This window comes from Caretta caretta, chromosome 11, assembly GCF_965140235.1.
Source record: "Caretta caretta isolate rCarCar2 chromosome 11, rCarCar1.hap1, whole genome shotgun sequence".
NCBI classification, from domain to species: domain Eukaryota; kingdom Metazoa; phylum Chordata; order Testudines; family Cheloniidae; genus Caretta; species Caretta caretta.
The window spans coordinates 63,031,478-63,242,051 of record NC_134216.1 but is presented as its reverse complement, the minus strand read 5'-3'; the positions used below and the strand labels follow the sequence as shown (position 1 = coordinate 63,242,051).

Here is a 210,574-nt window from a genome sequence, read left to right as displayed (position 1 = left end):
AAACTGAAGCACAAAGTCTATTTGATTGACTCAGTCACATTGTACATCGGTGAAAAAGCTGAGAATAGAATTTGGAGGTTCAGATTCTCAGTCCCCAGCTCTAACCACTAAATATATTAACTGATAATGATAGAAAAATCAATTTCTCATCTCCACTGTTTCATTTTAGGGTGGGATGAAGGAATCCTCATATGTTAATTATGAATGTGAAGTTAGGGTGCTATAAAACAATCTCTGTCTAGATATGATTAAAGGTCTAGAAAACATGACCTATGAGGGAAGATTGAAAAAATTGGTTTTGTTTAGTCTGGAAAAGAGAAGACTGAGAGGAGACATGATAACAGTTTTCAAGTACATAAAAGGTTGTTACAAGGAAGAAGGAGAAAAATTGTTGTTCTTAACCTCTGAGGATAGGACAAGAAGCAATGGGCTTAAATTGCGGCAAGGGCGGTTTAAGTTTGGACATTAGGAAAAACTTCCTGTCAGGGTGGTTAAGCACTGGAATAAATTGGCAAGGGCCATTGTGGAATCTCTGTAATTGGAGATTTTTAAGAGCAGGTTAGACAAACACCTGTCAGGAATGGTGTAGAATGGATAATGCTTAGTCCTGCCGTTAGTGCAGGAGACTGGATTAGATGACCTCTTGAGGTCCCTTCCAGTCCTATATTCTATGATTAGTGAAGAGTCTTTTCTAAGGAATGGATTTATTCAGTGTAAATAAGTTAAGTTGGATATTAGAAATTTGGGAGACAAGGTGAGTGAAATCTTTTATTGGACCAACTTCTGTTGATGAGAGACACAAACTTTTAAGCTTACACAAAGAGCTCTGCGCAAGATCAAAAGTTTGTCTCTCTTACCAGCTGAAGTTGGTGAGATTACCTCACCCATATGATCTCTCTAATAGCTTGGGACCAACACAGGTACAACAACAATGTATAAATGAAATACAGCTTTTTGACATCATGGCCATAGACCAAATCTCTGGATAATTACTTTTCCAATGATGCATTACCAGACTTCTTAACTCTAGGACTGATTCTGGGCCAACTCAAGCAGTCAAAGTCATATATATGAGCTAATATGTCCTACTGCAAATCTAAAGGAAATAATCTTTCTAATGATACTAGTCCCCATTTTCCAGTATATGCTATAATTTTACAACAAACACATGCAATAATGAAGTTCCTGCCAATAGCTTGGCTGCATGTTGACTGACTGCTACAAGTTTTGATGTTCTTGATTCTGTCCACACCATAATCTTCAGCAAATCCCTGACCTTGGAGAACAACAGGATCCTGATCCAGGTTCCTCCCCATCCCCTTTTAGGTTCTGATGGCTGGCAAGTAGACCCAATGGGTGGAAAATGTGAGAGAGTTCTTTGACCTGAGCAGGGTTGCTCTTATTTGAGGGATCAAGGGTGCACAGCTCTTGGTCCACCATGGCTATGACTCTTTACTTGGCGCCTCAGGTGAAAGTCAATCAGCAGCATCCAGAAACAGTGATTCCCTCAGCCCTGCTTCCCTTCAAAATACTATTTATACAAAGTGTGCTACAGAGCTGTACACCATAAGCAGACTGACTCCTGGTCCAAGGATCAAGATGAAATCTGTCAGTCCTACAGCAATGACTTATAGGGGCTTTGTGCATCAGATAAAGAGCTCCCCACCCTAATCAGTTGATCACAGGGACAATGCCAATGACTGTTACTGAATCAGGCATGTAGACAATGGGACCAAAGCAGAAAGGAAGAGCAATGTTGGACAAAGAAGGGTGAGAAGATAAAAATTTTATTAACAGATTAAGAAGGCTATTTGTTACAAAACCTACCCACATTCCCAGCCAAATTCTGGTGCCAACCAGACCTAGTACCTTCAAAAAAAGCAGCATGTTATACCAATCAAAATATGGAATCCAAGTCCCAGAGCAAAATATTTGGTTTAAAACAGCCTACAGTATCCAGATACTTAAGACAGAAAATTAGTATTTGTCACTTTTTAGAGAATCACCACCAGAGAAACATTTTGGCAGTAAATCACTGGTCCCTTGCATATTATTATAGTGTGGTACTATTAGGTCACCACAGTGATATGCAGTTGCTAATAGAACTAATATCAAAATGGATGCACATCTTGGGCCTGATCTAAAGCCCACTGACTTCTATGGGTTTTAGGTAAGGATCCATCTGCTTGAGTATGTGGTTCTAAGGGTATGTCTACTATGCAATCAGAAGGTGTGACTCGAGCTCCCATAGACATACCTGAGCTAGCTTTGATCTAGTTCTGCTCTGATCTAGCTCTAGCTCTGATGTAATGTAAGAGGAATGCACTTGATCATATGTCACCCACATCATTCATTCAAGTCCTATTGCTCCAAATTCATTAATTACTGGCTGCTTACCCAAGTGGGTTATTTCCTATTTGTACATGACTTTTAAAATAGTAGTTAACTTTTACAGCAAGTGCCTCAGGTAGATTGCATGACTGTATCTGTGGTTATAATGGTGCAAGTTTGAAATACAGCACTAGCATGCCATTATTGCTTGTATCTCATAAGATAGGTCTGAATCTAAATACTGCCATTAAGTCCACATACCATAGGTCTAACTTAATGCATTTAGGTTATTGAGTAGTTTTAGTAGAGACTACCAACTACTGCTAACTCTGAACTAGTGAGTTTGTGGGGCTCACCTTTCTATACTGAAAAAGTAGGAGTTCAAATGGCAATATAAGTGGAGACTTTAAATAACAGCACAACAAGTAAGTTTGTTAGATTTCAGTGTTAGCCTGGAGGCAGATTTAAGAACAGTTAACATACAGTATTGGGAGAAGAAAACAAGAGAGAAAAGGATGTAGTCAGTGCATTACAAAGCTAAGAACACAGAGCTATATTCTGCTCCCCTTGGTGAAATATAGAATGACTAATCAGAAATTAGATATTGTAGGTTTTAAGAGATCCATTATATCTTCCCACAAATTCTGACCTGAGCTACCCTTCGCCTTGGCACCTTGCTGTTCGTGTTTTCTGCAATCAGAGTTTTCTTGTCTTCAAAATTCCAGTTACAGATCTTAGAGTACAAAATAACCAAAGATGTAAAGGTAAATATATATCTTCCACAAATTCAATCAGTATTCGTCAGAGTACTGATTTGTCAAGTTGTCCATTCTAACATTTGGTTCATGATAAAATAATAAAGAAAAGTAAGTGATAGATATTTTCATTATTTCATTTTCATTTCTAAGCATAAGCTATGTTTAAGCTGACATTGAGATATATATAGTTTTACAGATACGTTAGGTTTGAATGTTTTTTTTAATATATATATAATTACTACATAATGCTACAAGCCTTTACAAAGAAATGGAAATGTTAAATCTAAAAATCAAGAAAAGGAAGTTTAAAAACTCTCATAAGTTGGCAACTGTTTTTTACAGCGAAGTTTAATCATAACTCATATATAGCGGCACTACAAGTGTTATTAAGGAATCAATCTTTCTTAATTAAGTCATACTAGTCCCAATCCAAAGCCCAAGTTTATGGAAAAAAATTGGATAAAATCTTCAAGAGCTTTTATGTAACAGGGACATTTTTGAAAACTTTACCCTTGGACCTCAATAGATTCTGAATTTGGTCCATTATTATATTTTAAAGTACCTTTGTACTTAGTGATAATTTTGACTTAAGAGGGCTTTAAAAACTGTGGGCTAGATCCTCAGTTGATGTCTATCAGTATAGCTCCAATGATCTTCCTTTCACATCTGCCCAGACTTATGGCCATCTGACTGGGATACAAAAAGAAATGATAGGCTGGTCCAGTCCAAAAGTTCCCAGTCAGTCTGATTTACAGATGTGGGATAACATTTTCAAAAGTGCGTAAAGTGACAGAAGATTGAGTCCCATTGAAAATCAATGAGTTTTAGGCTCCTTACTCCTGGGGGAATTCTGTGCCAAAAAATTAAACATTCTGCAAAATTCTGCATTTTTTTTGTCAACATAACACATTGTAATCACACCAGTTTCAATTATTTTGGTAATTTATTTCAAAATACCTGTCAGCAACTATGTCTGTAGCCAGAGCCATCCATCCCTAGGGTGAACCGGGGTGACTGCTCCAGGCCCCGCACTTTGGGGGGCCCCATGGGCCGGTGCAATTGGCCAGTGCGGTCAGTCCTGGAAGAGATTAATCTGTAACTTCCGCCCTGGGCCCCGCACCCCCCTAGGGATGGCCCTGTCTGTAACAATACAGGCAACAAAAGATTCATGAAATGTTTTTGACAAAGACTCCTTACTAGGCATATTAATACAGAACTCTGATTAATTTAAACTACAATACAGAAATGTATTTCCTGCACCCCTCAAAAGCAGTGCAAAGGCTTGGGAGAGTCAGGGGTAACAGGAGTGGAGGGGGACAGAAGCAATTGCTGGAAGAAGCCTGGGTGTGAACCTGGGAGGTTGTTGGGTGTGGGTGGGAAAAGCATAGAACAAGTTTTTGGGGGTTTTTTGGTCAGGGAGGGATTGTTAGGGAGTCTCCACCATGCAGACCCTGGTTGATCCCTAGCCGCTCTCAGTCAGGCACATCCGTCACTGCACCCCACAACCCCATGTGTCCTTTCACCCCCACTCAGCCACCCTCTCCCTCCCATCCCCATGTATCCCTGCACCCTCACTCAGCCACCCCACTTCCAGCCACGTGGCCCTTCACCCCCTCCCCTATTCCCATGTGTATCTGTACTCCTACTCAGCCCCCTCAGCCCCATCCCCAGGTGTGTCAGCCCCATCCCCAGGTGTGTCTGCACTTCCATTCATCCCCCACCCCAGTCTGTCCCCTCCATATCCCGTGCCTCCTGACCTGGCCTCACGGGCAGGATGCTGTGAGGAAGGCAGCCTCTTTTGTTCCCTATCCACAGCTGGGGCTGTCCCAGGAGCGGCTGATCTCTGTTCTGGTACCATAGCGGCCCCTTGTGAGCAAAAGACATAACTGCAGCATCTTTCCAGCAGAATGTATTTTCTATGGGGGAAAAACAAAATTCTGCACAGCACAGGAATTCTGCGCATGTGCAGTGGTGCAGAATTACCCCAGGAGAAACTCTTATGTTCCACTGACTTCTACATGCATGTGAAAAACTATTGACTTTCAATGGGACCTAGGCTCCTTTGTCACTTTCCGCAGCTTTGGAAATTTTACCCATATACTGTTCGCATGAGAAATTTGATTTTTACAATTTGTGAAGCATTAAGACAAAACCATGCTCTTCTCCCATGAAGGACTGAAGAAATTAGTAAGGACATTCAGCTTCTTACACTACTGTCATACATCTAATATTTCCTATGCTGTTATATTATTATATCAATAAGAGGGCCAACTGTCATGCTGTTGTAAGCATGCAATTCCACTGATTACACTGGAGTTGCACTTGTATAAACAAGGGCAGAAATTCATTAATATTCACTAATTTATTATATTGGCTTTTATGGTACTTACATAAGATTTCACTCCTTGAAAGCAAAAATATTGTAAATTTTCATACACAATAGACCAACATTGTATCCCTCTTTACAAATACATCAATGCTTCATTTAGTTCCGGCTCTGTATTAAAGACTTGGTAGCAAAATAAGTCAGGGTAATATCTTATTTTCAAACTAATTCAGAATGCGGAAGCATTGTAACTCCCACTGATTCAAATGGGAGATCCACGGGGGAACAAGTGTAAGACTCATGGGGTTTTCGCTCTTTTTGATTATAAAACAGAGACCACCGGGCAGGAGATTAGAACTGGCATCTCTACTGATCCCACTCACCCAGTTTTTTCTTCTGATGGGGAAACTATGTACATTTTAAAAGCAAAGATCTCACCTGAAACTAATAATTAGAAAAAATCTTTCAGCATTTAAGGTTGGATGACTCTTGGTCAGAATCTATAATCAGACATTCTTACTGAGGCTTCGGATTGTTCCTGCAAGCTTGGTGACATTCTGAACATGGGAATTTAATAAAATAAGCATACATAATAAAGAAGAAAAATGATCAGAACAAAGCTACAACATTCCATGTTCATGATGTTTTTAATACTCATTTTACTAAGAGTTGCAGAACAATGACTATTAAATTTCCATTCATCAGCAGCCAACAAGATATGAATGAGCATTAACTCCAAACAAAAACTGGCTCATAACATCATATTGTGCACTTAAAAATATTTACAAATCATTTTAAAAAAGGAAGATTAATAGTGGAAGCAACAATGAATATAAAACATGGTTGACAGGCTTTCAAACAAAAATAAATTCAAGTATTACTCTGTAAAGTTCTTCAGACATTTGTCTTTAAATTTTGTTTGTGCAATACCCATCTTTGCATAGTAAAGAAAACTTTATAAAACTCTAGTTCTATGTAATTTATTTTTTAACATGCACCTACAGTATATTTAATTTGCCTCATAGAGCTCTCTTATAAAAGGATTAGGTCAGTTCAGTGGGATCATGCAGCATACCAGTAAGAGCTGTATAGTTACCATACATTTTCTTGTCAAGATGAATCATATAGTGGAACAAAAATATAGTGGGTGAAATGGGGACTCGTCATTGCTTAACGTTTACTCTATTAATATTAAATTGTGACACTTGTTATGATAAATTAACATAAAGTAGCATGTGTACAATACTAAATGTGGCAAATGAATGGCTTAGAAAATCAACAATATCTAGCTAAATGGTTAAGACTACATAACTCTAGTACCACAGAAAAGATTTTTACAATCCACTTTTGTGAGTTATGTGATGTCATTTACATCCTGTACATACAGAGCATAATGCTTGTGTGTTTTACACATACACGCACACAGCTAAACAGTGGAGCGTAAATTCAGTCAAGAAATCGTATTTCCTATGAAATTGCTAGTGTAACAAAAAGTTACACCAACACTTACCATATGTACATAATATTTGGGGACCACTGTGGTCTGATTAAAATCATCACATCGCACATTTACAATGTTATTTGTGAAATGCTTATCATCAAAGTTTTATTATACAGGTAGTTACATTAGACACCTAATTGGTTTTGTAACCACAGTGGCATTTCTACTGTAGTTACCATATTGATTCTGCAGTAGAACCAAAATGTGCAGTTTAGTACCTGCCAGAGAGTAATTATATCTTCCATATGCAGTAGCGAAGTGGAAATAAGCAACAAAGTACCAGTGGGCAATACTACAACGCAAGTACTTTGAGTTCCCCTCAAAATTACAAGTATTCATTGTCATCAAACATTAATACAACCAAAACTCCAGCCCTGAAGTCAGATAATGTTGAAATAATGCTGTAAATAGCCCTGTTATCACAATATGGAGTAGATCTATAACAACACAGACTACCTAAGTGTAGCACCTCTTACTCATAATGCAGTAACAGTGGTAGCTTTAACAAAATCACGTTATCTAAAACATCATTTGACAAATAACTATATTGTCTGCAAAACAATATAGTTTTCATGGGAAAGACTTCTCTGACAATATCCAATCTGAAAGAGTTTGAAATATGTTTGGAGGCAAAAATGTTTTATTGAACAAAGTAAAGCAAAAAAAAAATTATAGTAATTGCAACCCTAATTTTTTCCTAGTATTTCCATCAGTTACTTTTAAAGCTAAATCCAGAAACTGACTCAACATTTGAACAAGGAAAATGAAATATAAGACCTAAATGGAGTTCGAGTTATAGGACTAACTCCCTCTCATTTATACTAATATAAATAAGAGGTAATTCCATTGAATCCTGTCAAGTTACTAGTGTAAAACCAGAGTAAGTAGTATTATGAACAGGCTCTAAAGCTTTTCTTTGCCCAGTTCACCAAGGCCCAAGTCCAATGCCTGTTAAAGTTAATGGGAGCCCTTCCACTTTGTCAGTGGACTGGACTGTGCCCCATGTGTGAACATACAAGTAATATCATTAATGTGCCAACCCTCGGAAGTGAAATCTGAACAAACCCTAAGAGCGACAGTAACCATCCATAGCAGAAGTAGTATCTCCCCAGATTGTACTTTGAAAGGTGATAGGTACTAAAGAGGGAAACTCAGAGTGACTCGGATGTTTGGATCATCGTTGCAAGCTTGTGAGGAAGGGAGAGAGGAGAATGGGTGGGACAATGGACTAAAAGGGAAAGCCTTAGCTTGTTTCAAGCTTTCAGCATTTTGTGAATATTTTAAGGCTTACTTAAGCTTGTTTTCCTTTCACTTGAAAAAGCTAGATAAAGGAAATAGTTGTTAAAATTAAAAAGATATGAACTTGGCACTTTCGTGATTAATTTGAGATGGTGTCAATTTTCTTATATTATATACAGAAAATCTGCATGACAGCCAAAAAAGTAATTCAAAAGAGACTTATTAAATACATATGCATTTACACATTTTAATATGGTTTGTTTTTTGGTTTCAAGCATACAAACTTTAGATCACACCTGTTTGGTGCCAGAACTCCCTGGATCTGCATGCTACAGCTGCCTTTTTTGAGCAAGCCCAGAACACCCGCTAAACAACATGCTAGAAAGATTAAAAGGGGAGCAAAATTAAACCACCAAAAATAGATTTACACAGAGAATAGAACCTTTCTAAGGAAATCCTTCAATAAAGATACGTGAAAATTATATGTCAATCTCTTATTTCCATATACATTTTTTTTTCTATAGAAGAATTATATATTATCACTGCTCAAAAACAATAGCTCCCATGCCCAAAGGAATGTTAGTCCAGGAGATAAAAGAACAGGGACAATGAATCCACAGAATAGGGAGCTTTCTCTCCAGAGAGAAAGAATGCACGGCACTGGTGGAAGAAGATTTCATAAGAAGAGCCTAATATCACCACCTCTGCATTCTGTTTTTTGTTGTTTTCTTCTCTGTATATATTTGGGTGCAGATCTTGTGCGGGCTGGCTTGCTAGCTTGTTTGTTTGTTGTATATATGCCATGCAGTTTACCCTTTCCAAAATTAGCTGCTCATGCCACTGGAATTTGTCATTTAATATGAAAAAAAAAGTCATGCAAACTCAAGTTAGTGCCAGCAGGCTAGGGAAAAAAAATCTTCTATTTTACTATTTTGAAACAGTTCTCTTATTGCACTTGGTTGGTTTGCCCCCTTCTTTCTTTCTTTGGAAAAACAAAAACAAAAAAATAAACAGTTGTCCTTCACGGTCTTTTTTTTTTTTTTTTTAAGAGAAAGATGAAAGGACGGGAGTATTTGAACTTATCTCCAAAAAAGACAGTGTTCCTTCACTCCATCCCCAGCAACCCAACTTTAGTCATTACCATTTCTAATGTTCTTCTTTATTGACTGAGTTCCTGCACAGTGACAGCAAAGACTCCACACCCAGAATCCAGTAGTGCAAGAAGAAGCTTTTCCAGGAAAGTTCCTTCAGATAGGACCTTGTTGATTTGGATCGTACCTTCTCTTTTTGACATTTCTTCCAGTGTGCGTCAAAAGGATATGAGATGAGGAGGAAAAACATAAAACATTAGTTAGGCATAATGGGAGAGAAGCAGTGCTAACACCATAGTAAAGTAATAAGCTCACTTTGAGGTAGTCTCACAAACTAACCGTACAATGAGGTAACTGTAATATTTGACCTTGAGAGGGTTTGGACACACTGTATTACGGTATCAATTCCTGCTGTCTCTATGAAGTTTAAAATTGCATGTGTTAAATCTATATAGTGTATATAACTAACTTTTTATTTATTTATTTATTTGCAGTACTGCAAGTGGCAGTCAGTCCTATTTAGATGGGAAGTTTTTCAGACTGTCTGACATGTCTATTAAGTCAGGACAGCATTTGTACATCATTTGGAACCATTCAAAACAGTCACATTTCAAATGCAAAATTGCCTTTTTGCATTTTAAGAGTATCTGGCTGTTTATAACAGGTGCTCATTAATCGCCAAAACACAGACCTTCCACAAATGAGGTGGCCATGCTCCCTCAGGTATCCATCTTTGATTGGCTACCCTGAATCCACAGATAATTTTATAGTGGACCAAGCTATCTTAGTGTGTCTGTGAGCCTTTACCATACTATGGACAATGCGCTTTGAATCTCCAATAAGGTACAAAATATAGCAGATACTGAGACACTGCAGTCGAAGGAGAATGGACAGAGACTTTTAATTATGCCATTACAATTTAGCTTTTATACTAATGTCCAGTCTCCTACGATATTGATACCCTATATCAATAAACAGCAAGACATTACAAGGCAACAGCACAAGTTGGGTGCAACCTCCCCATAATCTGGCTTTATGTGGGGCATCAAGCAAGGGGCTCATGCATTTAGTCTTAACATTGGGCATGTGCACCACTACCGCCACCAAATTGTCATGCAAAAGACACAGAACAGGAATTCAAAATTATATACACAAATTTCCTTTTTGACTGCGCTCTCCCAATACCACCATTGCTGTAATGTTTAAGCTGAAAGCCAAGCCTTTCCTAAGTTGTACAGGTGACTTAGGAATCAGTGCAAAAAGAAAAATTATCCAGGACAGTTCTTTCAGAGAACCTGGCAGCCTTTGATCTTGTGCCAGTGCTTGCCTGACTATTTGTTATTAAAGCATGCAGCGTAAGAGTTACAGGCTTTTAAAATTTCATTTTTTCCCCTTTTTATAGAAAGGTGTTGTACTAATCCTCATTGTGACTCAAACTGACTGCACTATTTAGATATATCTCTGTAGCATTCATACCCTCTGAGTCGATCTGATATGAATGGATACCGTTTTTCTAGTCACATGTAGAATTGTAAGTAGGAAGTCTGAATAATATTTGACTATTTCAATCTGAATCAAAACTTGTCTGGACTTACTCTCTCTGCCAGTTTCTCTATTTTTCTATGGTGTATGAAAAGGAGTGCTTTAAATGACTGTCTATATATGTTACACGGCATACTGAAATTCAAACCGCACTAACTAACAGTTATTTACCTTTAAAACAAATCTAAAAAATCAGATCACTAATACATGTGAAAAATTCAGATGATTTAACCATCCATTAAGCTCCAAATTTAAAGGAATATTCTGGAAAATGTTTGCATTCCTGTTATTTTTAAGGGGACAAACCACTAAAAGCCTATACTAAAGTCGAATGTGTTGCCTGAAGTTTTTCTATTAAATTGATGAGTGGGCTCTGTGATATTTAGTATGAAGTTACAGTGGGAACATGTTTTGCTAGCCTCTCAATATAACCCCCCAGGTCTTTCCAACTGACCCCTTGCTAAAGTAGTACTCCTGAGCAGCACAATCCTGCTAGTACTGTCTCTGAGCAGCAATGGACGCACTTTGGAACTGCCGCCAAACTGTTGTGGAATTGTAACACAGCCCACATCATATCAAATGTCTTCTAGGGTCTATTTCAAAGCCACAAATCTCATTTCGATCATGCCCTACAGTTCATTAAATGAAAATACATTCTTCCAAAGGTAAAAAATTAAGTCTGCTAATGCCTTTCTTCTTTTTCAGTATTTCCTTAATATGTTACATCAAAATGTTATGTTTCCTCTGGTCAATCATTAGTAACAACTGTTTTCTCCATAATATCAGAGACTGACGAAGTTGTCATGCCTGAAAACTAAGGGTGTAGGGATCTAAATGTGACATTCAAAATAAGTACACAAAACTGTTTTTGAAATACACTATTCTTGATATTCAGTAAGTCAGTTTTGCATATTAATTATTTGGTAAGAAATAACACCTTGCTTTTATGTAATACTTATCTGAATATCTCAAAGTGCTTAACTAAGGTGGATAACATTATCTCACCCAAGCTTATACAATAAGCCAGTGGCAGAACTGAGAGAAGAATTCAGGCCTCCTGACAGAGTCACATGCTCTAACCACTATGAACAAATCTTGGTTCCCCTCCCCCCCCCCCCAAAAAAAATCATAACTAGAAGTGAGGGAACTAAAAATATTACTACTGAAGGATCCCCATTTATTCATAGGCCAAGTAGAGTGTAGCAATTTATCATAATGAATTTCCTACACTATTCTGCTAATCCTCCATTATAGCTAAGCTCCAAGCACTGCTAAAAAAATCATGTTGTATAAATCTTCCTGATGAACACTGGTCAGAAGAGTCAGCTGAACCCTCTACCCTGCTATATCAAGATCCCCACCTGGCTGTATAATTGTTTCCCGCACCCCTACACCAAGTGCAGGGCTGGGCACAAATGCAATCCTTGCAGTCAGAGCATACAAGGCTATCAGGTTAGCGCACACAGGATCGCTACACTCCCCAAAAGAGTCATGCTCCTCCCACATACTATTCAGCAGAATGGGCCTTCTGTGTGGTCAGGGTAGAGCGGCACATGCCACATACTGTGCAGTGGGGTTTGTGAATTGGGGTTTGTGAACTCCTGGGGGTTCGCAAAATGTTACAGGGGGTTCTCAGGAAAAAATTCCCTAATGGTGGACAGAGCTGTCCCTAGGGACCCCAGAGCCCCTGGACTTCCAAGAGCTAAGCAGATCAAAGCAAGCATATCTATCACACTGAGGAGATTTAAACTTCAAGACTCCTTATAAGAAATGGAAAGGGAGGTGGATATTTTTTGCTGTTTTTAAAATTAAATAGGCAACAAGCATTGTTTTTAAAATTATTATGAAGAACAAGTCTAAGCTTTGTTGTAACGAGCGTTGTTTGCCTGGACTGCTCAAGACCTGAATGCTTGTGTAGGAGGAACGATTTTGAGTTGGCTTCTTAAATACCTTCATGCTGTTTCACATCTGATACTCCTTGCTGAAACATAGGAGCCTTGTCTTATAACAGGCTTATTCAAAGTGATACAAGCTATGAAAGTGAGATCTTGGAAGAGTATTGCCGTTTTCATAATGTAATAAAAATACTGTAATGATAAATAAAATAAATATTGTGTAATAAGCATGTCATAAAAACAATTTTTATATTTCCAAGATCACTGCTTTTATAATTTATACTCAGATAAAGGAGAAAATCCCTTGAAATATTCATTTTTAGGAGGGGGTTTGTGAGACTTGACATTTTAGTGAAAGGGGTTCACAGGTTGTTAAAGTTTGGGAACCACTGTGTTAAAGGATATTGCAGAGGCTGGGCTTTGTCCCAGGAAGCCTCAGGAGCTTCCAATGTGGCAGTGTGGCTTTGCACTGGCCCCTATTGCAGGCTGTGGCTTCAAAGCATGTGTTAGCCCTTAATATTTAAAAAGACACACACACACACACAAATAGATATAGATATATCCAAAAAGCTCAGTTCATATAATGGACTAAAGGCACCATTAACATCCAATTACATCTAAGACTACTATGCTATATTTTTGTAACTTCAAAAATGCAAAACGCAGCTTCTGATTATAAAACAAATTACTAGCAGAAAAGATGTATATCAAAGTGCAAATCATTTTTATAGCTCAGTTGTAAAATACTTAAAACTGAGGTTTAAAATGGAAATGTTGCAAGATCATTAGTTTTAGCAATGCCTTGTTAAATGTTTAGTTCCCCAGAACTAAACACAAACTCAGTCACATTCTTCCCCAAAATGATTGCATATGGATTCCACTGAAAACAGAAATTCGTGCATCTGAGTGCAGAATTTGGCCTACCACAGGAGGGTAGATATCCTGGGCCCTATCTTGAGGAGGTAGGAGACAGGCCTGGCTAGGATTGACAGGAGTGTGGTCTTTCCCTGCTGGCTGGCTCACCTACCTCTGGGAATAGTTGTTCTGAGATACTGAACAGCAGCCACCCCTCTCTGGCCAATAGGGTATCTCTACACAGCATCTTGGAGTGAGCCTCCCAGCCAGGTTTGACCCCCTTGCCTAGGCTTCGGAGCCCGAGCTCCAATCTGAGTAGCAACTTTAAAATGCTGGCTATGCAGCTATTTTTACAGGACTAGCACAAGCCCTGCTAGCCTGAGTCTGTCGACTGAGGCTGGGAGGCTCGATCCAAATGCTGTATAGACATACCCCTAGAACCTCACCTGGCTTCACTGCTGTTTCAGGATATGCTCCCTGTATGCTAGCAACGGCTGCTCTTTTGGACTCCCTCTTGGCCTCTTCTGCTCATTCTTCCCCAGCAGCAAAACGCAGAAGCACTAAGACCACTTCCCTTCCACTCCACAAGAGGCTGCTGTTTAGGGCTCCCTATTTCCTCCTCCAGCCCGTATAAGCATTGGCTCTTCTTCAAGGCTGCAGACCCACACATGCTCATTGGCCAGAGGAGGAGGAAGAACAGCGTGGGTGCCTTCACTAGTGCAGTAGACACCAATGTGAGGAAGAGGAAATGAGCCCTCGGGGGAAGGGTCACGCTACAGAGAATGATGCTGAGGCCACCACCTTAACTTCTGCATTGCCTGTTGGTTTTGGTGCTGTTTTAGCCAGGGAACTCTAACACGTCATTAACTTTTTTTTTTACATTTAATCCCAGTTTCAATAATTCACAGTAATAAAAACTCAGTCTCCATTAGGTGTGAATCCAAGAAAAACACAACCATTACTTCTGTTAAAAATAAAATACTCATAGCATGACGATAACAAGCCACAGTGCAAAGCAATAATCACCTACATTCCATTTAGGACAGTTGCTTTTAACCCTTTTGACAGCATAGTTTATTCTTTGCAAAAATAAATATACAAAATAAATCCACTGCTACCCCAGTCTTTTATTACAGTTTTTATGTAACCTATTTGTCTCCTCTTTGCTTATAAGTGTTCTGAGAAGATCACAGCAACGAATGCACAAACACACTGCCTATTTTAGTAGCAACTAATTACTAGTGTTGCTATTGCAGTACATTATGTTCTTGTAAGTTGGTGCCTTCCTCCATGTTCACAGAAACACAAACTCTTGCCAAAAAAAATTAAGGGTTACTCCAATGACTGCACAGTCCCTTCAAATCAGTAATGTTTCTGTAAAGTTTCCCCACACCAGATCTTGAAAAAGTGAGCAAACCCACGGTAACCAGGCTGTTGCTATGTGAAATTGCAAATTAAAACAACAAAGCTGGGGGATGGGATCATCAGCTTCAAAACAGAGATTGAGTCTAGGGCACCTGCTTAGCTAGCCTTCTGCCATCTGTTGGCATGAGGAACAGTAGTAGACATAGCGTGTTATTTGATTTTGAGCAGGTGGATTCATGCTGCTCATGGACCCACTGCACACACTTTGCAAGGAAATGCAGAGTGGAGGGAAAAATAGATGTTACTGACAAACCAGAGAGCTGGTACGTAGTTCCTGTAGGAAGCGTACACAAGGTTTCAGAATCTCACTGCACAGGCTCTCTACTGTATTGCCCTACACCACAACAGAAATATAGCATTGCTGATCATTTTTGACTTTCCGGTATCAATAGGGTACAGGATTTGGCTCAATTTAAATTCCTAAAGCTGCCTTTATGCAGAAGTTTAAGGATTGGGTAAATATTTGGCCACCCAGTAATCCTCCACGGGGCAGGAAAGCTCTGGTTCTTAGCAGCTAGTCCTGGGAATAATACTGTGCCTATACATTTTTACCTACCACAGAACCTCCCCTACTGGTCTATTCCCCATTCAGAGGACTATTATGCAGTCTCAAAAGAAACTTCCCACATTTTTTTTAAATTTAGCCCTTACCAGTACTACTACTTTATATTGCTATTTACCAAGTACCCCCTTTCAAAAGGTAACAAACTATCAAACCAGCATTTAAAAAAGCAATTGAATTCATTATTCTAGCAAAACTACACATGTATACATTCACCACTTGTCAAGTAATTCTATATTAAAAAGAACTGGAAACTGAGCCTAAAGATGAAATTCAGAGGGCCCACACAAGACTGTCCAACATTAACTAACCCCTCATTCCGCATCCACTTTAGTCCTTAATGAAACATTGTAATGTTTGAAGGGCAGTCCATGGATCCACTGCCATTATGTGAATTTCACCATCAATACATGTTATGTGTTTGCATAGTGCCTAGAACAGTGCAGCTCTGACCCAAGAGAGGGGCCCCTAAACACTACTGCAGTACAAAAAAACAATGACTACTTCGTCAAAATATAAACAAGGTCTTCTGTGAAACAAAATATAGTTCCTAACAGGGTGTTCACTAGCAACATTTAACTCAAATTGACTAAATATGTTCCTTAAGATCTATGTGCACTGAACATTTTACTGAGACTTGATCACAACAACTTTTCATTCCTATTTTTATCCATATCTTTCCAGAAAATGTCTAAAAATAAATCCTAGTTTGTTTTGCTAATTTATACCAAACTGACCCACTAAGTTCATGAACAAAATTTGCTTAATTGCAGCTTACGTTTGATTTGGACTTGACACCACAGTACTGTATGTGCATGTGAACACCTGATAACCTGTGGAACAAAAATCACATCTCCTAGTTTGTAAAGTATTGGCTACTTTTTCTCACATTACTAAAGACTGAAACATCACTTGCTTAAAAGGAAAATTAAAACCCACGCTATTAGTCTTGAACATCCTACAAAAAAAAATCTGGAAGCAAAGTGTGAGAGGCCCTACATTGTGCTAGCCTTCTTCCACATACAAGTGAAAAAGCCTTTTCAATTCCCCCCAAAAAACATGCACTTCAAGCTGTGAGCTAGGCCAGGCCATTGTATTTGAGGTTCTGCTACAGAATAAATATTTATATCTTGCTGTTTTTAAAATACTGAACTCCTGATATTTTCAATATGAGAATGTACTCATACAGGGATACCAAATAGTTTTATATTTTTGTATGACAGGAGGACATGCAGGATGCAAAGTGGAACATTTGTACCGGTGACTTAAGTGATGGGGAGCAGGTTAGTTTTGTGCTGGGCAAAATATATCTATATATGTTGACAATACCAAGAAAAGCAATTAATATTGTTTTATTTAAGCTAGAATTGGACCATTTAAAGTCCTGATTCAGGAATGCACTTAAGTGTGAAACTTCTTCACCCCATCCAGGTCAGCACTTAACTGTTTTAAGCAAGTATGTTAAGCATATGCTCAAGTGCTGTCCTGGACAAGGATGCTTTCCAGAAGCCAGATTTACCATACTAGTATCCAGAAGCCACTATCCCACAAGATCAATCTTTAAAGGAGTTTGTAGGTCTACATTTAAAAGGATATGCCCTGGAACACAACAACATTTTAAACAATTTTTTACTGGAGATGCATCCCAAAATACATATTTTTAGGGCTGAGCACTAACATCTGCACGTGGATATATGTACATGGCTGCCATTTACTTCACTGGGAATGGCATGTGTCTAACTGCCAAATACAGACCTAGAGGCGTATGCTGTCATTCATGCATAGGTTATTCAATCATGTAACTCCCAGTGCGTTAATTCCCAGGAAAATAGTCCACAAGTGGAGGGAAGGACAGACTTAACATTACTTGTATGTGTAGGCTTACAAAGGTACAAATTCTACAGTCCTTAATTGAACATTTGCTCAAAGAAGGAGTGCAGAATTTGGCTCAAGTTCCTGAACGGAATTAACAATACTATAATTAAAATAAGTTCTCTAAATTACATATTTCTCTATTATGTACATGCTATGTTAATGTAGACAGCTTCTTACATGTATACAGCTTCTTAAATGTATACTTTTTATGACTTCTTTTCTTCTATAATTTTGCATCTAATAGAACCTGTGCTATATAAGATGCAAAGTACATCAAAATAACACAATATGCAACAAAAGGTTGTGAACCGTAATTAATATTTCACAGACTAGGCCTTTATACATTATAAGCAATCTTGCAGTCTCTCTGCTTGCAGAAGACCCAATTATTTCAATGGCGAGTCTTCATGCAAAGGGGTGTAAATCCGACCAGTAGCTGTATACTCCAAAATACATACCTCAACTATTGTTTTGCTTTTAACCCATGCACTGAATGTCATAAGTAACAAAGAATCACATTCTTCCATCTTTAAATGTGTGGAACTCTCAATGTCAGAAATGGTTTTGTGAGAAAATTTGATGAACAAATACAGGTCATCATTAAGACTATCTTACAAAGAAGACATTAATTTGGGGCCAAATTCTGCCCTCACACTTATCCAAAGCTATTGACATTAATAGGCAGCACAAGAAACAATGAGGGCAGAATTTATGTTTTTAAACTCTAATATACTAATTATAAAAAGGCAAGTGGGATTCTTTTTTGCTCATGTCTAAAGCATGGACAAAATCAAGCATTTTTAACTACCCTTTTCTTCCTTTTTAATTTCATTTAGTTTTGAGCAGCTATCATACCACCGTAATTCTAGTGGGTGTCATATACCACTCCTGAGGAAACTGTGAATGAGAGATTAGGAAAATAATCTTTTTTTACACAGATTTGCTATCACCTCCCTTGTACTATTTGAGTATGCAAAGCAATGATATTTAACCTAGATTTTTGGTTCTTATTATAGCTGATCTGAAGTGGTTTTTAAAAAATATAAAATCAATAAATACAAAAAACTATTTAAGAACTTTAGGGATTATTGCTTGCATCATGTTCCCAGCCGGAATAACCTGGCTGAACATTTGTGTACAATGGCAAAAGTGGGGATGTATTCTTCATCCAGGTTGCTTCCACTCTGCCTCTGTCAAATAGTAAACTGGAGTAGGAGTAGCCTTTTTGCACTCCAGCCTGGCTATTACCTAGCCTTACCCTGTCCAACAGCACATAAACTGCTCCCATGGAACTGGACTCTACAATCCTGACAACCACAATGCTTAAAAAGAATCCTTTGCCTCCACAGAGATGGAGACAAGACTTGCCCCAATGGAATATAAATGTGTAGCATTAACATGACAAATTAATAGGTTTTAAAAGTAAACTGATTTTTTTAACCTACCAAGATTTGAGGACAGGGGACATTGGGGAGTGTTACTCCCACACTTGGTGGTGCTAAACATCTGGGGCCAGATCATCAGTTGGTGTAAATCAACCTATCTCCACAGAAGTCAGTGGAGCTTTGCTGACTTACACGAGTTCCAAATTTAGACCTAGCGTGCGAGTTTGATATGGACAAGATGTATGTAATTGACATTACAAGGAAAAGCATATAATAGTCCAAATTCATCAAAATATAACTCCATTTTGGTTAATGGAAGTTACACCTGGAATGAACTTGGCTCAATATATGTTGTATGTCAATCAATGGTAATATACTAGAGCTGGGCAGGAATCAGTTTTCCTGTCTCAGAAAAAATTCCGAGATTCTGTAAATTATGAACGAAAAGTCAAAATCTTGAAAATTTTCATGAACTGATAATCTGCAGAAAAAAAAAATCAGTTTAAGTTAATTAAAACTTTTGTTTCAATAATTTTGAAATGTTTTGTTTTCTATCTTTTTTAGACTATAAATTAACTTAAATTTCTAAATAGACCTTTTCATTTTGAAAGTGTCAAACATCCTCCTCAAAATGGAAAATTTCTCAGTACTGCCCATTTCCCATGAAACGTTTCTGTTTCAATGAATCAGCATTTTTGACAGAAAGACATTTTGTCAAAAAACTCAGAACAAATTGTATAGTATACACTTCATATCTTGGTTAGACACAGAGCAGCCTTGTATCAGCTTTCAAGCATTGCTGTGCACAACTTCAGTGTTTACATTTTGAAAAATACATGCCTTTAGATTTCCTACCACTATATTTCATTCTCTGCAAAGCATGCCAAAATAATATTGATATAGGGAGATGGCTAGACCTTGTTCATGAGAAGTAAAGTATTTCTTTTTTCACTTTTGGAGTTGTTTTCCATAATCTTATGAAGGTTAATCCACGTATACTACTGTTCTCCAACTTTGCACCCTGGTGACATCTGTGGTTTTTTACATTTCACCTCTTTTTCAGTGCAAGTGTAACTATTTGAAGCAGTATTTTCACTTTGAGTCTTGTAGCAGGAACTCAAAACTTAGTGATGTAAGCAGAAAATAGAAATGCCATAGCCACTGAAGAGAAGACATGCGGCATTGCTTACTTAAAGCCCCATCCTGTCCCCCCAAGGACAATAGCTGCTACCAGGATGGCACCAGCGATGGAACCTATTATAAGATTGGTGGCACTAGGACCTGCGATAAAGGATTACGGGAAGAAAGACATAAGAACCAACCACTTCATTCATGACAAGGGAAACGTAATCAAGCAATTTAGGAAAACAAACAACCTACATGATGTCTCTAAACATTTTCAAAGGGCTCCACTTGCTTTTCATTAATAGCATGAATAAACAAAGCTATCGTAATGTCTCTCACTGTGCTATGCCTCCTTTCTAATACTAGATTTTTACCTATCTCAGAAATTAACAACACGGTCATTCACTTCATTCTCTGGCTTAACTATTCCAATAAACACATAGTATATGAACCATCAGTTCAGAAAATTCAGATATTTTTAAAATTAAATAAAGTCTTAAATTTTTTTTAAAATAGCATTCAAGGGGTAATAAAACATGAATGTTGTACTTAATGCCTACTTATTTCACTCCGAGGGCAAATGAAAAACCAAAAAGCCCATCCATTCTGCTTTTCATATAGCTCTGATCTTGTAAGGTGCTGAGTACCCGCAAATCCCACTTATTTCAATTTGATCTGATAGCACTTTTCAGGAGGCACACAGCACCTCATAGTCCCTATGGTTATGTCAACCTTAAGTTTACTAACTACGGAGAGTTCGGCAGAAAGGGTGGTGGAGTAAAAGGGTATGATTCAAATAAAAAATAATAAAGATTCTGTAATTGAAATAAAAGCTGCATTCCCACTGAAGCATTCCAAACATCAATGCATCTCTTCGTCATCCTCAAGCAGCCACTGAACAATGAAGTGGGGCAGGGAAAAAGGGAAGGAAAAAAGGTGGCATAAAATCCATTTGGTGTAATTTTCTCTAAAAAGGCAAGAAAGCACTTGAGGATCAATTATGAATTTCTTACATAAAGTGCTTTATTTGCCTGGGGGAGAGGGGGAAGAAAAGAAAATACAAAATAGATCTATGTTTGCTCAAATTAATTCCAGACCACAATATTCTCCGCTATCAGGCCCTCTCTGATGTAAATCTACTGTCTCTAAGTCCAAGGCAAAGTAAAATCTAATACAACAATTCTTTTGCATATCACACACCTTATAATTGAACATAAATATTTAAATGCCCATTATTAGCCTTTCAAAAATACTACTAATGAAAAAAATAATCCAAAGTGAGAGCTCCCCCACTGCAATGGCCATTTTGCTATTCTAAGTAGCACAGCTCTGGTTTTGGTATTACAAGGTGTTTGGAATACTGTCAGGGAGATACAAGGAGGAAAAGAGGAGCATCAAGAAAAGATGGGAGAAGAAAAACAGAGAGGGGTAGCTGGAATAGCTGAAGGAGCTCAGGGGCTAGTTCAGTGTCACAGATACCTTATAATACTGCCCAGTCCCCGACACAACAGTGAGAGAGTATCCTACATTTTAAAATTCATCACAGTGACCCGTTTTTGAACAATACATTACATAAGTTGTTTCCTTGGGTTTTATTTTAGATATCAGTTCAGACTGAATAAAAAGCAAGCTCACCAGCTTTTATTCGCAACAAACAGTGCAAAGAAAGAATCATTCTGTATACATCATATGTTTTACTAGCTCGTGCCAATGCACGATTTTGGGATTAAACAGGATACATACCATGCTGCAGATCATTCATGATTTAGCTTTCTGAATTAACATACCGAGCTTATAAAATTATTTTCTTGTCATCTTTAAAAACGGTGGCTCAGATTCTGCAGCTACTTATGTCGAGTAGTGCCTTAGTCTTATCATAGTCTCATTTACTTCAAATGGAACTACTTATGGGTACTCACCACAGATGAGGGGGGCAGACTATGGCCCCAAAAATTATATGAAAGCAGTCTAAAATTAATTAATATATCCCTTTTTAAAAATACTTCCTGTCTAGACACCACCAAGTATTCAGGGATATTAATAAGAATCTAACTTAACAGATATGAGCAGTGCACAAACGTAACAATAATAATCAAATGTACATTTTCTACTAATGGAAAATGCATCTTACTGAACTTACCTTTCATAGTCAGACTTAGCTACAAATCAATAACATTGAGCATGTTGGAGGATAAACAAATGCTGGTACATGGGCATTCTATTTCCAATTAAGAGATTTTTCCTCAAGTACTAGAGAACTTTATGATTTTTCATCTTTGCCTGACCTAAAGCAAAACTTCTATCTTTTTTTCTTTTTTTTTGGTAGATGGATTTGGATTTAATGCAAGCATAATGTTTTTAGAGGTTTTGCAAATGCAGCAAGTAACTGATTTACACAGCATTTCAGAAGCTTTGGGAAATCCACAGAAATTATTTTTCAGCCTGGCCTCAGGAAGTCATTTTTCCACAGAAACACTGCAGTAGTACATTTATCTGATAGTGACATATTTGTAATTTGGAAACTGAAGTCCAGATATGGCCATTTCAGGATATCTGAAATATGTCTACGTGTACAGAAAAAACAATTTTCCATGTGTTTATTATATGTTTGATAAAATGTTTCACATATACTTAGAAAAATTTAGTGCATGTTAACGATTCAACGGTAGGCTTGGACTTAAGGAAAGAAAGCAATAGAATTACTGTTACTGTGAATAAATTCATCACCAAGCGGATGCATTTAAATAAAATTAGACAATTAAATTAAAATTAGATTTAGAAAATATGGAAAACCCTTTAAAATTACTATAACTGTGGTGAATACCAGAAAGTCCTGATACAAATCACCTGTTTGGGGACTGACCCAATTGTAATTGTCATAACTAGGGAAGGGCATCTTTTCTTTTAGCACAGAAAATAATTTGAAAACCAAGCACTTGTGCCAACAGCCTTAAAAATGGTAAAATAACATAGCAGTAGATAGTTGAGGCCCTTGTTAAAAAGATTCTGGCTAAAACTACTCTTTTTCCTGTGGAATCAAAGTAAATACAGCTAGTCAATAGATTTGGAGTGACAACTCTTATTCATACAGATTAATTCCTCTTTTTGCTAAATCTATCAGACATAGAAACTGAAAATGCCTATGGATTACACTCAGGGTGAAATCCTGCCCCATGGAACTCAATGGGAATTTTGCCATTGACTTCAGTGGTCCAGGATTTCACTTGAGTCTTCAATGGAGAGACATAGTGTGTGATTCCTTCTGCTTAAAGAATTATAATAATAATAATTATTATTATTCCATAGTGCCTAGGAGCCCCAGTCACAGACCAGGCCACCAGTATGCTAGGCGCTGTACAAACACAGAACAACAACAACAAAAGGTAAAGATTAATTTGTTTACCAGAGAATTCTCCAGGTAACTAGTACCGGTTTGGAAATTTATAAAAAGATCAGAGACATATATTGGAAAACAATTTTTAAAGAATATGTTACAATAGATTGAACATATTTTGTAAGATAATTTTAAATACCATGAAAATTGCACATTTTTATATTTTAATGTTTACCTTGTCTTTTTTTTTAAAAATACACATTACATTTTATCAAACAAATAAATACATAGAAAATTTATATTTTTATCAATATGCCATGATTTAGCTGCTAATCTAAAGACCACTAGACGTTGGTTCATTACTTTAATGAATGATAAAAAGTACCATTTATAGAGGAAACAACAGCCAATAGATTTCAGCCATATAATTTCTATAGTCACTGGATTAACATGGAATAAAATGCAAATTTAAAATAAGAGATTTTATTAACTATAGTATTTCGGAGGCATTTTCTATTCTGCCTGGTGGAGAGAAATAAAAATTGTGGTGGATGAATTCTGTCAGATCTATTATTACTGTTGATCTGCCAACTCCATGTATTTGCCACCATGCTGTCTACAGGTACTTTTTATGAGTGGAAAGAATCCCACTGACTTCAAACAGCTTTGGATCAAGCTGTATATCCCCATCACCAGGATGATCCTATTGAAGAGAGCAACTAAAATTAATGTCCCTGTATATCTATTACTGAAAATATTAATAATTACAGTTCTAGATTGGTCCAATCTAGCAACAAGAAGGTGATCAGGGAAAGTGTGGGATCCTTACTGAATGGGGGAGGCAACCTAGTGACAGAGGATGTGGAAAAAGCTGAACTACTTGATGCTTTTTTTGCCTCAGTCTTCACAGACAAGGTCAGCTCCCTGACTGCTGCACTGGTCAACCCTCAGTGGTGAAAGAACAGGTTAAGGACTATTTAAAAGATGGACAAGCAAAAGTCCATGGGGCTGGATCTAATGCATCCGAGGGTGCTGAGGGAGTTGGCTGATGTGATTGCAGAGCCATTGGCCGTTATCTTTGAAAACTCACGGTGAGCAGGGGCAGTCCCAGACAATTGGAAAAAGCATGTGTATATATATATATATATATATATATATATATATATAGTGCCCATCTTTAAAAAAGGGAAGGAGGAGGATCCGGGGAACTACAAATGGATCAGCCTCACGTCAGTCCCTGGAAAAATCATGGAGCAGGTTCTCAAGGAATCCATTTTGAAGCCTTGGAGGAGAGGAAGGTGATCAGGAACAGTCAAAATGGATTCACCAAGAGCAAGTCATGCCCGACCAACCTGATTGCCTTCTATGATGAGATAACTGGCTCTGTTGATATGGGGAAGGCTGTGGACGTGATAATATCTTGACTTAAGCACAGCTTTTAATACGGTCTCCCACAGTATTCTTGCCAGCAAGTTAAAAAAGTATGGATTGGATGAATGTACTACAAGGTGGATAGAAAGCTGGCTAGATCATCAGGTAGTGATCAATGGCTCGATGTCTAGTTGGCAGCCAGTATCAAGCGGAGTGTCCCAGGGTCTGTTCAGGGGCCAGTTTTGTTCAACATCTTCATTAATTATTTGGATGATGGGATGCATTGCACCTTCAGCAAGTTCACAGATGACACTAAGCTAGGGGGAGAGGTAGATACCTGGAGGGTGGGGATAGGGTCCAGAGTGACCTGGACAAATTGGAGGACTGGGCTAAAAGAAATCTGATGAGGTTCAACAAGGACAAGTGCAGAGTCCTGCACTTAGGATGGAAGAATCCCATGCACTGCTACAGGCTGGGGACTGACGGGCTAAGCAGCAGTTTTGCAGAAAATGACCTGGGGATTACAGTGGATGAGAAGCTGGATATGAGTCAACAGTGTGCCCTTGTTGCCAAGAAAGCTAACTGCATATTGGGCTGCATTAGTAGGAGACTTGCCAGCAGATCGTGGGAAGTGATTATTCCCCTCTATTTGGCACTGGTGCGGCCACATCTGGAGTATTGCATCCAGTTTTTGGCCCTCCACTACAGAAAGGATGTGGACAAATTGGAGAGAGTCCAGCGGAGGGCAGCGAAAATGATTAGGGGACTGGGGCACATGACTTAAGAGGAGAGGCTGAGGGAACTGGGATTGTTTAGTCTGCAGAAGAGAAGAGTGAGGGGGGATTTGATAGCAGCCTTCCACTACCTGAAGGGGGGTTCCAAAGACGATAGAGCTCGGCTGTTCTCAGTGGTGGCAGATGATAGAACAAGGAGCAGTGGGGGAGATCTAGATTGGATATTAGGAAAAACTATTTCACCAGGAGGGTAGTGAAGCACTGGAATGCGTTACCTAGGGAGGTGGTGGAATCTCCATCCTTAGAGGTTTTTAAGGCCTGGCTTGACAAAGCCCTGGCTGGGATGATTTAGTTGGGGGTTGGTCCTGCTTTGAGCAGAGGGTTGGACTAGATGACCTCCTCAGGTCTCTTCCAACCCATATCTTCCATGATTCTATTATAGGCAGAGTTGGTAGTGCTGCCTTTAGTTAAGGTTGCCTGAAACTTTTCATTATAAGATCCTGTTTTCAGTTGCTTATAATTTTGCCAAACGTAAATGTTCATGCTAAAATTTTCAGTGTCAGACACCTCTCTCAAGCTGAATTTTTTTGGAAAGTTTCAGATAAAACAATTCTGTTCTTTCTGAGAATGAGATTACGGGAAAATACTATGTTGTGTTCAAGTTAAAAAAATTCCCACAATCATTTAATTGAAAAGCTCTAGCACCACCATACTTGGAGGGCGGCTTCATATTTGGCAGCGGAATTGCCCTGGTGTCAGAGATGTGCCTCTGAAAAATATCAGTTTGCACATGCTCTGAAGAGAACTGTTGAAAGTTTGGCAGCTAAATTCTGCATGTTCAAGCCCTGGTCTTCAGGGGCTCAGCAGGACTTTCCCTGCAATTGTTTCTGTGAGCAGCCAGAGGCCACTGTGGCACTAGGCACAGGAACTCAGAGCAGGAAAACCAACTCTCTTGTGCTTTCAATGCCCCTGTTCCTGGTGCCTACACAAGGAGGAGGAGGAAGCTAAGATGTCTGATGCAAAAGCAAAGGGTGCTGCATGAACCAGGCAGTGGGAAGGAATGGGGTTGTGGGGAGCCAAGAAAGGAGGGACGGATAGGAGGAGAGAGACTGGAAAGAGAGCTGATAGGGGCATAGGCTGAGGTGGGGGGACAGGAGCAGAGAAGGAGGAGCAGGAGCCTGGGTGAGTGGCCGTGGACTGGAGCTGGGGCTTGAGCAGAGAGATGGGAAGTAGGAACAGAGGTGTTGATTAGAAGCAGAGTGGAAGTGGGGCAGGAGCTGGGATGTAGGGGTTGATAGGAGCAAAGATGTCTGAGAGAACCTGCTCCATGATTTTTCCAGGGACTGAGGTGAGGCTGACATGTCTATAGTTCCCTGGATGATGGGATGCAAGGGTAGAATGGTTTGTAATTATAAAATCTCATGCTCATTCAGAATCTGGAACTGAACCCTGGATTCCTGCATCTCTACAGTCTTTTACTGTCAGTAAATAGCAGTGAGACCCACTGGCAAAATGTGTGTCTCATCCCACTCTAGTGGGTGGTCCAGATCGGGGATAACAACCTTCTACTGCTGTTAGCTCAAGTGACAGAGGTCAGTATTGTGGATCTAATAAACCATACCTTGCTGAGGATACTAACTGGTGATCATTATGATTCCACATAATATAGTTTGTTTTATAAAATTATGTTAAACAAAAAACTATGTTAAAAGAATGTTAAGGTTGCAGAGTCAAGCACTGAGAAGTTAAGAAATGCCAGAATTTAGGTTGCCAGGCAAACTTAATTCACCCTTATTGTGTGTATGCATTCTGATACAGTCTGTAATTACATAACACACACTATTCCTGTAGGGGAAACACTTTGATAGGATTGAAATCTTAGATGAAGTCTGTGTGGAGTTAAATTAGTGGGCAGAATGCTGATGAAAAAGGTCAAAAGATCAAAATAATGGCAGTTTATTCCACAGTTTGCAGTGTATTCCATGAATGCAGAATTAAAGGAATTTACTCCAAGATTATCATAACCATATACATTGTGTAAATACCCCATTGTTAAAATTTAGAGGCAACTAGTGTGCTAATCCCTCAGATTTCAACTTCCCTAAATTATAAAAGACAATACAATATTTGTTGCTCAAACTTTATATAATGTACTGCCCTGAGGTAACTGAAAATCTTACCAACAGAACATTCAGAAACTTTGTTGGAAAGCTGTCTATATATACTATAATTTCAACTCAGTTTTTTTCTTTTTCTTAACTGAATTTTATGACCCACTGTTAGAATGAATGCCCCATTAATTGAAATTAAAAAAAAAAGTGAATTATATCAAATGATCCATCTTGTTCTGTTAGATTACATTTTGCAAAAATAGATAATCACGATCTTCAAATTACTATTTTTTCATTCTTTTTATAATTTGGAGCAATGAAACATTTAGACAATTGTATTAATTGCGATGATGTAAAAATTCACAAACTTATTGTTTTATGCCCCACATTGTCCCAGACAGGAGAGGGTTCAACACTGCATGAGCAAATCACATGACACGGACACATTCAAATCACATGACGAATACGGTCACCACATGACACAAAGCTAATGGGATAGTACACAGAGGGCTCAGGTGCGTACCTCACACACTAGGCACCAAACATAAAACTCTTAAACTAAGAAAAATGCTTACTCTATTCCCCACCCTGTGCCTCCAAAAATCACCCCCAGAGCCAGAATGGTCCCTGCCACTGCACCTATTAGCCTGTTAGTGGCCATGCTCACTGTGCGGAGGGAAAAGGGAAGATTTTTAAGGAAATGATCACATACTGTATATGTCTGAAATGAAAAATAAAATAGCACCTCACAGGGATATTTTACTTTGTAATCCATTGATTGTGTAACAGTTCAAACCTCCTAATAAATCTCTCCACACAAATACTATAGTTTTTAATATACGGAAATAGTTGAGGCTATATTTGGCTTTACTTGACTGCTTACAAACATTACTTTGATAAGTTTTACTGAAAATTTTGAAACTAAGTAAGGTTTCATAACCTGTGATTACATCACATTTTTATTTAAAATAGAATATCCTCAGCTTATGTACTATAAACCTACAATTTATTTAAAATGTAAACAGATACAATTTGATCACCAATAAGAAAACTTTCATCTATCACCAGAAACATACTGTATCCAGGTCATTAAACTAAACAGTTAAAGATGACCATTGTTGACTTATTACATTGTATAGAGTTGCTTACAAAAGACTGAAGTACTCCCAAAATTTTTTAAACACTGAATAACTGCAATTAACTCTTTTTCAGTGGTTTTCAGCCTGTGGTCTGCAGACCCCAGGGGTCCACAGACTTATGTCTTAAGATTTCCAAAGGTGTCTGCACCTCCATTTGAAATTTTTTAGGGGTCCACAAATGAAAAAAAGGTTGAAAAGCACTGCTGTAGATAAAATAGGCCTGATTTTCCACTGCCTTGTCCTCTGTGTAATCATTTAAACCTGTGCAAAGTGACTGCAAATGAGGTGTAAAATATCACCAAATCTGTACAGTAGTGTTTAAAATAGGTGTAAATGATTACACAGAGGGCAAGGCAGTGGAGAATCATGCTTATAGAGACCCTCTAAATCGGGGTGGGCAATAATTTTTGCAGGGGGCCACTCCACAAATTTTGGTAAATTGTCACGGGCCGCACATTTCTACTATATTAATGGAGGAGGTACGGAGTCTGGGAGGGAGTTTGGGTGCAGCAGGGAGCTCTGGGCTGGTACAGAGTGTTGGGGTGCAGGAGAGGGTGAGGGCTCTCTGAGGGAGTTTGGGTGCAGGGGGGGGGTCCGGGCTGGGGCAAGGGATTGGACTGCAGGAGCGGGTGAGGGGTCTGGGAGTGGGTTCTGACCTGGGGCAGGGGGTTGGAGTGTGGGAGGGGGTGCGAGGTGCAGGCTCTGGCCGGGAGGCGCTTACCATAGGCAGCTCCCGGCCGGTACACAGCAGGGCTTAGGCAGGCTGCCACAGCCCCACGCTGCTCCCGCAAGTCTAACGCACATCTCTGCATGCCCCTTGGTTTCTGGCCAATGGGAGCTGTGAGAACGGTGCTGGGGGCAGGGGAAGCGTGCAGAGTCGCCCCCCCACCCCTGCCAAAGGCACACAGAGACGTGCCAGCAGCAGCTGTCTGCTTTCAGGAGTGGCGTGGGGCCACGGCAGGCAGGCAGCTTGCCTGAGCACCCTGCTGCGCCACGGGACTTTTAGCGGCCCAGACTCAGAGATCGCGAGGGGGCAGAGGAGGCCGTACAGAAATGTTAGTCATGGTGGGCCGGACAGAAATGTTAGATGGGCCGGATCCGATCCACAGGCCATATTTTGCCCACCCCTGCTCTAAAGGTTTAATTCTTAGCACAGCTAGGTTTGAATTTCGTGCTCTCTCTCCCCCATCACACTCACACCCCCCACCCCGAGAAAAAGGTTGAAGAGAGAAATAACACATCTGAGGGCATTCAAAAGAATTCTTGAATGGGTGTAGCTTTACCCAACTGATCAAAACAACACTGAATTACACATTTTTCTTCCAAAATGCGTATTGGAATGCAAAGTACAAACCCAACTACTTCAAAGGGATTAGGATATCTTGGCAGATTTTTTTTATCCTGCTGAGAAACACGTAAGCCTGATTCTTCCATCCATACTCGTAACTTACTCTATAAGCAGTCCTCTTGATTCTGGATTAATTGTTTACCAAAATCAGTTCTTCTAAAGAACAAACTATTTTTTAATTTGTTCAAGCAGAGACAATTCTTTTAAAGCAAGCAAACTTCTGCTGTTTTTAAAGTTAATATGTAGCTATTCTGGAAAAAAAATTAACAACATTGGCTCCAAGGCCAAGAATATAACTTGCCAAATTTCAGTCCAAAGCAAACGTATACAACTGAGGTATCATGCACCTGGTATAAATTTTTTAACCTTGATTCTTTTGGGTAACCATAAAATGTAAATGAGAAATTAGGGGCAGTGGAAGGGGGTTTATTTAATTGGTGCTGGCATTTCTCACAGTGGGAATGACAGAACTCAGAAGTATATGATATTGTCATACCTAGAGCTTCTTGGCGTGGTGCTGGCTTGTCTCCCTGAGGATTTTCCAATTTTGTGTAAGCACTGTACTCCAAATTCATAGTACTGGAGTCCTAGGAGTGAGGATGGAGGGAACAGTGCACCCCACTCCATGGTATGCTCTTCTCTGAGCCTGGCAGATATTTGGGCAGAGGTTAATGCTGCTCCAAACATTAGCTCCCATTCTGTACTTGCACTCTCCTCAGAGAGGGATATTTACATGGCAAAGAACTAGCCATCACCACATAGGCTGGCACAGAATAACGTTTCATTTTCCTTTCCCTATGGCTCCCCAGGATCTGAGGTGCTTGGAGGCCATATCTCCTGCCTCTTATGCAGACCACCCACAAACCCCTCTCCTTGATGGAAGTATTAAAGATAAAATTTGTGAGCTGAATTTTGAAGAGCTTCCTGGGCCTTCTGTCTCTCTCCTGTGGGTTTTACTGCAGGAGGCCTCAGTCATTCCAATATAATGGGGTTTTATCTCTCTTTCTCTAAGGTCCCCTAAACTATCTATGACTCTCCCATTACCACACTATCTGATCACCTTACAATCTTTAATGTATTTATCTGTGAGATACGGAAGAGTTATCTCCATTTTACAGAAAGGAAAGGAAGGCACAGAGAGATTAAGTAATCTGACCAACACCATACAGGAAATCTGTGGCAAGAAGAGAACTGAACCCAGGTCTCAGGCTAGTACCTCATCCAAAGTTTTTGTTGGTTCCCCTACCATCACTGCTTTTTTCCTTTTATGCACTCTATAACTTTTCCAAAATTGGAGATGTTCTGAAAAGTTACAGAATAGCAAAAGGAAAATAAAATTGCCTCTAACTTTTCAAAATTTCTTCAAAGTTACAGTGTTCCATTTTTCCTTTTGCCACTCTTTACTTTTTAGAAGTTGGAGAAGTTTATAAATTTGCAAAGTGGAAAAGGAAAACAAAGTAGGGGGAAATCAAGAAGTGTGTGTGGGAGGGAAACAGACAAACAAAGTCCCTACATGTCATTCATTCTATTGCAGTCAGTGGGGAAAAAAGGAAGAGAAAGGGGGAAAAATAAAAAACAATTTTTAAAGTAAATTAAAAATGAAATTGTAAGTCAAATCCAAATAAAAACTGTTTTATTTTGAAATTTTTTGTTGAGGGATTTTTTTTCCCAAACAGATTATTAATGGATGAGAGTATCTGTATTACTTAAACAGTAAAGCTTTCCTAAGCTGGACTGATTTATTTATTTTTTTTGGTGAGGGGGCTGGATTAAAAATTATATATTTTAGACACATGTAACAGCAGTTATAAGAGGAATCATTTATAATAAAAAGTGCTTTTTAGGCAATGATTTGGGATTTCAGTATTTTCTATTTGCTGATGCTCTCTTACTACACAGGGATTTATTTTTCAGACACAGAGAAGAACTCTCCTTTGAGACAAGAAAAATTGCCTGTATACTTCCCATATTCTAAAAGATTAAATTCAATAGTAGTAGACTGTAGCTGACTCACTGAACTCACACAGGCATGAGTCTCTGTAAATCTAATGATTACCTATTATTCTAGCTTTAATGATAGAGATTTTGCAAGTAATACAGTTTCACTTCAAAGAAGGTGTGTTTTAGACAGTCAAACTTCAGTCTGTTTCATATACTTAAATTTATGGTTCAAGTATAATACAGTTAAATCAAGCCAAAGTCCAATCCTGCAAATGAATCTGCACAGGAAGATGCCTGTGTGTGCAAGGAGTCCCACTGACTTCAAGAACAGGATCCAATACTGTAAGTAGCTCCAAGTTTCCTTCACTTCCAAAAATTGCTACTGTCCTGCAATACTATATTCTTGGTCTGCCACTGCAGGATACAGTAGGTTTCTGACTTTAGATGAGCTCATAACATCAATGTGAATTAATTCTAAAATAATAAATGACCACTGATTTTTTTAAATCCTTAAATATAGTAAAGAGGAAAAAGCAACTGATAGATGATGTAAAGGTCTGAAAAGAAAAACAGAAGTGCAACAGGAGCAGCAATCAATCATCAATTATCATAACAGAATAAAGAAAAAGCAAGCAATATGTTAGCTATACATAATACCGATCATAATAAGAAAAATGTAGGGATTTATGGTGTGAAAAACTGTTAATTATATGAATTTTCACATCTCAGAAGAAAGCGTTGGCAACCTTCCCCCAAATAGTTATCTGCTCTTATGCTACTTAAGGGCATGTTTCAGCACTAGAAAACACGGTAGAAAACTGAAGTCAGAAAAAATTAACATTCTCCAATTTTGTTAAATTCTTCAAAGAGAACGACTGACTTTTACTGCAACTCTTCCTTCAGCTCAGTCCTTGTCAATATCAATCAGTATGAGAATTCTAATTAATCTACATTTTCTTTTCCCCTTAACTAGGAGGGTATCTATTCCAAAGGAATATTCTCATTTTAATGGAAAGGACATTATGCATATAACTACTTTCATCATCATAAGAATATACTCCTAAGAGCTTGTCTACCCGAAGAATTAGACCATGGTAAGCTGGGTGTGACTATGCTGCTCTAGCCTGCTCAAAGTGCATTAACAAACTGGTCGTGTGTCTCAGCAGGGTGTGTGCACATGGGCAGTTAGACCATGGCAGGGCAGTGTGGGGCAGATTCAGACCCCCAGCTTGCCACCGTCCAATTGTTCGTGTAGACAAACACTAAGAAAGCGGTCAATCTCTTTGTCCATGAATGGCGTAAGCCAGGGAGTAGGTGGAAAGGTGCTGTTAACATTTTTTAAAGATATTGAAGCTGCAGAAGATTTCTGGACTTAACTTTTTTAAAAAAAAAAAATTCTTGAACAAGCATCAGAGTTAAGGTTAGAAATCTCTCTCACACCCAGCCTCCAGATATCTGAAGTGTCAGATGTCAGAATTTGGAGGAACCAATACTTCTAACTCCTCAGATAAATTCTAAATTAAGTGAACCCATGACTTCTTACATTGTAGAAAAATTAATATAATACTTTGGAGCTGTTTTTCCAGACTTCCGTGCCTTCTGGAAGTAAGTTACATTTGAAAGACAAGAGAAATGGGCGAGAGAGATCACTACATCCCATTCTAAGAGAAGTTAACCTCTTAGAACACTGATATATTGAAGTGTAGTATTTGCAACCAAAAAAGTAAAAATGGAAAGTTTGAGATGAATTCCACTGAGGTGTCTATCATCAGATTTGTAAAGGCTCTTATTTCATGTATTTTTCCCTGCATTGATTTTGTGAGTCAGAGTGCAATAATCCTAGCATGTTTTTTAAACCTGTGGTCATACTAGATGACATTTTGTGACACTGGAGTTAATCTAGCTGTGATGTTCTCACAATTGAATCTGTGTTATCTGAATCTTGAGAAAATTGAGTTTCCTGCTTCTGCAATGTTATGGAACTCACATTTTGTGCTAAAGAAATATAGAAAGCATTTTAGTTCATGTCTGTTGTTTGTATGCTGACATGTGAGTTATGTAATTTTAGTAATAAAAAGAAAATCTTAATAGGAAGTGCTCAAGAACTTTAGAGTTTTATATCATTGCAGAAAACTATTTCTTTACACTTCCTGATACCTTTTCCCAATTGGATTTCTCTATTAACACACCAAAATAAACTGTAGAAAGTAGTCAATGTCCAATTCTCTGTCATGAGTCTCTTGGGGATTCAACTTCCAATAAACTAATATTGCCACAAATTTTTAAAAAAGTGTCAATTCTCCTTATGACCCATTCTTGTATCAAAATAAACTAAAAAGAAAAACTATATCAAGTTTATTTTTTCAATATAGCCATCGTATTGTATTATAGTAATCCATTTTCCGTATCTGCTGATACAATCTTATTCATTAATATCATTGGTGGTATCTATCCACAAAGATATTTTCCTAGAATGTCTCAGAGTTGGCATATTAATTTCTAGAATGGCTTTTCCATTTTGAAAGTAAAAAATAAAATTTGTAGTATAGTGATTTGATCTACGTGACCAGATGAACTTCTCTACTTGTCTTTAGACTTGTTTATAAATTAAACAAGGGTGTCTTTTTATTATTTTTATTGTTTCTTGTCTAATGCATCTGCAAGACAAGTATTACAGTACTCTTAAATGCTACAACAGGAGCTCCATCTCACCCTTCTGCACAGAAAGGAGGACTCCCCTTACTAATTCCTTGCAGATGGCTCTTCACAGAGTCAGGAAGGCTCTAGGGGAGCGGAGAGGGCAGGGAGCTATGCTAGGTGAGGTAGAAACTAGACAGCCCTATGATGTTTGGTGGTGGGGAAGGATGCACCTCTAAAGGTTCCCTAAGAAAGAGAATATCTATTCCACTTTGGTTTTCCACAGACAGTTAGGATGTTGCTTGGACTGTACAATTTTGATGTATTTCTTGCCAATCTAGTGATTTGGGTTTTGGAGGAGGTGGGGAGCCACAATTTCAAGTGCATACCTTTCCATGTGAAAAGTATTTCTGAGGAGTATTTCCCTAATAGTTCCTCTAGGTTTTTCTACTTCTTATACAGTCAATGAGGCATCTATTAAACATGCAAAAGTAGAAGACAGTAATAACAGTATGAGAAAATAACAGTTCCTAATATATTTTATTTTCTTTCCCACTGAATTCTGATTCTTAGGAGGTCAAGCTTTCTAAGCACTCTTCCAGATCCACAATGAGTTGAAGCCCCCTTTACAGTCAAGATAACTGTAAAAGAAACTTTTGTACAAGGGAGGCTTCATTTTCCCCTTCATTATGTCCTAGCTCTCAGGAACAGCATGGAACAGTCAAGGAACATCAGCAACTGGAAAATCTCTACTAAAGGATACATAATAAACTCACTATGTGGCCATAAATGTTGAAGTCTAGTAAATGTAGGTTTTAATTATGAAGATGGCTATTAAAGGACAGAATAAAGGGGGGAAATTGGGATGAACCAAATGTCTGGGTTCATATCTTTCTAGGAATGGGATCTGGATTTATAAAAGTCAAAGTATATTCACAAACAGTCTTAAAATTAACATGCATATACCTTCTCTGAGAGGCATAGTTTTAATAGTCTCAAGGGTTTGATTCTGAATGACAGGGTTATACCCTCCTTTCCCACATGTTAATTCTACTGGTGCTAATAGAGAAGAATAATCTAAACATGTACTAAATATTTCAACTGAAATCACACAAACCCTTAGGTCCTTCATCCTTCTTGCTGGGAGTATCCCTGATAGGGTCATCAATACTGCAGTCTGTCCCTGCCCAGGAGAAATTACAAATGCAAGTGGCTTCATTACTACACACCTAGAAAAGAAAATGAAAATAACTGTTTTTAAAATACTTTTGATTGAGGTTATTCAGCATATGTTAGAAATAAGTTATAAGATACACATGATAAAATTTACCACAACACATACTATAACAAGAATGATTGTTTAGAAAGTTCAAAAAATCAATAACCTCATCAAGTACATAACAGGTTAGGATGGAGTGTTCACCCCACACTAGCCCAGAAAACATTAATGTGGCTCAGGAGGAGTTACGTAACTTACGTAATAGGGCACACATAGGAAGAGTTAGGTTTGATGAGCAAGCACTGATTAAGGATGGGGCAGAGCCTAGGAGAAGCAGCAGGTGGGGCTGGAATAAGGCTAAGCAGTGAGAGCAGAAGGGGCTGCCATGTGCAAGCCTCCAGTTGCTCTCTGTGCTTAAAAAGGAGAAGGGGAAAAACCCAGGAGAGTAGAAGCCCTGGGGATCCAGGCCCTGAGAAAAGGAAATACCTATAGAAATGTAGGAGAAGGAAGCCTGAAAGAGGAGAAGTAGAAAAAGGTTTGGGGAAATGGCTGCTAGGTTTGGGATGGTTCAGAGCTTGACTACTGACTCAGAGATCCTTGGAACCTGGAGTACTGGGCAGGCCTGGGTTCCCCTCCCAGCCACTAGGGAAGTGGCACAGTCTGGGCAGTGAATTGGAGGACTGCCTGAGACAGTTCATACAGAGATCCTTTGATACCCTGGAAGGGAAAAACTATAGTGACTTGGCCAGAAGGACAAGCCATGAAGCGGGAGCACCCTGAGTTACAAAGAGGGAGCAATCAAGTAAAGAGGAAAGATGGGGACACAGGGTGAGCAACCAAAGGAGGAGGCATCAGACTGGTCAAGAGGTAATCCCGAGATACAGCCAGAAGGAGGTGCCACAGTGGTAAGCTGTAAACCCCAAGACACAGGTATATCAAGTTCTTAGTTTTATTTTAATTTCCCAGGTAGATAAACTCAGAAGATAGCATGGCAAGAGTAGAAGACTCCATTAGAGCTCAACTGTCCCGTGGACTCTCACCAGTGCAGGAGTATAGGGGGCTCTAAGAACCCTTGTTTTTATTCATGGGCAACAGAGATCTTGGGTCTGGGTGGATGAGGCATTTGGTGAAGCCATAGTCTAGCCCTTATTAATTTGCTCTTTTCATGAAGCTGGGAAAGGGGGACACAAATTAAGTTACTTATTATATGTATCCATTTTCAAACTGATCATTGTAATCAGAACCACTTTCAAACTTTGGACTTCATACTTCCTTAGGCAACTTGTTCCAATGTAAGAGAGAGGGGGAATTCTGAGTTTCAACTGACAGTTTCTTCCTCATTCTTCCAGGCTGGTGGTGTCAGTCTATCCTCCAGCAGAATAGGCCAGAGATTCACTTTAAGACTGCACTTAGAAGGATACCTCTGTGAAAATTTGGGCTTAAACCCACCAAAAATTACATTACACTTGTAATAAATATGAACTCCTACCAAACCCATAAAATTTAAAATACTAAGCAATAATGGACAATGGTAAAAGAAATTAGAGATGGAGTTAAGTTGCTGAGGAAAGTGATTGAAGGAAGGTGTGGTGGAAAAGCAGTTAAAGATAGAAAGAATGAAATTTTGATCAACAAGATTAGAAGGGCAGTTAGTCATCAATAGAGGTACCTAATCAACTGGTACATAATGTATAAAAACTATAGACTACACAGTCTATAGATAATGCTTAACCAAGTTGACAGACGGTACAATGCTGACGATCAAAAGTAAATAAGCCATGTAATTTTTGTTTATACCTTTATCTCATTCTGCATCCTCTAATATTCACTAAAGAAGCTTATCAAGAAGGATAAAGATAACTTTAATCTTACTTGTAAGAAAGGTTTGTTGAACTGAAAATTCGAATTAGCAAAGGCACAATAGGAATGTGGAAAAAAATTCAAAGTTGTCAAGAGAATGTCTGGATCCCTTTCTTAACTCCTATATTGCCCTCGGTCTCTGTGCCTTTCTTTCTTTCTCCTTCGCTCTGAACCCAATTCACCCTCCTTTCAGTCTGTCTCCCTTTAGGGATTCTCTTCCCATATGAATCTTTCCCATAATAAGAAAACAACTTTCTAATATAGAGTCTAGTCCTCTATGGCACATATCTGTAGAAATTATAGCAGTCTCTTATCCCTTGTTGGCCCTGCTCTCCTTTAAAAAACAAACAAACAAACAAACAAAAACGGTGTGTATGGTGGGGAGCACAACTAGCCAGAAAAATGAAGTGTTTGATCAATAGTTAAGACACTTGATAACTTAGTCAAATAGACTCAGAGGCGAACTATGAAGCATAACATCCCTCAGTGTAAACTGATGTGCTAGGGTGGAAATAATGTCAAAACTAAGTGTAGTTTAAACCAGGGGTTCCCAAAATGTGGCCTCAGCCCACCTTGACACAGTCCTGGATGGTCTACCGGCATGCCTACTGCTGCAGCTCAGATGGACCTCCAAGAAAGAAGTTTGGGAACCCCTGGTTTAAACAGTAATGACTTCTTTAATTAGGCAGAAGAAGACAATCTGCATATGCAGAGGGTCAACATTCATATTTTCAGTCCAGAGTACAATGTAGCAGCGAGGAAGGCTAAGAGGATTAAATAGCCTGATGTTTTGTATTAAGAGTACATATTAACAGTCCTAGGAAAATGGAGTTATTAATGTAACAAGCGCTGGTTACTACCTTTGGAGCTTCCTGACCAGCACAATGCAATAGGGACAATAAATGGAAACGGAAGGCTCACATATGACACAATATTGGGATTATTTATCTGGGAGAGTCTGAGGTGATTAAGAGGTATCCTACTAAATTCTATCAAATTAAGGTTAATAAACGGGAACAGAGGGATATAGGTTTATGTTAAGAGGAAGTGTACTGCATATAAAAAGAATCCGTGGAGAATAAAGAAATTAGTGTTGCTAAAGGAGGTGAGGACCAGTATGAGTGAATGAACACAAGAAGCACAAGTAAGAAGATGCCATTTTCAGGTCTTGTCTACATGGGAGATTTTCCTTGGCTATGGCCTGAGGTGGCAAGCTATCAGTGTTGCTGCACAGATGCAATCCCTGACATAGACAGGCAAAGTTATTTGCACCAATGGATCTTAATCCAATTTCAAGGAGGTATAGACACCTTACCAAAAGGAGTTAATCAGGCTTCAGATCATGACACAACCGTGAATACTGCTCATTTGTTTCCCCATACATTCAAAGTGAAACATGATCCATCCTGAAAGATGAACTTGCTCAGTGTGGTCTACTTTTCTCTGGCCGCCTTTCTGGAGCACCACTGAATGTCTTCCTATTCCCTCTTGCTGGTGCTTTCCGATCTGCTCCAATCCTACTCAGGTCCCATGCCCTTGTCCCACTTATTTCTGCTACCACCATCCTAAAGACCTAGCATCTAGATGGTACAGTAGGGCTTTCACAGTCTCTTCAAGCAGCCCAGAACACTGGCTATGCCATACTGGTTCTAAATTTTAGGGCAAGAACCCTGAATTTCTGCAGCATTAATACTGGATTCTGTGGCAAACTGAAATTATTCAGAGGTTTGAAATGTGTGGTGAAACATTAGGGAGGTTTTTATAGTACTGGAGTTTACTATTGACTTCAGTGGGAGCACAAGCCAGCTATAAGTGCTTTTGAAAATCCCACTCTAAATATTAACGTGAAAACTACAGTGAATTGTGTCACATAATTTAAAAACCTTGTTTTCTCAACTGTTCTCTATGCCTCTCACACTGTCATAGAATTAAAGTATGTCACAAAATCCAACACTTGTGTATTCAGGAAATCAGAAGGTCTTACTGAAGATTTTAGGTACAGTACACAACACTGTACATTAGGCCCTGTTTATATTGGAAGTATGGACAGAGCTTATCTGCTGTCCCACGGATATGGACTTACCCCATGATTTGAACAGACTTTTCCATTAGAACCAATAGGGCAGCTACTTATGTTCAAGGACTGAATTGGTAGGCACTTCCTGTCTAGACACATCATGTGAGGGCCACATGGAGCTCCATCTTCCACATATCCCAAATCTGTATCGTCATCTAAAAGCACATGAGCACCACTAGGAGAAGAAGTTTTAAAATACTATTAATATTATGACTAGAGCCTTTTAAAGATATTAAAACACAATAAAGGTAGGGATGTTAAAAGCCCTATAACTTCTTCACTCCACAGCACACTAGAGGAAAGAATATGGTATGCACAAATTCACACCACATTTTTTCTATTAATCGCACAATTCTCACAGTAGCACTGACATGAAGTAGCTGGTAACATAGAGAAGAATTCTAGGTATTGACATGCAATCTTAATTTGATTTTAGATTACATATCCATACCACAGAATGATATTTCTTTTTTTCATACCACAGAATGATATTTCTAGAAATAGTAGTTCATGTATATAGATTTATGCATATTTTATGAGAAATGTTTCATGCTTTAACTCTAACCTCAAATGGGAACAGGGAGTAAATATGGAGGAGAATAGTTGTGTATATACACACAAGAGAGTATTCTTTGTTACTTTTAGCATTCTTAATCATCAAATTTTATTTAAATTTTTTAAAAGCACCCATCCAGTAATCTGCATGCAAGACGATAAAAACGTGCCTATCCTCTGACCAATTAAATGATAACTAAAGATTTCCTCCTACCACAATCATTCATATAAAACAAATAATTCCTCTTGCTGAGATAGTACTGCTCAAAACCATGAAGTCTTATATATGGATCTTTTGCTCTTCTGGATTATAATTCTTAAACTTCATGGAAGAGCAATGTGATGTTCCACGGTAAGGTTTGATACCAGTCTCAAGAGTCTCCACGTGCATTTCAACGCTTAAATGGAGAATATCAGTGATTTTTAATAAAAGGAGAAATACCATTTAAAATAGTGATTTTTACCTCTAACAAATTTAAATTTAGCTGTTTAAATTTTTTATCTTTATCTTTTTCATAGCTTCCTAAATTCCAAGGTCAGAAGGGACCATTGTGATTATCTAGTCTGACTTCCTGGATAGCACAGGTTATGTCTACACTTAAGACACTACAGCAGCACAGCTGCAGCTCTGTGGTAGCACTTCATTGTAGAGACTACAGCAGTGGGAGAGGTTCTCCTGTTGCTGTATGTAATCGAGCTCTCCTGTCACTGTATAATTCTTCTGTTGACCTAGCACTGTCTGCACTGGGGGTTAGGGTCAGCTTAACTACGTCTCTCAAGGCTGTGGATTCTTTACACCCCTGAAAGACGTAGCTATGCTGATGTAACTTTTCAATGTAGACCAGCCCTCAGCCATAAAACTTCCCCAAAGTAATTCCTAGAGCATACCTTTTAGAAAAACATCCAATCTTGGTTTTAAAATTGTCCATAATAGAGAACCCACCATGATCCTTGGTAAATTGGTCCAGTGGTTAATTACCCTCACTGTCAAAAATTTACACCTTATTTCCAGTCTGCATTTGTCTAGCTTCAGTTTCCAGACACTGAATCATGTTCTACCTTTCTCTAATAGATTGAAGAGCCTATTATTAAATATGTGTTCCCCCTGTAAGTACCTGAAGGCTGATCAGGTCATCCCTTAACCTTCTCTTTGTTAAGGGAAATAGACTCAAGAACCACAATCTATCACTATAAAGACATGTTTTCCAAACCTTTAATCATTTTTGTGTCTCCTCTTTGACTTCTCCAATTTATCAACACCCTTCTTGAATTGTAGACACCAGACCAGGACGCAGTATTCCATCAGCACCAAACACAGCTAAAATAATCTCTCCACTTCTACTTGAGATTCCCCTATTTATGCATCCAAGGATTGCATTAGCTCTTTTGGCCACAGCATCACACTAGGAGGTTGTGTTCAGCTGATTATCCACCACAACCCCCAAATTTTTTTCAGAATCATTGATCCTCAGGATAGAGTCCTCCATTGTGTAAGTATGGCCTACGTTCTTTGTCCCTCAATGTGTACATATAGCCAAATTTAAAAACTTATATTGCTTGTGCCCAGCTTGCCAAGTGATCCAGATCACTCCGTATCAGTAACCTGTCCTCTTCTTTATTTACCCCCTCCCAATATTTGTGTCATCTGCAAACTTTATCAGTGATGGTTTTATTTTTTCTTCCAAATCATTAATAAAAATGGTTAAATAGCATATGGCCAAGAACCAAACCCTGTGGGACCCACTAGAAACATGCCTCTTTGATGATACCCAGTTAATAATTACATTTTCAGACTTATCAGTTAGCCAGCTTTTAATCCATCCAGTTTGGTTACAGATAGAAAAACCATTTGTGTATGCTGTATAGTCTTTTACCTGCAGTCCACTACACGCCCCTGGTGGTAAAAAGAGGTTGGGGAAATTTCTCCCTGAAGATGACCAATTCGTGGAACTCGACTAAGATTAGTGCAGAGCAAAAAGCCACAGAACACATCACTGCAAAAGAAAAACAAAGAAAGGGACAAAGACAAAGTTACCAAATAGAGTCACACTAACAATTAGCAATATTTATAAGATACAAAATGTTGTGTCAAAAGCAATGAAGACATGAAACCAACAATATTACTGCAATAAATAACTTAAGACCAGCTTCTGCCAAAAAATAACTTAAGACCAGCTGGTCACATAAAGTAATAACTTACTCAGTGAGTAATACCACAAACTTTGGTGGTACTACTCTAAATAAGGTACTACTTGATTTGAACAAGGATGGCAGAAGCTAGTCATAACCAGCAGATGGTGTTAACTGCAAAAGTAGAAACAAAATTCTACCAATTGGTTAATTATGAAAAGCAGCATTTCCCCATTTTGTTTGAACAAAAAAACTATTTCCACAAAAATACTTGAATATAATATTTAAAAGGGCATACAGGTGGACAAACTATACATAGTTTTACAGTGTGCTTTTTCAGGTAGTTTGGTTACTCTATGCTGATGCAGTTTGCTTATTTTGTATTTTATTTTATTCCCCATGTCATCACAGTACAATCATAATGACTAGAAGAATCAGTAATGTTCAGGGTGCACTACTGCATTCTTGGGAAAGACACCGGCTTATCTGCTGCCACTTTATAACAAATAAATAACAGTAGCCTACAAGCCTCAAGCTGGCTTTCCTGGCATGGACTGCCCAAATTTTGCATTGAATTTTGCATCCACACATAGCTGGATGAATACGGGAAAACAATGTGAATATCTGTATGCATTCCAAATGGCTGTTCAGTCTGACCATGTTTGTGCTCCTTATTAGCTATTTTCAAACATTCCTGCAAATGTTTTTAGGGATTTTTTTTTTTTTAAATTATGAATGTTGCGGGAAATGGTTGTTCTTCACATGACTATTCATTCACCCATTAACAAGAGTATTCATCATTCATTATTCTCCTACTTTTAAAGTTTCAGTCATCCAACCAAGGAGCAGATGTATCATGTGACACAGCAAACAGCTGTAGTGAACACGTTCACAAACCATGCATAGGTCAAAATTTGTTCACTTAATCAGATCACTTACAAATAGTAAATAAATTAATAAACATCTAAGTACTCCTGAATGATTCCTGAACTGGAAAAAAAGGGCTAAATCAAATAAGTCTTTTACCTCTAGTTATATGCTTTCTCAACTAACTCCCTTCTTGGAAGTTCAACACATGCCCAAGACAATAGGGAGAAGTAAAGAGGAGGAGGAGCTTACACTGCCAGGACTAGTAGTTGAGACAGAGGAAGAGTTTAGTACTATATCAACTGCCTCTATCCCGTGGGCACTATGGCTACTTATGATATATGTCCCGTAGCTGGTGTCATCTCTGGATGCACACTGGTAGGATGAGCCTTTCTCTTCCACAGATCACTCAGAGCTCACTGTTGTCCATGGCCTACTAGTGTCTTCCAAATATTTGGTCATACTGTATGCGAGGAGGTCCAACATCATGGACTCACTCAGTGAGAGCAGACTTCTACCAAGCTGTCACTGCAGCTTCCCCTCCCCTTTCCCCCTGGCTACAGTATGGAATTACCCTGAGATCACAGGATCTAGCAGAGATTCCTGGGCCACGTCTGGAGGCGGAACCAGCATGCATATCTTTGGCCATTTACATCCCTGCCTGACATTATAAATGTATGACACTGTGCTGCTATCTCCTTTAACTTCTCTTCATGAGCCCAAATTGTCAGTACATCTGCATGAAAATCTAGATGTGAGAAATTCCAAAAATGTGAATTTTTGAGCCACCTGGGAATTCTGCAAACCAATCTGTGAAATATTTTGGAGTTCTGAAAATTTGTAAGAAAAAATGGAGGATTCAAAACCATGCAAAACAAACTGCTGAAAAAGTCCATTAGAAAAATATTAGGCCAATTTCACCCAAAGTATTTAGACCGTTTCTACAAAGCTAAACTTACTGTTTACTGCACTGAATCCATTGGTCTCCATCCTTTCCACAGTTTCCTTTTTTTGTGCCTTCTGTATTAAGCTTCTCATAACAGAATTTGTCAGACCCCGTAGCCTCTTTGATGAAAAAGGGAAAAGAGAATGTACTTTACATTGACAGCAACAAATATTCTCTTCATAAAATTAATGTAAAATATGTAAACAACTGCCACAAGAAAATATAAACACACGACTGAAATTTCATCCTGTGTTTTAATTTATGGAGTAGATTGTGTTTACACAATGAGCGAGGGAAAGAGAGGGAAGAAAAGACAGAATTCTATCAGGCAGCTGAAAAGGGAAAATATTTCCTACCTTATACTCAGATTCCAATATCTGAGCTGAATATCAGTCTGGAGACTCTCTCTCGGTGATTTGTCTAAACAACATCTACCTCGGTGTATATGTTCTTCACTTGAATATTCTGGGGGGTCTCATTTTGCTCACACTTACATCAGTTTTACAGTGGTGCAATGTAACTGTTTTCCTTGCTGTTATTCCTGATTTATACTAGTGTGAGAGTAGAATCAGATTATCTCTCTGGAGCACCAGATATTTGCCTCTCGATGTATCCAGGGAAAGAATTAAGAGGCCTGATTCTCCTCTCACTTATACCAGTGTAAATCAGGAGTAACAGAGTTAAACAGATACAAAACCAATATAAGTGAGAACAGCATAAATCTGAGACTAACTCACCATTTTTCAAAAAGAAAAGGAGTACTAGTGTCACCTTAGAGACTAACAAATTTATTTGAGCATAAGCTTTCGTGAGCTAGAGCTCACTTCATCGGATGCATTCAGTGGAAAATACAGTGGGGGGATTTATATACATAGAGAACATGAACAATGGGTGTTACCATACACACTGTAACGAGAGTGATCACTTAAGGTGAGCTACTACCAGCAGGGGGGGGGGGGGGAGGGAACACAAATCAGACGTTATAACATTCAAAAACCAGTTGGAGAACACTTCAAATCTCTCTGGTCACTCGATTACAGACCTAAAAGTTGCAATTCTTCAACAAAAAAACTTCAAAAATAGACTCCAACGAGAGACTGCTGAATTGGAATTAATTTGCAAACTGTATACAATTAACTTAAGCTTGAATAAAGACTGGGAGTGGATGTGTCATTACACAAAGTAAAACTATTTCCCCATGTTTATTCCCCTCCGCCCCCATCCCCCACTGTTCCTCAGATTTCAGAGTAGCAGCTGTGTTGGTCTGTATTCGCAAAAAGAAAAAGAGTACTAGTGGCACCTTAGAGACTAACCAATTTATTTGAGCATAAGCTTTCATGAGCTTGTAGCTCACGAAAGCTTATGCTCAAATAAATTGGTTAGTCTCTAAGGTGCCACTAGTAATCCTTTTCTTTTTGTTCCTCAGATGTTCTTGTCAGCTGTTGGAAATGGCCCACCTTGATTATCACTACAAAAGGTGTCCCCCCCGTCCCCGTCCCCCCCCCGGTAATAGCTCACCTTAAGTGATCACTCTGGTTACAGTGTGTATGGTAACACCCATTGTCTCATGTTCTCTATGTATATAAATCTCCCCACTGTATTTTCCACTGAATGCATCCGATGAAGTGAGCTCTAGCTCACGAAAGCTTATGCTCAAAGAAATTTCTTAGTCTCTAAGGTGCCACTAGTACTCCTTTTCTTTTTGCGAATACAGACTAACACAGCTGCTACTCTGAAACCTGTCACCATTTTTCAGGGTAAGCAGAGAAGTCCTAACTTTCCTAATAAAGTAGGATTAGATAGAAGAGCCACATTCAATCTAGAACATTTTCCACCTTTCTTCTCTTTAGTCTTTTTGGGTTTCCACACATTAGTATGCTTGCGCTAAGAATAAACCTTTTCAGAGTCTCACCTACCGAAAAAGGCAGGAGCAGCAAGCTGGCTGTGTGGAGGCAGAGCAAACAATAATGGCAAATGGTTGAAAGAGAGGAAAGTAAAGAGAGAACAAAGGCAGAGCCTGAAAAGATGTTCTCAGAATTTGGTCTGCGATGTGACTTTTCTGTGCTTGGGGGTGGACCAATAAACATCCTTCCAGACTCATGGAGTTTATATAAAATTTCTCATTAACAAGCCCTTTAGGCTTTCTTTCATTAAAAATAAATAGTATCTCCATTATTTAGAATGAAACAAGAGTAACCACTAAATACAAAGTATTAGTTACAGCACAGGCACTTACACAGAAAAGACAATCTCAATAATTTAAATTAAAATATAACCTTAGAGTTAGAGAAAAAAAACGTACTGTACTGCCCCCGAGCTGAGGGAAAGGTATCAGGAGTCCACTAAACCTACTGTCCCCATTGTGCTCTGCATTAAATGCACTATACCTTGTGCTGCTTGTGACAGACAGGAAAAGGTGGAAATCTCCTAACGCCACAATGGGTAGGAACATTCTTTTCTCTCTCACAGACCACACCCCCCCCACAATCACTTAAACTGGGATGAATTTGGCACACACAAACATCACAATGGCATGAGTGCAACAGACTGGGACACACTGGTAGTTCACAAAAAGAAAAGGAGGACTTGTGGCACCTTAGAGACTTAACAAATTTATTTGAGCATAAGCTTTCCTGAGCTACAGCTCACTTCATGGGATGCATTGCTGTAGCTCACGAAAGCTTATGCTCTAATAAATCTGTTAGTCTCTAAGGTGCCACAAGTCCTCCTTTTCTTTTTGCGAATACAGACTAACACGGCTGCTACTCTGAAAACTGGTAGTTCAGTTCTCCTGTCTTATGCTCAAAATCATTATCCAGTGCATGTCTCACCTGAAGACGATGGAATTGATAGTTATCTGTGTGATTTAGTTTTTAAACACACACATTTATATTAAGGTATATTAACAAATATTCTGAAGACAAAAAATATATTTATTCAAAAATATTAACCTAACGTGCCTGTAGAATTTAGTTTTATATTTTCTGGTGAGTTTCGGCCTGAGTTAGCTGCAGTATATGCTGCTCACCTTACCTATATCTACAAGCACAGCAAATTATCACCACCTGATTCTCAACATATCACAGCACCCAAATACCAAATGACATCACAAGTCACCCATATTATCTCAACAGACATTTTTTCTCTGCTCTACGGTGGAAACTTTTAACTGAAGGAGGAAAGTACAGTAGGTGGAAATACTAATAATACAAACTAAAGAATACATATGAATAAAATATATTTAAGGTAGGCAACGTCAACCTACTAATTCCCCAAATGTATTTGCACTGATTGTCTCTTGTCTTGCATTCTCCATTATAGCAACGTCCCTAAACAAAAATACAACAAATTAGTGAAGGGAAACTGAACATATTACGTTCTTTTTAAAACCAAATGTTGTCCTTCAGCTGTCTTTACAAGTTCTCTTTCATTTTGATTATTATAGTTTATACATGGGGATATACTCTCCTCAATGTTTGTGTTGGGATGGGGGGGAGTGGAAAGTACCTTTATATGCTGAGGGCCTGATTCTCTACTGCACTTCATGTTGTCATTTAAACTAGCCACCGAGCACTGAAAATGCTGCCAAATCACCCACACTAGCGACAGCATTATACATCCACTTTGCAAGGTGTAAAGGCCTGCATAAGATGCAAACTAATGAAAGAATTGGCCCTTCATTTCTATTAACTTCGATGGAACTAACACCAGTAAATCACTGCAGAGTTATATTAAAATATAAACCTGTACATTTGGGTGCCCACTGATCCTCATCAATCTTGTATTTCTATTTTCTGCAAACTGCCTGCTGGCCAGAAATAAAAATCAGTGGAGAAAGCTGAATTTTTTTAAAGTGATCTGAAAAGGACCAAACTGACTGCATGTAAAACTGAAATTCTCAATGTTAAAAACAGAGCATGGACAGCACAGGCAACATCAGTGCAAGTTTTTTTACACTGCTACAAGTAATATGCCTCAACTTTAGCCAAGAAAGTGAGAGACTAGATCAGTCCCTAGGTCTACACAATGGCCCCCAGAAGGCTGAACAAAACATTGAAGAACTGCAGGGAGAGAGGGATGGATGATAGACTCAAATTTAATAGGTGCTCTGTTTGTCTGCACGAAGTTTGACAAACCCTTAGGATGAATAAACTGAGACGACTGAATGTATGAAAAAATAAGGAAGAAAAGTGAGTTAAGAAATGAAAATTTACACTGGATTCATTATTCATTGATTTGCAAAGGTTTAAAAATGTTACATACCTGATTAGAATCACAAGCATATCCATCTTGTTTATGAAGATTTGATGGGCACTGAACACCAAAAGATAAAAATTCTTGATCAAATTATAACATTTGGAGTTGTAGGACAATAAACAATAAATTATTTAAAAACAAATAGTTGGCATAAAATACATGCAGAGGAACTGTGCAACAGAAGATAGCACTAAAGATGACAAAGGGCCCCAAGGGTTATAATTACTGTGTAAGAAGCCAGAAAAATTAGGTTTATATTTATTAGAAAATAGACTAATAGGATATATGATTGTGGCGTATAAAATTCAAAGAAAAAAAAGAATGGAGAAGGCTTATTATGTTTATATAGTATCCAAAATGTGGTAGGTGCTTTACAAACAAATTAAAATGATACAGTAAATGTACCGAAGAGTTCACACTACCTACAGAAATGAGAGAACAATACATGGAAACAGGGAGGAAGGAAGACAAAGGTTACACAAGTCACATCACACAGCCATTTAAGAAATATCACAATGCTATTTGACAGTGAAACTCAAACCAAGAGGGAACAGAATGAAACAAAGAAAGAACCAGACAGACACTTAACCCTTACTGGGACCAGCTCCTGGGATCTGCCAATTGGCAGTGATTGTGCATTGGCAGTGATTGTGCATTGTCACAAGACAACTAGCCCAAATCTAACTGCCTATTTTGGTTTTTCTGTTTACTGATTTTATGACATTGTTGGAGACATCAACAGAAATGGCTATGCACTAAATCAGGGGTCCCCAACACGGTGCCCACAGGTGCAACGGCGCCTGCCGGGGCAGTTGTGTGCGCCCACAGGACACTGCACTGCCGAAATGCCGCTGCTGAGCACAGCCACCCGAGAACCACCCGCCGAAATGCCGCCGAGAAGCGTTGCCGCTTCTCGGCGGCATTTCAGCAGCAGGGGGTCTGGCTGCCGCCCCAGTCTTCTGGAAATAGGAAGATGCTATTCCCACAGAAAGGTTGGGGACCACTGCACTAAATTGTCATGAAGTTCATTTTTTTGTCTGCAAGTATTTGTTAGATATAGTTGCTACAGAGCAACAAGTGTCCACAAAAAGTACGTTACAGTAATTTTGTATAATCAATTAAAAACTAGGGGCAAATAGCTTTTCCTCTTTAATGTTTTTGATAACAGAATGGTGGATTTGTTAAAAATAGCACAAAAGATTTTTCTGGTGTAGAGAACATTTGTACAGTAACTGGACTTCTTCAAAATGTGTTGTCCATATGCACATTTCGCTGAGGCTATGCATGCACCTCAAGAAGTGGAGATCCAAGTCTTTGGGGCCAGCAGTACCCATAGGGCATGCGTGCACTCTGCAGTCCTCATGCTTTTCTGCAAAAGCATATAAGGGCAAGGCATGCCCACTGCCATTTGGTTCCTTCTGACTGCAGAATCCCATATAAGAGGACTCTGATGTAGAGAAGCTGGAAGCGCAGATTGTGGAACATGCATATGGATAAACATCTCAAAGAACTCCAGTTACTGTATACAGTAATTAACTTTCCTTTCTCTGTTGAACGACTGTCTATATACACATTCCACTGACACGCGTTCTGCTCTTCCTCACATGAGGTGTATACATACCATCACTGGGACGGCCATAAGGACAATCACTTGAAGGAGAACAATTTTAAAATAGGTGACATTTGGGGCATAAAGAGGATGACATTACCCATTTATATATTTGCAGGCGCACTCAGCAATGTCTTCCAAACATCACAAACTGAATGGCTCACAACTTTCTTAAGAAACAAAGCTTCAGTTTTGTCCATATTTAACTTTTCTCAGATGCTACATTTTGACTAACCTCTTTTAACGATGTATCTATTTATTCAGTGTCTGTGGTGAAAAATTTGGGAGTCCATTTTTTAAAACGTCATTTTCCTTCTATTTCTCATACTGGTTTAATCGTTCATATTTGCCTTTTTTACTTAACTTTTCTAAAAGGTGCAGGATTTTTAACCATTTCTGCTACTAAATGCACATAGTTTCTTAGTTGGACTATGACAGCATTCTTCTTGCTTGAGCTTTATTTTTGGCCATCAATCTATTTATGCTGTTAGATTAATTTTTCAGGGCTCTCCTTTTTCTCATGTTATTTGATTTTTTTTTCATTTACACCAGCTGCCATAAACTTAGATCACAATTCTGCCACACTGACTCATATTAAATAGTATCTTACTTTATTAGTATTATTGTTTAACATATATATCGTGGCAGTGCCTACATGCCTCAACTGTGCCAGGGCCCCATTGAATAAATCATTATACAAAAATATACAAATTAACAGTCTCTATCCTGCAGAGCTTAGTCTGAGAGACAGGCATAATAGGTGGATGAGACAAACAGGCAGACTAGGAGGAGAATGGGGTAACAAAAAATAACTGGATGTTTTAATACAGATTTAGGGCTTATCTACATGGGAAATTATTCTGAGGTAACTATTCCTGACTAACTCGATGTGTGGACACTCTTATTCTGAAATAAGAATGCCTTATTCCAAATTAGCTTAATCCACTTCTAAAGCTTTGGAAGTGTCAATCCACTTTAAATTCACTTCCTATCTTATTTTGGATTAATTTTCACGTGCAGACCAGCAATGTGAGCACAAATCTTCGCCATATATTAGCAATAATCACAATTGCCAAATGGCAGTTTGCTTTATACATTGTGGCAGGGTGAGCTTTGAGAGGGGGCTTGAAGAAGGATAATGTGGTGATTAAGGATTTTGACTGGGAGCTTTTCCCAGGCAAGGTGGTGGCAGGGAAGAAAGTGCAAAGGTGCTTGTGGGAAAAGCAGACAAGAGGGCAATCAAGGCTGGAATCACTGGGAAAGAGAAGGCAGGAGATAGTAGGATGGATAGACAGGGCATGACTAAACAGTGGAAAGTTAGGATAAGAAATTTATATTAGATGTGATGGAAGAGGGGGAGCCAATAAAAGGACTTAAAAAGGGTGGTAAAGGAGTCCAAGTGACAAGCCAGGAAGATGATCTTAGGAATAGCATGTTGAATTAACTTGAGGCCGCAGGCAACAGGGCCAAATGAGAAAGAGGCCCAAATGAAAAATGAAACCAAGAGACAAGGTGAAAGTCCACAATGATAGAGAAAGGAAAGGGCTTCAGAGAAAAGTTAAAAGCTTTGTTTCGGCCAGTAGTTTCAGCTGATGACTGGATACCCACAAAGAGAAAGCCAGGCCAAGATTTTAATCTAATTGTAGGGCAAGAGGTCCAAAGTAGAGAGGCAGACTCTGAGTCGTCATTATCATAAAGATGGTAGTCAAAGTCATGTTTACAGATAAGTTTGCCCAGAGATAGGGTGGATAGGGAGAAGAGGAGGGGGCCAAGGATGCAAACCAGAGGATCCCCCCACAGAAAGAGGGAGAGAGAGGGAGGCAGACCCACTGAACTAGACACTAAAGGAGTGATCTAACAGTCAGTGGGAGAACCATGTGAGGACAGTCATGAAAGCCAACAGATGACCAGATTTCAAGAAGAGTGTGGCGGATGGCATTAATGGCAGCTGATAGGTCAAGGAGGATAATGACGAGTTACTGTGCAAGTACATCCACTGGAAACAATGGACCTACTTGCAGAGTAAGATACTATTCAAAGTGTGTGTGTGTAGTAGAACTGGATCTAAAATTATTTTAAATTGGATTTGGATCCTTCTTTGTTTGGTGCACACATTTGGGGTGCCAAAGAACATCATGATATTCCTGCTATGTCCTCTTAAGTGAGGATAGGAAGGTGGTTTTAAGGTTTTTCTGTAACACCCATTACCTTAGTATGCAAACACCAACCACCTACTCTTTCTGTTGCTGCTTACTCTAATACGACTGGTAGAAGAAGCAGAGTATAAGTGCAACTAAAAAGACTAGTTGTCAGAGAGGATATTAGTTACTTTCATACTGCTATTTTTGTTAATCAAAGGAAGCACGAGCAAGGAACCAATGAAGGATGGGATGGGAGAAAGACACAACATGGTGGAAATGGGGAGGACACAGAGTCTATATAGAGGGGGAGAGAAACAAACATGGGGGAGGGAGTTTTCTCATGAACCACAGTCTCTGATCAAAACTCTTTCCCCTACCCTTTCTTTGAAACTAACTTCTTCCACCTGATAAGAGGCGGCTGGTATTTCAGCTCTACTATGCACTCATTAGCTCTGAGGGATAGATGGGGATGTGGGCATTGCCCAACTCCCTTCCCACAAACTCTGGAGATACCACTGTTGACAGCACTAATCTTGTGCAGTCTTTGTATTCAGATCCTTGCAGTTCCCTGATTAGCCTACAATACCTTTCCACTTTTGCATTCTGCAGGTCCAGATATAATCTTACTTGTTTTGGGAGCCAGTATAAATGCCAGATGGCTAGGGCATTATTCTGTTATTTTCTTGTTGCTCACTGCAAGTATGTGTGGGGAGAGAGGGAGAAGAAATTGAGCACACTGTTCTATCTACATATCTAGAAGTGCTCTAGGATAGGACAGCTTTCATTCTCCACTACAGAGAAATTCTGGCTCTTTGTTAAACAGAAATTGTAATGCTTGCTCTTAAGATAAATACATTAATCAGTAAAGAATAAAAGTTTCATCTTTTCTTTAGTTTTCAGCCAAGATTCCTATAGCCAAAGCCTCTAGGATTCCCTTTGAATCATGTACAGTTTAAGTAGCCCACACCAAAATCACAAACAGCATACTGACTATACTGGTACGAACAGCTAATGGCTTTAATTGCCTGATAAACCTTGAAGTACCATGTTAAATTCTACTCTTATTGCGTGTACTTAATGGAAATTAAGGAGATGAGTCAATACATGAAATGTCAAGGCTCCATTGTGGGTAGAATGAAATATAGCTTTACATGCATACCTTTTCTTTGATACTTTTGCTAAGTTGTGCCCTCACAAAACTCCAGGGAATCCCAATGGGGTTTGAGTAAAGGCAGACTTAGTCTCTCTGCTGTTATTTCTTTTGATAAGTAATGTTCTGAAACAAATCATTCAGCACAGCACATAAACAGGTTTTATTTTCCTTTCCTTATTTTATACTATATTTGTTTTCTTTCCTTTTTCTTTTCTTAAAGGATTGCTTTGCTTTCTGCTAACATGTGTATACCTACACTGCATCTATAATAAGTGCTTATTGCCAATAACCTGTTTATCAGTTTTAGATATTTTGCTGGGGTTTGTGTCATTCACTCTTCACATTGTTTTATGAGTTTTCCTTTCTCTTTTTGTAACAGAGTTTATGTTTATTAAATAATTGAGAGCAGCCATTTGCTAATCACTAGAACAAAAACCTTCTTCAAAGACACTTCAATCAAAATACATTTTTAATATTTACAGCTAATGAGGGAACTGGTCATTTTGAGCCAATGTAGTATCAGCTTGTTACTCAATATATTTAACTGGGATAAAAAGATTATGAAATTGAATAGAGTATGCAGAGAGCTTAGGTATACATACCTGACCAGAGTCGCCAGTACAGTACTCTGTAATATCACACTCATTCACTGCATATCGACAGTCATAGCCTCGTGGGAAAAACTAGAAAACAGAGACCATTCATTAGAACTGAGATTATATAATGGCATATTCTGGATTCTTGTTTAGAAATATTGCTCATGTTTCAAAGCCATACTTCTCAATTTTCAAATGAGTCTCAGTATCAACATCCTTTGAGTCTTGCCCACAGAATAACAGAGAGAACAAAACATATCCAGAGGAAGCTTTTGGTACAGAAATAGTGTATGACTAACTCAGGAACCTACATTTTGTAATACTTGTGTACACACACACACACATTCAAGAAATGCTGAATTATCTAGGAACAGCAAAAAACCCACTGCTAGCTTCTGGTTCAACTGAAAGTGGTGCACATCAGTAATCTGAAAAGTATTCTTTTGTGATACATCTCTGCTAGAAATATTTTTCATACCATTAAGACACTATGTGTATAGGAAAAACCATACAGATTTATTTCTGCCGAGAAAATATTGAGACTTTAAACAAAACAACCAACCCACCCATCCATTGGTTTATCAACAGCACATCTGCTTCTACATTATACAGATTAGGTGTATGTTTAATTTAATGGGGCTAAAATAAAGCCCAGAAGCATGAGACAGTAAAAAAAATATTGTTAATGTTTACCAACAAAGATACTATATCTCAACCCAGTCTCATCCTGTTTCTTTTAATTACATTTAGATAGTTATCTGAGAAATTACTGCCCCAAGTCAAAAGGCAGGTTATAGTCCTGTGATGTTCAGAGACCTAGTTCTCATGGAACAGTTTAAGACACATCCTTTAGGAATTCTCATCTTTGCTCTGTCTCTAATAACATTTCCCAGATATACTAATAATTCACCATATCCTGTCATAAGCTATGCACAAGACTCCCACTGACTTCATTTGAAATCCTGTGTATGAAATAACAGGATACCAGAGTGTGGCCCAATATTATCACAATGAGACCAGCATCTAAATTATTTTTTTTCTAAAGTACTTGCAATCCAGAATTTTGGACCACAAATCACAATATTTAAAAATGAAAAATCAAGTGAGAGGCTGCTTAGTATGCCCTTCAATATCTGCTATTGGCAAACTATATCAGAGAAGAAAGCCTTCACTACCTTTTGTAGCAACTATTAGTATTTATCATACTGCGTGGCTTCCAGAGATTTCAGCTGGATGACAAGTAATGCTACCAAAAGTATAAATTCAATTACTTGCCACTGAAGAAGAGAAATGCACATTACAACTTTACATACTATTAGATCATTGCACCCAAAACACCAAGCAGCTTAAAAATCACTCTACCCATAACACATTTACTTTCAACCATATAAGTAAATAGATAAATAAATGTAATCTGGTTTTAACATTAATCTCAATAACATTTTCAAAGTATTGATCAAGGTATCAGATATATGAACCATATCAAAGTCAATGAAAGTTTTGTGACCCAAACCAGCACAATATTTTGAAAATTTGGATTAAAATCTTTAACTCCCAAGATTGGTCATAGATGTCGTGGAGGTGGAATTAATCAAATCCAGATGTATGGTATAACACTGTGTGCATTAACAATAGCAACATACACATAATCCCCATCTACTGCCACATTGTCTGCAGGTAATCATGTTATGTTCCTTAAAAACATTTTGATTCAGTATATGTGGCCTATTTCCCCCCACTGTCACCCAGTGTTTGACCTGTATCAGGTTAGACATTAGTTCTAGGGAAGACAGAGAGAAAATAGAAAGAAATGCTATAAGAAGACTCACAAGACAGGATGTGTTACAGCAGGGTCCATCACTACAGTGAGCTCCATTAGAGAGAGAGCACTTTTTACAGCAGTTTTCATAGCATTCCTAAAGAAAATACATTAAGTGATCTATGAATCTTCCACTCTGGGCATTTTGTCCTTCTCAACCATCCAAACACACCATCCTGTATACCATGATCAGGGAAAGGATTCACTCCTGTATTGATTAGAAAATAAACTAGATGAAAGAATCCTTTACACTATTTAAACATCAAACTAGCAGGGAGACCAGTGTAAAGAATTCTATAGCAGCAACCAAATCCTGGATTTGGGACTATTAAAAGAGACAGTGCATATCTTCTCAAACCTGTCTGAGGATGAGGTTCCACCATGGACTCCATGCCAATGTAAGCTATTGAGGCAGTTTGCACGCACTAAGGAAAACCCCTAAGAGAACTAACTATATATACAATTATTTACAAAAGAACTAAAGGAGCCTAAATAAAGATCTGCAGGTGCAGACTTGGACAAAGCTAAAGGCTCCCTGAATGCACTTTGGAGTGGAAGAGAAGGAACTGAGGCTGCACTACCTAATATAGTCTTAGGCACTGAACATTCAATACAGATAGAGGGTGCATGTGTGCAGCCCCAGATGACAAAGCTTTGGGAACATGTTCTGTTCCTGAAGCACTAAGAGAGAGAGTTCACTACAAGTGAGAATGAACAGAGACCTTGAAGTATAATTACCAAGCTCAAGTGGGAACCTTACCAACCCCTTTATTCTATGTCAGCTTGATCTTTATATAACTCCCTTCTTTCCCTCTCTTTCATAATTTCTCTGTCTCAGGGCCAGAGCCAAAATCCCTCCATATCTACGTCCATACCCAGAACAAGGTGAGATAAGAGGCAAGGAGGAGGAGTTCTCTCTTCTGTCTGAAGCTGCATGCCACTCTGCCCTGCTCTAGCTTATTGCTCCTCTTTCCTTGCGCACTTATACATGGTGTAATGTTGTTTTACCCAGGCCCCATCATCATGGTCCCCGCTGCTCACAGGGTTCAGCCAGTTCCACATTACCTTTAAGAGGCACTTTCCTGAGGCAAGTGTGGGGTGGAGTGGGATGGGAAAATAGGAAAGGCAACAGGTTTTTTCTGTATTTGTAAGACTGAGCATAACACAGTGTAGCAGAAACAAATATTTTCTCGTTAGGGAACATATTCTTCCTCTTTTACAGAAAGTTGACTAATACAATTCTCTGATCAAAGTTGTCCCATAAGACAGGCAGCGTAAATTCAATACAAAATTCTTTCTTTTTCCATTTTTAACATCCATATAAAACTTTTGCTCAATACATTAATCTGAGAAGGGGCTGCAAGAACAGTGCATAAGAACATTTTAAAAAGAAAAGGAGTACTTATGGCACCTTAGAGACTAACCAATTTATTTGAGCATAAGCTTTCGTGAGGTGAGCTGTAGCTTACGAAAGCTTATGCTCAAATAAATTGGTTAGTCTCTAAGGTGCCACAAGTACTCCTTTTCTTTTTGCAAATACAGACTAACACGGAACATTTTAAACTTACCATTCGGAAACCACAATCACATTCTTCTCCTGCTTCTACATATCCATTTCCACATTCGGGAGTTTCAAACAACTGAGAGACACACAAAGAATAAAACCATTGTGAAAAATGATGGAAGCTAGCAACTGACTCAACTATGTCTTTAAGGAACAAACCCTCATCACAGTGCTTCTAAGACACCACTTCAGAGAGAGGACACCCAGAGCTACTCCTCAGGGAGTGCAAGTAGCAATGCAGCCCCTTGTGCAGCTAGCTGGCCAATTGTTCAGGAGCACAAGGTGTGTGGGCTACTTGTATCCTTTCCTGTGCTAATTGGGGAGCAGCTGTGAACAATCTGGCCTTGACCTGGCACTGACTTTTACTAAAAATAACCATGACAAAATGGGGAGAGAAAGAGTCCAGGGAAAGAGTCCTGCCCTGCTGTGGCTGGGAGCTAGAAGGGACCCCAGCCTGCGGTGGCTGTGGAGCTGCAGGAGATTCCCCACTGCACGGGCACTGGGGAGCTCTGGGGGATTCCCCTCCCCCAGGCTGGGGAGCTTCCAGGGATCTCCCGCCACCCGTGAGGACTGGGGAGCTCCGGGGGGTCCCCCCAACCCTGGAAGCTGGGAAGCTCTGGGGGTTCCCCCACTGCTGGTGGTGGTGGTGGCTGGGGAGCTGCCGGGGTCCCCCACCGGTGGTGGCTGGGAAGCTTCAGGGGTCCCTTGCCAGCAGCAGAGTCTGGGGAGCTTCTGAGTATCCCCCACCACCTGTGGGGACTGGGGAGCAAGGGGGACCCCCATGCCCATGGAGACTAGGGAGTTCCAAGACCCCTGCCACTCTGGGAGGTGTGGGTACCCTGCAGCTCCCAGCCGCTGTGGGCTGAAGTCACGGGGGTCTAGGGTGACCAGATCATAGAATCATAGAATATCAGGGTTGGAAGGGATCTCAGGAGGTCATCTAGTCCAACCCCCTGCTCAAAGCAGGACAAACCCCAACTAAATCATCCCAGCCAGGGCTTTGTCAAACCTGACCTTAAAAACTTCTAAGGAAGGAGATTCCACCACCTCCCTAGGTAACACATTCCAGTGTTTGACCACCCTCCTAGTGAAAAAGTTTTTCCTAATATCCAACCTAAACCTGCCCCACTGCAACTTGAGACCATTACTCCTCGTTCTGTCATCTGCTACCATTGAGAATAGTCTAGATCCATCCTCTTTGGAACCCCCTTTCAGGTAGTTGAAAGCAGCTATCAAATCCCTCCTCCTTTTTTTCTTCCACAGACTAAACAATCCCAGTTCCCTCAGCCTCCCCTCATAAATCATGTGTTCAAGATGTCCCAATTTAATGGGACAGTCCCGATATTTGGAGCTTTTACTTATACAGGTGCCTATTACCCCCCACACTCAGTCCCTATTTTTCATACTTGCTATCTGGGCACCCTTCGGAGATCTGCGGAAGTCATGGAGTCCGTTACTTCCACAACCTCCATGACCAAATCTTATGATACTTATGATATTATGAAGTCACTGTGTGTTTAAGCCTTATGAGGATCTGTACTATGTCCTTGCCTCATCCTCCTTGTGTTAAAGAGAAAGGAATGGTACCTGCATGTCTGTCTCTTAACTAGGACAATTGTTATCAGCCCTTCAGTAGAGCTTGCCCAGATATAACTGTACCCTAGATAAGTTGGAGAAAACCGGTTTTCACTACAGAGTGCTGTGGTTTGGAGCAGTGGAATTTCTCCAGAATGGTAAACAAAGAAACCAGGTTCTAGTACTAGCATTTAATAACACAGAAACATAGGGCCTCACAGAAACTAAATATGCTTGGGGTAGGAAAGAAGAATAGAAGGTCATGATTTCACAGGAAAGGGGATCTCTTTGACTGTGGGACCAGCCCAGGCTGAAGGAAGCTGGCTACAGAGGCAGATGAGACTTTGTTTCGAAGGAGAACCCATGTTTATATAGGGGATCCTGGATACCTTAGAGTGGCGAGGAAACTGAGGCAAAGTTTCACATGCAGGTGTTTCTTATTTTGCCTAGATTCTGTCTCTCTTGTGCTGTTTAAGTAAAGACAAATTGTTTTTAGAAATCTTCTTTACAAAGTCTGTGTCTGTCTGCTTCAATTATCATATGTTCCTGAAGAGGTAAACTGTAACCAGAGTGCCCACAAGGCTGGCGGTCTTGGAAAGGGTGAGCATCTGCAAATGGGGAGTCTGGGGTAACCAACACTAGTCTCAGGGTGTAGGCAGTTGGACTGCAGGGTCTCAGCTTAGCCAGAAGGTGGTGCTAGATGGAAGATCTGCATCCTAAGAGTGCTCCTACAAATTCAGAACCATAGGCAGCGTCTGGACTCTTCTCAGCCTCAGGAAATCTTAAAAGCACAGATGTCCAGTGATGTGACCCAACACAGCAGCCTGGTGAGTGTCCAGAAGGGGAAGTTTGATCAGGGTTGTGACACACCTAGACAGTATATTTGCCAATGAAGATAAGCGTGGAAGATAGGGTTGCCAGGTGGTCCAGTTTCCAACCAGAATGCCTGGTCGAAAAGGGACCTTGGCAGCTCCAGTCAGGCAGTTAAAAGTCCAGTTGGCGCGGGGCTGGCAGGCTCCCTACCTGGCTCCGCATGGCTCCCAGGAAGTGACGACATGTCCCTCTGGATCCTAGGTGTAGGGGCTGACATGGGGGCTCTGCACGCTGCCCCGAGCGCTGGCTCCACAGCTCCCATTGGCCGTGGTTCTTGCCAATGGGAGCTGCGGGGGTGGTGCCTGCAGACTGAGGCAGCATGCAGAGCAGCATGGCTGCACCTCTGCCTAAGAGCTGAGAACCATGTTGCTGCTTGTGGGGAGCCGCTTGTGGGGAGCCACTTGTGGGGAGCCACCTGTGGGGAGCATTGCCTGGAGCCTGCACCCCAAAACCCCTCCCACACCCCAATCCCCTGCCCCAGCCCTTAGCCCTCTTCTGCACCCAAACTCCCTCCCACAGCCTGCACCCTGAACCCCCTCTTGCACTTCAACCTCTTGCCCCAGCTCTGAACCCCCTTCCACAATTCGAACCCCTCAGACCCGGCCTGGAGCTCGATCCTGCATCCCAAACCCCTCATTAATAGCCCCACCCAGAGCCCACACCCTCAGCCGGAGCCCTCACCCCCCGCCCTGCACTCCAACCCCCTGCCCCAGCCTGGATCCCCCTCCCTCACCCTGAACCCCTCATTTCTGGCCCAACACCAGAGCCCACACCCCCAGTCCAGAGCCCATACTCCCTCCCACACCCCAACCACCTGCCTCACCCAGGAGCCCCCTCACCCCCTCCCGCACCCCAACCCCCTGCCCCAGCCCAAATGAGCGTGCACCAGAGGATGGGGGGGATAAAGTGAGCGGGGGCAGAGCCTCAGAGACAGGGCATGGCAGGACCTTGCAGGAGGGGCAGGCAAGGGTGGCAGGGCAAGTGTGTTTGGTTTTGTGCAATTAGAAAGTTGGCAACCCTAGTGGAAGATAGGGTCTATTACAGTTTATTGATTTTACTCATGAATAGGAAAATAGCAATCAAGGAACATCCCACAAGCAAAGGAAGTTCTGTGTGTGTTATTCAGCAGTTAACATATGATGAGACAAATCAATATGAATAAATATTGCAAAATAGCTATTCCCAGGATCCAAAGAAATAGTAATCTACACTGGCTATTTACTCTTCATTCTGCAAACAGAATAAGTCCCATGATTAAAAAAACAATAGATAAATCAGCTCTTCGGTAATTATGGAAGTTATATTTTGTTTTCTGTTTCAATGGTAAGCAACAGCAGATATCTGAGCCTGGGTTTTAATAATGTGCCCATCATACCAAATTAAAACACCACTCAGCCTCCCCTAACTGAGGATACTAGTATCCTGAGGATGGTCTTAGATTCTAATCTCCTGAGGGGCAGTATATCCCACGACCCACTGAGCCACCACAGTGGTCATTAACAGTTTTGATTTTCATTGTGTAACTTATTTGTAAACTATTATATTTAATTGCCGCATTTGTCAGTTCCTAATTTTTCCCCATTTCCATCTCTTAACCCCCCCTTGCTGTTACATCTATTGCAACACCCACTGGTAGATGCAAGACAACAACACATCTGCAGGTTTCCTTACTGCTGAGTTTTACAAATGTCAGTGATTCAGGAGTCATATAAATCAACTTAATCATTCAGGGTCACTTTAAAATTCCTCTTGTCCAATTTTTCATTTCTCAATGATTTTTTGTTGACCTCTAGAATATATCTCCATCCTTTGAGTGCAGTAAAGTCACTTCATTAAACCTGTACAAGACACAAATTGCTCCGCTAGCTCTCAAAACATAGTCATTTTTTTTAGCAGAAGCTATGATGATTTTTACAGCTCTGCCATTTTACAAAGTAATTATTTTTCAAAAGCATTTCCTACTTTTGACATTTTGTAATAGTTATATTGTAAAAACCATAACAATAACAAGAGATTTGACGTTAACAGGGATATATCAATCACGAGAATGCTACTCAATGTCCGAGGTACATCCAGGTACCTGTTTGCCTGTTGTTTTGCTAAATGTAACAAACATAATATGACATTTCACTGAACTCTTCTTCGGATACGTTTTTGGGGAAAAAGAGATGGACAATTTTAAAATATTGCTCTGATGAAAGATTCAAACACATTTTTCTCTTTTACAGAAACTATTTAGCTAATTGAAAGGGGCTATAGTTTCCAGCATTAGAGGCTGAATGAACACTGAACTGCCTTACACACAGTCCTTCACTAATAAAATGTAAGCATGATTTAGAATAACTATTCTTCTCTGTAAAAATATGAAAATTAAAAGATCACTTTTCCCCCTACAAGTCATCAGTATTGCTGTACTGGCTGCAAGATCTTCTGCTCTTGCTCTGAACCTGAAAATCAGTTTTCCATTATACAATCATCTCCACAAATGTGCTTCAGCCATTCTCCAGGGAACATTTTCACTGGAGTAAGAGGGATTTTGGTCTCCATCATCAGTCAACTGAAGATTTACTCATGTTCATCCATTAGTCAACCATAATCTTACTATGATCACAATCACCATGACGTGCTTTTTTTTTTTTTTTTCTCCATATTCATTCAATTTTACAGTCATCTATATGTGAAGGCTGCTAAAGATGTAAAATATAAAGGTTTTGGGTTTTGTTTTGTTTTCTGTAACTTGGGAAAAGCAAATGTCTATGCAACAATAAAATCAAATCTTTTCAATTAATGGAGATCAGGGAGAAGTATACACAATGAGATAGATAGCATTTAGTCTCATTTGGGATTAAAATCGCCAAGGCTGACAACTTGGTAAAATGCCAGACTACAGTCTCAATTAGTTTTACAAAGGAAATATGGATTGTTTTTACCCTACTTTGGGTTTAACAGGGTGGGAAACTACTGTTGTCTGTCAGAAAAAAATTGTTGCTTTGTTGAGTTGTAAAAGGGCAAAAGGAGACTGGATGGATAAGAAGATTGATAAAAGAAATGGAGGTTACTTACCTATACCTGGAACTTTGAAATGTGTGGTCCCTATCTGTATTCCACACATTGGTACACGTGTGCTCCATGCACCCGAGACTGGAGATTTGTAGCAAGTAGTGTCTGTTGGTCTACGTAGGTGAAGTTGTTCTCCTCATGCTCCAAACCGAGGGCATAAAGGGCAGCGTGGAGCAATGCCTTCTCTTACCTGGAATCAGATGGGCTCCAACACAGAAGGAAGGAGGGGCGGGTAGTGGAATATAGAGAGGAACCACACATCTCCAAGAACCTCCAGTTTCAGGTAAGTAACCTCCATTTCTTCGAGTGCTGATCCCTACGCATATTCCACATGTGGGAGATTGGTAAGCAGTATTCAGACAGGCAGAAGGTGCGAGAATGCAGTTGGTATAGATGTCTGTAATGCTGCTGTCTCCAAAGCTGCACCTGCTGAAGTGATCTAGACTAGGGCACATGTTTCATTAAAGGTGTGGATAGGGCTCCAAGCAGACGCCTTACAAACATTCAGTATTAATACTTCTCAAAGAGATATCATTGTGGTTGTTCATGCTCTCTTGTAGAATGGGCCCTCAACCTGTCCAGGAGAGGAATACGTGCCAACAATAGAATGATGTTTCCACAGATCCACTTACAGAATCTCTGGACTGATAACGCTTGTCCTCCTGGTCGCTCTGCTATTGCAACAAACAGTTTTGGTGTTTTTCTAATTGGTTTAATTCTTCGCTGATTCTTTATTGTTTATAAAAGACGCTGGTCGTGTCTTTGAACCCTCTACGTGGTGGTTTGTAAGGGCGGTGGTCTCAGCCTTTTTGTGGTGTTTTCTCTTCGGGGTTGGGGTGTAAATACCCAGGGAGCAGAGAATCATCCTAGAGCCCTTAAGTGAGTGTAATGACATGTCAGGCTCCTCACTGAAGAGATTAAACTCAAAGGGCAAGTCCTTGATGGCAGCTGTTCTCAACTGGGATCTGCCAGCCGGTTTAAGGGGGCTGTGAGGCCCTGCGGCTGTGAGGCCCTTGCGGGGCTGAAACTGGGAGCGGAGCCGCAGGGCAGAAGCTCGGTGCCCTGGCACTCCCAGCAGAGCTGAAGTTAGGTGCCCCAAGCCTTGGCACCCTTGTGGGACTGAAGCTCAGCACCCTGAGCACCCACAGGTCTGACACAGGGAGCAGTCCACACTGCCCTTTCTGCCCTCGGTTTGAAGCACAAGGAGAGCAACTGCAAATGGACACCATTTGCTACAAATCTCCAGTCTCAGACACATGGAGTGCATGCATATACTCACGTGTGGAATAAACAGAAGGACCAGCATTCGAAGAAGACTACACAACTTTATAACTCTATGTTGCCATTTCAAACCCAATCTACGTTGGTAGCGACCAAAAGTTGTTAATGGCCTATGTGACGCAAGTTATTGATTTCTGTCCAGTTCGTAATGCAATAATGGGCACCCTTCCCAACAGCAAAAGGCACAGAGGATTGACTGGACATGGAGCACTAACTACCCGTGTGTCTACACCTGGGTTTGTTTTACACGACTTTTGGCTTAAAAGGTTAGCGCACTACTGTTGAATGAGGCTCCAAATGGACACAACTATCTACTTATGAGGATTACATTAGGGCCTAAATTATTATCTGAGCATGAAGAATTCACTGAAGACAAGTTTTAAATTTCCCTAAAAAATGTTTATCTATCTTTTTGTAACTGTTGTTCTTCAAGATGTGTTGCTCATGTCCGTTCCATTCTAGGTGTGTGCGTGCCTGTGTGCACAGTCATCAGAGATTTTTGCCTTAGCAGTAACCGTAGGGTCGGCTGTAGTGCCCTCCTGAGTGCCACGCTCATGCATGGGTATATTAGGCACTGCCGACCCTACACCCTCTCAGTTCCTTCTTGCCGGCAACTCCGACAGAGGGGTAGGAGAGTGGGTAATGGAATGGACATGAGCAACACATCTCGAAGAACAGTTACGAAAAGGTAGGTAACCGTTTTTTCTTCGAGTGCTTGCTCATGTCGATTCCATTCTAGGTGACTCACAAGCAGTATGCTCGTAGGTGAGCTCAGGGTTCACAGCTTAGCGACTTGCACTACTGCTCTACCGAAGCCAGCATCATTGCAGGTCTGCTGGATAAGTATGTAATGGGACGTGAACATGGGGATAGATGACCAGGTGACCGCCCTACAGATGTCCCAGGTAGGCATGTGGGCTAGGAAAGCTGCCAAGGAATCTTGCACCCTGGTTGAATGGGAGGTTACTATCGCTGGAGGTGGCACCTTTGCCTGATCGCAACAGCAGCATATGCAGGCCGTGATCCAAGAAGAAATTCTTTGAGCAGACACTGGACAACCTTTCATCCTGTCGGCCACCATGACAAACAATTGCAACAACTTGCGGAATGGCTTGGTCCTTTCAATGTAGGAGGCTAGCATCCTCCTGACGTCTGGGAAATGCAATCTATGTTCCTCCACTGACTTATGTGGCTTGGGAAAAAAGGCAGGTAAGTAAATGTCCTGGCCCATATGAAACTGTGAGATCATCTGGGGCAGGAACCTGGGTATGGCCGCAGCTGTTCCTTGTCTTTATAGAAGACCATATAGGGCGGTTCCAAGGTAAGTGCCCTAATCTCGGAGACCCAGCAGGCGGATGTTATCGCAACTAGGAACACGACCTTCCAGAACAGGAGAAGGAAAGAGCAGGAATCCAGAGACTTAAGGGGGGTCCCGTGAGCTGTGACAGCACAAGATTCAGGTCCCATGGCAGAACAGGGACCCTGACATGCAGTTAGAGGCACTTGAGGAACCTGACAGTCATGTCTTGGGTAAAAACCGACCTACCCTCAAGCAGCAGACAGAAGACCGAAATAGTGGCCAAATGGACCTTGATAGATGAAAGGGACAGGCCTTGGTGCTTGAGATGCAGAAGGTAATCCAGGATCAACCACAGTGATCCAACCACAGTGATCCGCTCGTGCCAAATACTTTATCCTGAAGAGGGATGGGGAAGGGGGGGGACGGCCATAAACTGCAGGGTGTAGCCCGAAGATATTATGTCGAGTACCCAATGGTCTGAGGTCAGCTGCAATCAGGCCAACCAGAAGGGGCACAGGCAGTTGAGGAAAGAGCTGGGTGGTGGATCCTGGGAAGTGACTGGGGTGCTGTCCTCAGGTGAATCCTTAAAACACCCATTTCTAGTTTCCTTGGCCTCTGGAAGAATCAGGCTGGACAGAGGAATGGGAAGACAAAGGGTGACACCATTTAAATTCTTTGTCTCTGTCCTTCTTCCTGTAGGAGCTGGACTGAGGGACACACCAGGACCTTGATGGAGGCGGAGGGGGACTGAACGGCTTTCTAGCCTGCAGAGTGGTGTGTAGGCCCACAGAATGGAGGGTGACATGGGAATCTTTAAGGCTGTGGAGCTGTGCATTGAAAAGAGCTCAGAAAAGAGCCTACTTGCTCTTTGGACCCCAGGCTCACTTCGGGCACAGATGATCCTACTAGGGGCCGGGATCCTCTGCTGCTCCCAGGAGTCGGGTCCCTGGCTGAACTAAGGGTCCAACCGCAGCGGTACTGCCAAGAAGCTCTGGGGCAGGCACGTAGTCTGACACAGGTCCTTTGCCTGAAGCCCCCTTCTTCTGCGGTGCCTGGCAAACCCATAGACTTCAACTGCTTCTTAGGCGCTGGGGAGGGGTAACAATGCCAGGTGGATTCCGTTGCCGGTGGCGCTGACGCCAAGCATGGAGTCAGATCAAGAAGGCTCCAAGGGAAGACGAAGAGCAGCCTCCGTGAGGAGGGCCCTCAAACAGATATCCTGCTCCTTCTGAGTTTGAGGGCCAACATTTTGCAGATCCTGCACTTATCCTTTCTGTGGGACTCCCCCAAACTCTTTAAACAGCTTTCATGGGGGGGAGGGTGTCACTAATGGGCATCGGTCGGCTGCATAATGAACATGGCTTAAAGGCTGGGGAATGGGACATGCCCCGCTCTGAGGCGAAGTCCCAACCAGGGCTCTAACTCCTAAACTACTACTCTAACACTTAACATATAGGTCTAGCTAAGTACTGATCAACTAACAACAAAGGAGACAGAACAATGGACTGTAAGAACCACTAACGATCTTGCAATGTAAGACAAGGCGCTCTGACCAACCATCACGGGCGGTAAGAAGGAACTGAGAGGGCATAGGGTCGGCAGCACCTAATATACCAACGCATGAACACGGCACTCAAGGGGGTGCTACAGCCGACCTTACGGATACCGCTAAGGCAAAAATCTCCGACGACTGTGCACGTGGGCGCTCATGCACCTAGAATGGAATCGACATGAGCAAGCACTCAAAGAAGAATAATCCTTATTAACTGAAATGACTGCTAATGAGGAAGAAGATCCATAAAGCTACAAGTAAAAACCAGAAAAATCTGTAATAGCCCAATGGAATTTGAATAAAGCTTTTGAGGGAAAAGAAGGTTCAATGAAACCATTTAATCTTCACTGCAGTGTCTGATAGTCAACGGATGTCCTGACAGTGGCTTCATCCTCTAAGTGAAATTACCTTTGTTGGCCTGTTGAAAAGACAGGCACCTCCCCCTCTGAGTAAAAATTCTTTGTATTCTGCAATGCTGCATCTTGAAAATTTTCTGGAGTGGTAAACCCTAAAATGACAAAGAATCAATTGAGTAAATACCTCACTGAACTCAGTTACTAGAGATGAAAATTATAACCCTCCTTTGAGCTGCTCTAATTTTTTTTTGCTACAAGAGAGATATACAACCATCAGAGCAATGACAGCAGCTCAGTGGGAGTCCTTCATGTTTTGAAAAACAAAACAAAAAAAATCAAGCATTTTAACACTGTTTTGTATTTTTTTAAAATTACATTTCTCTCTTTACTATATGAATCCATAGCAAGGATGCAACAGCGTCTCTATAATCTTCTTAATAATTTAACATTCTCTATGCCAACTGAATAGTTACCATGTTCCTTCTCACTAAAAGAATCCAATGTGGTGGTACCATATATTTGGAGGCTGACTGATTTTTCACTTCAGCTCCTGGATGGATTGCATCCCAGATCTTTCTCATTTCTTGCTGATTGTTTAAGATAGCCTTCTCTGTTGAAGATCAGTGACTCTGGATTAATTTTTAACACAAAAAGGTATCTCCACTGCAAAAAGTTGGTGTTCCTTTTGTCCAACACACAACTCAAAGATCCGGGGGGAATCCTATTGGATATTTTTATGCTTCACTAAATAGGTGCTAGACAACTTCAAATCTGGGAGGAAGGATAGATGAGCCAGACAGCTCACATCAAAGTGACCAGTGGCTGAGTAGTCAAAGCTGAAGAAACTATGCTCACTCTGTAGTATAGTAGCTGTAGGATCTAGCATCTACAAGGCATGCTTAGGCTGTGACAGAAGAGTCTACCAGGATCAAAGATGAGACCTTAGGCCCCAGTTTCACAAGCAGTTGATTAGAAAAGGAGAATTTAACAAAACCTGGCAGCTCCTGAGCTCCATTTTAGAAAAAAAGATTTAGGCAGGCCTGTTCCACGAAGGAGGAAACCCTGCTCATACCCAGATATGCTTCCCTCTCAGATTTTACTAACACTCACCAATCATTTAGCTAGAAATTGAAAAAAAACCACCCTCCATCTTGAGAGCAAAACCATAGGTATCTGGTGCTGTTGCCACTATAAAAAAAAAAATAGAAGGTGGGATCTGGTGCCAGTGCTGACTCAAAATGAAAAAAACAACAATACAATTTCAAGAGTCAATAACAATATTTAGAACACCCCCGGAACAAATGTGTGCAAAAATAATGTTTTGAGTTTGAAATCGTATGTTGTAAAGTGCATTTGAAGTGACAAACTAAAAATTAAAGAAGATTGTCCAGTTGAATTTATCTAAGATGTCTGTTACTTCAAGTGCTGGACTTCTACTGTTTGCTGCATGGATAACATGAGCCTCTGAGCTAAAAGAGAGGCCAAAGAAGACTGCACAGTTTAGGGTTCACTCTATTTAAAATAGTATGGTAAGACACAAAGTGATTATTCTTTTTTAGAAAAACCATCAAGACTTGGGTTGAAAAAGTTCCAATAAAATGTCCCAAGCCAACCCATAAACTTCAGGCATTATATTTCATTGTAGTCATTTACCACTGTATGCCATTTTTCACAGATGTAGGTGTAAGCTGGTAACTTTCTTCACCAGTCTGGGGAATTATCAGCCATGCCCAAATCAGTATTTTGCCCTTACATCCTGGTTTCATTTATTATCCAACCAACAAACTAACCTTCCAGCTGGGGCTTTCTACCCAGCCACAACTCCCAGGACTTCCCATCTACATCTAGAGTTTCCCTTCCCCAGCAACTACTGGGTGAGCCTGCAGCTTCTCTCTGTAGTTAGCCCCTTTCTCAATCAACCCCCAGTTTCCTGCAGCTCTTTATAGGGAACTCCTGTTCCATTTTCAGCTGCATCTGATGAGTGAACAGGGATGACTGGCCGCTGGCCCTTAAAAGGAAAGACCACCCTATTATAGTACAGATATTAGCATCCTGGCAAAACTCCAGTTTGGATTATACATTCTGCTTACCTAAATTTCCACTGCAGTTTCAATTGGAAAAGTTATTTTCTTACTACTTATCCTAAACTATTGTGTAGTATTATTGTGTTTTGTTAAATACCTATTTTGTTCCATTCCAAAAGTGACTGCACTTCAGTAGTGGGTACAGTGGTCCCTATATACAATTTTAAACATTTACAAAAATGTTGGCATCCTTTTGGTATGGAAGAGATATATGAAGATAATTTTAACTACTGTCTGGAAAACTAAGAATAAAAAACTGGACATACCAAAACAGTCAGTACAAATTCTCAGATTTTTTCTCTTCAGAAAGTTTGGGTTGAAGTAGCTCAGCTATGAAATCTGGTTTTGCAACATTCAGTCTTTGTTCCCTTCCATTTTGTCATTCTACACAGCAGGCATTAGTGCTGCCTGTTCTCTCAGAACTAGTGATTTGGTATCTCTTCTCTTATAGAGACACTGAGCAAGGGGAGGCAGAAAGCCCTATGAGCTCCCCCATGAACTCCACTCTAAAAATATAAACTAGAATCAAAACATCCCATGTTACGAGTCAATGTTATGTTCCTTAATTTCTGTATGTTTGAGTTGTTCAGCACAAATGTTTGTCCCCACTGCTAATGTACTAGCTTTTCATCTAGTGCTGAAACAGATTTATGATGCTCACAAATAAATACTTATGTCACACTGTGCACTCTGATCTCATCTCCAAAGCCCTCAGTTACTGATTTTACAGCATACCCTGTTTCCTCCATGATGCAGCCACCCCAGGATTCTATGCAGTCACATTCTTCTCAGACAAAACCAAACATACAAAAGAAAGAAGGAAATTTGTTATAAATATACTGGCAGCAAAAATAAAACTTTATATATAAAGAAGGTTTTAATTACTATATATTGCGGTCAGATGGCTGTTTATCATAACAGAATGTAGCCTTAAAACTGGAATGTTCTTGTGCATATGACAGATAGATTTTTGTTCCATCTGCTTTGAATTATTAACAACAACATCCCAATCTATCAATCAACTTATGTTCTTTGCATATAGAGCAGAAAGTGGTTGAATGAAAGGGGTTTATACTAGCTACATCATCTAAGTCAACAATAACTTATTTGTTAATTAAAAATACAGGAGTAATGTTAATCAAAGTAAAAATGTCTTACAATCTGTAAAACAAGAATTATATAGTGCGGACAAGAATCTGTTAAAAAAATACTCTATTCTGGATACCTCTGCAAACATTCAGTATTTCTGAACACAGAATAACCACGTCATTTGGTAGAATTTGCTTCTTTTCTAGCCATGTTATTTATACCTTGATCACATTTCCATTGTTAGGCTATTACATCTGCTTGCTGGGTAATGCTACTAATGCTTGTACTTCTACCACCACTTTCAAAAATGACGTTGAGACTCAATTTACTTGTTACTCTCTGCAAGACATACCTAAAACAAGGATACAATTTCTTGATTTTTCCTTTAAAAATAAAAGAGTATTAACCCAGCCCAACAATGAGAGGAAAAGTGCTCCTGACTAGATTCTACTGCTTTTTGAAGGATTTGATGACATCTCCAGTACACAACATATATCAACAGTTATCACACAACAGTACTGGAGATAGAATAGGAAATAACTGTGCTAAGTAAAAGGAAATAATGCTGTATCTCAGATACATGGTATGGTAACTGCTAATTAATCGTGACCACATAATAGTGAAAGGAATACTACTTTGACAAATATTTTGTCTTGGATTAGAAAAACTTGGACAAGCATGTCTGACATATTCAAAATTGGGGCCTCATCCTGGACTCCTTGGGTCAAATTCAGAAGTGATACTTAAGGTGATGAAAGTTAGATACTCAGAGCCAAATCCAAAGCCCGCTGAAGCCAATGGAAAAAACTCCAAATGGAAGTCAACGGGCTTTGGATCACGCTCCCCAGAAGTACTTACACCCACTCTACTCATGTGCTGTAGTGTTTAAGCTGGGCTAATTCACCTGCCATGGAGCAGAAGATGTAAAAAAAGATGTGAGTTAAACTACTATCGTCCAACATTAATTTATATTTTCTTGCACTTCTTGGAGTTTAAGTTAGACTCCTTTGCACATAGATTCCATGTGACTTAATTACATCTATTCTACTTAAGTTATAGGTAAGGGAGTCTGAGTGCAAGGGGAGCGGAGGTCTAAGTTAGCATAACAGTTCTAAGTTACACCACTATACACATCAATTATGAATCTGATCCTTTCACTCAGACAAAAGTGTCACTGAAGTCAGAGACTGATGACTGTAAAATGAGTGCACAACCGGGTCGTGGTTTATTTGGCCTTGATTTGGCTAAAATCAAGTTTTGGTTCTTATTGTAATTCTCCAGCGTATAACAAAATCAATGGCTGTATGTTATTTACAGTTATGTCGATGTACATTTGTATGTAACCATACCCTTTACAAAAAGCTTGTATGTTCAGCAAAAGAGGAGGATAGAAGAAAGTCAGTGCACAATGACAGTACATACTCGGTTTTCTGGTTGCTGGCTCCCACTGTATTCCCAGGTTCTGAGCCAAACTTTGTGATAATTCCTGTGCCATAGCCAATGGGAGGGCATACTGTTTTTAGAGGGGAGTATAACAGTAAAGATAGTACACCGTTAGTTACTACAAATTATACTGCAACACTTCATTCTGGTTTACTACTAATTCAGTATCATATATAGAAATTTTATCAAACCCATGTGTGACTGCATGCACACACCAAAGAAACAAAGACCAGAGGAGCTGGTACCTGCCTTTACCAAGCAGTCAGTCTGGTCCACTCAGTACCTTTCACAATGAAAATACAAATTTTTCAAAGCAAACTAATTAGCGTGATACACATATTGGGCCAAATTCTCCTCCCAGTTACGCTGGTGGAACCCACTGGCTAACTAAGAGAAAAATTTAGTGCAGTATGTAGAAAGCAAAGGTTTTGGGCAGTATAGGTAGATCCATGTAATTACAATGGATTTTCAACAGTGTTGTTGCATTTTTGGTGGTATAGTCAGAGGCTAAAACAAAGTGCCAAATATAAGGAATGGTGAATTCATAAAGAGGAAATTGTACATTTAAAACATTTTAATAGAAAGGGTTACCTCATTCACTCCAACTCCTCTGGTCACGGAACAAACCCCTCCAAAGTAACTCAAGCTACTTCTCTTGTAGTGGAATGTCACATTCCTTAAGAACATAAATAAATAAAATAAAATAAAAAAATTACCATATATACTCGTTCATTTGCCTATTCATTTATAAGCTGACCCCCCCAAGATGGATAGGTAAAAATAATAAAAACTGTATCATCTTTTCATAAGCCGACCCTATATTTCAGAGGTTGGCAAACTTTGGCTAACGGCCCGTCAGGGGAAGCCACTGGCTGATCGGGACGTTTTGTTTACCTGGAGCGTTCACAGGCACGAAGCCCCTCAGCTCCTTGTGGCCACGGTTCGCCGTTCCCAGCCAATGGGAGCTGCAGGAAGTGGCGCGCCACTTCCCGCAGCTCCCATTGCCTGGGAACGGCAAACCGCGGCCACAGGGAGCTGAGGGGCTCCATGACTGCAGACACTCCAGGTAAACAAAACGACAATGTATTAGATATTCAATTCAATGATTTCACAGAGTTTAAAATCATCAAATTTTGGTGTAGACCCGTTTATAAGCTGACCCCCGCTCTTTGATGCCTCACTTTTTTACCAAAAATATTCGGCTTATGAACGAGCGTATACAGTAAATAAAATATACATAGGATGTTGAATGAGAAATTTCATGCAGTAAAGTTCAATAGGACACCCATTCAGTCATCTGAAAGATCAAATTCCCATATAACAATATATGTTGTGTGCATTAGTATTCATTTAATATCTATTCATTTAGAGACAAATTCTCAATGGTAACTGATTCACTTTTAAAATGGAACACATCAAAAGAGTGAACTAGATGAAACTTGCAACATGGAGACACTTATTCTGTAGATTTAGCCCCACCCTCAACCTGTAAACAAAAATCAGAAAGTGCAAATACATCAGATGTTCTTAAAAGAAAAACTAGATCTTGCTAATCCAAACAGGAATGTCAAATTTTGTAACATTAAACATCTTTGGATCTGATTAGTACTTGGACAGATGACCCTTTGAATATACTTGATTTTCCAGGTTTGCTGACTGTCTAACAACAATAACTACTTGTAATGGATTTTTTTGTAAATAAGTTTTATTTTGAATGATTTTATATACAGTACAGCACTTGATGCCTTGACTTGAATCATAATGCTAATGCTCTACAATACTATATTGGAGACCTGGGCATGATTCATTTTCCTGTTACCTTGCTCAATGACTTCAACAGTAAAAAAAAATCAAGCAGCCTACTGTCACACTGCCATGAGCTGGGATCTTATCAGAAGTCACAAGCTAAGGCCAACCCTTGTTGGTTCTTGGATAGATTTCCAAAGGAAAAATGAATCTGAAGAACACAATATCTTCTGTGCACCAGACTGTAGCCATTATTTCATCTCCTATGGAAACTCATCCTTCAGTTCCAATTACACTGCTACCATCAGTTTTTCTATTATATTTCACATTTAATTGTCTTTTAAGGGATATTATATAAATACAGATTCATGTAATCTGAAAGTTCAATTGCACAAGTGTCAGTAAATTCAGATGAGTGTCTCATCACAGGACCCCTAACCCAACCCTCTTTTGTGTACATACTTTACAATTTCAAGTGTCTTTATTTCATGACCACACAGAATTAAGAGATACAATATATCAATTCAATAAGTGACAGTATAATATTTAGAAAGGATGCAATTTCTTTTATAAGTCCATGTAAATAACATTTTGTACAATTACAAATCTTACGAAATCATGCCATGAATATTCTGTTGTAATTCATAAATACAAGGAGGCAGAGTAATGGAAACTGTGAAACTCTAATAGCTCTGGCTTAATGTTCTATTAAGTTGTTTTTCATATTGCTGTAAATATCGTAAGTAGGGTTGTCAACCCTCCAGGATTGTTCTGGAGTCTCCAGGAATTAAAGATTAATCTTTAATTAAAGATTATGGTATGTGATGAAACCGTCAGGAATAGTCCAACCAAAATTGGCAACTCTCAAATCATTCTATAAGGAGGAGAAAAATCATTGAAGCAAAGGTGGGACATTGAACTACGATGATAAATATTACAAAAGTTAGTCTCTAAGGTGCCACAAGTACTCCTTTTCTTTTTGCGAATACAGACTAACACGGCTGTTACTCTGAAAAAAGTAATTCTATCTTTAAGATAAAATTCTTGAAACTGAGCTGCACAGCGTCTAATTATAAAAAATGCACACAAAAATGCTTCATAAATAGGAGATTGTTATGAATAATTACATCATAGATGAAAAACAAATTAGTGTCCACCTTGTTGCAGTGATTACAGTAAATCAACACCAAAAAAATGGAAATCATGGTATAGCACCATATTCCACAAGAAAGATTTTTTTCACATGAATAAAAAAGCCACAATCCTGTAGTCCTTGCACACACAACACTCCCATTAAGGGTGGCCAGATGCCCAGTTTTCGACTGAAAAGTCTGGTCGAAAAGGGGACACGAGTGTCCAGTCAGATCTACTGACTGGACACACAAAATCCAGTTACCATGGGTTGGGTAGGCATCAAGTCATCACCCACGCCAGCCCCTACTCAGCCAGGGCCGTCTCCTACCTGCGTCAGGCGGCTGCAGCTCCCGGCCCCGCAGGTTAGTCCCTCCTGACCTAGGCGGGAGGGGAAATGTAGCGAGTGATGGGGGGAGGAGGAAGAGGAGAGGATGGGGGCAGGGCCTCGAGGGGAAGGAAATGGCAGGGGCAGAGCCACGTGGGAAGAGGCAGGTCAGGGGAGGTTAAAGCACTCCTGCTGGACTGTCCATTTTTTAAATATTACCAAGTTGGCAACCCTAACTCCCATTTAAGTCAAGGAAGGTAGGATGTACAATAGTTGCAGAACTGGGCCCTAGTAGACTATGGAAACTATTCCTCCTTGGCACAAAAATGAAGTATACAAGAGTTGTGCCTAGAGAAAATCTTTAAAAGCCTTTGGTTATATCTATGCCCATACTTGCAACAAATGCAATGGTTCCTACAGTCAATGTAAAACTAAAAACACAGGGGTAAATCTACACACCGCCAACCAGATCAATTATCTTGACTGGATGCTAGGGAGATCAGTGAGTAAGGAGGAGGAATTCACACCATCCCTGCCCAGATTGTAGTGGCAGAAAAAGCCACTGGAAGCTACTGGCTGGAATAGCTTCTGCACCCCTAGCATTTGCCTTCAGCAGATGAGAATAAAATTGAGGATGTGCATACAGACAGATCCCCTACCCTGTCCCCTCCAGACTGTTGTACCAGAGAGCCCCTGCAGAACTGGGCTCTGAACTGCATAATGGATGTGCAACCCCATGAGCCCCCCCAAATCCTCCTCTTCCCCCCAGCTATGTGCAGCGAAAACATTGTAGTTTTCTAGCCAGAGGCCTCTCTGTGCCCACAGACATGCAGGTAGGATTTGCCCCAAAATGCATAGCTTCTCCGGCCAAATTCATTTCCGGTTTAAGCATGTGCACTCCATGAGTTTCCATGACCGATTTCAGTGCAGCCATAGGGATGAGTGAAATATTGTCACTGGAACATTCCTGTAGAGGGCACCCTCAGTTCTGCCCTCTCCTGCTACTCATTGGAAGGAGGATGGTACATTGCAGAGCTGGTTGATGGGTCAAACCTCCTCAAGGGCATGTTGGATCATATTAAAGAAGTTCTTTATTAAAATCACAAATGAGTTTGATTCCCCATAGTTTAAATTAAAGGGTATTACTAATTAAGAGGTCTCTTGGTTTTTGGTACTGTTTCTCTCCCTCTATGTGTGAAACGTGCAAGCTGCTAATTGCATTAGTACATTCTAAGACAGAGTCTGTTCTCAAAGCAATTCTTTGTAACAACAACTACTCACGCAGAGAGAGACTCAAAGCAATACTCTGTAACAGAAACAGCACCCAGAGACTCCCCGCCCTTTTGTTGTATTCATCTCGCTTTGTTAACAATTGTGATTAAAATAGAGATAGAGGATGTATGTGGATGAATACTTGGTGTGGATAACAACTGAATGATCAGGGAGGTGCCAGCCTAAGAATCCAGTGTCCATCGGCTGAAGAAGGCGTCAAGTGGAAATAACCAGAGGACCCCCAGAGGGCAAACTGGAATCCATCCAACAGCCTCAAGGATGGGAGAACCAAAGAACAAGATAACATCTGGCAGCACGGGGCCGTCAGGAATGTGCCATCTGCTGATTGATTCAGCAACAGCATGATATTAATTCTCATAGACTGGCATAGGAAAAAATTCCTATAAAAATGGACTCTAGAAAGTGAGAACTTTGGGGTCTGATTCTGCAAACCAACTTCCAGGAGCATCAGATGAGCATCTGACAAGGCCCTGCTCCCTCCTCACGTCCAGGCCACCTGGCCAGTGGCTTGGCATGAGCAACTCTAAGGCTGGTAACTATGATAACAACCTTGCAGAACCTGTGTGTGTATGAATGAATGTGTGAATAAATATGGAATTGAATGGAATGTTATAGCTATAACTAACTGCTTACTATGATTCTTTCTGTATTCACAATAAATGTGACATTTTGCCTTTTCCCCTTTAATAAGATCCTGCTGGTTTTTATTTTATTGGTATAACAGGCACGGTAATAGCCATGTTTACTCAATCCTGTAGCTGCACTGAGTTCAGCCATAGGAGCATAGCAGCACCATCTTGGACCCTCAAGGGTGTCTTTGAGGTCTGCTGGCCCCACCATGGGAACCTCTATGTAAGATAATCTAATACACAATATAAAAACTATCGCATGGTCATCAATAGAAAAACATTCAGGAGACTAGTGGGCTATGTTCCCTGATAAATAAGCTGTATATACAAGTAGTTTTTTTTAAGACAGCAAACTATCAAATCAATCAAATCTACTCTAATCAAAGATCTAATCAGATTTCATGAAAGATATGGCTAGAGCACACTATGGTAAATGTTTGGGCTCTATTTACAAGTGAATAATAGTTCTACAGGCTTCAAAATTTCATAATACACATCGGTATGCCTGTAATATACCTTGCTGCACACTGTAGACAGGACTATTACTAGATTAAAATAACAGAAACTGGCAGCTATAGGCAAAGGTTGGTTGACGTGCAGACAGAGAATAAAAGAGAGAGGAAGGCTGGTAGACAAGTAGACATTCTACATGTGTAAAAACTAATGGATTAAACCATCATCTAATAGTACATACGAGAGGAGGTGTACAGCATCAGTATGCTGTTTGATATAGTACTGTCGATATTTGGAGAAGTCATGAAGCATCTGCAGAGGGTCAGGGCGAATGTTAATCCGATCCCTGTCTGTCCAGGTTTCCACAGCAACCAAAACCACCCTGGTGTTCAGCTGTTCCTTGTATATCTGGGGACAGAGACAGGACAGGCACAGGAGTAGAACACTGGGTCAGACATGCACAGTTAGCCAGTCAGAGTCAGCGGAAGGACAAGGAGGATAAAGAAAGAGGGAAACATGGGGAAATAGTTAGCTGATATGCCTAAAAATCTATAATCTGCTAATCTTATTTTATTAAATTTACTATTCTAGAGGACAAAATGCATTTTACAATTCCAATTTTGACCTCCTATTTTTCCCCTTTACTGTTTCTTATGTCTGATCATTTTAGTAACTGATCACTACTCAGGAATATCTACATTTCCCCATAGAAATTTCCTAAAGACACACTGATTGATTTCAATGACCAAAGAAGAGGTCACACCAATCCTCAATCAACTTGAAGGAAAGTAGCGCTGTTTTCTCCGAAACAGTTCTATCAAAAACTTTTTAATTCACATATATAGTTTGATTCTCATTTACACTAAGACCACTTCACTCCCACATTAATTCCTCTTTACACTGCAACAGTGGTATAAATACTGTTTGCACCAACTTTAAGGGCACCTTGTCCTGTCAAAGCAGGGTAAATGGGTATAAGTGTAAATGAGAATCAGGCCCTAAACATTTATTAACATAACTTTAAGATATAAGTAACCTTTGTTCACAAAGGTTTATTTTAGTGATAGAATAAATGTTCTATATAATTCAGAGTTTAAAGTACTATATTTTCTATAACATATTCAAGACTTGCAAGTTTGCAAAGGAGCTTATATTCCTCATTCACATTTGTTTGTCTGCAATTAGAAAACAGGGCCAAGGTGACACACGAAGAGGACTCACTACCCAGATAGAATCAGCAGTGTTTAAAGTGATTGATTTTTAATTCAAATAGCATACAAACAGTTACCAAAGAGCATCTCCAGGAGTCACCATATATTTTTACAAATACACTTTTTAATTTTTTTATCAAATTACACCTAGAATGTCCAATATAATGTATAACTATTCTGCCTACTGAGCTATGATGGGTGCATCCACTGAATAAATCAACAATTACATTAGCCCTTTTGTTGGAACATCAGCCCGTTTATGCCTAAAAGGAATCAGCAGGCAACACACAGGTTGGAAAACAGGCAGTGAGCACAAGGACAGGAGAGATCAACCAGACAAGTTTAATTTTTTCCAGAAAAGATTTTCAAGAAGGAATTGCATATCAAGAAAAGTCTTGTGATAATGTGTTCTTTCTAAAGGAGCCAAGTGAGTGTATATATGATCCATCGTTTGTGAGAGGGTGATTTATTGATTGCCAAAAGCAATATCGTGAAAATATGGAAATCCAATAAGGCCAGATGAATAAAATCTTAGCTGATGTTTGATTTCCTGAAGCAGACAGATATCATGAGTAGGTGGAGAGGGGGCACGTAAGGACCTGATACTCTTGAAGTGCCAGTAACCAGTACACTTCAGCAAGAAACACAGCCATGCCCCCTGGATCCATAGGGGAAATGCAAGGAGGAAACTTTCTGCTACATTTCAGGTTCCCTTTAAAATAAATGGAGACACCTCGGTACAGGCCCTTCATGAAAGGAAAAGTGGACAGAGCCTGAATGTTTATGCATCCAGCAGTTGGTGTACACTCTTGCTAAAACCCACTGTGCAAATTATTCCTGCACTGATCAGTGCTAATTTGTAAGGGTGGTATGGTGTGAATGGCCATTGGCAACCAGAACAGGGACACACAATAGCATCGTTTACTGCAGAATTGGTCAAAATACTTCTGAAGATACATTCACTGACTTCCCGGTCAAAATCATTATTCTGAAATTAACTACAAGCAAAAAGGGAGAAAACCAAGAGAACTAATAAAAACAGAAAGCAATGAGCGATCAAATGAGTTCTATCAAGCACAGTAAAAATACCAAGGAAAAACAATTAAAGAAAATATAGAGTCTGTGTCTTTTTAAAACTCATCCAACTGAAAATTTATTATAGTACAATATATTTTACAGACAGATTAAGCTAGTCATACCCTGCTTGCTCAATCAAAGTCCATATTGAGGTGGCAGGGGTGTTTTGGAAGGGTTCTTCATCAGCAGGAGTTCCCAGAGGCATTCTAGCTGATTTAGCTAGAATTCCTATGAAAGCTTGGGGGAGTCAATGCCAGTGCAAGGGCTGTAGCAACCTTTAGCGTGATGCAGAATGAGCTTTCCCTATGTCATCTTAATTCTACTGCCCAGTGTGGAAGAGGATCGAGGAACGCTGGTCCTAATTATCCCTGCGTTTGGGGAGTTTAACAATGCCACTAGGTGCTTGACATCAGAGGATGACATTCATCTATGGTGCACAGGGCCAGCAAAAGTTCCTTCCTCCGTACCATTTAAGACCAGTATTAGGGTTTAGCGGAGGAGTCACAGAGCAAGTGGTTACACAAGGATGTCTATGCATGCCTGCATGCTGAAAAAAGAATTGTTGTACCATCCTATACAAGCCGGCACAAATGGCTCTCCTGAGGGTCAACTGGTGTCAGGCCAAAAAAGGGGTAGCTCTGTTGGCTCCAACATCCTTCATAAGTAACTCTCACATAGGCACAGAGCTAGCTACAATGTTAATTTGGAAGGAACTCTGAGATTTTCTTGGGTTGAACTGTATTTGCCTCTGTCCTTTGTTTTCCTATGTAGTCACTACTGTATATTTAATCTTTCTGTACCTGTTGTTTGGGGATGTGTAATATAATAATGCAGAAATAGTCCATATTTTCAAATGATTGCTCAGATAGGACTCTCTCTGCAACTATAGGCTGTTTCACATTATTACTGAAAAACATTCCAAGGCACTTCAATATTTTTATGCATTATATGTGTGTTCACTTAAAAATTACGCAATATACTTCATGACATTTTATGTACAATATATTAAACAAATAAAATCAAAGATTAGGTGGTATTTCCTCCACGCTATACAGGACTGAATTGCACCACACAATACCACTAAGTCTGACTCAGAGTCTTGCTACCAATTGTATACATAGCTTTATTCACCAACCTCAAAGAACTGAATTAACTGGTGGGAAAAATACAAGAGGAAATATAAAGTGCACAAAACAATCCTAACATATGTGCCACAAATATGATTCATCACATTTCTTTACTGTAAATAAATTATAGCTGAATGTGTTGGGATATATAGTATGTTTGGGGTGTGAATGTGGAATGAGTAAGGTTTGGTTTGTAATCAATAAAGAGCATTTACATTATTATATACCAACACTGCATCTGGTATCTGCCTGCTCCCCATCCTGTAGGAAAACCTCTATTGCAGGTCTAACAAATGTACATGGATACAGGCTGCTAGTTCTAACAAATGTCTCTGTTAGCATAAAGAAAAAGTTGTGATACAAAGAATAGAAGCCTAACCAGCATTTTACATCTGGCCTGCTCATCAGCTGAAGTGGCTTTGAATAAGTTAAATAATTAAAAGGATGGGTGTAACAGGATTATAATGCATTTGTTGAAGATCAAAAAAGAGAGAGAAAGGAAATTCCACAATTTTAAATAATTATTTGAACACCTGGAAAAGAAGATTGGTATGTGTACACCTGAATAAGGAAGTGACAATGACCTCTATCAGTCATAGATTTTAAGGCCAGAGGGACCATCAGATTATCTAGTCTGACCTCCTGTATATTTTACACCACTAAACACCACCCAACTGCCCCTACACCAAGCCCCAAACTATTACAGCCCCCAGGAGACTAATCATTATATCTATAGCAAAGAAATTTCTCTCTCAGACCTTTGTGATGGAAAGATTTTTATACTCAAATAAATCAAGTTATGTCTTTGTTATCCCCTTTGGAGTGTAATATCATTTGTTAGCATTTTTTAAACACATATAAAATCGACTTTTTGCCTGTAATTCAGACAGCACATGTATGCTCTTCGAATTACATTAAATTCGTGAACATTGACACCTATAAGGACTCCATAGTCATCTGTCATTTAAGAATTTGGGGACAAATATCTACTAAGAATATATCTACATAGCATGCACTAGCTCTGCTCGAGCTAGTGCCTAAAAACAGCAGCGTGGACATGGCGGTACAGGAGGAGACTTGGGCTAACTGCCCAAGTATGTACCCAGAGCGTCAGGTTGGATTGTACTCAGGCAATTAGCCCAAGATGCCACCCATGTAGTCACAGTTACATTGCTAATTTTAGTGGGCTAGCTCGAGTGGAGCTAGTGCATGTAAGTCTACCTGAACCAGGAATTACACCTCTCAGCTGTTGTTCAGATGCATCCTAAGTAAGTTTAGATGTGTTAGATAGCACAGCAATGAGACTCTTCAACTAACCGTACTGCATAGTCAATGATACTAGAATGCACTAGCTTTGTTACATTCTCTAGTGCTGATGTGTAACAAATTCACCTTCTCACAGTTCTGGCATACATAACAACAAACTTACAATGGAGCTGAAATTGCGGTAGTTTTGCTGCATGTTTTCTGCATTAGCATTGTAACACTGCACCCCATATTCTTCATAGTTGTATGATTATGACATAATTATGATGCACTTTGTACAAGATGCGTCATGTAAGGTCTCATTGGAAAAGTTCTGATTTGCTGAATATGATTATCCTATTTGCATTCATGTATCATTTTTATATCTGAAGTCATAAATATTGACTATGGATCTGTATTTCTAATGGGCTTACTCTGGAAAACACTCACAGCCAGCCTTTCAGGTACAACAATGAAGAAGCCAGACAGTGCTAATGGGTCATCAACAAAGACAATGGGCTATGGAATAGCTTAGCCTTCCTAAGAATGCTTCAGACAGCCTGTAAGAAATGGCTGCTATGACTCTGCAAGGGATGTAACCAGACCACATGACTCTGGACTCCTGTATTTTTCCACAAACTGGTCTGAGAAACAAGTTTGAAACAAAAGGTTCCTGCCATTTGAAAAAGCTATATAAGGCAGGGAGTGAAATCATTGGTTGTTCTTCACTCCCCCACAACTGAACACCTAAGCGAAGCTCCCAAAGAAAAGGACTTGGAACGGGGGTGGGGATCCCAAGCTGCAAAGCAAGTGCAGCTTGTGCCTTGAGAATCTGCAAGCCTGCTTGTATCATCAGTCAGGGTGAAAGACTGTTAATTCAAATCCTACCCTTTTAGTATGTTAGCTTAGTTTGCGTTTTTGTTTATTTACTAGGTAATCTGTTTTGATATAGCTCAGTGGTTTGAGCATTGCCTGCTAAACCCAGGATTGTGAGTTCAATCCTTGACGGGTCCATTTAGGGATTGGGGGAAAAAATTGAGGATTGGTTCTGCTTTGAGCAGGGGGTTGGACAAGATGATCTCCTGAGGTCCCTTCCAACCCTGATATTCTATGATGGCATCTATGATCTTTTACCTATCACTCAATCACTTTAAATCGATCTTTTGTAGTTAATAAACTTGTTTTATGCTTTATCTAAACCAGTATGGTTGGAGTGAAGCGCTTGGGAATCTTAGCTCCAGGGGCAGGGGCTGTTGCGTTTCCTCTCCACATTGAGGGAGGGGCGAAATTTATGAGCTTACTTTGTCCAAATCTCTGTGCAGTGTAAGACGGTACAATGTTGTATTTATACTCTGGGGAGTGGGAGTGGAGCATGTGTGCCTCGGGAGCTGGGAAATTGGCTGTTGTGTGCTGGCTGCACTCAGGTTTGTGTGAGTGGCGCCACCCGCTGTTGTGTTGGGTGATAACAGGGCCTGGGTGAGGCTGGCTGTGTCCCCAAAGCATTGTGAGCAAGGCCAGTCCAGCTGTGTGTCTTAGAGGGGCACAACGGGCTCTCACACCCCAAAGGTGACAACCCATCACAAGCATCTCAAGCCTACTGACACAGTGGTTAAGTAATTCTCTCAGAATTAAAAAAAGATGCAAATATTTAATGTCAGAAAATGGCTCCTAAACAGCATCTTCTACTAGTTGTGTGTTGAAGTCCCCTGTATCGAGTATTAGCTTAATCAAATTCAAAAGACTATTTGGGAGAAATCCTGGGGTCAATGGAAGCTCCATAACACAGCAGCATCAGTATGGTACTACTGTGGGCAGTGCTGGGATAAAGCACTGATGCATTAATGTAGTAATAGTTCCACAGACCCCTTCGTATTGCAGAATTCAGCTCTGCAGTCACCTACTCTGCGGGAGCGTCTGGTGGGTCAACAAATTGTACAGTTGCTTTTTAAGTTTGTAATGGGTAGGGCTCTGTGTCTGTCACAGAAGCCATGGATTCCATGACTTCCCACGAGCTCCACGACTTATGCAGCGGCCAGCTGCTCAGGTGGCCCCAAGGACAGAAACACCATCCGTTGCTGGAGCAGCCCTGGGACCAGCCGCACTGGCCACTGCTTGGGTGGCCCTGGGCCATTGGACCACCTGAGCAGCAGTCAAAGGGGCAGCTGGAGCAGCCGCTGCTCGGCAGCCCCTGGCAGCAGTCCCGTGGCTACTCCCAGCAGCTGGTGCCACTGCCCTCCCCCAAGCAGTGGCCCCCGTCCCCTCCCCAACAGTGGTCCTGGGGGCAGCCAGAGCAGCTGCTGCTCGGAAGCCCCTGGCACCTGGTGCCACTGGCCCTTTCCCCCCTGAGCAGTGGCTCCTCAGCCCCTCCAGCAGTGTTCCCACTCCCAAGATTTAGTCAGGGGTATTTATAGTATAAGTCGTGGACAGGACACGGCCATGAATTTTTCTTTATTGCCCCTGACCAGTCCATGACTTTTCCTAAAATACCCATGACTAAATCGTAGCCTTAGTAATGGCTACTATGCCTGCTAATGTCCTGCAGGAGCAGTCCTGTTGCACTTCCACACTGGCTACTGCAAGATGGGTCTGATGATTCTCAGCCCTTCCCCTGTGTGTTGGAGCAGACAGTCTTATTAAGTCTGGATGTGCTTCCTTTTCCTGAATTTACTGACAAGATACAAAAAGTCATGTTGATTCAGAACTGATAGCTGAAACTGGATTAGTTTCAGAGTACTTTCATGGTTCCTACTGGTTTCCATTACAGGCAAATACAAAGGCAAAACGTGGCCAAATATATCTAAATATGAGCTTTTAAGGGAAAAACACTGATACTATTCAGACATGTGAGAATGTTTTCCTTTAAGAAGGTGTCAAATCAACACACAGAGATCTATTCTTCCTTCAGTATGCCACATAACCCCAAAACTGTGCGAGGTAGCTATATGTATAACTGGGAGAGATAGAGAGCATATATTTTATCTCCAGTTTTGTTTTCAGTTTATAGAATATGTTTCATACAAAACTAGTTCATTTCTTATCACATGTATATGTACTAGGCACGTGAATTCTGTTAAATGCTCTCCATCCCTCTCACTTATAAAGATGTTCCTTCACAAGAGGCTTTTTATATCACTGAAATGAAAATGCTTATTCACACTCTTCTGTTATACCCCCATCAGATATTTGTATTTTCCATGAGCTGTGCTCACAGCATTGCCTACTTGTGGCAGGTAGAAGCACTGCAGACTTTTATATACAGTATTAGACAGAGATAGATTATCTATCTGTATATCTCAAAGCTTGATTAAATCTAACTATTCAACAGTGACTCGTGGAAAGCTCCTTCACAGCTCTGAGTTCCCCCAGAGCGCAAATTTGTGGCAGCTGCAAGCTTTGAGAAAATACCAAGAATAAATCTGTGTTTTTTTATGGATAGAAACCTTTCTACATAGCAGCCCAAGTCAGTCCTCTGCAGTGAAACTTTAAAATTATTTTTCAACCATTTAACAAGTGCTGATTGCATTTATTTTCATCCTAATGTCTGTAAAGCCAGCTTTCCATATAATGACTTAAATAATCAACTCAGTGATATAGTTTTCAGGAACCATAATGATACTTACAGCATCTACAAGGTTTACCACAGATTTTGCAAAGTTGTTTGTGTACGCATGGGAAGAACGATGTTTTTTGAACTAAAAGAAAAAATTTAAAAGAAATTAGATTTGTTTCAGGAAATATGGAAAATGAATAATCTTAATACATGCTAAGGGAGAAATCACAAAAAAATGGTCTTTTCAGATCACAGCATGCCTCCTGAAGTCTATGCTTCTGTGAAATTAAATGAAAGCCTGTGCCAGGCTCAACAACATTTAACATGTACACATACAAAACATTTTAGTAAAAACTGTTCAGCCATGAAACAGGCTCTTAAAACTTTTTAAGAGTTTAAATAGTCAAATTTTTAAAAAGACATAATTGGGGCTAACGTGAGTTTTTCTCTAGAGCTCAAACTTATAAATGAGAGCTCAGAACTGTACCCTAATTGTCATGTTTAAACCTGACCATTTAAATACCATTCACCACTGACAGTGCACCACAACCTGAACTCTGACACCAAGAAGATGCCACCCTCTAATTGTCATTCTACATACAACTCTTTACCAACTTATCCTTTCACAATATAACCTACTTACAGCACCAAAGATCCACAACTACTAGGGTCGGGTATGCGCAGAAGGGTGAAAACAGAGCAGAGTTAAGCTTGCAGTGCTTTATCTGGGTTAAGATAATGGTGAGTGAGTGTTTGAGGGTGGAGAAATAGAGAATATATATTGTTAGAGGGCTTAACTTTTCATTTTCTTTCTTTTTGTGGATATATGTTGCATGTGTAGCAGACAAATGTTTCTGAAGTTTTTTGTGTATTATAATAAATGTGCTTGTGACTTTCTGTATATTGGTCTATCAATCTCTTCTGCCAACAAGTCAAACTTGCCAAAGATGATTGAGACTCAACAAAATCGTGAAGTTACAATTGTATTTTACAATATGATCTGCAAAAAGGGAAATTTGCGTCTTCAAAATGTTATGTACAATGAACTCAAAATCTGCACAAAACAAACCAGCTAAAACTTTTCCATGAAAAAGTTCTCACGAATTTCAGCTAATATTGCTTAATAGCAACAGGTCTTGCTACTAAAGAGTCATATTATGAGGTTCCCCAAAAGGTCTTATCTACGCCTCATTCTCAAGCATAGTAGACGATGTGAGACTGAGAGACAAGAGGGTTCATATGCCAAACTCTAAGCAACTGAGTTAGTACTCACATGCTTAAAGCCAGGCTCATGCTTAAATACCATCCTGAATCAGGGGGAGTAAAACAAAGACTCCCTGGACTCTAACAGACATGCCAGGAGCCCCTTACAGAAGGAAATTTAAAAATTACAACTATTTAACAGTTTTATCTAAACAGCCAGTTACTTTACTTTTCAAACTAAACATTATACAAATAATCTCTGAAAGCTGTTACACCACATTATATTGGTAAACTGTATACCAATTTTTCTTTTCATTCAGACCGATGCTATTTTTGCCTCACACAAGTCATTCAGTCAGTTACAGATGAAATGCATAGAGATGGTGCATTTCACCCTATCAGCTTTGATTCAAATAGCAGCTGCAGCCCATCCACTCCACTTGCACAAGGTGATAAGCCATTTGATTTGTGTAATCACTGATCCCATGGCCCACTTCTGTGGCCTATTTGAACATCACCGTCCTCAGTGGCCTATGCACAGCCAGTGCTGGGATCCCCACTTCTCACACCACATAGGGTTGGCAGGGGACCCTACCTGTGCAATTGCTCTTTTAGCAAATCACCTCATGCAGCACCAAACACAGGGCTTAAATGGTATACACCAGCACCAATAAAGTAGGTTTTGAGGTTTTTCCTTAGGGAACCCTTTAGAACTAGCATATATTTTACCCTTAACAAGCTGAAAGAATTTGCTGGAAGTGAAAACAGTATTCTTGTGTTTCATTCTTCATTAAAATATTTGAATACAGAGAGCTATACTGACAGTACATTATAAAATACCAGAGAAGTTCCAGAAACAGAAACTAAGATGAATATAGTCTAAAAATAAGGAATGTAAATAATGTATTTACTTGGGTCTTCATTGTTATAATGAGTGAAAGTTTTAAGAAAATATGAAAAGTGAGTTAAAACATTAAACAATTATCAATACTTGATACATTTCAATGTCTGAAACACTGCGTAAGAAGAGGATTTTTACAAAGTAAAATCTTACTGCAGGAGAAATCTGCCCTCTACTGGTAAGCAAAACTCTTAAGTATATGCTTATAAGCTCTGGATAGTACAACCCTTACTCACACTGGTGAACACTTACAAGTAACCTAACTTGACTTCTTGTCAAAAATGGCATTACCCGTTTCTGAGTCACTGATGACTCAGAAGCAGATGATTTTGAATGCTTATGGATCAATGTTCTAACAAATAAAGCACAAGATGGGGTACTAGCTGGTGTCTGCTACAGTTCACCAAATCACACTAGAGAACTGTATGACTGGCTCCCTTAAGAATCTATCTATCTAAAATCTAATACTGTATATAAAAGTCTGCAGTGCTCCCTTAAGAATCTATCTAGAATCTATCTATAATGTGTAAGGAATAAAATGGAGGATTCAATCTGAGTGACATGTTCTGGACTTCTCATGCTGCCAATAGTAAAACGTTCTTGGAATTTTAAAATATTATAGATGACAATTTCCTAATTCAAAAAGTGTCACTTCTAATAAAATGAAATTATATATTAGACCTTATCTTGACAGATAAAGAGGAATTAATCACAGATCTAAAAAATTAGTAGCTGCCTAGGTCCAAGTGCTCAAGGCTTGATTACATCTGTTATGTGCAAACAGAATACAGTCCAAACCAGTCATATGGATACTTGGTGCTTTAAAAGGGCCAGGTCTCTAAGCTGAAAACAATTATAGGCCAAATCAGCTGGAAGAAATAATTTAAAAAGAAAAATCTGAACAATAATTAGGAAATATATAAGAATATTTTACTGGATGCTCAAAAAAACCCACAATTCCACAATTGAGAAAGAAGGCTATACTGGTATTTAAAACACAAACAAACAAAAAACCTTGCTTAGCAATGAAGTGAAAGCAGCAGTCAAAAATAAAAAAAATACATAGAAATGGAAAAAATATTAATATAAATTAGAAACTAGAACTGTAGAAAATTGGTAAGAGAAGCAAAAGGACACAAGGAGAAATCTATGGCCAGCAGAGTTAAGGACAATAAGTTGTAGTTTATGCATATCTAGAACAAAAGGACTAGACAATGCAACTAGACAGATGCTGCAGAACTGTCAATAATAATGCAGAAAAGGCAGAAGTGTTTGATATATATTTTTGTTTGGCTTTTTTCAAAATACATATAATGTATTTTTATCTTATGATGATGAATACCTTCCATTTCAAGAGTGATTCAGGAGGATGCTAAAAAGCAACTACTAACCTTAAACAGTCTTAAAATTAGCAAGTCCAGATAATTTGCATCCAAGAGTTTTAAAAGAGCTGACTGAGGAGCTCTCTGGACCATTAATGTTGATTTTTAATAAGTCTTGGAACACTGTGGAAGTTCCAGGGGACTGAAAGAAAGCTAATTTTGTGCCAATATTTTAAAAGAGTAAATGGCACAACCCAGGTAATTACAAGCCTGTCAGACTGTCCTTGATCCTGGACAAAATAATGGAATAGCTAATATGCAGCTCAATAAATAAAGACTTAAAAGAGGGTAATATAAATAATGCCAGTCAAAATGGATTTAAGGAAAATAGATCCTGTCAAAACTAAGTTCTCTCTTTTTTTTTTTAAAGTAAGATTTAAACTTTGACTGATAAAGGTAATAGTGTTGAGGAAATATATTTATGATTCTGAAAGACATCTGACTTGGTACTACATGACATTTAGATTAAGAACCTAAAAAGATACTAAATTAACATGGCACACATTAAACATATTAAAAACTGGCTGATAGGTCTCAAAACATAATTGTAAACAGGGAATCAAGTACATGTGTTTCTAACTGGATCAGTTCTCGGCCCTGCGCTATTTAAAATTTTTATCAGCCACCTGGAAGAAAACAAAGCACTCCTGGTAAAGTTTGCAAATGACACAAATAATAGGGGAGTGGTAAATACTTAAGAGGATAGGTCACTAAAAAAGAGTGATCATAGAATCATAGAATATCAGGGTTGGAAGGGACCTCAGGAGGTCATCTAGTCCAACCCCCTGCTCAAAGCAGGACCCATACCCAATTAAATCATCCCAGCCAGGGCTTTGTCAAGCCTGACCTTAAAAACTTCTAAGGAAGGAGATTCTACCACTTCCCTAGGTAACGCATTCCAGTGTTTCACCACCCTCCTAGTGAAAAAGTTTTTCCTAATATCCAACCTAAACCTCCCCCACTGCAACTTGAGACCATTACTCCTTGTCCTGTCCTCTTCTACCACTGAGAATAGTCCAGAACCATCCTCTCTGGAACCACCTCTCAGGTAGTTGAAAGCAACTATCAAATCCCCCCTCATTCTTCTCTTCTGCAGACTAGACAATCCCAGTTTCCTCAGCCTCTCCTCATAAGTCATGTGTTCCAGACCCCTAATCATTTTTGTTGCCCTTCGCTGGACTCTCTCCAATTTATCCACATCCTTCTTGTAGTGTGGGGCCCAAAACTGGACACAGTACTCCAGATGAGGCCTCACCAATGTCGAATAGAGGGGGACGATCACGTCCCTCGATCTGCTCGCTATACCCCTACTTATACATCCCAAAATGCCATTGGCCTTCTTGGCAACAAGGGCACACTGCTGACTCATATCCAGCTTCTCGTCCACTGTCACCCCTAGGTCCTTTTCCGCAGAACTCCTGCCTAGCCATTCGGTCCCTAGTCTGTAGCTGTGCATTGGGTTCTTCCGTCCTAAGTGCAGGACCCTGCACTTATCCTTATTGAACCTCATCAGATTTCTTTTGGCCCAATCCTCCAAATGGTCTAGGTCCCTCTGTATCCTATCCCTGCCCTTCAGCGTATCTATCACTCCTCCCAGTTTAATATCATCCGCAAATTTGCTGAGAGTGCATACACACTATCCTCCAGATCATTTATGAAGATATTGAACAAAACCGGCCCCAGGACCGACCCCTGGGGCACTCCACTTGACACCAGCTGCCAACTAGACATGGAGCCATTGATCACTACCCGTTGAGCCCGACAATCTAGCCGACTTTCTACCCACCTTATAGTGCATTCACCCAGCCCATACGTCTTTAACTTGCTGACAAGAATACTGTGGGAGACCGTGTCAAACGCTTTGCTAAAGTCAAGAAACAATACATCCACTGCTTTCCCTTCATCCACAGAACCAGTAATCTCATCATAGAAGGCGATTAGATTAGTTCCGCATGACCTTCCCTTGGTGAATCCATGCTGACTGTTCCTGATCACTTTCCTCTCATGTAAGTGCTTCAGGATTGATTCTTTGAGGACCTGCTCCATGATTTTTCCGGGCACTGAGGTGAGGCTGACTGGCCTGTAGTTCCCAGGATCCTCCTTCTTCCCTTTTTTAAAAGATTGGCATTACATTAGCCTTTTTCCAGTCATCCGGGACTTCCCCCGATCGCTATGAGTTTTCAAAGATAATGGCCAATGGCTCTGCAATCACAGCCGCCAATTCCTTTTGCACTCTCGGATGCAACTCGTCTGGCCCCATGGACTTGTGCACGTCCAGCTTTTCTAAATAGTCCCTAACCACCTCTTTGATCTGGATCCTGACCCCCCTGCACCTCAATCCTCTGCCCCAGCCCTAAGCCCCCTCCCACACTCTGAACCCCTCAACCTCACCCCCACCACATGAATTTTATTATGTACACCAGTATAGAGGTGATGTGTCACACCTCACCTCCCTATTGGTGCACATAACAAAATTAATTCCGCACATGGGTGGGAAAAATTAGAGGGAACGCTGGTTCTGAGGTGAGCACACAAATCTCAGATACCCAGCAGGCTGACATCACTGCTACCAGGAATGTAACTTTCCAGGAAAGGAGAAGGAGGGAGCAAGAAGCCAGAGGCTCGAAGGGGGGACCCATGAGCTACGACAGCACCAGATTCAAGTCCCATGGAGGCACGGGATCCCTAACTTATGGGTAGAGGCTCTCAAGGTCCTTAAGGAATCTGGCTGTGATATCCTAAGCGAAAACTGACCTGCCATCCAACGGCGGGTGGAAGGCTGAGATGACTGCAAAATGGACCTTGATTGATGAAAGGGACAAGCCCGGGATCTTGAGATGGAGGAGGCAGTCCAGAATGAGCTGCAACAAAGTTCATTCGGGGCGGACACCTTTATCCACAATCCAGCAGGTGAACCGCTTCCACTTGACCATGTAGATCGCTCTGATGGAGAGCTTCCTACTTCCCAACAAGACTCACTGAACCTCAGCCGAACACTGGTGTACCTGCACATTTATGCAGCCAATCCGTCAGATGCAGCACCGCCAGGTTCAGGTGCAGAAGAATGCCGTGGTTCTGGGACAACAAGTACATCCCAAGCAGCAGCTGAAACGGGGTTGCCACCAAGAGGCAACACTGCTGAACCAGTGTTAGCACGGCCATTCCAGCACTATGAGGATGATCTTTGCCCTGTCTTCATGAGGACCCTGGGCAGCAATAGCACCTGAGGGAAGGCATACATCAGAACCCCCAACCATGAGAGCAGGAAGGCATCCGACAGGGATCCTCTGTCCATGCCCTGAAATGAGCAGAAAACTTGGCATTTACTGTTCTGCCTGGACGTAAATAGGTCCACCCCACTTGTGGAAGATAGAACTGACCACCTCCGGGTGCAGGGACCATTCGCGAGATGAGAGTGTCCTGCTGAGGCGGTCTGCCCAAACATTCTTGGCCCCGGGAGGCGAGCAGCTACGAGATTGACATCGTGCTGCAGACAGAAGTCACAGAGCTGGAGGACTTCTTGGCAGAGGGCAGATGACCTGGCTCCATGTTGCCTGTTGATAAAGACGACTGTGGCCATGTTGTCTGTCAGGATCTGAACCACCATGCCTCGTATGTAAGGCAGAAAGGCCTGGCAGGTTAGGTGAACCTCCCTGAGTTCCTGGACATTGATGTGCAGGGACCGATCGTGACTGGACCAACAACATTGCGTACTGAGATTGCCCAGGTGGGCTCCCTATCCCAGGTTTGAAGTGTCAGATACAAGAGTCACCAATGAGACTGGGACCACGAAGGGGACTCCTTCCAGGACCAATGAGGGATCTTGCCACCAGGCGAGAGACGATAGTACTCTGTCTGGAATCCTGAGCACCCCGTCCATGCTGTGCCAGTTGGGGACACAGACTGACACGCCTGTAGGGGTCTGAGGTGGAATAGCGCATGCCGAACCACGTACGTGCATGCCGCCATGTGACCTAACAGTCTCAGACACGTGCGGGCGGTGTTGAGCATTTGGGCAAGCAGAGATGAGATGAGGTCCACCAGGGCTTGGAATCTATTCTCAAGGAGCAATGACTCTGGCTCGAGGGGAGTCAAGTACCACCCCGATAATTTCTATGCATTGCACTGGAGTCAGGGTTAACTTTTTCTCGTTTATTAGTCGTCCCAGGTCTCAACAGGTGCAACAGACCGGACTGAGATGCCTCCACATCTGATCTGAGGACCGGCTCCTTATCAACCAATTATCGAGGTACGGGTAGATTTGGACTCCCCAACGTTGCAGGTAAGCAGCCACTGGTGCTATACACTTTGTGAACACACTCAGAGAGACCAAAGGGCATTGCCGTGAACTGGAAATAACACTGGCCGAACACGAAGTGGAGGAAGTGCTGGTGCTCCAGGAAAATGGAAATATGCATCCTTTAAATCGAGGACGGCATACCAGTCACCCAGATCCAGGAAGGGAATGATGGAGGCCAGGGAGACCATGCAAAAGAGAAGGTTACTCACCTTGTGCAGTAACAAAGGTTCTTCGAGATGGTTGTCCCTGTGGGTACTCCACTTTAGGTGTCTTGGCACCTTGCGCTTGTAATCAGAGATTTGTAGTAGCAGTGCCCCGGTTGGCCGCGGTAGGCAGCTACTTAGCTTGCGCAGCCAGCCGTCCCTCAGTTCCTTCTCTACCCCAGAGAGTCAGTGTGAAACTCCGAAGTAGAGGGGAGGAGGGAGGGTAGTGGACAACCATCTCGAAGAACCTCAGTTACTGCACGAGGTGAGTAACTTTATCTTCTTCTTCGAGAAGTGTCCCTGTGGGTGCTCCATTTTAGGTGACTATGAAGTAGTACCCCTCAATGGAAGACGGGGCTTCAGAGTATCTTCGTTGATGTGGATAGCACTGAGAGTCCGAACTGAGTGTTGGCAGAGGAATGTTGTTCCAGGGCATAATGTTTGGTAAACGCATGGGCCGAGGCCCAGGTAGCCGCCTGCAAATGTCTACGATGGGTACATTATTGAGAAATGTACTGAAGTCGATAGAGCTCTGGTGGAGTGCGTACGAACCCCAACTGGAGCTGGGATGTTGCTCTGATGATAGCACAGATGGATATAGCCAGAAATCCACGTAGATAGTCTTTGTTTAGAGATGGCCTCACCCTTCCATCGCTCTGTGACTGATAGAAAGAGATGTGACGATTTTCTTAATGTCTTTGTTTTTTCTAGGTAGAAGCCCAGAACTCTACAGATGTCGACAGTGTGAAGAGATGCCTCCCTGGCATCAGTGTGCAGTTTCGGAAAAAACATAGGTAAGTAAATGGATTACTTTAAATGAAATGAGGGGGCTACTTTAGGTATAAATTTAGGGTGTGCTCTTAGGATCACTTTGTCTTTATGGAATGTAGAATGCGGCCAGTGTGCCATTAGGGGCCCTAGCTCCCTTACTCTTCTTGCTGAAGTGATCGCGATAAGGAAGGAGACCTTCATCGATAGATGTAGCAAATAAGCAAGTCGCAAGGGGTTCGAATGGTTTCCCCATGAAGGTGTGTATCTCAAGATTAAGGTCCCATATAGGAGTAGGGTGTTTTAGGGGAAGGTAGATGTGGGTCAAGCCCTTTAAAAATAGTTTAGTTGTTGGATGAGCGAAGACTGTGGTTCCATCTACCTTATCATGTAGTGAGGTGATCGCTGCTAAGTGTACTTTTATGGAGCTATTTGAGAGGCCTGCCTTTTTAAGGCCTAGTATGTAGTCCAGGACTCTGGATAGAGGGGCAAAATAAGGAGACATATGGTGAGCCTCACCCCAAGAGCAGAAACATAAACACTTATGAGCATATGTTTTGCGTGTGCTCGGTTTGTAACTATTCAAGAGAATGTCTTTAACCTCCTCAAAGTAATCCTGATCCAGGCCCTTTAGCCATGGAGTAACCAGGCCTTGAGGCAGAGAACCGCTAGGTTGGGGTGACTGACGTGGCTGACGTCCTGTGTCAGGAGGTGAGGAAGTAGCGGAAGGGTTCGAGGGGCTTTCACCACCAACTGTCTCAGGTATGGGAACCATATTTGCCTGGACCATGTGGGTGCAATAAGCATGAGCCTGGCCTTGTCCGATTTTGTGTAGCACCCTGCTCAATAGAGGAATCAGGGGAAACCGTACATTAGTGGTGCCTCCCATTTTGTAAGGAGGGCATCGCCCAGGGAGTGGTGACCAAGCCCCACTAAGGAGCAATACTGAGGGCATTTTGTATCGTGAGCCGTTGAGAATAAATCTATAGTAGGGAATCCCCACCGGTTGAATATGGTCACGAGGGTTGGGTAGTCGGGTTGGGTAGTCCATCTCCCACTCATGGGTTTGTCAGAAGTGTCTGCTCAGCTGGTCTGTCATGGGATTCTGAAGTCCTGGCAGGTAAGCTGCAGAAATGTCTATCTTATGGGATATGCACCACTGCCATAGGTGTAGTACATCGATGCAGAGAGGTTATGATTGAGCACCAACCTGTCTTCAAGATTGTTTGCGAGTCCTTTAAGGTATGAAGAGATGCATCAGTGCCCTTAACAAATAGTTTTTGGCCCTCAAAGGGCAGGTCCTCAACTGTGACTTGTACTTCCCTAGGGAATTCAGAGAGGTGGAGCCAGGATACTTGAAGCATGACCATGGATGTGGCGATAGAACAAGCTGTCCTGTCAGTGGAATTGAGGGAGGCCTGCAGAGCTGTTCTGGCAATTAAGGAGCCCTCTGCAACATTGGCTTTGTATTGTTTCTTTGCTTCCTCTGGCATTTGTTTGTAAGCAGAGTTAGGATGGGCTCCACCCTGACATCTGGTGGTGAGGTGTGGCAAGTTGTGGAAAAGAACTTCAGGGGCTGATCTCATTTGCATAGGCACACCCACCCCGCCTAGAATGAGGCCATAACTGCCCAAATGGTCACTTTGGCTGTTGTGAGATCCCCAGTGTCTCTGTTATTGGGGCGGGAAGAATAAATTGTTATTACCCTGATTATGGGAACTGTGCTTGGAACTGTACTTGGCCTTTTGTTATGATGGAGGGACTCACCATCAACTGAGTAGCACTCGCTAGGCAAGGGACATGGGTTCCAAAACTCTGTGAATGGAGAGAGACTTGAGACAGGTATTAGTACCTGGTGGTATGGGCCCCTTTGTGAGGGCCTGAAGCACCAATTGCACCTCTGTCTCTTTCCACTGTGGAATATCAGAGCTAATTTTGGGTCTATTAAGAGTCTTGCTACAGGTACTGTGCTGCATTCACTTTAGCCTTATGGTGCACCAGCACTAAGGCTCCCACTACTATGAGCTGAAATCACTGAGCACTGTGTCAAGTAGTGGGGAGCCGGAAGATCTAGAGTGCAGCGGTGCTGTTCGTGGATAGGCTGGCGGAGTGTTCGTGAGACAGCGAGGTGAGCAGAGCTGTCCGTGAGACGGCGAGGTGAGCAGAGTGGAGCCGGTCGTGGTGGAGCGGAGCTGTTTGTGAGACAGTGTAGCAGAGCAGAGCCCTGTGGGGCAGTCAGCTTCAGGACATGTAAGGTGCCCCTTACCTCTTTCCCCCACACACAGGCACATTTTAGCCAGACTGGGGAGTAACACTCTGCAGATGAACTTTTGAACTCTGGGGCTGGACTTTTTGGACTTTGGGTGATTTGTGGATTGCTGGACTCAAGAGACTTTTGGGTTCTGGGACTCAAGAACCCGAGGGAAAGGATGTGGCCCAATTTTCTGGGGTGGGTCTTTGTTCATGGTTTGGTTAATGAACACTAGTTGTGGTGTTTCCCCAATTTAATGCTGATGTTGTTTACCTCATGTTATTAAAGATTCTCTACTACACCGAGACTCTGTGCTTGCGAGAGGGGAAGTATTGCCTCTTTGAGGCGCCAGGGGGTGTGTAAGATTTTCCCAGGTCACTGGGTGGGGGCTCGAGCCAGTTTTGCATTTGCTTTGATGAGAGGGAACCCCTGTGTACTGAACCCAGCCCTTGCTGCTATCAACGTGGCCTGGCAGAAGGGTTACATGTTCAATAAAGGATGTCATTTTATTAAACAAGTTGTAAGTGTATTTCACTAACGGAGCGGAGTAGTTTGCTATGCGAAACTGCAGTGAGGCCAAGGAACAGGCTTCACGTCCAAAGAGCTCAAGCCTTTTCCAGTCGTTGTCATAAGGAGTGTTTTTTGACTGGTGCTGTTTTCTTTTTTGGTTTACTGCCTCTACGACCAGTGAATTTGGAGCCAGGTGAGTAAATAAGAACGCAGCTCTTTCACTGGTGTATAATATTTTCTGTCAGAGTGTTTACAGGAGAGTGGGACAGTAACAGGTGTCTGACATATTATCTTTGCAGGATCCATTATACAGCATTGATGGTAGAGCTGTCTTTGCTGATGGGGATGCCTGCAAGATGTCAGTAAGTTTGTGCTGGGTCTCCGGCAATTCTGCAACACTTTTGAATAAGCCCTGGAAGGACTTGAAGTCATCTCCTGTGGTGGGAGGCGGTGGTGTAATTATTTTGTCCGGGGACAAGGATGAAATATGGGTGGGTGGCAGTGTATTGCCTTCAGGAGCCTTTTCCTGCTCCTCTCCCTCTTCCTCCGGTGCCTCTGATGGTGGTGGGTTCATGGGTGAAGGGGACTGGGTGGCCCATGACGCTGGTAGGTTGGGGGGGGTTAAGATTCTGAGTTCTGCAGATTGCCCACGGGTCCCAGTATGGCCGATTGGGTGGCATAACAACGGGCAGTGGCATCCATGGTTTTGCTTCCCAGCTTTTCCCTTGCATAGTTAGTTGTTGGTGAGACAGTCCTGGTTTTGGAGAGGGATGACGAGGGGTGAAAAGGCTCGAGTCATCCTCTTCGTCCTCATCACTGGATAGAGGGGGTGCAAATCCAATAGGAGTGCCTATTTGGCTCAGTCCTTACCTGACTGGGGTGCCATCGGTGCCGAACAGAGGGGTTCCCAGCATGGAGATCACCAGACAGGAGGACCTGGCAAAGGGTTGCAGAACCGGGAAGCTCGGTGCCGTGGATGACAGCGTAGTATGCTCTGACGGTGCTGAGGTCTTGTTAGGCTGTGTATATGCAGCAGGTGGCGCCGTTACACTAGCCGGTGCTGAGGCTTTCTTCGGCACTCTCAGTGCTGAGTTAGGGAGCTTAGCTTTAGCTCATGCACCTGAGTGAGAGCCTGGCCACGTCGGTGTCTTGGCTCCTCAGAACGTCTCGGTACAGGACATTCCTGGTGCCTCTTGGACTGAGGTTGTCGGTGCCATTGGTACCGGAGCACATTTTTTGCCAGGAGACCACTTCTTTTTATGGGGATCTCTCCATGGTGATGACTGTGACCGATGTTTGGTCATCTTCTTAGGTGCAGGATCCTTAGACACAGTTTGGGTGGACCTCTTGTCTGATGCTGTTGCTGGAAACTGTTGGCCAGGAGGAGTCCTGGACTCTGGGTTGGAGGCTGGCCTGAGGGATTTCTCCATCATTAATCATTTTAGTTGGAGGTCTGTGGCTTTCAGTGTCCTGGCAGATAATTTCTTGCAGTGTGGACACTTCTGTGGTACATGGGTTTCCCCGAGACAGCGGATGCACTGAGTGTGACCATCCAATACAGGAACTGATAGCCTGCAGGTCTGGCAACGTTTAAAGCCGAGAGAACCAGGCATGCCTGTGGAGGTTCAGGTCTACAGAAAACGGTCGTAGTTCAGTCATCATTGTGGAGACCCACCAGGGGCAAGGGGAAGCTAATGAAACAAATAAATGAAATAAATAAATATTTGGTTGGGTTTTTTAAAGTGGGTAAATAAGGACGGAAACGGAAGAAAACCGACAAAGTGGATAAATAAAAGTAGGAATATAAGCAATTTACGAAATAGACGGGGGCGCTGCTGTCGCTCTGACTCAAGCCAAAGGCGGCAGAGAAGGAACTGAGGGACGGTTGGCTGTGCATGCTAAGTAACTGCCCAGAGCAGCACAAGACAGCTGCCACACATGCATGGCCAACCTGGGCACTGCTACTACAAATCTCTGATTACAAGCGTAGGGCATCAAGACACCTAAGGTGGAGCACTCACTGGGACACTCCTTGAAGAACTACTTCAACTTCTTGAGAGACGTGTTGAGGCGACGCAGGTCCAGGATAGGTCTGAGGCCCCCTTTTGCCTTCGGAATTAGGAAGTAGCAGGAGTAGAATCATCTGCCTTCCATGTTCCAAGAAACCTCTTCCACTACCGCAAGACTCAGGAGGTTTTCGACCTCCTGAACGAGGAGTTGCTCATGAGAAGGATCCCTGAAGAGGAACGGGGCAGGGAGATGCGAGGGATGGTCGGCTATAAATTGCAAGATGTAACCTGAAGAAATGGTACCGAGTACCTAGCGGTCCGATGTGATGTGGGACCAAGACGACCGGAAAGGGTGGAGGCATTTGAAGAAGGAAGGGGATGGATCCAGTACATTGGCTGGGCCGCCATCCCTGGGCGTACCCTCAAAACGGCTGCTTCTGGCCTCCCTAATTTTTGGGAGGGTCGGGCTGCGCCACTGGATGGGAAGGTGATGGATACTGTCTCTTAGGCCCCCTGTCCTTCTCCTTCCTCCTGTAGGAGCCTGACCTGGAAGCCCCCCAGGACCTAGACTGTGGCAAAGGAGGACGGAATGGCTTCCTGGATGCTGAGGGGTATGCAGGCCCAAGAAGTGGAGGGTGGCTCAGGAGTCCTTAAGCCAATGGAGCCTTGAGTCAGTTAGCTCAGAAAAGAGCCCTGTACCCTCAATGGGGAGGTCCTGGATTGTGGCCTGCATCTGTGGGGACAGCCCAGAGGCCTGCAACCACGAGCTGTGTTTCATGGCCACTGCTGACTCGATCACTGTTGCCGCCAAGTCCGTCACATCCCAGGCCATCTGGAGGACTCCCCTGGCCACTGCTGTGCCTTCGCTCACTAACACAGTGAACTCTTGGGCATGGTCCTGCGGAAGGGCCTCCGTGAACTTACTGAAGGAATCCCACAGGTTGAAGGTATAACGTCCCAGCAAGGCCTAGTGATTAGACACTTGGAACTGCAAGCTGGCCGTTGAATGAGCCTTTCAGCCAAACAACTCCAGCCTCTTAGCGTCTTTATTTTTCGGTGTCCCACTAACCTGTCCCTGCCTGTCCCTCTTGTTCACTGCGGACACAACCAGTGATGCCACTGTGGGATGAGTGTATAGATACTCAAAGCCCTCTGCAGGGACACAATGTTTCTTTTCCGCCTTCTTGGAAGTCAGCAGAATACAGGAGGGAGATTGCCTCAATGATTTGGCTATCTTGAGGACCGCAGGGTGGATGGGCAATGAAATCTGTGCTGGGGTGGTGGCCAAGATGACGTTGAAGAGGTCATCAGCCTCCTCAGCGACCTCCTCAATTTGCAGGCCAAGGTTCTCTGCCACCCATTTAAGAAGGGCCTGGTGTGCCTTAAAATCGTCTGGGGGACTGCTAGGGTGCGGTGTCCTGGCGACTGCCTCGTCCGGGGATGACGACGAAGATTTTACCATCCGAGAGAGGGCGTCATCCCCTTCTTTCGCAGGGGAAGGTTCCCTCGGTGCCGGGATGCAGTGCGCTGCCTTGGCCTCCGCCTTGGTACCGCGTCCCAACTGTGGTGCCGGCAGTGCTATGGCGGGCTTGCCCGATGTGGCCAGGGAGGACTGGGAGTATTGGACCGGCATCACCGGCACCCCCATGGGTTCCAGTATGACCACTGGGGGGCCCACTGTCCCTGCTGCATCGGTATCGTGGCTGGTGCTGCCTCAGTCTCCCTCATTGGTGGGGAGCTACCCCTTCTCAGCGATGGGCTGAAGTCTGAAGTCTCTGGTGACCATGGCGGGGCTGTTGAGGCCTGGGTCTGTTTGCTGACCCTGGAGAGCGAGCGGCGGGATGATGGTGAGTTGCACTGCCTGCCCAAGGAACAGTACTGGGACGAACAAGACCGATGCCGAGATCCTGAACCACCCCTCCAGGACAGCGACCAACGCCTGGGAGACTGCCTGGGAGAGGGTGACTGGCACCGTGGTGAACTTTAGCTGGAGGATTGCCGGTACCGTTGGTACAGGGAACGGTGCCTCAAATCTGGAGTCCCACGCCTAGTAGGTGGAGATCTCGGAGAGCTGGGGCACGGTGCAGTGGTCCGAGGTCATGGCGATAGGGGCCTGTGTCTGTGGTTTCGCAACCAGGAGAGTTCTGCCAGGCTATGCTGCACCTTCGGTGCCAGGGGTGGAGCCACTTTGGTCACCTGGTGTGGCACATGCAGCACCGGTTGGCTTTGCTCTTTAGCTGTTGGGACAGGTTTGGGCACTGAAGGCCCCATGATAGGCTGGGAGCCCCTGTCGCTGCCTGGAGTGGGGGGCAGGTCCTGAGCCGGGCTGGGAGGTCCAACCTCAGCGGCACCCCGGAAAGCCCCAATGCGGGCGCATGGCCTGATAGAGGTCCTTTGCCCGTGGCCCCTCTGTCCTCAGTACAGAAGGACTCCGCATCTTCTGCCGCTTCTTTGGCACTGGTGAAAAGGAGCAGTGCAGGGCTAAGGCTGGTGCCAGTGATGTGCTGTGCACCAAGGCCAGGGGTCACCTAATGAAATTAAGAGGCAGCAGGTTTAAAACAAATACACAATAAACCTGTGGAACTTGTTGAAAGGAATGTAACAAAGGCCAAAAGTATAAATGGATTCAAAAAAGAATTAGATAATCTCATGGAGGATAGGTCCATCAATGCCTATTAGCCAAGATGGTCACGGTTACTACCCTGTGCTCTGGGTGTCCCTAAACCTCTGAATGCCAGAAGCTGGACTGGATGACAAGGGATGGATCACTTGATAACTGCCCTGTTCTGTTCATTCCCTCTGAAGCATCTAGCACTGGCCACTGTCAGAAACGGGATAATGTGCTAGATGGACATGTGGTCTGACCCAGTATAGCCATTCTTACGTTCTTATTATTCAGGTTGTCAAACAAGATGATTGCAACAGTTTCTTCTGGCCTTAAAAATCTAAGAATATAGTAAAGAATCTATGAATTGGCATCATGGAAATTACTCACATGGATTAAGTGTTCTCCAATGTACGGGTTACATATTCTAACCTTTAAAATTTAAAGGGTAAATATTGTACATTCACAAATGCTTCTTTTAGAGCTACTTCTACAATCTACTCTACAAACAAAAAATTCTGCAGGGTGTATCAGAGAGTGAAATTTTCCCTTTAGCTGTATTGCACATCTTCACGGTCTTAAATATATTTTTCTAGTCAAAGAACAAGAGTTTGTAGTGCATCTAAAGAATTAAGAAACATCTGGTAGGAGACAATTCGGACATTCTACTGTTTGTGTTAAATGGGGAGACGGGACAAAGAGAGAGAGAAAGACAAGGGAGAGAGCGAGAGATTGGCAGCATACTCGTACCCTTAGTCCACGTTATAGGCCTAAGCACATGGTTTTGGCACTCAGATATTTCGGTTAGGCTCTTGCTACCAACAGGCGGCACTTCGATAGGCCGGTCTTGTATTATTGAAAAAATTACTGAGTTATTATCCAATGCTTTTTAAAAAATAACACTTAAACAGGTACTTGCTGCTCATTTTTTCTGAAACCTAAGTGCTTGAAAAGATATGTACCTACAGGCACATATACTGTAGACATGTAACACTAAAAAAATAAACGGGATAAATAATTTGAGCTTGCAAATGAGGTCAACAGAAATTTTCAATACATTCTTGTAAAAAAAGTCTGCAGGCTTGTTCCCTTCTAAACATCTAAATTTTACAGAACGCTGAGGCGCAAATCAAGCCCCCCTACTGAACAACATGCAGCAGGACCAAAGTTAAGGGGAAAACTCCATAGTCTTGAGGCTACAGGAATTCCACTACATAATGTGCCGGTGTAGGGAGTAGATGGGCAGGTTTTGGGGCCCCATGTGGTAGTCGGGGGCATGGCCTATTCAACCCATAGGTAACCTGAGAATTGGGGAATTTCCCCAGGCACACCACAACATCTGTTGAGAGACCTAGTACTTCTATACTACTCCCCAGGCACCGCCTTTCTGATTTAATCTGCTGAACAGGCAGGGTGCTGACATTTTGATAACCCTATCTTACTTGGCACAATTAATGAAAGCAGTAACATTTAAATAGCAAATGTCAGCTGATCTAGTTTCTTTAATATCTCCTAAAGGAAAAGAAGAAATCAGAGCAGAATTCTTTGTAAATGTAACATATCTTGCTTAATCCAATGGCAAGATTTATTGTTTATTTCACTACCCTGCCTATTTATAAGCATGGATTTACCAGGAAGAGGAAAAAAAAGAGAGATAGCCTCACATGCATATCTTACTGCCCATATATCAAAGCTTTTTACTCTAAATTGTGTCCTACCGGTCTCAGCCTGTTTCTTTAATCCTTAAAAGATGGAATTTAATTTTTAAATTCTAACAGTACTGCCAATTAACATAGTTAAATATATGTTAACATAGATCTTATCTATCTACACACACACACACACGTATATACAATACTAATAATACATATTAAAACACTAATATACATAATATATATTAATTTGGTAATGTTTGTAAAGAACTTTAAGTATTCAAAGTGCTGTCTAAAATGCTACGTATTATTATTCACTACTATGGGCCACACAGTGTCTTTCAGCTTAGCACTAGGTATCCCCAGGGGTACAGCACCTCAGAGACACTCCTCAGAAGCACGTCACCCTATTCCTGTCTTGCTCTGCGGGAGAAGTACATTTCTACACCCCTTAAAAGGATGTAATTTATTTTCCACATTGCACAAAGCTACCTTATCTTGCTACCAAGAAGGGGTATAGATCCTCTCTCCACACCCAAAAATCTGTGCCAAAGAGTGAGGTACTCAGATATAGAAACTTAGACAGACAGGTATGGACCAGCCTCTGAATCAGATCACAAGGAAGATTGACACTGAATCTATATCCTTACCATTTTATGGTCATTGACAATCATGAGCTCCAGATATTTCATCTCTTCAAATATACCACGAGATGCCTGTTGGATTTAAATATACATTGTGAGAAATGACAGTGTGATGGTAATTTTTAAAAATAATTCTGCAGCTGGCCTAGGTATCTAGTAGCAGTGAGAGAGCCAAGTTTGTATCCCTCACTGGCTTCAATGGGACCACTCACATACATGTTATTCGAAGTGAATAAGTTTGCCAGAATTGAGAAAGCTCTTCAACTAGTGTAAATTGACATAGCTCCATTAACTTCAATGGAGTTACATGGATTTACATCAGCTGAGGATCCGGATCATTTCATTTAGAATAAATTCAGATCCAAACCTCTTTGGCCAAAGTTTAGAGAAAAGGCTATTGTTTCCATAGAACTTAGTGTTTAGAAAGACCCAGAAAACAACGTCCCCCTTGCTCCATTGCAATATTTACTAGACCTAGGAAAAAAGTGATTTTTTAAAAATGGTAGGGTTTGAAACCCCACACATTGTGCTGTATATTCCGAGGAGAAAGCTGATCTCATACAGACAAATGGGTACAAATTAATATTAATGAAAGCTAAAACAAGCCACAAGCACATGTATGTAGACAAAATGAAGTCCATACTGATGTACCTAAACTAGTTATAATGTGTATTGTGTCTGCAGACTGTGAGAACTGTCCGTATCTTTTTTTCTAACCAACCCAATTTTGGATCACACATTTATTACTTTTGGCTTTGTCCATACTACTTAATGAGCCATGTGACCATAGGAGAGGGCATCTATATAGTAGTCAGGGTTGTACTCGGTCCACAGTAGTATCAGGCCTTAATGATCATTGAAATTTTAATCACACTTTCACTATCAAATTTCTGTTCAAACTGTACACGGTATTGCTGTCACTCTATAAACTATATCTATTTTATTTTGTACATTCAGGTTCAAACATAATGGTGTCATTTGGTGGAAAACCGTACTGTATTATAAAAATATGAAAGACAGATATTTTAAACTTTGGTTCAAACATCCAAAGGATTTTGTTTTCTAAGAACCAATGCTCACTTATAATTAAAGAATTTGGAAATTTATGCAGCACTGCATAGGTCTTAACTTGGTGTCACACTTACACTCACGGCCCTCTTTCTTCTCCTTTTCCTGAGCCACTGTAACTCAGACAGGAAGGACCACTCAGAACTAGATTCGGTCTCTGAAGAAAATAAAATTAACAAAACTTAAATAATTTAGCATTTATACTGGAGCACATGCAGTTTAAACCCTTGTAACCATGGAAACTGTTTACAGTGAGATTAATTAATATCTCTCTGTATCTAAATGAAAAGATGGAAAATTTCAAAAGTTAAAAAATTTAGTGAAATTCTAGGAACATTCGATAAAACATTATAGAAATCATTGTGATGTGGACACTTACCCAGTGGGAAATGGACTAAGAACACCTAATTCACAAATATTCCCTTTTAAAGGTGAATTGCAAAGCATTCTTTAAAATTCATAACTTTTAAGGATCCCATACAAATAACAAAGTACGTGAATAGATTTAAAATTACAAATTAAACATGCACTAAAAAGGGACATAAAGAGGCTAAGACCTGACCATACAGTTTTGCTTTTTCTCTTTCATGTGTTGATGACAATCACTAGCATCCAAAAAATAGCAGCTTACTAAAGTACTAGTGATGAAACCAACAGCTATTCTCTGCCAGAAGAACCTAAACACAGGTCTTGATAGGTAAAAACATTTCAGTTCAATTTTAACATTTCTGAAATTCAATGTGATGATAATAAACTTGGTATACAGAAGTCAACTTGATAATGGTCTTTTTTCTTATTCTTCTAATAGTTCAACAGTTTAACATAGGCTCAATTAACCTGAACCTCAAACTATTTACATTACAACTAAAATTATTTTTGTTACTGAAAACATAATGTAACCAATACATACCAGCATTCTTCATTTGCCTCAAGGTTTGTGTTCCCAAAGTCCTCTGGATGATGTGTGGCCTGCCTGTGCTTTTCTAAAAAAATAGAATGTATAAAAACATTTTCAACTTATTAGCAATGCCAAATGAAAAGAAAGATGCACTTATTACAGTAGATTGATATCTTATTTGTTCTTTTTCCTGAAAGGAAATAGCAATATCCACTGACATAAATGTAACATCTTTACATTGGTGCTATGTATACTTTACCTGGATAACTTCTAAGCATTAGATTCTTAGAATATTAATCCAAACATGAAAGCCTGCACAATTTAGTATGATGTACTCTTCAATTGTAGAAGGCCTTATTTGGAAAACTCTCTCCCAGAACAGGTTACAAGCTCCTGATTAACAATGCTTATCTTTCTCCAGGGCCAGAAGAGGTGAGACAAGTCTCTCATTAGGATTGGTGGATCAGGCTTCTTGCCTCTATGTCTAATCCTGTCTCAGCTATTGACTGGCTGTGTGGTGAATCACTTGGCTGCTCTGCCTCAGTTTCCTAATCTAAAACACAGACAATATTTATCACCTACATTACAAATGGTGTCATAAGGATTAATTCATTGGTTATAAATCTCTTTGAGATCCTCAGAGAGAAGACATTAATAGAGTAGGCAGTATTATCTCAAGAATCCAAATTCTACCCTCTGCATACATACATATACCTAGATACAGTCTTCCTGCACCTGGTCAAAAATAAAGATATGCCTATTATAAATCACAAAGACTAGCTACTTAATTGTATTGAAACTTAACAGAAAAAACAGTAAGATTTATGTCTCTTTCAACATAATTAATGCACAGTGCCATAAATCTATATATAGGACAAAAAAGAATAAGTATTTTGAAGTTTTCTCCTTTTAAAATGATAAATCTGATAAATCTCACAGTTTAATACATGCCTCATGGATCTCGGTCTCCTCTCCCTTGTCATTCCATCACTTGACCTTGTCAAGGCAAACAATGCTTTTGAAAAGACAGAATGCTATTTTTGTGTAACTCCTGAGAGATTTGTATAAAACATGGAAGTAAAATATTCAAAAATTCAAACTGCACATGTACAGTAAATATGATTTAGTTTCATATACTGCCTTCCATTCTTAAGGTATCCCAAAGGACTTAATCAACAAAACAATGAGAGCAACACTCGCAATCAAATAACTGGTGTGGACATCTATCTCAGGTATTATGCCCGAAGCGGGCGATCAGGTGCCTAACTTGCACTGACTTTCAAGTTGGGTGCCTCACTGCCATTTATGGCTCTGAAAATCTCCCTACAGGCATTTTATTTTGGTCAGTAAAAGAAAGTAGTTTTATTGAGAACAATACCCTTGCCTCAAACTATCCTCTATGCTCTTTAAAACTTCCACCTGGACACACAGAGGTGGCAGAGGAGATATTTTAAAATCTTCCATAAATTACAGTCATTTTACAAAGTCTAAAAATAACCCTAATTATTTCTTTCTATTGCCTCAAGCTCTGTATTGCAGTGTCAGCATAAAAAGTGAAATTTTACTGTCCTAGTCGAAGAATATCCTAATTGTATGTCTCCTAATTAAGGAGGGGTTACCAGATCCACAATGACAGGTTTCAGAGTAACAGCCGTGTTAGTCTGTATTCGCAAAAAGAAAAGGAGTACTTGTGGCACCTTAGAGACTAACCAATTTATCTGAGCATAAGCTTTCGTGAGCTACAGCTCAACATACGGTCAGTTTTCAACCAATAGCCAGTGTCATATATAGGTTACATTTAAGTACAGTATGTAGCTTTGTAACAAGGAGTCTTGCTCCAGCTGCCACACTAAATGGTTCCTAAATTATTTTCCAGTGGACTATCATTCCAACTAGGATTAACATTACCTGAAGCATCTTTGGGCTGGGAGTCACAACAGATCATTCAAAAGATATTCAAAGAATGTATTATCCTATACAGTATTCTCTGAAAGTATTACTTATCACACACAGACTAATGATCTTGCAGTTCCTTTGCGGGACTCTGTTGTCATGTTTACTGTTACCAAGAGAGGTTTCAAAAGAAACCAACAAAAATTACAGCATTTTGTGTAATTTATCATGCATTGATGAGGTGCCAGGCAAGATACAGAGCCTGAAAATCCTCATCTTGATATCTCTTGGATACCCAAAACCCAAAAATGTCTCTTGGAAATCAAATGCAAGTGCAGAAGTATCCCACAGGAGAAACATTCCTGGACTATTGTGCTGAAATTTGTAAACTAGCCTTTGTAAACAGCTCTGTTTACATCAATGCCTTCAGGAGCAACAGTACATACATACTATACTTAAAGAGAGCCACAAGTTAAGTAGACCAGGCTCAGAGTGTGAAGAAGATATTTGGGTAAATATATTCCTAAACCCTGACTCAATTTATTCATCTATTTGTATCAGAGCCATTGCATACAGGCACTACAATCCTCTGCGACAACTATCCAGCTGCAACACTCTATATAGAGTGCCTGACCTCAGCTCCAAAACATAGGTTTTCACCAAGTCAATGATAGGATCAACTAGCTCAAAAAGTAGAGGAAATTGGTAAACACTTTTATAGTCCACAAATCATTCACCATGGGAATAAGCCCTTAGAAGCCACCAACATGAATGGCCTATTCCCAAATCTAAAGTGAATTTAAGATTAGAAAATTCAAGTTAAAAAATGGAATTAAAAATAAATCTTTAATAATTCAGATTTGAAAGTTACTTGTCAGAAACATACTGACATTTAGGCATCTCTGTAATAAACAAAACCAAAAATATTACAAATCAGTATAAACTTACTGCACTGTGGGTCAGATCCATTGGTTCTATGAAGTACTCATACGTGCTATCTTCAAACATGCCACTGGAACATTAGAAAGAAAAAGGAAGAGATTTAGGACCAATACAAGTACTAGGGAATAATTTTAATCCAACAAATGGTCTTTGGTCAAATAAATCCAATTGTACTATTTAAAACTAGTGAACAAGCCATCATAAAAATTTCCAGTTGTAACTGGCAAAATATAGTAGTAATGCACATCTGCAAAATCAATTTTGTGCTAGACAGGATCCTTAGTAATAGAATACTTGACACAACAATGGAAAGAGTCAAGATTTGATCTTGGTCGTTCCTAAAACACCAATTAATATGCAGAAGACAACAAACACAGCTGAGTTATATACACATAATCAACAAAGAGCTGTTGACCATATACTATCTTACATTATTTACTTACATAAAAAATAACAATCAAAAGACTGATTTTTCAAAACTATAATTCCTGGTATGACTGTATACTGGAATCATAGTAATGCAGGGTTTCTCAAACTTCATTGCACCACGACCCCTTTATGACAACAAAAATTACTGCATGACCCCAGGAAGGGGGACCAAAGCCCGAGCCCCACTGCCCCAGGCAGGGGGACCAAAGCCCAAGCCCCACCACCTTCAGCTTCAGCCCTGGGTGGTAGGGCTCTGACTTTGGCTTCAGCCCCGGGCCCAACAAGTTCAACGCCAGCCCTGGCAACCCTATTAGAACGGGGTTGCGACCCACTTTGGAGTCCTAATCCACAGTTTGAGAACTACTGTAGTAATGTGAAGAGCTGAAGTCTGATTTTTGTTCATATTTCTGACCTCTTATTTATTTTAATCAGCCACCTTGATCAATTTATTTCTAGGTATTTACAATCTGCAAGGGTTTCTCTAGACAGCACCAAAAATTTCTAGTATCTCTAGTGCTTAAATAATGAATTAATAGCAGTGGTTAAAGCCAGGTATACAGAAGGTAGGCTCTGTACTGTACAGGCTTCCCCACTTTGTCTTGCCAATGCACCTCACTCCTGACATAGAACATTTCTACTATTACAGTCCTGAACCTGTCTTGAGGAAAAAACTGCTGAACACTGAAGAACTAAAGGGAACAGAAAAAAAAATCAAAAGATACAGAGAAGCCATCAACCAAAAGATAAAATCCATAGACAGGGCAGAGGATATAAGCAGTTTAAAAAATGGCAGTGCCAATCAGAAACTCCTTAGCTGAGCATGGTCATCAAGGAGTTGACAGAGAATACTTTAGAGGAGTCATTTAGATAGTAGCCAATATTCTTAAAACAAGACTGGTCTGCCTGTACCTCAGAATGCCAAAAATTTGAAAGCTTGGAGAATTTCAGTCTGTCTCATGCCAAGAGATGAGACCCAAGAACAGGAATCCAAGACTAGCAAGCAGTTAATATAGTCTCTTTGGAGGAATGAAGATTTGCACTCACTTAAGTCCATTACATGTTGAAAGGGCAGCTTTGGAGTTCTGGACACCTCTGATGTTTCCATGATAGTAACAGTGCTCTCCACCCTAAAGATGTTAAAGAAAAAAATAAATACATTAAATTATCATTTAATTCTAACTGAAAAATGGATCCTACACACCAGGTGAAGAAATTTCAAGGGAAGAGTCTGTTACGTTAACAGCCACTGAGTCTCCTCATCACGAATAAGGGGAAAAATATTCGGTGCTTAGAAAAAAGTACACGAAAGCTTATGCTCAAATAAACTGGTTAGTCTCTAAGGTGCCACAAGTACCTCTTATTACTTATTTATATATGGGTTCCAGTCATAGCAAAGGTTGGCCTTTCCTTACTTTAAGTCACAATGCCATTAATTATTTTGTTTCCTTAAAGAGTAATTTCCCTCTCAAAAATGATTCTTTAGATGTGGTATTATAGGGATCCATATTTATGATTTCTCAGTGATGGCCAAATCAAAACTGTTGAAATTACAAGTATTTTTAATTATTTTTTTAAACACTAACCCACATAAGCTCTGCCTCGAATCTGAAAGTCAAATTTAAGGTTGTCTTGCTAAAAAGTCTTCAAGAATGAAACTTTATATAATGGGAACTTTAATTAAACAATATGGTTACTGATGCATGACTAAGGAAGAGAATACTGCTCAAAAAGTCAGAACTGTATTGTCTCTACTATGCAAACTGAGGTAAACACTAGTAAAAACTTGATTTTTCAACATAAAAATATGTGACAGTAAAATAAACAAGGAGCAGATCATTTGACTATGATGATGATATTTGTACATATCAGTAGACAATACTGAGACAAAACCCAGACCTTAAATAAAATGTATTAGTAAAGAGCCACAGGTATGTTGGGCACTTCATAAACAGATATAAATGCAAAGTCCATGCCTCAGAGAACTTACAGAGTAAATAGTTAACCTTCACACACAAGGAGAAGTGAGAAGCAAGACAAGAAATGACAATATGAGCTTCATCCATGACAAATTTGTTCTGTTCTCCTTCAGCTCTGCCATAATCATGGCCAAACAGCACTATTTCTTCAATTTCATTGATGAACATGTGCACAGTCTCCATCACCTACTTTGTCACCATCTACTTCCTCTCACATAAACAGAGCTTTTTTCCCCATCAGAAAATTTCTGAAAATTTTTTAGCACTTCCTGACCAGCTCCCATTAGTACACAGTTCTAACTACACTATGCATACTACTATTTCCATAGGAGCACTGCCTCATTTCATGCATAGAACGGTGCTCTGGAAATGAGGCACATCTACTGTCACTCTTCAAAGACTGGCCTCAGGCCTCTTCCATGGCATACCGTATAAAATGTGTGGACAGACTGTACTTGGCCCTTATTTGGCTGCCCAGTGATGGGGAGAATGTAAGATGTTTCTTCCCAAATTTACAGGGCCTGAATTAAGGCAAGACAAAATTGAATAATCTTAGAGAGAAATTAAGACCTTTGATTGTTTGAGAATATCAAATAAACTCAGGGGACAAAAAGAAACCCAACTGAGAAGCAGAACAACATAATAAGCAAGAGGGAAATATGGGAGCCAGCAACAGAGATGGAAAAAAATGACAGAAATGTTGTCAAAATATTCTTTGGTGTTAAAAAACACAGTCTCAGTGACAATATATAAATGATCTTTTTCCTTGTCCCAAATCCTTTCTATTTAATTTCTGTGTGCAGTGAAACAAGAGCAGCACTGTAGTATTAATAAATATTTAATTTTGACTGTAAGCAGTCAAGTCTTTGAAAAGAAAAATTAAAACCTTTAGAATACCCTATGGATTCTATACTTTAGGGAACTGCAAAAATACCAACAAATTACTGGAACAAAATCTGTATCCCTTATTTATAGTCTGATAGTCTTAAAATCTAATTCTATCCTTATTACTGAATAGCAAAATTACTAATCCCTAAATTAATGTGAGCCACGTGCGCCATTTTTTGATGGGACCGCTAGAGGCTTAAGAGACTGTTCATTGTGAATAAGGGTGGCAGAATTTAATTTCATGTGAATAGTTCAATTCAGTAAACAAGTACAGGGCACTTGATTTTTATTATTAGAAGGCTGGCAGCAAGAGCAAACCTAGAAACCATTTAGGCCTTATATACTTACACTGAAAACATGAGTCTCAATTTAAACTTTTAAAGAGAGTGAACATGTAAGAGAAAGTGCTGAAGAATGTAGAAGCTTTCAGTGCCACAGATCCTCAGTTAGTACATGTCAAAGTAGTTCCACTAAAGGCAATGGATTCATGCTGATTTACATCAGTTAACGACCTGGCCTTTAATATCTGTCAACAACAATCCTAGCTAAAATCAAGGTGAAAAGAAGTGCTTACAATAGTTTTATTGGGAAAAGTGTAAATACAGTGTTGTCACACTGCTTCTTCCAATTGTTCTAACCTATTATGTACCCTAAGGAATCACCAGGCATGTAATGCTTTTTAGTGAACTGTAAACATCAGCAGCAATTTCATTTTGTATCTTGTTTATTTTATGAAATGTTCTGTTCAGAATCTGGAACAGGTATAGCACAACCTTTACTGTGCACAATTAAGTTCATGTACTCTAACAAAATTAAGTAAATAACCATTGTTACATGACAGTTACCCATATATGCATTATGCACTGGCCTGTATTCTGGAGTTCATGGAACTGGGCTTATTTAAACAGTTCTTCCTAAGAGCTAAATTGTGATTATCTTACTCACACAAGTAGTTCCAAGAAATTTAATAAGATTACTCATGGGAGTGAGGAGATCACAATTTGGTCCTGGTTATTTTCACCCCTATAATAAAGCTATACACTGTAGTTCTAGAAAGAGATGGTTTCATCAAGATTTCACTTCTCTATATTCACCAAGAAATAAACAGCTTGCCATTTGTCAAATATATCTAAAAAAGACTGAGCAGATTAAAAAATCCCTATATTTCCTTTACTTTTGTTAATTATGCCTCTTGTGGATCATGTGACCTCAAAGAGCCCTATTAGTGTTTCTAAGTCAATCAACTCAGAAAATATCCTTCAGAAAGTTTGGCTCTAATTACTGCAGCATGCAAAGGTGGCCCATTTGCTGAGTCTAAAATTCTAATATAATCCTCCAGTTAGACTCATGATTCAGCAACCGCAGTGCTCATTGCTAGTGCTGTAGCTGACAGTTGCTTGAGTCTGTGTAAAAGCCAGAAGGAATAGTTTTCTTGCTTCCTTTAGCATTTTTGCCTGCTCTCCTGAGTAATGTCTTAACAAAACTAAGCAATTCCCTTGATATTCTGCATGAAATGATTTTTCCCAAGGAACAGAGTATAAATTGATACATTAGAATAAAAGGTACTATATTTGAACTCTAATTAAGATCCTCAATGAGGAGGTCAGATTAAGCAAATGGAGATACAGCAACCAAACAAATAGCAACCACATAAAGGGTGAAATTCACCTGGTTTAGAGGGCGTAAAAGTAAGATTTACATATTGTGCTGTCCTTCTGGCCCTCTGAACAGAGGCAAGTTTCATGAATAGTGACTTGCAACTTCTACTATACTCTGACATTTATAGCTATTTTAAAAGTCTAAGAGTTCAGTTAACTTAAACAAAGACATTCTTGCCTTAACATTTATTTTATATCCTTCCTTTCTCTCTGCTATTCTACATCCCAGTAATATAGTAATCTTCCCTTGTGCTATCTAAATCAAACAAAAACTTATCTATTTTTGTTCCCCCATCTCCTCAAAGGACTAGGGTCATGCAATCCTCTCTCTCAAGGGTGAAATTTATCTCTGTCCAAAGCCTATGCACTGCTTAAATTCTACTTTAGCTCTAATTTGAGAACTTAAGTGGTGCATAGGCTTTCTGCTGACATTCTGAAGAGGGGTGAATTTCACTCAGTATGTATTTTTCTGATTCATGGTTTTATAAAAACTCTTGCAAAGAAAAGCCATTGTAAGTTTGTTTACTGACTTTCCATTACAACTTAGTCTTGCACTTTATGCGAAGGACTGGTAAATGTTTAATGAAGAATTTAGTGATGGTGACCTCTGGTGTGGGAGCAACTGAAAAAAATTATACTTTAGAAAGTGTAGCTTTCATCTTTGGCACTTTCGTTTGCGGCTAACTGCCCACACTTTTTACAACTTTGCTCCAGTCATCTGCTGAAGAATCTTCATCAGCTAGACAAGATCACAATTCCTTGAGATATGTGGTAAATGCCTTCTGGTATTTGATAAATATTGTAAAAAACAAAGAAAGTTTGTGTTTTACTGCATTATCATTGTATGGGGGAGAGGGGAATAAGTCTCTGTTATTTAATATATATATGTACCTTCGAAAATTGTGGTTTTCCGTCTTCATAGTGAATCTCCACATAATCGGAGGATAACAAATCACTGTAAAAAAAAAAAGAAAGATTTTGTGTGGTATTTCTTAAAAACAGAAACAAAAATGTAGATGTAATCACTGTAATTTTATGATTTTAGCTGAAATCCTTGAATCATTTTTTTCTAACCTAGGAAATTAAAAGAATCAAGACAGCTGTCTCCAGCTGTTGCATTTTGAGGCACGAAAGACTTTAGACTTGGGGGAATTTGACTCACTGGCTGAATTTCCATTATGTTAGTTTCAGAGTAACAGCCGTGTTAGTCTGTATTCGCAAAAAGAAAAGGAGTACTTGTGGCACCTTAGAGACTAACCAATTTATTTGAGCACAAGCTTTCGTGAGCTACAGCTCACTTCATCGGATGCATACTGTGGAAAGTACAGAAGACCTTTTTATACACACAAACCATGAAAAAATGGATGTTTACCACTACACATTTTTTCATGGTTTGTGTGTATAAAAAGGTCTTCTGTACTTTCCACAGTATGCATCCGATGAAGTGAGCTGTAGCTCACGAAAGCTTGTGCTCAAATAAAGTGGTTAGTCTCTAAGGTGCCACAAGTACTCCTTTTCATTATGTTAGTCTTACATTAGTATGATTTCATTTGTTTTTAATGTATACAATACTTAAAATTAATATAAACTGATTCTATGCATTTTGTTTCCACTGGATCTAACTGACCAATGTATGGTTAGTTTCATTATTGTTTTCAAATAAGTATTATATTTATTATTCATACCAAAACAACACACAGACACAGTGCCTGTCCCAGGACCTTGAAGTCTATAGAGAGAAAAAACATGTTACAGATTATCTATTAACCTTAATCACCCCTCTTCCTAACTATTATATTAGTTCTTTACTCAACTTTCATTTACAAACTCAAACTATTTTAGTAACTCTTTTAACATTTCTTTTCAAAGCCTCTAATATCCTGGCAGGACTATCCCCTATTTCTTTCACATCTCATCTTTTCTCAACTCAATCTCACCCTTTATCCTTCCCACACTTCCTTGCCTGAAAACTGCTTCTCCCTCCGCAAAAGTCCCCATTCTGTCAAAGAGATGAGGAAAAAGAATAAAACACAGCCCTAATACTAGAGGGGATCGTGGGCAGTGGTGAGCTGGAGCTGGTTCGCACCGATTCACTAGAACCGGTTGTTAAATTTAGAAGCCCTTTTAGAACCGGTTGTTCCGCGAGGGGCAACTGGTTCTAAAAGGGCTTCTAAATTTAACCGGCCAAAAGTGGCCCCTTAGGCGCCGACTCCATGGGTGCTCCAGCCCTGGAGCACCCAAGGGGAAAATTTGGTGGGTGCAGAGCACCCACCAGCAGCTCCCCGCCCCGCCCCACCACCGGCCCCAGCTCACCTCAGCTCCACCTCCTCCCCTGAATGCACCACCCCGCTCTGCTTCTCTGCCCCCACAGGCTTCCCGCGAATCAGCTGTTCACGCGGGAAGCCAGGGCGGGCTGAGAAGCAGGAGGCGGCTTCGCACTCAGGCCCAGGGAGTCGGAGGTGAGCGGGGGCGAGGGGGGTGTGAGGAGGACCGCCCGCACCGCAGCAGGTAACCTGGGGTGGGGTGCGGCGCAGGGGAACCGCTCCGCACCCCAGCTCACCTCCGCCACCCTCGGCCTGAGTGGGAAGCCGCCACCTGCTTCTCAGCCCTCCCAGGCTTCCCGCCGAACAGCTGATTCACGGGAAGCCGGGGGGGGGGGGGGGAGGGGCACGGAGAAGGAGAGCGGGGTGGTGCATTCAGGGGTGGAGGCGGAGCGGAGGTGAGGTGAGCTGGGGGCCGGGCGCGGAGCGGGGAGCTGGCGGTGGGTGCTCTGCACCTACCAAATTTTCCGGAGTCGGTGCCTAAGGCACCACTTTTGATGTAATCAGTGGGGGGAGCGGCCGCTCCCTCTGCTCCCCCCCTAGCTATGCTCCCCTGCCCCTAGGAGGCAGAGGGACCTGCCGGATGCTTCCTGGGAGCTGCCCCAGGTAAACAATGCCAGGACTCCCCACCTCGTTCCCCGGCGGGTCCCTCTGGCTCTTAGGGGTGGTGTGGGCACCCACTATGGTGGTCCACGAGACCCTCCTGCCCAGTTCTGGGGGCAGTCAGGGGACAGGGGTAGATGGGGCAGGGGTCCTGGGGGAGGTGTCAAGGAACGCGGGGGGTTGGATGGGGCAGGAGTCCCGGGGGCAGGGGTGGGCAACGACCTTCTCCTGGGGTGAGGAGGGAACCGGTTGTTAAGATTTTGGCAGCTCATCACTGATCATGGGTGTAGTGGAAACATGCTGGCTACTCCAACAGCTAAAGACTTGGGTGCCAGAGGGCTGGCTCCACTCATGGAAAGAGGGGCTTCTGCTTCATGTAGTGTTTGGGGGAGTGGGAGCAGCATTGGTCCTGGTGTTCCCAGACTGCCCTGCTGCCACTGCCCAGCAGATGAGAAGGGAACCATAAAGGGGTATTCTCCTATCCCCACCAGCCCTTTGTCTCAGTCTATATATCTGGGACAGTTTCAATGCCCCAACCACAATGAGTTAGAGCTCAATCCAACAAGACTTTGGGCACTTTGGCCCTTATAAAGTAAAGCAATTAAACATATGTTTATAGCACTTCTCACATGCTCAGTTATGCAAATTATGTGAGACAGTGCATCATATTGATGGACAGCATCCGAATCATCTTGCACTGTCTCCCAGTGCTAGCATCTCCCCAATGCCTGGCACAAGTTTCTGCCTCACTGTGCCAAACGACACTAGCAAACAGCCTAGATAGTATCTGAGCTCTACTTAGTAAAGCTGGAGCCACATCAATATGCACTACAACCTTTTGGAATCACTAAGGAGAGGCTTAAACATCACTGTCTCCAGTGGTTTGTGGTCTGATTGTATTATTTTACAGGGTGACCATATTGGTAGAATCACTCTACCCCAATACCGCAGCCAATCATTCTTTTTCTAATTGGATGTACCCTTCTGCAGTTTCTACCAAAACTCTACTGGTGTATGCAATCGGCAGCTTCTGCAACACAGCTACCCTTAGTCCCTTCTTGGCTGCATCACATTGTAGTGTCATTCGTTCTCCAAGCCGGTAGTATTTTAACTTAGGGCATCTGTAATAAGTTTTTGCTTTCTTTCAAATGCTTGCTGTTTTGGCATTGACCAGTCTCATCCCACATTCTGCCTTGAATGTTGATCTATGAGATCTGTCACTGTTGCCAAATAAGGACAGAATTTAGATAGGAAGTTTAATTACTGCTCTAAATTACTTGAGGGTGAAGCAGGTACCGGATCCAAATATAGAGGACGACCAAAAGGTGCCCCTTACTCCACCTGTCTCCCTTAAGCACAGCTCACTGGAATGCAGAATCTGGTCCATCATCTGGGTCTACTGGCCAGAGCACTCTCTTCGCACAGGATACATATGCAAAGGCTTGGAAATTCAGTTTGCAGTGTCTCAGAAACGTAAATGAGGCCCAAACTGCAACTCGGCAGATTTTCTCTACCAAAGAATGTGTCCATTGCAGATGTTTTGGATCTGGGCAACATGGAAGGAAGACATATTCTTTGCAAGGAGGAAAGGACCTTGAATATTAAGCCAGGGAGTATTATCTTTTCATCATGTAATACACAGGGTACTGTTCTTCACATATTCTACTAGCAGAGGTGCTGATGACTGTGAAGCAGATTTTGTTACAAAGAAAAGCATGGATCTATTGAATTCTAGGGCTCAACAGGAAGAGCAGTATATGCCTAAATCACAAGATTCAGGTCCCATCCAAGAAAGATCAAGATATGATTCCTGATCCTCAAAGACTCATCCTCCTTTTATGCCATGAACAAAATATAAATGCTTCGTATCCTACAGTTGAACCTAGAGTTGCAAACTGATCAGTCAACCACACACCTCATTTGGAACTGGAAGTACGCAATTAGGCAGCAGCAGAGACAAAAACAAACAAAAAAATCAACCAAATACAGTATACAGTTAAACTACTCAAAAAAAGGGAAAGCAGCATTTTTCTTCTCCATAGTAAAGTTTCAAAGCTGTATTAAGTCAATGTTCAGTTGTAAATATTTGAAAGAACTATAACATTTTGTTCAGAGTTATGAACAACCACCATTCCGGAGGTGGTCGTAACTCTGAGTTTCTACTGTATTCTGAAAGGCCAGAAGGGCTGTCCTCAATGCTAAGAAATGTATTTGTTTCCTATCTGAGCTGGACCAGGTTCCCTCAGCTATAAGGTGTTCCTGATCACATCCATTTTGGTAATTTTTTATTTGGAATAGTGAATTCTGTCTTTAAAGTCAGACTGGATTTCGAGAACTACCATTTAATGGAATATCAAACTGTTGGGAACCCACACCCTCCCGTTCATTACATCTGGAGAGTAATTCTAGACCTGGAGCATAAACCTCATCAGTTTCCTCATATGCAAACTGATTTCAGGAAGTAATCCTGTGCAGGAGACTATGAGACTTGCCATTTGGAAAGCCAGTCTAATGGGAAGTGCTCCTGAAGCTTTGGTTGATTCAAGTGCGAATCTTGCTGATTGTCTCCTCTGTGTCATGATCCACAGGCCTTGAACGCAAGTCTGCAGGGTTCACAGGAGCAGCCATGCTCCAACCCTCTACTTGGCCTACTGACTACTGCTTACCCAGGTCCAGACCCAGTTTGAGGCTCTGCCCCAGAGGTCCTTAGCACACAGAAATTTCTTTAAAAAATAAATTTGTTAGTCTCTAAGGTGCCACAAGTCCTCCTTTTCTATTAGCTCTACAGGATACATTAACTTCATCTGCACGGCACATAGCAATGACCATATAGGATGGGATTTTCAAAAATGTCTGAGGGTATTAGGCATCCAGTTCTCACTGACTTTCAATGGAAATTGAATATCTGACTCCATTAGCCATTTTTGAAAATCCCACCAAAAGTCTTTAATCTTCAGACGAAAACTTTTCCATATCATTTTGGAGTACTGCTTCTGGATTAATTTTATATCTCATATTTGTAGATGTAATTGGACTTTGTGGCAAGAGTCCGTTTGGTCTAACTGTTGAGCTTATAAATGCCACTGATTCCCGGTGGCACCCTAACTTTACCTGCTATGCTGCTGCTGTTTCAAACCAAACTGACCTGAGCACCACTAACAAAGTGGGTTTAATAATTTCTCTGAACCCTTTTTCTCACTACATAACTCAAATGGTAAAACAGAATGATACAAAGTAAAAAATTTGCATAAGGAAACAAAGGATCAGGCCACACACTTACAAAGTCATATTGAATCCATATGCATATATTAAGATTGCACAATGTAATTAGTAATTACACAGAAAAAAAAACTACATAAAAAGAATGTTAAGGTTGCAAAGTCAAGTACTCAAAAGTTAGAAAATGTCAGAATTGAGGTCACTCATGCAGCCTTAAGGGAGCCATGTTAACGCTCCATAGGCAACCACAGTTCTGGCATTTTCTGCCACTTTAAAACTATTCTTTTAATGGAGGGGTGTGTGTGCGCGCATGCACAATTTCCTTGGGTTTTAGAACAGCAAACTGAAAAAACAAATTATATCATGTGGCATTGACACCCAGATAGGCCATCATCATGGCTGTAACCTTCAAAGCCACCCCACAGACTTCCGTCACATGAACTAATGGAGTAACTGACAACAGTAGCAGTTTCTCATCCTCTATGTGGAACAGCCACCAGAGGGGAAGAGTCACATGCTTTGCTGGGGATTCCACAGATATTTGCTGATAACACAAATGTTGAGACTGAAGACTCTTTGGTTCATTACTGTTTCTATGGGGAATATAATTTAAATGGTTACAGACTCTTTTGCACGTTCCCCTCAAGCCTGATCCCTTGTACTCTCATTCCTTCCAGCCTGTCCCTGCCTCAGTCCTGTCTTCCCCCAGCCCCAAACCAACTCCTAATTCCAGCCTATTCATGTAGACAGTCCCAATCTCAATTTCTCTGGACTCTTCATCCCAGTCAGTCTTATTGCCCATCTGAGTCCCAGTCTTCCCCACTATCCTAGCTCCCAGTCCTACTTTTCCTCCATAAACTCCTCATCAGAGTCTCCCTGACCAGCGAGCCCCAGTCCTCCCACCAGCCTTCTCATCCCATCTCAGTCTCTCATCCACCCCACACTGTTCCTAGTCGGAGACTCCCTCCTCAGGCTCCTGGTCCCAGTCTCCTGCCCCATTCCCTCACAGCTCTTCATCAGATCTCAGTCTTACCGTCCCCGGCAGCTCTGTTTCCACTCTGGGGTCCCAGTCTTCTTGACAAGCCAGTCCCCTCGTACAGCCAGCTCCTAACCTTCCTCTCCCAGGCTCCTTATCCCAACCTAGTCTCCCCACCACTTCTTCGCCCAGTCCTGTTCTTGTCCCTCTCTGCATTCCTCCTCCAGAACATGTGGGCCCAACAAGAAACTGGAAACCTCTTGCAGTTGATGCCTGAAGCCAAGGGCAAAGCTGACAGAGTCTGGAATTGTGGAGTATCTTCTATGACAGATCAACCTGGGCATCTGGCAATGCCTCACTCAAGGTGCTAAGCACCATCAAATCAATGTGTTAAAGCACCAAACTTAAACATGGGTTGATTATAGCAGTACACTGATCAGGATGAAGGATGCCTCAAGGTGCTGAGGCATAACTTTGCAGCCTCTCCCATCAAATCTACATTGTTAAAAGAGGTACTGGCACAGATGGAATGTTTGACAACTAATTTAAAAAGATCAAAGCAAAGTACACACCATGAATTTACCTATTAAGTCTGACATTTCAAAGTTAATCATTTTTATTTATCCTATCAGAATGAAAATTGTCAGGATTTTTTTTTTAATTCAGAAAAACATTTTTTTTAAATCCTTTCATAGCCCTGGTCTGCACTAGGACTTTAGGTCGAATATAGCAGCATTAAATCGATGTAAACCTGCACCCGTCCACACGATGAAGCCCTTTATTTCGACTTAAAGGGCTCTTAAAATCGATTTCCTTACTCCACCCCTGACAAGTGGATTAGCGCGTAAATCGGCCTTGCCGGCTCGAATTTGGGGTACTGTGGACACAATTCGACGGTATTGGCCTCCGGGAGCTATCCCAGAGTGCTCCATTGTGACCGCTCTGGACAGCACTCTCAACTCAGATGCACTGGCCAGGTAGACAGGAAAAGAACCCTGAACTTTTGAATCTCATTTCCTGTTTGGCCAGCGTGGCAAGCTGCAGGTGACCATGCAGAGCTCATCAGCACAGGTGACCATGTTGGAGTCCCAGAATCGCAAAAGAGCTCCAGCATGGACCGAACGGGAGGTACGGGATCTGATCACTGTATGGGGAGAGGAATCCGTGCTATCAGAACTCCGTTCCAGTTTTCGAAATGCCAAAACCTTTGTCAAAATCTCCCAGGGCATGAAGGACAGAGGCCATAACAGGGACCCAAAGCAGTGCCGCGTGAAACTGAAGGAGCTGAGGCAAGCCTACCAGAAAACCAGAGAGGCGAACGGCCGCTCCGGGTCAGAGCCCCAAACATGCCGCTTCTGTGATGAGCTGCATGCCATTTTAAGGGGTTCAGCCACCACTACCCCAGCCGTGTTGTTTGACTCCTTCAATGGAGATGGAGGCAATACAGAAGCAGGTTTTGGGGACGAAGAAGAAGATGATGATGATGAGGTTGTAGATAGCTCACAGCAAGCAAGCGGAGAAACTGGTTTTCCCGACAGCCAGGAACTGTTTCTCACCCTGGACCTGGAGCCAGTACCCCCCGAACCCACCCAAGGCTGCCTCCTGGACCCAGCAGGCAGAGAAGGGACCTCCGGTGAGTGTACCTTTTAAAATACTATACATGGTTTAAAAGCAAGCATGTGAAAGGATTACTTTGCCCTGGCATTCGCGGCTCTCCTGGATGTACTCCCAAAGCCTCTGCAAAAGGTTTCTGGGGAGGGCAGCCATATTGCGTCCTTCATGGTAGGACACTTTACCACTCCAGGCCAGTAACACGTACTCGGGAATCATTGTACAACAAAGCATTGCAGTGTATGTTTGCTGGCATTCAAACAACATACGTTCTTTATCTCTCTGTGTTATCCTCAGGAGAGTGAGATATAATTCATGGTCACCTGGTTGAAATAGAGTGCTTTTCTTCAGGGGACGCTCAGAGGAGCCCATTCCTGCTGGGCTGTTTGCCTGTGGCTAAACAGAAATGTTCCCCGCTGTTAGCCACAGGGAGGGGGGAGGGTTGAGGGGGTAGCTACGCGGTGGGGGGAGGCAAAATGTGACCTAGTAACGAAAGCACATGTGCTATGTATGTAATGTTAACAGCAAGGTTTACCCTGAAAGAGTGTAGCCACTGTTTTATAAAGTGTGTCTTTTTAAATACTGCTGTCCCTTTTTTTTTCTCCACCAGCTGCATGTGTTTCAATGATCACAGGATCTTCTCCTTCCCAGAGGCTAATGAAGCTTAGAAAGAAAAAAAAACGCACTCGAAATGAAATGTTCTCCGAGCTCATGCTGTCCTCCCACACTGACAGAGCACAGACAAATGCGTGGAGGCAAATATGTCAGAGTGCAGGAAAGCACAAAATGACCGGGAGGAGAGGTGGCGGGCTGAAGAGAGTAAATGGCGGGCTGAAGACAGGGCTGAAGTTCAAATGTGGCAGCAGTGTGATGAGAGGAGGCAGGATTCAATGTTGAGGCTGCTGGAGGACCAAACCAGTATGCTCCAGTGTATGGTTGAGCTGCAGCAAAGGTAGCTGGAGCACAGACTGCCACTACAGCCCATGTGTAACTAACCGCCCTCCTCCCCAAGTTCCATAGCCTCCACACCCAGATGCCCAAGAACGCGGTGGGGGGGCCACTGACCAACCAGTCACTCCGCCAGAGAGGACTGCCCAAAAAAAAGAAGGCTGGCATTCAATAAATTTTAAAGTTGTAAACTTTTAAAGTGCTGTGTGGCATTTTCCTTCCCTCCTCCACCACCCCTCCTGGGCTACCTTGGTACTCATCCCCCTCTTTGTGTGATGAATGAATAAAGAATGCATGAATGTGAAGCAACAATGACTTTATTACCTCTGCAAGCGGTGATCGAAGGGAGGAGGGAAGGGTGGTTAGCTTACAGGGAAGTAGAGTGAACCAAGGGGCGGGGGGTTTCATCAAGGAGAAACAAACAGAACTTTCACACCGTAGCCTGGCCAGTCATGAAACTGGTTTTCAAAGCTTCTCTGATGCGTACCGCGCCCTCCTGTGCTCTTCTAACCGCCCTGGTGTCTGGCTGCGCGTAACCAGCAGCCAGGTGATTTGCCTCAACCTCCCACCCCGCCATAAACGTCTCCCCCTTCCTCTCACAGATATTGTGGAGCACACAACAAGCAGTAATAACAGTGGGAATATTGGTTTCGGTGAGGTCTAAGCGAGTCAGTAAACTGCGCCAGCGCGCCTTTAAACATCCAAATGCACATTCTACCACCATTCTGCACTTGCTCAGCCTGTAGTTGAACAGCTCCTGACTACTGTCCAGGCTGCCTGTGTATGGCTTCATGAGCCATGGCATTAAGGGGTAGGCTGGGTTCCCAAGGATACATATAGGCATTTCAACATCCCCAACAGTTATTTTCTGGTCTGGGAATAAAGTCCCTTCCTGCAGCTTTTGAAACAGACCAGAGTTCCTGAAGATGCGAGCGTCATGTATCTTTCCCGGCCATCCCACGTTGATGTTGGTGAAACGTCCCTTGTGATCCACCAGAGCTTGCAGCACTATTGAAAAGTACCCCTTGTGGTTTATGTACTCAGCGGCTTGGTGCTCCGGTGCCAAGATAGGGATATGGGTTCCGTCTATGGCCCCACCACAGTTAGGGAATCCATTGCAGCAAAGCCATCCACTATGACCTGCACATTTCCCAGGGTCACTACCCTTGATATCAGCAGATCTTTGATTGCGTGGGCTACTTGCATCACAGCAGCCCCAACAGTAGATTTGCCCACTCCAAATTGATTCCCAACTAACCGGTAGCTGTCTGGCGTTGCAAGCTTCCACAGGGCTATCGCCACTCGCTTCTCAGCTGTGAGGGCTGTTCTCATCTTGGTATTCATGCGCCTCAGGGCAGGGGAAAGCAAGTCACAAAGTTCCATGAAAGAGCCCTTACGCATGCGAAAGTTTCGCAGCCACTGGGAATCGTCCCAGACCTGCAACACTGTGCGGTCCCATCACTCTGTGCTTGTTTCCCGAGCCCAGAATCGGCATTCCACAGCATGCATGTGCCCCATTAGCACCATGATGCATGCATTGGCAGGGCCCATGCTTTCAGAGAAATCTGTGTCCATGTCCTGATCACTCACGTGACCGCGCTGACGTCGCCTCCTCGCCCGGTATCGCTTTGCCAGGTTCTGGTGCTGCATATACTGCTGGATAATGCATGGGGTGTTTAATGTGCTCCTAATTGCCAAAGTGAGCTGAGCGGCCTCCATGCTTGCCTTGGTACGGCGTCCGCACAGAAAAAAGGCGCGGAATGATTATCTGCCGTTGCTCTGATGGAGGGAGGGGCAACTGACGACACAGCTTACAGGGTTGGCTTCAGGGAGCTAAAATCTACAAAGGGGGTGGCTTTACATCAAAGAGTATTTCAGGCAGGACTTCATGGAGGGTTCCAATAAGAAATGGTGCACCTAAGTTATTGTTCTTATTGGAACAAGGAGGTTAGCCTGGCCTCTGATTGATACATGGCTAGATTTACCTCGCTGCACCTTCTCTGTGAGTGACTGCAGTGTGACCTAGACAGGGGAGGGGGGGAAGCAAATGAGTACAAAACAAATCTGGTCTATTTCTTGTTTTGATCCACTCCATCTATCTTTTACATCTTTGGCTGGCAGCAGACGGTGCAGAAGGACTGCATGCCATCCACATCTCATGGCTGCTCGGCAGAAGATGGTACAGTACGACTGCTAGCCATCCTCATCTCTTGCCTGCCTGGCAGAAGATGGTACAATACGACTGCTAGCCATCCTCATCTCTTGCCTGCCCGGCAGAAGATGGTACAGTACGACTGCTAGCAATCCGTATCGCCTGCCTGCTCACCATAAGACGGTTCAATAGGACTGACTGCAGGACTAAAGAGAATGACCTGGTCAAGTCACTCCAAATTTAGTCCCTGCGCCCATGTCTGCCCAGGCGCTCCCAGCCGACGTGGCCAGGAGCACCTCGGACACGACGAGGACGGCTACCAGTCGTACTGCACCGTCTGCTGCCAGAAGGCAATGGGTTGCTGCTACTGTGTAGCAATGCCGTACCGCGTCTGCCAGCACCCAGGAGACATACGGTGACGGTTACCTGAGCGGGCTCCATGCTTGCCGTGGTATGGTGTCTGCACAGGTAACTCAGGAAAAATGCACGAAACGATTGTCTGCCCTTGCTTTCACGGAGGGAGGGAAGGGGGGCCTGACGATATGTACCGAGAACCACCCGCGACAATATTTTAGCCCCATCAGGCATTGGGATCTCAACCGAGAATTCCAATGGGCAGCGGAGACTGTGGGAACTGTGGGATAGCTATCCACAGTGCAACGCTCCGGAAGTCAACTCTAGCCTCGGTACTGTGGAAGCACTCTGCCGAGTTAATGCACTTAATGCACTTAGAGCATTTTCTGTGAGGACACACACACTCGAATATATAAAACCGATTTCTAAAAAAACGACTTCTATAAATTCGACCTTATTCCGTAGTGTAGACATACCCATAATTCCAATATGATTAAAAGGATTTTGCTCAAAGTTTCAAAAATAAATTATGCTTCAAAATCAAGCAAGAAAAGTTTCAGTGAAAAGGTGAATGCTTTGCAAAATTATGAATACGTGAAATCAGGGAGTTAGAACTTTTTGCCATCTTAATTGTAAGAGTCATTCTGGTCACAACCACATTTGGCAACAATTCAGGAGATGTATGTAGACTGATTCCAGAACAGAAAGACAGAACATGAATGTGATGTCTCGTACCCACACCAAACTGCAATCCAAATTCAGATTGGATGAATGAAATAATGAGAGTGAGGAAGAGTATAATTGCCCTGAACTTTTCCATACTTCTTGGTCCTGTCCGGTTTGATTTTTGAGTCTTGTTCTGACTTGTGCTATCTTGCCTCACTACTACTTCTTTCTACCATATTTTATTAAATCACAAGACTTTGCCTTATAAACAATAAGCAAAATTAATTTCAAGAAACTAAAGATGGAACCAGTAACAAGACAAGCAATATCTGTGACTTATTTGTGTTTCATATTCTTTAAATTATGTTTATCTTAGGTACTAATAAATCAACTGATTGCTTGTGTATTTTGTACATGTTTCCAACTCAACACTAATGACAGGGCAACCAGTTGTGAATTGCTTAAATTTTCTGAATTACCAAATAAGCAAACAAAAAACAGTTAGAACTAGGGCTGTAAAAGGTTAACTGGTAAGCATAGTCTTACCGGTTAATTGCCCTAACTGTTAACCCCCGCACCAGCCGGAGCGGGCTCAGCCGTGTTACCCGGCCGGAGCAGGCCCAGCCCCAGCCGTGCCAGCCAGATGGGCCCCAGTCACTTAAACAGTTAGCCGTTTAAACAACATTTTAAATCATTTAAACTGTTTAACTTTTTTAACGATATTTACATCCCTAGTTAGAACCAAGGATAACCCATCACAAAATATGTTTTGTTGACTTGACAACAGTAGCTTAACCAATATATCATTCTAAAAAGTGAAATAAGTAAGTAATGAGAACTTGCTATAAAATTTTGATACTAGAGCTTTAGGCGGAGGGAGCCAGAACCAGAACCAGATCCTGATCCAAATATAAACATTTGTGATACTCTGGCAGCACCAACAACCCTTATAACTGACTTAAATGGATACATGGGGGTTCTCCGAAGCATGGCTAAATTCCTGGGTGTGGAGATGTGTAGCCAGTCCTAACCCACCCCTCACAGCTCTAGCAAAAGTGATGTGGTGGGGCCTGCCAGGTCATGGGACATAGCCAAAGTGATGATGTACTCTGGTATTTACAGCTGTGGAATGGCCCTTTGGGAGCTATTTAAACTGGGTGTAATTTAGAACAGCCCTGAGTTACTCAGTCCTGATCAGATTAATTCTATAGCTTAAAAAAAAAGTTCTCAAGTAGAAAGACTCTCTGTAGCCTAGTCTCTATTATCAATCCCAACTATACCCAAGTATACACTTTGCTGAAATTAGATTGTTCTTCTTTAAGTTTATTATTGAACTATACTTCCACTGTGTATTTATAGTAATCTCAATTTTGCTTGCTTCCTTTGAAGCTGCTCTGACAAGAATGTCATCCAGGAATAGTATTGCAGACAAATTCCTTGTGATCTCAAACAATAACCAGCATGAGTATTATTTTCATATATTCTCTGCAAGTTGTTTATAGGCCAAATGGTGGTGTTTTGTATTAAAACTGTGGGTTTAAAAAAAGAAAATGTAAGACATTACTGGAGACAGGGATTAACTGAAACCTCCAGATAACTTTTACTAGATCTGTGAAGTCCCCTAGTATTATTACTGTTCATATGAATAATGTTTCCCTATAGAAGCCCGCAAAAATGGTACATCCATTTAAAATCACTTAAGATCTAGTAGTGCTCTGATTCTAATTTCTTCCAAACCACCAAAAAAAAAAGCTCTCCCTCATCTCCACCCTGCAAATAAAGATGAGAAATAACTTCTTCCTTAGTGCCTGAACGAAAATGGATGGGGATACGTACATCAACTCTACGGAGAATCTCACAATCTGATAAAATCCTTTATAGTATTGTTGTGGATAATGTTCTAGCCACTCTTGAATAAATCCTGATAATCTTCCCCCATTTGAGAGGAGGTATTGAGAGGGAGTCAGGGAATCGTGTTTGACTCTCATGACTGAGGATACATTGCCAGATTCTTTTCTACCTCCTGTGTGATCTCTGTTTAAGAACCAGTTTCTCCTCTGAAACACAGTTTGGGGAGTAGGGACATGAAGAAATTCTTCCTTTATTTATGCTTGAATTCCATCTTTTGAGGAGGAAGGAGCATACTTCTCAGTTATGTCAGCAGTCACATTTAAAGTGGCAGCTTGAATGGCTCTTCAGAATGCTTGAATGATTTCTCAGCATCTCTTTAATGTAGATGTCAGCTTGCCATAGCTTCCACCACGGATTTCTCTCCTAGTGGCAGGACTGAGAGGCCATGGACCCTGAAGAATATCTCAGTTAATCAAAGGAGCTAATCAAAAGCATCTGAAAAAATTAAACTGCCAGAGGTATTTTATAATAATGAATCTTGAGCTTTCATTTTTTGCGACAAGAAGTGCCTCAATGTCATTGCACTATGACAGAACTGCTTTGGAAAAGTAAGTGACAAAACTGACGTTTTAAGAGATACTATAGCTTCCTCAAAATTGCATCTTAATTATTCCTCTGCTCTTCTGTCTGCTGGATCTTTAGCAGAGGGGAAAAAATTCTGTGCATGGGAATCACCTTATCTTTAGCCAGGTCTACAATTAGGCTTAGCAGGATTCGATTTAAATTGACAGATGTCAGTAAGCACGGATTTCAGCTGACACACTGAAATCAACGAAAAAAGATATACATCAGTAACAGCTAGTGTGAGGGAGCCTCCCCTCCAGCATCTAGCACTTGCAGGATTCAGGTGCCACTGGCCCTGTGGCAGCACAGAGAGCCCTCTGCAGCACTCCTGTCATGAGACTACCTGAGCGGGACTGTGACAGTGGAGCTGCAGAGAGCTCCCTGCACGATCACCGGGCCAGTGACACTGGATCCCTGCAGGCACAAGGTGTGGGGAAGGCTGTGGTCCTGGCAGGGCAGAGCAGAGATCCCCTGCCAGGTCTGGGAGGACAATGATGAGCCCCTGGCCATGGAGGGGCCACCCCGCTGCTGAATGGCTCCTGCCCAAAGAGAGAGCCATTTAGCGGTGGTGTAGCCTCCCCATAAGCTGGAGGGCTCATGCTGCTCCTTGCAGTCCTGGCCAGGGGTTTCTGCTCTGCCCCACCAGGACCACAGCCTTCCTTCGCACCTTGCGCCTGCAGGGTTCTACTGTCACCAGCCCTCTGGCAGCACAGGGAGCCCGCTGCAGCTCTGCTCACTCACTCACCAGCCAGGAGTGAAACGATAATCTTGGGCAGGATCTGGTCAGCAGCAGGGTGGCCTGCCCCACATCCAGGGGTTGTCCTCCTCCCCTGGACCTTGCACCTGGGTGTCTTGGCCCCTCGGCCATGCACGGAGCACCCTACAGCCCCAATGTCAGGTCTGCCTTAACCCCAACCCTTCCCCCTTAATTTCTCACAATGGTAAAAACTGAAATAGTTAAGTTTTTTTTTAAACCAATATTAATTGTCAAAATTGGAAAAAAAATAAAAATAAAATCTGCCATAACTATACCATATGTATGCACCATTGGAATAGTGGACAATTCTGATTTATCCATTTGCATTTTATTAAATTTCATCAATGTCTGAAGGCATTAACCTTTCTTGATATGTTCCCATTGAGTACTATTTACCGAAGATTAAACAAGATGTTTATACTTACAAAGAGGAAAAAAAACCTTTACTTTTTGTTTCTTTTCCTCTTCCAGGTTTGACTGAACTCCCAACATGTTCTCAACCCTATTATTATTATATATTAGCAGGGCTGTCAATTAATCGCAGTTATCTCACATGATTAACTCAAAAAAATTAACTGTGATTAATCACAGTCTTAATCGCACTGTTAAGCAATAGAATACCAAGTGAAATATTTGTGGATTTTTTTCTACGTTTTCAAATATATTGATTTCAATTACAACACAGAATACAAAGTGAATAGTGCTCGCTTCATATTATTCTTTTTATTACTAATATTTGCACTCTAAAAATGATAAAAAATAAAGAGTATTTTTCAATTCACCTTATACAAGTACTGAAGTACAATCTCTATCATGAAAGTACAACTTACAAATGTAGATTTTTTTTTGTTACATCACTGCATTCAAAACCAAAGAAATATAAAACTTTAGAGCCTACAAGTCCACTCAGTCCTACTTCTTGTTCAGCCAGTCCTGAAGACAAACAAGTTTGTTTACATTTAAGCTCCCTGCTTATTATTTACAATGTCACCTGAAAGTGAGAACAGGCATTCACATGGCACTTTTGCAGCTGGCAGTGCAAGGTATTTACATGCCAGATATAAAAATTCTATTAAAGCTAATGTTAAAAAAATTATATAATACACAGGTTGAGTCTGGGTATAGTGCTTAGATTATACACAAATACAAAGTTTGTTTTGAAAAGTCATATGATACATAGAACACATAATCACCAGCAATCAGCAATCACCCAAATTTAGGTGAATAGATTTAACAATACAGTTTAGATATTAGAATCCAAATACTCGGATACATCACTCATGAAAAGTTGTACAGAGATTTGGTTGTGGAAAGCAAAACATATCAATGAATGGAGATTGTCCCTCTGTAATTGAGAATTTAGGGTAGGTTGTCCATTTAGAAAATACAATCCCTGAGGAAAGTATTTCAGTTACTTTCCTGACTTCTCATCGGCACTCCAGCTCATCCCTTCTGGTATTGCCGATGTCCGGTGAGGTGTTCTATATAGATGTCCCTCGACCATCTGACGGGGTCAAACACCATGAGTTGCCGTGTCAGCCGAGCATAATATTGACCGATTCCGCATTCTCTCAGCACTTGCTCTTTACTGGGGTTCCATGCACCCAAGACTCCGACAATCAGTGCATGTGTCTGAACCTGGTAACCCTTAGCTCTCAAGGTTTCAGCCAGAGGGGCGTATTACTCCACCTGTTGAGCTCAGGCATCGTGGAAGGCCAGGGTCCTGTTCTCGAAGGGCACTGTGATGTCCACCATGGCAATCTTCTTCTGGTACTCGTTGGTGATGACAATGTCCAGTCGCAGTTGGCTGTCGGTTCCAGGGATGGCAGAGTTTACGACAACCTTCCTGCTGGGTGGCAGGATGGCTCTGGCCAGTCAATCTTGGATGGCATTGTGTCGCAGCTGCCAAGCTCTCGAATGGGGCTTGCAGCTACAGAGGATGTGGGGTAGCATCTCGTTGACGTAGCCACACTTCCTGCATCGCTTGCCCTGATTCCCATGGTAGATGGCTCCGTTCAGTGGGACGCAGATGAGCTGGGCCCTGTGGATGAACCTCCAGTCGGCAAATCGGGTGAAGCTGCCCCTGGGGAGGAAGTGGTTGTTGGTGTCCCACTTGCACGTCACCTTGAACACCTTGCCCTGGTCCAGCTTCCAGCTCAGGTCTTCCCACATATTGGCAGCAGATGGCATCCTTCAGGGTCCTCTCCAGCATGGTTCTAGTTCTTGGAGTGATGATAGTGTGAGTTGTATTCTTCACTTGTGGCACCAGGACTCCCAGCTCCTGGCATTCCTTGCACAACGTCCAGTGGCAGCTGATATGCTTCTCCAGTCATCATGTAGAGTTGCAGGCACGAGTCCAGAGTGAAGCAAAGTCTCTCGTCTCTCCTCTCTTCCAAATTCACCTTCCAGAGATCCGCTTAGGTAGGTGGCGACATCTTGGTTGGAGGGGGTCCTGGTGATTCGCTTCTTGACGGCATCCTGCAGAGCACTCTCTGCGATGTTCCTCAGTGGGCACATCAGAAGGCGTGAGTGATCACGGCAACGTCGCACAGATCACCCATTCAAGAGACGTTGGTGCCATCCTGCCTGTGTGAGATGTACACCAGTTCATTGCTGGCTCTCTGGGGAAGAAACGTCCACTTCTTCACCAGCTGCCATATGGTGTTGTCTGCCTTGCTAAGAGGTACCTTCGCCATGGCAGATCCCCTCAGGACAAATGAGATATGGGGGATCAGGAAGGTGTTCAAGCCATTGATCTTCTGCCATGGGGCCAGTAGGAGGAGTCGATCCTGGCCACACCTAGTAGGATCTCCGCGATGGTATCCTCAGGTGTCTGCTGGACGCGGACACCCATGGGCATGCGGAGATGTTGGTATGCTTGCCTGTTCTCAAGGAAGATCATGGGTTCACCCTGGATCTGAAAGAGCGTCTCCTGGACCGAGTCCCTTCTACTGCCATCAAATATGCAGCGATGCATACTTCCTGGCATTGAAGCGGAGTCCCAACCAGTTGGCAGCCTGGCTGGTGATGTCAAGCATTTGTTGGAGACTCTCGGAGTTGTCTGCAATCAGGACCAGATCATCTGCATAGGCCAGGATATTCACTCCGTTGTCGCATAGATTGAAAACGCCTAGACCACTGGAGATCGCTCGAATGAGCAGCTCCATGGCTAAGTTGAAAACGATGGGGCTCAGGGGGCAGCCTTGCTTCACGCTGCTATGGATAGGAATTTCGGGCATCACTCCTTCCATGGAACGGATGGTGGTGGTGGTGCAGCCTCCATACAGTTCCCGGACCAGTTGGAGAAAGTTTTCAGGTATCCTGAACTCTCGCAGCATGGCAAAAATGTGCTGGTGGGGCATTGATCCAAAACCATTAGCCAGGTCGAGCCATGCTATGGCACATTGCCTCTGTGCCCTCCTGCCTGTGTGGATGGCAGTCTGAAGGACAAAGTTGTGTTTGCAGCAGCCTTCGCATGACATGAAGCCTTTCTGGATGGAGCTAATGACCAGTTTGTGATCCTAGCCGCAAGGCAGCTGACATACAGTTTGTACATGGGTCTCCAGTTGTTGAGGTTGTCTCGCTCGCCTTTCTTGTAGATGAGCATCGTCATTAACTTCTTCCAGGAGCTGGGAGTATGGCGGAACTGTTTGTATTAGTTGAAAACGGCAGTTAGTACCAGGCAACCGGGGTCTCATTTTTTCAGGAAGTTGTAGCAAATGCATTCTTTTCCTGGGGCTGTGTTTTGGTCTTTGTAAGTCTGGCCTCTACTTCCCATGATATAAGGTCTTGTTCCAGGTCCTCTGAAAGTCAGAACAGGCGTTTGCATGGCAATTTTGTAACTGGCTTTGCAAGGTATTTACGTGCCAGATATGCTAACCATTTGTATAACCTTTCATGCTTCGGCCACCGTTCCAGAGGACATGCTTCCATACTGATGATGCTCGTTAAAAAAGAATGCATTAATTAAATTTGTGACTGAACTCTTTGAGGAAGAATTGTATGTCTCCTGCTCTGTTTTACCTGCATTCTGCCATATATTTCATGTTATACCAGTCTCGCATGATGACCCATGTTGTTTGTTTTCAGAACACTTTGACAAATGCAAAGAAGATACCAATGTGAGATAGCTATGATGCTCGACCCAAGGTTTAAGAATCTGAAGTGCCTTCCAAAATCTGAGAGGGCTGAGGTATGGAGCATGTTTTCAGATGTCTTAAAAGAGCAAAACTCCGATGGGGAAACTACAGAACCCGAACCACCAAAAAAGAAAACCACCTTCTGCTGGTGGCATCTGACTCAGATGATGGAAATGAACATGTGTCAGTCAGCACTGCTTTGGATCGTTGTCGAGCAGAACTTGTCATCAGCATGGACGCATGTCCTCTGGAACGGTCATTGAAGCATAAAGGGACATACGAATCTTTAGCGCATCTGGCATGTAAATATCTTGTGACGCTACAACAGTGGCATGTGAACTCCTGTTCTCACTTTCAGATGACACTGTAAACAAGAAGCGGGCAGCATTATCTCCTGCAAATGTAAACAAACTTGTTTGTCTGAGCGATTGGCTGAACAAGAAGTAAGACTCAGAATTTGTAGGCTCTAAAGTTTTACATTGTTTTATTTTTGAATGCAGGTTTCTTTTACATAATTCTACATTTGTAAATTCAACTTTCATGATAAAGAGCTTGCATTACAGTCCTTGAAATGGGGGATTGAAAAATATTATTTCTTTTGTTTTTTACAGTGCAAACATTAGTAATAAAAATAAATATAAACTGAGCACAGTACATTTTGTATTCTGTGTTGTAACTGAAATCAATATATTTGAAAATGTAGAAAACATCCAAAAATATTTAAATAAATGGTTATTTTTTTAATCATGCAATTAATCATGATTAACTTTTCTAATGGCTTGACAGCCCTATTTATTAGACATGTTGAATAATACTAAGCTCTTATATAGCAGTTTTCAGCAGTAGATCTGTAAAGAGTAGACCTCTTTACAAAAGAGGTAAGTATAACTTTCCCCATTTTATAGATGGGGAAACTGAGACAGAGAGAGGTGAAGTGATTTAAGTGCCCAAGATCACCCAGACGTTCAGTGGCAAAAATCAGGCATAGAACCCTGATTCCCAGTCTAGTGCGCTAACCACTAGGTCACACACCCTATAGTCTTCCTTGGTTTTGCAGATTAGACTCATTCTTCCAGATTTAAACAGTTACACCTCTTCACTAGTAGAAGAAGAGTCAAATGAACAATGGAAATGGTTGCTGTGTCTACTCTTTTAATTATCTTTTTCTATTATCTTTATTTCATTAAGGTTAATAGAGTATTTATGTTTGTGAGAGAAAAAAAAATTGACTTGACCCGGTCAGTCAGAGAAATGACCACACCAGATTCTGAGACTGTTCCCATAATTTACTTTGGTAGTAGCACTAATCTGATTTCCTATTCCTGAAAAATAATGCCCACTTCTTTGCCAATATGATAAGAAGCCATCTTAACAACTCTGGAGGAAATCAGTACCATCAAATTCCCTCCATTAGTAACCCCAGATGGAATATTTAGAACCATTTTACTTACGAGAATGTCTTAGGACCCTTGCTGTACTGGAAACATATTCACATTTTCCTCAGATGCCCTAGCAACACCAAAGCCTACTTGTGAGGCTGACTCCAGTATTATTTTTGTAGTATCTCCGAGGTGTCCAGCCTCTTTCTGATGTTCTGACTCTAAATCCAAAATGTATCAGATTTGGCAAGATGAATTCAGAGCCACTTCTATAAATTGCGAGGAAGGTAAAATTTGCCTGGGTGGGGCACCAGTTCTCTGACACTCAATTTTCTCCAGCCTGAAAAATAAGTCCTCCCAGCCCAAGAAAATTAGGCCTTCAAAGGCAGGTACAGGCAGCCTAGGCAATAGGTTTTCAACAGCCTACAAAATTATATCATAACAATCCTCAGTTTACCAGCAGGTTATCTGTAAATATGGTATTTTATACAGACTCATACATACCCACAGTTGGCACCATGGTCATGGCTCCAAAGTTTAGTTACAAGTTCTATTATTAGCCCTATTTTTATCTCCTCTAATTTTGATTAGGAAAATTCATTTGGCCTGAAAACTGTCAGTTTTTATGCACAGCTGAACACATATTTGTCATACAATGTTTACGTTAGAAGTCATACAAAATAACTCCTATTGGAATTTTTTTTTTTAATTAGAATCTTGCTTGCTCATCTTTGGATTCTTTCTACAAATTTTTCATATGGATAAATCTCTCTGAAAAGTAGTCATTGGCTGAACCATTTTCAAAGAAAATTGGTTCTTATTAAAGTCTTTGAGGACTATTCACATAGCATAAGAGTTAAATACATGCATAAATATTTGCATAATCAGGGAATAAATTAAGTTTGCTCCCATACTTAGCATTAGAGTTATAATGTATATATAACATCATCAAACATTACTGTTAAAACTGAAACAAAGACACCAAAGCAATTATGGAAATGAATCATTAAAGGAAGGTAGATTAATACTTAAATTCTATTACAATTCATACAATCTCTTAAATAAGACTGTTGTTTTCCTTTCTTTATTTTTTTTTAATTATTGGCTGGACTCAGTAATTGAGAAGCAAGCTTCTTTACACTGCCACATCACAGTTATAAACCCTACCAAAGACAAAGGAAAATAATTATCCAGTCTAATTAGTCTGGATAAATATAGGGAGCATTTAGCCCTTTGCATGTTGAACTTCCACTGAAGTAAATGTAAGTTTTGCAGAGTGCTTGTAGAACTGGACTCATGAATTACACGAGATATGGAATTCTATTATCTAACGCTGAGACTCCCTGAAGTGCGATACATACACAAGTGCACACACCACACTCTGAACATGTACTTATTAAATGTGTAAAAAAACACCAAGCCCCAGCATTAGTTATATTAAAAACTCAAAAGTCAAAAAGTTATAAAATTAATCTTCCTACAATAATATTAACGAATCCCAGTTTGCACATCCTATATATTTTACAGCATACATTAACAACAAAGGGGTAATACATTACATGTACATTTGTAAAAAAGACAAATGTTGACACTTCCTGACTTTTGACTGTTTAATCTTGCAGAATTGCCAGCAGGTTTCTATTTATTTTTCCATTCAAATCTCCTATGTTTTTTGGGGGGGTGGAAGGTAGAAAAAGGAATAAAATATAAAATCTGGAGGTAATCAGATTACTGTTTGCTGGCTTTGTCAGCAGAATTTGAAAGTTCTTTTCTCTCCTACTATTCACCTTGAGTTAAATTCATCCTGTGAGGAGGTCTAGCACAAAGACAATGCGAATTTAAGCAGAACTTAATGGTATATAGCACAGGACTTGTGCCAGCCTTCAGCACAGGTATGCAATTCATAGTCTGATAGATTTTAAGGCCAGAAGAAACCATTGTGATCACTTGTCTGATCTCCTGTATAACACAGGACCTCCCGAATTAATTCCTGCTTCATGTCCAATAGCTGAGATTGAACTAGAGCATATTTTTTTTTAGAAAAACTTCCACTCCATTTCACCCTTGTGCAAAACCCGCAAATCTTATAAGTCTTTGTACCTACAGATGTATACCTGACTATAGCCCCAATCCTGCAAAGACTTGAGCACAACTACGGCATTGGAACAACTCACAAGACAAAGTCTTTGCAGGATCGAGGCCTGTATCTGTAAAAATGTTTTGTGCACTTATAGACATATAGAAGGTTTGTACTGCAGATGTTCAGTATCCAATTTTTCTAATAATTATAACTTTGTTAAATCAAAATTAATTTGCTTCAAAACAACGAGAATTGCGTCCATCCAAATTTCAGGCTGTTTTTGCTGTAGCCTTGCTCCAAGAAGCATGGTTATAGTTTCTAAAACATTAGGGTATTTTTTCCATCTTCACCAAACGCAAACCTCTGAAACTCAACCTTCCAGCAGAGACCAAGTACAATGCCAGCCACAAAAATGAATTATGGGCAAAAACATGCAAATCAATTTAAAAAAAAAGATAACCAACTTCAGAGCACCGTATTTCTGAGTGGATCTGAATTTCAGTCACACCTTAAAGCCACACCACATTTCTAATATTTTATTTCAAATATTCACGGTATACATCTGATGAAGTGAGCTGTAGCTCACGAAAGCTCATGCTCAAATAAATTGGTTAGTCTCTAAGGTGCCACAAGTACTCCTTTTCTTTTTGCGAATACAGACTAACACGGCTGTTCCTCTGAAACCTGTCGTTAACAATAATGTATCTAACTCAGACTTCTTTACTTTGTACCATATAATATGAGGGCACTTGTTTACTAGCTATCCTCTTTACAGTACATTTTGTTCAGTTCAAACTCCCCATGAAACTGACTAAGGCAAAGAAACTCTGCCAAAGTGAAATCTGAGAAAGCTCTCACCTTGCAGAAAGGTCTTCTAGTCTTCCAAACTATGAAAAGTTCTTGCTGCTTAGCAGTCGCATATACAGACACAGCATCTGAAATAACTTACTTATATGCTCAATAAAGGAACTCATTAACATTAGCGGGAAAACTGAATCGTTAATGTTTTAAGCGTGTCCCAGGTCAACAGTTACCCTTTAAATTTTCCACAGCATTACTCAAGGAAGGTGCCACTTAAGCTGATGCATTAAACATTGATTCAGACCCCAGAGCTAATGGTATATTGTTTTCACATTCATCACCAGTTTCAGAATTTGCTACAAAAAGCAAAATCTCAGTGAAAAACGTAAAAGGCACACTTTGCACCATTTTTTTCCATTTGCAGTGCAGAGAAAAGATATATGGATGTGATGATCAAGCAATCAATCTCAGCAAGGCAGGGATGATAATGTAGGCAGCTGGTAGGGCCCTGGGAGACTGCTCTGAGACTCTGTCTAAGGGTATGTCTACACTACGGAATAAGGTCGAATTTATAGAAGTCGGTTTTTTAGAAATCGGTTTTATATATTCGAGTGTGTGTGTCCTCACTGAAAATGCTCTAAGTGCATTAACTTGACGGAGTGCTTCCACAGTACCGAGGCAAGAGTTGACTTCCGGAGCGTTGCACTGTGGATAGCTATCCCACAGTTCCTACAGTCTCCGCTGCCCATTGGAATTCTGGGTTGAAATCCTGATGCCTGATGGGGCTAAAACATTGTCGCGGGTGGTTCTGGGTACATATCGTCAGGCCCCCCTTCCCTCCCTCCCTCCCTCCGTGAAAGCAAGGGCAGACAATCGTTTCGCGCCATTTTTCCTGAGTTACCTGTGCAGACACCATACCACGGCAAGCATGGAGCCCGCTCAGGTAACCGTCACCGTATGTCTCCTGGGTGCTGGCAGACGCGGTACGGCATTGCTACACAGTAGCAGCAACCCATTGCCTTCTGGCAGCAGACGGTGCAGTACGACTGGTAGCCGTCCTCGTCGTGTCCGAGGTGCTCCTGGCCACGTCGGCTGGGAGCGCCTGGGCAGACATGGGCGCAGGGACTAAATTTGGAGTGACTTGACCAGGTCATTCTCTTTAGTCCTGCAGTCAGTCCTATTGAACCGTCTTATGGTGAGCAGGCAGGCGATACGGATTGCTAGCAGTCGTACTGTACCATCTTCTGCCGGGCAGGCAAGAGATGAGGATGGCTAGCAGTCGTATTGTACCATCTTCTGCCAGGCAGGCAAGAGATGAGGATGGCTAGCAGTCATACTGTACCATCTTCTGCCGAGCAGCCATGAGATGTGGATGGCATGCAGTCCTTCTGCACCGTCTGCTGCCAGCCAAAGATGTAAAAGATAGATGGAGTGGATCAAAACAAGAAATAGACCAGATTTGTTTTGTACTCATTTGCTTCCCCCCCTCCCCTGTCTAGGTCACACTGCAGTCACTCACAGAGAAGGTGCAGCGAGGTAAATCTAGCCATGTATCAATCAGAGGCCAGGCTAACCTCCTTGTTCCAATAAGAACAATAACTTAGGTGCACCATTTCTTATTGGAACCCTCCGTGAAGTCCTGCCTGAAATATTCCTTGATGTAAAGCCACCCCCTTTGTTGATTTTAGCTCCCTGAAGCCAACCCTGTAAGCCGTGTCGTCAGTCGCCCCTCCCTCCATCAGAGCAACGGCAGACAATCGTTCCGCGCCTTTTTTCTGTGCGGACGCCGTACCAAGGCAAGCATGGAGGCCGCTCAGCTCACTTTGGCAATTAGGAGCACATTAAACACCCCACGCATTATCCAGCAGTATATGCAGCACCAGAACCTGGCAAAGCGATACCGGGCGAGGAGGCGATGTCAGCGCGGTCATGTGAGTGATCAGGACATGGACACAGATGCATGGGCCCTGCCAATGCATGCATCATGGTGCTAATGGGGCACGTGCATGCTGTGGAACGCCGATTCTGGGCTCGGGAAACAAGCACAGACTGGTAGGACCGCATAGTGTTGCAGGTCTGGGACGATTCCCAGTGGCTGCGAAACTTTCGCATGCGTAAGGGCACTTTCATGGAACTTTGTGACTTGCTTTCCCCTGCCCTGAGGCGCATGAATACCAAGATGAGAGCAGCCCTCACAGCTGAGAAGCGAGTGGCGATAGCCCTGTGGAAGCTTGCAACGCCAGACAGCTACCGGTTAGCTGGGAATCAATTTGGAGTAGGCAAATCTACTGTTGGGGCTGCTGTGATGCAAGTAGCCCACGCAATCAAAGATCTGCTGATATCAAGGGGAGCGACCCTGGGAAATGTGCAGGTCATAGTGGATGGCTTTGCTGCAATGGGATTCCCTAACTGTGGTGGGGCCATAGACGGAACCCATATCCCTATCTTGGCACCGGAGCACCAAGCCGCTGAGTACATAAACCGCAAGGGGTACTTTTCAATAGTGCTGCAAGCTCTGGTGGATCACAAGGGACGTTTCACCAACATCAACGTGGGATGGCCGGGAAAGATACATGACGCTCGCATCTTCAGGAACTCTGGTCTATTTCAAAAGCTGCAGGAAGGGACTTTATTCCCAGACCAGAAAATAACTGTTGGGGATGTTGAAATGCCTATATGTATCCTTGGGAACCCAGCCTACCCCTTAATGCCATGGCTCATGAAGCCATACACAGGCAGCCTGGACAGTAGTCAGGAGCTGTTCAACTACAGACTGAGCAAATGCAGAATGGTGGTAGAATGTGCATTTGGACGTTTAAAGGCGCGCTGGCGCAGTTTACTGACTCGCTTAGACCTCACCGAAACCAATATTCCCACTGTTATTACTGCTTGCTGTGTGCTCCACAATATCTGTGAGAGTAAGGGGGAGACATTTATGGCGGGGTGGGAGGATGAGGCAAATCGCCTGGCTGCTGGTTATGCGCAGCCAGACACCAGGGCGGTTAGAAGAGCACAGGAGGGTGCAGTACGCATCAGAGAAGCTTTGAAAACCAGTTTCATGACTGGCCAGGCTACGGTGTGAAAGTTCTGTTTGTTTCTCCTTGATGAAACCCCCCGCCCCTTGGTTCACTCTACTTCCCTGTAAGCTAACCACCCGCCCCTCCTCCCTTCGATCACCGCTTGCAGAGGCAATAAAGTCATTGTTGCTTCACATTCATGCATTCTTTATTCATTCATCACACAAAGAGGGGGATGAGTACCAAGGTAGCCCAGGAGGGGTGGTGGAGGAGGGAAGGAAAATGCCACACAGCACTTTAAAAGTTTACAACTTTAAAATTTATTGAATGACAGCCTTCTTTTTTTTGGGCAATCCTCTGTGGCAGAGTGACTGGTTGGTCAGTGGCCCCCCACCGCGTTCTTGGGCATCTGGGTGTGGAGGCTATGGAACTCGGGGAGGAGGGCGGTTGGTTACACATGGGCTGTAGTGGCAGTCTGTGCTCCAGCTGCCTTTGCTGCAGCTCAACCATACACTGGAGCATACTGGTTTGGTCCTCCAGCAGCCTCAACATTGAATCCTGCCTCCTCTCATCACGCTGCCGCCACATTTGAACTTCAGCCCTGTCTTCAGCCCGCCATTTACTCTCTTCAGCCCGCCACCTCTCCTCCCGGTCATTTTGTGCTTTCCTGCACTCTGACATTATTTGCCTCCACGCATTCGTCTGTGCTCTGTCAGTGTGAGAGGACAGCATGAGCTCGGAGAACATTTCATCTTGAGTGCGTTTTTTTTTCTAAGCTTCATTAGCCTCTGGGAAGGAGAAGATCCTGTGATCATTGAAACACATGCAGCTGGTGGAGAAAAAAAAAGGGACAGCGGTATTTAAAAAGACACATTTTATAAAACAGTGGCTACACTCTTTCAGGGTAAACCTTGCTGTTAACATTACATACATAGCACATGTGCTTTCGTTACAAGGTCACATTTTGCCTCCCCCCACCGCGTGGCTACCCCCTCATCCCTCCCCCCTCCCTGTGGCTAACAGCGGGGAACATTTCTGTTTAGCCACAGGCAAACAGCCCAGCAGGAATGGGCTCCTCTGAGCGTCCCCTGAAGAAAAGCACTCTATTTCAACCAGGTGACCATGAATTATATCTCACTCTCCTGAGGATAACACAGAGAGATAAAGAACGTATGTTGTTTGAATGCCAGCAAACATACACTGCAATGCTTTGTTGTACAATGATTCCCGAGTACGTGTTACTGGCCTGGAGTGGTAAAGTGTCCTACTATGAAGGACTCAATATGGCTGCCCTCCCCAGAAACCTTTTGCAAAGGCTTTGGGAGTTTCTCCAGGAGAGCCGCGAATGCCAGGGCAAAGTAATCCTTTCACATGCTTGCTTTTAAACCATGTATAGTATTTTAAAAGGTACACTCACCAGAGGTCCCTTCTCTGCCTGCTGGGTCCAGGAGGCAGCCTTGGGTGGGTTCGGGGGGTACTGGCTCCAGGTCCAGGGTGAGAAACAGTTCCTGGCTGTCGGGAAAACCAGTTTCTCCGCTTGCTTGCTGTGAGCTATCTACAACCTCATCATCATCATCATCATCTTCTTCGTCCCCAAAACCTGCTTCCATATTGCCTCCATCTCCATTGAAGGAGTCAAACAACACGGCTGGGGTAGTGGTGGCTGAACCCCTTAAAATGGCATGCAGCTCATCACAGAAGCGGCATGTTTGGGGCTCTGACCCGGAGTGGCCGTTCGCCTCTCTGGTTTTCTGGTAGGCTTGCCTCAGCTCCTTCAGTTTCACGCGGCACTGCTCAGGTCCCTGTTATGGCCTCTGTCCTTCATGCCCTGGGAGATTTTGACAAAGGTTTTGGCATTTCGAAAACTGGAACGGAGTTCTGATAGCACGGATTCCTCTCCCCATACAGCGATCAGATCCCGTACCTCCCGTTCGGTCCATGCTGGAGCTCTTTTGCGATTCTGGGACTCCAACATGGTCACCTCTGCTGATGAGCTCTGCATGGTCACCTGCAGCTTGCCACACTGGCCAAACAGGAAATGAGATTCAAAAGTTCAGGGTTCTTTTCCTGTCTACCTGGCCAGTGCATCTGAGTTGAGAGTGCTGTCCAGAGCGGTCACAATGGAGCACTCTGGGATAGCTCCCGGAGGCCAATACCGTCGAATTGTGTCCACAGTACCCCAAATTCGAGCCGGCAAGGCCAATTTACGCGCTAATCCACTTGTCGGGGTGGAGTAAGGAAATCGATTTTAAGAGCCCTTTAAGTCGAAATAAAGGGCTTCATCGTGTGGACGGGTGCAGGTTTACATCGATTTAATGCTGCTAAATTTGACCTAAAGTTCTAATGTAGACCAGGGCTAAGCTTACAGAAAGGGCTACTAAGAGCAGTGGAAGGTGCGTGGGGGCCAGGTGAGGGAAGGGAAGAAGAGGAGAGGGGAAAAAAGAAAAAGAAAAAGACAGCTGCTTCAGAAAAAACGAAGGCTTGACTCTCGCAAAGAAAACAGTAGTCTTTTCCGAGGGGATAACCCATGTACCCTCTGGTCAAGAATTTGGCAAATAAACAACGCATCAAAAAAGTGGTAGAAAATGTTTCCAATATGATAGAAATATTGCTGATATGTACCTCAGTGCTCTGGGTAACCCAATTGTACATTCTTATCTGAAAGCAAACTTAAAATCTACTGAGATCATACCAACACCTCTAAGTCTGTGAAGAGAATCTCTTCTTAAGGCATTCTAATAACGTGTTGCCAGGGTAAGAAAGACATTTACTAAAGCAATTTCTGTCAGTTGTCTGTGATGATATGACCAATGCCCCAAATCACTGTCATCAATCTATTTTATACTTCTCATATCGCTGCTTAGCAAATATGTTGAACAAACAGGTGGAAGCAAGTCAAAAACTGTTCTACTGGAATGTGTTCTTTTGAAGTCGCAAATTTTGAAGGAATATTGCAAATGCTGCAGAAAGAAAGGCTATTTAATCACTACCTGAAATTATTCTAAAGTGCTCCCTTTGCATATTCATGCTGGTTGAAAACACCCCCAGCACAGTTTAGAACAATCTGGGAAGTAATGCCCTTTAGGACCAAGACAATAACCTCCTCACAGCACCAAATGTTCAGACCTAAGAGCACAATCTGGTCCTCAACATCTCAGTGCCTTGTTTACAACAGATAGGTGAGGGGGTAGGAATCTCCTCATGACCAAGGTTTGTTTAAAACCACATTCTAACCTAAACAGTTCTTTTAAAGAGAGTACAAGTGTTGTGGTTTTTAAAAAAACTTTTAGGTAGTTAGAATACATAAAAGATTCTATGCTGTTGTACATGTGTTTTTCCAGACCAATTCCAGCTTGGAAAGATCCTTTTGGCACTGGTTCCAGTTTGATCTGAGCTCATAGCACACGGGACAGTTCATTTTTAGATCCTGGTGCCAGACTGTCAGCCAATGCCACGTCTATGTCAAGCAAAGGCTAGTGGTGCTGCAGAAAAATGACAACACTAACTCACCTCATCAATAAAATGTTCAAAGTAGACAGACATTTTTACTTAAATGTTTTTATAACTTCTGGTTTAGCTTCTTACATCCCTCCCACTAGCTTAAAATAGAAAATTAAGTCTGCTCATATGGTTCTGCTAGCACAACATAGCACAAATTAATGAAGAGCACTCTTCTTGAACTGCAGAGTAACAACGGAGAAGTCCTTCAATGCTGGATGAAAAAAAATACTAAGAAAACTCTGTTGTAATCTGTTCCTGACAACATACATAGGAAAACTAGAGAAGCTTACACTACAGATCAGATTGCACACAAATACAGAATAGCATTTACTACTTTATCCAAGAAGAAAAGTCAAACTACTTTTTATTTATATAATTGAAAAAAATGACACTAATCTGAGAACATGTAACTTTGAATGCTTTAACAAGGAGAAGAACTAAAGACAGAGAGAGAGAGAAATGCTACATAACAGATTATTGTGAGATATGGAATTTACCCAGCTTAGGCAGGTACAGGTGAATTATGATGGTTCTTCATCACAAACGGGATTTTTTTTTATCCCACTCATGCCAATTACTCTTAGTACAAAAGTAGAAGATATTAGCTAAAAATATTACTTAAATCATTTTCTACTCTGTTAAAGTATCACTCTTTAATGACACGCCAAAGGCCACATTTCCACCAAATGTCTGTGAATGAGTACCTTCTGCACTTTGTACCCTCTCCCTAAGTTGAGTGCAAGGAATAATTGACTTTTCCCCCATGCCCTCATGGAACGTTTTGGAGAGAGAGGTTGTGAGCTGGGCGATGCTTTCTGGCTGTTCAGCAGGGGTTGCAGAGGGACTCCAGCCTCCTCCTTCTGTTCCTGCAGCTCAACCAGATGCCTCAACATGTCTGATTGGTCCCTCATAATGTGAAGCATCTCATTCTGCATCGCATGCTCCTGCTCCTGGGATGCTTTCCTGCTCTCCATATCCATGTCTAACTTCTCAGACAGTGAAATCCTCCAGGTTCCAAGTTCTGTGTCAGCTGTCCCTGAGATGTTCATTATCTCGATGAACATGTCCTCCCGCTAGGTTGGGGTGATTGACGCGGCCAGCATCCTGTGTCAGGAGGTAAGGAAGTAGCGAAAGGGTTTGAGGAAGTTTTACTGCCATCTGTCTCAGGTATGGGAACCACGCTTGCCTGGACCATGTGGGTGCAATAAGTATGAGCTTGGCTTGTCCTGTCTGATTTTGTGTAGCACCCTGCTCAACAGAGGAATCGGGGGGAACGCGAACATAAGTGGTGCCTCCCATTTTGTAAGGAGGGCATCGCCCAGGAAGTGGGGACCAAGCCCCACTAAGGAGCAATACTGAGGGCATTTTGTATTGTGCGCCATTGAGAATAAATCTATAGTAGGGAATCCACACCTGTTGAATATGGTCACGAGGGTCAGGTAGTTCATCTCCCACTCATGGGTTTGTCAGAAGTGTCTGCTCAGCTGGTCTGTCGTGGGATTCTGAAGTCCTGGCAGATAAGCTGCAGAAATGTCTATCTTGTGGGATATGTACCACTGCCATAGGTGTAGTGCATCGATGCAGAGAGGTTATGATCGAGCACCACCCTGTCTTCAAGGTTGTTTGCGAGTCCTTTAAGGTATGAAGAGATGCATCAGTGCCCTTAACAAATAAATAGTTTTTGGCCCTCAAAGGGCAGGTCCTCAACTGTGGCTTGTACTTCCCTAGGGAATCCAGAGAGGTGGAGCCAGGATGCTTGAAGCATGGCCACGGACGCGGCAGTAGAATGAGCTGCCTTGTCAGTGGAATTGAAGGAGGCCTGCAGGGCTGTTTTGGCAATTAAGGAGCCCTCTGCAACATTGGCTTTGTATTGTTCCTTCACTTGCTCTGGCATTTGTTCAATAAATGATATCATTTTATTAAACAAGTTGTAAGTGTATTTCACCAACAGAGTGAAGTAGTTTGCTATGCAAAATTGCAGTGAGGTCAAGGAATAGTCTTTGCGTCCAAAGTGGTCAAGACTTTTCCAGTTGTTGTCATAAGGGGTGGTTTTTGACTGGTGCTGTTTTCCCCTTTGGTTTACTGCCTCTATGACCAGTGAATTTGAAGCCGGGTGAGTAAATAAGAACTCAGCCCTTTTGCTCGTACATAATATTTTCTGTCAGAGTGTTTACAGGAGAGTGGGACAGTAACAGGTGTCTGCTATATTATCTTTGCAGGATCCATTATAGCAGCATTGATGGGCAGAGCTATCTTTGCTGATGGGGTTGCTTGCAAGATGTCAGTAAGTTTGTGTTGAGTCTCTGACAACTCTGCTAAAGAGATGTCCAGGGATTCTGCAACTCTTTTGAATAAGTCCTGGAAGGACTTGAAGTCATCTCCTGTGGTGGGAGGCAGTCGCATAATTATTTCGTCCGGGGACAAGGATGAAATATGGGTGGGTGGCAGTGTATCGCCTTCAGGAGCCTCTTCCTGCTCCTCTCCCTCTTCCTCCTGCACCTCTGATGGTGGTGGGTTCATGGGTGAAGGGGACTGGGTGGCCCATGATGCTGGTAGGTTGGGGGGGGTTTAAGATTCTGGATTCTGCAGATTGCCCAGGGGTCCCAGTATGGCCGATTGGGTGGCATAAAAACGGGTGGTGGCATCCATGGTTTTGCTTCCCAGCTTTTCCCTTGCATAGGTAGTTGTTGGTGAGAGGGTCCCGGTTTCAGAGAGAGATGACGAGGGGTGTAAAGGCTCGAGTCATCCTCTTCGTCCTCATCACTGGATAGCGAGGGTGCAGATCCAATATTTGGCTCAGTCCTTGCCTGACTGGGGTGCCGTCGGTGCCAAACAGAGGGGTTCCCAGGGTGGAGGAGATTGCCAGGTCCTCCTGTCTGGTGAAGGGTTGCAGAATCAGGAAGCTCGGTGCCATGGATGACAGCATAGTATGCTCTGACGGTGCTGAGGTCTTGTTAGGCTGTGTATATGCAGCAGGTGGCGCCACTACACTATCCGGTGCTGAGGCTTTCTTCGGCACTCTCAGTGCTGAGCTAGGAAGCTTAGCTTTAGCTCATGCACCTGAGTGAGAGCTTGGCCGCATCAGTGTCTTGGCTCCTCAAAATATCTCTGTATCGGACATTCCCAGTGCCTCTCGGTCCGAGATTCTCGGTGCCATCGGTACCGGGGCACATTTTTTGCCAGGAGACCACTTCTTTTTATGGGGATCTCTCTGTGGCAATAAGTGTGACCAATGTTTGGTCACCTTCTTAGGTGCAGGGTTCTTAGACATTGTTTGGGTAAACCCCTTGTCTGACGCTGTTGCTGGAAACTGTTGGCCAGGAGGAGTCCTGGACTCTGGGTTGGAGGCTGGCCTGAGGGATTTCTCCATCATTAATCATTGTAGTTGGAGATCCCTGGCTTTCAGTGTCCTGGCAGATAATTTCTTGCAGTGTGGACATTTCTGTGGTCCATGGGTTTCCCCGAGACAGCAGATGCACTGAGTGTGACCATCCGATACAGGAACTGATAGCCTGCAGGTCTGGCAACGTTTAAAGCTGGGGGAACCAGGCATGCCTGTGGAGGTTCAGGTCTACAGAAAATGGTCGTAGTTCAGTCGCCATTGCAGAATCCCATCAGTAGCGGGGGAAACTAACAAAATAAAGTGGGGAGTTTGGGGAGGGGGGGGTTAGTGGGTAAATAAGGACAGAAACAAAGGGGATAAATAAAAGTAGGAATATAAGCAATTTACGAAATAGACGGGGGCGCTACTGTTGCTCTGACTCAAGCCAAAGGCAATAGAGAAGGAACTGAGGGATGGTTGGCTGCACATGCTAAGTAGCTACCCAGAGCAGCGTGAGACAGCTACCGCACGTGGACGGCCAACCCGGGCACTGCTACTACAAATCTCCGATTATAAGCGCTGGGCGCCAAGACACCTAAAGTGGAACACCCAAAGGGACACTCCTTGAAGAAGCAGCAAATGTTCCCTTCACATCTAAAGTATACATGCGCAAAATATTCTCCAAGAAAGGAAGACTTCTTGAAATAAGTTTTTATATTTCATTGTGAGCATAAAATTGAACCCATTCTGCAAAAAGGTCACATTTTGCAAATGTATGATTCAAAAATGGCTCTATTCCAAGAAACAGCCATTGCCAAAGGGGGAAATTATGGATCCGTTTTATGAAAAAGTGAAATTTTCATGTTTTACATTTTAAATTAGTCATTTTGTTGAATTTCACAAAAAAGCAAATTTTGAGGGGCATAGATTAAGCAAAATAAAATCACCATCATTTTCAGGTGAAATTTTGTGAAAAAAGTTATCACCATTTTTGCACAATTTTAGCCTAAATCTTTTATCAATCCTTTTAACATGGACATGTATAAATAAACAAGCAGAATAATAATAAGGAACACTATCTCTTTTTCTTTATTTTCTTGTCAACCTTCAACAACTATGTAGGACTCTTCTCTTAAATGCTGCATATGAAAATGAAGTCAGGTCCAACTTATGTGCCTCGTAAAGGTGTGAAGACTAGATGATGCTGTGGAAAGCATATAGATGGTTTTACAGATCTCATTAACAGGAGCTGCCCTATCACAGTGAACTGATTTTTAATTCCTTTAGAAAGGGGCTTGCCACTGTTCTTGTGCAATTCAGAGAAGCAATTATGCTCTGGTCAAGTCTGAAACTTTAATTGCCTCTACATCTTGAATGGAAAAGATTACTAATTGTCTGATGTGCTTTGTTTCCTTCAAACTGATTTAACAGTCCTTCTGTCATCCATCATCAGTCTCCTTGTGCACTAGAGTAGGATGAAAAAATGACAAGATTTCTCTCTTCTTGGACTCATGGAAAGCTGAATTTACTTTAAGTATGAATTCCAAGGATGTTCAGACTACGGCATGTTCTTGTGGAATTTACATCACTTATAAAGCACATTTCAATCTATAGATCCAATGACTGAGCTCCCTATTTGGTAAGCTTTTGGACTTTGCTACTATTAAAAAGGATATTTTTAATATAAAGAAAAGTAGGCAAGTCCATAGGTTCAAATAGTGGTACAGTGAAGGCTTATAAACTAGAATGAGTTTTTGTACACGGAATATCTTTACAGCCTTCAGGAACCTTCTGATAGGAATATGAGACAAAGTCATCTGACAGACCCTAGTACACTGCTAATGATTCTTCCGGTGCTCAGGCTCAGTTCTAAGGATATCCCCAGTGAAGAAAGACAAGATCTGACAGACTCCATCGCAAGGCTTATTGCTATTAATTGGACCATTATGGTTTAGCCCCAAGAATATACTCATCTGAAGGAAATCTAATATTTCTGGAATTCCTTTCCTTGATGGGATTAAAGTATTTCTCTCTGCTGAACTGTAAGAATTTTTCCATATCCTGGAATCAATTTTTTTCTTGATAATAAAATAGTATCTATTACTTGCTGTGATTGTGTCAACAACTCTTGGATCTTAGGTCTGCCACACTCTCATCCATCAATATCCAGCTTGAAGAGAGATTTGTCCATATGGTTTATTTGGCCTTGCGTTAATATTAACACTTCTTACCGCTATTCTCATTTGGTTGGTGACAGAGTTCTACGCACTTTAGAGAAGAAGCAACTTCTTGGCCAATGCTTTCCTCATATTATGCTTCACCCTCATTAAGATTTATTCAAACAATACTCGGTGTTATTTTTACAAGTGCTCTAAATTATTTATTAAATTATGACTAAATTGAGATTAAATTCTACTATATTACCCAATGCTGACAGACACTTATTTTAACAAAGACTCTTTCCTCCCAACTGAGAATTTGCTTTCTCTGTTCTCACTTAATACAAAAATGAATTCACTGTAAATCATAACAAAAAAGCATTTTACCTCCTCCTCTGCCCACCCACGTCAGCTTAAAACAAACTTCTGTAGCATGCAGCAGTGTGTGTATAGAGAGTTAGATGTGGAGATAGAATTGCTAATGTGGCAATACAGATAGCGTTATTTATATACCCATGATACTCCAGTTACTCGTTTATTTGGTTTTGGTTGCTAGTTAGTCTAAATTTTGTTGTTAACTAGTTTATTTTATCTTGGTTGCTAGTTACTTTTTATTATACCAAATTAGGGTACAAAGCCTTAGCTGATATAAATCAATATTGCTCCAGTGCAGTCAGGAAGCCAATATATTACTAGTTTCTAGTGCACAGTCAAAAGAAAGGGAGCTTGCTACTGATATCATTGATTTACACCAGCTGATGATCTAGTCCCAGATCATTTACTTGTATTCTGGATACAAAGGCAAGTTGATACATGGAGCTAATCTAAAACTGGAATTTCTGGCCTGCAAGAAATATTGATATTTTGACACTAGCTTTTATCCCAATTCAGGACAAAAAAATCAAACTATCAAGCCACCTGAGCAACTGCAGTGCCTCATGTGAGTTGTAGTCCACTGTCCTTCCTCCAACTATCTTCCTTTCTCCCCTGCCCAGACTCTGTCTTCCATAATGCACTGGGATCTCTTCCTGTGGCTGAAACACTGCAGTACTTAATCAACTCCCATAAGGCTCTAGATGTCTCCAGGCTTTCTTTCCTCTCTTCTGGTCCTTATTCCCGCCTGCCCCTGACCCTACCTCCTGACGTCCTCATATGCTTTTCAGCCATTGTTTCACATTTTAAAGGTGAAGGTGTAAAGGTTGAAAAGTATGTTAACAAATGTAATTCCATGTAATGCTTTAGTTGCGGGAAAAACACTTAACTCTAAATTCAGCTGTGGGCAGATAAAAAGCCTTCCTGTTCCCCTTTAAAAACAAAATAGCTCATGCAGAAGAGCTGAGTAGCAATAAGAAATAGATATGGGAATATAGTGACCTAGCAAATTTTAAAAAGCCACAGCTTGTTGCTCTGTAAACCCAATATTTGATATACTTGCATCTTTACCCCTCAAGAAACTTTCAATATTGCTGACAAAGTGACCAAAGTAAGACCTCAACTGGACATCAGGAAGAGAGCAATACTTCTTTAACACTGAAAAATACTAATTTCTGCTGATTCATTTTTGTTTTAAAATGTGCTGAAATACTCACGGACAGCACAAGCTGCATATGCATTTTTTATGCAGTGCTTACAAAATTTTGCACATCACAGATTTAATAGGGTTTTTTTATACCACTATTCTTTTTCTTCAGATATCACCTTCTGTATCAGTACACACAGTGGCAAACACTGGCACTATAGGAGTCTTACTGTTTTAGAAGTATATACAGTGGCATGTTTATGTCAACATATTGACAATTTGGGGAGATATGTTAGAGATAGTGTGAGCAGTGAACAGAATGAGACAAAAACTGCATCTCTAATGAAAGCTGCTTTACACCTCTAGTCTTACCTACCAATGAAACAAAACATCAACTGTAAATAGGCTCCTATATTGTCATTTTCACATATAACTCAAACAATGTGATCCCTTGTATACCAGGAAAGTGACCTGCTACTGCCATGGCCCCCAATTCAGCAGGGGTTAAAAGGCTTGGTTGCTAATACAGATGAGACAAGACTGTTTACAACACGATCACAGAAAGCCTAAATAAATAAATAAAAATAATACGCATTTATACAGTACATTTTACCTAGATATTAAAAAAAAACCACCTTCACAATGGTGGTGAGCATTATTATCCCCGTTTTACAGATAGGAAAACTAAGGCACAGAGAGACCTGGACATATGGAGGTTGGAGCTAAAATGGGTCTAATTTGCTGTCCCTTCTGGATACAAGAACAACTTGAGACCTACTTCTGGATGAAGAAATATATAAGTGTCTCAGTTTAATGCAAATATACAGTCAGTCAATGGCAAAGGTAGGATACAACCAGATCTTTCAACAATTACTCTAGCCATTTACAACACACGCTTTGCTTCTCTACAAAAGAAAAGGGACACTAAACTTTCTAAACCACTACATGCCACAAGGGGCCACAGCAATGGTTCCCTCAACCCACCTAGCAATATTGTTAACCTATCCAACTATACTCTTAGCCCAGCAGAAGCAGCTGTCCTATCTCGGGGCCTCTCCTTCTGCCCCTGCACCCCCACGAACATGATACAGTTCTGTGGTGACCTAGAATCCTATTTTCGACGTCTCCAACTCAAGGAATATTTCCAACACACCTCTGAACAACATACTAATCCACAGAGACCTCCCTACCAACACTACAAAAAGAAGGATTCTAGGTGGACTCCTCCTGAAGGTCGAGACAGCAGACTGGATTTCTATATAGAGTGCTTCCGCCGATGTGCACGAGCTGAAATTGTGGAAAAGCAGCATCACTTGCCCCACAACCTCAGCCGTGCAGAACACAATGCCATCCACAGCCTCAGAAACAACTCTGACATCATAATCAAAAAGGCTGACAAAGGAGGTGCTGTTGTCATCATGAATAGGTCGGAATATGAATAAGAGGCTGCTTGGCAGCTCTCCCACACCACTTTCTACAAGCCATTACCCTCTGATCCCACTGAGAGCTACCAAAAGAGACTACAGCATTTGCTCAATCACCCTGAAAAAAGCACAAGATCAAATCCGCACAGACACACCCCTGGAACCCCGACCTGGGATATTCGATCTACTACCCAAGATCCATAAACCTGGAAATCCTGGGCGCCCCATCATCTCAGGCATTGGCACCCTGACAGCAGGATTGTCTGGCTATGTAGACTCCCTCCTCAGGCCCTACGCTACCAGCACTCCCATCTACCTTCGAGACACCACTGACTTCCTGAGGAAACTACAATCCATCAGTGATCTTCCTGATAACACCATCCTGGCCACTATGGATGTAGAAGCCCTCTACACCAACATTCCACACAAAGATGGACTACAAGCCGTCAAGAACACTATCCCCGATAATGTCACGGCTAACCTGGTGGCTGAACTTTTTGACTTTGTCCTTACCCATAACTATTTCACATTTGGGGACAATGTATACCTTCAAATCAGCGGCACTGCTATGGGTACCCGCATGGCCCCACAGTATGCCAACATTTTTATGGCTGACTTAGAACAACGCTTCCTCAGCTCTCGTCCCCTAATGCCCCTGCTCTACTTGCGCTATATTGATGACATCTTCATCATCTGGACCCATGGAAAAGAAGCCCTTGAGGAATTCCACCATGATTTCAACAATTTCCATCCCACCATCAACCTCAGCCTGGTCCAGTCCACACAAGAGATCAACTTCCTGGACACTACAGTGCTAATAAATGATGGTCACATAAACACCACCCTATACCGGAAACCTACTGACCGCTATTCCTACCTACATGCCTCCAGCTTTCACCCTGACCACACCACACAATCCATCGTCTACAGCCAAGCTCTGCAATACAACCGCATTTGCTCCAACCCCTCAGACAGAGACAAACACCTACAAGATCTCTATCAAGCATTCTTACAACTACAATACCCACCTGCAGAAGTGAAGAAACAGATTGATAGAGCCAGAAGAGTTCCCAGAAGTCACCTACTACAGGACAGACCTAACAAAGAAAATAACAGAACGCCACTAGCAGTCACCTTCAGCCCCCAACTAAAACCCCTCCAACGCATTATCAAGGCTCTACAACCTATCCTGAAGGATGACCCAACACTCTCACAAATCTTGGGAGACAGGCCAGTCCTTGCCTACAGACAGCCCCCCAACCTGAAGCAAATACTCACCAGCAACCACATACCACACAACAGAACCACTAACCCAGGAACCTATCCTTGCAACAAAGCCCGTTGCCAACTGTGCCCACATATCTATTCAGGGGACACTATCACAGGACCTAATATCATCAGCCACACTATCAGAGGCTCGTTCACCTGCACATCCACCAATGTGATATATGCCATCATGTGCCAGCAATGCCCCTCTGCCATGTACATTGGTCAAACTGGACAGTCTCTACGTAAAAGAATAAATGGACACAAATCAGATGTCAAGAATTATAACATTCATAAACCAGTCGGAGAACACTTCAATCTCTCTGGTCACACGATTACAGACAAGAAAGTTGCGATATTACAACAGAAAAACTTCCAATCCAGACTCCAGCAAGAGACTGCTGAATTGGAATTCATTTGCAAATTGGATACAATTAACTTAGGCTTGAATAGAGACTGGGAGTGGCTAAGTCATTATGCAAGGTAACCTATTTCCCCTTGTTTTTTCCTACCCCACCCCATTCCTCAGACTCTCTTGTTAAACCCTGGATTTGTGCTGGAAATGGCCCACCTTGATTATCATACACATTGTAAGGAGAGTGATCACTTTACATAAGCTATTACCAGCAGGAGAGTGGGGTGGGGGGGAGAAAACCTTTTGTAGTGATAATCACCCATTTTTTCATGGTTTGCGTGTATAAAACGTCTTCTATACTTTCCACAGTATGCATCCGATGAAGTGAGCTGTAGCTCACGAAAGCTTATGCTCAAATAAATTGGTTAGTCTCTAAGGTGCCACAAGTACTCCTTTTCTTTTTGCAAATACAGACTAACACGGCTGTTACTCTGAAATCTAGCACCCTATACACTGAACCACATGTCCTCCCTTAAATAGAGATGAGGTAGAACACTGTGTATCTCTCTGTTTGTAACAGTATTTAACTAAAATAGCAGCTAATGCATTCAGCATGTGGAAGGCAAGTTGAAGACAACCACTGTTGGCAACAGGTCATTGTCCTGCTATACATGGCACCTGGGTGGAATTTTTAAATCATATTTAAAGTGCAGTAAGCAGTTTTAAAATTCCTATTCAGAATCCAAACTCAAAAAATATCTCTACGATCTTTTGACACAATACAAAACTTTTCTGATACAAATTTGGGGCACAATGACATAGCAAAGTACAATGAAGAGACAGAAACAGTAATAGTCATTCATACCATTTGATTGCATGTTCTCTATAGTGAGACAAATGAAAATTTCTCTAAAATTGGTAGCGCTTTAAAACTACTGTCAATAATTGATACTTCATTAAACTTTAATTAGACAGATCATTTACTATATTTATTATACATTCATAATTCTATTTAGTTACTATTCAATTAATGCGTACTAAAAATATTTAGGTCCTTTGGAAAGTCTACATATTTTTCAAATATTGTTATTAATGATACAAAACTTCATAAATATTAGCTAATGTATGCATCAAACACATTGAGAAAGTATTAACATTATTGTGAGAATTGCCCTGACTTATAGGGGAATGCAGAGAAATAGCGGCATTTGGGCTAGAATTTCATTCCAGTTCCGTCCCGTTTGGAACACCTGAGCCTTGCAAAACAGATAAAATCCAGCCACAGCTGGCCAACTGAGAATTCCCTCAGAAAAGGGGAATTCACAGTTGGAGTAGAGCCAACTTTCCCCCCAACCTCAGTATAAATATTAAGGAAAGTAACAGGGCTGAGTAGAGAACATAGTGGGGAGCTCTGCTTCACTTTCTCCCCCATAGCAATACTCCGCTGGTGTCTGATCCCTTACGGTACATCTACACTGTAGATGGGAATATGCCTCCCAGCCAGGCTAAAAAGACATACACTAGCTCTGCTCCTTCTAGCACACTAAAAATATCAGTGTAGAACATTGCGGCATAGGTGACAGCATGGTCTAGCCACCAACTGGGGACCCTGGGGGTTGGCAGCCTTGTACTCAGGCAGCTAGCCCAAACCACAACATTCACACTGTTATTTGTTAATGGCACAAGCTACAGCAGAGCTAGTATGCATCTGTCTAACTAGGCTGGTCGGCACACTCCCAGGTGCAGTGTAGACATACCCTTAGGGATCTTAGGGCAGCCCTATTGCACAGATAGGGACAAAGCAGCTTGAGAATCACGGAGCCAATTACAACTTCCTCCTGATCATTTCTCTCCTGCACACAGTGTATCGGTGCAGGAAATAAATCTGGTTCTTTCCATATGTGTCATAATTTTTCGGCCACTTATGTACCAAGATGAAAAGCACCTTAATCTAAATGAAGAATAGTCTTAAACAACTGAATTCAGTAACTTACAAAAATCCTGGTAAACCACATAATTTAATATTAGTTAGTGCTACTTATATTTTAAGTCCTGTATCATCCCTTACTTTAAGTACATTTGTCTCAAGTTGGCCCTTTATGAAGATATATGGAACACTATTAACCTGGTTAAGGCTCAGAATATACATTCCTTAATTGAAAACTGCAACTGTTTATCAGTTACTGCTATTTATATCTGGCCTATCCAGGATTCCAGACAGACCAGAAGGAAATGTCCCTGTTCACAATCTAAAGCCAAATCTAAGGTTTAGCTAGTGTTGTAGATGAATAGAGTAAAGTACAGTGATATGAATCAGGCACCTGTGTAATAATCAAGAACTGCAATTTTAAGGGTAATTCCTAAAGAAAATGTAGCCTGACAACATGCATCTAGGACAGGAAGATCAAAGTGGCAACCAAAGATATAGGAAATTTCTTCCACTGCTGTTATGCAGCACATGGCTTGCCAGTTTTCTTTCTGATTGCCACCTTCTGCCCAACAGATGACTGCTTTTGAGTGGTGGACTGAATCTTGTACTGTATATAAAGCACTTAAGAATGAAAAGGATAACAACTGTAATGTATATGTACTGAGATACTTTTCATAATTCATATCCAAGAGGTTTTGGGGTCCTCAGCAAATATGTTTTGGTTCCTGAGCATAGGTGCCAATTCTGTGGGTGTTACAGCCCTGGAGCACCCATGGAAAAAAAAATAGTGGGTGCTCAGCATCCACCAGCAGCCATGTGGATCAACACCTCCTGCCCACCAGCGGACACACTGCTCAGCTCCTCCTCCTCCTCCCTCCCAGTGCCTCCCACAGATCAGCTGTTCAGCAGCATGCAGTAGGTGCTGTGGGGGAGGGCAAGGAGCAGGGGCAGGAAGAGGGGGAAAGGGAGCAGGAAGAGGCAGGGCAGGGGCGAGAAGAGGCGGGGGAGGGGCAGAGGGGGGTAAGAAAAGGCAGGGCAACGGTGGGGGCTTAGGGGAAGGGGTGGAGTGGTGGCAAGGCCTGGGGCAGAATGAGGGCTGCAAGGGTAGGGGGAAGGGGTGGAGTGGCAAAAGGGCCTGGGACAGAGCTGTGGCAGGAAGAGGCAGAGTGGGGACTTCGTGGAAGGGGTGGAGTGGGGCGGGGTTCTGGGCAGAGCAGGAGTCGAGCACCTCCCAGGAACACAGGAAGTCGGTGCCTATGTTCCTGAGAACCCAAACTAAATTTATATTTCTATTTTTCCTCTTTACATGCAAATATATTCCAGCGCTGATAAATAGGAACATATCCTTTCGTAAAGAAAGCTATATTTATAATACCTAGCTTCGGCAAGCTTTCCAACTTTCATAAATGTTTTAGTCTATTAATGCATTTTGGTGATGTGGGAGTTTCCCAAAGCTCACAGAATTCCACCTGCCCTACCCTACTGCTCTCTCCTTCAGAAATCGCTGTATTTATTTCCAAAGAGACAGCCACAAAGAGCAGGAAACAAAGAAACCCACAATCGTGCACTTACTTATTCAATGTGAGGTCAAGGATGAATTTGGAGCCAAAGGCCTCAATCTGGAAACTTGCCTGGGCCAGATGCACAGCCTGCAGACATGAAAAAAGAAGAATCTTTACTTTTCCTGTATGTTTAAAACAAGTCAAATCAGTCACCGAGTTTTGTATTTTTTATTATAGTAAATTGTACAGTACGAAATAACTTATTTAGGATTCCCATAGAAATGTCTGCATATTTTGTATGCCACTGTTTGGATCTGTATAGTGAAGGCATAACAAGTACCTACTACAGTGTATACACAGTATTCTAGTTGTAATCACCCCATAGAACTCACTTATTCTGAAAAAGTATGAATAATTATAATTAAGGTCATTGTGATGCAAGCATGTAAATACAAAATCATGGCAAAGCTCATATTATACAGTATGCAGGACTCCTTCAAAATAATTCCCTTTAAGATCCAAGGCTTTGCATTTGTGAATGTATCCATGCTAGTGGTTACTAGATCAACAGTTCTTGACACATTCATTCAATAGCTCGTCCCATATCTGGAGCTTTAAATTTCAGCTTTAACTTTAAATTAGAGCTAGCTGCCAAAAACAGAATGGCCTCAATTCTCTCATCTGAATTATCAAGTCAATTCTCAATATTGTTCTAAGCGAGACTAACAATATCTGCAGCATATTCATACATGAGCTGGAAAACTGGGGTCACAACAGACTATCCAAAATTTTGTTTAATAAAAGATCATCACAGATACTTGTCACCAGTGTTTCCTCTAATTTTTTACATCCATGTGTAGAATTAATTTTGTTATGTGCACCAACATGGAGGTGATGTGTGACAGGTGGGGACAGGGCCGAGGGGTTCGGAGTGTGGGAGGGGGCTCAGGACTGGGGCAGAGGGTTGAGATGTGTGGGGATGAGGGCTCAGGCTGGGGGTGCGGGCTCTGAGGTGGGTCTGGGGATGAGGGGTTCGGAGTGGGAGGGGGCTCAGGCCTGGGGCAAAGGGTTGGGGTACAGGGGGTGAGGGCTTTGGGGTGGGGCCAGGGATGAGGGGTTTGGAGCTGTGGGAGAGAGCTCAGAGCTAGGGCAGAGGGTTGGGTGCAGGGGAGGTGGGTTCTAGGGTGAGGCCAGGGATGAGGGATTTGGGGTGCAGGCTGCCCCGGGGCTGCAGTGGGGAGAGAGGACTCCCTCCAGCCCTTTCTTGCCGCAGCAGCTTGGGGCTGGGGGGAGAGGCGGCTCTCCCCGGCTGCGGCAGCTCTGGCGGGGCTGGGCTGGGCCAAGGGAGGGACTCCTCACCTGGCCGAGGCAGTTCCACACTGGGACTGGGCCACGGGAGGGGCTCCTCCCCTGGCTGAGGCAGGTCCATGCTGGGGCTGGGCCGAGGGAGCAGCTTCTCCCCCCAGGCCAAAGCAGGTACACTCTGGGGCTGGGCCGAGGGAGCGGCTCCTCTCCCCCAGCTGAGGCAGGTCTGCTCTGGGGTCAGCGGGGGTGGGGGGTGCGCCTCTTCCTGACATAGCCCTGAGCCCCTGCGTGGGGCTTAGCTTGTCACAGTTTCAGGGTAACTGCAACTGTATTCACCTTCCATGGTTTCTCGAGAGCACTCACTTAAAGATTTCCATCTCCCACCTGTCACTTTTCTCAGGCAGAGACTCACATCTCACTCATTCCTGACCAGAGGCTTTAAGGCTGCATAGCTTCCCGGATTTACAGTGTGATATGCCCAGCAAGCCAGACAGGCCCATGCCTACACTTTTCTTTCTCTCTGAAGGCTACGACCAGCATATTGTCCGAAGTTTTAAGTCGCCACACCACCTCTTCTAAGCCAGCACATTTTTTATAGTAAAAGTATTACAGAGAAAACATTAAAAACAATAAAAGAACCGATACCCTTAATCCGAATGTCTTTGCACTTCAAGGACCCTCTGTTTCTGCCCCACTTCCCACAACAGTGCTGCCTTTGTGTGCAGTTGAGCTGAGACAGCAATGCTTTGAGGAGCTTTTCAAGCACTGATATTTTAGGCTTTGTCTATACTACAAAATTAGGTCAACTTAATTAAGGTCAACCTACAACCACTGCAGTAATTCAATCGGCAGCTGGTGTCCACACTACCCTTCTTCTACCAGTGGAGCACGTTCCCACCACGAGCGCTTGCACCAACTGAAATGGGGCATTGTGGGGCACTGACAGCCATGCAGAGCTCACAGCTGAAGCCCCCGATCTGCCATGGGGTGAAAGGCAGCAGCCCAGCTGGGAGTGGGGAGCTGGGAGGAAGCAGGGCTCCCAGTGGACAGAGGGAAGCCCAGGCAGCAGCCCACTAGGAGCGAGTGGCTGGGAGCCCAGGGGGCAGCTGGGTTCTAGCTGGAGCCCCCCACCAACCCCAGGGTGACAGCCTGAGCTGTGAGCCAAGGTTCACAGCCAAGGTGTAAGGTTCACAGCAGGAAACTGCTGGAGCAGTGAAATTGACAAGAATTTTAGCCAACAGCCAATGTAAGTACAGTAACTCCTCACTTAACGTTGTATTTGTGTTTCCTGAAAAACTATAACTTTAAGTGAAACGGTGTTAAACGAATCCAATTTTCCCATAAGATTTAATGTAAATGCAGCGGATTAGGTTCCAATGAAATTTTTGGGGGGCAGACAAAAGGCATTATATACTGTACAGTACTGTACTGTGGTTGGGAGGTGCCCCTGGCTTACCCCACATAGGTACAGCCCACTGCAGGCAAGGACACTAGGAAGCACTTTGCGCAGCAGCAGCAGCAGCTTCCCCCCAGAACAGGCGCTGACTTTGCCAGAGGATGCTCCAGGCCCACCTCTTCCTGTCCCTGCTCCACTCCAGGCCCGCCTCTTCCCACCCCCACTCCACCTCCTTTCCGGGCATGCCGCATCCCCGTTCCTCCCCCTCCTGCCAAACAGCTGTTTGGCAGCGCTTAGGACTTTCTGGGAGGGAGGGGGAGGAGCGGAGTTGCGGCGCTTCCCCGCTCCTCCCCCTCCCTCCCAGAAAGTCCTAACATTTAGATACAATTACTAATAACTTAGGCTGCATTTGAAGAATGTATGTATTCTAATTCTGCTATGCACAAGATTTAAATTAATTTTGACTATGTGGAAAGTTTGATGAGCTTATGTTATTCCACCTTAAACATCATTCAGGATAAAGAATAGACTAACAATACTTTTCTTAAGTCCTAGTTTATAATGAATTTTAACTCAAACATTAATAAATTTACTTGTACATTTTCAAAAAAGCCATTCTGCACTCAAAGAATAAATGCTGTGAGTTGAGAAAGATATACTGTATTTTTCATACAATCCAGAGAGCCAAAATAAAACTCAACCATAACCATGGATTTGTGATTGGTGCCTCTATAATTATATACATGCACGTGCGTACACAAATGCACAATTATTCTTTATTGCTTGTGTTACGGTAAATAGTTAAAGCCTAACCAAGATTTATATACAGATATTGACAGCTTCAGCTCCAGAGAGATTTTATGATCCTGTCAAAAGCAAAATCCTAGCTCGATCTTAACTATGGAGCCATCATAATGAACAACCCTGGGATGAAATAAACATATTACTTTTATGTGTTATTCTAATCTCATCACTCACATGTGGCAGCAACGAGTCAGTGAGTAGGTCACCCTAATTAGTGAAGACTAAAATAGAATTTCACCCTGGCAACTGATTTATATTATTTATAACAAGTTAGCATAAAGTGTTTTATTACTTTGTGTTTCAGCCATTATGATTTTATGTAATGTGTCTCATTCATGGGAGAGGGAATATTTCTGAAGAATGTTACACACTATTGATATTGTTCTCTTTTAAAGAATTGCATTAATCCCTATATTGTGGGACATTCCAGTGTTTTATAGTGCTAAAGTGTGATTTGAAATTCATTTCCTCTTATACAAACAAGTCAGACAGCATAGGTCAAAATAAGAAATGATATTCCTGGAATGTGTATAACACTTTGTTTATATGCACACCCTTTAGACATCTTCTTTTCTATGTATTCCTTTTCCTTTTCTATACATAAGAAAAATTACATGTATTGCTTGTGCAGTCTGTGTACATGCACACACTTGATACACATATGGGATATATGTGACTTCATGTGTTTGTATGTGAAACTTATATTCTTGTTGTTTCCATCTAGTTATATATAGTTTAACAGATCAGATATAAAAGGAAACCGTTTGCTTCCTCAGCACAAGTGCTTGTTATGATGACAAAGGCTACTCTATAGCTGCAAAGCTGCAATATTACACTAAGCTTTCCTGCAGCAAAGTGCTACCAATCAAATGCAGTGGAGCTAACTCAAGAAGGAAGGGTCAGATTCTCTTTTCCATTTTTGCTGCCACCAAAATAAAATTATATGAAGAGAAGAGTCCTCCCCCATTGCTCTGGCAGGAAAGAATACCATTAATCATCATGATAGAGATTCACTGCATCAGGAGTGGTTCTGGGAATAGTGTTGTAGTCTCTTGTATGCAGCAGAATCTCCAAGCTTCTCTCTCCTCCCTCTATGTGCCCTAAATTCACAGACTAAAATAAGTAAATAAATTATTATAAACCTCAGATTTACTGAAGTCTAAGCCTGAGCCCCCACCGCCCAGGGCTGAATCCAAAGCCTGAGCTCCCACTACCCCAGGCTGAATTATTGGAATTTTCAAGAAGTCACAGAGGTCTCATAAAAATCACAGATTTTTAGCCATAATTATTATATAAAAACAATATTAAGGTTTCAATGAAATTCAGTTAACTCACTGAAAAAAAGCAGTATGAGTTTTTTCAGTGTCCTGAGGGGGAAAAAAAACAGTATGAGTTAAGGACATTTTGAGAGTGTAAACTCTGATAACCTGACTTTTGCTGGTTCGTGCCACACCTCTGTCCTAGCCATTCTTTTACTTATTTACTGTGCTCTCCATCATAGTATTTTAGGATTATTTAACTGTAATTCAGTTGCATGAATTTCATAGAATTTTTGTAATTTTAATTTTTAAAAAGCTAATAAAAGTTTAAAATCTGTATTACTTCCTTTATAGGCCAATATATTAAGTAACCAAGTTTATTCATCTGATAGTACCAGGCATTTTTAAAAGAATAGATTTTTTGCATAAGTATACACATTATTTAACTGGTCAATATTAACAGTTTCTTTAGATCTGCTACTGTGTATCAGTTAGATATGAATTTCAACACTGTAAGTTTGCTGCTTTTAGAAATTCAGATTTTTAGTAACAGTCCTTGACAAATACATAAGAGGCAGATGTTGCATTTCTTATTTTGGCAAATCTCCTGAGTTTGCTATTGTAAAAAGTCCGTCTCTTGATCAAAGTGGATTTTTTAAAATTAAGAGATCTAATGATTCAGAAGTATATCCATTCATCTGTAAAGGATACCTGGCTTTTTGTACATTTGTACTACTGCTATGTATGTGCTAAAATCATTATGCTTAGATGGAAAAAAAGATGTGTATGCATGTATCTAAGAGAGATAATTAGGCTTTTTTAAAAATTAGCTTTAGTTTATAAACTGAAACTGTTTTTGAGCTATATAATCTTTAAAATTTAAAATGGACAAACTGGATTTTTTAGTTGATACGGGAAATAGTTCTTCCATGCTGAGAATTTGACTGGAAACTTTCAATTGGAGAATATTTTCCTGGCTATATTGGAGAAATACCTTATAGTGTGACTCTACAAAGAAAAGTGACTAAAATTTGCTCCATAGATTTACTCCCTGAGTGTATTCAGTTTCATTTCTGCCAACTTTAGTAACTAAGGTCCTTGATGCTTCAAAGACTTATGAACATGTTTAACTTTGTGCACTGTGAGTAGCTCCATTGACTTCAGTTTAACTCCCATTGATTTTAACTCTCATTAAAACCAGTGGAAGTTAGTGTAACCAAGGAAATAATTCAGCTCTAAAATACGCTTCTAGTGTTCACCTGATGCAATTTAAGCTCATTGCTTCTTGTCCTATCCTCTGAGATTAAGGAGAACAATTTTTTCCCCTCCTCCTTGTAACAACCTTTTATGTACTTGAAAACTGTTATGTCCCCACTTAGTCTTCTCTCGTCAAGACTAAACAAACCCAGTTTTTTCAATCTTCCCTCAAAGGTCATGTTTTCTAGACCTTTAATCATTTTTGTTGCTCTTCTCTGGAACTTCTCCAATTTGTCCACATCATTCCTGAAATGTGGCACCCAGAATTGAACAATACTCCAGTTGAAGCCTAATCAGCATGGAATAGAGTGGAAGAATTAGTTCTCGTGCCTTGCTTACAACACTCCTGCTAATACGCCCCAGAATGATGTTTTCTTTTTTGGTAATAGTGTTATACTGTTGACTCATATTTAGCTTGTGGTCCACTATGACCCCCTAGGCAGTCATTTCCCGTTTTGTATGTGTGCAGCTGATTGTTCCTTCCTAAGTGGAGTACTTCACATTTGTCCTTATTGAATTTCATCCCATTTACTTCAAATGATTTCTCCACTTTGTCCAGATCATTTTGAATTTTAACCCTATCCTCCAAAGCACTTGCAACCCCTCCCAGCTTGGTATCATTTGCAAACTTTATAAGTGTACTCTCTATGTCATTATCTAAACCACTGATGAATATATTGAACAGAACTGGATCCAGAACTGATCCCTTTAGGACCCCACTCAACATGCCCGTCCAGCTTGACTGTGAACCACTTAACTACTCTCAGGGAAAGGCTTTCCAACCAGTTATGTACTCACCTTCTAGTAGCTCCATCAAAATTGTATTTCCCTGGTTTGTTTATGTTGCCTTCAGTGGATTTGCACAGATGTAAACTGATTGGAACTTAGCAAACAGCTCTGATGTTGAACAAGGCAAAAGAATCCAACTCTCTCACCCACAGTTGTGTTGGCTTTGCCAGGCTAACAGGAATGAAAACTTATTTTTGACACTAGAGTCAATAGATAGGACTCTGAACACACTCTGATGGCAGACTGCATAAAAATCTGTGATTACAGCAAAGGGTCAAACAGTAGTCAAAATTTGGCTTGCAGAATCTTCATGACAGTGGTGAAGTATACATCAGAAAGAACTCAGCCTTTTTCATGGATGTCAGGCTTGCAGACCCCACCGGGCATCTTAGTGAGATATAATAAATGGAACCCCATGATGCCATGAAGAACAGCTGCTTGAAACTGAAGCCAAGCAAGAACTGATGCTGGGGGGCAGTGGAAAGTATTTTCGATCATTTGCAACCATGATACAACCTCCTTGGTTGAAGGTAAGCCCACACAATTGGTCAATGAAGTGCACAGTTTAGGAGGACTCTTGGATTCCTTGATGACACTAAGCTCTCACACAGCAGATCCACAAATATCACATTCTATCATCTCCAGTTAGTTAAGAGACTCCATCCCACCTTGGTGGACGATGACCTGGCCTCAGTTATTCACACCTTTGTCACCTCTTGGTCAGACTGCAACAATATGATGGAAATAGCTGGGCTTGAAGCTTTGCTTACAAAACTCCAACTAGCACAGAAAATTGCAGCACATCTCCTCCGCAACACAGGCTATCTAAACTACTGTGAGCACATTAAACCTGTCCTCTGCTCTCTACATTGCCTTCCATAGGATTTTGAATCAAGGTCAAGGTCTTGGTCTTTATCCTTAAAACACTCCATGGTCTGGATCCAAGATATCTAAAAGACTACCTAAAATTATGGGTTGAAGGCTAATCAACAACAACCCTCCTCTGGCACAATGGAACTTTCTACAATAAGGATAAAGCTCCTTTGGTACAGAATAGAACTTTCTTCGGGCCTCGTCCCAGGCTGTGGAATAAATTCCCCTAGGAACTAAAGACTATCACAAACTGACCACCTTCTGTTCCACATGAAAAGTGCACTTCTTTGACCTTGTCATCTCTAACGTAAATACATAGAAACATGTAAATTTAAAAAACAAACAAACAAACAAAAACCCACTACCAAAAGTAGATACTCCAAGACATGCGCTTCTCTCCTTCGGGAGATGATGAGAGAGTAAACACCATGTGACAGATGTTAGTCGCATTGCTTAAATCAGTGCTGGAAGTCACTCCAATAACATGGCAAAGTTGGTGGTATAAGAACATATATGGAGTAGAATTTTTGCAGTCACTTTTCAGAGAACCACACTTATTTTTAAAAAAGAATTTATGTAAATACATATATGGCATACTATCAACAGCATGTTCAATACCTGTTTAGTAGTTCAGTTATACATTTATTAGCGTATCTCATTTAAAAACCCTCTTTATCATTATTTTAAATCAATGGATTAAAAGAAAAAAGGTTTTCTGTCCCTTCTCCTCCCTGCCATTTGTAGATTTATGATATTAACAGGTTTTCAGCCATTCTGAAAAGCTCTCTGCTTGATCCTTCATTGAACTGGACAAATCCCCAACATATCTTCCTTCTTTGGGGTGCCTTATGAAAAGTTGTCTTTTTGTCTCTTATTTTTTGTGAAGCCTGATTTTTCTAAAGTACTGTAGCTATAGGTTTTATTTTGTTCTTAACCATAATTCACTATATTTAATAATGATTATGGAACTCTTAATCCCTTTGTTTGAAAAGCTATTCAACTTCAGTGTATGTACAATATTAAATAATATTCCAACAGTACTGGCCACAAATCTTAACAATTAGGAAAATTTCAGCAACCTTAAAAGGTAATTATTATCTTCAGAAAGGAAGTGGTACTTATTTAAAGCTGTGATGTAACACAGCTTCACTGCAATTAGGTGATTCACCTGGGTTACCACAATAATAAAACAAAACAGTGCATTTTTACAAGTACTAAAAAGATACCTCAAAAAGAGTGCTATATCGGAAAGTACCTTCTCTACCAGTAATAGTCATAGGATGTCCTGTATATCTTTAGTATCTAGAAAGCTGTTGCAAAATAAATTTATTTCTCACTAACCCAAAAATATTTAACAGCCATCTTCCAATCATATTTTTCACTTCATAGATCATTAATTTTTATGTGTTAATTAGTTTTTAGAATGCTCCAACAGCCTAAAGAACTCTTATTTCACCAGAGTTCTCATTATGGTGGTTAATCCTGACTCGCTGAATATTGGTGAAGATGTTCACCTACAAAACACTCCACCCCACTCCTTTTCTCTATTGCCATCTGTCTTCCATCCTTCTGTACCCTAACTACAAACAGGTATAATATTGTAAAGGGCTAAGAAAATTAAAGAATTATTCAAATAAGAAAGTCATTTCACAATAAAGACATTATCCCATACTATAACTCAGATAACTGGAAATTGGGTGATTCAAAATTTTTGAACCAGTCATAATTTCAGACTCATCACTAAACAGTGAAATTCACTGCAAAAATAACTGGTGGATGCCACACACACCTTAAATCAACAGCAATACATATTCTTTAATATATTCATAAGAAAAATATCATAGTTATGAGATTAAACTATTACCATTAATCTCCCTGTGCCTCAGTTCCTTATCTGTAAAATGGGGATAATAATACTTTCTTTTTCCTGCCCTTTGTCTTATCTGCTCAGATTGTACACTCTTTGAGGAAGGGGGGGGGTGTGTGGCTGCGTGTGCGTGTGTCATACAGCAAAACGTAGCCCTGATCTCAGTTGAGGCCAATAGGATTCCTGTAATAACCTAAACAAGATGACTTTTAGGTAAAAAGATCATCTCTCCTGCAACAGGAACAATGCCAATTCTCCTTTCTCCCAATTCCACAGACCCAGAATGTCGCGAATACTGCTCTGACACAGTTCTGCATTGGAGGGACAAACTACAGAGAAAATCCTTGGGGAAATGCATAACCATTTCAGGCCTGGAGCTGTCCCCATTTAAATTCCCCTTAAACAGCTATTTCAGCCATACTATACTGAATCAAGTTGATCTGTAACAAATGATATATAAATAGCCTATTGTTATTGCTCTTCCCTTCACCTCCATGTCTCTTTATTTGTCCTTAAATTGCAAGACCCTCTGAGCCCATCATTTTTCAGTGTTTGGAAAGTTGGAAAGCTTCTAGCAAATAGTGTTTAGTTATCTGGGTAATGCCCAACATCTGTTACTACAGTTCATTGAATGTAGCAGTGGAGTGGCCATGCAGCCACTTGCTCCACACCCCATTTAAAGGTGGAAAGGAGTCCTCTTTTCCGCCCCCCAGCCCAACCTCTTAGGGTATGTGTACACTGTAGTTGGGAACATGCATCCCAGCTTGGGTTGACAGACACACTAGCTCTGCTATATTTAGCATGTTAGCTTGAGAAGCGTAGCTGGGGGAAGCATGGGACCCAGCTTGGGCTAGTTGCCCAGGTATGCACCCAGGGAATCCAGGCAGGTTTGTACTTCGGTGGCTAGCTCAAGCTGCCACCCGTGCCATCCCTGACTACAGTGCTACTTTTAGGTCAGGTTTAAACTACAGAGTTTTGTCAACAAACGTTATACGACTTTAATTAAACTACTGTTGCATGTCACACTGTGCTGTGTGTGCTGGCAGAGTGCATCCATACTAGCAGCTCTTTCATCAACACGGAGAGCAGTGCACTGTGGGTAGCTATTCCACTGTGCAACTGACTCCAGGGTGCTTTGGGAAGGATTTGCAATGCCTCATGGGACAGGTACAGCATCACATGATGCAGGTTTCTCAATCCCATCGTTCCATAGGCATCCTATTAGATCGCCAGCCACTTTTCAGCTAGGGTTTCCAGCCCTCCCAGAATCAGAATCAATCTCCCAGTGGCTGCTGAAACCAACCCAGGAGGTTTTAATAGTCCACTTAAAGTCCAGTCAGCGGCACAGCAGGATTAAGGCAGGCTCCCTACCTGCCCTGGCTCCACATGGTTCCCGGAAGCGACTGGCACGTCCCTCTGGCTCCTGGGCGCCAACCCCTCACCCCCTCCCACAGCCAAACTCCCTCCCAGATCCCGCACCCCAACCCTCCTCCTGCAGCCCTGAACCCCCTCCCAAACCCCAAACCCCTCCCACAGCCCTGAGCCCCCTCCCACAACCAGACTCCCTCCCAGAGCCCGTACCGCAACCTCCTCCTGCACCCCATTCTCCTACCCCAGGCTCAGCCTGGAGCCCCCTCTCATACTCCGAACCCTCTCGACCCCACCCTCCAGCCCAGAGCCAGCATCCCCTCCTGCACCCCAACCCCCTGCCCCAGCCTGGTGAAAGTGATGGAGGGAGGGGAGATGGAGTGGGTGGCGGTGTGGCCTCAGAGAAGGGGCAGGGCAAGAGCGTGGCCTTGGTACAGGGAAGGGGCGGGGCAAGGGTGTTTGGGTTTGTGCGATTAGGTAGTTGGCAACCCTATTTTCAACTGAAGTGGAGGGGGGGAGAGGGGAAATGTGTGACAGGGAGCATGCGTGTGTGCGGGGGAGAGACAGAGTGTGCATTGGGGGAGTGTGTATGAGAGAGAGAGAGAGAGAATGTGTGTTGGGGGACACTGAATATGTTGGCATGCTGTCTCTTTAAGTTCAGACAGCAACTGGATGCAACCAGTCCTGAGACAGGGGAGGGGAACACCCTCAGCATCAGCCCCTGCGTCCCTCCAGCTCTGCACAGCGCACCAGTCACACATAAACTATCACACATACCTGCCCCTGTGTTCCTAGTGTCCGAGAGAACAGGACTCCATGTTAATGATTTGATCTTCGCTGACGGAGCGACACGCTCAGCTGTCAGAACTTCCCAGAGCTTTGAAAGGAAAGGGGCACATGCCTGTGCAGGGATGCAGGACTGCCGAGTTCAAAACGGTGAGCAGAGCAGTCACAGCGGGCATTGTGAGATACTGGGGGAGGCCAGTTATAGTGACATAACGAAGAGCAATGTCTACACTGGAGCTTTGTTGCTTTAACTTTGCCGCAAAAAGCTTTATGCCTCGTCACGATGGTTTCATTGTGTCAGCAAAACAGGAGAGTTTTGCCAGCAAAAGTAGCTTTGTGGTGTGTAACCTTCTACTGTTTTGTCAGCAAAAGCTGCCTTTTGCCAACAAAACTGTGTAGGGTAGACAAGGCCTTATTAAGCAGAGTGCCTATTAAGCAAGCAGAGTTTGCAAGTATCTGTCTACACAAACTGAGAAGCCGCTTCCAGATGCGCTGTAGATCTCTGCTCACAGCTTATTTACTCAGACTATGGATGGAGATGAAGGCGGGGGTATTTGGCCTTCTGATGTAGAATACGTTACATATTCCTAATTCACAACTCTGCACAGGATCTTTTGTTCTTCTACTCATCAACAGGATGTGAAACTGCCACTAAAATATCAAAAGCACAGTGGTACTAAAAAGCCCTTCACAAGAGTCACTAAACTAAGTGATATCAAACATTGTGTCCAGTTTGACACAGGAAAAACTGAAGCTTTTGGTTCAAAAAAATATCACCTCAACAAGAGTACAAAAGTTGCAGATTTTAAACAATTTAGCAGTGCTCTGCAAATGTTCAAATCAATTTTGGCTAATTATTTCTACACTGTGCTTTATAATTCCAATGCATAGTATACTACAAAATAAAACTTAAAACTTCATTAAATTAAACTTCAACCAAATAAGCTAATTTGTTGAACATCTTGCCAAAATGTGCTTTTATGAAGGACATAAGGGAATTAAACCCTGTCCTTAGAAGTGTTATTTATCCAACTACAATAAGTATGTTTTCTAATCTGACACTACACAGGTCAAATGGCATTTCAGAATAAAATCCTCCCTTACTTTAAAAGTATCTTGATTATAATCTGAAAATATCTGTTAAATGGCAGTTAAAATAATTTATAATTAACAAACACACTATTTATTGAGAAACAATGTAAGTGGTAAAAGACCTCAAAGCAATGTTAGTGCACTAGTGAAATCTACTGAAACCTTCTAATTAAATTATCTATGGTTGAACTGGAATTTGTAGGCCCAAGCAGGGGAATCATCTCAAATGAGTGGGATTAAGACACCAGCACAAGCATAATACACTTCTCAACTGAGTGCAAAATGAATCAGCATCTCTCTACCAAGAAATCAGGTCAATGCACCAATTTATTTCTCTGCTAATTCACACAACACTCAAGAGATTTATACTGTTAACATATGAAGAGATCCTTCCTAGATACACATGTCCACAGAAAGTGGAGAAAAAAAACAAAAAACACAGAGCAGGTTTATTTTATAAATTAGCACTGAAACCATATGCTAATATAAGCACAAACAGCTAAGTATTAACTTATATGTATAGCTGTTTTCTTGTTGTTGTAGCCATGTTACCAGGATATGAGAGACAAGGTGGGTAAGATAATATCTTTTACTGGACCAACTTCTGTCAACCAGCACTTGTTGGCCACTATAGAAGGAGTAAAGTTTTTCTTAGTTTCCTTTATAGTGCTGGTGTAAGTTTTTATCAACTCCATGTGCTGTGGGCAATCGATACCATTTCTTGCACCACCTCCACTCTGGTCTCTGACTTTGTATGTATGTTCATCAACTAGTATTCTAAATTTACTATATACTAATTGGTATCTCCAGATGGAGCTAATATTCACAAGGGTCCTTTAAGTATTAAGTTGACATATAATCTTTCCCCATTCTTAACAATTAATGCATTTCATAACTAAACAGTGTACACAATATTGCTGTCACAGCCAGATCAAGCACGCATGTGTACAACATACAGGCTGTCAATGAAGGAACAACCCTAATTATCTGCTTCAGTTACAAGTTGGAAAATCACTTATTAGCAGACCACGTTGTCATTTTGATGAATGTTGGCTCCACAGAGCAAAGAAAGCAGACACTTTGATCTTACCCAGGCACATGTCCTGCTTACTCTTTATATTACTCCACGGTACTTTAAAAAAAATGCAGACAACTAGGCAAGTGTTACTATTTCCATGTAGTATAACTTGATTTGGGAGCATTTTCAGAACCCCAATTCACGGAGGAGGAAAGGGTACCCGATATACTATGGCAAAACACCCCTTAGTTCTTTAAGGTAGATCACAGAAGTCGTTCAGAGTCTCAGTAAGAGAGTAAAGGCTGCAGTGATAATGGAGAAACATATAAAGCTTAAAAAATAGTCCACTTGTGAGGCATATAGGAAGCTCTCACACAAATGTCATCAGCTTTTGCAGAATCTAAGCTCTTCATTTTAAAAAATATTAAATTTCTAGCTCTTATGTTTGAAAAAAATGTGCAAGTGTGAATTAAGGACAGTTGCTTTCTTCCTTGTTCTACACAGCTCCAATGCCTCTTCTGCTGCTGAGTCTTGTCAGTTTTCACTGTAAATATGCAAAACCCTGTGTGTGGGCAGTAGTGACAGTGACAAGAATCAGGCCCGTTTTACTCTGCTGTAGCACAGGAAGGCTGAAAGCAGCAGGAGCGGGCACTAAGCTATTCACTGGAGAGGAGGACCCAAGAATAAAAACTGGGAAGAGGAACTGATTAACAGAAACACAACATCACCTCTGCTTCAGCCAGAACACTGAGATGTACGTTCCGCTAGGGGGTCAGGAAAAATGTTTCTTCTCCCTTCCAGAAAGGAGAGAGAGGGGTTAGGGAAAAAAAGATCAAATATCTATTAGCCAAAAAAATGGAGCATTTTCAACTGGTCATTTCTCCTGAACTTTGTCATATTATATATATATATATATACACACATATACACACACATATATATATATAAAGGTGCCTGTCTGGGGTTTTTAAGTGCAATCCCCCACCTACATCAACGAACAAATAGACTGCGGAGTGAATACCATAGCTACAAAGGGTTGCACCCAACCGAAGATGCCCCTGTTTTCTTCTGTACTGAATACCTTGATCAGTCTCAACCATGTAGGAACTGAAGGTAAAGATGCATCCCATGACAACAGCTAAAGTCCCATAGCTTTCCTCAGCACTGTTTTATCAAGACTGTCTCTCCTGGTTTAAGCTTGGGTAAACTTTAGGCTGCACTCAGGATATGTCTATACTGGCAGAGTTACAGTGCCACTCAGATAGCACTGAATGGAAACCACTGTTGTGTGTTCACACTGTCAGCTGCCTGTGCAACAGCATGTTCACACTTGCGGCACTTGCAGCGGTATTCGGAGCGGTGCACTCTGGGCAGCTAGCCCACCGAGCACCTCTTCCGCTGCTAAGAGTTGAAGGAATGCAGAGGGGGTTGCGGGGCATGCTGGGTCCTGTCCCAATGACCCATGATGCACTGCTTCATATCCCAATAATCCCTGTTCTTCTGTCTGCATTTGGCATCACCTTTCAACGGTTTGTGTACTGCGCACTCTGCCTCTTCAGTCTGCAGGAATGGATCCCACACTCTTGCCCAATATGCTGCTCGTTCTCACTAACACTTCACAAGTGGCAGTAAAGTTATTCCTTAAACTACAAAGGCAAGAGGAGTTGACACTGATCTCACTACGCATAGTAGCTATGACACGAGATTGCTTGTGGCATTCACGGAGGTGCTGACCACAGTGGAAAGCCGCTTTCGGGCTCAGGAAAAAAGTATTGAGTGGTGGGATCACATCGTCTATCCATATCTGAGGACGAGCAGTGTTTGCAGAATTTTTGGGTGAGGAAAGCCACATTCATGAGACTGTGTCATGAGCTCACCCCAGCCCTGTGGCGCAAGGACACGAAAATGAGAGCTGCCCTGCCATTGGAGAAGCGCTTGGCAGTTGCACTGTCAAAGCTAGCTGCTCTAGACTGCTACCGATAGGTCGCTAACCAGTTCGGAGTGGAAAAGTCGACCATTGGACTCGTGTTGATTGAAGTGTGCAGGGCCATTAATCGTATCCTGCTCCGAAAAACCATGACTCTGGGCAACGTGCGTGATATCGTAGATGGCTTTGCACAAATGGGCTTCCCTAACTGCGGGGGAGCGATAGATGGCATATTCCAATTCTGGCACCAGACCACCTAGCCACCAAGTACGTTAATTGGAAGGAGTATTTTTCTATGGTTCTCCCGGCACTTGTGGATCACCAGGGGCATATCACAGACATTAAGGCAGGCTGGTCCGAAAAGGTGCACGATGCACGCATCTTTCAGAACACTAGCCTATCCAGGAAGCTGCAATCAGGGACTTTCTTCCTGGACCAGAAAATCACTGTAGGGGAAATCGAAATGCCCACTGTGATCCCATGAGACCCCACCTATCCCTTAATGCCATAGTGTATGAAATCATACACGGGGAACTTTGACAGCAGCAAGAAGCGGTTCAACAACAGGCTGAACAAGTGCAGAATGACTGTTGAGTGTGCTTTTGGCCGTTTAAAGGCCTGCTGGCACTGCCTATATGGAAGGCTGGACCTAGCCAATGACAATGTTCCTATGCTTATAGCTGCGTGCTGTACACTCCATAATATTTGTGAAGGGAAGGGTGAAAGCTTCACTCATGGCTGGACCACTGAGGCTCAGCGCCTGGAGGCTGAATTTGAACAGCCAGAGACCAGAGCTATTAAAGGGGCGCAGCATGAGGCCATAAGAATCACGGATGCGGCGGGGCAGCAATTTGAAGCTGAAAGCCACTAATATTTGTTGCTATGCTCAGGAGTGCAGAGCTTGTAATGCTAGGTGGTGGTGTGATTGGTGCAGACGATGCAATGAGAAGGTTTAAGAAATATGCTTGTTGCTTTGCAGGGCTCTGTTTGCTTTCAAGTAATGGAATAAAGGTTGCTTTCAAACCAAAACAATTATTTTATTAAAAAACCACCAAAACAATTATTTTATTAAAAAACCACCAAATGAGAGAGACAAACAAAAAAAACCATATCAGCACTATGGGAGATGTGGGAAGGGAGGGTCCCAGGAGGAGACGGGGTCCCAAGACAGTTAAAGATTTGCGTATGTCCAAGTATTATATGCAACCTTTGGAGTACAGTGCAGTGGGTACTGTACTTCCGCACGGCTAAACTGCAGAGGGACAGGTGTTGAGTGCAGGGGGTACTGGGAGTCCGCAGGGCTGGACTGTGACAGGTCAGGAGTGAAATGCAGCAGGTACAGACTGAAGCCAGGAGCTTGGTAAGAGTCTGTTGGCGGTGTCTGGGGCGGCGCATGGGAAAGAGCTTTGCGACAGTGGCCACAGGGGAGGGTGGGCACAGAGCTGCTTGGTTTGCAGTGCTAGTAGTGCCTGGAGTGTGTCCACCTGGCGCTCCATAACCTTTAAGAGGCGTTCTGTGGATGTGTTCTGGCGCGACGCGTTCTCCTTTTGGTCCCTCTTCTCGCTGTCCCGCCACTCCTTCAATTCTTGTTTTTTGGCCACGGAAAGCATCATGACATCACGCAGAAAGTTCTCTTTAGTTCTTTGTGGCTGCTTTCTAATTCTGAGCAGCCATTCAGCCGGCAATAAGAAAGAGGGAGGCTGGGCTCCAAAGGTCATATCTGTGAAGCCAAAATGCAATATTTTACATGTTTGCAACACAGACCACTGATTCAGTGATTTAGAACACAGCCACTATTCACATACCTGTCACTAACTGGCTGACCCCAGGCAAGCACACATGAGCCAAAAGACCCCCAAAATGGTGAGTAACCGCAGGGGCAGGGGAAATCAGTGTTCCAGGACCGTACTGTACACTGGGCACCTGGCCCTTGGGGGAGAGCCAGCACTCTGGAGCGGGGCTTTATAATCATTACTGTCCCCAGATTTTCCACAGGCTGTGTTCTTTATGGAAGATATCTCGCTGCTGAGGGGAGCAGGGAATCAAGGGAGGGTCTTCTCCAAGCCTGCAGCTTCTGCCCGGGCCCTTATGTGGCTAACCTGTGTGCAGCAATGGTCCCCCACCCCACACCCCCAGTGACGGCACAGTGGCGCAGGAAAGTTACCCTTAATGGGGCAAGAAACAAAGCAGCACTGACAAAGAACTTGCGGCAGTGGATTGCCCAGTATCTCCAGGAGAGTTTCGTGGAGATCTCTGAGGCAGATTCCCGTGAAGTGAGGGAGTCAATCAACACCCTGTTCTGCTGCTCAAATTAGGCATGTGGTGGTACGCGAATCATACAGACACAAGCCTGCTTTCTGCAACCCTCCTGCCCCCAACAACTCACTTCGGCGATTCCCAAAATCAAAGCCACTTACCAGGGGCCTCCTCTCCTGTTTGCGCTTCGTCAAGCTCCGAAAGTTGTGACTGGCAAGCCTCCTCCGGGGTAGAGAACAGCTCCTGGCTGCATGCATTTCTGACTTCCGAGTCGTCCTCTGCCTCTGGGTCCCCCTCCACATCCTTGTGCAAGATTTCTTCCTCTTGGCTTGGTCCACTCTTGACTAGCACATGAGCCACTGAAGTATCCACAGTGACCTTCGCAGTGGAGGTGGCGTCACGACCGAGTATCACGTCCAGTTCTTTGTAGAGATGGCAGCTCGTGGGTGCAGCACCGAAGCGGTGGTTTGCCTCCCACGCCTTGTGGTAGGTGTTCCGCAGCTCCTTCACTTTGACCCTGCACTGCAGTGTGTGCTGGTCATGGCCCCTTTCCCGCATGCATCGTGAAATCTGTCCGTAGGTATCACAATTCCTATGGCTGGAGCGCAGCTGGGACTGGACAATCTCCTCTCCCCAAATGCTGATGAGATCCAGCAGCTCGGCATTGCTCCAAGCAGGGGATCGCCTGGTGCATGGAGCAGCCATGGTCAGCTGAAAAGATCTAATATACCAGATTGTTTGTTGTAGAATTCTCTTAACAATCTGAACTGCCCTTTCTACTAATCCATTCTCTTGTAGTTGCTAGGTGCTAAAAGGAATACTGTATTCCAAAGTCATACTTTATCCCACCAGCTTGGAATTCATGGCAAACTGTTCCCATCAGCAACTATTTCTTCTAGAATTCAAAAATAACAGCCTTTTAATTTCTCTGTGACCTACTGACTTGTGGGTCTAATGAGAAGAAGAATGTCTACAAACCCAGAAAAAAAGTCAATGGTTATCTGATAGGTGTGTCCCTTTTCTTCACATTGGTTTAGTCCTAATTCTTTTCCAAGGACTACCAATTAACACTGAGTATTAGAGGCTCTTTGGACTGTGTTTTTCTGGCCACTCTAAGTCGAGGACAGTTAAGATCTGTCCTATGCTGGGACACAACTGATATTTTGGCTTGCTCCTGGCATTTTGTGAGACTCTGATGTCTCTTCATCTTTCAAGGACTATAGGATAACAAAATTGCCATAAGTTGTCAACTTTGGCGAATTATTCTATCATTGCATGGAAATCATAGGCTAGATGTGGGACCCCATTAAAAAAACAACAACTCTGTGACCTATATCTTATAATCCTGGATACAGCGGGTAGTTATGAATCAGCACGAGTGTCTATTTTAATCAGTTCTAATTTTCATTGGGAAGCTATCAGGCCACTCAAAATGGTACCAACATGTGATTCTATATAATCGCAAGCTTCTGCAGAATCTGGGTAACCAACAGGACCCCTTGATAAGGTTTAGCCACCACCACAAACTTCTCTGGAGCATATTTTATAATAGGTGTAAAGGCACTAGCAATCTCTAGCATGTAAGAGGCCCCCTATCTGTGTCTTTACTGTTTGTTACTGGAGACAGTGGATTGCGGTTGTCTGAAGCTTGAAAATACCAAGACCCTGCAAATATTTTGTGAAACTATAATCAAATGTTCTCTCCCTATTTTTGTATATTGGTCCAAGAGTCTAAAAGCCATCTAGAACAATATGCTACAGGTTTCTAACTATTTGCATGTAAATGAACTATCAGCACATCCTGACCACAGCTGCCAGCGTCTGTCACAATGGCTCTAGATTTAGAAACAGCATAAAATGTATACGGATATGGTCAATATATTCTTTAGATCCCTAAAAGCATGTTCCTGTGCTTTAACCCAGATTCACAGAGCAGTTCATAACAAGGTTGGCCTTTTGAGAATAAGTTAGATATGAATTTAGTCAATAGCTATTCATTCCAAGAAACTGCACAGGTTCTGAATTATTTTAGGTGGTAGCATTTCAACTATACTTTGACTTTGTCTGGATCTGTCTTCCGATCCCCGTTCATCAATCACATGCTCCAAGAACTGTAGCTGCGTGCCGAAGGTTGCTGACCCCGGCACAGATTAACCCCCTTCCCAGGCTTAAGAAGGATTTTCCTAAAGTGGGAAACCTTTGTTTGATCCCCATCCACCTACAGAGGAAAAGTACCAGCAATGTTCAAGATGGTATTTTGTATCAGGTGATCTTATAACCTGACCTGGTAGTGTCACATCTACATCCCAGGATGCCTCTCAGGAAGAAGAGAGATTAATATCTTCATCTTCAGTCTTATTGTTTCTTCCTAATGGCCCATCAAAGCTGTGATGGCCAGTTGTCTGGGGGAGTACGCAAATACACACACAATTGTAATTGTTACATAGTCAATATTCCTAACTTTAGACACAGAAATGATACATGCATACAAATTGGATAATCACATTCAGTAAATCATAACCTTTCCAATGATACATTTTATGCAAGATGGCTCATATAAGGTATCTTAGTTATGCCATATGCATATCATACCCATATTTCTATGAAGAAATATGGGGTGTAACATCACAGGATCATTAAGGTCCCAAACATGCAAAGCGCTGAGTGCACTCATTGCTCTGCAGGTGGTATTCAGTACTTCTCATAATCAGGCCCTACCACGTGCCTGCCAATTCTCCAAGGGTTTGTCTACACTTACAGTGCTGCAATAGTACAGCTGCGCTGCTGTAGCGCTTAGTGAAGGTGCTACCTATCCCAACAAGAGAGCTCTTCCCATCAGCATTAAGTACTCCACCTTCCCGAGAGGTGGTAGGTATGTCAACAGGAAAAGCCCTCCCATCAACATAGCACTGTCTACACCAGGAGTTCAGCCACTGTAGATGCTTCACTCAGGGGTGTGGATTTTCTACAACCCCTGAACAACATAGTTATAATGACACAAGTTTGTAATGTAAACCAGGCCAAGTGCCATACATGTAAAGCTTACAAACTTACGTATGTACAAACAAACTTTACATGACGGATCATGAAATTAATTAGGACACATATTAAAAAATAAAAATCCAAAGCTCCTTCATTAGTGCAGTAAAGTGTGTATGAAACAAGTTATAAAACTCTGTTTTAAAACTCAGGATAGATGCTGTGTTTGAGAAGGGCAACCTTAACTCTAATATTTGAGGATTTTGGTTTGTTTGGGAAATATTTTTTTAAAAAACACATACCTCATATTCTTGAAAGCCACTGCAACCTAATTTGTTTGTTTGTTTTTTGAATAGTGTTTATATTGTACAAGATCATTTTCAATCCAATGGCAGGTAAATTAGGGAAAGGTTTAATTGACATATCAGGAGTGAAAAGTAGCAGGCCTGACTATATAAGTAGAAAACAGAGACATAGTATCTTATGGTGAGATGATACTACACAGTCTCTTTTGAGGAGCACAGTCTTCTAGAGGATTTCTGAGGAGTTATTTCAACTGGAACTCATTTTATTTGCATGAAGTCTTGCTTCCTTAGCGTTTCATCTGCTCCTGCTTACTTTTCACATAAAAGTTTATCTTCTGTACCCAGCATCTTCTTACGAATGGTAATGTTTTAAATAGCAATACATGGGAAATTACTGTTCATCTGTATTGACAAGGTGCCCAAAGACTTAATTCGTGTCAGGGCCCAGGTGCTATAGAAACATACAATCCCTGCCCAATGATTTATAAATTTAAGACCCAGATGGTAAACGCCTCCTTATACAGAAATAGTCCTACTGACTTCAACTGAACTACTCATGTGAGTAACTTCTCACTATTATGAGTGAAGGGTTCTCTATGTTGCCCTAACTTAAGATGATACAACAAATAAATTAATTAATAACAGTGGGGGAAAAGGAGGATAAGGGTAACAATAATAAGAATTTATATGCTGCCCTTCACACTGTGATTTCAAAGCACTCCACATTAATAAGCTTCATAATACCCCTGTAAGGCGGAATTATGCTCAATTTATAGATAAAGAAACTGAAGTACGTAGCGTCCCAAGGTCAGTCAGTGGCATGGGGGGAATAGAAACCAAAGTACTGACTCTTAATTCCTATTCTAAATACTCCCTCCCCAGGAAAATTTGATTTTCTTACAAATAAAATAGGAATATTTTAATGTTTCTAAAACATTACACTTGCATGCATCTTTCTGGGATAATACCAAAAGGTGAAGGTGAATCTAAATACATTATAATGCAGTACAGGTGTGCTATTATCCCAACCAAGAACATCTTCTATTATATATTTGGTGATTTTTCAGAAATAAAATAGTTTGCTAGCCTGGTGAGCTTCTCAGCCATGGAGCCAAAGAAGCATTCAGGTACCAAAATGTTTTAAAATATTCTCCTTGTTGCTGAAGGAGAAATACATTTGACATTCAGCGTTGCACTGTCTTTAACTTAGAAATTCAAGCTTTCATCTAGCCAAAAAGATAGTGACAGTGGGTTTCTGTCTAGGATCAGAAAAAAATGTGGAAGACCAGAAGATAAAAAAGATTGGGAGGCCTTACTGATAATTTGGACTATTTAGACCTAATTATGGTGGCCTTTCAATGAACAGATGATAAACAGGAAGATCACTGGGGGATACAAAGCCTAACTAGCGTAAGATGCTTGTGCATGCATATAGAATAGATGGCAAACAGATTTAAAAGATACACAAACAGTTTGTGTACCTGAGAAGACAATCAGATCTGCTAAAGGCTACCTTTAAAAAAAAAAAAATTCAGTGTGGTAAGTTTTCAATTTTTAAAAATATTTTTAAATGGCCACTTCTGTACACGACCAGGCTTGCAGCAGTGGAGACTGAAGTCCTCTAGCCACAGAACATGTACAGCACACACAGTGCGAGTCCACTCACTGCACTGTGGCTGTGCCTCAGTCATGACTTGATGTATCAGGTTGATTCTTTTGTTTGTCTGTTTAATTACTTGTATTACAGTAGCAAGTAAAGGCCCCAGGCAGGATCAGGTCTTGATTGTGTATTTACTATAAAAAAATTTAAGATGGATCGTAAACTCTTTGGGGCAGGGACTAAATTACAGTGATAACATAGATGACACGATAACAATGGTCATGCATCCACCACACAAAAATACAAGAATGAAAAGAAGCCACCAGCTCATTATATATAAAACAACTGTCATTACCTTCTGACACCTGTGCAGTCACCAATGTCCTAGGTCTTATTTGTACTGAAGACAAAGATTAAAAGCTCTGTACTATATCCCATTACTAATCTTCATGATCTACTCAATCCCTCACTATGTTTTATGTAATCATCTATTCATAAATGTTTAGTATACTGTAGTATATTTTGCTGTTCATAAGACATTTGTGTTTATGAAACACAGTTTTTCATACAAATGGATGTTGACAAATGATATAGACCCCAAAGATAATTTAAGTCCCCACAATCTAATATCTATAGGAAACGTTTTAATGAAAATACTCTGAATTTCAGTTTTTATAGATTTCTTTTTTGTTAGACATTCCCCAGGAGCATTCGCAACCCAAGCACTACAGAAAAGAACCAGAAAATGAAAAATGACTAGACAAATCAAAACAGCAGAAGGAGTTTTTAAATAATCAGTACTGTCACAAGTGTTACCAGTAAGGACTTTAAAAATATACTGGACCAAATTCTCCTCTTAGTTACACCAGAGTGATCCCAATTATTGCAACTGGGTTACACCAATATAACTGGGAAGAGAATATGACCCATTATTTTTATCTTGACAGTATCTCTTTAATTCATATATATATTCCAAAATAATCATCTTATAAACACTTTACCATCAGGAAGAGATTTTAAAAGAAAAAAAATGCTATTTTAAAAACTTTTCTGCATTGCTCTATTTCTCCTCTTATATACACCTCTTTCATTATACACACTCATACATCCATAAGCTTTACATAGTGATTCAGCATTTAGGAGGCATTCAGGCCCAGTCTCACAACCAACCATATGGGGAGCTCCCATTCCCATTAGCCTCAATGGCAGCTGCACGGAGGGCTTACAGGATTAGGCCCTTCATTTCTAGGCACTTCAGTACCAATTACATATAAAAGTTGCAATAAAACAATGCTCACAAAACAAGATTTGGGGTCAGACATCTTATTAAAATGCATAAAAATATCAAATATTTATTTTCTTAACTAACATTTTTAAAAGGCTGTTATGTTTGCCCCCTCGTAATTTACACCTAAATTATCAATCCTAAAAAAAACCTCTTGTTGAGTGATTTTGAAAATTATTAATTTTTTTAGCACTTCCAATGTGATCAGCTCTTTACAATAATTCATAAAAGGCAACTCCTGACCAGAAGGCCTTCCAAAACAAAACAGACATATGAAAAACAGAATGCAGTGGGAAATCCAAAGGTGCATATAACTTGCTTATTTGTCATTATAATATTTGGGAAAGGATAAAAAAACCCACTCATTTCATGTGGTAAGGGTAGTATCTTGGCAAACTGTGATTGGGAGATTATGCATTTTTAGTGCATTTTTGCGCTGTCCTCCATGATACATATACACGGAAAGAGGAAACGAACAAAATGTTGAGGGAGGAATTGTTGGTGGAGTGGGTGGAGTAAATGAAAAGAAGAGGACAGGTATGGGACAAGGTCCAAAATATAAGCTAGGCTGGAACTGTCAGTACTTTGGAAGTGCAGATGAGCAATTTAAACATAATGCAATACACAAGGGAGAATCCAGTGAAAGCACAGTTAATCCCTTTGCTATGCTAAAGAGATCAAAGCAGTGGAAGTTCAGCTCCAAAAGGGCAAAAACCCATCAAGGAAGAGAGCCAACAAGACATGTTCTGCTTGACCTTCAAGCTTACAGAAACTCCTCGGTAAGAATATTGCATAGTGGAGCTAGTCAGGTTAAGGGGGCACAGCTGAGTGGAAATGAGAGCCACTCTACACAGTACTCAGCCCTAAGCATACCCATTGAAATTAATGCTAACAAGATCAGCATTAACTCCTGCAGAGTTCTGCTCCAACAACAGTTTCTACACCAGGGATTCTCAAACTTCACTGCATCGCGACCCCCTTCTGACAACAAAACTTACTACATGACCCCAGGAAGGGGGGACTGAAGCCTGAGCCCACCCAAACCCCACCACCCAAGGTGGAGGGGCAAAGCCCAAGAGCTTTAGCGCCAGGTGAGGGGCCTGCAACCTGAGCCCCACCACTCGGAGCTAGAGCTGAAGCCAAAGCCTAAGCCCAGCTGCCCAGGGGTGAAGCCCTTAGGCTTTGGCTTCAACCTGGGGCGGTGGGGCTTGGACTTCAGCTTCTGACCCAGGCCCCAGCAAGTCTAATGCCAGCCCTGGCGACCTCATTAAAATGGGGTCACAACCCACTTTGGAGTCCTGACCCATAGTTTGAGAACCATTGTTCTACATAAACCTGAGGTGGAGACCAGGGCACAGGGAGGTAGGGAATGGCATCAGAACTCCTTTAAAAAATAAGATAAAATAAAAATAAAAAATACATGGAGAAGTAACACAAGGAGAGACTGGTAGAGCGGCTGGATGTGTGGGTACCCCAATTTCCTCTCAAATCTCAGATCATCTACATTATTCCCAGACATACATCCCTAAACCCTTGTGCAGGCCTGCAAACACTTTATTCCCCACACTCCACCACCCTGACTTTCCTCCTTAACTTTTCCCTTTCTGCAAGAAGTCACAAGAGAAAAGAGCAAGACCATCCTTAGTAAATTTGGAAGATACTAAGGAGAGAGAATAAAGAATTTCTAATGAGCAACTACACAAAGGAAACAGATTTCCACAGAAATCTAGAAAAACAGTAAATCAAGTCAAAGACAGGCAACAATTGCAATACAAAGAGCTTTACTAAATGTTGTTTATATAATAATTTTCTTAAAGAGGAGCTGGACAAATGGATGGATGTAGATACCTCTGGAAACTGTTCAGAACCCAGCATCAAAGAAATGTGTAGATGAAATATTATTGTACGTGCTAGTGCTACCACTCCTTTTGGGAAACATGCCATATTATTCCCGATCATGTCTCATTCTGCGAAATACTTCAAACTTCCTCTCCCTCCACCTCCACTCTCCCTAACCTTCCCCCCCACACACACACACACACTCGTACACCACAACCCCATGAGTCCACACTTTGGAGAATGACATTTCAGTCCTGTGAGATACTGTGATGTCATTTCTGCAAGTAGCATAGTAGGAAAATGAGGCTAACTAAACAGAATTCCAGCAATGGACTCACTTTTCTATAGTACCCTAGAATATTGCTAGAAATCCTATGAGTATCCATCAACACCTGCCAGTATCTTGAATTTCTGTGCTGAATTACCTAGTAAGCACCTCCCTCCTCATTAAACCATAATTAGAGACTCAGAATAATTTTAAATGAGGAGGCCCAAATGATATTACTTATAATTAGCTCAAAATTACCTCCAGCTATAAAATGTTACACAATACATGTCAAAATATTAACAAATTCATAGTCATTTATTTAAATAACATCAAGCATAGTGAATTTGTTTGAACTTAGTAGAAACCTAATGTAATTCAATAGGAACACTAATGCATCAGAGTCTAACAGCAGTATTCTATACACGGATCCAACTTTTCATGATAAGAACAGAGACATTGATCTCTTCTTGCACAAATCCTCTTCACCTTCCAAAATGTTATCTTTTTAATGCAGAATCCATGGGCAGGAGTAAAATTCCTTCATCCTTTTTCAATGGAAAAGCATTTTTCAAGTAATATAAAATGGCTTGAAAGAGATATTTTGAAGTATATTTACTTCTAGACCTGATCATTACACAAAACCAATATCATATTCCTAAATCACAGATCAATTCAGGCACATTTCTACTGACCAGCTCAAATTTATAAATCTGTATCAGCACAAGGTAAATATTAAAGTAACATTTTTTTTCCAGTTTTTAATTATAAAAGTGTTCAGTTTCTGACTAAAGATTTTGAAAACTGGCAACTTTTATAATTATTGCTACTGTGCATGCATTAGCAGGAAACCAGAATTTAGTTCATTTAGCAACACTTTGAGTTAAATGGTCTCATGTTTAAAAACAAGGCAAGGGCCACAAACACTTGAATAGTCTAGCACAATTTTAAAGAGTATTTTGCTGCTTACAGTATCACAATTCAGAGTAAGTCAAACCAATGTGATCTATATTGGGATTATAGGCCAAAAAATTGCTGAATTCTGATCCAATTCCACAACTTCCCTGAAATGCCAGGATAAGTGATTTGGATCTAGAATTTCAATGCAGGCCTGTCTTTAAATTTCCACAATTTTTTTTTTTTTAAAAGTGGAAGTGTGTTTTTTTTCTCTCACTTCTAAAAGTGGTGCAATGACCTCTGAAGTCTTGGTGTCCTGCTAAATAAATACTCTAAAATAGCAGTAATACAGTTCCACAGCAGATACTATTACTTTTAAGCTACTGTACATCAAGTCTCTTTTGGCCCTACCTTGTTGTGTTTCTGCTGGTGTCTTGCCCTAGTGTCCAGGATATGATAAGGGCTTTCAGAGTCTCTGTTGATATAATAGACCAGTCTTGAAGGCAGTGTGATTTCTTTCTGGATTTCATTGCTCTGGTTGTTATTCTTACTGCTACTGCTGTTACTCTGTAGAAATGTATTCTCTTTATCTGCCAGTGCTCCTGCTATTCCTCCTGCCGTTTCATTCCAATGCAGAGCTAAGGAAAAAAGATAGCCTGCCATAAACTAAAGTGCAGAATGTGTCCCTTTCCATAAAATGAAGCTAGAGGTATGTTTTGCTGTATTCTAGTGTATTATTCGCTTAAACAGAAATAATAGGCTGCTCATTAATGCAGTATGTTTGATTTCTTTTTACACTTTAAACGTTTTTCTGCTATCATGTATTATTTAAATACATGTATATTTTCACATGCAATCTCGATGATGAGTATTTTAAAGCCTTTCATCTTGGGGGCAGAGGGGAAATCTCTTAATGGACATGCAGCCCTCTCTTACACTTCTCTCTCCTGGCAGCACGCAGGCACACTGTGCTGTAGTGAACCATGCATACATCTGTGAAACTGCTGGGCACGCTCCACACATTCCTAAGACAACTTGAGTCCTGAGTTCATGTGCACTGAATGTTAATCGATCCCCTTTACATAATGGCTAATTTTCCCTATTCCTGTAACTTTGAGAATGCCAAGAGCACTTCCAGCAGGCAGCATTCCAGGGTTTTCCTGCTCAAACCCCCATTTCCTTCCTGTTCATTTTCAAGGTATCTGGTATCAATCAATCTGGCAAACAATATAATAGCAGTAATAATAATAATGGCATCTTGAAAACAATTGCATCCAGCATTCGGCATTTCATTTAAATACAGCTCAAACGAAACCAAACCTTCAAAAACATACTGTATTTGCAGATATGTTCTTCCTACAAACATCACAAAATACCTTCCCAAACATTTTTTGTCTCTGCTTCATAATGCATTGTATACATATCCTTCCCTCCGCAATGAAAACAGGATTTAAAGAGGGTTTTAACCCATTACTGTGTGGTCTTTTTAAAATGCACAAATATGGATACACACCCCATATCTGGAGATAGGACAATGTCATATGTGGAGTTAGGACAATTACTATTAAAGGCAGAAAACGGACAGGCACGGAAGATTATTGGGGTGGGTGAAATGGATGGATGGACGGATGGACAGATCTCTCTTGCACACCCACACACCTGTCTCTCACACACACAAATGGCCAGCTCTCTTACACACACACACACACACCCGTGTCCCCGGCGCCAAGGGCAGCTCTCTACCCACCGGTGGCCGCAGCAGCCCCCCAGGGCCGGGGCCAGGCGGGGCCGGAGAGGAGCAGCAGCCCCAGCAGCAGGTGCAGGCGGCTCGGCGGCCGGAGCCTCAGGCAGGAGGCGGCTTCGGGGAGGCTGCGGCCGGAGAGGGGCTGCCGCCGGGCGCTGCTGCCAGGAGGCTTCATGGCTCATAGCTCCCGGGGTACCGCTCTAACGGAGACTGGGGCGGCCGCTGCGAAGGAGCCGGGGGCGGGGCTGCCCCGCTGCGGCGGGGATCACAGCCGCGCCGCCGCCCTCATACTGCCCCCGGGAGGGGGCGGCGGGGACTCCGGCGCTGTCCGGGGTGTGGGGGAGGGGCGCGGCACCCCCGCCCCACGGGTCCTAGCTGCAGTTTCCACCGCAGCACCAGCTCGCCTGGCTCCCGCCTGCCCGCTCGGCTGCTGAGGGCTGTTGCTGCTGACTGGGCGCGCGCGCGACTCCGTCCCCCTCTACCCACCCTCCATCGCTGGCGCGCGCGCGCGCCTGCTCCTCCCCGCTCTTCCCAGTTCCCGGCGCGCGCGCGCCCGCATCCTCCCTCCCTCATTCGCCTGGCGGTGTTGCGGCGCGAGCCCCGCCCCCGCTTCACACAGGCCTGCAACTGTCGCCGCGCGCGCGCGCGCGCGCGCACCGGGAAGAGGCAAGAGGGTCTGAGGCGCAGAGGTGGGGAAGAGCGCGCGCGCGGCCGAGACAGTTGTCCCTGGGGCTGGCTGACGAGGCGGGTGGGGCGCGTGCTTCTTCCGTGCAAACGCAGCAGCGGCGGAGTGATGCGGCAGAGAGCGCCGAGCCCCTGCCCCTCATACCTCCCCGAGCCCTGCTGCACGGGCGGGCAGAGGGGCAGCCGCCCCCCCCCACCCTAGGCACCTCTGCCTCGGCTCCCCAGAGCGCTGCCCGCCAGCCCCTAGCCAGTGGCTCACAGCAGGGATGTACTGGTTGCTTGGCGAAAGGCTGGACTAAGAATCAAATTGGACTCCAACTTCTACTTAATTAAATGAAATGCAGTGGGCCATCTTCTTACCCTGCGGTGTAAACAGAAATGCTCCTTCTACCCGCTGAGGAATTATTAGGGAGACGTTGCGTGGCCTATGCTATGTAGGTGGTCAGGATGGAGGATCACAATGGTCCCTTCTGCCCTGGGAATCTATGAGCCAAGCCAACTCAAGTTTCAAAATTTCAGATTTGCATAACCTGGGTTCTTTCCTCCTTGCAATGAAACCAAATTATGCTAAAAATTCTTGGCAAACTGAACGTTTCATTTGCAGAAACACTGGATCATGGCGTTTCCAAAAACAAAATATGAAACTGACAGTCTTGTCTGTGATCAGCAGTGGTGACAAGACAAGACTATCAGTTTCACGGAGCCGCTGCTGGGGTTCCAAGGATCTGCAGTTTCAGGGTCTGGCCACCATGGGGCTTACCCTGGGACCAGGGAGCCTACGGCTTCCAGGCTCCCTGTCCCTGGGCTCCCTAAATCCTGATGCAGAGCTGTGGATGTTGACTAGAAGTAGCAAAACATATCACTTCTGTGAATTGGCATCTCAGACCAGCTCTAGTCCTCAGTCACAAAAAATATATGCCTCAAATCAAGTTGTTTCCTGCACCCATGTACCCAGCTAATTGACTTCAGGGGATCTCCTGGCCATTACAAAGGTACATGCAGAACAACTTGAAAGTTCAGGGCCAAAGAAAGATATTTCTATGGAAGTACTGTCTGAGCGAGGATGCAGTGCTTTGTGCAATGTACTTTTAAAAGGTTGGATAATTTAATGAATAATAATAATTAATACAATAGCATTTTTTTCTCCAAGGATCTGAAAGCATTTTCCAAAGGTGATTAAGCATCATCATCTCCATTTTATAGAAGGGGAAAACGAGGCACAGGACAGTTAAGTGATTTGCATAAGACTACATAGCAAGTCAGTGGAAGTACCAGAATGTTTAATATTTCCCTTAAAAATACTCAGAAACTGGAAGGATGGGTGAACGAGAAAAGCAAAAAATATCTTCAACTGGCAGTGGATGAACATGGCAGAAATATATTAATCTTTTTTTGAAAATTACATACTTACTGAAGACAAGAAAGCCACACATGCAGCAACTGGTTTGGAATGAAAAGCGTTCAGTGTCCTGGAATACAGATAAAGGTCCCAGTACTGCAGTCCTTACCCAGGCAAAATACTCATGAACGTCAATGGGTATTATGTCTGAGAAAGGACTGCAGGACCAGACCCAAAGTATAGCAAATAGCCTGTATGTATATGTGGCCAATGATTAGTTAAATTAAATAATTGAAGATGGAACACAATTTGATCAATAGTCAAGTGTTCATCATTATACAATACACTGAAATTAATGGACATAACATGACACTCAGAGAGGGGGGAGAAATATCTTTGGAGGGGAGCCTAACATGATATATTTACTTAAAAAAAAAAAAAAAGCATGCTTTAAGAATTTTTTATAAATTCCTTTATATTTCACAACTTTCACCTGATCAGGCAGAAATGGTTAGAAGTTGTTTGTTTGGTTTGTTTTTAAAAAGACCGATCATATTCCCAAAGTTAAGATCGACAGAGAGGATATGGATTAATCCTGATACTGACTAATGAAAATTTTAGTTGCATTAGGAGGAAAAAACAAAGGTTGGCAGGACTGATGAATTGGGAATATTTTTTTTAATTCAGCTAACTAAAATAGTTTATTCTAGTGGTGAAATCAGTTTGGGACAGTGGTTTTTCTCCAAAATATAATAGCTTCAGAAATTGAAGGGAGGCACTGTTGTTCAGTGGATAATGCACTGGTCTGAGATCAGGAGATCTAGGCTCTGTTCCTGGTTCTGCCACTGACCTGCTATGTGACCTTGAACAAGTAACTTTACCTCTCTGCCTCAGTTTCCCCATCTGTATGAAGGGGCTAATGACACTTGCCTTCCTTTGTAAAGCACTTTGAGAGCTATTTTGTGAAAAAATTATATAACAACTATTATTGGTATGGTTATAATTCTTACAAGTTCTTTTTCTAAACATGCAAGTAAGTTTTCGATTTTTGAAGAAATGTTTTCTTTTTTGTTTTGTTTTGTGGTAGTCCTTAGAAGCTGTGGCAAATAGCAGAAAGTTTGCTCTATGCTTTATATTTTAAGGTAATTATTGGGACAGAATAGTTTCTTGAGAAACGGTTTCTTGTGTGTGGGCTGAAATTTCTGGATTGCCTGTCTGGAATTTATGAATGACTCTCTATCCTCTGAGCATCAGGAAATGCATTCATAATAGCCCTATTTTAAGAAATGTCATAAGGTGGACTAAAGTAGTTCCAGGATATTGTCATCAGTCAAAACAGTAACTTATGTTTATCATGAAAAATAAACATTGAAAACAAATTTCAACTTTTTACAATAATTCATCCAATCTACATAAACCAAGAGTTCACACCAATCCAAGTTCACCCCACAAAGTATTGTAGTTCCTTGGAAAAGGGATCTGAAGGATTCATCAGACACTCAAAAATCAAATGACTGCTGTTGCCCCTTTGGCCCAACCAGTTGGCCAAAACTTGTGGCCTTGTTTCTCTTAAGAGGAGACATTAATAATACAAGTCAGGTATACTTTTTGGTGCAATTCTGTTTATTTACGGAGAATGTAACAAAGTCCTGTTTCCCTGAACGCAGCAGGAACAACCAACAGCAGGCAGTTTTGTTCACTGTTCCCAAGCCTCATGCAAGTTCCATGCCCCCCAAAGAGCTCTGTTGCACTGCTCTCTCTCAAGGCCACACTCAGTAACTGCCTCTCTCACTCCCTGCTTGCTCTTTTGGCTTTCTGCCTCCTCCACACTCAGAGACAAGGTGGGTGAGGTAATGCCTTTCATTAAACCAACTTCTGTTGGTGAGAGAGAGACCAGCTTTTGAGCTTACAGGCTCTTCTTCAGGTCTGGGAAACTTACTCAGAGTGTCACAGCTAAACACATGATATCACACACACATACAGGTTGCCAAAAACAATCCGCTAGCCCCTGCATGTACAGTGATGGAATCTCTCAAACCACACAGTTTAGCTTCTCATCTGTGGCTTCTATTGTTTCCAGCCACAACCATGCAAAGGGGACTTAATTGCTGTTTCCATTTAGTCTGAAAAAGAGTGTTTAGCACAACCATCAGTTTTAACCAGGTCGGATATGGTCTATAAAGGAAAGACCCACTTGATGGCAGCCATTAACATCTTGCAGCATAACAACACCCCCACCACACCCCTTCAGCTCTGCCCCGTCATTGAATGGAACTTAAAATGATGAAACCCTGAAGGGATTTATTTCCCAGACAGAAAGAAAATAAATCATTTAAGAAATTAAAATTTATACAAGTTTAGCTATTTTTACATAGTGTCTTTCTGTCATGACTTTTCACATCACCAATCCAAATCAATTTTACTTCCCTATCCTCTGTAAAGCGCTTTGAGATCTATATACAAGCTAAGTATTATTGTTATTATTATTAGAAACTTTTAGTCATACAGCCCTTTTTAGAACAGTCATAGCAAACCTCAAATGAGATTCTCCTCCTCTCCCACACAAGCTGCTATTAAAAAATGTAAAGGTGAACTACAAAAAACAATTAAAAATGATACAACAGCTGAAAAGACAGAAGTTCTGTACACCTTTTTTAACCCCTATTAAAATGGAAATCCTGATGCAAGCTTACCTGTGGTGCCACTACCATCTCACCATAATATTGCTGTGTCATATTAGGGTCCTGGGTAGAGGTAGTGGTGAAAATTGAGATAATTTGCTCAAGGACTTCCACAGATACAGTCCTCCAATAAGGAGCAGATGTGAATAATCAACGTGCACAGACAATAACATGCATATCTTGAAAACTGGTATGCTACAAAAGGGGCTAGGGTAGAGTCTGCAGTGCATATCTGGAGTTATTTGGTCAAGGGCTTACCGATATACAACTCCTCCACTCCCATGTTATAAGCTTCTTTTAACTTAAAAAATGATCTAAAATCCACATTCACAAAAGATATTGTCTTGAAAACTGGCATGTCATGACAGGGGATGGGATAGTGTTTGTAATACAAATTTTGGGTCATTTGGTGAAGGGGTTCCTGATATACAGCCACCCCCATATTATGATTTTTAAAAACTTTCAAATCGCTCTAACATCTGCATACATAGTGAGAATATCTTCAGTAGTATATGCCGCAACAGTAGTGGCATATACTTCTTGCTGCCAGTTTGGAGTAACTTGGACAATGAGATCCTCAGATATGGCCCCCTGAATAAGAAGCTGATTTTAGCATTCAAGTTGCTCTAAAACCCACATGCATAGCAAGATTGTCTTAAAATTGGTATTCCACAACAGGAGCTGGGATGGATTTAGGGAAAGGGAGGAAGAGAACGCCCACTGAGATGAATGAGTCAGTTCACACCTCTCAGAGCTATTGTGTCGGAATGTATTCATCTCCAGGGATGTTCTGAGTCGTCTGAGAACCCCTCATTAAAATGAACAAGTCATTTCACACCTCTGAAATCCCTCTGTGCTGCAGAGGGTTGAGCATAGCCTGTTCCCTCTGTTAGTGCCCAAGTGGAGCATGGAGTTTAGGGCTTCCCTCCACTCCCCCTTGCTGCCTCCAAATGGTAGATGTATTCCTTACAGCACATGAATTATCACCTTCCTTCCCCTCCGAGGGCCGTCCTTACCCATACACAAAGTGTGCAGCTGCGTAGGGCACCAGGAAATTTGGGACACCACATTTCCTGTTGCCCTGCGCAGCTGCATGCTGCTCCAGCCCCTGCTCCACCTCTTCCCCAGGGCCCCTGCCCCTGTTCTGCCCCAGCCCTGCCCCCACTCTGCCCCTTCCTCAAAGCCCTAGCCCTGCTCTGCTCTGCCCCCTCCCACCTCTGCTCTGCACCAGCCCGGCCTCTTCCTGCCCCTGAGGACTGCAACAGGGTCAGACCTACACTCACCAGCGGCGGGAAGTCCAGAGACCTGGCCCCAGCCGCGCCACCGGTGAGTGCTGGGGGGTGGTTCCCTCCTGCCCCCCAAGCCAGCCCCACCCCCCCACAGAGGCCTGGGACCAGCCCCTGCCTGGGTGGAGGCGTGGGGCCCCCCCCCACACCCCATGGGGGGGGCTGCATAGGGCCCCAGAATAGCTAGGGACAGCCCTGTCCCCTCCTTATGTCCCTCCACGCCTACAGGGAAGATGGAGGGGCCAGGAAGAGGGCAGAGCTGGTAACAATGAGGTGTCCTAAAGAAGATTTCTTGTGCTTCCTGTCAGGTGCTCAACTCTCTTGCCAGCTCCAGGGAGCAGAGTTAATGTTGCAGGGAAGGACTAGTGTGTACCTTCACTGTACTTCCAGTTTTTCAGAGGTTTAAATATAGCTGCATTTAACTTTCTGGAAGCAGACATGGCACTGCTGATCAACCTTAAGTAAGTTTTTGGGAACTGAATTAATGTATTTAGATCAGATCAAGTTTCTGTTGAGAAGACATACTATTGACAATATCATATTTGTAGCTTATTCAGTTTTGGGCATATGCTAGATCCCTGATGCTGGGCGTTCATTCAATATGTAGAAGGTATTTGACCATGTAGAGTGGAGATAATTTATAATTATTGGGTAAGGCCCCAAGATGCACCAGATCAACACCTGGTACAACTGAGAATGATGGGAGGTTTTCCCACCACTTTTCTAACTTCTAACCTTGGAGACTGCCAGATTCTGAGCTGGCTTTAGTGCAAGCTAGAGCAGCTCTGAGGCTGCTCTAACTTGCACCTGTGGCTAATAGCTCCCCAACAAGTATTCTGCTGGCCTGGATTTCTGGAGTAACTTGTGCTCTGTCCTTTGCACCTCCTGCTCTGACATCTCCCCATCCTGCCCCAGAATCCTTTCTACACCAAAGAGGCCAGGTGTATAAAGGAAATATTCAGTTGCTGCCTTAGTGTCTGTAGTCTACAGGGCATAACAGTGTTCTTGGCAGGTCTGATGTCATAGAAATCCTAGAGGACCAGAAGGGACCTTGATAGGTCATCTAGTCCAGTACTCTGCACTGAGGCAGGACTAAGTATTGTCTAGATCATCTCGGACTGTTCTTTAAAGCCTCCAATGATGGAGATTCAATAACCTCCCTAGGTAATTTGTTCTAGTACTTAACTTCCTAACTATGGTATATCATACTATATAGTATGTTTCATATAGCATACTCCTATTGGACCTGCCAGTATATTTGGTGGGTTCAACTTTTTCTTAGATTTCCTGGACTCTTCACAGTCCTCTTCCCCTGTTCTATTCCCTAGCTGCCCCCAGCAGCAGTTGTGGCCCACTGGTCACATTCAATTCAACTCTCACTTTCTGTTCTAAACATTAAATGGAGAGTTAGAAGAGGACCATGCACTGCTGCTGAAAGGGCAAACACTCACATTGGGTAGGTAGTTTTAAACTGACCTGTTTCCTCCTTGTAGTTGACGCAGCCAGACTCCGCAGTGCTTGGAAGCTGAATCTAAAAGAAAACTTCTGTGATAATCAGGGGCCAACCACCCCAAGGAGAAAACAGGATCTGAACCCCAAAGAATAAACAATTGAATCAAAGGGTTGTATGCAATGTTATTGTGTAGAAATATATGTCAAGTAAGGTCTTTTATGAAAGCTTGTAATGTTTTGAACTTGCTCTTTAGGAGACATGTATACAGGTTATGGTTACAGATGTATGCATGTATATCTATATATGTATACAATTGTAATTGTAACTAGCATGAATCATAGAATATCAGGGTTGGAAGGGACCTCAGGAGGTCATCTAGTCCAACCCCCTGCTCAAAGCAGGACCAATCCCCAACTAAATCATCTCTGCATCCCATGCAACAGCAGCATCACCTCACAACGTGGAGTGAAGTAATCAGACAGGGAGTGTCATCTCCCATTTTACACGAAACTAACTGCAACTAACTAGCATTGTACAACTTAGGGAAAGACAATGGTGGACCATTAAATTAATAGAAAGACACTACAACTGAAAAGAAAAGCCCAGTCTTGGAAATGAAGAAAGGAGGGAGTTTGCCCACTCAGTGTAACCATGAATTACCATAGTTTAAGTGGCTTGGTGGAGCACTTGTAAACATTGTTAAAAAAGGAAGAGGATTTGAAGTGAAGGCTATCCAGAAACTGAGGGCCAGCATCATAGGGTAGGTCTACACTGCAATTAAAAACATGCAGCTGGCCCATGCTAGCTGACTCAGGCTCAAGGGACTTGGGCTGCAGGGCTGTTTCATTGTTGTGTAGACATACTCTATGATGCTGGTCCTCATTTTCTGGATATCTTTCACTTCAAATCCTTTTCCTTTTTTAAAGGGTGACAAACCAGAGAGAGAGAGTCCAAGTGTCTGGTAGTTAAGAACTTGGGGAGATGGATTTAGGAAAACTTGGGATCAGAGGAGGTTGTTGAGGTCACCCTGAAAGGAGTAACTAGGCTGGTGGAAGCTGGGATTGAGACCTTTATGTTCGTAGGCTGACTACTGGTGTCAGAGCTCTGAACCACAGCATCATAGAATTAAGACACCCAGCGTTACAAGGCACGGGGTGACAGAATCTTACTGGTCTGGGTGATCCCCAAAATGTCACAAGTGCCATTTCCCTCTTTCCAACCAGATAGCTGGATTGTGTTACATTTTTCAGAAGAGTCAAATTAAGAGCAAACAGTTCATTAAAAAAAAAAAGTCACGTAAACCTATTCCTCGAATGGATTGTCATTTAAATAACACTCATGATGCAGTAGACTGTGTCCTACACAATAGCAGATGGCGCCATTTATCCAAATCCCTCAGTGTTTGACTACACTGAAAGTAAGAGGTATGTCTGTCTCTACCCTTCTATAAATCATAATTTCATTCTCTTTACAGATTGGTTGTTTGGGGCGGGAGAGGGGGCAACAAAGGATATAAAAAACAGTATATATAAAAGAAAGAAAAGCATAATATATTGTGCAATAATTCTGTAGGACACATTTAATATATTAAGAAGACACAGAGCCAGATCTCAACTGTTGTAAATTAGTATAGCTTCACTGAAGACAGCAGCTGAGGATCTGGACCATAAACTGTAGGTTCCATACAGTTCCTTTTAAGTGCCTCTAACCTCTCCTACTGCTGTCCAGCATTCCCAGAATAAACTACCAATATGATGAACATTTGCTAAGATAAATATAACTTCAAAGGGGTAGCACAAAATTAACCTGTGTCTTTGTACTTGTTCTATGACTCCAGGAGTCAGAAAACCTTCAAGCTAAGTTTATATCAGAGAGAAGTTTTGCTTTCAAGCGCTCAGCACATATTTCACCCAACAGACTTTAGCATCCCAAAATAGGCATGTTTTATTTTGGTGCATGACTTGCTCCTTTGGTAATAATAAAGATGTTTCTGCTTTTTGTTTTGATCTTCCTTCTTTATTTCTGGTAGTTCCCTCCTCCTAGCTCGAGTCTGTGTGTTGCATGCAGTTCCAGGAATATATGGATTTTCTCACCTTTGTTCTCACCTTCCTTAATACTCTTTCCCTGTCCCAGGAGTTATTTTCTTATAACTGTTTCTTTTAAAAAGATAAGCAATTTTACAAATCATTACCACACAAATTGTTGAGTAATAGCAGTAGTGTTATTATTTACTTGCTTTAGCACATGGAATCCCCCAAAAGTGCCCCATCATGCTAGGCAGAAGGTTCCTGCTCTAAAGAGATCACAATCTAAGCATATGATGATACACAACGGGTGGAAAAGAAAAAAACACTAGGTGGGATGACAGGAAATCTGAAAGCATCAGAGGTAATGTCCCACTCTTGGGATTTCTCCCTTATCTAAGTCTACAGTGAAATCTATAATAGTTTTCTGTATAAAATGGGTCTTCCTTGACATTCATTTTCCCAAAATATTTCCCCCAAAGTCCACTTGGCCAAGCAGTTCCTTGCCATCAAACACTCCCAGAATCGTTACGCCATATTCTCATCTCACATTAGTCCCATTATCTGGTCCTCCAATGTGTGTGTGTTTATGTCAAGGTAGATACATTAAAAAAAAAAGTCTAGAAGCTAATTTCCATCATATATAATGAAAATATACCCGCCAAGCAATGTGAATGCTGGAAATACCTCACCCTATACAACTGTCAATTCTTATACATCCCATCCTCCAAAAAAGCCAGGAGGATAAAGATAGGCATTTTCAATAACAAGCCCAGAATCTCCTCACACAGATTACAGCTTCCTATCAAAGCAGGTGGTTTCAGATTTACTGACTGTAAACTTTACCATCAGGCAATAATTCTTAGCCAAGCTGCACAATGGCTCATTCCCTTGTGCTGTAGAGCCCTGGATTGGCTCCAGATGGAAGCAGAGTGGGTTGCTCCTTTACCCCTTCCCAATGTGCTGCACCCGGACTACTACCAATTCCCTGAAGAGCAATTACCAATTAGTGTGGCAGCCAGAAATACTTGGCGTACTATGTCTACTCAATTTAAAAATCACCCCCTTCTACATACCAAGGCCTCTATCTGCAGGAACTCATACTCTGTACAGCAGGCAACTCCATCATTTGGCTGACTGGATTAAGAAAGAGATTTTGACCATCAGCCAATTTACTGAAAATGATATCTTCCTCCTTTTTAAAGTATTAAAAGAAAGATTCACTCTAGAAACTAAGAAGGAATGGCAATATATCCAACTTACACATGCCATCTCTCATGAGTTTAGCTCTGATACATGTGTTACCCCGACCCAATCCATATTTCATTTCTTCAGATATTACCCAGATTACCAAGACCTACAGCAACATTATATGCACCCAAGGCCAGCAAATCTGAATTAAACACGGATTTCTTAATAAAGAAATGGAGGAGGAACTGAGCCAATTATTCTCTGCAAACCAATGGAAACAAATTTTGGCCAGTGTTCTGAACTGCTGCTTGGACCACCAGTTAAGGTTAATCCATCAGAAAATCATATGGAATCTGCATTGGAACCCCCGCTGATTGTTCAAAACAGACAAATGTTGTCGCTGTGATTTGGTAGACACTAATTTAACCCATCTGCCATGAGAATGCTCCTACACGCATATGTTTTGGGAAGAACTTGATTACAGAGTTACAATTTTATTTTATAGGAAAAAATTGTTATAAAATAAACATGTAATTTTAAACCTAATGGATGTTAATTGGAACCTGGATAAATATGAAAAACTGGCTCAGCAGAGCACTAATAATTGCTGAAAAACTAGTGCTATAAACATGGAAATCCAAAAAGCGACCCACAATTAGAGATTGGAGAACAGACATCATAAGCTTGGCCACCATGGAAAGAATTATATACCATAACAGCAATACCCAAGATATGGGATGCTTTCCAGGAAGTATCTGAATGATTCTGTTAAATGTAGGGGCCTGCCCTTACCTCTGTCTCTTCTCTGCCCACTTCCTTCCCTCCTCTTCTGTTTTCCCCTCCTCTGAAGTTTGCTTCTGTTCTTTATCATATTCTAATCCCACCACCACCAATTTCTCTATACATAAAATAAGGATAAAGCAGAATAAGATTAAAACTAATTGGATTTTTATAAACAAATGTTGTTTGTTTGTAAACTGTGTGATACAAATAATTGATTTATATTTTAACCATTTATATTATATATAATCAAGTGTTACAAGTAGGTTAGGTAGCAAATGTTATGAGAAGTTTATATATAGTGTGTTATGGGTTTTTGTTTATATATATATATATATCATATTTATTAAAGAGTAAATAGGAAAAAATAGGCTTTGCAGCATGCCCTAAAGGTCAATAGACTTGAGCTATTTCGGAACAAGGGGAAAAGCAAGTATCTCTAGGGTCTTTTGAGCCACAAAAGTGCTCCCACTGATCTCTACTGTAGTTGTATCATGCAAAGAGAAGCAGTTTCTCAAGCCAACAGGTCCTAAGCCACTTATGACTGTATAGCTCAAAACCTACACTTCAAAAAGCGGTTTTCGATGGGAACAGCCAGTCAAAAAGGGACCCTGGCAGCTCTGGTCAACACTACTGACTGAGCCGTTAAAAGTCCGGTCAATGGCCCAGCAGGACTAAGGCAGGCTCTTTGCCTTCTGTGGCTCCGCACAGCTCCCAGAAACAGCAACATGTCCCCTCTCCAGCTCCTAGGCATAGGGGCAGCCAAGGGGCTCCACGCACTGCCCCCGCTCCACGTGCCAGCTCTGCAGCTCCCATTGGCTGGGAACCGCAGCCAATGGGAGCTGCGGGGGCAGTGTCTGCGAACGGGGCAGCGCACAGAGCCGCTTGGCCATGCCTCCGCATAGGAGCCAGAGGGGAGACATGCTGCTGCTTCCGGGAGCTGCCTGAGGTAAGCGCTGCCCAGAGCCTGCACTCCTGACCCCCTCCCATGCCCCAACCTCCTGCCCCAGCCCTGATCCCCCTCCCACCCTCTGAACCCCTCGGTCCCAGCCTGGAGCACCCTCCTGCTCCCCCAAGTCCTCATCCCTTGCTCCACCCCAGAGCCCGCACCCCCAGCTGGAGCACGCATCCCCTCCAGCATCCCAACCCCCTGAGACAGCCTGGTGAAAATGAGCAAGTGAGGGTGGGGAGAGTGAGTGACAGAGAGAGGGGGAATTGAGTGAGAGGGGGTAGGGCTTCAGAGAAAAGGCAAGGCTACAGAGGAGGGGCTGGGGTGTTCAGTTTCATGTGAGTAGATAGTTGGCAACCCTCTATAATGAGCTTGTGGTGAGATACCCCAAATAACAAGATGGCAGCTGCATTCTGTACCAACTTCAGTCTCTAAACAGTTCTAAAGTGTAGCCCCATCTAGACCCATTGAAATAGTCTAATCTTGGGCTAACAAAGGCATGGATCATGGTAGCAACATCTACATCCAACAGAAGCATTTGCAGCCTCCCAGGCAGTTGCAAATGAATAGAAGCAGCCCGGGATGCTACAGGTATCTGATTCTCCAGCACTAGCTAGGGACATTCCTGGACCTCAGAAAGCAAACTCAAGTTACAAAAGGCAGATACCCATCTTCAGTGAGGGTGACAGATATAATCCTCACCTTTTCTTCCAGTTGTTTTCCCCAACCTATCACCATTGGCTGTCTTATCTGCACTGAGGATCAGCCAAAGTCTCCATAGTGAGAGATAGCTCTACACATGGCTTCATTCTATGGTTGAAATCAAAGAATATAGATGCAAAACTATTGATAAGAATCTTGGCTATGGCTGCCTAGTACATCAGTCTTACCCAGTCAGGAAATTGTAGTCCTATTCTATAAATTCAATGGTAGAGAAAAGATCCATTCATTCAACACAATCAAATTCTTTTTCAACATCTGATGAAGAAAATGATGTGAATGTATTACCTGACCTGACCTGGAAGATTCTAGACTGCATAAGAGCGGCCATACTGGGTCAGACCAAAGGTCCATCTAGCCCAGTATCCTGTCTTCCGACAGTGACCAATGCCAGGTGCCCCAGAGGGAATAAACAGAACAGATAATCATCAAGTGATCCATCCCCTGTTGCCTATTCCCAGCTTCAGAGGCAAACAGAGGTTAGAGACCACCATCCCTGCCCATCCTGGCTAATAGCCATTGATGGACCTTTCCCCTATGAATTTATCTAGTTCTTCTTTGAACCCCGTTATAGTCTTGGCCTTCAGAACATCCTCTGGCAAAGAGTTCCACAGGTTGACTATGCATTGTGTGAAGAAATACTTCCTTTTGTTTGTTTTAAACCTTCTGCCTATTAATTTCATTTGGTGACCCCTAGTTCTTGTGTTATGAGAAGGAGTAAATAACACTTCCTTATTTACTTTCTCCATACCAGTCATGATTTTATAGACCTCAGTCACATCCCCCACTTAGTCATCTCTTTTCCAAGCTGAAAAGTCCCAGTGTTATTAATCTCTCCTCATAAGGAAGCCATTCCGTACCCCTAATCATTTTTGTTGCCCTTTTCTCAATCTTTTCTAATTCCAATATATCTTTTTTGAGATGGAGTGACCACATCTGCACGCAGTATTCAAGATATGGGCGTACCATGGATTTATATAGAGGCAATATGATATTTTCTCTCTTATTATCTATCCCTTTCTTAATGATTCCCAACATTCTGCTCGCTTTTTTGACTGCCGCTGCACATTGAGTGGATATTTTCAGAGAACTATCCCCATTGACTCCAAGATCTCTTTGAGTGGTAACAGCTAATTTAGACCCCATCGTTTTATATGTATAGTTGGGATTATGTTTTCCAATATGCATTCTTTGCATTTATCAGCATTGAATTTCATCTGCCATTTTGTCGCCCAGAAACCCAGTTTTGTGAGACCCTTTTGTAGCTCTTCGCAATCTACCTGGGACTTAACTATCTTGAGAAGTTTTGTATCATCTGCAAATTTTGCCTCATTGTTTACTCCTTTTTCCAGATCATTTATGAATATGTTGAATAGGAGTGGTCCCAGTACAGACCCCTGGGGGACACCACTATTTACCTCTCTCCATTCTGAAAACTGACCATTTATTCCTTCCCTTTGTTTCCTATCTTTTAACCAGTTACTGATCCATGAGAGGACCTCCCCTCTTATTCCATGACAGCTTACTTTGCTTAAGAGCCTTTGATTAGGGACTTTGTCAAAGGCTTTCTGAAAATCTAAGTACACTACATCCACTGGATGCCCTTGTCCACATGCTTGTTGACCCCCTCAAAGAATTCTAACAGATTGGTGAGGCATGTTGACTCACTCCAAACAAATTATGTTCATCTATGTGTCTGATAATTGTGTTCTTTACTATTGTTTCAACCAGTTTGCCCGATACCGAAGTCAGGCTTACCGGCTTGTAATTGCCAGGATCACCTCTGGAGCCCTTTTTAAAAATTGGCATCACATTAGCTATCCTCCAGTCATTTGGTACAGAAGCTGATTTAAATGATAGGTTACAGACTATAGTTAGTAGTTCTGCATTTCACATTTGAGTTCCTTCAGAACTCTTGGGTGAATACCGTCTGGTCCTGGTGACTTATTAGTGTTTAGTTTATCAATTTGTTCCAAAACCTCCTCTAATGACACCTCTATCTAAAAGAGTTCCTCAGATTTGTTACCTAAAGCGAATGGCTCAAGTTTGAGACTCTCCCTCACATCCTCAGTCATAAAGACCGATGCAAAGAATTATTTTAGTTTCTCCACAATGGCCTTATCGTCCTAACTGTCCTATTCCTATATGTCCTTGGTTCTCACTTAGGCAACACGCCCATTGATCTCAATGAAAGTTTTGCCTAAGTGAGAACTGAGTGAGAACTTCGGGAGTGGGTCCTACTGGAATTTTAGGGAAAAATCTCTGTCTTCCAATAAAGGTTAAATAGTCTTTGTTTAAGCTCCCAACACTTCTTCCCAGGCAGCCAGAGAACTACATCTTGTAGAAAAAAAGACAGCTTTTTCCTACATTGTCAATCACAGAGAAGGTAGATGGAAGGAACAAATTCTTCTGCTGCTAATACAATGTAAATGAGACATGTTCAGGTAATGAATTATCTCCTGTATTCTGGTATCTATCAGACAACAGGGCTGTTCAAGAAAAATCTGTTCAAATTCCATATATAAAACTAACGGTGATCACCGTCATTGCTTACTGTGAATGAAGAAAGCAGAGCACTAAATATTCAGTTCAATATGCAATTTCCATTGTTTGTTGTCTGCCACAAGGGGCATAGAACAATACTTCAGTAATAAAGCCACTAAGAAGTGGTAATTGAAGACATATCAGTTAGACAATGTAAAACTGGCATTGCAGCACTAAGTGCGATAGCGCAATACAAGACAACAGGCATCTCTAACAATCATCAAAACACTAGTAACAATTGCTAAACACAGCCCTATAATAATCAAGTGGGAGCAAGATTCAAGATGTTATCAGCAGATGGTGTCATAGTGCAGGAAGGACTGGACTGTGGTCATGAAGGATTGATGTGTTGACTACTGAGTACACCAACCAATCTGAAATAACCATTAAAAGTAATTAATTTAATGCTGTCCTAAGAGAACACAAGTAATACTTCCAGGGAAGAAGATTAGCCATGCTAGTGGCTTGTAAAGCAGTAATTCCAGAAAGGATGTCAAACTACAGTAGAACCTCACGCGTTGACATTTACCTAACCCACACAAACCATAACTTGTATCCCAAAACAGTAGCCTTTCCCTATTCTCTGCAAAGATTTAACAGCAGATACAGGGCAGTACTGAGATTTCACATTACTGAAGTTTAATTACTTTCATAAAATCTATTGTGGAACATTTATGGTATTCTATGAAGTATTAGCATGAATAATTTAAACTTTAACAAATCTTTGCAAAATACACCAGCACCATGATGCCTACTCCTAGCTTATTTACTGTATATGGTATACATTACTCATTAATGTATATACAAAGAGAAAGCCACCCTCCACCCCCCCAACTCCAGATTTTGGACATTTACATAAACCTCAAAAATTGCTAAAAATAGGCTCCAGAAAATGGAATTAAATAAACACAGAAAAATAGAAGCTCTAACCACACACCAAGAGCATGACATTATTGCTAGCTGCTTGTGGAAATGGTAGCCTTATACAAATTAACCCATTCATGAGTGTCATATACTCCCAAGTTATGGCTCAGACTATGTAGACTAATTAGGAGTTGTCATAAATATAAAGGGAAGGGTAAACAACTTTAAAATCCATCCTGGCCAGAGGAAAAACCCTTTCACCTGTAAAGGGTTAAGAAGCTAGAATAACCTCGCTGGCACCTGACCAAAATGACCAATGAGGAGACAAGATACTTTCAAAGCTGGAGGCGGGGGAGTAACAAAGGTTCTCTCTGTCTGTGTGATGCTTTTGCCGGGAACAGAACAGGAATGGAGTCTTAGAATTTAGTAAGTAATCTAGCTAGATATGCGTTAGATTCTGTTTTGTTTAAATGGCTGATAAAATAGCTGTGCTGAATGGAATGTATATTCCTGTTTTTGTGTCTTTTTGTAACTTAAGGTTTTGCCTAGATGGATTCTCTATGTTCTGAATCTGATTACCCTGCAAGGTATTTACCATCCTGATTTTACAGAGGTGATTCTTTTACTTTTTCTTCTATTAAAATTCTTCTTTTAAGAACCTGATTGCTTTTTTCATTGTTCTTAAGATCCAAGGCTTTGGGTCTGTGTTGACCTGTACAAATTGGTGAGGATTTTATCAAGCCTTCCCCAGGAAAGGGGGTGTAGGGTTTGGGGAGGATTTTGGGGGGAAAGCCGTTTCCAAGCAGGCTCTTTCCCTGTTATATATATCTGTTAGACGCTTGGTGGTGGCAGCAATAAAGTCCAAGGACTAAAGGTAAAATAGTTTGTACCTTGGGGAAGTTTTAACCTAAGCTGGTAAAAATAAGCTTAGGAGGTTTTCATGCAGGTCCCCACATCTGTACCCTAGAGTTCAGAGTGGGGAAGGAACCTTGACAGGAGTCATCTAAATTTTCTTGACTCAGTGAAATCTTGGTAGGGAAGAGTGGGTGAATTAAGTAGGTTGAGAAAAATAGCAGAGGTCACCAATATTCAGCAGGGAAAGAAATCATCTCTGCTACCAACAGAAAACAGGTCAGAGGGTTTTTTAATTGCACTGAAATTACTATCCAGGTGAAATAGCATCACTAAGTCATCTGTGGCACCAAGAAAGAGGCAATTTAAATAAATCACGGTAGGCTGTAATTTCAGAATAAACTCACTGCCTACTCCTGTGTGGTGAATAAAGCATTCTATTAGGCATGGGCAAGTAATGGAGCATTCATATCCAGAGGGTTTTATAAATTGGCTTTTAAAATTCTTTAGCAATATTTTAAATTACTGCATGTTGCCCATTGTGTAAAACAAAAAAGTACAGCCAGGCAGTGAAGGATTTCTGCCTTCAAGAGCAGAAATACCATATTACTGACTCCAAATACTCCAATTCTTCTCCAGATTGTCATTTGCTAACAAGATGTACAACAGAAGCAGGAACAGGCTGCTCAGCTGGGCTATCTGGAACACTTTTGTCACTTTGTCTGTCATGGCTATACTTAGCAAGTAAACACGGGCTGGCTGCAGAAAATGTACCATCCTTCTAGTAAGCAAATCCTTCTAACTGTAGCTGGGGAATCAAGCCTGCTATTTGACAGTTTATGTCTTGCATCTATGAAAGTTAAAATGTAAAAAGGCAGAGGGAGAAAAAACTTCTTTAAATAAATGTATCAATTGACATTCCTTTGGCTTGCATCCCTCAAAACTAGATATGCCAAGATCTGAATATGAAGAAGGATATTTTTCACTCAGAACAAACTAGAGGTGTTAACATAGCAGCACAGTTGCTTATCCATGTGTGACAGAGCTTCCTCTCTGCCTTGGTGGGTCCTGCACTTCTGTTTAGCGATGGGCTGGGATATTCCTCTTTTCCTTCAGGATTTTCCCCACATCCCTGGGTTTACTGTCCACACACTGCTGGAGCAGGATTCCTCCCAGCCTCCCTGATGGCCTACCAGTCTCTGGAAGCCCATCCAGGCTTGGTGGCAACAGACCAGCCACCTGGTTCAGTCTCTCCCCTCTGGTAGGGTCTCTTCCCTGAGACCTCCGGAGCCCGGAAGGGCCGGCCGCCCTGTTGGACAGGGATTCTTCAGACAGAAGGTCTTCGTACACCAATTAAATGTCAGCTAGGTAGTGAGCACATTGCTGATGATGATGTCACAGACTCACTGATGTCATTGGCTTCCGCCAACTGAGACTGCCTAGCAGCAATACACCATTCCAGACCTGGGAAATCAGAGGAGCAGGTTACCCCTTGGGAAGTTAGCCGTGAGCCATCCCTTTGACTTGACTGGTGTTTGAATAGAGACGAAAGGCCTAACGCTGAAGATGAAGATGAGATGAAGTCAGAAAGATTCCCATTGACTCCAGTGGGCTTTAGGTTAGAACGTAAGAAAGAGATGAAGGGTATTTATCACTTAGATACAAGCCATGTCTTTTTATTAGAGCTGGTCAGAAAATAGGGTGTTCTGCAGAAAAATTTACAAAAATGAAAAAAAATCCCCAGCCACAGCCTCTGCCCTGGGAGCAGGGAGGAAGGGGGACTGCCACATGAGCTGTGTGCTACCCGAGGATCTCCCTTACCTTCTTTTGGGTAGGTAAGGCAGATTTAGGGCAGCTTTGCACAAGTGGAGTAGTGCAAAGCTGAGCTAACACAAGGGGTGATTCTGTTTGGATGCACAAGTAAAATATCAGCCAAGTGGCCATGGCAACCTTAACTGTATTGTTTGTGAGGTTTGCTATGGTGTTCATCACCATCCTGATGATGCAACAGTTCTGCTGATATCATTGGCTTTTGCTAATTGCTGCTGTCTAGCAGCAGCAAAACATCCCAGACTCTGTGAACCACAGGAACAGGGGATGTCTTGAGAGCCTCTCTGTTAGTTTCCCGTTAGCTGAGTTTGGATGATGTGTGGGAGAAGGAGAAGTGAAGGAGATTTAACACACAGGAACATAATATCACAGATGTGGTGGATCACAAGTGACAAAGTAATTTCAACAGTTCAGAAGTTTGGATGAATGTTTTTCTTCCCTCCTTGATAGATTTTTTTCTAGCTGGTATGTCATTTTGCTGGTTTTACAATTCCTATGAATTTCAATGACTAGTGCAAATAATAGTACATACAGTCAGTGATAAGCACAGAAGGCTCTTTCTGTTCATTCTCTGAATAGTTTGTTAGGCGGACAGAGGAGACTCATTATATACTGTGTACTGAATGGGGTAACTCTCATCTGATGAGATGAAAGGTGAGGGAGCCACCACCTAACCTGACAGATCAGTCAGCTTAGCACTGGTGACACAAGTGGTGATGTGTCACAGCCAAATCTCCCACACATTTTAAAATTCATTTTCACATCATTTTAAAATATAAGACCACATTTTGTCGTGCAATTCTGAGATGTAGAAATCTGTGTTTATACAGGTATTTGAGGCCTAATTATTTCCTAATTGGGACCATGTAACAAAATGACCATGTCCACAGAGAGTTTGGGTTTGTTTGAACATTACAAAAATGTGATCGGAGTCAATACCCTAACATTAATCTAATGGATAATACTCTTGTTTCAGGGAAAGTCAATAGCTGTAGCAGGGGAGCGCATCCATAACCATACCACAAGAACCGTACTTCTCTGTCAGGGAATGTCATCCTGTATTATTTAGCCTGCAGCTTTATAATTAATGCACATGGAAAGGTTACAAAGACATCACTAAGCCAGTCAGGTCAGTCAGTATAGTCCTGGAAGGCAATAGTCCTTGCAACTTGATCACATACTGAAATAACGTATAAAAATCATACTATAAGTTAGGTGTATTACTGGACTTGGGTTTTTCAAAAGCACTCCATTTCCTGATCCAATATCCTTCTCTATGAAGAGTGCCGTGTCAGAAGAACATCTCCAAAGAATGGTCAGTTAGAATTTAAAATGCTAAGATGCATTTTATGTGATAGAGATATATGAAGTATTGCAATTGTACGTATATGTGTGGTTCAATTGACATCACTTACACTTAGATTGTGTAAAAGAAGTGACCATATTCATGGGAAGTGAGATGTTTCATTGTAGATTAAATCATTGCTCTCCCATAAATGAAACTACTAGTTTCATGGATGATACTCCTACCTCAGGGAAAGTCCGTGGTTCTAGCAGGGGAATGCAGCCAGAAGAATATCCCAAGTACAGTACTCCTCTTTTGGGGAATGTTGTTCTCCAAGATCCAGTTCACAGCTTTCAGTGTGATGCATGTGTATAGGGAACAATCTAAACTGCTGGATCAGTTAATATAACTCCAGTAACTGAAGTATTGATTTGTGTCACACCCTCACATATTTACATTCATTTTAGTATCAAAAATGATGTGACCATCTTTCTATACCAAAACAACGAGGAGTCTTGTGGCACCTTAAAGACTTACAAATGTATTAGAGCATAAGCTTTCGTGGGCTATGACCCACTTCTTCAGATATATGAAGACTAACATGGCTACCTCTCTGAAACTCTTTCTATACCAGTGGTTCTCAACCTGTGACCCATGGGCCGCTTGCAGCCCAATCAGCACAGAGCTGTGACCCATGTGACATCCTCAAGGCCATACAGGTAGTATTGGATGTGGCCCACAACGGTAAATAGGTTGAGAACCACTGTTCTATACTATAATTGTGGGATATGTAACATTGTCTTTTATAGAGGTATTTGAGGCTCAATTAACTCCTTTAATTTAGACTATGTAATGATATGACCATGCCCACAGAGAGTTTATGTCCGTTTGAAGATTACAAACATGAGATCACAGTCAATATCTTAACATTAGTCTCATGAACGATACTCCTCCCTCGGGAAAAGTCAGTGGTTTTTGCAGAGGAACACATCCATAACAATACCCCAAGAACTTGTATTCCTCTATCAGGGAACACTGCACAGCTTTCCGTGTGTTCCTCCAAGACCCATATTGGATTTTTCAGAGAGCTACAGAGAGACAGATCATAGGCATCTAAGCATCCAGATCATTCAGTATAATCCTGATAAGCCAAGTAACAATATTTATTGTATCCAGATTACCCTAAATGTTGGGATGGTTTGTCACTTTATTCCAGAAAGTATCTAGTCTCTCCATTGGAGTGTTTAAAACTACAAAGTTCCCTTTCTCTCTTGCAAATTATGTTTCCCCAACATTGAAGGCAGTTCTGGGTAAGGTGGTTTAAATACCATATTTCCAGGGTGGGGTGCTTCTTCTTAACTGTAGCTCCCCACTTCTTTGTAACAGCTCTGGAAGGACTTGAATTCTCTTGGTTACTTTCACCTGACTCAGTCACATAGTGTGGTCACATTTATCAGGCATTAGGTGCCATGCCAGCTATTTCATGACGTTCCATTTTGATTTCAGTGGAATTCCAATAGAATGTGGCAACACCAATGTTGGAATGCTGATTCATTTAACTCTTGCCACTCTCCTTCACATGCAACAGATGGCTTCAGCATAAAAACAGGACAAGACAAATCATCGTCCACATTCCAAAAATGCTGTCCACATTTGTATTCCTGACCTTCATGGAAGAAGCTTCCTGATAACCTCTTGGATTCCAGCTCCACCTTCTGCCATTGAAATGTCTGGTTTCTGGACCAGCTCAGCTCCTGAATGAACAGAGCTTCAGGACCACTATATTTACCTGCTGTTTAGGCTTTGTAACAATTCCACTGTTGAACCAGTGGAACTCCCAGATTGCCTTGCCTTCTGGACCACAACCATGGATGAATCACCTGAGCTCTGCCTCCTGTCTCTAGACAAGTTATGCATTTGGACAACATCATATCACTAGAGCTACTTAAGTTCTTGAACCTTTTAGGAGCTCTCAGAAAAACTGTTTGAAGAGAGAGGTGGATATATTTCTAGAATTCTACTGTCAGCTTTATTACAAATACTCTTCAGTATTATAGAGCTTCAAGCCTCTGGGCTATTATTATATAAGCTAGTGCGCTCTGTCTTCCAATATCAGTAAACAACCAATTTAATCCCATCAGTGGTTTATAATTCCTCACACATACTGTCTATTACCTTGCCTTCTAGAAACATTTATAATGAAAGCTGGTTGTGAGGATATATAATTATGGTCTGTGGCAGGGGTAGTCAGTAGGTGGACTAAGGGCAAAATCCAGACCGTCAGATGCTTTTTAATGGACCCCAAAATCTTTTTATTTATTTATTATTATTTTTTATTATTATTATTATTATTATTTTCTCTGGGGTCTGGACCTTGACTATACCTTGACCAAGAAATTTGGACCTTGACAAACAATAATTGACTACCCCAGTCTGTGGTAAAACATTTTTCTATGGCTCGTAAGCTGCAGAAATTAAGTTTTATCTCCTGTATAAAACTATGATCTCTTGTGTTTTTACCCACAACCTTGGGAATCACCTCACTGTGGTAATTGGGCTTTACTGCTGTTTAATTTCAGAAGCAGCAGGCTCAAAAACTCTTAGAACATGTTATATGGACAACGTGCCTATGTAGAATGTACACACCTCTGTGGTGTGCTTTAGCATAAAACTGAAAAATGAATATAAAGGATGTCCTTTTCCTTGAACAGTCAAGCAGAAATATAATAAGGCTTGCTGTTGGCCAAAATTCAAAGTTATAAGAACTGGCTTGCTTCAGCCAAGTCCAAACAATCAGTAATGTG

General features: G+C 41.8%; 1 protein-coding gene and 2 long non-coding RNA genes across 12 annotated transcripts; 2 read left to right on the top strand and 1 right to left on the bottom strand.

The window, feature by feature from the left end:
* Positions 1-6,043: 6,043 nt before the first annotated feature.
* On the bottom strand, positions 6,044-187,791 carry ADAM23 (ADAM metallopeptidase domain 23). 10 transcript variants are annotated; one of them, XM_075118102.1, is made up of 27 exons: positions 187,292-187,791; positions 185,956-186,182; positions 158,448-158,524; positions 114,793-114,856; positions 110,424-110,506; positions 108,957-109,020; positions 106,128-106,200; positions 105,295-105,374; positions 104,156-104,221; positions 85,792-85,863; positions 77,753-77,919; positions 72,523-72,607; positions 71,911-72,001; positions 70,135-70,183; positions 67,368-67,467; positions 57,323-57,394; positions 55,765-55,851; positions 53,942-54,022; positions 48,443-48,493; positions 47,445-47,508; positions 44,193-44,298; positions 42,111-42,230; positions 39,688-39,856; positions 35,643-35,754; positions 19,976-20,066; positions 16,304-16,358; positions 6,044-9,451 (listed from the first exon to the last, which is right to left on the bottom strand). In XM_075118102.1, exons 1-27 carry the CDS (start codon positions 187,461-187,463, stop codon positions 9,302-9,304), a joined length of 2,628 nt encoding a protein of 875 aa, XP_074974203.1. In that variant the 5' UTR covers positions 187,464-187,791; the 3' UTR covers positions 6,044-9,301. The 10 variants fall into 10 exon arrangements, 7 of the variants coding, with proteins under 7 accessions (XP_074974203.1, XP_074974200.1, XP_074974199.1 ...); XM_075118099.1 differs by lacking the exons at positions 16,304-16,358; positions 19,976-20,066 and adding an exon at positions 28,036-28,126; XM_075118098.1 differs by lacking the exon at positions 16,304-16,358 and having other exon boundaries at positions 187,292-187,790.
* On the top strand, positions 114,431-123,778 carry LOC125645217 (uncharacterized). Its single transcript, XR_007359245.2, has 2 exons — positions 114,431-114,672; positions 123,242-123,778. It is a non-coding gene; the product is annotated as an uncharacterized LOC125645217 (long non-coding RNA).
* LOC142068577 (uncharacterized) lies at positions 145,733-146,827 on the top strand. Its single transcript, XR_012664452.1, has 2 exons — positions 145,733-146,016; positions 146,629-146,827. It is a non-coding gene; the product is annotated as an uncharacterized LOC142068577 (long non-coding RNA).
* Positions 187,792-210,574: the final 22,783 nt, after the last annotated feature.

Excerpts from the sequence above, each read along its gene's own strand:
- ADAM23 (XM_075118102.1), bottom strand. The coding sequence starts at position 187,463 with ATGAAGCCTCCTGGCAGCAGCGCCCGGCGGCAGCCCCTCTCCGGCCGC. Across the intron at positions 114,857-158,447 it reads CTTGACCTCACATTGAATAA|TGATTTGTTATCCTCCGATT; the intron begins GTAAGTGCACGA and ends TTTTTTTTACAG. Across the intron at positions 47,509-48,442 it reads ATGCTTGTGATTCTAATCAG|GGACGTTGCTATAATGGAGA; the intron begins GTATGTAACATT and ends ATTTTTGTTTAG.